Source organism: Nymphalis io, chromosome 6, assembly GCF_905147045.1.
Source record: "Nymphalis io chromosome 6, ilAglIoxx1.1, whole genome shotgun sequence".
NCBI classification, from domain to species: Eukaryota; Metazoa; Arthropoda; class Insecta; order Lepidoptera; family Nymphalidae; genus Nymphalis; species Nymphalis io.
In genome coordinates this window covers 9,950,870-10,239,227 of record NC_065893.1, presented here as the reverse complement: position 1 = coordinate 10,239,227, position 288,358 = coordinate 9,950,870, and the positions used below count along the sequence as shown (strand labels likewise).

Here is a 288,358-nt window from a genome sequence, read left to right as displayed (position 1 = left end):
CATCGGCAAATCGAAGATGAGTGATGTACTCGCCGTTAATATTGATGCCAAGTCCGTTCCAGTCCAGAAGCTTGAAAACATCTTCCAATGCAGCGGTAAACAGTTTCGGAGATATCACGTCTCCCTGTCTTACACCTCTCTGCAGTTGGATAGGTTTTGAGTTCTGATCCTGGAGTCGGATCGACATGGTGGCGTTCTCGTACAAGCACTTTAACACCCTGATATACCGATAATCAATTTGGCACCTTTGAAGAGAATTCAGCACAGCCCAGGTTTCGATCGAATCAAAGGCTTTCTCATAGTCCACAAACGCTAAGCAAAGTGGCTGGTTATACTCCTCAGTCTTCTGTATAACTTGCCGCAGCGTATGTATGTGGTCTATGGTGCTAAAGCCTTTCCGGAATCCGGCTTGTTCGGGTGGCTGGAAGTCGTCAAGCCTTTGCTCGAGACGATTCGTAATGACTCTCGAAAACAACTTGTAAACATGACTCAGCAGTGAGATGGGCCTGTAATTCTTCAGAAGGGTTTTATCACCCTTCTTAAAGAAAAGTACCACCACACTTCTGTGCCATGCTTTTGGCGTTTGACCTTTGGCAATGACGGAGTTAAAAAGCCTCTGAAGAGCCCTGAGGATCGGTGTACCACCCGCCTTCAGAAGCTCGGCTGTAATACCATCATCACCAGGTGCCTTGTTGTTTTTGAGTTGTCCGAGAGCCATTCTAATCTCGAAAAGACTGACGTCCTGAAAATCTTCAGTGTAGTGTCGGGTTAGTCTTGCTCTGGGATCTGCAGCATGACTACTGACAGGTGATTGAGCTGTCGTGTACAGCTGACCGTAGAACTTCTCAACCTCTTCCAACAGCTCAGATCTTGACGTGACTATTCTGCCATCCTCAGTTTTCAGCCTTGTCAGTTGACTCTGACCAACAGACAGATCTCTGGCGAACACTTTAGAGCCTTTGTTCCGCTCGATGGCCTCTTTAATGCGCATTGTATTAAATTGGCGAGTGTCGCGAGTTAGAGACTTTGAAATCCGTCTGTTGATCAGCCGATAGCCGGCAGCATCAGCTGGGGACGTCAGAATCATTTTCCGTCTTTCCTCCATAAGCCGTAGGGTAGAGGCAGAGATCTTTTTGGTTCCTTTTGTACGGCTGGTCTTGAAGGTCTTAGACCCAGCCGTACGGACAGTTTCCACAAGCCTGTCGTTGTATGTGTCCACTTCCTCGCAGTCTGCTAGGCAATCGAATCGGTTTTGGAGTTCGAGCTGAAAGGCTTCGGGATTTCGGATTTGAAGAGGTGATGGTCGGAGCGTAGACTTCATCAGTCGGGACCTCTGGAGTTTAACATTGATATTTAACGAGCCTCTTACGAGTCTGTGATCGCTCCCAGTTTTGACTGCATTGATCACGGAGACGTCATTAAATATTTGTCTTCTCGTCGACAAGATGAAGTCTATCTCATTCTTGGTTTTCCCATCAGGGCTCACCCAGGTCCATTTACGCTGACCTGGCTTCTTGAAAAAGGAGTTCATCATAAAGAGTCCCTCCTTCTCCATAAAGTCGGCCAACATCTGGCCCCGAGTGTTGCGGTCTCCAATTCCATGAGGTCCCACCTTTAACTCATCACCGAATCGTTTGCCCAGCTTCGCGTTGAAGTCCCCCATTACAACAGTGAAATGAGTCTTGTTGGTATGTATGGCTTTAGATAAATCCTCATACATGACCTCAACCTCATCGTCGGAGTGTGTCGAAGTCGGCGCGTATACCTGTATGACCTTCAAAGAATACCGCTTGGTGATTCTGAGTATAAGGTACGCCACCCTAGCCGACACACTCTCGATTTTCACAACGTTGTTAACGAGGTACTTGTGGACTATGAACCCGACACCACCTTGAGACAGTTGATCGCCCTCTCGGAAATAGAGAAGGTTACCGGATTTCAGGATCATCGTATCCTCCCCCTGTCTTCGGACTTCGGATAATCCGACGATATCCCAGTGTAACCTGCTCAATTCTTCCTCCAGTTCGATGATCTTCTCGTCGGTCCGCAGTGTACGCGTGTTATATGTTGCCAGGGCCAGAGGTCGTCGGTGTTGGTAACACGAAATCTGCCGGGGATTCTTAGCACCCCCTGCCCCGCCGTTACCACAGCTGTTACCAAGGCTAGGAATAGCAGGGCTGCCGGGGACTAGGGGCCGTGGTTTAGTTGCGCGAATCATGAGGGGATATGCCATAATCGCCACGCTTGGCAGACGGGTTGGCGATCGCAGTAAGTTAGTCATAGTACTCAGAGAGACGCTGCTGCCCGTTCTCTGGTGTATATTCCCTCGGGTCGCCTTCTACGCCCCCCACGGGATGAGATGGGGTGGTGATATTCGTCGCCGTCACCACACGGCAATTCGGCTGATGATGATGATGAAAAAAAGAAAATACGCGATATCAAAGAGTATTTGACTAAAAGATAATAATTACCGTCTACATTGAAACTCTATTGGTGTCAAATGTTTCTTTCTAATTTTTGCAGGTTGAAGCTCAGAAAGCATGATATCTATTATATTAGTAACAACTTCGCCTTTAGTGTCTAATTGTTTTATATTGTGTGTGTTATGTTCAACATTAGCTGATTCAGAAATTATTTGATCGCTTATATGATTAGTAGTACTATTTGTATCTAAAACATCAGATTTTTCTGTGACCACATTCGTATAAGGAAGAAGTTCGATAATAAATTCATTTGAGTTTTGGTCTGTTTCACTACTTATGTCACTTTTGTAAATTTTTATAGACTCATTGTTTGTGTTGCTTTCGGTACTTGCTTGTAGAAAATCATCAAGCTCCATTTTATTTGTAGTTTTTTCATCATTCTCATAGTAAGTTGTGGAAGCTTTTGTTTCCGAAGGTAGAGCTGTCGTTATTGTTTCCCTTAATTCTGAATTAATATTATAATTTCCTTGAATAGAAGTTTTTTCTAATGACATTGATTCTAAGGGATATGTTTTAATATTTATTGCTTTTTGTTCCATCATTTCACTTGTTGTTGTTGTGATTTTAATTGGATCAATTGTAACACTATCGTCAATATTTTCTTCAATTCCGTATTCTTGTGAGTAATCCATATTTGCCATTTCAATAAAAGAAGCTTGTTTCATATCTTCTTCGAGTTTGGTAATTTCTGTATTGGGCTTTAGTGATTGTGTAACAGAAAACGGACTTATTAAATTTTTTGCATTATCACTATTAGGTATCGTATTTAAATTACTTACAGTTTTGTCGGCATCTTGGTCTCCGGAGTTAGAGAAAGTTATATAAGAAGTTGTTGTAGTTACCTCTGTTAAGTTTAAGGCATACTTACTCTCTGTAACGTATTCAATACTGGTTTCATGGGTTAAAGAATTATTTTCATGATTTAAAATACTATTATTCATACTTAGCGATTCATAATTATTAATTGTTGCATTTTCTAATCTTGTAATTGGCTCTGTAATTGTACTGCTTACAGAAGATCTAGCCACATCGCAATTATATTCATCTTCTCCATCAAGACAGTCTATAATCTTATCACACATACGTTTTTTTGGCAAACATTTTAGAATACCAGAATCACATCTAAAGCCCGGACATTCCTGTTTTGGTTGTAGCATTGGTAATGTTTTTGATGCTGTTTAAGAAAATAATTTACTTTTTAAAAACGTTTGCTAAATCAACCATACTAACTATTATTGATTTGAGTTGATTTCTGAATACAAACTTACATGTATGATATCTTATCCATGACACAAAGAGGCTTACTCTAGTATAAACTCCCGGTTCGCCTTTCCTTGCACATCCATCTCCATGGCTAACAATACCTGCTACATACCATTGCTGAGTATTCATTGGATTTCTACATAACAATGGTCCTCCACTATCACCCTATAAATATTAATTAATTATTATCAAATTGTATTTTCTTTTAATTTTGATAATAACCATTTTCCTAATAAAATCATCTTAAACCAATATGATATTTTAAGTAACATTCAAAATTTTATTTGAAACTTTTTAAATAATAATCTTTTAATAATTTTTACAAAATATAAAAATAAATACAAAATCTTACTTGACATGTATCTCTTCCACCTTCGACTAGACCAGCACATATTTCATTACCATCTTGATCGTCTTGATGTTTACATTTTTCCCAAATTGGAACTTCTACCTCACGCATATGATCAGCTGTAATTATATTTAATATTACATTATATTAAATAGATTTTAATTTTATAACTGATTTTGGTTTTTTAAGCAGCATGTAAAGATTTTCTCTTTTAATCTATATTACTTACGATCAGGCCCACGCTCTACCGTAGCTCCCCAGCCTACAGCAGTACAAATAGTTCCAGCGGGTGGTCCCCACATCCAATCCGCACCAGCAACTTCAGGGCTCGGTAGGCATACTGGCCGCACCCAACGACTAAATTGTATTGCGGGCTTTACTCTTAATAATGATAGATCATTCTTCATGTCTTCTTGGTTGTAATTATGATTAACGATTATATGAGTTACGCGATGGTTTTGTTCTTGCGGTGAAAAAGAAAATCGACGAAGCATACCAACTTGCACTTCATAATAATACTGCCAAAACCTGAATAGAATGGTTTCTAAGCAATTTAAAATATAAAATTAACAAATAATATACATAGAATATGAGTTACTGATAAAAATAATAGATTGCAAAATTTATTGAATAAAATTTCATATTTTGTATTGTTTATATTTATTAGGTAATTTTTATTTACTTATTTACGCAGTGTGCTGCAGACATGACCCAATTTTGATTTATTATTACTCCACCACAGTGAAACATTCCATCCCTGTACAAGGCAACCATCCAAGGCCAAGCAGCCGGCTGACTGGGTTTACCTCCAACCACTCTACCTTGTGCCCTCTTGATCCTTACTTCGTCAATTTTACCGTCACTTAAATGATTCAAAGGGATTTCTGATCTGACACTTTTATTTCCTACGTTTCTTTTCATTCGGCCGCCGTAAAACTTCATAGGTTGTGGGTGCCTTTGGAGAAGATATCTTTTGTTCCGACCAAAGAGGTGGTTTTCTATCCCAGCATTCTGTGATAAAAGCACCGTAAAGTTTATGTCTCATGACAATAAAAGCACTTACTATATTTGAATTAAGATTCCTTTTTCTATATTTAAGTTAATAATAATTAAATAAATGTATAAATTTTGAATTCTATAACAATTATATTCACATATATATAATTTGAGTTTAATTCTTAAAATGAAGCTTTTTATCGTCTATTCAGGCTATAATTATCAACAAAAAGTTACCTCTTTTAACTGCTGTGTTGCAGTAAGAATTCTAGTACCACATAGTAAGTCAGGGCACGTGACATATACGGCTGAAGAATTTAAACATGTATTGCTTGTATGCAAAAGTCCCCCAGGAGCAGTGCTTATGTAATTTACTTTAAGTAATGGGTCTATTTGTAAAATTTGAATAAATGGTGGCCTGTAAGATATGTTATCAAAAATAAAAAAAATAATCTAATGTAATCGCATTAATAGTATTTTCTCAGAGTAGATTCTTGTTAAAGTACCTTATAATAAGGCCTGTTTCACGACGACAGGCATCATGCGCCCACATGTAAGGATTGCTACATACTGCGTACCAATTTCCTTTATAATTTCTGTGCAAGTACCCATCTGTGTTTGATACTGCGAAGAGCTGTAAAGTTTAGAGTTTAGACACTCATTGTATAATATGTTTATATTTAAGAGCTACAAAAATTCAAATTATTAAAGCGTTGAGCTTAAAAAATAACTTACAGGTTTTTTATGTAAACTCGGGGCTAACATGGTACAATCAATTTCGTCTTTGTGATTCGGACAATCGACTATATTGTTACAGCGTTGTTCCTTAGAAAAACATGTGCTAAAATTAAAATGAAGATCTTCACAACTAAACGTGTCTTCGCTGCACCCTGTAAACGATTGATTACGTTAAAAATTACAACAGATACTAAATTTAAAATTAAATAATGAGAAAATATTGAAGTATAATATACGTACCATAGCAACCCATTTCGTCTTCACCGAAAGGACAATCGAAATAGCCGTCACATTTTCTAGATTCATCTACTCTTGATTTACAACTGCAACGGGATTCATCGCTCACGTCATCACAGTCAACGTTACCATCGCACCAGTTCTTTTCATCAACACAGAAGCTACCACTTTCACATGATATAGTACCTATCGGACATTCAACTTCATTGATAGAAGTGTTAGATGGTGCCTCTTTAAAAGCTATGTCATGCCTAAAAGCAGTTAGATGATGAGTTTTTATTTTTATGGTTTTTAGTTAAATAATTTATAGCAACAATTAAGGTTATTGTACTTACTTTGGAGCAAAAAATTTCATGGCAATTTCAATATCTTGCGGATGGGGCTTATGTTTTTGTGCATCGATACCACGATTTTGGACGTAAGATGAAATAAAATCTGATGAGAATTGCCTTAAAACAAAAACTAAATCGTAAGTTTTATTATCATAACAAATTATCATAAAAATATGTACAATATCACCAACCTAGGATATGATGGAATCAACTGTTGATATTCATGATGGGGAGTATCAAAGATACCTACAATATTAAAAAGTGTTAATACACGTTATTTATTTTATATAACAATGAAATAATATGTTTAATTTTTTTATTATTGTACCTTGTAAATTTGGATAACTCTGTCTCATGAGTCGCTTTAGCAAACACGTTTCCGTTAATTGTGGATTTAAAACATCGCGAGAATTAATCATAGAATGTTGAGGCGTTCCGTGTATTTGTTCAGAGTTATCAAAATGATAAGTATCATAAGGTACACTTTTTATAGGTCTTAACGAATTAGTAATATGAAGAGGATTCGTTTCTCTTTTTGATACATCAGTAGGCTTGATACTGCTTATAGTTTTCAGATTATCTTTAACTCCGTCCCTTATATTTTCTTGAATTATATCAGCAAGTTCTTCTTTATTTATACGATGATTCGAAAGATTATTTTCTGTAAGGGATTTCAATTTCATAACGAGTTCCTTGCAAGATTCCTTGTGATATTCTTCGTTACATAGAAATTCGTGTTCTGCTATAATTTTCTTTGCCTTTTGTTTTTGATTATCTTTAAATTTAATATTTCTTTTGAATTTATTATCTTTTTTTAAGATCTGCGTTGAAGGTAAAGTTTCCCTTTTTTTTCGTTCACTTGGATTTACTTTTGATGTAATGTTCTTTAATCGAAGCAAAATTTCTATTTCGTCTTGTAAGATTGAAACATTTTGTTCCTCGTGGAAACCAGATAAAACGATTAATTCTGTTTTGTTAACATTATCTTAAAAGAAATAATAATAAAATGTATTGATTTTCGCAAAAGTGAAAAAAGAAAATAATTAATTATTTTTTACTTACTGTCGCTCTGTAGAAGCCTTAATATTAATAGATAGAATGCAATCACTATTAAAATTAAAGATATTATTGCAAGTACTTTTTGTATAATAGAATAACATTTTTGACCATTTCGTCCTGAAATTAAAAATAATGTAAAAATATCGATTGAGTTAAAAATAACTAATAAAAAAACCTACCACTTTTATCAACAACAAATAATTTGTAAGTGATTTTGGAAATACCAAAGAAAGAAAAATAATAATAAGGGTTTGTGAAAACGGTACGGTACGGTGGCTATGAACAAATAATGCGGGTAAAGTAATATCTTTTAAATGTTGTTGCTGTTCCATTAGAAAAGACTGACTGATATTGGAAGAAATAATTAGCTTCAACCTTTCTTTGTTGTATAATATTTGTTTATAATAAAGTCATTATTACAATAAAATCTTAATTGAGTCTTAAGCATATCGGATCACATTGCTCGTGTTATTAAAAGTAATAAATACATCTACGACAATGATTACTCACTCTCTACACTAGACTTTAGAGTCTAGTAATAAATTAAAATGTATAATAAAATTACCATCATTATTTGTCTCGGCTAATCCCATGGGAAGGAGACCGACTATTTTCTTTTCTTCTGTATTCTCAGCAATCATCTGAATGAAAAAAATAATTAGTTATTATTAGAAAAGTAAACTCAATTCTTCAATTCAATTCAATTCTTAAGGGTCTTTGTTATATATTAGTGTTTAAGTTTAATTTTCGCCCGCGTCTTCGCTCACGTGTTAGGTCAGGAGTGTTACGTGTATGGCCTATATTCTTCTCTGAGATATTAAATTTTTGATCAATATCACAGTATTAGTATATATAATATTCAAATGGTGTATGTTAATTCAAAAATACCTACATGGATGGATTATGTCAGGAGATATAGCAAATATATTTGACTTGGCTTACTTGATTTCTTATTATAAATAACAGTTATTTAATAAAGTATCCTTAAAGTTATCTTCAACCTGAATCAAAAATTTAAATTTTATTACAAGTGTTCATAAAAATATTTTAAATAAATAAAATTTTACTTTTAAAAGTTCCTTCATATTATTAACTAGCTGATCAGATGAATCAAATTAATACAGCGCCGTTTAGTATTTTGCTTTTGTTTCTCATAAACACATTATCGATCAAGTAATATTTACTAAAACAAACATATTATTTTTACATTCAACTGATACGGGTAAAACCTTTTTTTAAATAGAATACAATATACGAAATATTGATTAACAACGAAAGTATAATATATATATTTATTTAAGTATTTCTAATTTTTATTTGTATTTATTTAAGGCTTATTTGTATTTCAATACTTACAACGTAAGCAGTACCATATAAACTTAGAAAAAATATCATCGCAAAAAGGTTTAAATTTTTTATTTATTTAAGAGCTTTTCCACAAAAAACTATGTCGCATATAATTTTAAAACTATCTTTATTGTACACCAATAAACATTTGACAAAATATATACAAAAGGTGGCCTAGTAGCTAATACAACGATCTCTTTCAAAAATCTTAAGTTAGAGGAAAGAAACAAAAGAACGGAAGACAAAATAATAAGATAAGTCGACTATTGATTTGTTAACTTGTTATTTATCCGCTTAGATACACACACAAGTCTTCTATATCAGTAGAGAGTATGTACTAGAAATAATAATTGGGAATTCCTATTCATCTATACTTAGAAAAATATTATGTCATTTAAAAATTATCGGTAGAAAAACGAAGTTAATAGATCGACGTTGAGATATGAGTTAGTAAAATATTTGATGTGCATGCAGCTGTTCTTTAAACTCACAGTAGAATATTAAGTAAGCTTAAATAGATAGGATTTAGTTCCTCAGGCTTAGCTTTCTTTAGGCTCCTCATTTGCTCCGCAAAAGAAGTTAAAAATAAATGACGTCTCAATGACGCTATATTATACACTGATTCAAGATCCCTGATTAAATATTGTTCAATCTTGGCATAGATTTAATATATAATTATTAAAATTTTACAACCATTCTACACGGTCATGATTAGTGCAGTAGTCAATTTGATTATGAGTTCTTAATATTAATAATTCTTTTGTTATAAATTTCTTAATTATGACATTCTTTAAAAATAAAACAAGAGAATTGCAATTTGTTCATTCTCAATTAAGGTGCCGTGGTAATCCTTAAAAATAAGAAGGTAAACTAAATAATTTATTTAGGATTGAAATAAAGACAAAAAAATCTGTACAAAACAGTTAAAAAAATTATAGCATAAGTATTTTGAGTAAATGGCATGTTGTCGTATCTAATAATCTAATATAAATACTACATACAATAAATACATGTATGTAATCGTTTCGTATAAAACACAGTTAGTACTTACGTTTGACTTTCTGTAATGCGAAACTTTTATGTCACAACGGTCACCAAAAGATATTCATATTTTTATATATTAAAATGTAAAGTACCGGCTCATATCATGACAATAAAGCTACTGTTTCTTTATGCTGTTCAACATATATTCGGGTCGCGTTTTTGTTGATGATGTGTTTTACAAAATTGCTGAATATTATCTATTGTTATATTTAACATACATTTATATTTGTTGAACTGTCTCTCTTACATTTATATACAATATAATCTTATTACAAAATGAATTCGGATTTCTTAGAACTCTGAATTTGTTTTTGTAAAAGATTTTTTTTAACATTTTGTGGGTATATTGCTTTTGTCATGACTATTATGTCACAGCCAAAGGATTTATATAACAGAGTGTAAAATTGCCAACTATTTGTCGTTAGTACTGTATCAACGTCTTCACTATCTGTCTCAGGTGTCTATCACACTTTTGTTGACATCATAAAAACTGCAATTTGATCAAATGTAGCGACGATATTTAGAAAAAATTAGATGGCACACAATTCGGTTGGATTTTTTTTTAAATAAAATTCTCGAATGGCTCGAATTTGGAAGCCGAAATTCGGCCGGACACAGCCAAAACTAATAAATCTATTGTGCTGAAATTTTGGAACATTGGGTTATGTTATAAAGTAAGTATCCGCTATGAAAGGATTTTGGGAAATTTCAACTTTAAATGAGAGGAGTAGCTTAGTATTAATTTTACCCGTGAGAAGTCCGGACGGGCAGTAATACTTAATAAGGTGACAGTGCAAAATTAATTAAAGATACTTAAACACTTCTAGCTAGGTAGAGGCGATGTAGGTCAAATGACGAACGACTGACTTATAATTATAATAACTAGGACGAGCAATTTCAACGAAGATCAGAAGAAGTCTCTGTCCACTTAATTTCGCAGTATATATTTGAACTACCATTAAGCAATTTTACAATTTGTTATTAAAATTATCATATTACTTTGTATCAAAATATAAATCTGACAAATGCATGGTTCGAATGATTTCACGATCTCGTGTAGAAATTTACGCTTGACGACAATATTTTGATCGATTAAAGTTTGCTTTTTACTAAGCCCCAGGGTTAGGATACTGTATCAACATATTTTGTGTCTATTATACAAAAATATGCAAAAAAAAAATCAGGTAAAAGGCATGTTGTTTGTATCAATTAGCAATGCGTACTTTTAATATGACATCCATTAGTTAATTGCTGTTTTTTCTCAGTCACTTATTTCCTATGCATTCGTTTAACGACAAACGTTGACATATAAAACAGATTCCGATTAAATGAAATGACGTTTAGTGTTTTAATAATAAAATTAATCACCGATGTGTCAGTTTTATTCTAGACGGTTAAATGCTTTGCTTAATTATTAGGTTGTATCGTTATTAGAAAGCCTACTAATTCGTATACATTGAGAATTTCTTGACAAAAATTTTTTTTTTTTTATTGAATCGACCCGTTTTTTAAACGCAGTCTGCGGACTTATTAGCTAGTCTAGAAAAACGAGGCAAGGCAGCAATTAGCCAAGGAGATAATTCGGCTTAAATTACAAATATTGAGATTCATTATTGAAGCCTTAAATTTATCAATTTAATAAAAAAAACGGCGAAGATATTGTTTATATATATATATATATATATATATACATATATTTTACTTACAGGCATATTGAAATAACATATGTAAATATAAATTAAATTAAACATAATAACATTATGTATATATATATATATATATATATATATATACACTGGCCGCCAAAAAAATCGACCCACCCGTATTTTTTTACTTACAAAGTCTTAACTATGCGACGACCTAGGTGGATTGTTTTACTTATGGGACATACATTTAACATTTTATTACCCACTTGATATTGATTTGGAGGAGTTGTAAGTGTTATTGAGGATATTTGGAATATTTTTAAAGTATTGATAAGACGACGTTACTTTGTGCACAAAGTGCATGGTTAGTTTATTTCCAGTTCTTAACGCGGATCTCGGTTCGATGTTTATTATTGATTAAGGTATGAAACTTTGTTGAAACAATAATTTTAATAAGTTTAAACATAAAAAATGGATACTACTGAAGCAGAAGCTGCTCAAGTCGTAGCTCTTATTCATGAGGGGTTAAGTCAGCGAAATGTGGCTAGAACACTAAAATTAAGTCGTTCAGCGGTGCGAAGAGTGTACAAACGCTACTTGGAGACTGGGGAGTATCGCCGGAGACCAGGATCTGGCAGGGGGCGTGTCACGAACCCGACCGATGACCGTTTTATTGGTTTGACGTCTTTAAGAAACCGACATCTTTTGGCTGTTGACGTTCAAGGTAGACTCCGAGAAAGTCGTGGAGTGTCTGTGAGTGAAAATACTGTAAGAAGAAGACTTCGAGAGCAAAACTTAACCCCTCACAAGCCAGCAACAGGACCAAAACTCACAGCATCCCATCGACAAGCAAGACTACAATTTGCTAGGCAGCACGTCGATTGGACACTGGACCAATGGGAGACAGTATTGTTCAGTGATGAAAGCCGAATGTCTCTAGTAGGCTCTGATGGACGACGTAACGTCATGCGAAGGCCAGGAGAACGCTACTCTCAGTGTTGCATTCGAGAAACAGTCCGATTTGGTGGAGGCTCTACAATGTTTTGGGGAGGTATTTCTTTGACGGGACGCACAGAGCTGGTTTTTTTCCGTAATCGTGCTGTTAATGCTGAAACTTACATAACGGACATTCTGGAGCCTCATGTGATGCCTTACGCTGGATATATTGGGGATAATTTCCAACTTATGCACGACAACGCACGACCTCACGTCGCTAGAATTGTTAAAGACTATCTCAGGGAAGTCGAAATTCCAGTTATGCAGTGGCCAGCCAATAGTCCGGACTTAAACCCGATAGAGCACCTCTGGGACCAGCTAAAACGTAGGGTTCGAGCACGAAATCCAATTCCAGAAACCCTGAATCAACTGGAAGCTGCCCTAACTGAAGAATGGCAACGGACCCCACAGGAAGACATTAAAAAGCTAATCAGGTCACTTAAAAGGCGTATGCAGGCAGTGATTAGGTCAAGAGGAGGAAACACTCCCTATTAAAGTAAGATTTAGGCACCCAAATTTAAAAACAAACGGCATAATCGTTTTGTACACAAAAAAATAAAATTGCGTAAAATTTTGTGTTTTCGTGTTTTGTCACATATTTACCTAAAAACCTATTTTTTGCGCACTATTTCTGTTTTTGTACAATCCTACAATTGCATTTTTTCATTATCAATCTTAAAAATATAAATATGTGGTAGTTTAAAACCATACGATAGCTTTTTTACAAAAAATGTAGGTGGGTCGATTTTTTTGGAGGCCAGTGTATATATATATATATACATAATGTCTTACTATTATTATTTGATTAAATATATTGCTATATGCTAATTGTAAGCTACGATTGTAATTAACAAATACATAATTTGAAACATAAGGTTCAGGAATAGTGGGATATAATAAAGAGACCAAATGACTAACATCAAAGCCATGATTAATAAGCTATTTAACTTTTATCAAAGGAAATTTGCATCAAAAGGAATGCTCGGAAAGGACCGTTTATATAGATACATTGAAATTCATATTTAATTTAGTGTCTGCAATCATATTTGAATTATAACTTTATCAACCCATCCATCAGATATTCTGCCGCAAAACAGTAGTACTGGTATTGTTGTTTTTCGGTTTGAAGGGTGAGTGACCCAGTGTAATTACAGGCGTAAGGGACATAACATCTTAGTTTTCAAGGTTGGTGGCGCATTGGCAATGTAAGCGATGGTTAACTTTTCTTACAATGCCAATGTCTATGGGCGATGGTGACCACTTACCATCAGGTGGTATACTATAAAAAATATAAGTTAGACATACACACTCAGTTTAGTACAGTTGAGATGGTCCGGAGAATTAAATATAAAAGTCTTACCATAAATTTGATAGTTCAGATGACTAAACTTTAATGTTATTTGAGGTTATAATTCATCACGTACTCAGCGTGCTGCATCCTATGTTGGATGAAAAACTGCCTCATGTGTATAATGGAGCAGCCCTTAGACCAACGGTGGGACGTTTACAGGCCCTAACTTAATTTAGTTACCTATGTGATGATATTATGTCATTTTAGCTTATGGTAAAAAACTCCTATTATGCAAGTAACAATAATATATGAGCATTTTTGTCTTAAAATAAAAATAAAGGAAAACTTGAAAATTTCAAACTGAGAACAACTAATTGCTATAATTACTAAAAATAAGCTACTTAATATATCTATTATGTTAATGAACAACCTTAATTATTTTATAGTTTTACTAGCCATGTACCCCGATGGGTATCTCATCAGAATCATTTTTCAAAACTCTACCGAATTTTATACATTGAAAATACTTCTATACAAACTTTTATCCCCAATTACACTCACGTGAATGATGAATTATCAATTATTATTAACATAAACCTAAATACTGATTTCCATATTTCTAACATCAGAAATCTTGATTTTTCACACAAACTTTCATTCGCCATTTAATTTCTCTTAGAAGAAGAATTTTGAAGAATTCTATCTCAATGCTCATCTACGTTCCCTAAGGTATTAATGTGCAAAATTTCATTATGTTAGACATAGCGGCTTAGCTTGTGCGTGGTTTGTCAGTCTGTCATTTTAAAATTTTATTAAGTAGATTGGTTTTCAGGGAATAAAAGTTTATACTAATTATAATTAATTACAATCGATTGAGCTTTGTTTATTTCATAGATAAATCCACACTAATAAATATCAGATATATTCACAGATCCGTATACCGATGTCATTATCTTCTAAAAAAAAAAAATCGATTCGAAAATATATTTTTTCGACAAAAGCTGAATATAGTTCGGGTCATGTTTTCCTTAATCATTTCTTCTTTCGCCCGTCCCCGAATCCATTGTTGACACAATTTACCACCTATGGTGTGGATATTAAAGGGTCGTGTCTTTTGTTACGATAAATTTGTATAGGTACATTAATGTAATATGAAATAGTTTGAGGTTATATCGCGTTTTAATTCAATTTTAGATGAACCAGACCTTTGATTTTTGATGTAGAGATTTACCTTTTTACTCATAGCAAATGGATAGAAAAATGATTTTATTTATGACATGAAAATAAAGGTTTCGTGGCTTTCGTTAACTCTGTGTGGAGTCTGTCAATATAATGACAGAAAATAATTATACAACACTATTCGGGATCCCATGTGATTAATTGTTTTAATAATTTAAATTTTAAGGAATATTATCGAGAAGAAACCATTCATGTATCGGATGAAGTTCTGATATATATGTCGGAGGGACATCAGATCGGCGAGAATTATCGTCGAACATCATGTGGGCGTACAGTGGGTTATCGTGAAATGATCAACACTAAATTAATATAATCACACTTTATTACACTTCACAATTAATATCACACACAATGTACTTTATGGAACGGTAAGACAGTTCCGTGACCTCACTCGACCGATGCCTTGCAGAGAGTGTTCTGCGCGGACTCGAGCGATATCATCACGACTCTGTCGAAAGCGCACTGAAGTTCAGCCGAACCACACCGAAGTCAAGTTCACAATCGTTGGTGCGCCTTTCTTTCCATTGATTGATCGGATGCGACATATATATATATATATATATATATATATATATATTTGATTTATTTATATAACAAACAATAATGTATACATGTAATGTCTTTAAGAAGAGAGCCCTTTGCTGAGCACTCAAACTCCTGTTGTATTTTTATGTCTCTATCCAAGGTCCAGGCTAACTATAAATTCTACTCAAATTTAATCACGCTAATCGTTATTCAGTGGCTTAGACCTTATCAGGTAACGGACACTCACTTTCTCATTTATAATACTAGCTGAGAACATCCTTCAAAACCTGATAGCATGATTCTTTAACGCTTAGGTATAATTATTTTCTAATAATAGTGCATATATTAAATGTATGCATGCCTATCCTTGTAATTTAAGTTTGCGTAGTACCAAATTTTATTAAAATCAATTCTGTGGTTTAGCCGTGAAAGCGCAACATACAAACAGACAAGAGCTACTTTCGCATTTACACTATGAGTAAAGACTAGTATATATAAGAAAAATACAATACTAACTTTCAATAATATCAGAAAAATATGAGGAAAATGATTAATTGATAATAAATGGTCATGACCGTTACCATAATGGCATTTCTGTTAGCCATGCGTGGTCAACTATTGACACGATTTGCTTTGTAAACTCAGTAAATTACTAGTTTTCGATCTTCGATACGTATATAATGAAATTTCAAAGCAATATATCTTATTCAAGGTTTGTTCACAGTCAAGATTACGTTTATTTAGAACGAGGAAGGAAATAGATAGGAATTTCAAGAAACAAACCCTTATTGGGTAAGTTGTTTTTCTTTAAGCGCCTTGTGGTTTAGCAGGGTAGTAGAACGACACTATCCCACTCGTGGGTATCGTAATCATTGATTGGGGGTTTTTATTGAGCGCATCTATTCATTATTCCGACAAGTTTTGGTGAACCAACCCAGCAGTAAAGGCATTATCAAAGAGGATCGGTGTGAGGCAGGCGGTCTGCCGTTAAATCTTATTAATTAATTTTCTTTCGACCCTAATAAATAAGGAGGGCAAATACCACATAAGGTGACGTAATTGAGAAGATCACTATTTATTACATACCATGCCGCTTGTTTTGACCGATGAGATGTTATTAATAATAACTAATCTCCACGGAATGTTCGTATTTCTTTGTTTAAAAAAATCATTCGTGTCATACAAATGATGTTAAGATGTTAAGGTTTCATTAATATGGTTGTGTGACGTGACTGACCGTAAGCAAAAATCTTGATAGAAAATTCACGAAATGTCCTCTAATCTTTACATTTTTCAGAAGTGAGAAATTATGACAGTGATTTGTATTATTTATCATATTATAGTAAAAAGAATTATACCTTATTCTTCAGAATAATTTGTAAAATATGTGAAAAGAGATTGAATATTACCCTTCGTTATAAATAGAAAAGGCATAAAAATATGATTGCGTCGCGAGAAAAGCGCGTATAGGACGCGCGGATGACATCTGAAATTTTGATAGCTTTTGGCGAGCTCTTAAGAACCGTAACAAACAAAGTATTTTTTTGCATTAATATGTTAGTAAAAAAAAAACATAAAATCAAAGTATACTTACGGCATATTGTTGTTCAATGTTATCAAACCTTCTAAATAACATTTATATATTAAACAATGAATTAGTTGTATTTATATTTAATCTAAATTTACAATTAAATACTAATCTCGTTAAATTGTAATCACTTTTACAAAGGTGTTATTTAGTCATTACTCGCGGCTAAAACTTACACTTCAAAGTAATTTAACTAAGATGCGGGAACCAATTGTTTCTATCCACTTAAGTGTTGATTTTCACGTTTAATTTTGTATAAGCTGTAAATACCTCCAGGTAAATTATATTTTATATTCAATTAAGCGCTTGCGAGTCAGTTCCTTAAAATAACTATAGTTAAAATATATCAAAATGTTATATAAATTTAATTACTTTTTTAGGTTAAGCCGGGAAAAACAATATCAAGTTTATCTTTATATAATTCTCTTAACATCGCTTTCATTCGGTAGGTATGATATAAGAGTCAAATAAAATCGCAGGCTTATATATCCTTATCTACTAGAGCGAAAAATTGCATGAAATTTATAATTATATCACTAATCCCACCAAAAAGGTCTACGGACGAAATTTGCAAAGTATTCCTCGATAAATAAAATTAGTGAAAATTTAAACTATACAATACAATGAATAATAAATGAATAACATTGTATTTTATGTTTGTTTCAAAAAAAATGCTTCTTTTTATGTGAATATCTATCTCAGAGTAATATATATATAATAATATAATAATAATAGTCTATCTCCGAGTTATCAAGAAAAAACAAACTTCTTTTTTGACTACCGCTTCTACATAATCAAATAGGCATTAAACTTTAAATGGCAGATTTTTAAAGGTTTCATCACGAACTGAATTCCTCGCTGGTGAATCTGCGGATTTTGCTAGTTGTTAGTAACAGGATGAACTTTACAAATTTGTTTTAAATAATTAATTTCAAATACTATATGTATTTCAAATACATATATTAGGTACAAAGACGGTTAAAGCATTATTTGCTTTGCACACGTTAAAAGCATTGGTTGCTTAAAGCATTATCTTTCATACTAAGGAAGGACGGAAGTAAGTGTTTGTAGAAATGGATAAAATCAATTTACCCATACTAAAAATTACAAATAAAGATACATATTTATACGTACTATGTTAAAAAGCGTAACGTCAATTATTACATATAATATTTTATAAACTTGTCGCATTAAAAGGTGTGAAGTCAATAAACTATCCTCCTCTTAGTAATAAATATACAATATTACTGTCGTGAAATAATTATAAAAATAGGTCGTAGTGTCTAGAAAGTCGTTTAAAATTCGAAACACTTTTTGAACTATCGATATTAAAGTAGCGTCCATTTTTTATACTGCAAAAACAATCTTTTCAGGAAATTTCAAGCTCGTGCAAGATATGGCACCGTTTCTGGCGAAATGAATTACGTGACGTTGAAAACGTTTAAAATGAAATTCACACTTTCCATACTGGCTGTTATATTCGCATCATGCTCGTGCCAGATGAATGATTCTGATACTTATGTGACTAGATTGATAGCTGACTTCTGGATCGAAGGAACGGATATTGTGCGAATTATTTGGAGAGATTGTACGAAAAAGGTATTATGTAATATATTATAATTCTTCCTCTATATAAAACAATGTAATTTTTGTAGAATTTTCTAAAAATCAAACATTCATTAATTTGAATATAGAATTATTGTAAATTTGATTATAGAACATTTATTTAAAAGATTGATTATTATGATAATCATATATTCAATCGAGTCACGTTTTAAATAACTTTCCTAGCCAATCTGCTTATTTCATTTTTCATTGAAGCGAAATATTCAAAATATTTCGTTATTTTCTATCTCACAGACTGTGTCAATAGCTTCGTATACATTTACAACTAGACGTTGTTTTCGAACTAAAAAAACATTTTTTTGTTCTATAAAAAATTCTAGTGGTTATAGCGTTAATGCTGAGGCACACAAAATTTTTCAACATATTGGTTCTGGCTTTGTATCGTTAAGTTTTTATTAAAAATTCTTCTACATATATGAAACAATTACAACATATTTTGTACCAAACTTCATTCTGAAATATCATATACATAATATAATGAATGAAAAATGAAAGTTAGCATGAATTTATTATTATAAACGTTATTTAAGAACTATTTAAAAAAATAGTATTGTGTACGTTGTATTTATGACATATAAATATTATTTTACATTTATTTATTTTACAAATGTTACATTTTTAAATCATCTTGGAAATACTCTTTTACTTACATGTAGTCTCAACATGTACTATCATATCACAAAATGAATATTAGCTAAACAAATTAATATTCTAGTCACTAATGTCATTCTTTTTCATTAACCATTTTGATAATATTTTTTAAAGCCATTGAATGTTTTGCTATAATATATTCTCTTAGTCGATAAAATATGTTGACCTCATTATGTAAGAGATTGCTATAAACGTTTTTATTGGTTTTATTACATGAAAAAACAATTTACTCCGAGGTAGAAAGAGGTTGACACAGTCGTTGAATAATGTGAAAATAAATTTAGGCAAATAAAATGTAAATGCCGGGAAACCTTTATTTTTACACAATAAAACAGTTTTAGGAAGCAGAGGGAAACAATAATAATCGCAGGGTAGTTTGTTTTCAGAATATTTCAGAAATTGTTTTATTAAGCTTTTATTAATAAGTCACCTGTTAGTATCTGTGGTTGAATGAGTTGAAATAAACACTTTATATATAACACTATAGCAAAATTTTATCAATTACAGAATTGCATTTATATATCATATGAATACTATATATTAAGAGTTATTCTTCTATATATGTCTTTTAGTCTTCGCTAATTTCTTTTTTTATTAATTTTTCAGTATAAAGATGTGAAAGATATAATTGATAATAAGGAATATTATCCAAAGTTTGTAAGGTGTGTAAAAAGAAAGACGTTAAAAGCTCTGGACCGCAGCCTGAGCCTCGACGTTGTTCCCATCTTAGATGGAGTGAACTTAGTGCGATTTGAAATTATCGATCATTCAGGAAACATCTTACAGGAAAATGAGACAAGGTATGTTTCGTATGACTCTTATTTTTAAACGCTTCTTATATAATTAGTTTTATTTCTTTTGTGATATAGATAAACTTAAAAAGCAAAAACTTATTTGAATAAAAAAACATGAGATAAATCGTTAGAGCCGCTTCTGAGAAACACGAAATAAATTTATATGTAGATATATATATATATATATATATATATATATATATATATAAATTTATATCTACATATAAATTTATATATTACATCTTGTATATATTCATCATCAGCCGAAAGACGTCCACTGCTGGACAAAGGCCTCCCCCAAGGATTTCCACGTTGCCCGATCTTGCGCTGCCCGCATCCAATGGCTTCCCGCGACTCGTTCTAAGTCGTCGGTCCACCTTGTAGGGGGCCTGCCCACGCTGCGTCTTCCGGTTCGTGGTCGCCACTCGAGAACCTTTCTGCCCCAGCGGCCGTCGGTTCTGCGAGCAATGTGCCCCGCCCACTGCCACTTCAATTTAGCAATTCTTCGGGCTATGTCGGTTACTTTGGTTCGCCTACGGATTTCATCATTTCTGATTCGATCTCGCAGAGAAACTCCGAGCATAGCCCTCTCCATTGCCATTTGAGTGACCTTGAGTATATATATACACACTAGAATTGCGCCTTTAATACTAGTACCTGGGCAACCATCTGTCATCATTAATGTGAAATCAAAACATACACACGCACGCAAATTTTTTAAACTAATCATCTCCTAAACAACCGTTATAGTTAAAATCGTTTTAAGTCCATAGAGAGATGTAGAGATCTTTTTAGATGGATATGCTTTTAAGTACGACGGTAAAAAAAATTGACATATTATCTGCAAGTCTAGACAAGTTATGTATATAAATTACATAAGTATTGTAATATCACGTGATCATTGGAGGAATAAAGACAATATAGACATCTCTTCGACTTAAATTGAATTCAACATGCCAATTGGACAATGCCATTCCCCGTTGGCACCATTTTGTACGTTTTATGACAAAAAGTATCCAACATGTTGTTAAAAGCTATATCACAAATTTTATTATTACTAGTAAATTATATTTCAACTTTCATTTAATAATAATTTTTTTATATATATAGTAAACATGACCCTTAATTTGCTAAAATGTTTATTGTACGTGCTTATTCGACTAAAGTATACTTCCTTTGTAACGACGACAAATGTGTGATAAAATAATTAAAATCGATTCTATTTCGTTAAAATTCCAATTCCAATCCTAATTCTAATTAATTCCAGAGCTTTTGATATACGTTAATTACAAGCTTTTGGTATTTAAATATTAAATACAAATAGTATTCTATTATTCATACTCGAATTAAATTAATTTGCGACATAGTAAAAAATATATTAAATTATTATAACATTCAGCTAAAAAATGTACGTTGAAGAAAATAACGTGTGGGTTGAACAATAGAGTAAAAATCTATTCAGTGTATGTTGAAAGACATTTTGTGGGCTATAAGAATGAGACTTATCATTCATAGAATTTATAACATAATATTATAATAGTTAAAATTCGAGGAATATGAGGCGATGACGAAATTCAATGGCGACGTCACAATTGAACACTTTAAAAAGGTTTGACCGAAATTTTTATTAGATATAAACTATTATTGAAATAGTATAATATATTACAGCCTATAAATTCGGTATTATTGAGAATTTATTTAAAAACACGTAATTTTATATATTATTGATTCAGTTCAAAAAAGGTTTTTTTTTTAAATTTCCAGTTTATATATAAATTATGTATAAATAAATTACAGACATATTAAATATGGTACGCTTCTACTGAAATAGTCACTTATGTGTTTACTATTGTTTGCTGTTTAGAAATATAATAATTGCACGATATTAAATAAATTTATGTTGAAATTTTAAGATGATATTAAACATACCCTTCGTTGGAGATGCAAAAACATTAATATAATAAAACAATTTGTTATTTTTGTATATCATCTTTTTAATAGCCGAGATAGCAAAATGGATAGAACAGATGGAACTTAAATGAAGGACGTGGTTCCAAATCCAAGCACTGAGTTTTCGAGTTCTTAGTTTAAGTATGTTTTGAATTAATTCTTCCTAACTTCGTCCAGTATATAAATGACAAGCTCAATTACAAATAATTCTAAAGATTCGACGTACGGGATGTCTTATATAAAATAGAGATAAATCACAATCTCGCGAAAAAGTCGATGTCGTGATGTTTGTTGCCTGTGAAAGCCAAGGTTAATGCACGCGAAATAATTTGTCAACGTCATGTAAAGTGGGTTTCAAATACAATTGTGTAAGCGCTCCGGTTTCGTCAATGTGGCAAAACAATACAGTAGGTAGAATAAATATTTATAGCTTAATAAATTTTATAACGCTCGCCTGCAGTTTGATCGACGTAAACATTTTACATGTATAAAGAAGATTTGTTATGATGTACATGACATGGTTCATTGGATTTGGATTGATTTTGGACTGCTCCATGGGAATCTATACGAATATGATGCAAAAGTAACTCTGTCTGGCTGTTACCCTAAGCCTAACTACTGACTCGATTTTGATAAAATTTTGTAAGAAGATTAGCTATCTTCATACCAAACTTTATCAAAATCGGAACTAAGGATGGCATACTACGACATAGGCTACTATTTTTACGCGCTCGAAGCCTGAGGCGAATTCATGTAATTTATATATTGCACACTATATTTTACGTCCCAGAAAGAAAATAAAGACAAGTATGTATCAAAGGTATTTATTTTATATAAAGAATTTCCTCTGAAGAGATTTCTTCGAGTACACTCAAGAAGGAAAAATATTATAGAAAAATAAATAAGAGATGTGAGATGTCGTGACGCACAATGAAAAACAGATATATTAAACGCATACTCTACATACATCCTTTAAACATATACTATAAATAAATATATAAATATACATCTATCGAATGAAAACCCTGTATATTAACGTAGATTATGACACAGGTGCCTTTTTTTTGCCGAAATGGCCTAGTGGTTGGAACTCGTGAATCTTAACCGATGGTCGTGGGTTCAAACCCGTGCTAGCACCATTGAATTTTCATGTGCTTAATTTATGATTATAATTCATCTCGTGCTTGACGGTGGAGGAAAACATCGTGAGGAAACCTGCATGTGTCTAATTTCATTGAAATTATGTCACATGTGTATTCTATCAACCAGCAGTGGAGCAGCGTGGTGGAATAAGTTCTAAACCTTCTGCTCAAAAAGGGAGAGGAGGCCTTAGCCCAGCAGTGGGGCATTAACAGGCTGTTACTGTGCCTTTTTTTTAAACATACGTTACTGTTTCTGTGTTTGGCATACATAGAAGTTTTTGTGAAAAAAATTCGATGTCTGTCAATGGTTTCTTCAATTGCGTCACTACAATGCTATGGAGTAATGTACAGTATTAGGGCGCATTTAAAATACGTATATAAACTCCCCAATGAACAGCAATAACATAGACTGATCATTACTGTTCAAAGATATTAATTTTATAAATTAATACTAAATAAATGTCATGCTAGTCTGCAATGGTCATAAAGCGGGGCGAACACAGTCCTCTTTAAGCTTTATTACTATTAATATAGAACTCAAAATTGCAATAACATCTGTGAAAACATACGTACGCGAAATCCGAAACAGTTTACCGATTAAATAGAAAACGCTACGTCTGTACGATCTCTTACAGTACGTACATATGTCATTCAATTTGTTCTAGCGTTATGAACCGATAAAAATGTAAGTGTATTGGAAGCGTGAATTGAAATATGAGTCTAATACGTATTAACGATCCAATTTATATTGAAACGGACTATAAACAAGATTTTTATTGCACGTCTTAATATAAACTGACGTTATAATTTTATTATAAACTTTACTAAGTTAATGGTTTTTTTTTAATTCACTAAATGTAGTCATATTATTTTAGGTAATTAATTGAAGCCGAGATGGCACTGTGGTAAGAGCGCGTGAATCTTAACCGATGATCGCGGTTTCAAGCCCGGGCAAGCACCACTGAGTTTTCATGTGCTTAATTTGTGATTATAATTCATCTCGTGCTTGACAGTACAGGAAAACATCGCGAGGAAACCGGCAAGTCTCTAATTTTGCTGAAATTGTGCCTGTGTACATGTGTATTCCACCAACCCGCATTGGAGCAGCGTGCTGGAATAAGCTCCAAAACCTTCTTTTCGACAAGGGAAAGGAGGCCTTAGCCCAACAGTGGGACATTCACAGGCTGTTATTAATTAATTGTACCTCTTCTTATTCGAAAATGAATAATTTAATATTATGATATAATCGTAGAATAAACATATTTTTTGTTTTCAATATTGATATTATGAAGTATTTTCTTGTTTCATCTATGTATATTACAATTAACCTTAATTTTTCTGATCATCACAAAGAAACCTTGAAACAAATATAATTTATAATATTCAAATACAACACTTATTCAAAAATTAATACAAAGATCCGAAAAAGGAGAAACACTATTAGCCATATTTTATGACTAATATTACTATTTTCTTGTTTTTATATTCTTCAAGCGGATTGGAACTTAAATCGTTATTGCAGAGCCCGATGTCTCTAACCACTGCATCTATCGATCGTATTATTTTTTTTAGTATTAATACATTTTTTAGATCATTACCTTTCAATTGAATATTTATTTCAATACATGCAATTAACAGTAAAAATCAATGTCGAACTTGTGCTTGGAACAAAATAAACCAGAAGGGAACTGTGCCCCATCAAAACGTTTGTTATTTATTCATACTTTAACAGCATATAACACATCTATATATAAATATGCAAATACAAAAAAGTTCAGTAACAGTTCAATTTCTCTTCTGCTTGTGAAACGATTTTCTTTTGTTTTTGTTAAGTATCTATTGACGAGCTGTACTTTTATCGATAAAAATGGCATAAAAGTAGGAAATAAATGTTCATAAAGTGTAAAATAATTTGTTTTCCAAACTAAATTCACTTTACCAAACTTCGACCACTGGGCGTGTGATATTAATCTATAAAACTAACACGACATTCACTCCGTTTCGTTCATTTATGTTTTTTTTTCAGTTCGTGGACCGAAAAAGAGCTTGAAGAAGACGAATGGAAAAACCTTGCACTGAAACGATTGGCGAAAGTGTTTCATACGCATGTTATAAAATTCGACTTTGAAGATGACAACATTTATGATAAAGGTAAGGTTATATCTTTTTTTAATATTGATTTTAGGTGTATAATATTAGTTTTTGGCTGGCCTTAAATATTTTTCCTTATTTAATGAGTGATAATTGAGTCGCTTATTACTTCATTTAACTGCCAGAAGCCAACAAAATTAAAAGTAATGAGATTTTTTTGTTTATTTTTTACTATTTCTACCTTTCGCCTGTTCGAAAGGTAGAAATAGTTGTTAAATTAAAATTAAGTTTTATTTCATAAAATGACGATTTAAACTTAAAGTATATATTAATGTTTATTTGTTTAGAGCAATAAATAATTAAACCTATACGTATCTTTCATGGGAAATGCTCTGAAGATTAGTTTCCATTAATCCCGGCCGCTGCTTTTTACCACCAGACATCGCGTCAAAATTCCAAATTCCATCCACTACACCTCGATGTCTGGAAATCCACAACAGCCCGATTTTCAAGGCATTTTCAGCCTCGAAAAAAAATCCGTGTAACCAGTTTTCGTCAGCGGTTTTTCGAACCGATACGACCTGTAAAACCTTACAGAAAAGTGCATACTCTTTCTTTAAAGGTCGGCAACGCCCCTGCAAGCCTTTCGGTGCTGCAGACCTCATGGGCGGACGTTACTTTCCATCCTCCTATGTGAGCGTTCTAGCCGTTTGTCTTCTATACTATACAAAAAAAGTATAATAAAGCAGTAGAAACCATACGAACTCGAATAATTTAACAAAAACCGACTTTGACGCGGACGAAGTTGCGGGCACCGTTAAGTTTAAAATATAAATCATTTAATAAGTTATCAATATAAAATATGAGCTGGATAAAGATAGCAAATGTGCAAATGATTGATAGATATGGTGCGTCATAGAAATGGAAATGACTATGTAAAAATATTGCTGTCAACCACATATCACGCATGAAACTGTGTAGGCGTGATGATGGCTTATATATTAAATAAAATATTATGTACAACGTTAAGTTCATTATATGTGTATACGTTTCAATTCAAATTAATAACCTTCTTATCTTCCACTATAAGAGCAAAGCCTCATTACACTTTTACGGGTTGATGTTTACATATAGAATGAATTTCATCCGAGATACGCAGACTTACTCAGTAACAGGATGAGAAAAAATATAAAGACGAATTAAGCTCAAGAAACCGCTTGTACCCACAATCTTTGGTTAAGATTCACAAATAGTAAAGCCATTTGGCAATGTCGGTTTTTAAACTTATAATAATATATAGTCAATTAATAGTTTGTACCACAAGATTATTTTTTAATATAATAAACACGTAGTGATGTGCGACGATATCTTCCTGCCTCTAGGGCGACTAGCTAACGCGCGGGACAAATTTTAGAGTATGCGCATCCAAGTCTCTATTCACTCTCGTAATTCAATGGAACGGCAAATCCGCTACGACCGGAAATAATTCAGGCGCAGGACCAACGGTTTTAAGTGGTTGTCAAGGAACAATCAATATTTTCAATCTCCAAAATTCGTGCTGCTACTGAGAATTACAACAGAAAAAACCAAGAGCTGTTTTAATAGTCCAAATTCATAAGTACATGTTATAAATAAAGCCGTGTATTGTGCCCTCGTGCTCTAATTATACAGGTTTTGTGCAAATTGGCTGAAAAATGACGTGTCCTGTGCAAAACAATAGTTATATAAATCACGATATAAACTTTTTATGCAGACTTATTATACCCGTTCGAAACCAGCACGGGTAGTTATTAATAAATAAAACATTTATTAAATTATCCTTATTAACACGGCCATCTGATCCCAAATTAAGCTTGTACAAAGCTTGTGCTATGGAAACCAGACAACTGATATACTACATATACTACTTTTTTTTTGTAAATACATACTTATATAGATAATTACACCCAGACTCAGGACAAACATTCATGTTCATGCACACAAACGTCTGTCCTGGGTGGGAATCGAACCCACAACCTTCGGCGTGAAAGGCAAGTGTTCTACCAACCACGCCAACCGGCTCAAATTATTTTACTACAAGTATTTCATTTTAATAAACGTATATCATGTAAATTTGTTATTATAATAACTCACTAATTATATTCCTTAAACTTCAATTACGAAGGAATATTCAGTAAATTTGATATATTTAATCGTAATAACGCTGTAACGTAACTTGAGAGGTTTTTTATATAATTATATATAAAACAGTGTGGTGATGAGAAGTTGTCTGAGCAAAAATATATTATAATGAATTAAATTTAAATATAAAATTTGAAGTTGGTGTATCACAACTTACTATTTCAAAGTAATACACATTGTCACTGATTGGCCGATCACTATGAAAGTTTGTATATATATATGTATTTTTTCAAGGTGAAAGTCTTTTTACTTTCGCCTCTTTTGTAGCTCATTACTTGATGGTAATGCAACACACCATGATAATAAAATTGGTTTATGTACGTACTCATATACAAAGATTTTCCTTACCTTGACTGTCGAATTACATAACTTCATACATAATATAAATAAATAAAATATTGTTTCAAATAATGGACTTGAAATATAAATGTTGCTTCTTGGATTAAACAATGCTCCGTCTTTTTCTTTTCGATGTTAAATCAATAATGACAGAAAGAGAAAATTCTGTATTTATCTAAACAGCCGTTAAATAACGTTTATGAAAAAGACCGAATAATTTATATCATAAGGATTCGTGAATGTAAATAAAAAATAAAATCAACATATGTAGAATACATATTTTAAGTCATAAAATTTATTACACTATGTTGCATAGCATTTATTAATATATAATGTAAATGAACCAATAATAATTAAAAAAACACTTTTGAAAATGGAACAATAATAGTGATGAAATTTGTCTAGTCATCACAAGTTTAGCGTGTAGGCTATCTTGAGATACTGAGGCGTACTGCATGTGTCTAATTTCACTGAAATTCTGCCACATGTGTATTCCACCAACCCGCATTGGAGCAGCGTGGTGGAATAAGCTTCAAACCTTCTCCTCAAAATGAGGAGAAGGCCTTTAGCCCAGCAGTGGGACATTCACAGGCTGTTTAGGACTGAGGCGTATATTATTGAGGGACGGATCCAGGTATGAGGCTAACCAATAGTCAAAGACCGAAGGAATAAGATATATTTATTTACGACACGTCACAATTGCTTGAGTACCCTGTACTGACTGATTGATTAATGTATTATAATAATCTAATAATAAATTGTTATGATTTCGTCATGCCAAATATGGAGTACAATTAAAAAGGCGATGTGCTGACGGCACACAAGCGTCTAATGATGACTATGATGGCATAGCGTACATGACAGAAGGCATGTCAATTAATTGTCTCGTATTCGACTGAGCCGTGACAATAGCTCTAAATCTTCTTCTATAGGCGGTTGGTAATCTACTTTATAAACTCTTAAGAATAACGTTTGTTTTAGTAGTAGGTTCGAGAGGAACTGGGGATGTGTCCCCGTATAGCGTTATAAATGAATGAAAATATAAGCAGCGTTAATGTTCGCAGTTGAATACAGAGGTCGACGACGTCACCATATGTTGACCATGATGATGTTTGGTGTCGTGTCCATTGGAATGGTCCTTGTACCAATGGGCTTTCAATTTCTTGCTGTATTGGGAGGAAAAGCACTTCTCTTGGCCAAGATGGCTCTTATACTTGCTTCGATTCAAGGACTTAAAAAGGTAACTATTATATAAATCAATGAAATTTTCATATAGTTTCAAATTGTAGGACACATTAATAATATAGTTTTATTTCAGAAAAAAAAAATACTAATCAATATAATATACTATTTGGCAGAGTTGTAAATAAAATGTATTTTGTATTTATCTCTGCACTTTGTTTTTAAAAACATTGTTTAATTTAACTTAGTTACAATTTATTATCAATAATAATTATACATCAACATAATTATTAATTTGATTTTCATTCGGGTACACATATATTAACATTATTAAATAGCAATCGCACGCCATAATAATTTAATTGAATTTACGCGTTAATTTAACAGTCACTGAGGTTAAATCAATTTTACGATATTTAACGAAATTCCAAACAAAATTGTCCCACATTAACACACTTAACATTCTTGTTCTATTTTAGGTAGACACTTATGATGGGTATCATGAAAGAGGGAAGGTATGATAATCCATAAATATACACTTACTTTAACCCTTATCTGCCCAAGGGATCATTTTTGCACCACTGAAAAAAAGGTTTAAAATACGTGTATAAATTATTTAAATTTAAATCAATTCAAATCAAAATGTTTGGGCAAATATGGGTTAATAAAAAAGGAATACATCGAATGAAGACTAATTACTAAACTACAGCACGTTACTAATCAAAAACGATGATAAAAGGTTAACAGATGTTCTGTTCCAGATTGCTGCAAGTCCGCTAAGCTACGGCTTCTACCATTCCTACCCTCCTTTCGATCATTACGATAAGAGAAGTCGTGAAGGTCACGTGTCATCAACAGCTTATGAGCCGCAGGCATTTATGAAGAAAAAACTCAATCAAGCTGATGATTATATAGCTGATTTAAAAGCACCACAGCAAGATAAAAGAATTGCAAATATTGGTAAAGAAATGCCAAAAAATGAAGCGATTAATAAGGAAGATTTGAGACAGTATCCAATTTATACAGGACTCACTTCACCAGATGAAATGACTTCTATATATTCACAACCAACATTAGTTGACCTTACAACTAGACCAGGAGAGGTTCAAGTGGACTATTCGTTAGATTTGCCCTTCAATGGATTTCATTTTCAAAGTCCCACTTCTGTCGTTTCAGCTTGACGTATTTGCAAGGCTCTTCAGAGATCTTTTCGATGTAATGACTAGAATATTTTCATATTTTGCACAAGTGCTATATCCAAACAGACATATATTATATAATATTTATTGAAGAAGTAAATTAGACATATACTATTGTTATGTGTAAGTAATATATGATCAATAAATAAAACTAGAATTGGTTTTTATTAATATCCACTTACATTTAAATCTTATTTGGTTAAAATATTAATCATATACATAGTTAATAAATAAATAAATTTTTTCAATTCGGTCATTAAAAAATTAGTCATGAGCAATATTTTTTTTTTATATAGAATAGGAAGGTGGACGAGCATATGGGCCACCTGATGGTAAGTGGTCACCAAACGCCCTTAGACATTGGCATTGTAAGAAATGTCAACCATCGCTTATAGCCAATGCGCCACCAACCTTGGGAACTAAGATTTTATGTCCCTTGTGCCTGTAATTACACTGGCTCACTCACCCTTCAAACCGGAACAACAAATTTCACTCATATTTCCTATGTACAAGTATTGTGGACGTGTTTCTTGCATCTAGTGTACAATCTTAATTTTAAGGATTACAAAACTCTTAAGACACAACTTACGACATTATAGCGTAATTTAATCTTAATCTTGAAGTTCATAGAGAGAGATTCCCTTCCGAGGAATTTAATACAGGAAAATAAAGAATGTAACTATGCCCTGTGACGTCATATTTTATGATCACATTAACATCTAATGGACACTTCATTTTGAAAGCAATTAATGGTATTGCTCATGCTTTTATGTGTTTTTACTTTATTATTTGACCCGACATTTATTTAAGTTCATATTTTTAAATCATAGATTTATTCGCAAATATATAATAAAGTAATAAAAAATCATTTATTTGTTGCATTTATTTTTAATTAAAAAAAGTTGGTTCTCTTTATCATTATATTTTTAATAAACAGACCTTAGCACATTTAAGTGCACAGACTTAGACCAGTAACCATTGCGTGTAAATTCGCGAAGCAGCTAGGCACTCTATGTTATATTCACAATTGGAATTATAATTGTGTTATATAATGTGTAATAAGATGTCATAATTATGAAACAAACTTATTTTTTAAATATGACTCGAAGTAAAGTGTATTCACGTCATATTATGTGGACTATTTAAGGTACAAAAGTAAAGTAAGGGTTGGTGGGTGCAGACTTAGCAGTTTTAATGAAATTAGACACATGCAAGTCCTCAGGGAGTTTTTCACCACCGAGTACGAGATTAATTATAAACAAAAATAACCATCATCGTTATCATCAATTCATCAGTTAAGATTCACACGTTCTAACCACTGAGCCCTCTCGGCTCTATAATCGTTCGGTTCGGATCTAACACAATAGGTACAGTCAAATATAAGAATGTTAATCATTTGTCAATCGTCAATCGAAATTTACTCATAAATATACTTAATTTGATTTAATGGAATTAATAATTAATTTATATACTAAGATTACAAGGGATATTAATTAAACAAATGTGATGTTATGGAATTTCATAATATAATATTTATAATGCTATTGTCAAATGTTTTACATGATTTTTATTTTTTTTTTTTTTTTTTTTTTTTTTCTGTTCAAGTCTGTGCAAAACAATTTCTGCCAACCTTCGCTGCCACCGCTCAGAAATCCGGACGGATCGCTAGCTCACAGTCCGCAGGAGAAAGCCGACCTCCTGGCTAAACTCTTTGCCGACAACTCTGTGATCGATGATTGTAGTGCGCAGCCACCAACAATACCTTCATGTGGCCACACGATGCCTGACATCAAAATCAGGCAACGTGATGTGCGTGCGGAGCTGCAATCACTCGATATACGGAAAGCTAGCGGTCCCGATGGAATACCAGCCATTGTGCTGAAGAAGTGCGCAGCGGAGCTGTCTCCTGTGTTAACGCGCCTGTTCCAACTTTCTCTCTCTTCGGGATGTGTGCCGGAGGCTTGGAGAAGAGCTAATGTGCAAGCGGTTCCCAAAAAAGGGGATCGGTCTGACCCGGCAAATTATCGGCCAATAGCTATCACCTCAGTACTTTGTAAGGTGATGGAACGGATTTTAAACAACCAACTGATCCATTACCTAGAAGATCACTGTCTAATTAATGATCGTCAGTACGGGTTTCGACCAAAACGGTCCACAGGTGATCTTCTAGCGTACGTAACGCACCTCTGGGGTGAAGCTATCGACAAGCATGGAGAATCGTTGGCTGTCAGCCTCGATATCTCCAAGGCTTTCGACAGGGTCTGGCACAGAAGTCTTCTCTCCAAGCTACCGGCATATGGTCTGCCTGCTCAGCTATGCACCTGGATTGCCAGCTTCCTACACAAGCGTAGCCTTCGTGTTTTAGTAGATGGTTGCGCTTCACAATTCTATGTAGTGAATGCTGGGGTCCCCCAGGGATCTGTGCTATCTCCCACACTCTTTCTTTTGCATATCAATGATATGCTCTCTCTTGGGAACATACATTGCTATGCAGATGATAGTACAGTGCATGGTGGATACCACGGACGCGCAGTGGCTGGGCGGGCGGAAACTGAGGAGAGGCGGGAGAATCTTGTCATTGAACTCGATAGGACATTAGAGCTCATCGCTAAATGGGGTTCTGATAATCTTGTTGAGTTTAATGCCAAGAAAACACAGGTGTGCGCTCTCACAGCGAAAAAGTCACCATTTTACCCTCATCCCTCCCTCTGTGGCACACCGCTGATGATACAAAGCAAAATCGCCATGCTGGGGATGGACGTTCGCTGCGACCTTAGTCCAAGGGATTACATCGAGGCTATTATAAAAACAGCTTCACGAAAACTCGGAGTTCTGAACAAGGTGCGGCGTTTTTTCACGCCACAACAACTGTGCCTGTTATACAAAACACAGGTACGGTCTTGCGTTGAATATTGCTCGCACCTTTGGGATGGCTCCGCTAAGTACCTAATGGAGGCCTTGGACCGTTTGCAGCGACGTGCAGTACGCATTATTGGCGACGTAAAGGTCACAAACACCCTTGAACCTTTACAATTGCGTCGCGAGATAGCAGCACTGAGCGCTTTCTATCGTCTGTATCACGGCGAGTGCTCTGAGGAATTATTCTCTCTAATTCCTGCTTCCCCCTTCCTTCTTAAGTCCACGCGAGCTGGTTCTCGATGTCACCGCCTAACTGTGACATCAATTCCATCGCGCACAAAGAAATTTGGCAACTCCTTTCTTTGCCGCACTACCAAAGAATGGAATTCCTTACCAGCTCACGTGTTCCCCTCCTCTTACAACCCGGGTTCCTTCAAACGAGGCGTGAAGAGGCATCTTGCGGGCCGGCATGGCGGGGACGGCTAGTACAGAACATTCTTCCCGACTGTACTGGCCGTCGTCGCGTTTGGACTCTACTACCACTTACCATCAGGTGGAGTGGAGTCATTTGCCATCCCGGGGCATAAAAAAAAAAAAAAAAAAAAAAAAAAAAAGAATCAACGCCTGTTGTTTATTTCTTGATGTAAAGCAAAATTGACGTCGCCTAATTTTTGACACATTTATAAAAGGTACAAAAAACGTCCGTTGTAGTTTTGAAACATAATTTAATTATTTGCAATCGAATAATTCTGACAAAAGATTAGTAAGACAAGTAGTCGTTTGTCTTACAATTAATGTAGGCCAGTGGATTGTCAAGATATTTGTTTACGTTTGACTAAGAATACTTAGAATTTAACATAATGTATTATACAACAATAACAATTATATAGGTAGTAGCTTTAGTTTATCGATGTTTTGCATACTGAGCTGAGATGGCGAAGTGTCATAACAGTAAGTGAAACCAAAAAGTGCGATTACAAGCCCGAGCATGCATCACTGGGAAAAACACCGTAAGGATCAACACGTGTTTTCCTTAGACCGGGAAGTTAACTGGCCGTTCTTTTTATTGATTTTGTATTTTTTTTTTTAAATGTAGGTTGACTGACATATCGGACCCCCGATGATAAGTGGTCACCACCACTCATAACATTGGCGATGTAAGAAATATTAAGCATTCCGCAAATCGCCAATGCTCACTAGCTCACTCATCCTTCAAATCGGAATACGACAATACTAAATATTGCTGTTCGGCGGTAGAATATCAGATAAGCGAATGGTATTTACCCAGACGGGGTTGCATAATAAAATATGTTCTTAATATGTTACTTTTCTAACTGCACCCTCTTTAAAAACAAATCGCCATTTTTTAATATTGTATTCTTAATAAATTTCAAATTAATTAAAATTTGATAGAATTCTTATTTCAAATATAAAATCACAGTTATATAAATGAATATTTAAATTATTTGAAATTTGATTAAAATTTAGGACCGAGATTTTTTAAAAAATAGCATCAAATTCTAAGTTATTTTTATTACTTAACATGTTTACTTGTATTATACTTAATTTTTATTTGAAGCCGAAACAATGACATATATGTATATTCGCCAATTAATGATAAATTATTGAAAATACACGCACTACACCATTTTTATAAATATAACGTTCTAATAACATCCATGAAAGCAGAGCCTACTTAAGTATTCACCTTTCGTAATTAATTCACAAGTTTAACTTGCTATGAGAACTACTTTATTTACTGAAGTCGCGAAAGCAAAAGGTTGAACTACGAACTCGGTCAAAACAAAACATGTGAATTAAACTCACACTTTCGAAAACCGTAATTGTTTAAGCCAAGAAAACTGTTCAAAGTAATTTACACAAAAATAACAAAAATAAAAAAAAAATAACATGAATTAGACGGAAATTAGATTCTCCAGCTAGAAAAGCTTCAGGTACTAGATAGTCTGGATGTCTATGAATTACTAACGTCCATTGATTGTCAATTTCCATGGATATTGCTATTACGGGCCAATTTGTATGCTTTTACGCTATCTATAAATAAACACACCACCACAATCACCATAGAAAGATCTTTATTAAGAGCGGGTATAAAGCTAAATTGCTAATCTTTTATGTTATTTTCTTTGAGTAAATCCAGTTCAAAGTTAAAAAATTAAAGTATTCTATATATGTATATTTTACCCGGTGGTAGTAGGGCTTTGTGCGGGATTGTCTACCCAGGTAGGTACCCAAATATTCTGGTTTGAAGGGTGAATGATCCAGTGTAACTACAGGCACAAGGGACATAATATCTTAGTGCACAAAGTTGGTGGCGCATTGGTGATGGGAGGAATGGTTATCATTTCTTACATCGCCAATGTCTATGGGCGGTGGTGTCTACTGTAAAATAATTTCTTCCAGGGTGGCGATTATAACTTCAAATTATTGTCACACAATTTTATTTTTAAATCACTTCACACATCAATCATTAAATCATAATACAATTATGACCTTAATTAAAATTATTAGTCCTTAATTAAATCGCGATTACAGCTTATGAATGTGACGACTAAGTTGCCTTCGGGTAGCGTAACATTAAAACTGATCTCGAAAAACGTTTGAGACCCTTTTTATACTTTTTATTTTATGCATAAAAATGTGGGTACATCGTAATATCTTACACTACTTACCATCAGGTGGCCCATTTGCTTGACGGCCTGCCTATAAAAAATACAATACTTTATATATAATGTAGTTAACATTATATCTTCAACCATCACCCATACTTTGCTTTGTTTAAAAAAAACTACACCATATTATTAAAAATTAGAAAAAATTAAATACGTTAATGCAGGTCGTTGTAGGTAGAAAAATGAGATCGAATATTGAGAGGCGCGTGTAAGTGTAAGTTTTTGAAATAACTATAAGCGCTCCTAAATAACAAAATTTGAAGCTAGATTATTTCGAGACGAGCATATGGGCCACCTGATGGTAAGTGGTCACCAACGCTCTTAGACATTGGCATTGTAAGAAATGTCAACCATCGCTTACATATCCAATGCGCCACCAACCTTGGGAACTAAGATTTTATGTCCCTTGTGCCTGTAATTACACTGGCTCACTCACCCTTCAAACCGGAACACAACAATATCAAGTATTGCTGTTTTGCGGTAGAATATCTGATGAGTGGGTGGTACCTACCCAGACGAGCTTGCACAAAGCTCTACCACCAGTAGGATGTAGGATTAAGCTACATGGAAATAATTGTCATAATCATAACATCCTTCCTTAAAATTACTGCTTTATTAACAACAAATGCTGTTATACGTTCTAAGCAACTGCACTGCTTCAGTGACAAGTTCCTTATATCTTTAATTTCATTCTTGTAATTTATTAGAATATGGGGTTTAAATGGAATAATAAACAGCAAAGAGAAAATGGCAATGACAGGCATTAATTAATATTATGTAATTATCATTATTTGTATTTAATACAGTTGTTACTTTAAGGAATTTATTTATTTATTTATAAATTGTTGTGTTCCGTTATGAAAGGTGAGTGACCTTTTGTAACAACAGGCACAAGAAACAACTTAGTTCCCAGGGTGAGTAACCCGCATTGACAATGTAAGTGATTATTAATATTTCTAACAGTGCCGTACAGTCGATGGGTGGTGGTGACCACTTACCATCGGTTGGCCCATTTGGAAATTCATCTACTTATTTTAAATAAAATAAATAATTTTTAGTAATATTGGTCTTAACATAAATGCCGTCATACAATGACAGTATTTATTTTAACGTGACATAAGCTGACTGGCAGAAAATGCCTAATATTCCATAATCCCGCATTTTCGTATAATAATACATTACATATTTTTAGTACCATACACTTATTCTGCAAATTATTGTCACGCTTTATATTTGTACCGAGTCTCCTTAAAGTATCTCCTGTTACCAATCACTCTATGAATTATGTATAAACATATTTCTCAGTTTACCCGTAGGTCAAGTATATACGAAATGAAATCTCAACAAACTAACTACCTATCGATTTATTTTTGTACAAGTGTAATTACTTATATTATCCCCGATCCTCATTAATCGGCTTGTTCTATCGATTAAGCAGTATCGCTGAGAACAATAGCTGATCCAAAACTAATGAAATAGGGATACTCGCACCAATTACAGAATTTGCTGCTATGGAGTAAGGATTAGGTCCTGTTTTAATCAGAGGCTTAAGCTTCTTTGTTGAACCTAGTAAGTTTGGACAAACAGTGAATTTCTCTAACAATTCCTTTGACGTAAGCGAATACAAACAAGATTAAACCTAGATTTACATTTTGGTGAAATCTTCAAATATGTTATTAACTAAATCAGGAGAGTGAAGATTCAAAATGGCTATAAACTTTTGGTCAGTGTTTTAGTGTTCAGAGTTTGCAAAGATAAAGACGATTTCATCACTTTCTAATAACAATTACATTTTATTTATATTGGTATAAATGCCTCGTTGGCTTAGTGTTCCAGCTTATAAGACTGCAGATAATGAAATTTTGGGTTGAAATCCAACCCGTGCTAAAAGAGATCTTTATTGGGTTTTTCTGTATACTTAGTTGGCTATTATTCTTTTAAAATGGCCGCCGTAACTGAAATCGATGAGGATGACACCATCATCATCACATTAGTTTATAAGTACATTGGAACAGCATTTATAACAAAGATATTACTTGATAGCAATTCTTTGCTCGTTGATTCAGTAGAGAATAATTCAACAGCAAAGAGATAAAATTCACTAGCAACAAATGGAAATGTATATTTTATGAAATATTATGCTCATCAGTGCATTTCCAGCCTTAAATGTACCTTTCTGTACATTAATGCATTGCACTGAGACACATTGGCAGTCGACCATTGCTTCGAGACGTATTTTCCGCTGCAATAATTTCAAAACTAGATCGTGTATTTTCTATTTGCTATATCAATATGAATGTTTTGTTTTATATGTACATTTATGGTATAAATGTGTATTAGTGAACAAGAACATTAAATAAAATAATATAACAACGTTTTTATTTGATCTGTTTTGGTTTTCAAATTTATTTTTTTAATGATAAAACAATAAGATATTAACGTAGTTGTTACAATAAATACACTCCAAAAAATAACTCCAGCGGAACCAATGGTTGGCAATTGTCATGCAAATTAATATAGGACTATAATTATATATGCTATGTTTTAGCTTGTTCACGTACATAGTTGGGTGAGCTTTGGCTGTATTTGAGAATTCGAAGCCTCACAGCCTCACATACACCACTATTCAAGGTCTGGTGGCTATTCCATATGGTTTGTTAGTGTGTATTAAGAGTCAGGATTTAACCCAAGACCTTCAATTAAAAACCACGTGTTGTTTCCACTGGACTACCTCAAATATTGTTTTTGATCTATAGCCTATTTGAAATTTGGCACTTTATCGGAGTAATTAATTATGGTTGTGTCCATTTTGTGTTATTGGTTTGCTGTAATTAATCCCAACTGCTACATTTGATCTGCTGCGTAATATATCAGATATTATATGTTAGTGAATCTGTTCGTGTAGATACAGAAATACGTAATATATATAATAATATTGATAATTATATTGATAATTATATTGTTTCATTTTATCCAAAGCTTTCTAAACATACCCCATTTTAATAATTGAAATAGGCTATTTGACAGCATTAAAAATATACTACAAATTATGGTCGACCTATCAGATAATATCGTAAAAACATATTTAACTGTTAAGTAAATTATATACACTTATTGAAAATTACATGAAAATAATTATTTTTTAAAATTTTATTATAGGTGCAAACGCCAAATTTACTTGTGGTAGAGCTTTGTGCAAGCTCGTCTGGGTAGGTGCCTCCCACTCATCAGATATTCTACCGCAAAACTACTTGCCGGAACACAACACTACTGTACTTGGTAGTGTTGTGTTCCGGTTTGAATGGTGAGTGAGCCAGTATAATTACAGGCACAAGGGACATAACATTTCAGTTCCCAAGGTTGGTGGCGCATTGGTGATGTAAGCGATGGTTAACATTTATTACAATGCCAATGTCTATGGGCGTTAGTGACCATTTACCATCAGGTGGCCCATATGCTCGTCCGCCTTCCTATTCTTTCCTATTCTTCACTCATGGAGTGCACGCTTTATATATATAATTTTAAATCTTCTCGGAGCTATTTCTAAAGTTTTGTTAATTCCAAAATTAACACTTATACTTCATCTAACTTTAAATAATATTAGCTTAATTATATTATGATATTTGTAATGAATAGGTAACATAAATTCAGACTCAATAATTTCTTGTACCACATTTCAGTCTTTTTGTAAGCTCTCAGCATTGGTTTCCGAAGCACTTTAACTTTGCAGACACTCTTACAAGATCAACCCTTTGCCTTTTAAGGAACACTTCATCACTCGGTATCAGCCTTTTCTGCGATTCACTTTACAATGAAATATAGCTGGCACAGACTCATCTGCCAAAAGTAATTTCTGACTAAAGCCTATTTTATACTTCATGCAGTTAGTTGTGTTTTTTCCAAATGCAATTCAACATTATTAAAGCATAACTGAAGTATTTACTATTGGGCTTGACAAGACTATATAACAATACAATAACATAAAACATTTGAAACTCTACCGAGTGGGATGTTGTTCGGTAATGTATGTTGAATAGGATCCTTTCAAATACCACTGCACATTTAAGCCGTATTAAGAGGTTAGGTACTTTAGGTACGTTAGGTATAAAGATATTATATCGATTTATAAAACACACACTTTTAGTTACTATACAGTATACTTACTTTTATTTACTAATCGTAGGGCTTTGTGCAAACCCGTTTAGCTAGGTACCACATAAATTTCAATGAATATAAGGTATTTCATAAAAAAAATACACTAACATACATAAAGACATTTGAATACGATCAAATGCTCTGTGTCTCTTCGGTAAAAGTTAGCTAACCACAAAATAATGCCGTTTTTGCGAACTTTTTATTTCTACATTGTGTATTGCAAGCGCTATTTCAATCACCATTATATTATGAAATTATGGGTTATGCCATTAAAAAGACTGTATATATATAAATATAAAATATGACTATGTCATGTTTTTTTAAATGATGTGTACTTGGATGAACACACAGTATAATATTACTGTGTGTTCATCCAAGATCTTAAAAAAAACTACTGTACAGTTCCATTTTCAAAGGCTCATAAAAAACAAAATGAGCGCCTGGAGACAAGCAGGATTTAATTATATAAACTACTCCAACATTGCTGCAAAAGTTTTCCGGCTAGCTTTAAAACCAGAATTACGAAAAGAGGCATTACGACGAGATGACTCTCACGTTCATATCATACCGTGGGCTAACGGCAAGCATTTAAAAAAACAAGCTGCCAAGTAGATGATTACAACAATATCTGAAAATTCAAGAAAATCAAGCATGAATTATTTAATTGTATAATAGTCTTACTTAAAAAAAACCTTTTATTGAATCTATGTTATCACGAAATCCATAGACATGGCTTGAAATCAACTTGCCTGAATTATTCATTTTCCATGTTTATGTAACATTCAATATTCTTAAGAAAACAACATTTTTTCAGAATCAAACACATCAGTGATTCTGTATTTTCATAGGTCATAGCTGTTTTTTTTCGAAAAACAAAAATAATTCCATCACTATCGATTTTTTTCAGAAATATTCTTTATAATACAAAAAATATTAACTAAAAATATTAATTATTTATATAGTTACGTTATATTATTAATAAAACGTAAATGTTTTAATTCCTTTAACTTTTTTATTAATTTAATATTGAATGGTATTTGTTATTTAAGTGTCCATGTGAAGTTTTGAAATATTATCTTAAATCCTGTGCAAGTATGTAAATGAAAATGAGTGAAACACGATTTCAAAAAATTAAATTTATGTCAAAAATTGGTTCATGGGGATTAAAAGAACGTATTTTTATAATCCAAGTGTCCAAGACTGTTCAGTCTGTAAATTTTTGTATATCAATGTAAGGAATATAGTACATCTTTGAAATACTCTTTGTATTTCAAAAACATTATTTCATTTAATATCATCTTTAGCATCTTTAATTTAGTAATTTTAAGTTATCATTACGACATATAAATCCAATATTCCCTTATCTTAGTCGATTTTTTTCCTTTTCCGAACCATCAGATAGTTTATTGCAATTAATGCGTGGGAGTAATGCCACTACGTGGAAAGAAAAATTTTGACGTCATCTTTGACAAATTCTTCGAAATTAAAGTCGGGGGCACAGTAGTAGATAAATGTCATTTTTATCATAACATTTAAAAATTGACGTCATTTGTAGATCATAGAACCAAAAGTTGATTCCATTTCTTCCGCGCCCCCACGCGTCCCATAAATTTATAAACAAAGCCCTATTACCAGTAAAATTTACCAGTGATCTGCTTTCCTCATTTAAATAATATTAAATTTATTTTAAATCATATTTAATTATTAGCAACCCATTAGTGTATCTGAATCTGAATCTTTCTGTTTCATAGGTTTTTCTATCCACTGCACCAGTGGGGGTTTGCGTACAAATTTGGCTGAAGTTTATCCTACGCAATCAAATTCTTCTTGATATTTCGCTTATTGTTGAGATCACCTACGCGCACAAATTTAACAAAGCCAGTGATGCTCATCTGGATTTAAAGTCGCGATCTATGTACTAAAATATACACAAAATAAATGTATAAAATATACTAATCACAATATAAATAGAGTGTGTCTCCATAAATTCTGAAACGTGACAAATATTTGCTTAATAATTATTCTCATTAACCATTTATAAAATCATAAACGACTGTTTAAATATTTACTGAGCAAATAATAACTGATAAAATTCGCTCGTGCGCTTGATAACATTTCTCTCCAAGTGGTCCTACGTCTAGCATATGCTTACGCTACTATTAAATATATTTTTCAATTTTATTGCATATATTATTGCATTTGGCACGCAATATATTCAACCAGCGTCGTCTAAATAGATACTAATCCTACTTTCTACGTTATTTTAATTATGTAAAATAAAAGTGTAGTAAATTAATGTACGTCAAAGGAAGGCGCATCTGAGAGTGCGCAGAACATTCTGAAAACGTATAAATGTAACGGGGAAGGCTGCCCATTCACAATTTAGCTGAAGCCGACGTCACCGCTCCGAGACAACTTTGAAAACGGTGGCAACTTTAGGTGTTACGAACGATTAATTCTTATTTAATATGAAAGCGTTCTTTTGTATTATCGTGGCAGTGTTAGCTTGCAATGGCATTGAGAGTCTGCTACTACCGGTAAGTAAACTTTGATTCATATTTTGGAAAAAAGTTTTATATTATTTATGAACAGAACAAATATTTAAAAATAAATTTTTTGAACAAAAATAAAATAATCCTTTATCTCTAAGAAATTTATTATTCATTTACAATACACGAAAATTAGATTTGTATATTCAATATTTATATTCCTTCTATAAATGAAATAGATATAATAATTAAGCATGATTTATAAATCTTAAAGGCATATTTATTTTCCGAGTCAATTAAACTAAGATTATATCGAAAAGGTTTAAGAAAGTCACCAATTTTTATTTTAAATATTAATTTATTCTTTATAAAAGAAAAATAGTTCGGTCTAGGAATTTGAAATAAATATTTTTAGTATTGTTGTTTTATAAAATATTGAAGCAATAAAAAAAAAGTAACATACATGAAAATAAATTAAAATAAATCCTAATTATAATTATTTTATGATTTAAGAAGAGCTTATTTCTCTTAAAAGAACATGATACTTAATTCTCTTTCCACTGAAATTGTATCTTGCTAGTAATAGAATTATAATAAAATTAAATGAAAAAAACTACCTAATAAGATCATATAACAAATGTATAAAAATAAAGAAAAATTTAATCGGAAGTTAATAATTATAAATATAATATAATTTATTAAATGAAAAAGTAAACTGTTTGTTATTAAAATATTCGATAAATAACAAACTTTATGAGAGCTACTTTGATCGTGAATAACACATTCGTTCAAATATTTAAATAGAACCAAAACATCGTCACAATTGTACACGTTATTTCAATTGCTTTTAGAAATACAGTATGTTATTATTTAATCAAACCACAATTTTAATTAATTCAACATAAAATTACTTCATTTATTTTTATAGGTTCAAAAATATTCAATTAATTGAATCCTTTTTCAATTTGTTGTTTTCATTTATAATGTATTCGATTTATGGGGATATATTTCGGCACTACTCCTTTAGGGTTCGGTTTGTTTTAAAAATATGTTTTTGTGTTTGTTGGAGATTTCTTTTATCTCGCATAAGATGATGATCACATTCTCTTAACCTCCCATTGCCAATGGATGTTATTCATATGTGCAGCACAAATATGTGTTTGTAACTTTCTATACCCTCGATGAGGTAACTTCCTGATAGGATCGGGGATTATTTTATTTTATAGGCCTTGAACCCAAGACCTCGGAATTACCAGCCTGATATACTAGCCAAATTTAAAGTTTGACAGATGTCAAACTTTAAATTTGTTGTTTAAAATAAAATTCACTATGTTTCTAATTAGTGTATCAAAAGAAGAAGATGAAATGTATGAACTTAATTTTCGTTATTCTCGAGTGTGGATAATTATCATTACAAGAACTAAAATAAAGTTTCAGGGAAATTATTTTTTGTTTTCAAGGCTCTAAATGTTTGTTATATAAGAAGGCGAAATCCCATCCAAACTTCATTTTCATTATCCTCGATATAGGATCGCAATAATTGCAGAAAGTAAAATTGGGAACTTGTTAGTTTTAAACATAGTCACCTTGTTGTATAAGAATTTATATCTTAAAATAGTTGTATAACAAGAAGTCCTTGGGAATAAAACGATTGCCTCTGGGCAGCTTAAAATTTTTGACAAGTGTCAGTGACATTTGACATACCGGTCCTCGGTAGCAAATTTTTTTATAAACAATAAGTGAGTGTAATGTTAAAAAATGCATTTCAATATGCATTTTTAATTACTAACTTAAGACTTTAACTTGTAGTTACTAGTTATAAATCTTATTATAATATAAAATAGGTGCAATTGATAGATTGATAGGACTTTGTGCAAGCCCGTCTGGGTAAGTACCACCCACTAATCTAATATTCTATAGCCAAACATCAATACTTAGTATTCCAGTTTGAAGGGGGAGTGAGTTAGTGTAACTACAGGCACAAGGGACATAATATCTTAGTTCCCAAGATTTATGACGCATTGGCGATGCAAGGAATGGTAAATATAAGAAATATTACAGTAACGATGATTATGGGCGGTGGTGACCATTTACCATTAGGTTGCCCATTTGCCCGTCCGCCTACTTTTTTTAAATAAAAAAATATATGTATGTCATATATAAACTATTAGTATTTACTATTCTGGTTTCACGCATAATGTTTATCGTGAAATGCCCGATATGTTTCAAGAAAGATAAAGTTTCCCATCATCGTGGAACGGATGCCTCGAAATCGTTTGCCGTCTTACAAACTAACGGCTATTTACTATTTGCCTTGAAAACATCTCATTATTATATAATATATTTCAAACGCGCGTTAATTTTGTATTAAATATACCTGTTTCATGGTTTACATTATTGGTTGACATACTTTAAGGAACTCCGCTCCTAAGGGACGTTTCATGAAGTTATAAAGCAAATAACCTTTCTCGATAAATTCACTATCTAACTTAGAATTATTCAAATATCCATAGCGGTTGATGCATTTAATTAAGTAAGGTCTTTTTTATAAAATTTAAATTATCATTTCCTTTTATGATCGCTTTGATTATCGAAAGTATTGAGTTCCTCAAATCCTTGATTCTGTGTTTTTGTTTTCTTATAATATATACTGTATTATATAAGTTTAGCGCACGTTTATTATTAATAACTATCATATCTTGAGTAAAAATATTGATATGGACTGTTTTCATCTGATGCGTAATTTGATATTGATTACTATCACCGTGCACGGGATCTATTGTTAAGATGATTTTTTTGTTTGGATTTGAACCCACAATCTTCGGTTAAAAACTACTGTTCTATCCAGTGGAGAGTCAAAAATAAAAAGTACAATATAATTATTGTATTTAAATTGATTGAATGATTTTTTTTTCTTGGAAGAATATCCAATTCCACGTAGGTGTGGAAAATAATTAATTGTTAGCCCATGAATTAGTAAATTACGCTACGATGAAATACTAGGTAAATTAAGCAAAGTATATCGCCAATTTATATTGGATCACTTAATTATACATTTTATTAAATACCATATTATTGATATCTTTGAATAAGCTTTCCCGTTTTTTTTTATGTGTGTTTGAAAATCTTGAACGGAATATATTGAACAAATTTCGTTGACCTTGAACGAATGCTATTTCATAGATCATATCTGATGGTAAATGATCACTTGATGATAATCAATTGATGATATCGGACGGACTTGCTCGAAGGAAAAGTTAATACTTATAAAGCCTTGTGAAAATAATGATTCGCATGAGTATTATATTTACAGTTACAGTTAATTAAATATGAGCAAAGCGATAGTTTGCGCAGAACTTCGTTATGCCTATCGTTCCAATCAGGCGTATATCAGTCAACACGTTAGTAAGTTATTTTTTATTCCACCTATATATGTATATAAATTTAATACATATAAGTATAATACATTGGCTTCATATTGAGGTATAAAAACATTTTTATATAGATCGTAATTATATTAATGCTATTTTTTGAGATAGACGTAGTATGTTAAATGATACAGCAAGTGATTATATAAGCAAACGATTTGGAAGACTATTGGGAGGTGGCCTGTTGCAAACCCTCGATGGAAATATTTTGCTGACGACCTGGTTTCCCTTCCTGCGGGTTTAACGCACTTACTGCTGGTGAATTTAATGGATGTGCTTGAACAGCATTTTTCTTAGTGAACTCTTAATAAATAAGTTTTAACTTTGATTAAATTTAATTTGGTATTTACCACGGTTTCTATGTGGCTTAACCCGGACGGGAAAAGATAAAACAGAAAAGATAAATTCAGTCAGATAACTTTGTGTGAAATTTTTGAGTTTAAGAAAGACTAATGATACTTTTTTAAACATATATTTGAAAATAACTTAGAACTAAGGAACGCAATAGTTACTAAAGTATACAAATTCGTATATAATTATAAATTGGGATGATCATTTTGACTATTAAATAATTAAATAATTATAAAATTGCATTTAAAAGTATTATCAAAATGCTTTCAAAAATGTTCTAACATTATTCTAGGTGGTATTGCTACATATAGGCTACATTACTAAAATATAACTGAGAAAATGCAGAACCGATTCCTATATCTCTATTTATATAACATAGTAGAAATAATGTAACTCAGTTGTCAGGTTACTGAGAAATAAAATTAAAAATCCGTGACAAGTAAACATTAATATTCTCAAGTCTCGTTAAAAGAATATCATTAATGTACTGATTTTCCTAAATTTCCTGAAAAACGGTAAATTATATGTTAACGAAAAATTTATGAAACTATCCTAAGGCCATAACTCAATAAAATAGGGTGTAAATCATCCAAATAGGTTTGGCTACTTTCGAGTAATAGTCATTAAACATATTAAAAAAAAACGAATGTGACAAAACAAATCTTCTGTCATTTTGAAATTGGAGAAAATTAACGGCCAGTCTTCCTAAACCAGCAAACAGTCTAATTCTGCAATAAAAAGGTTTATTTGCAGGACTAAATATAATTGTAAAGTCCTGCAAATAAAATAAAATTGACAGTTCTTATACGTACTTCAATTTAACTTTTTTTTTCTATTTTTAGTTCGTTAAGCAAAGTCATTGATTCATAAAAGAAAAAGCAATAAATGGCTGCATTTTTTTATAATTGTGAATTCAAATATATTTTTGTAAATTTTTTTATTGATAGAAAAACATTATAAGAAAAGCAAACAAAACAGAAAAGCTGATAAATTAATAAGGAAAGGCGAACTAATCCACAAAGGATCGTTTCCAGTCAATCTCAAAGCGCTTAGTAGGATTTAAACATAGTTATTATCCAGCTAAAATAAGAAGAAATTGTGCAGACTATCAGATATCCGGAGGAAAAATACTTCAAAGTCTCAGCAAGAAGTTTTATAAAAATAAATAACCATACCTTTTGCAAGGAATTACTAATTAAGCGTGAATCTTTGTTTAATGGCCCAACGGGTCAGGAAATTATCATAGCTTTTTATTTAAAATCATAACAACTGTGGCATTTTTCCTTTTGATTATTGGTGGTTTGAACCCGCAAAATTCTGCTCAAAATTTTGTTTTTAATTCAACTAGTGCTCGATGGTGACGGAAAACTTCTTAAGGAAACTAACTAAATATGTCAAATGCAAATCTAACTCAAGTGTACCACCCACCCACTGGAATAAGCTCCATATCTTATTCGCAAGAGGGGAGGAGATCTTTGCCCAGCAGTAGGACATTTAAAGGCTGTAACATTTTATCGCGTTCCTTTTATAAACTTATCAATAGCTACCATTGCTTGAATTATCTATAAATAACGATAAGTAACAATATTACTTATCGTTAAACTTAAGCAATAACCTCCACTTAAGAACAAATATTATCTTTTCACTTAATATGAGTGACGTCAGGACAGTAACCCACTGAGATATGAGTTATATATGAGACAATAATCCATTGTAATTCCTTGTATTATGATTTACAAAATAAAACTAGATCCCTACATATTAAATCAACCTTTGTTAATTTAATAAATAATCATGAATAGCTATCAGGTATATGGTCAGTATAAAACAAGGGAATTAAGTAATAAATGAACTAATTTTAATTTAATCTGAATTTTAATTGGTCGATGGCAGCCGATGACGCAATATATGACCAATCAGCACTCAGTATATAGTCAGATTAGTAAATCTGACTAACAAGCCTTTCGGATACTGGTAGTTAATCTCTGTATAAAACTAAATCAATAATAAAATACTACATGCATTGTTATATGTCACATAACGTAAACAATGAATAGAATGAGTCTTTATAGTTTGTAATCATAGTTGAAATTTTTTATAGTTTTCCGAAGTTAATATGGTCTTGAAATCAAATGCATCCTAAACATTTTTATGTCAGTTTCAATCTTACTAGACTGGTATGAATCTGACTAGACTGATACTATTTATTTCCATAAGAATTATATATGAACTGAAATAATTATATACAAATAAAAAGTAACAAAATGTTCCTCACAAATTATGACCTTGTGAAATGTTTAGAAAAAATTCTAGAAGCATGTCTTCTTTGAAACGCAAGAAGGGATTTCGCAATCAGTCAGAATCGGCAAATCTTTGACAGTAATCGATTATTTTAGCTAAAATTTAGATAGCGCTTATATGATTCTAAATAAGACAAAATATAAGCAAGTGAGTCAGCCAAAGTAACAAATCGAGATCTCATAATATTGTTTGGCAACGTAATGATAATAATTGGAGGAGTTGAATTCTCTGAATGCCGTTATATCAAGAGGCCTATTTGTCAATTTTCCTTATTACTATAATCAATATTTATTTTTATTTAACACATGCTGAGTATCAGCACGTGTTGTAAGAGCTCAGTAACAGTACAGTAACAGCCTGTTAATGTCCCACTGCTGGGCTAAGGCCTCCTCTCCCTTTTTGAGGAGAAGGTTTAGAGCTTATTCCACCACGCTGCTCTAATGCGGGTTGGTAGAATACACATGTGACATAATTTCAATTAAATTAGACACATGCAGGTTTCCTCACGGTGTTTTCCTTCACCGTCAAGCACGAGATGAATTATAATCACAAATTAAGCACATGAAAATTCAGTGGTGCTTACCCGGGTTTGAACCCACGATCATCGGTTAAGATTCACGCGTTCTAACCACTAGGCCATCTCGGCTTTTAAAGAGCTCATTTTTTTCTATTTATTGTCGCATCGCACGTCTGCTTTTCTAAATTTATAGTAGAAAGACACAGATTTTAACTCGAGTGGCAACAACAACTTAATAAAGTTTCAACTCTAACGCATATGACATACTAACAGAACCCGGCAGACAATGTGCTTATATTGTCGTGGCGATCCACGATACAAATTTTTATGTGCTTTATGTGATTTTTTGTGCTGCAGCGCACAGAACCTACATAAAAATCAGCCGTTATCAAACAAAATTCCGCAAAAAAAGGAAATATATATCTACAATATATAATCTTGTTTTAGACGTTAAAATAAGTTAATAATTACATCTATATACCCGACGTAATTATATTTTACGTAAATAAAAATAACTAATTATAACAAATGTTTACGAATTACGAATACGCATAGGTTAATAGCGTTGTCCTACTCGTACATTTACCAATATCACTGTGCTTCACAATGATTCGCCCATTGAAATTCAACGAACAAATCTTCAATTATCAAATAAGAATTCAAATGGCATTACGAATTGCCACCAGAGATGGATCTTCACATCACCAGTTCTCTAGCAATAATTGTCGTATGATATGACAGCAAGCAATTGTCATATTTATTAAGTTGGCTTAAGGAATGTCCGTTTCATTTTGTCGAAATTATTTCTAGTTAATGGATCTTTTGTGCATTCCTTTAGTATGTATTCATATAACAAGTAAAATAATTTATTGACTTATGATTAGCTTAAAACCAGTGATATTATTTATTGCAATATTATAGATGATGAAATGATGATAATGAATATACCACGAGAATGAAACTAGCGACTCCAGGTTAATAAAAAAATATATAATATGATTTTTATAAAGCGTGTGTAATTAATTGTTTGGTTTAAGGTACAAAAATCTCGCTTGCTGGTTTAAGATACAAAAGTTTCTTTCGTTTTTTCTCCGGTCTGGATTTTTCTTTCAAAAACGGTTGTAGATTTTTTATAAATATGATAATATTATGATTGTATTGAATGAACAATTTCACTTTGATTTTTGATCGAGCATAATAATATATAACATATAAATATATAAATAACATATCTAACATGTAAATTTAAGCAACTGTAATTTATGCGGTCGATGTTTGTTATAATAAACTTCTAGTATTATTACAAAGTACAACTTTATTAAAGTCAGAAGTTAGTGAGCACAGAAATGAATTTCCAAGTGATCAAACATAAATTTCATTAAAGAGTTTTTAAACGGTTCAGATATTGAATATCGTTTTGGTTGAATTTCAAAAGCTTGAGAAATTTAAACCTTTGACTACGTTTTGTATTAAACAGGATTGTCTTTCCTGTTTTTATATTATCAAAGTTTTTTTCCTTCCTGATTATAAAACACGAAGGCGTAACCATGATCCTGTTTAAATTGATGTTAAATATGGATGCATATATGTCTGAATATAGTTGCAAATTAATTTCTATTGAAATTTTCATCTCATAATATTATGAACATGGACTAAATGAACTTGAAATATTTAAAGTTATTCAAACGTTATAAAATGTATATAACATACGCGTTAAGCAATTTTAATTTCATGTTATTAAGGATATTATTAATAACTCTAAATAGCAAATTTATTATGCATTAAAGTATTATACATACTGTTTGATAAAAAAAACCTATATCGGCTGACCTGTTAAGGGTGGGCGATAACTGATAAAAATGCCATGAAAAGTAAGTGGCTATTGATAATAAGGGTTAAGAGGAAATTGTCACTTATAAGGAAATTAACCGCTTTTTATATAAAAGTAAAAGGTCGGAAGTGATTACGTCTAAATATAAAACAAATGAATGACAAGGATTTGAAATACACTTCTGTGAATGATTTTATTTCACTAAAATGTATTGTATTCTTAAAAAATACATAATAAATACCTAAAGTCTTGTATAAGCCTTTGTATGGTAAAATATAATTATATAGCGTAAATTTGAGGTAGATACGTGCTCTAGCATTATAGAAACTATTTTATTTGCTCTTAAAAGATAAACTTAATTATATTTTTTTCTAATCTACGAGTAAAGTACGCTACAAATATGTGTCTTATGCAAATTTTTCTGTATTTTTTATTTAAGTTACAAAAAATAACTTTGTCTAAATAATAATTATAGTGTTTTATAACTTATTCTAACGTAAGCAAATTCTCGCTTTAACACTAATGTTTATATATATTTTTAATATTTATTAAATGTTATTTAAAACCATCGTATAAAAATTTACACGCCAGTTAAACCGAATGATATTAGCCCTTGTCCGTGCCAGGAAATCTTTTTATCACTAAAACGTTTTAAGGGCGTCGACGTGATGTGAAGTGCTTTTCTTTAAGAACACTTTGAATTTAGGTATAGGAATAAATATTTACACTAATATTAATAATTGTTGGCACAAAACATCCAACACTATTGCATACAATCTTTCCTAATATAGTAGTTCATTTTTGACAATCAATAAATGCAATGAATAAAGATTTATATAAACATATATGTGTTTAAATATTCATATTATCAACTCAAGTTTTTTTTATGAATTTTATTTAAACTGTTGTCTGAACTAGAAGATTATAATACATTATAAGTAACTAACTCTTAATGAGGAGCAAGTAACTAATGTATTAAAATATTACATATAATTTATAAGCTAAAATTCATTTATAAAATGTAACATTAATTTAAGCAGTTTGTGACTTGTTGGATGTGTGATATCATATTCTATATCAGTAATCGTGTTGCGAAATTATCTCCCTTGGGTATCTGCAACGGCAGTCACTTGTCTAGAGGATTAATTAAAAACTGAGTTGCTCTACTGCACCCTATATATACTTTTTTTACTAAAGACGTTCAACTTTGAAATATGGAACTGCTTTATTTATGGAGGACGTGAAGTCGTGGTGTGCGCTTAAGCATTCGTTTTATTCATTAGTGTTGCTTAAAAATGATGCTGTTTTCATTTATTTTTTAAAGTAATTATTTGATGTGTTAGATTTTGTGGAAAAGTCTGTAAGATACTTAAATTCAATGTCATTTATCTTGAAGATATCGATAAAAAATGAATACATTATAATTTTTTTAAACACGTTTTTAATCTTTCTTCAAATTGCAGTATTTTTAATTAGTTACCATTTAGTATGGGGTTCTACAAATTAAAATGAATACATTCATGGTTCACTGGTCTAACACCCTCCTTCACGGTAGCATGCGAAAGCGATCTCAAGCACTCGTCGTTAAGACGAAAAGTGTACCGCTGGTTTTTTAGTGGCTATTCGGATGTTCGGGGCGCACTTGGTGCCTTGGACACCGGTGAGCCCCACATACGCCCCACTGTTCCCGTGGGGGAAGCGCGTAACGCTTTTTTCCAGAGTTAAAAAAAGGTCTAACTAAATTTTGTCTTTTTCAACCATGAATTAAAAAAAACATAAAATTATGTCATAACGACACGTCCTCTTAATATATTCTACGTATGTTTGCCGATGACAGTAGCACGGATGCATTGACAGGGCACGTTTTATTTCATTTTAATTGTTTTCATTTAGAATTTTTAAAAATTATGTAAATGAGTCTTATGATAATTTATTGTTTTAACAAAATTTAAAAAAGCATCGATGCTATGAAGTAAAAAAGAAAAGAAAGATTAAAGATTTTTTTTGAGGAGACGGCTTGGAGCTTTATCCACCATGCTGATCCAATGCGGGTTGGTGAAAATGTGGCAAAATTTCAGTAAAATTAGGCCATTTATTTATTTAAAGTAAAGAAAGCTAATGGCCTGTCTGAGTAATTATTGAGCAGGTTCTTCGCGATAGAATCTATATTATAAATGAGTACATTTAGTACGTATTTATAAAATATTTCAAAGGTACTCGTGAGAGCATAATATGTGAATAAAGTATATTTATTTATTTGAGATTGTCAATAGAAGTATTTGCTGTAGACCGTGTATAGTGCCTTTTTAAAAGCACTACACATGTCAATTTAGCTTTGGACATTATTAATAAAAATGAATGATATAAAGTATTGAAAATTACTTTGAAAAAAAACACTACAGCAAACGAGAATTAAATTAATAAAAATAAGTCTTTAGTTAATCCATGTAGAAAACGAAATTATACATTACAGAAATTTGTATTGTCACCTGTAGGAAATGTATTCAAAATTGTAGTTTTCGGTTGGATAGAACTGATTTAAAATTTTGTTTGCAAGATGTAAACCAATTGATTATTTATATAGATATTAAGTTGTATAAACAACAGAAATTATATCGAAACAACTTATTTCATAATATATCTTCGCATAATATATATATATAATTAAAATATAAATTAATATATATATAATAATAATATCCTGGGACATTTTTCACACACGGCCATCTGATCCCAAATTAAGCTTATACAAAGCTTGTGCTATGGAAACCAGACAACTGATATACTACATATACTACTTTTCTTTTGTAAATACATACTTATATAGATAATTACACCCAGACTCAGGACAAACAGACATGTTCATGCACACAAATGTCTGTCCTGGGTGGGAATCGAACCCACAACCTTCGGCGTGAAAGGCTAGTATCTACCAACTACGCCAACCAGCTCGTCAATATATTATATATATATATGTATATAAATTTATATTTTCATTATTTAATTAGTTGTGGTGTAGGTAATATGTGTGTATATTACCTACATCACAAGGAATTACACGTATTACCTACAGGATGTATGTACAGTGTAAGATGCATGTATATATTTTTCAAGAAAACAAGCCAGTGATGTTAATTAATCATCGTGTAAGAGAAACTTAGAGATCGTAACAATGAACAGAACCCGTTGAGTTCAGCTTAGTGGCTTAAAACTTTCATAGCTGTAAAACTCGTTATATTTTAATTAGTTTGATTTGATTTAAATTACAGATAAAACTCCTAAAGAGATTTAAAAACAGTTTTTATGGTTTACTTTTATTCTTTCAAATAAAGAACGCATTATTTTCTGATATCAATGTATAAATTCTCAAATAGATTTGAACATAGATAGATATCATTTCAAGTAATACAACGCCCATGAAAAATAAAGTACCGTATTCTAAGAATTATAATCGTGTAGTTACCCGTTATCTGTTAAAGTAAACAGTTGTGTTGCATAGAATTTCTACTTTAAAGATATTTATATTAAATATTAGATTAAATTATTATTATGATCGATATAGCAATATAATTTATCACCAGTATTTATTCTGAATTCTGATAATAATAACCATATCTCTGATGCGGATCTAACTAAGATTAACTAGGAAATAATACGATTAGTTTACGCAGAGCTCATCGCAACTGGGATAGCGTACTATGTTAATTAACGTGTTAGCGTAAAAAAGTATTGATAATAACTATTAACGAATTATGGTCCCGATGTATTTAGTTTTTTTTTTTGGTGTACAAAATAAATAAAAAATCCTTGCTGTTGTAATAGATAGCGTTTTTTTCTTGTAGTACTTCGTGTTAGTGTAAAGGCTGGGATTGTTTTAATATTTTTTCTTCGTAGCAAGCTATAATAGTAATTTTTATGTTTTCTTGCCAGTGACTTCAAAATGTTATAGATTTTTTTTTAAATAAGAGGACGCCTTAGCCCAGCAGTGAGATTTTAACAGGCTGTAACTGTCTGTATTAATATTTTACCATTAAGAAAATAAGTAATGCGCCAAAATATCTTTATCCTTATTATTACAAACCATTATAGTAATGTGTATATTTGTTACGCCTAAGCAATGAAATATGTATACTACGAGTAGTATTCGCTAATGTTATGAAGTCCGTTTGTTTTGCTCTTTAACTATTACATAAAATATTTAAGCAAGTATTACGTTAAAACCCACTTCCTTCGTTATATCTTTGTTCATTTTAAATGCGAAATGGCTTAAATTATAACTTTATTTTAGAGCATGTATGTAAGTCATCCGTTTAATTAATTGGTTGTAATGTATAATAAATTTGTATGAGCATTTATTTTGGTTATGGAAGCTTTAAAACAATTAATTATTGTCAATCGTGTCGTCTATTAAATACATTTTATTGAATTATTTTCGAGTTTATTTTTACTTTAATTTTATTGTAAAAATTTAATAACTTTCATTTGAACTTTAAATAACTTTAATGAAATATTTATCTTTACAAAAATAAACATAATATTATGTATAAATTTTAATATAAGGTTTCGTTACCGTTTAATATCAAATGTTTAACATCAGTCTTTGAAATTTTCATCTTCTGAAATTAGACATTTACACATCGTCAAATAAATATGTATGACTACGAAAGCTTACGCAATCAAAATAAGTATATGTGGCTTATTCAAATATAATTTGAACTTAATTGCATATTTATATCATCTTCTTATACCCACCGTATATTCGCCACCCATTCTCTGCTCTCTTCGTTGCCTTGTTGGTCTAGTGGCTTGATATAAGGCCCCAGACCCTGAGGTCGTGGGTTCAAATCCCAGGACCATTAAAAAGTTATTGAGTGTTTCTCGAAAATTCTCAGTAGCAGCCCGGAGTCTGGAAGTTGGAATTATGTACACTCCCGTGGTCACCAAACGCCCTTAGACATTGGCATTGTAAGAAATGTCAACCATCGCTTATAGCCAATGCGCCACCAACCTTGGGAACTAAGATTTTATGTCCCTTATGCCTGTAATTACACTGGCGCACTCACCCTTCAAACCGGAACACAACAATATCAAGTATTGCTGTTTTGCGGTATAATATCTGATGAGTGGGTGGTACCTACCCAGACGACTTGCACAAAGCCCTACCACCAGTATTTATTTGTCCTGTGGATTTGGCTAGTCTATCTTGAGATTGGCCGCCGTGACCGAAATCAGTCTAGAGAATTTTTATTATTGCCGAAGGGGCTTACTTAAGTCCCTTTTGAAATTATTACGTCTTTAGTTATCTTTAGTTGAACCTAATGACTGGTAACACTATGATCTAAAAAGAGGGGGTTGCTTGGAAGGTTGGCGTAAAAGCTGATTGAAGGTAATTTTTGTTTTGCATCCGTCAAGACAATAAATTCATCAAAAAAATAATAATGAAATAACAAATGTGTACACATTAGATTTACAAACCGAAACCCAGAAACTTTATTGGTAAATGTGGTAATTTGTTTCTTCTATATTAGGGTATTAATTTATACATATGTTTATAAGTTATTATGTCTGTATCCCAAATATAATAAAAAAATGTACATAATTATTACATATAAGCTATACGAGACAAACCAATACGAGGACGACGAAGCTCCAAACATTTTTAAAAGTAATATTTGTATCGTGCCTTTCAAAAGATCCCATAAAAATGGATTTCCCGAATCATCTTCATATGCCTTTCACGTACAATTATTGTACTCTTACGCTGGAAGTTACTTAGAAAAGGACATATTTTGTAGATTTTCATAAAGGATACTCGCTTTTGACAGAGAATAAGAAGTCTCGAAAATTATATCTGGTTGAATGACATTTTTTCGTTTTTCGACACATCAATGCATTTACGCTACGCCATTACGCTGATTGTTTTTTTTTTGTAATAATTTCAACAGATTATAATAAGAATAAATTAGTTTAAAAATTAAACTATTACAAGAACTTTTATATTTTTTTAATTATCAAGTTTGGATTATAAAGTGGTAACTCCTATTAAAAATAATATTTTAACTTCAATATTATTATCGTTACGAAAATGTATTTTACTTTTAATCGTCAAATACATAATTTTTAAAAATAAACAAACATAATATATAGTCATAAATTAAAATTGACGACAAATCACATCAATAGATAACATTTATAATCTTCTAGCGGACGTGTTAAGAGGTATTCGTAGAGGAGCCCTTCATAAGGGTCCTATTAGACAATGGTTACAGATTCAACATATAGGATATGACCCTTTACACTTCAGCATGCCAAGTATATATATTAAGAAGATCAATAGAGATCACAAGATACATAGACCTAAAGTCAATCAATGGTAGATTAATTATTTAAAATTAGAACATAGATCGTTATTTAATGGCGCTGTTATACTTAACGACTTATTTGTGTACTGTTTACATATTATGTTGTTTATTAAAAACCATGTAAGCCTGTTCATATCCCTCAGTGTTTAGAAAATCGTAAAATCTAGAAAACGTCCAGTCAGATTACTTAGCAACATAGCACAAGTCGCGCTTTTGAGTTAACTGTGAAGTAAGAGCAAAATTGTAGTTTAACATGTAGCTGAGCTTAACTGAGTATATAGAATGTCACAATTATTAAAGACAGCGCCACGTCACAATTCAAAATGGCATCTGACGCACCGAAAGAATGGTCGCCATTTTGAAATGAAACTACTAGTTGCCAAAGGTTAGAGGATTTAACTGCTGAAGGAATTTTTTGCAATGTAAACCCCTTTTTTGACTAACCAGAATGGGCTATAAAGAAAAGTTAAGCTGATATTAAAATTTAAAGATTTATGATAAATATTAATGATGTTCAGTATTAATATATAAATATATTGTATTGTATTATTCATGATTTTTACCAGTCCGTCTCTTTAATTGCAAGCTTTTTACTACTCTAAGGTTGTCCGGAAGAAATAGCTATTAAGCGATAAGCCCGCCTTGTTGTACAAAGGTGTTTATTATGATAATTATTTCTATTATTTATTTACGCGTACAATAAAAGAGTATCTATTTGCTTATACTTCGTAACTATGTAATATATTTTCTATCAGTTATATATTTTGATATGATCATCATTATCCAATGTAATTAGATTTTTACAACAAACCAACATCATAAAAGAAATTGCTGTCTAATAAAAACTGAAACAAATTTTTATATTTCATAATTAATGTTTTCCATTTATAGTAAAATCATTGTCAATTTATAGTTTTAACAAGATCTATTTTGTTTCAAGTCATGGAGAGGTCTGCGGAGTCCAGGCCAAGCGCCATCTTGGTTTTCCAGGGTCCGTCGTTATCCGATTCCTACACATCGCATCATTGATCCCACCGAAGGTATGTTTAAATAATCTTAATATGTATTGCTTATGACCATTTATATGATGATAATAAATAACATATATTATAAAAAAAACAAGTCATTGACTAAACTGCACAATAATAAAAATTTTTTTTAAAGGAATTTATCGACATTATTATCGACACGAAAAAAAGTAAATATTTATCCGTTTTTAAAAAGAATAAATGCAGACGTTGTCACAAAATTATTTAGCAAATAATAAATATATTTTTCAAGTGGGCAACTTTAATACAAAGTGATCTTAATAGTAACAAACTGTTATACAATAAATAATTATTGTATTAGTTATTTAAAAATTATTAACGGCGGTCGGGAAGTGTCATTTTTTTCTTTAAGCAAAGTGTTTGTGAATGATTTTTAAGCACCAAACGTTTTAATCAATTATATACTCAAAACAACATTTTTATCTAAGAATCATACAATAATTGCTGAAATAGAAACATGTATTTTTTTATTTCATTTATTATTATAATATTCATTTATAAATAAATTAACATCATTCACTTGAGGTTTTTTCAGTTAATCTGACGTCGCACAGTTTGTCTTCGACCTCCATTTTTTTCCGGTCAGCTATAGCCTTCACACTAACGCCTATTTTGTGCATATCATATCCCAATCCCTACATAATTACACGAGTGTTACTGATTTATAAATTATCAATTTGAATATTATTAATTTCATAGATATAAAGCATAAATTTTTTCGTGCCTTCGGTTTATTATTTTTATTTATTTATTTGTCAACACCAACAAGCTGTATAACAAAAATGTATATACAGTAAATGAAACTGATATTAATATATCACTATTTAGGTAATAGTATAATATAATATAATACTTGAAATATACCCAATATCGTAAAAAAAATAAAAATAAAATAGTGACGTATTATAAAATTTACAATAATATTGAGGTAATAAGATAAGATTAAATACATTTTTATCAATAGATTTAAAGTAAGTTAAATAAAATAAATATATTAGGAATTTAAGTACACATTAAGATTATGTAAATTAAAATAAAATCATAATGAAAATATTAAGTTTGAATTATAAATATTTTAATTACGACTTGTATTATTATAAAACTATATATCTATGAAATATATACAGCTTTCATCGACGATCGATCGGGTTCATCGACGCTCAAGGAGTATTTTTTATAATATTAATTTGTTATTTGAATTCTATTAAAATATATATAAATTGTTTTATATATATTTTACATATTTTTAGATACTGATTACATGATTATGTTCAAATAGACTGTTTCCTGGTAACGTCCGAAGAAGGGGAGCTGTTCTTCAAGTCGCCGTCCGACGAGCCAACAGTTTGTGGTATCTACATGATAGCGGAGCCTGATAAGCGGATCCAGGTCATATTTAACTATTTAGATGTGCCATGCGAAAACGGTGGCTTAGTCGCGGTAAGTTACAAGCTATAGTACTAATATTTATTTTAATAAACCACAGATAAAATATATAAAATAGTAATAATGAATTGATTACGAAAGCTTCATTACGTGTATACGTATTTTGTAAATGGTTACAAAGTTGTCAGCGAAAAGCAAAAATGGTGAATTATTTTGTTAGGATCACAAATCTTAAAGCATATATCTATTATAACTTTTATTTCTCATCGGACATTCTTTCCTTATCTGGTGTTCATTATTACCATTTTCCCAAACTAATCGGAGCAGCGTGGTGAAGTAAGTGTTATGCTTTACACGGTGTTAAAAAAGTTTACAACGTTTTAACAAAAAGAAAGATGATTGATATTGATTGGTCACTGGTGGTAGAGCTTTGTGCAAGCTCGTCTGGGTAGGTACCACCCACTCATCAGATATTCTATCGCAAAACATCAGTACTTGGTGTTGTTGTATTCCGGTTTGAAGGGTGAGTGAGCCAGTGTAATTACAGGCACAAGGGATATAGCATCTTAGTTCCCAAGGTTGGTGGCGATGTAAGCGATGGTTAACATTTCTTACAATGCCAATGTCTATGGGCGTTGGTGACCACTTACCATCAGGTGGCCCATATGATCGTCCGTCTTTCTATTCTATAAAAAAATATATAGATAAATAATCAATTTATTTTTTTGCAACAAATACATTTGATGTGTATGGTAAGTTTTCTAGATAGATGTCTGTGGGTGGCGATAAACTCTATGATATATAAGTAATAACTACAACAACTAGGTAATAAAAATATGTAAATTTGAAGAAATAAATCGATTGACTTGAAAACAAAATCCTAATGAATGAATGATTTTGGAACGCATGTTTTGCATTAAAACTGTAATATGTATTATGCTTCAATGAATATTCGCAATAAAGTCGCATTCAAACAACTTTTCTTTTAATTGGAAAGCTGGCGTAACTCGGCAGCGTGCATTGGCTGACATAAAATTTAAATGCAAGCCAAGTGTTCCAACTTTGTTGAAAATTTTTTCTACTCACCATGTGTAACAGTTCGATGAGTGTTTTATACGCGACCTACAATCCGTAACAAGTCGGTGATTTTAGTTAAATAAATGTTGATTTTACGTACGTTTCGCATGCTTATTTTTCGACGGAAAATCCTAATATTTTTTTTTATTGTCCTTTGGATTTGAACCCAGGATCATGTCATGATTTGCGACCTTATTAGCTGGCCACTAGACCACTGACGCAGTCTCATGACCACTATAATAAATCATATTCCATAATTTTAATGCAAATATAATAAACAAAGTTTGAAAGTTATACTTCAAGAAAAGATTCAATTTTCCATTGCTGGGGATTAAATTGGAATTGTTACTTAAAACCTAACAAGATTGCAGTTTATAACTTGATTACGTTATAAGACTTTTTAATTGTATTCTAAGAAGTTGCAAATTTATAAATTAAAGGCAAAATAAAAAAATGCGTTTATTATATCTTAATACGATGGAATTTAGATGAAAATACGCCAATTCTAACTTTTAACTTAAGAGAACGAGATCATCGATCAGAAGTTTAACTTTGACAAAATAAAAACGCATAATATGTTTACTTTGTGAAAAACTTTATTAATCTAAATAAATGGTAAGTAATACATAATAACATTTAATCAAGTGCCTAGTTTATAAGACTGTCAATCTTTAGGTTCTGCGTTCAAATCCTTAGTTTGACTATATAAATAATTCGGGTTTTCCTATTAAGAAAATAAATTATTATATATTATGTATGAGAATGACAGAGTAGAGTCATCTGTATTAACGAATTCACATGTCCACTCTAATATCTTTTCTAATCTGATTAAAGCTATTTTAAAATAATTTAAACCTTTTAAAATAATTTCAAATGTTTCACCGCAACTGCTAATCAATTTCATACAATATGACGGACCAATTTCAGTTTGATCTATTATTAAATAATACCTACATCACGCGGCTTCACCCATAGGCCATACCATGAGCTTAAAGCATATAATTTACAAAAATTTAATTTAAAAAATTCAACTCCAAGCTCAAAAGATTAGCGCATTTAAACAAAACGAACAAATGAATAAAATCAGCTTTATTATATTAGTATAGAATAGAAATATTGTTTCTTTGTAGTGGATCGATGGTTGGGAATTGAATGGGCAAGTCTGGCCAGCGGATTCCTGGGACGACGACAGGGTTGTGGAATCATGCGATAGTCGACCACAACGCAAGCTCGTTTCCCGACAAAACGCTGCGTTAGTTCAGTATCGGGTACCGGCTCGTGGCAAAGGATTTGCGATAACAATACGACATTTAAGAAATGCAAGACGTAAGTTTTTATACGTCTTATCTGTTTCATATAAGTATAAGTATAAAAAAGGTAATAAAGATATTCAGCTGATTTACTAATTGTTATAATATATATATATGATAGGCGAAAAACTAAATAACTATTACTCCAGACATAAAGCCAATATCTTTCAACTTTTGATAATATTCATGGGACCCATATATAATATTATCACACTTGACTCGTACATACAGGACTAAATTAAATGTAAAGCTATCCCCGGTTCGGAATAGAAATTACACCTTTATTATTTTTCTCAAATGAAATACGAACGGCACGTGTAGATTACACCTTTATTATTTTTCTGAAATGAAATACGAACGTCACCCTTTTGTTATTTATATATTCTTGTATTAAGTAACAAGGAAAGACAAACATTTAAAATATTTTGAAATAGTATTTATTGTATTTTGATTGCATTTTGACCATTATCATATAAGATAGAATATTTTAAGATTTGGTTTCGGCTATATATCGATTTTTTGTCTACCACATATTACTGTTTACCTGTTGTATAATCCAGCCAAGGCTCAAAGGTAACAGAAACTATGCATTATGCAAGCTTTCGACGCCCGCTTGCCTTTATACTCGTTACCTTACGTCACAAGTAATTTATTTTTTATCTTTTATTTTAGGTTCTTTAAGAGTAGTTATAAAGCAAAATTACTTATATTTTATTTCATCTTATTTGAGTGAATTCAGTTCAAATTTAAAAATAAAATATTGCATATAAATTACATTTGCCTAATTTAACAAGTTTTCGAAAATAAATCGTTCAATGATCAACGTAAAGGGATCGTTTACTAAGAGCCTTACTTGTTCTAATCTCTTTCAGGCAACAGTTATCATTTAGCACATTTATAACTTTAATTAGGTATATAAATATTAGAAAACTAATTTTATCAGACTCGAATACTAGTCGCGTGTCATGTTTTTAAAGTGATAAAGTAGTCAAACAATGTGTCTTTCATATCTGTGTGTGTTTATATGGAATATACGCTACTACGTAAACTATGACTCCATGGTATACTATTGAAAAACTTTTTATATACACACGCATACATCATATGTAATCGCTATAATAATGTCTATTTTTATACTACTAGCAAAACCCAGCAGATGTTGTCCTACCTCATGTCATTAAAATTCCTTTGAAATTTCCTTTCCTTTCCAAATTCCTTGAAAAAAATACACGTAGATACATATGTGTAATTATATTATACATGTATAAAGAAGTTGTGCCTAATTTCGTGGTGATCAGTGTCTAAGTCTATTCATTTCAAACGGATATACTACCATCCATTTTTATATATAAGATAATACAGAAACAAATAAAACAATTGTAAGTATAACTAAAAATATATTTTACTTTTAAATAAATTCGAGTTTACAATAGATTTTATTTTATCAAATGAAACATTCAATAAACCGAGTAAATGCAATTCTAAATTCTACCACAAAATTATTTTAACGTTTCCTAACTGCAATGCACAAATAGAATTGGAAGCAATGGAAGCGGAAAATATACTCGAATTTAAAATGGATTTGTTATAAAATCGTTAAACGATAAAGAAAATAACAGTATAACCTTTATTAAAGATAATTTTTTTTTTTTTTTTATATCGCCGGGAGGGCAAATGACTCTACTCCACCTGATGGTAAGTGGTAGTAGAGTCCAAACGCGACGACGGCCAGTACAGACGGGAAAAACGTTCTGCACTAGCCGCCTTCGCCTTGCCGGCCCGCAAGATGCCTCTTCACGTCTCGTTTGAAGGAACCCGGGTTGTAAGAGGAGGGGAATACGTGAGCTGGTAAGGAATTCCATTTTTTGGAAGTGCGACAAAGAAAGGAGTTGCCAAATTTCTTTGTTCGCGATGGAATTGATGTCACAGTTAGGCGGTGACATCGAGAACCAGCCCGCGTGGACTTAAGAAGGAAGGGGGAAGCAGGAATTAGAGAGAATAATTCCTCAGAGCACTCGCCGTGATACAGTCGATAGAAAGCGCTCAGTGCTGCTATCTCACGACGCAATTGTAAAGGTTCAAGGGTGTTTGTGACCTTTACGTCGCCAATAATGCGTACGGCACGTCGCTGCAACCGGTCCAATGTGTAATGTGTAGTGATCGCAACTTAAAGCAATTTAAAATTCAATATAAAAATTAGAGGGATATACAGAACGTCAATCACAATTTTGTTTCCTAAAATTTTTTGGTCTAATAATGAAAAATAGACGTCAATTGACAGTATTATTAAAAGTAATGGTGGTGTTATGCTTTTATATTGGAATCATAAGGTATATGTCTATGTTTGCTTAGGTAAAATAAGAATTTATTTATAATTTTACTAACCACATATTTATGGTACCTGTAATACAAAAAACTGTTGTTGATAACTGATGACTGAATGACGAGTGGCTAATATCAAGAGCACTGAGCGTGCGGACCACAGCAGGGGAAGGGTCGACGATTCCTGGATTAATTGAAATAATCCTGTAGCCTCTTACATTCGACGAAATGCTTTCAATGAATAGAAATTCCACATAATCAGAATCCCTTCTAGAGGCTCGAAATCTTTCTGAAGAAAACTAGTTTTTATTATATAATACTATTATTTATGAAGTGATACTCTACAAAAAGTAACATAATATTAATTAAATATAGATTTGAATTAATTTACTTTCTAAAGCTTTATTATAGAAAAGGATTGAAATTATGACCATTTTATTGTTAAGTATGAAAGCTAAGCAAAGTAACTTTACAAGCTTGACTCAATCGCTTGAACAAAGCTCTTGACTGGCTTTATTGGCCAGATATTTTTTGATCCCAGCACTTTACTGGCTTAGCATATGCACATCGTTTATTATTATATCAGTAACTATCATGAGCATAATAAGACTCACGCAGAAATAAGAATTACCTTAAATAAAAATGGATTTTCGATTTCCAAAACAGTTATTTTTCTAACATTGTAATAAAACATTGTTTTATTTTTTCCACTATTGATCCAACTATGGACTACAAACGGCATAATAGATTTTTTTCTTAAGAAATCCGTAATACAACTTAGTACTGACAATATTAATGTAATCTGTCTTATCAGGATAAATAAATATATCTATATTCGAAGCGGTGGTAGCTTTTTTTATTAATATCGTTTAATGATTATTCTGATGTGCTTGAATAAAATTCGTTTCGTTTTTTTTTAACTCTGTGCGTAGTATAAGATTTATTATTAAATATGTTTTTCTAAAGTATGGCGTATTTTATTAGCTTGCAACCAGATGCTGTTCGGTACAGAAGGTGTATACACGTTACGTAATCACGGAGAAACTGGGAACTGCTCGATGATCGCCGTATCTCCAGCCACTGTACGTGTTCTGGATCTCAACATCGGCCAGTCGATTAAACGGGGAACACTGCTAGATGTTGAAACAGGAACTATTTCCCATGTAAGTATTCTTAAGAAATTCCATAAATAAAAGTAAAATTTAACGTTTCCTTTTAAATTTTTCTTCTTAGTTTATTGAATTTGAATTCGAATACACAACACCAAATCTCCTTTAATATCTCTTATTGAATGCGTGTCTGTGTGAATGAGATAAATTCAAAAACAACCGAATATATTTTTATACCCTTTTCATCAGTGGATGGAGGATTTCCTAAGAGAAGTTTAGGTATATAGTTCTTTAAAGTTTTGTAAAAATTGCCTGAAATATGACTATAAATGCTGAAGACGGAAAAAATCCTGCCGACTGGTAGCTTTATTGATGTGTGCCGCGTAAACCGTTGTAGTATTACGATATAAGCGTTTTATGTAGAACATTATTCAGTCAGTGCGAAGCCGCGACCTGTAGCTAATAGTATATGTTATAATTATATTTGTGATAGCTTGGAATAAGAAAACGGCAAAATGTAATAATTGATATTAAAAAACAGTAAGATTTAAAATTTTAATGACTAATTTATTATCTGCATAATTTTACAACTGTTTTTTGTAATAAATTTAATCGATTACTTCGTTTTCTGCTATATATAAAAAAATACCAACACATAAAATTTCATATTTATAATATAAGTATGTATTACAATTAACTATGATACGAATACTTTCTAGTCCACATAGACCTGGCGCCTGTGTCGGCTTATATGAAACACACACTATTCATATACAAATTAAATAAAAAATAAATTTTGTTTATAAAATATTTAATCGCTTAAATTCCAGTGGCATCACTGGAAAAAAAGCTTTTGAATATTTAAAGTGTAGGATGAATTTCCATTACCAAATAACTTAATGCCCGACGGTACAGTATTTTATGAAGTGAGCAAAAGTAATATTAAGGTTCATGTATGTACATACAATATAAAATACTTTATCTTAAATATTAATTTAAGTTGTGGTATTTTTATGAGCTATCCCAGTTTTACTTAAGTTATTAGTCGACGAAATATATGTTTCGGGAAAACTACGGTCCCCATACTTCTATAGCAGACACATATGAATCAGTAATCAATAATAAATAATTATATAACTAGCGATACTTTACTAAGATAATAGTTTGACGTGTCTCGGGAAGACCATAGTTATACCATAGACCATAGACCATAGATCATACATAGATCGCATTTATAACTTGCGTTATTTTACAATAATAATTCACTATTTTTTATTAACCTAAAGAACTATGACGTATAAAATCTGAAATCTGGAATGCCGAGAAATTATTTATAAACGCTATATATATATATATTTAAAATCTAAATAAATATTTAAAGTTATAATCAGTTAGGAATTACGATTATCGTAAATGTCTATTTACTGGCGCTGTTTTTATTCAATACAAATCGCAGTTAACGTCACGCTACAGTTCGTGAACTGGTGGTAGAGCTTTGTGCAAGCTCGTCTGGGTAGGTACCACCCACTCATCAGATGTTCTACCGCAAAACAGCAGTACGTGGTATTATTGTGTTCCGGTTTGAAGGGTGAGTGAGCCAGTGCAACTACTAGCACAAGGGACATAAGATCTTAGTTCCCAAGGTAGATGGCGCATTGTTGATGTAAGCGATGGTTAACATTTTTTACAATGCCATTGTCTATGGGCGTTGGTGACCAGTAACCATCACGTGGCCCATATGTCCGCCTTCCTAATCTATAAAAAAAAAACAAACAATACTATCTACGTAGAAATAATTTCAAATTTGATTATTAAAAGCTAAAATAATCGAGTTGATTCCACGTATTGATTTTTGAAGGAAAGTATAGTTTTTTCTTAAAATGATAAATGAAATTAATTTAAAAAAATCATCTCAAACTTTGTGCCTAAGAAGGACCTCTATCTAAACATTGACTTACAAATTTTCATGCATATTAATTAAAATTTCAAGAAATTGACAATGTAATAAGCGGTTCGATGGAATTTGATTACGGAAATACGAATATTACTCAGAATCCCGAAGCCATTATAATATTTAAAGTCATTTCTTAATTATATTAATTGAAGTAACAAAATATAATACTGCACTTGTTACATACCTAATATTGAAGATATTTACTTAGAAATTCGTTAAAAGATTAATTTTTGAGTGTACATTCTATTTACGGTAAGCATTTGTATAGTTTATATAAATATGAGTTGTTTAGTAACGTGCGTGTTTCTCGACCACTATTCGGCACAGATTTTTCTAGCAAGAGCCAAAAAGTGTTAAGCATTTATTAATTTTATAAATTGATTAAATTACATAAGGTTTTATGTAATATATGTAGCAAGAAATAGCTTATTAACGTTATAATAAAAATGATGAAATGGATTTCTTTCCGTAATACGCTTGAACGGATTAAAAACCTTATTTATAATCCTGCATTCATTACAAAACGGCTTAGCGTCCTGCCTTAATATAAAAATATTGTGTGTATTTAATGTAAAATATTTTTTAAACATAAAAGATTAAGGTGCTTAGAAAATAAATTAACTGTTAAAAACTGTTTAAAACCAAATTTAACCGTTAGAATATTTTCGGTAGAGAATTAGCCGATATAACAAAACTGCTCTTTGGTTTGCTAAGGTTAAGGTGTATTTTAAAGATTTTTAAATAAGTATATAAAGTTTCTATCCTAATTACTTAAGTTGAATTTGAATTTTGATATCGTCTTCGCTATCGATATCGATATCAGTAACCGACGCCGTAGCACTTAACGGGCTGCGTGTCTAATTCATTCCTTGAGGCAATTCCATAGGATGAATTCCAATGGAATTGACTGGCACTCGAAATATGGTTAAGAGAATTGGCGAGCAAAACTTCTATACAATTTATTTCATCGTAGACGTTATGAATAGCGATAACCGTCCTATTTACAATATTAATATATTAAGAACAGCTGCTATGGTAGTACTGCTATGTCCATTAACATTCCAATTCCGAAAAGGAAAAAATGAATCGCTCTTGTGACATATCTGTCTCTGAATTTGATGTAAATACACAATCAGCCAGTCATATTTTCCTGTCATATATCAAAGCATATTCTGTTAGAACTCACTTCATTACTCACCTGTGAAATTTTAACAACCGACTTATGGTGATATACTCGATGCGTGTTTTTTTTTAATGTTATAATTATTATGTCGCATATTTATTGTATTTCTGACACTTCACGACCGCTGTCTCCGATGAATTTCGAGTTTGCTCTTACAGAATAGTACTACTGATAGCCGCTATTAAGTATGAATATCTGGAAAGAAGTATTTTTATGTCCTTATTTAAGATATTTGAAGCGTTTTACTTAAAAATCCAAAATCACTTAATTGACAAAAAGCCGAGATGGCCTTGTGCTTAGAACTCGTGAATCTTAACTGACGATCGTGGGTTCAAACCGGGCAAGCACCACTGAATTTTCATGTGCTTAATTTTTGCTCATAATTCATCTCGTGCTTGACGGTGAAGGAAAACATCTTGAGGAAACCTGCATGTATCTAATTTCATTAAAATTCTGCCACATGTATATTCTACCAACCCGCATTGGAGCAGCGTGGCGGAATAAGCTCCAAACCTTCTCCCTAAAAGGGAGAGGAGGTCTGAGCTCTTGGTACATTAACAGGCTGTTATTGTTGTTGTTAATTGACATTAGACGAAATCTGATAGGTATTTATCTGAATTTGATTCCTTCTTATTATGAACAGTCACTTAACTCGCAAGTAGTTGACTTTTTTTGTTGACTTATCCAATGTTATGTGTTTTAAACAACAACTTTAAGCTTTTCGGATTGTTTCCTATATTTGTGCTATAAGATATTGTTTCTTGCCAAATTTCTAGGTCAACGAGAAGTACTCGTAAGTATAGGTTTTGATTCCTTTTGCGAATGTATGGGAAATGCGCCATGAACAGCACTTAGAAGTTTGATTTTTTCAATGATCCAAGGGACTGCAGACCTCAATATTTGTTATTAATTTATTTATATCTCCACGCATTCCTGAGAAAAAGGGTCTTAACGGACACACAGATAGACGGACAACGAAATGCTTTTATAATTTTCCTTTAGAGGTACGGTACCCTAAACACAGGATTCATTTCATCGTGAGGCGAAGGTTTGGAGGTTCCACCAAGCAAGTTTCTACACACTGCAATCATGGCCACTGATTTCCGAAAGACAAAATTTAAGTACATAAATTTGAACCTGCTTCAGCTAAGATTCACATGTCCCAGCCACTGTACACAATAACCAGTTTAATGTATAAGACATGCGTTTTTTACCTAAAATATAATTATAAAGGATGGGTACAAAAACTTATAAGAATATTAAAATATTCTCCATGAATGTTATCTACGACGTTAAACGTGGATGTAGGTAACCAAGCTTGAATTAATTAACCTGTGTTTACATTGTCTGTTTGTCAAGTGCACAAAGCGTGGCCTTGTGGACTACGCGGACATTGGGGGAGCCAGCGGCCTCGACCACACCAAAATGGAGATCTTCGACAGTATATGCGGTCTCGATTCGAATGAAGGTAACTGAATAATTATTCCTACCTAGCTAATTATTTCATGACTATATCTGTTATAATTTAAAAATTAAATGTGCGACACATTTAATTTTTAAATGTTTAATTTTTATCTAAAGCTTCCTCTCCTTTTTGAGAAGAAGAGATTTTATTTCACCACGCTGCTCCAGCGTGGATTTAAAAGATTTTCCTCGACACGTCATACAGATTTCGATTATTATGGTGAAGATTTACGTATTTTTCCACTATCCCATCTCGGCTTGTTCATAGTAAACTTTAATTATAAAGTGACTTAGCAGATAATAAATAAATAATGCTCTGTTTTTTTCTTTCGAATGTCAAATTAATAATGACTGAAAGAGCAAAATCACTGTTCGACTAAATAGATGCTAAGTACAGACGATAATTATTAAATATTTTTTTAAGTATAATACTTATATCTTAATCTATGTTTAATTTTCTATTGTTTTATTATTAATTTGAACCAAGTACTAATGTAAAACTAAAACTCACTTTTATTAATTAATTTTTAAAAATAATTTTATACTAGGCCTTGTTTTACAGTCAAAATGTAAATAAGAGTTACGTCGTACAAAACTTAGTCCGCCTAACTGTAAATTCAGACGTTCACTGTAAACGAATTTTACGCAAATCCTATCAAAAAGTTTTTTTTCAAATTTGGAACATAAGTTTTCAACTAAATTAAATATTATGGGGTTACTTTGTATAAATTTTATCGGAACGAGGTCGACACGGGTAGCTAGTTCACTAATAAAATCCTCATACATTTTAACTCGATAATGAGAAATTCCATCAACACTTGAAAATGTCATGAAACTAAACTTAATTACCTTGCATCCACAACGCAATGCTTTGATGTTAATTCAACTAGTAATTTCGGTTTTTAGATTTATAAGAAAATGTAAAATACATCTTATTTTTTTTCTATTTTATAAAAGTCATGTTACAAAATGATATACTAGGTATATCTTTTATCCATATAAATAGTTTTTTATAAGATTTAGTATAGTCTGTATGTTCACATCACCAGATAACTACTAAATTGGTTTTGATAAAACTCGTCATGATAATAGTAATTAGTCTGTATATCCATGACTGTAATTAACGTTAACATGGCAACCTAAGTTGAATACCCTATTCTACTCAACACAAATATAAATAATACAAAATCAACATGTGAATAATGTTTCTATAGAAATATTTGAATATGAGTATTTAAGTTATCATTCGCAAAAAAAATATTATTCCCTGAGGGGGTTAAAATGACTTTTGTTAACAATTACTATTCTTTTTTTAAATAAAACGAAACATACACATCAATCTTACCTTTAATTGATTTCGCTACCGCTGCATCGAACTGAGAGACAAATCCATTCTCACAGCCCTTTCAAGTCCTTAACCCTGCTTATAATTATAATTTATTTGATTACCCAGCTTGTTGATTTTCTTACATTTTAATAAAAAAGACGAGATGGCCTAGTGGTTAGAACGCATGAATCTTATCCGATGATTGTGGGTTCAAACCCGGGCAAGCACCACTGAATTTTCATGTGCTTAATTTGTGTTTATAATTCATCTTGTGCTTGACGGTGAAGCAAAACATCGTGAGGAAACCTGCATGTGTCTAATTTCATTGAAATTCTGCCACATGTGTATTCTACCAACCCGCATTGGAGCAGCGTGGTGGAATAAGCTCCAAACCTTCTCCCCAAAAAGGGAGAGGAGGCCTTAGCCCAGCAGTGGGACATTAACAGGCTGTTACTGAGTCAAATCAAAACCATATTTATGTACAATATACCTTTCTTAAAATTACATAGCTTACACTATTTATCAACAGCGCATACGCAGATAATTTTATCAAAGTTCACGAGCCACGTAACCCCGCAGCCAAAACGCGAAATAAATTTATACTATTTTGTATTTTATTAACATAGCTGTATGATTTGTACCATACATGTATGAATACCTATCGGAAGCTTTATTGACACCAGACCTCTTTTATAAATAAATATAATGTCTGTGAAATAAAATTAATTATGAAAATGGGTGAAGATAAGTGTTGTCGGGTAATTATAATGTGCAGTGTGTGTGTGTATTTGTCGTATGTATTTAGGATGTTTCTTTTTATCATTGAATTGATGTGAAAGCAACAACATTTTTTTACAAATGCTAACGGACGTTTCACTAATAATTTCCTAGTAAGTTTTGTCAAAATTTTTTAGTACTAGTAATTTAAAATAACAATAATATCACGCACATTTTTGTACAGAAATTAAAATAATATTTTGTTGTTCGCATAAGGATATATATTTTTTTAATTTTAATAATTAAATTTTATAAAGAGAATGTATTTTCACGTAACACATAATTAACGTGGAGTTTTAATTCTTGCTCTTTATTTAGGATTTTTTATAAATTTAAAAACCGATTTATATTAGATTCATATTGGAGTTCTTTTATTAAGAAATTATATTCTTTACTGTCACCATTCCAAGTCGTAGCGACATCTGTTCTTATTCATAAACTTAATATATTAAAAATATGGACAAATAAATCCGTAAAATATTCAGATTTGTGTATATCTTGAAAAAATATTTGAACTATTATTCCTTTCTACTCCGAATAATAATATCGCAAAGTAACACGTAGTTCGACAAGTCTGTCACGAAGTTATAACGACAAACTTATACAAAGTTTACTTTAATGGGAATAAGAATCGTAAAAGAGTAAAAGTATCAAATTACCCGACCACTGATGGGTCATAGTAGATTTATGAAGGTATATAGCAAAATTGCTAATCGTTTATTTTATTTTGCATGGTTTAATCCTGTTCGAACTTAAAAATAAAAGATTGTATGTAAACTACATTAAATTTTCAAGGTTTGGGTTTGATCATAACCAACAAACTGCTCGATATATAAAAATACACGAAGTTTCCTTTAATCTATACATTTTTTTTATTTATACTCGTAATGGTATGTATTATTGAGGAATTAATTGTTTTACAAATAATCTAGAGCTGTCTTTACGGATTTTTTTTAGAAAAAACCTTTATTTTATTTTTATAACATAAACAACCTTTTTGCGCTTACAAAACCACATCTCCTATCGCATGTCACCTACCTTATATTTTAAACATATGTGTTTCTTAAATCAGTCGCTACAGCGCTGTTAAGACATGAAGCTTACGAAAATAAATTGACAACGCTTTGTATTAATTATAACAATTTTAGGTCTGAAGTGAAATATCGATTATCGGATCATTTCAATATCTTACACTTGCTGATAACCATTATCCGCGTAAATTTATACTAAAAAAAAAAACAAAAGAACACCGTGTAGGCTACGATGTGTTTGATTGTGTTTATTATCCACAGATAATCGCTAGCAATATTATACTTAAGAGCGCGCCAAAACGCTACCAATATTTATTAGACAGATTCCGGATCACTTACACGTCCACGAATTGTATTTAATAACAAAAAATCGCGTTGCACATATTTTACTTATTATAAAGAATATTGTATAGCTTTAAATATATTATGATCTCCTTGTTGGTCTCGTTCGATTGTACAGCTTCGAGAGGTTCGATTGTACAGCTGTAATAGTCGGGAGTAACGAAATTAACACTAAGTTATTAGTCCTAAGCGTGATGTTACCGCACAAGTACAAATGTACTAATTCTTAGTTCGATTGCATGGATAATTCGACGCGATTTTGAAGAGTTCACACGGAGTAATAGCGGCTTTGCGAGGCATTTAATTTATCTAACCCTGAGTTTGAACCCAGGACTTCGAAATTTATCGCTCGGTATAAGTTACCCACTAGAAAAACGATACATCCAAAATAAAATGAAGGTTTTATTATGTATCAATATAATAGCAATAATAGCAATACAATGATATTACGATACAACTATTTTTATATAAGAGTAATGAGATTCTGAGCAAATATTAAACTTGATAAGATCATATTGACTGTCTTAAATGATTGATGTATATGATTGATTACAATGGAAAGATAAAAAAGTCCAAGAAAAGCTGATCTACTTCATGATATATTCATTAAATTTAATAATATTAATTTATTTAAAGAAGTATATTTTAATGTTTTTACTAATTTAAAATACACTTGTATATTATTATAAAACACATTATTGTAAAATAAAATAAGTAGTAAAAACATTTTAAACTTGAAGAGTAATTTGAAAAGTTCTCGTCTGGACCCAATGGTGGGTGTAAAACCAGGTCAAGTTTAACATAAAATGCATCATCAGAAATTAACCAAGATGTAAAATTTCTACTCCATAGGATAAGAGGAAGTGATTTCAATTCAGCTTGCAAGATTTGACCTAAACAAATAACAAACAAACATTGCACGTTAAATAAGTAAAAACAAATATTTGAAATTTCAATATGCATTGAAATAAATTACTTTTTTTTAATTAAGTAGAAGCATTACTAAGATTCGTTAAAAAACATATTTAATGTCAAGGCAATTAAAATTGTAATCCTGATATCAATTGAGATTTTGTCAGGAGGTTAAAACATGCAAGCTCGTCAAATTAATAAACCGATTCAAAATAATAAAAAATACCCCCACAGGCACGAAAACACTGTTGAAGAGTTAAAAAATACTTAAAAATAGAAACGAAATTTTATTAAACATTTATTTTTGTCAAACTCCATTTTTTCTAAGACTTGCAAATTGAATCGACTCTGATGAGGTTAGAGCTCCTTGTACATAATAATTGTATGCCAATTTTCCATCGTTATTGACATGTCTCGTCTTAGCTAGAATCGGGAGACGTTATTTGAATAATTTCGTACAGCTATATTTAAAATATCTTATTATTATGAAAAAAGGAACATTTTATAAATTATAACATTAAATTCTGATGGGTCATCGAATATTGTTAATATCAAATTAAAGTAAGTAAAGAAATATCATTTACATTTTAGCATCAAGATAAGTTCATTGACCCACAAACCAGCTTAGATTATTTTGAGCAAGCGAATTTATTAAAATATTAAAACTAATAAGATTAACATGTTATATATATTTTATATAGTGTTTACACGAAAAACAAATTGTTTACCAATTTTCACATTATGACAACAATACTATTCTGTAAGAACTTCTTTTGCGTTTGGCATGCGTGTAACATTTAATGTTATAATAATTATTATAGTCAGTGTCGCATATTACTTTCTGGCATTTAACTATCATCTTCTGCAAATCGAGTTTGTTATTACGGACGTTGATGAAAATGAACGCATTCAAAATTTAAATTGAAGCGCTAAATTCGCAAAACTAGAACACAATGAGTGAACCGGTATGCGTGGAAAGGAATTTTAAACGGCTCTCATTTGTACGAACGTTCACACAATACTCTGTAGTGGAAAGTTATGATTGGAATGAAATCATTATCATTTCATTGTCTATATTTTTGAATACTTTGGATGTTTTAAAACCACTGGCGCTTTGATTGTTACTATCTCAATGACGGTATGAATGAACTTATGTATTTGACGAAGTTCGCGCTTTGATATATTTGGATAAAATGTATGATTTATATAATTTGACGACTTTGGTTGTATGAAAGTTATTGATCACTTTAGATGAGTCTATTTATTTGATAATGTTGACTGTTACATTATATATGAAGCTGAATGTACTATTGTGTTTATGTATTTTTTGAAATCATTCAGTGAATATTTCTTTATTTGTTCCAGCTCATCGTCTCATGCTGATCGCGTGTGAGGATACTGTTATTCGACTCGTATCCAGCGGACGATATCAAAATTCAATTACCCTTGCATTCTCTCCTCTTCCCCTCGAACACTACGAACATGCCGATTTGATCTGCGGTATCAATGATATTTAAATACGAAAGTCATTACCTTGGACATCGATTTGCGGCTCTAGCGATTCGACGAATTCGAATGTTCATGGCTTTTGATTTTTTTCTATAGAAGTCATGTCTAAGTACGACGAGTATTATTTGTCAATAAAAGTTTTATCGGTATTAGACTTGTAACGACAATTTCGGTTTTAGCAGTTTACTGAGTAGACTACTTACTGTTTGATTATTTCAGTGCTTAAATTAAGAAAAAGAAATTAAACCTTCATTGTAATTGTTAAGATATTCTTAACAAATATTTTTAATTAGAACTTTGTTGTAGAATATCATTTATTTAATATTATATTAAATCAGGTATTAATAAATTATTAATAATTTCTGTACCATTCAATTGATTCGATTTTAGGTTCCGATTTTATTTGTCACTAATAAATGGATAATTTCCGAATTCTCGTTACAAGCTTAGATGGAATATATCTTAATATATTATAATATGTAAACATTTTAAAGTAAATTTCAAAGTAGTGATAGCATAACAAAGGAATACTAAATGTGTACTCATATAATAATACTTCAGAAGTAAATATAGAACCTGTATCTAGTCAATCGGTAAAAACGGGTAGTTATTTCCCAACCGCAAAATAAATAAGGTAGTCTATATGAAAATAATTGTTTAATTTTAACTTATAAGCAAATATTAATGAAATTATTATGTTTCAAATGAGATGGTTTGTTTTTTTTTATTTTATCCCATCATTATACAATTTAAATACCTATTTTAAAAGAGTTAAAAATATGAAGTATTATGTTTTTTGGTAATAAAATCACTGTATACAATATACAATATTGTTTAATTAAAAGATCTAACAAAAAAGTATAATAACCAGTTTTAAACCAAAACATGAGATAAGAAGACTGAAGAATATGAGTATAATTATAATCAAAGCAGCGACCACGTGAAAGGGTGGTCATCTATACTAATATTATAAAGAGGTAAAGTTTGTAATGTTGTAGGGGGTAATCTCTGGATCTACTGAACCGATTTTGAAAATTTCTTTGTTAATAGAAAGCCTCATTATTTTTAAGTATCATAGGCAATATATTAACCTGAAAAATTAAAAGACTTTTTCGTGGTAGTCGGATTGGCAAAGTAAGTCGGAGAAAAAACGGTCGAACGAAAACGTTTCTTACGAACGCTGCCTTAACGATGAGAGATATATGATTGAGTTCTACAGAAAAGTTGTAGAGCTTGATTAATTTAATGTCTACAAAAAAGTTAACTTTTATATTTAAGTTACAAAAAGGAGTTTTTTATATTAAAAAAATAGTTTAAATCGTTAGGTCAAGTATATTGGTCATGTTATCAACAATTATGAATTATTATTAAAATAAGTACACTTATTGTCTAAAGTGCTTAAAATAAAAGAATTTTCCCTTTTACTGCATATAATTTGGGCAAATGGTTAAAGAGATAATATGATATAGGTATGGAGCCGCTATTGTGTCGTAATCTATTGAGTGATATTTCTATTAGGTCCTTACATATGAATTTGGCGTTTGGTACGGGAGGAAAATAAAGTTAATTTTTTTTTTTGTAAAATATATTTAATTAATCAAAGTGCATAGATAACAACGGTGCATCCGTTGTTATCTATGCACTTTTGCCATTTCATAGGTAGTTTATTGATCCCTTTACTAAAAAAACCATGGAGGCGAGAATCAACAAACTCTTTGAAGGCTGTTTGGTCTGCCGCATCGGAATTGAATTTTTTTCCTTGTAAGAAGTTGCCCGAATTCCGGAAAAAATGGTAACCTGTTGGAGAAAGGTCTGGGGAATTCGGTGGATGTCGCTGATATTCCAATTGTAGCTCATCTAACTTAGTGGTTGTTTGTTGCACAGTGTGTGGTCTTGCGTTGTCGTGAAGCAGCAGTGGCTTAGAGTGATTGACCAATCTCGGTTGTTTAGCAGCTAGTTCTTCCTTCATGGTTTGCAGTTGTTGACAATAGATATCTGCCGTAATCGTTTGGCCAGATTTTAGAAAGCAGTAGTGAACGACACCGGCGCTAGTCCACCAAACACTTACAAGTAAATTTATCTGAGTCAATTTTCGTTTAGGGCAGGATTTGGCTGGGTCTCCAGGGTTCAGCCATTGCGACGAGCGCTTCCGATTATCGTACAGTATCCACTTTTCATCACAAGTAATGATTCGATTTAAAATGCCCTTCATTATTGTGTCGGTTGAGCAAAGTAACACAGCAGTCGACGCATGTTTGCAAGTTCGATTCACTCAATTTAAGAGGTACCCATCGTACAAGTTTTTTTAATTTCCCGATTTGCTTCAAGTGGATTAATATAGTTTTATCACTTACCCCGAAGCCTGCAGCTATCTCTGAAGTGCTTTCTGATGGATCCGCTTCCACAATAGCCTTTAATTCTTCATTTTCCACTTTGTTTTCCGGCTGTCTACGGGGTTGGTCCTGAAGGTCGAAATTTCCAGAACAAAAACGTTGAAACCAAAAACGTACCGTGCTTTCTTGTGCGACGCCAGCGCCGTACACATCATTAATCCTTCGAGCTGTTTCTGCAGCACTGGTGCCACGGTAGAACTCGTACTCGTAAATATTCGGTATATTTACGTGTATTTTGTATTATTTTAAAATTGAAATAAATTGCTTTATCACCAAGGTATTTATATAGATACAAATATTTTTTTACAGTAGTATATTTTTTGGTTGCATAGTTTAAGAGATAATTTAAAATATCAAATACGCGAGCCAATTTTATTAATGTTCGGCCAACGCGACTTTTGGCAGTCAGGAAATAAATCATAGCACTCAGTACTAACCGAACCACACTCATAATTTCATCACAAGTAAAAATGTTTACCGCCAAACGAAGTGGGCACGGGTCAGCTAGTCGAATAAAAATACACCATACAAACATATACATAGGGCACAAAGCCCTACCTGGTTGTTGGTGGCTTTGTGCAGGCCCGTATGGATAGGTACCACCCACTCATCAGATATTCTGCCGCTAAGTAGCAGTACTTAGTATTGTTACGTTCCGGTTTGAAGGAAGACTGAGCCAGTGTAACTACAGGTACAAGGGACATAATATCTCAGTTCCCAAGGTTGGTGGCACATGTTGCGATCGATGATCGGCGATGTGAGGAATGGTTATTATTTCTTACCTCGCCAATGTCCATTGGTGGTGGTGACCACTTACCATCGGGTAGCCCATATGCTCGTCTGACTACCTATAACATAAAAAAATACAAAATAAAAAAAATATACTATTACCTTTTGAATATTAGATAAATAATAAACCATTGATTTGTCTGATGGTCTATAACATGTCCAATTTTTTTAATATATTTTTTATATTTTCTTTAAAAAATATGAGAGATATTTCATTATTCGATGGCGTTTTATATAATAAGCCGAGATGGCCTAGTGGTAAGAATGCGTGAATCTTAACCGATAATCGCGGGTTCAAACCCGGGCAAGCACCACTGAATTTTCATGTGCTTAATTTGTGTTTATAATTCATCTCGTGCTTAACGGTGAAGGAAAACGTCGTGAGGAAACCTGCATGTGTCTAATTTCATTGAAATTCTGCCACATGTGTATTCTACCAACCCGCATTGGAGCAGTGTGTTGGAATAAGCTCCAAACCTTCTCCTCAAAAGGGAGAGGAGGCCTTAGCCCAGCAGTGGGACATTAACAGGCTGTTACTGATGGCGTTTTCATCAGTAGAATATAAAAATAAGTAAGTCTTGTACTCTTGTGTATTCTCGACATAACTGATTGCAAGACCCCTTTGTTTGAATAAAAATGATCTGACACGTTAATACTTAACAAAAATTCTGCTACACTAAGGTAAATAAAATTGGACTAGCGTGGTGAATTCGGCCCGGAAGACAACAATAATATTTATTTTTCCTTTTATAAGGCTTCTTTGTACTTTGCGTGTTTTTGTTATAAATTTGTAACGAGTATTTTTTTTTAATTTTGTATATTATAAATATGTCTATTATATAACTTCAACAAATAAATATATGATCACTACTAATTTAAATATTATTTTTTATTTTATTTATAATACAACTCAATCTTTAGAAAAAAAGTATCTAGTTTTTTATTTCTTTGGGAATGAATTTGAGAACTTACTTCATTAATAATAGAGGAAACCGAATAGAAACGTTCTTATTGGTTAGAGGTGCGATTACAGCTCCACATTCGTTGAACTATTCTCTTGTTATCGATATTCAAACTGGCCGGTCGATATTTTACGCGCTCTCATAAAAAACTCTGTGTTCCCTGTGAGTTATATTATCTATACCTAAAAAAATGTAACTGATCGCTCTCTGTACATAGAAGATATATGAGTAAAATTTTTATGGGGGGGAACTCAAAACAATGATTGTAAAAATATTTGTCTGTTTATCTGTACGTTTGTTCGCTCTAATCTTAGAAACGACTTAACTGATTTGGATGCGATTTTCATTAATGTTTCGTGGTAAACTTTACTTAAAATTTAGTGTTTGTTTATTTGAATCGGCATATAAGTAAAAAAAGTTATGTCACTTTAAATAATCTTGTCGAACATTTATTCGATAAAAATGCTATAAAATAGCTGTTCAGTTGAATTAGCTGAAACTTTATCTACCTATAAATGATAGTCTGTAAATTGATGATGATTGAAAGTTTATAGGTATAAAACAAAGTTCTTCTAATGTAAGTTGCACTCAGATCTATATGATCAATCATACGTCTCCACGCGTAAATGTAAAATGCTCCGACTGCAGAGGTGTTGCCCATAGCATTGAGGTATATGCAGTGAAGTCAGGTATGTCGGACAAGCACGGCGCTCACTGACAACATGGACCTGGTAAGCCTCTGCTGTATTATTTTGTAAAAATTTTTTTTAGGGTAGTGGCTTATTAAAAAATATATAAATATATAACAACTATATTACACATATTACGGATTAAAAATATTAAAATATTTGTAACATACATTTCTTTTGTTTTTCGATACTAAGCGTTTAACTAGCTAATGACAGCGGCTTCGCTCGCGCCTAAGTATAACTAAAGGATAAATGTTGTATGGAAGTCTCCGATTTTAAAGTAAAAAGTCGTACCGGACGCGGATTACTCTAATCTTGGTTCAGAGCGAATATTAAGACATGCGCTTGTACCAAGAGGCCAAAAACAGTGAGAAGGTCTCACCGAACTAAAACTAAATCTAATCTAATAAACTAAAATCTTAGTTTGAAGCGAGTATCTCATGTACCAGGAGATCATACACAGTGAGTTGGTCTCACCGAATCTTGTTTAGATTATATGGTTTCATGATAATGACGTAATTACATTTAGATAAATCGGTTTAACGTTCCGTCTAAATTTAATCATATCCTATATAATAATACATTTGAATATTAATATATAATTGGTAACGAAGTACTATCGAGAATAGATTCATGTATTTAAGAGATTGCTTTATACAATTAAATTCCATTATACAGTCAATAATAAGAGTTCGGACGATTAGATCGTAAGTTTATGGCGTGTATATAAAAAAACAATTATAATTAATAGAAATAAATATGCAAAGTACCCTCTGTTTTAATTATTATAAGCGTTTTTAATCGAGCTACGTCAAAGAAAACTGGTACAAGAGTCCTTCCATTGAAACATAAAATGTATTTGGTAATATGTTTATTGGCTATTGCTTTAAATTAAGGAGGAATGAATAAGATTTTAAGCTGCAGGTTTAAAAACGTGTTCTTTTAAATAATGATGTCACAAATGTATATTATTGTAACGAGATTTAAAAACTGATGATGAACTAAGGCAGAAAGGAACGGAAGACGACACGTAGTGGGATAAAGACAGGACGAAGATGGACTAAAAGTAAATTAACATGATTTTTATTTTAAAAAAGTTCCAATTCAGAGATGTTTTATCAATGAATTGTAAAATATTATGAGAAAACCTAATTTTTTCTGGACAAATCGTGATGTATTTATGGTTAACAAGTCATAGCAAAACAGCATTGTGGAATATCGTGCGTACATTACGGCTATAACTGTTACAGAATTGACATTATATTTTTTATGCGAGACATTTTTAAAATGACGTCATTCCATACAATATTTTTTAATTCGAATTCATTGTTGTTATAAATGTTATTTTCTCTAAATGTTATAAAATAAAACCAGAATTTTAATTAAAATTTATTGAATAATTGTCTGAATAAAGATATGTTATTTGATATTTAAAGCAAACCATTATAACTATAGTCTAGAATATTCAGATAAAAATATTTGCTTTACTACGGTGAAATTTATCATTATATCGATGTACAGTGATTTACACATAAAAGTAAAAATAACAGATCGTAGATATCCCGCAGCTTGACAAAGCTTGCTTCTCCTTTGAGAAGATTGCTTGAAAATTCCCCCATACTGCTTTGCTGGAATAGATTAACAGATGTGGCAGAACTTCATCCGACCCAGGTAAGTTTCCTCTCGAAGTTTTCCTTCACTACTGTCCACGATTACATGACAGATTATAAATGTGTAAATGTTATTATAAAACAAATTTAGGACATGAAACCTTATTGGTACATAATCGGATTTATAATCTAAATGACCTTAACATTCAAATTTTTAAAATCCATTTCAAATCATAGATGCATCTATATAGGTTTGTTATACAAATTGATGATTTTGTGGACACAAATATCATTGTATACGTTTGAATAACTATGTCATTAAATAATTTCGAGTTAAATTAAATATGTTATTTAATATAATAGCATTGTTATCTGTAGATCACTGTACATAAGATACAATAATATCGGAATTTATTTAATTTATTATTTTAAATTTTCTAATAAATAAATAAATATAAGATGAATAATTGTAATAGATATGTCTAAAGCGTAGCACACAATGAAATCCAAAATTGTTAACAGATATTGTCAATGTCATTTGCATTTCAGTTTTAGGGTCCGTTCACACAGACCGGCTCGGAGAGCATCGGCCTGCTTTTTTCTTTTCACACAGACCGGGTCGTATACGCTTGGAATTGGCCGGAGCGGAGCCGCCAACTATTTCACATCGACCGGCTGGAAGAGATCTGAAAGCGGGTGCGAGCGAGAAAGAGCACGCAAGCGGAGCCGGTCGGCTCCTTTTATTACTTCACACGAAGCGCGTTCAGGCATTTTTAATGACAAAAAAGGTGCAAATGCAAAAATAAACTTTACTACAATCACTCAAAACACTGTTTCCAACGTGATAAAAATCTGCTCTCCTCTCCGAGCCGGTCTGTGTGAACGGACCCTTAATAGGTATTTTATATGAGTAAGTGCACATCTATATGTATACATTACATAGCACCTAATTTTTAAGCAATACCTACCAGATTTTGAAACAGTTAATTTTTATGAATATTATAACATTCGAAATTATATTAATGTGATATTACGGTCGATAGAATAAGAGTTAGTTTCTGAATGGATAAATTAATTAGCTGATAGATTTCTATATTTCCGAATTGTTGCTTAATTATCCATCCCATTATATTAAATTTTTCATATCAATCATTCAATCCAATAAAGTTCAAATTCAAACGACAATATTACTGTACTTACGTCAATCATAATTAAATATGTTTGTTTCTTTCCCAAAATGTGATTATGAGAAAAGATATTTTTTTATGAAATCATAGTAATTATTTGCTAAAATAAGTACCTAATGTCAATTGTTTTCAGTCAAGCTTAAATATAATTTAAATAACAAAAACGAAATAAATAATTATAAATGAATACACAGGTATGTTAGTTACAACGAAACCATTAAATTCTCATAAATCTGGTGAAAATATAAAAATAAAGCGAAGTTTTCTTTTCTCATTAAAACAATTTTTAAATCATCATGTTTCTTAAAAATTTTAAACGTATCATTCGAGTGAAATCAAGTCATCATTCAATTAAATAAATACGCAGTATCATTCTGATATCAAGATTAAGCTGTTCATATACTTAGAGATTCATTCATTCATTTATCTTAAGTCTATCAGCCGTAATATCATTAAATATATATATTTACAATAAAATTTTATATAAACATAAAAAGTATCTATATTATATATAACCAAGTTTATAATTTCGTAACTTTAAATTGAATTAACATCGGAAATACAATTAAATTGTCACCTAACACACTGTCATTATAGAAATTGTTTTAAGCATCCACGATAATTTTACTTATACTGTCAAAAACATATCGGGTTAATTTTTACCAAACAGTTTAGAATATGATAACTACTAATTTAACGTAAAAAGAAAGGTTGAAAATATCGATACCATAGTGTTTTAATGTATTTATGATACGTTTATAATGTAATGACAGTCTTTTCAGATACGTTCCTTTTCATCATCGCGTATCTTATTAAATTTAATATAAATACATCACATAAAAATTATTTTTGAGTTTAAAATCATATTAAAATAAAGGTATTAATAAATTATAAAAAATATTTAAATACAATATATATTTCAACAGCGTTACTATATCATAAACATGTTTGAATAAGTTATTATTATTTTTTAACTTTATTTCTTTATAATCATAGCATTTTCAGATGAACATATTTTTATATTACTTGATTTCGTGCGTTATAACTTTTTTATTTTGCCTGTTGTTATCACGAGTACGCAAGGCATCTGCTATAGTCACGATTAGTGGTATAATCGATGCAATTTTCGGAATATAAATTACAATTTATTCTTAATTTTATCCTTCAATCATCATTTTATCAAATCAATGAATTAAAATTTTATTCAGTTCACAGCAATAAATACATAAGAAGCTTGAACTGTTAACAAAATATCCTTTAGTTATCATATAGCAACGTCATTGATTCTATATTCAAAAGTGACAATTTGAACTTCTAGATTGCATACAGTTGCATCTTTGTTTATTCGTAAGCCGATCTAACACATTATCGAACATCAATTCTTGCGTATCACATAAAAGCTCACACGAATAACATTTAAACATTTAATTTCTAACAAAGAGTACGTTTTCTAAGGAACTACACATTTATTTACCGAGAATTATGTTTTGAATAACTAAGAAGGATTATCTGAACTCTTACAAATAGTTATATTATGTATAATTCATATTATAGTAACCTTTAAAGTATTAATTAAAAAAAAAGATATAAATGAAAAAATAAAATAAAAGCAATATACTTTTCTTTCAATTATCAAATATGTAGTTACATTATTTGAGATATTATTTTTTTTCTACAACTGACAATATTTTTTTTTTACATTTTAATTTTATATAATATATTATATATCTTAACTTTACACTGAAGTGGAAATAACACTAAAATAGTGTGCAAATATAATAATTATCTAAATAATTTCAAACATAGTATTTTTATAATAACGTATAATAAAAACTATTTAACATACGACATTCTAATCAAAATCACATTTAATCTAACAGATATATTTCTTAAAATTTCAACAAAGATCAATTATAATTATTATTCACAACTTTAATAATAATTAGGATGATAATTATTACAATGTTGGTAAGAGACGCAGTTCTAGTTTTAGGCCCGAATAAAATAAACTAATACGTAATATAAGTGTATTATTAAATTTATTATTTTTTATCAGAATTAAAACAGACAACTATTTAGATTATTACATTTAAAATATGTTCATTGAAAACTACGAACTATATATCCTTGGCTTTGAATCATATTTTTTTATTTATTTATTTATATCGCGTTATTATTTTGTGCCAGATTTAAAATATTCATTTTTCCCTGGAAATGAGTTTCCGTATCGCTATTGTTTATTCGTTATTAAATTTTGAATAAATAGTTTATATTCAAATTATCAATCGCTGTTCCATTCAAAGCATGCAAACGTAATCACCTAGAACCTTCTAAAAACTATTTCCTAATGATTCCGGTTATCGCTAAATATTATATTTCATTTATCACTTTACATCTTATTTTTAACTAATTAAAGCTATCCCATACAACTCCTCAAATTGTGCTTAATTCGACGAAAAAGCAAGATAGTGCGTCATTTATCTAAACAGTGTATAAATTGAGAAGGAAAACATCCTTTGAAGTACCTATTTAGTGTTGGACAGATGCTTGTATAAATGAACACTACGTGCTTATAAATTCTTAGTTATAACAATTCAGTGTATACTAAAGTGATCGCTACCATATAATTAACTAACAGCGACATTTCATACGAATATTACAGTTGAATAAATTGATGACAGTATTAATTTTGAGCGCACATTAAAGATTTTTAATAACCTATAGTTTAGACGTTATCGAGCGATATTTCCGTATTAAATCACGTTTGGAAACCGACTAAACTGTAAATTAAACAATCACCAATGTGCGGATAAGATAAATGGCACAATTTATTTTTGTGTGTATAACCATTTATATAATATATATAATACATATTAAAATCGTTCAAGATATTAATTGACAACCACATATAAATATTTATTATCGCTAATGTTTATTCATTTTAGAAATACCATGTTTTAATATTTTATTAAATTCATAAGATGATTTCCTTTCAAAGCATTTTCTTGCTATAGGTTACGTCACTTTGACGATTTTTTTTTCACGTTGAGTAATTGTATTAAAAAAAATCAAAATTGTCTCATATGCCTGAATACTTTGTAGGTGTTTGAAACGCATTTAATTTTGAGAAATACGTAGAAGTCTATATCGTTGGGAATATAAATGTTTATTTATTTCACTAAATAATACCACAATGAGGTGTGATTAGATCCTCAACCATCTGTTCCGTTATAATTGTTTTACTACAGATGTAATTTGCACAGCAGTGCCATTAGCGTGTTATATAGCTTAGTTAACGATTACAAAGGTACAATATATACGTCCCATTATTGTTACATAGAAAAGTTTCATTATATTTAAAAGTTTATCGGGATATCGCATCCTAAATGTAAGAAGGGTTATTTATAAAATATAGTATTATTTGTATGAAGTCATAAGAATTGGATTTCATAAGATACTCGAGTGGTACGAGTAGATAGCCTCCTAAATATTAAATATACTGTTAAAAATTCGTCTCACATCGTACACACTTCTATACATATAATATAAAATTCTAAAATTTCGCTCTAATTAAGATATGTATCGTTTGCTATTAAAGCAGAGGCACACATTGATATGTATTGTGATTATTTCAATGTCATGTTAAAGCTGAGCAACGCTTCAACGATTAAAGCCGATGTGTAAACATTATTTTTTCTAATTAAACTAACACACACTTAATCGGTCTCAATAATATATGACCAAGAACTAAACATACATTCAAACATACCTATATAACTACTAGGTAGAGGAACATCGTAAGAACTAATCACATAAGCGACTACTCCATTCTCTTATATAAGTAAATACAGAGATTATAAAATATTTTTTTTTTTTTTTGTTTCTTACAATATAATTTTAGCCTGTTTCAACTGGACCGTGGAAGGGAAAAAAATAACAGAACAGATAATTTAAATAATTTTGCAAATAGTTTTTAAAATGTCAATTGTTTTGATGCATTAGAAATAACTTAAGTCTAAGCGATATAATGTGGTTTCCATTTTGTTTTGCTTGTGAATAACGTTTTACATTAACGTGCGATTTGTGATAGATTAATTTATAGAGCCACCGTTGTTGCTAGTGCAGTTAGCAGGATGATGGGTAGCGTGGTACCAGCGACGCTCGAATAGGGCCCGGTTACGGCGCCATCGCATGGAACGTGTTCCAATTCTGAAAATCGAATAACACAATGTTTAAATAAGATTAATATACGTCGAAATAAAAATCAAAATGTTCTTTCAAGTAGAATCTTAAAATCACTTTTGTATTTAAAGCTACCACCGCACCGAGAAAAACCGTTAATTACTTAACTTGACTTATTAGTCACTATTTATCCAATTTATATGGGTATATTAATTAAATGCAATCAAATTATTATTCATCCAACATGAAAATGAACTAATACTATCTTCGTGCTTTTTAATTATTAAAATATTTATCGTGACCTACCTATTCATCATTGTTTTTTTTTTTAATTTTAATTAAATGTAATTATGTATTAATAGGCCTAGTTAAAAACATTGATGCCTAATTGTAATAGAATCATTATTTGTTCTTAAACCGAATTGAATACATTTTAAACAAAGTTATAGGTACATAAATGAAAACCTTTACATTTAAAGGTCGATTCAATGTTATTTAAAAAGTTGAGTTTGTATTTGGAACTGGTTTAGCGAAGAATCGAAATTGCACGTTTTTACTTAACATCGCGGAGTCCGTAATTTCGGCACAGCAAAAACTCTTTCGTACTGACAATTTAAAGTCGTCGACTGGTTTTGTGCCTTTAAAGAATGATAAATTTTAACGTTTAAAGCTATACGGCCTTTTATTAAGAATGTTTATTTGGTGTTAAATTAAACATTGTGTCCTCTATTTCTGTCGTCATTGATGTAAAATTCAAAAGAAGAAGACGGCAAATAAAACGAACCCCTTAAATAACATTTATAGCTAAAGCCAATAATGACAATCTAGTTGACCTTAATGAACAATAAAATATTTCATATACTTACTATATAAAAACAATATTGTTCTTTTGTTTTTAAGCTACGCATATGATTTCATTGTGTTATAAGTAAGAAGTTGCTTGCATGTATCATTTTTTGGGATGTTTTATTAATTGTACAAACTAGAAGATGCCTATCATGTCAAAGCAATCTTCAATTAGTCATACACAACTACTTTTGTAACATCCGTGACGTTATATTTCTTCATTTATGAACAATTTTCATTCGTTTTATTTACAATATACAATTCATGAAAATAAGTGATAATACTAATATTAAAATTACAATTTACAAAGAAATAACAAGCACTGTCCGTAAGAAAAGTTATGAAATTATAATTCGAACCAGTTTGCAATTTCAATAAAGAGATATTTGTTCGAAAAATCGTATAACGAAACCTTGTTCGGACATCGAGTTTATTGAATTTATCAATTCCAAACTGCATTATTACCATTAAGCTTGTTCAGGAAGTCGTTCCAGAAAGCGCAGGCGGAGGCTCGGGGTCCGCGTGGTCCGGCCGGCCCGCTAGGACCGTCAGCCGTATACGTGTAGTAGTGGGGCGACGACCGCGAGTACAACGGCCATTTCTCGTCGGGCTTGTGCGGTTTCCTGCAATAATATAATACTATTTACTACTAAAACTGATGCACAAAACTGGTTATGTCGTATTACGTAATAGACTTATCAATTTTTTTTCAATTCATTTAATATATTTAACGTATCCGCGCATAGTTATTGTTTAAAATTTTGATCTTATTTTATTTATTTATATTTTTAACTTAATTTATTAAGTATATATAACAAATATCCAAAACAATATATTTAAATAAACACACTATATGAAGACAAGTGAGAATTAAGAAGAGAGAATGTTACAACATTTTTAAGAACTCAAATATAAATATATTTTAATCAAAGTAAAGTAAATTAGTGTAACGCAAATAGCATTACACTAATTTACTTTACTGCGATAAAATATGTAAAACAATTATATAATAACGAATTCAGAAATAAAGCGTCCGTCATTCAATTATAAAACATTAATAAAATATTATTTGATTTTTTTTTTAGAAATATTCGCCAATATAATTTCTTGAAATGCAAAAAAAGATCTGAAAACCGAATGACCGATATGACCAGTTAAAAACATTCAATCACTTATGATATATCTATACTAATATAACAAATTCGAAAGTAAAACTAAATTGATTTTGATTAAATTTAATTTGAAATTTGGTATGAAGCAACAGCCTATGAATGTCCTACTGCTGGGTTAAGGCCTCTCTAAGTTTTGGAGCTTATTCCACCACGCTGGTAGACTGCGGCCAAATTAGACACATGCAGGTTTCCTCACGATGTTTTTTTTCACCGTCAGTTACGAGATGAATTATAAATACAAATTAAGCACATGAAAATCACTACTGAATTTTTGCCTTGCCCGGGTTTGAACCTACGTTCATTGGATTCACGCGTTCTAACCACTAGGGCATTTCGGCTTGCATGAAGCAAGCTTGAACTCCGAGGAAGGACGTAGGCTACTTTTTTATATCGACCCATCTCACCAACAACAACATCTTTCCTTAGATGCGAGCGAAGCCGCGCTTAAAACTTAACCGAATCTGGACAAAGATCGTATGACACGGGCAGTAATCGTGACTGGGTCTCCATCTCATGTGTTAGTTGCATTAATTGGACATCAGACACTTTTAACTAAATGGATTAGCTCTTGGTTTTTCGAATTTGGACTAATTTATTTTAATTAATATAATTATTATGTATGTTATGCCCTATTCGTTGTATAGGTAGTTATAAGTTTTATTATCTAAGTAATAACGTCTACTGTGAAAGAATTATCTTACCCTATGCTACAAGCTGACTAGAATTATTCTGATAACTTTTTCATATCGGTGTTTTTGGTAGAGCCTGCTTTTCTGTAAGAACTCACTGCGTATCTCATTCGTAAAATGTGAAAAATGGACTTACGGTGATACGCTATTTTGTTGCATGTTCTTTAAAAGTTATAATTTTTAATGTCGCGTCTCACTTTCCGACATTTGACGATCATATTCGGTTAGTTTCATATGTGAGTATATTGGTATTATATCATGTATTTGAAATTTTTTTTAGGAAATTAACTTTTATTTCGGAATTAGATTTAAAATTTGTAATTAAATCAGGTACAAGCGTATACCACCTCAATGCGTAATAATAATCATTATTTGACAGAAAGTAATAATAAATTATATAAAGACCAGACGCTTGACTCAGTTAAAGTGAATCTAATGAAAGATTGCAGAGCGTAGGCGTTTAAGTGTTGTCTTCATCTGAATAAGAAAATATGTTTCTACATATAGCCGTCTCACAAGATACAGCATACATTTAGAGACAGTAGACTATCATGACACTGATCAAAGTCAGATTAGTAAACCAAATTAATTCAGTGTTAATATAATATAAAATATATATATAATATAAAGTATGTTGTTGTTGGAAGAACGTTGGGCTTATGAAATGATAAAACAATACAAATGTTTCGACGTAAGTGAAGACTTAGGGTTGTTTTGTTTAAAGCTCATCCGCCAATAGGACAAGCGTTTAGCGCCTCACCAGTCTGTCCAAAGCCAACTGCTGATATTTGTAGTATAACTCCCAAAGGTATCAGGCAGATGGCCAGCAATAATTTTTTTTGGTATTCAAATGAATGTGATGAAAAACGATTAATGGTAATAATCGCCTTAAACTTATACCATACATGCATGTAAATCGACTTACCCAGTTAAAGCGAATCTTGTGAAAGACTGCATGATATGAGCGGCCAGATCTCGTTCCCGAGTGTGGTACTGAAGGGACATGTTGAGAGGATGTCCGAATACGTATTCCATTTCGTCGCCATGCATCACCCCCATCCATTCACCCCAAAGGCTTGTGCTTGTACGCTAAAATTAAAAAAATAAACATATTTTTAAAAATATACACCTATCTTTGTTTTATTTAATTTAATATAGTATGAATACTGGCTGATGGTAAGTCCTCAAATAGTAAGCCCCACATCAGCAATGCGCCACCAACCTTAGGAAGTAAGAATGTCTCTTGTGGCAGTATTATACTGGCTCGGGCTTAAATTAATTGCACGCATAATAATTTTCTTTTATTAAACTTAAATTATTTTAGTGTCATTTGAAAATATCAATTCACTTTATTATCAGCGCCATCTATTGATGTTTTTAGAAACACAAAAATAGTTATAAAACAAGCTATATATCGTAATATATTTGAGTTTATATATTATATTATATTTCGATGGCAGCAGAGTAGATACGGACATCTACATAATAGCAATTTTTTAGGAGAGCACATTAAGTAAAAAATAGTTACCATTTCGACATTTATGTATCAATTAACTTAAACTTTTCCATGACGCTTTAAAATAACATTTTTCATTTATTGTATAACGGGTTTTATCACTATTTCGTTGTTTTTCTGAAATAATGTAGATGTTTTTTTTACTTTTTAAAAGCCTCAACGTAAAAGAAGACATCTGCCTGATATCCGTTTATTCGTTGTAATCAAAATAGAGCTCATTCTAATTAAAATATTTAATAAATTAAGGTGACAACCTCCAGAACTATTTTTTAAGGATATTTAAAGAAATCTAAGCGACATAAAAACAATATTTAACATTTTTAGACTAAAATTTTGTAGATATCTACTTTGCATATAACACGTGAAGTGTATGTGATAGCTTCATCTACGTCTCTCAGTTAAGCTCATTTAATTTCCTAAAACACACAAATGTTTGGTTTTAATAATAATGCATATGCAATAATACTATTTTATTTATTATTTATTCATAATAATTATATATTTTTGTTTAAGGACAAAAAAATCAAAACTATTTTTAAATAAATTTAATTGAATCTCTCATACAAATGCTTTCGTATTTATCATTATTTGTCATGTAATTTGAATCCAAATCCATTCTATTAAGGCTTAAACTTAAAATATTTCTTTAATTGTTTAAGGCCTGTCTTATGTTATTATAATACGAACTACGAATTTTGTCATACTTTGTAATATGTTAGGCATTATATTAAAAGAATGATTTGTTAGTCTTATTATTAAGTGTCGAACATGTTGTCTACTTGGGTAAATAAAGCCTATAGGCTCCAGGTTAAGCTTGTGGCAAGGCATACAAGTACTACAACGGATACGAAATCTATATAATCGCCGAATCCAGCTAAAATTTCTAGTGATATGATAGGTCCTCCCGACCCTGAGTCCAATCTTAGAAAAATTATATTTAAGAAACCTAAAAATGAGATGTTTTTAGAAGAAATATATCGAAAATTAAGGATGGAAGTACAGGAATGGAACCACAATTTTTGGGCTCCGCACAATTCAAGGTTTTTTGAGAAGCGTGATTTATATTTGAAGAACAATTTGCCTGAAGGGAAGACAAATCTTTCTGCTGAAGAGATGAGTGTATTTTACAAAGCTTATCTTGATAAAAACTGGAAAACTCATCTGAACTTTAATAAGGAGTGGTATAAAAAGAATTTAAAACTACTAGGATTAGCTATACAAGTCAGAAGTACAAAGTTGTTTCGAAAGAAAGATTCAAATTAATGGTTTACTTATATGTAGTAATTGAATGTGAATATTTAGTCTAGACATCATTTACAAATCCATTTTTAATTGTTATATAGTATGTAATAGGAATGTAATATAATTTAAAGTAATAAAGTTTTATTTTTTAATAAATTATACTTTAAATTAACTATCAAAGAAAATCAATTTTTTTAATAATTAATATAAATAAAGTATGATGCAAGCATAGAGATAAAAAAATGAATATCACTGTTTCTTAAAAGTATAATCAGCCTTGAAATTTACAGAATATCAGGCTATTTTTAATCACTCAGTTAAGTGTTTTATTGGTAACGAGCTGTGCCCCGGTTCCATCCGTGTATAACTTAAAGAAATCACTAAAAGTGGACTTATAGTATTTAAGTAATAACAACATTTTTAGTTTTATTTTTGTGGGATATTAGTAAATATTGGTTTTTGCCGCATCCAGATATAGATAGGGCAACATACAATTGGCCATGAGAAAAACAGAATTCCCTTAAATCTGTTCCGACATATTTTAATGTCTGTCTCTGTGCTTTATTTATTATGAATGCAAACAATACCTTCATAAGAAATTGTATCCTTTTAAAACTGAAAGGTAAATCTGTATTTAAAAAATAAGTACTTATGATTAACTATTAAAAAACGAGTAATTATAAATTTAACAAAACAATGAGAAGAAAATCTACGCAAATAACGGATTATTTTAGAACTAATTTGATTACCTTAAAAAAAGGTTATAGTAAGTCATCCTTAAATGATACACGTATATCGATATATCGTTGACGCTTTTTTATCTTTTAAGAAAAACAATTTCTGGCATACATGATTGTTCCTTAACTTTAACCGTTTAGGCAGCGCACGCAACGGAAGCTCTCAAAAAGAATACATTTCCCCGTTTCTGCAACATTTTTTTAATGCTTAGCTCCTATTGTTTTTTTTTATATAATAGGAATGCGGACGAGCATATGGGCCACCTGATGGTAAGTGGTCACCAACGCCCATAGACATTGGCATTGTAAGAAATGTTAACCATCACTTACATCACCAATGCGCCACCAACCTTGGGAACTAAAATGTTTTGTACCTTGTGCCTGTAATTACACTGGCTCACTCACCCTTCAAACCGGGACACAATAGATTTTTTTTTTTTTTTATATGCCCCGGGATGGCAAATGACTCTACTCCACCTGATGGTAAGTGGTAGTAGAGTCCAAACGCGACGACGGCCAGTACAGTCGGGAAGAATGTTCTGTACTAGCCGTCCCCGCCTTGCCGGCCCACAAGATGCCTCTTCACGCCTCGTTTGAAGGAACCCGGGTTGTAAGAGGAAGGGAACACGTGAGCTGGTAAGGAATTCCATTTTTTGGTAGTGCGACAAAGAAAGGAGTTGCCAAATTTCTTTGTGCGCGATGGAATTGATGTCACAGTTAGGCGGTGACATCGAGAACCAGCTCGCGTGGACTTAAGAAGGAAGGGGGAAGCAGGAATTAGAGAGAATAATTCTTCAGAGCACTCGCCGTGATACAGTCGATAGAAAGCGCTCAATGCTGCTATCTCGCGACGCAATTGTAAAGGTTCAAGGGTGTTTGTGACCTTTACGTCGAAAATAATGCGTACTGCACGTCGCTGCAACCGGTCCAAGGCCTCCAGTAGGTACTTAGCGGAGCCATCCCAAAGGTGCGAGCAATATTCAACGCAAGACCGTACCTGTGTTTTGTATAACAGGCACAGTTGTTGTGGCGTGAAAAAACGCCGCACCTTGTTCAGAACTCCGAGTTTCCGTGAAGCTGTTTTTATAATAGCCTCGATGTAATCCCTTGGACTAAGGTCGCAGCGAACGTCCATCCCCAGCATGGCGATTTTGCTTTGTATCATCAGCGGTGTGCCACAGAGGGAGGGATGAGGGTAAAATGGTGACTTTTTCGCTGTGAGAGCGCACACCTGTGTTTTCTTGGCATTAAACTCAACAAGATTATCAGAACCCCATTTGGCGATGAGCTCTAATGTCCTATCGAGTTCAATAACAAGATTCTCCCGCCTCTCCTCAGTTTCCGCCCGCCCAGCCACTGCGCGTCCGTGGTATCCACCATGCACTGTACTATCATCTGCATAGCAATGTATGTTCCCAAGAGAGAGCATATCATTGATATGCAAAAGAAAGAGTGTGGGAGATAGCACAGATCCCTGGGGGACGCCAGCATTCACTACATAGAATTGTGAAGCGCAACCATCTACTAAAACACGAAGGCTACGCTTGTGTAGGAAGCTGGCAATCCAGGTGCATAGCTGAGCAGGCAGACCATATGCCGGTAGCTTGGAGAGAAGACTTCTGTGCCAGACCCTGTCGAAAGCCTTGGAGATATCGAGGCTGACAGCCAACGATTCTCCATGCTTGTCGATAGCTTCACCCCAGAGGTGCGTTACGTACGCTAGAAGATCACCTGTGGACCGTTTTGGTCGAAACCCGTACTGACAATCATTAATTAGACAGTGATATTCTAGGTAATGGATCAGTTGGTTGTTTAAAATCCGTTCCATCACCTTACAAAGTACTGAGGTGATAGCTATTGGCCGATAATTTGCCGGGTCAGACCGATCCCCTTTTTTGGGAACCGCTTGCACATTAGCTCTTCTCCAAGCCTCCGGCACACATCCCGAAGAGAGAGAAAGTTGGAACAGGCGCGTTAACACAGGAGACAGCTCCGCCGCGCACTTCTTTAGCACAATGGCTGGTATTCCATCGGGGCCGCTAGCTTTCCGTATATCGAGTGATTGCAGCTCCGCACGCATATCACGTTGCCTGATTTTGATGTCAGGCATCGTGTGGCCACATGAAGGTATTGTTGGTGGCTGCGCACTACAATCATCGATCACAGAATTGTCGGCAAAGAGTTTAGCCAGGAGGTCGACTTTCTCCTGCGGACTGTGAGCTAGCGATCCGTCCGGATTTCTGAGCGGTGGCAGCGAAGGTTGGCAGAAATTGTTTTGCACAGACTTGGTCAGACGTCAGAAGCTACGGGAGCCCCTAGGATGCGAAATAAGGTCATGACCAATCTGTACAATGCGCTGTGCATCCGCTCTCGTGTATGCCTTCCTACAGGACTTGGAATTTTTATTGTAGTTTGCTTTCAGTGAGACAATGTTAGATGCCCCGCTAATGCAGCCGTTGATCCACGCGCGATATGCCGCCTGCTTAGATGATACAGCGTCGGCACATTCACGCGTGAACCAACGGTTACGCGTATCCCTATTGATGAGATCTGAGCTAGGAATGTAGTATTCCATTCCTAACATGATCTCATCAGCAACAGCAGCGGCACTAGCTGTCGGGTCATTCCCACTGAAGCAACGTTCCTTCCAAGGGACTGACGCATAGTAATCGCGCATACCGTCCCAATCTGCCGACTTATAGTGCCAAACGCGACGTTTGCATACCGCTGATGGCGGCAGCTTGGCCTGTGGCACTTTGGTAGATATAAGGCCGTGATCCGAAGAACCAAGTGGAGCTTGAACCACAACCTGATATTCCACCGGGTGAGAAGTCAGCAGAAGATCCAGTAGAGAAGGCGCTTGCCCATCAATGTCTGGGATCCTGGTGGGCTGATTAACCAGTTGGATCAAGTCGTGTGTGAGAGCAAAAGCATGAGCAGTTCTTCCAGCATGGTCAGTTTTGAGGGATATCAACCATGATTCATGGTGAGCATTAAAATCCCCCAAAAACACCAATTCCGCGTTAGGAAACTGCTCTTGCGCAGCATCTGCCACCTGACTAAGATGGTCGAATAATCGGCTTGTCTTCAAGTCACCATTGTGGGATCTGTAGAGGCACACGTAGACTCGACTCTGACGAACCAGGTCCACACGTACCACCAATATGGAGAAGGAGGGGTCCTCCAAGCAATGATGGTTGTAGCTTGATGTTAAATATAATAATAGCCTCTGATGAAGGGGTTATTCAACACTAATATAATTTTCAATTTGAACCGGTATTTTTTGAGATTAGCGAGTTCAACCAAAAAACTCTTTAGCTTTAAAATATTAGTAAAGATTAGTTACCGAGTATAAAATTTAAAAAAAAAATCTTATAACTTAACAATTATTATCACATAAGAGATCAAAACGTTAACGATGAGGTGCGAATAAACTAAGTTATTATTTAAATTCTGCGTCGTCAACTGCTGTTGATTCTAATACGCTACTGTGTTTGATATTTTTGTAAAAATCATCTTGATAGAAACTAATATTTTCATTTATAATTTAAACAAAAATGCGATAAATTAACCGCGTACCCGCGTAACCGCGTACCCGCGTAACCGCGTATGCGCAAGAGTGTGATAAGTGACTGATGTCTTTGTTTGCGGTTCAATCATCTGTGGATACTCCGAAGTAAAGACGGACAAATTCAAATGTCCGTTTCTACTGCGACGTTTTATAAAATTCGAGTGTAGATGTATTCATTTACGCACCAGAAAATTTAAATTACTTAGAAAAATTAAAAAACTTTAATACAGACTTGTAGATAAGGTTAATATAAGATTATTTTCGAAAAAAATGCATGCATTTTCACAAAAATTCAGATGTCCGTATCTACTTTGCTGTCATCGATTTATGTGTATATGTAATATTGAGTGAAAGAATTATAAGAAAGCATTCAATTTTCAGCCAAATATCGGATAGATATTAAAAATTTAGTATCATGACTTCTATTTAAAAAGACTGTTTATAAAAATAATTAAATTAATTTATATTATTTTAGTTTTATGTACTCAAAATATATAATTAACTAAATCGTCCGAAACATAACAATCTAAAGATACTTAGGGTACATAAGATGAAAACAAAGCCAATCTAAAGGTTAAGTCCACATTTTAATGCGAAATGTCAAATCCATCAGAGAATGTATGCGGGGTTTAGTTGAAATAATAGAACCCACTAACTTTAGTTTACTGAAATCAAAATAAACGCCTACATAATAAAGTTTGAATCCGATTTAAATAGCAATCCTTATAGGATTCAAGTGAGAGTAATATAACTTTGGGAAGTACACAAGCAATGTTAGCATGAAATGTTACCAAAATCATTTCATTGTTTATTTTGTTAAAATGACTTAAGTAGCGCTTTTGTTCTTAAAGCCGAGCTATTGCTAGTGTTTTCCAGATTTGTAATTTATTGTCACGAAAATTATTGTTGTTTGTTACTCTACCATTTTTACCTATTTTAACCCATGCTTAATATTATGAATGTAAAATTGAGTTTGTTTGTTTGTTACGCCTACACGTTTTAATTATCATCATGATATTTTGCATGCATGTTCTCAAGGATACAGAAAAGGACATAGTATATCTAATACATGTGAATAAAGCTGCGAGCGAAAACTACTTATTTATAAAATCACAATTCAATATGATACATAAATTTTTAAGTACTTACTTAAACAGAAATCCTTATTAAATTAGACATTAACTATCAAATTTAAACTGTTATCAAAACGGAACTAGTTCATTAGTAAGAATAAAGCAAATTGCACTGAAAGGAATAAATATAAACGGTAGTAGCTCACAGCCAAAAATAGCTGTCGTTAATCTGCGACCTTTGAACCTCAGATACGTCTGACAATGCAGAATTAATTATTAGGGTCATGTAGTGGTAGGATACCATGTTTAGTTAAGGAATTACTTAACAGGTTAAGACATTCCTAAAATGAAAAGAATTGTTTCGTTTTGTTTTAATTTAAATGTGTTTTAAAATGGTTTTTGTAAAACATGATTGTTATATTATTAAATTACTTTAAGAACTACGTCTGTTTTTACTTTATATAATATTTATGAATGTCGTTTCTAATTTCATATCACATGATAAGTATTTATTAATTCCAGGGCTATTTATCGACTCTTATTACTAAACATGAAGTTGCAACTCAATTGTTTATTCCTTCCATTATTTCAAAATCTATAGAATCCATCTTACTCGTGTTTTCGTTTTTAACGGCTAAAGTTGTAATATATGTGTTTTGTTCAGCTGGTTCCATTCAAAGCTATGACAAGACGGCAATATTATTATATACCTCCAATGCGATGAAGTATGAGAGAATGTATCGTTCTTTACTTTAAATCCAAATGTGAACCGAACACATCAAACCTCTGATAATATAAATAACATATAACGATAACAATAATGCGTAATAAGTTGTGATGTTTAAAAAAAATATAAGTTTGCCTGGAGAAAGCCGAGATGGTCTAATAGTTTGAACACGTTAATCACAACCCCAGGTTGCGGGTTCAAGACCAGGCTTTGAAGGAAAACACCGTGAGAAATATTCATGTGTAGAATATTCACCGATGCATTTGAGCAGGGGAATGAAATAAACTCCAAACCTTAAACACCTTAGTCCAGCCAGTTTAATGATCAAGATATTGACCTACTTATATTCCGTTATCGTCCATCTATCGAAGCGTGAGTCTATAAATCGTCCCCTGCATTGCTTCCTGATTTATAGCGTACCATTTATGCCATTTATTCATAATATTTGGGTCGACTTTGAAATTTTTTAACATAAATGTTGGGATTTCTAAAACGTTTCATAGTTAGAAAGATGATTTATTGAGATCATTTGTAAGCGACATCATTATACGATGTTTATCATATTATAATTTGTGAACATTTTTACGAATTCAGACAGTGTTTTGTTTAAAATACATTGTGAAAATAAATGTACACAATATCAGTTTTAATATTATATTACACACTAGCATTTTGCTTAGACAAGACATTATGTGCATATACGCTACTTAAATATTTTAAAAGCGTCCCATGATAAATATCACTAAAACCTTTGTTGTAAGATCAACTTTTTATTCCTTTCCTGTTCAAGCCAGTGCCGTAATATCTTGGTACATATTTTATTATCTTTTATCATGACAAAGAACTTTAAACATCTAAGTTTCTATTCAGTCGCTATGATTATATAGTCATAAGACTATTAAAATTCACTAATTTTAGTTTGCTACGGTAAATGTTTACATTGGATGTTAACAACAGAATACGATTTTGGTTAATCCGACCTTTTGGTTGGACGAAAAGCCATTAGGCAAATAATTGTTTGACGATTTTCATCACTAAACTTAAGTTGAGTATTTGGATGCCTTCAACCTAACATTTATATCGGAGATGTCACTTAAAGTAATAATATCAACTAGATTTTAGTTTCAGGCAGCATTATCGTATATTTTATTATTTAATGTACGAAAAAAATTACCTAAAGAAAGAGCCAGTTAAAGTCTTACTACTGGGCTAACCCAGGCTACAAGACATGAAGGTCATTCTACCACGCTGCTCCAATGTGGGTTCATGGATATATATGTGGCAAATTTCATTTGAAACATGCAGGTTTCCTCACGATGTTTTTCCTTCACTAACAACAAACAATCTTCGATTAAGATTGACGTGTACGAACCACAAGACCATCTCGTCTCTTTGAACTTATATGTTTTTAAAGTACATACAAAAATAGATAATAAAATAGAATAAACTAATATAGTCCACATTATTGCGTTCAAATTACAAGTAAAACTAATATGAAGATAACATTGTTCTGTACATAATAAGTATTGAGGTGCATAATCAAAGTTACATTGTCTTTTCTTAAATTCTGATGGACGTAGAACAGCGACATAAGGTTTAAAATAAAAATAAAAAAAAATAAAAATTTTGTTTAAGTCGAGACGAATAAAACGGTTATTAGAAAAAATGGGTAAATTTAAATATAACATAAAAATCAAGCTAGCTTTCTTTCGCCGGTAAGAAAGAACAAACAAAATAATAATGTTGAAGCATTCAACAGATATGTAGTATACAAATTAACATTTTGAAATATTTAACTAAGCTATCAAAATCGCCAATTGCAACGTTTAAAAAAGTTCAATCAAACTTCGTAACGCGAAATGGCAACTAAACTGCAGACCAACAGTTTTAAGTTCAATACTGTTCAAATATTTATCCAATTCCACTAATTTAATCCAATGACTGCATTCAAATGAAAGCCATTGAAGTTTGAAATTCATTCCCTAGTGAGGTTCCACTTTAACAGAATAATAGCTTCAAAACACCGAGTACATACGTCCAATTTAATTTCCGATCATTGGCTACACTATTGTTACACTAATTTAAATTTAATTTTGTATTGCTTTTTTGAAAATTGCTTATTCTATTCATGCATATGTGCAAAAGTATATAGATAATAATAATAATAATATCCTGGGACATTATTCACACACGGCCATCTGATCCCAAATTAAGCTTGTACAAAGCTTGTGCTATGGAAACCAGACAACTGATATACTACATATTCTACTTTTTTTTTTGTAAATACATACTTATATAGATAATTACACCCAGACTCAGGACAAACAGACATGTTCATGCACACAAATGTCTGTCCTGGGTGGGAATCGAACCCACAACCTTCGGCGTGAAAGGCAAGTGTCTACCAACCACGCCAACCGGCTCGTCATAGATAGTATATTAAATTCGAGTATCTCAATATCATGTAATTATTTTGGGTATAACTAATTATAACAACACAAGAAAATACAAATCCAAGGATGAAGCTGTTGAATGTAGGCATAACTATAAAAGATATGATGTTTTTATATATCTTAAATCAAATAACTTAGCTCAACCTGCGGTTTCAACCCAGGACCTCGGGATCTGCGGTCTTTCATCTAGTCACTACGCCAACGAGGTAGTCATAAGAGATATACAAATATATTTGTATCTTAAAAATATCTAGAAAAAAAGTTTAGATCAGAAGTAGAAGTAAGAGTATATCGTTATTTGGCAGAGTAGCGTAAACCAAAGGTGCGGCAGGTAGGCCTGACCTCTCCCTTACTCTTTAACATGTATGTGAAGGCGCTGATAGAGTGATTTTATGCATGTTGGTTGCTTTATTAACCGGGTCTGTGCTAGTAACCTAAGACACGTGAAGGTTGCTTTACATGATTTCAATACAAGTGACTGGAAAATCTGCCAACTTTGAGTCGCAGCTGAGAACAACTCAACAGTAAAACCTAATAATAACTTTTTAATAGCCCAACTTGAGCTTGAAACCAGGACTTCGAGATCGAGATACAGCCTTATGCATATATTTTGTAGATACACTGTTAAATAAATAGAATATCATATGTATTTTTTCTGTTAAACTAACAAGTTAGATAAACGTAAAGCTTATTTGGGCGAATTATCAAATTTCTCAATACTTACTTATTGTTAATGTTTATATATAAATAGGCAAAGACAAAACAGATCAGTATGGTTTGCTCCTGTGTTTGTTGACCGATTTTATTTTAGTTTTATCAATAAAAAAATTGGGGTTGAGAAAAAAATGTTCAATACATACAAATTGATATATTTTTCTCATATTTTCAATACCACGGCGTGAACATTAATATTAAATAAAATCTAAATAAATTTAGGTGGTTGCTAGTTTATTTAAACATAGCCATCAATTTTCACTTCGCTTTGCATAAACTTTACAGGAAACCTTCCCAGAATAGGGTCGGGCATTGGTACTACATAAACCCTTTTTGGATCATTATTTAAAAAAAAAAAAACAAATGCATGAAGTACGTTCTCATAATTAATAATATTGTTAAGATCATATTCGATGTGATTGTTAAGATCATAAGATTAGACAACAAAAGACGCAAGAATACCCAAGGCTAATGATTTGCGAACAATGTATTGACAGTACTAGACTTGCAATTGAATGACGCAAAGACTTAATAATCTCTCATGATAACAGACGTGACGTTTACGCTTCCTTGCGACTTGCATTGGAGATTTAAGTTATATATTTAAAATTAATATTATGTACCTATTTATGAATTTAAACCTCATATTTAAAAAAAAAACATTCATAAAAAAGGCTTATTTCTTGAAACATTTAATATTTAAAAAAAAATGTATTTGATTAACAAATCAATATAAATTAATGGAAAAGGGTTAAGTACTGAGTTTTTGCCGGTTCTTCTTGATAAAATCTACATTCTGAACGGTGGTAGCTTTGCATTTAATTCAATATTGTAAAATAATGATTCTTCTATGAGCCTATTTGAATAAAGAAAAATTCGATTTAATATTATTTAGTAGCTCAAAAAATATTAAGCACTAGATCATAGGTCTTGCAGCTTTAATCTGTTTTAAATTTTAAATATCCTCGTATTTTACATATAACGTCATTTTAAATTCGATCTCCGATATCGTATGGCATTTTGAATTATGTTTTACATGTTTTGAGCTGAGCTATAAATAAAAATTTATTTCTTTTATCATTAATGAACAGTTAAAATTAGGTATACGTTAATTTCTATTGTATGTCTTAAAAACTTTAAAAATATATTTTTCTACTTTTAATCATTTCAATCAGTCGTTTTAGTCATATAATTTTTGCTTAGAATATTGAAATGTCTAATCGCCGGATAAGAGTTAATTGTGCCAAGCAAAATAACGTACCTTTATTATTTTTAAAAGCAAGCAAGCGCCTATAATATCCAAAGGAGAAGCTGTCAGCAGCTAGTTAGATCAAAGACGGTAAAATGCTTTGTATTTTCTTTAGTATTTCTCGTAATAAATTCAATAAGCCAAGGTTAAGCAATCTTACAGACTGAAAACATTTTTCACGCGGTAGTTGAATGTTCTTTCCGTTCTCTCTTTTGTGAAGAAGTACAATGAGGAACAATACACTATAGTAACATAATTATGTTTTAATGAAGTATTTGCGTTACATATTTCTCTGTAGACGCTTTTAATTTTATACAAGAAAGCAACACAAGCGAAGCGAGGCTGTTGCTGACATTTTAATGCATACTTTGTTAGCTTAGTTTTAATTATTAAAAATCTCTCAAAGGAAAAGTTTCTTTTGTTTTCTTCTCTTTATAATCTTTTGTAAAAAACGGCAACGATGCACAGATTAAATGCCTGATACAACTTTGTTGCTGCTGAACTAAACACTTGAAATAATAAAAAAATGTAGAATGTACTTAAGCATATGCTTAAAAACACTAATAATCTTCTGAACTTTGATCTACAGCCTTATGTCCATTTTGTACGGATGAGGTGATTATTCAATTTTATTTGTTTAATATTCTCAACCTTTAATAATTGTTCTGTTTTTTTTGGTCTAGTGGTTTAGTTATAAAACTGCAAATCATGAAATCTTGGGTTCTAGCTCAGGGTTAAACTAATAAAGAATATTGGGGCTTTCTGTCAAAAAATTCTCAGGCGCAGATTTTATCTCATTGTAGTTGGCAGAGTTTGTAGGAGATGATTTAAAAGATTAAAAGAGTAAGTTGATTCGATTCCGTCATTCCCTACCTCCTAAAACAGAATAAGCAATTCCAAGGAGGGATGCAGTCAAACAGGTGGTAGGCCTTATAGCATACCCTCGTTCAAGAAAACGCAATTGCTTACCTGGACATGGCTATGTCGGTAAGTACCTGTGCTTTAGAACTGATAGAGTAAGACACTTTGGAACTTTATCATGATGCGACTCAATTCAATCTTCTTGAATCTGTCCACGGAGCAATATTAGAAGTGAAAGCCATGCTAGAGCTAAAGTAATTCTTGATACAACAACACTTGTCTATGAAAAGGGTTACAGTCGGGACGTCACGTTATCATACCTAACTGATCCTTTAGTGTACCACAACGACAGAAAGATATCGATTTAGTTTAAATTGTTAAGAAACCCTGGTTGTTCGTATCAAATGACGTAAGTAACCCTATTAAAACAATATATATCACACTACGCAATCAATCACAATTTGTTGTAACGGTAATATGTAAACAGATCGGTTTTTAGTATAAAGTTTTTTAAAAAAATATGTATATATATAAATACTTAGTATATATATACAAATACTTTGTATTGTTATGTTCTGGTTTGAAGGGTGAGTGAGCCAGTGAAATCACAGGCACAAGGGACATAACATCTTAGTTTCTAAGATTGGTGGTGCATTGGCATTGTATAGATTTGTTAATATATCAGTTGGCTGGTTATTATATATAATTATAAAATATCTCTTCACCGGTGAAGTATTGATTTCGCAGCTCGATTAGCCATTGCATGTTTAGGCAGAAAGGTCATCACTAATCCTAAAGGTTAAAAAAATTACTTAATGCTGCTATTAGGTCATTCTGAAGCATCTCTGCTAGTAATGTAGATGGTGTCTAACAATAATATTAGTGCTGCCTTCTAGCGAAAGTCCAGAGACTTTTGCATGTAGACACCGAGTTTTGTTTACAAATTAAAATCAAATTTAGACCAAATCACGTACGAACATATTAAACAACTTATATAAAAGTAGAAAGTAATGCTCCAAGTTCACAGTTTTCAAATATTATTTTAGCTATTCTAACTAAAAATATCAATTACTGAGCGTCTAACAGCCGAGATGGCCTAGTGGTAAGAACGCGTGAATCTTAACCGATGATCGTGGGTTCAAACCCGGGCAAGCACCACTGAATTTTCATGTGCTTAATTTGTGATTATAATTCATCTCGTGCTTGACGGTGAAGGAAAACGTCGTGAGGAAACCTGCATGTGTCTAATTTCACTGAAATTCTGCCACATGTGTATTCCACCAACCCGCATTGGAGCAGCGTGGTGGAATAAGCTCCAAACCTTCTCCTCAAAAAGAGGTGCGGAGGCCTTTAACCCAGCAGTGGGACATTCACAGGCTGTTACGGTACGGTTACGGAGCATCTAGACAACGAATATAACTAAGCAGTGTACATAAATTACAAAATTTTAAATAATGAAAGTTATGTAAATGTAGTGCTCTCTTTCGAATTACACAGTATTTACATGTGCTCCACCACGTTTCACATAATAATAGAATAAAAAGAGCTTTGGCATCTTTTGACGTGATTATTCTTATTGATATATAACGTGATGATAGCAAGATACCTAATAACCTACATTAAACCTTGTTATTTACAAATAACAATCTGTTAAGGAAAAATGATTTGAGATTAAGTACAAACGTTTGTGTATCATTACAGGAGAACAGTGGATAAATATCAATATTGTTTTCAATTTACTCAAGTAAATAAAGCTTAAATCATCTGAGTCGCTCAAGCCATTTTCCAGTAATCGGTCAACACACATAAAAATAAATAAAAAGAATAGTCACGTCAAACATTCAGCATCTTTTTCTCTTGAAGTTGGTTAAAAAATAAATTTCTTTCAATAACTTTCTAAGAGTCATTTCTTTACTTATCTCTTAACTCGGACTCTCTTTAAAGTTTACGTAAGAGTTAATTTAAAAGAATGTTAACCAAGTATGTTTCTTTATAAATTTAAACAACATTCAAATACGTATTTTTTATCCAAGCGACGTGGTTGTTAAGGAAGCATCCATCCACCGACACATTTCCTGCAACTGTAATTAATGACAAGATCCTGTTCTACTTATGAAGGAAGTACTGGAGCATGTTTATATATATGTATATATATATATATACAAGAAATAGGACAGATCGTACGAAAGATATTTTTTTCATGAGTCAGTGTAGCTATTTGTGTAGGTTTATTTCTTAAGGAATTGCATTCGAAATCGTTAATTAAATGAACTGGTTGTTTGTGCTGTCTGATAATTCATTTGAAAGAGGTTTCTAAGTGTTACGTCACGTTACGCTGTTGGGCTGCTACAAGTATTTCCCAGGTCAGTGTAATGCTACCATATTTGAAAATCAAATAAATCCGTTGGTACTGCGCCTGAACTCTTTCCGATTATGTCGGATTGCTGTCCCATCGGATTATGAGAGTGAGGGAATAGAGAGTGCATATGTGTTTGCGCACACACTTGTACAATATAATATAGTAGTATGTTAATATCTCTTGAGATTGGCCGCCTCGACTAAAATTGATCACGTCATCATCATCATCATCACCGTATTCGATAGGAATACAAAAAGTAGTAGTACAGCCCGTAAATTGTCCACTTTTGGATTAAGGCCTCCGGTCCGTTTAATCAATTTATATATTATTATAAATAAAAACTATTTATTGATTTTATATTTAGTCATACAGTATATTTGCACGGAAAAATCAGAGTTCTTCCACCCGTCCAATACGTAGTTTTATAAAAAACAGCACTCTATTGACCATGCAGGTACTCCCAAGCGAAAACGAACATACATATGTACAATGTACACCTATAGAGAGTACTTTTAGCTTCGATTGCTCTTTGACGTCCAAGTTTAAATTGCAAAAACAGTTTTCCCACTAGGAAAGCCTTTATGGCTATATATGTGTTTCCACCATCAGATCGAAAAATAAATGTTGCTGGCAGCCTCTTTGCGAGGGCTCTTGCGTATGGTTCGTTAGCTAAATTAACGTGTTAGCTCAAACGGGTCTGCAGTTTGAAGTGCTTCTTCTGCACGAGAATATGTCTAATATTTTATGTGTATTTCGCTGGTTTAGTTAAAAGTATAAATTTGCGGGTAGCGTATTTTCATAAAATATTTTATGTTTAAAGGTCACGTCGGATAAAACTGTGAGGAATTTAAGTAATTTTATGAAATAGAATTTTAATATTATTATCTTCATACTGACATAAGATACCACCAACAAATGCTTTAAGTTGTAGAAAGAAAATCTTAATGCCAAAATTCAACAGAAACGTTGACGTTAAAATAATAAAAGCACTACACAATATTATGACAGCGAGGGCTTTTGAAATTTGACAGGTCGATTCAGAGAGAGCGTGAGTAGAACTTAAATGAATTTTAAAGGAAGTAAATATATTTAAAGTTATTTTCTTTTATTATAATTTTATTATGAATCATTAATATCACATGGCCGTACAATTTTAAGCATATTAAATTCTTTTTTTGTTTTTGTCTGTTTTGAGCATTCTCATATTGTTTGTCAGATTAAGTTAAAAATTAGTACAATTATTTTTTTTAGAAATTACGAGAAATCTTAACATACTATTAATAATAAACCATATGGTTTGTGTCTCGTATAAGGAAATTACTTACTAACAATTTTACGAGGTATTACAACGCATGCCTGAAATAAATGTCTATATACAATAGTTATGAAAAAAACACAAATTATTTTGAACCTAAAGTAAATTATATGAAAAATTACTTACATGTGTAAAATAGTAATAATACACGTCGACTCCAGAATCCGCCAACACCTCAGCGAAGTAGTTTGTGGGGCAAACGAAGAAGTAGTCGCCAACGACATCCGCAATCATCTTCTGATTCAAGTACCCATCAGTGATCTCCTCCCAGTCCGTGTACTAAGAATAAAAATAAAATAGGTTGAAATCAGAAAAATGGTGTTGCTTTTAAATTATTATAATTACTCAATTCTTAAAACTGTTAACATAATACATGAATAAACAATTATAAATAGCGTTACGAAAATGAAGTTAAATTTTTTTTATAAATTAAATTATTCACCAAAACATAAAATATAGAATATTTGTTAAAATATTCAAATAAAAAACTCAGAAACAGAATTCCTTCACATATTGTAACTACAATTTATTTGTAACTTAAAATCTTTTAACTGTTCAATGAGAGTGGCAATAATGATTTATTTAAATAATTTTATCAACTTTAATTGTTCAATTAGAGGAAATAATCTGAACAAAAGACAAAGTACGCATCGGAGCATTTTCCACAGAAGGAGGCAATTTCAAATGGGAAGTCCTCATTAGCCGATTCCGTGAATCTAACTGAAGATAATGTAGTCGGGACATTAGGAAATGGCCATTTATAAGGAAATATTGTATATATAAGACATTGACAATTTACAGCTAATAAAAGAGACAATTTAAGAGATAACAACTTAAAAATCATATGAATTATTAATACTTAAGGAAAATGTTAATGTAATCAAAGATCCAAAAAGTCTTAATTAAAAATATATATAGATTTTTGAACTTATGTTTAGTTATATATTTATATTTTATTGCACATTGAAAAAATTAACTTAAAGTATAAGTGAAAGTGAAGTCATACCAAAAAAAAAAAAACATAAAAAATAAATATATTTCAAATTCAGTTAAATATTATAAAAAAGATGGTGACTTCGTTCATAGCGACCTCTAACAGCCTTTATTTCTATAAAAGTAATATTATTTAATTATTGAAGATTGATGAATATTTTCATTAAGTTTCAAAGGAACGGTTCTTAGGAAGGTTATTAAAGACAAATTTAAAATTAAAATAGGTAATTGTTATTATGATAATTTTATTTTGTTACTTCGTTTTTATGCCTTTTTCAAAATTATACGTGTTTGGTATTTACCTGTTTTCTAAGTATTTTTTTCATTTAGATACAATTGTACATATTTCCTGGTCGATTTGTTTTTCTGCTTGTTTATGATTACGCTATTTTGTACATATGTTTAATTTTTAAATGTAACTTGAATGTAACTAACATATGACATTTGGTAATCCTCTTTAAAAGTAATTAATGTACAAGACACACCCTGAAGAGCTCTAATTTGTCCTAAATGTACCATCGATCATTCCCTTGTAGGATGAAAGACAAAGTCCCATGAGGTTCATATCAGTGTTTATGGTGGTTGTTATATAAACAAAAAGTCATAAACGTGTTTATGGTGGCTGTATGGTTTGTTGTGATAAGTTTCCAGATTATGTCAAACTAAACAATTTTTTTATGTTAACAATTTACGCTTATTCAATACAAACTAAACTGAAACCATGTTATTATCTAAAACGCATACAAACGAATGTTTTATAAACATGTATTGACATAATGAAACGCCTTATTAATCTGCGATTAAATTAATTATTGAATATGATATAACGATACCATATATAAAAACATAGCGATCTGTAAACTCAGTCTCAGATTTTAATACGAAATTAAAGCAAACATTGTATATAGATGACATTCATATTCGCTTTATCATTCAATTCGATATTATAAAGAACATACATGAAACATACACATTATGAAGCGCAAAACAAACTATCATACCATATTTACACTGGATTTATATTTCGTTTCGTCGTGGCCTAGTGATTGGAACGCGTGATTCTTAAATCGATGATCGTGGGTCGTGGATTCAAACCTGCCCGGGTGCTACTGAATTTTCATGTACTTAATTTGTGTTTAAAATTTATCTCGTACTTGATAGTGAAGGAAAATATCGTGAGGAAACTTGCATGTGTCTAATATGTATTCCACCAACCCGCATTGGAGCAGCGTGGTGGAATAACCTTCTCCTCACAAAAGAAGAGGCCTTAGCCCAGCATTTGGACATTCACAGGCTGTTACGCTTTTATATTTTGGATAGACATGTCATATAGAATAGTTTTTTATTGAAATTGAGTGTAAAAAAATAAATCAACAATGACATAAATCTTAATAATAATATAAATATAAGTAATATTTTCTATATTTAGAATTGTTCTGAATCTTTTTATGTGATTTTTCTTTCTGAATCTTTTTATTGATTGTTGTGTATAGATATGTGTACAACTCGTTAAGAAATAGATATTTATTATGCATAGATAGGTTGAATTTTATTTAAAATATATATATTCATTAAAAAAAATCTAAAAACTTTAAAATAAATTTGATTATCGTTTCCATATGAAAAAAAACGAAAGCGATAAATTTTATACAAATTAAATAAATATCAGTATACATATATTCTAAAGTATATTAAATAATTTTAATTAATAACTTACCTGAAAGACAATAGCTTCCCGTTTGATTTTGGAAAATTCTTTGAATATCGTGTCTATAATCTCCAGGAACTTTTCTCTTTGAAGAAAGCTCGGACCATCTTTTTCAAAGTAGTCGAGGAAGTCGTAAAGCAGAAAATATGTTCCTGAAAATAAATATTAAGCTATAGCGCATGAAATATATCGAGAAATATCCAAAAAATGTTCAAGTAACGATTAGATACCGATTATTTGTAATCGGTATCAGCATCAGAATCTGAAGGACTTCTCTGTAAATATAAAAAATATTTAGTTTGTATGTTTGTCCTTTATGTGCTTCTAAAAAATTTATCCGATTTTGATGAAACTTTGTTGAGCTGTTCTGCATACGAACGAAAAGGATTAACCGTCCAAAAATAAGATTTTTTTATTATGGAAGATTATTGAAGTGTATAAAACATAACCCGTAAAGTTGCTTTAAAATAAAAAAGTCACCGATGATTTTATTAAAAAAATGTCGATTTTATTATGGACAATAAATTGTTACAAATTCAACAATTATTTAACAAACTGGTAACAAACTAATAAAAAAAAAAAAAATTAAATGGTCTACGAGTTAGTCGCAAGATATTCCACATTATATTCTATTTAGTGTTTCAAGGTCTCCAAAACGTAGAGGAACAATGTCCTAAATTATTCAGATATGACTATGACTTGACGGTACCTTATGTTAAAAGCGTATATTATTCAATATCAGGGTCGTTTCTATATAGTACTGTGAATCTTTTGTATTCTATTTTCCAAGAAAGTATTCAATTTGTACGTTATAAGCATATTTTTTTTATCATAGGTAAAATGCGCTATGTCTGTGTTTCGTAATGAGATAAACAAATTTATGCGCAAGCGCTGGTGCACTCCCAACTTTCTTACTCTCAAAAATTAACAGGGCGGCAATCCAATACAGCTGAAAAGAGTCCAGGCTCTAAACCATTGGATTTGTGCTTTCGAGGGCTCGGCAGTTAGTACTGCCAACTTCCAAAATCCAGTTTGCTACTAGGAATTTTATGACGGAAATCCCCAATATCGTTTTGTTTTGCATGGATTAACTTAATAAGACACTTGAAAAACGAAGCAGAAATTTGGTTGTCTCCCTTTCGTCACTATATTACAAAATATATTTATATTAATAATCCTCATCTTCATAGAGTTTATTTATATACATGAATATAATATTATATTGCTACAGAAAAGAGACAGAGAATCGGTTCAAACAAATAAAAGAATTTTTGCGAAAGAGACACATATACATTTCATACTTCAACTTTACAAATGAACGAGGAACACTCATAACCCCTCGCTTATTACGCTTTTGAGTGCTCATAACACGGCTAGAGGCAAATCATTAACGATAACAATAGATTCCTTCTTGTACTCTGACGTCTCTGCACTGCTATTTTTCTCAGAGCTTATCTAATAGAAATAGCAATAGGAATCAAATTCTACCCAACATTTGTCTAAGATAAAATAGCTTTATAACGTTCGCTTACTCAACCAAGCTAGTATCCTAATAAATTATTACGTCGTTTATTTCGAATAACTTTAAACGATGTAAAAAGCAAATACTACGCTTTAGGATTTACTGCAGTAGATAATATTCAAACTGAAGATTTGAGCTAATTGGAAGGATTTACAAAACCGAATTTTGGATAAAATTTTACAATGATCATTATTCTTAATGAAGCACAATAGCAATAAATCGTTCTAGTTTTTTTTTTTTTAATTCTGCTCGTTAATATCATAAATACTTTTGTGCAAGTAATGATATATCTCATTTATCTATTTTTAAATATTCATTACAATTACTTTTACTTTTTCGTGCTTGTCAAAATTCGATATATTTTTTAAATTTTATATTAACCTTAGAAAGTAACAATGAATTATTATCTTAAAGTAAAGTGACAGTCTGCATACGTCCCAGTGCTGGGCTAAGACCTCCTCTCTTCTGAGATGGTTTTGCAGCTTCGATGCTTGTCCAATGCAGATAGGTGGATAAACATGCTTAATGCATGAAATACATAAATTAAAAAAAAAAAACATGACGGGATTCCCTTAGATATGTCGAATATTCAAAATCTCAAATAATATTTGTAAGATGTAAAATGTACAGAATTTATTAAACGTATCGACGTAAAAAATGTTATCTTTTGAAAAAGTTATTACATTTACATATTTGTACATGAAGATCGACGAAGAAAATGCAATTTGAATATGAAAATTTTTCTTTGAATACCATATCGCATGTATGAACTATATGTTGCATTACTATTATTTTGAAAAATAATGGATAACTAGCGTTAAAATTACATTTATAATACTGACTTTAGAAAAAAAAGATTTGACAATTGGTACTATTCTAAAAATAAATGTATACGACGGAATCAAATGCAGTATGTCGTATTGCAAAAGAAGATCAGTAGTAAAAAATAATATTTTATAAATTAATATCAATAATATTTACAAATGATTAAATGCCAATTCCGTTAACAAAATTGTGAACTGATTAGAATCTAGTAAAGTAACAACAGACAAGCAACAAGCATTTGTTTTTTTGGTATGAATAGATCGTGACCAAGAGCAATTATTGATATATGTTATGTATAGATAGATTGATATTTTATTGTGCTCCTTAAACATAAAAAAGAAATGCAGAAGTACCGTAACAGCCTGTGAATGTCCCACTGCTGGGCTAAAGGCCTCTTCTCCTCTTTTTGAGGATAAGGTTTGGAGCTTATTCCACCACGCTGCTCCAATGCGGGTTGGTAGAATTCACATGTGGCAGAACTTCAGAGAAATTAGACACATGCAGGTTTCGTCACGATGTTTTCCTTCACCGTAAAGCACGAGATAAATTATAATCACAAATTAAGCACATGAAAATTCAGTGGTGCTTGCCCGGGTTTGAACCCACGATCATCGGTTAAGATTCATGCGTTCTTACCACAGGGCCATCTCGGCTTTTTGAAATGCAGAACTACTTATTACAATATATATGTTTGTTAAAGATGGTCGTTTTATCGTAGCAATTTATTCCAGACAACCTTAGAGTTAGAACTATGAAGTGAAAGAGGTGCAAGGAAAATGTTATAAATATATACAAAATCTCATATAAAAACATACATATACCAATAAACACTATCACAATATCATACAGAGACATATTTATGAAATATATAAATTTTACGGAATACTGATTTACAATCAAACAAGGGATAAATAAAAGTCTACTGGTTGTTTTTTTTTAAGTTGACGATAGTTTAAGATTTGCGAATATATAATAAGAATAACATAGAATAATTGTCTGCTCTTCAAAGGATTGTTGGAAGCATGTCGTCTTATGTATATGCAACCTCTCAAATTATTCGAGGAGAGCAGTACCTTGATGTGATCTCCAGCACAGCAAAACTTTTATTTTAAATCTAGGACTAGTTAGAATATGTAGAACATAGTTTAAATACAAAAAAATAAAGCAATGTATTCCTATTAAAAGAATTAATACAAGGTTTTTTTTTTATTTCAGTTAATTAGTCTTTTTTATGTATTTTTATTTAAAAATGATTATAGTATTAGCTATCGATAAACTATTTAAAAAATGTAATTTATTAAATTGATTATTAAAATCATTAAAAAATAAGCACGTGAAAATATAAGTAAAGAATATTATTATTTTTAAGGAAACTTTTTATAAAGCAAATGAATATAATATTGAATACGATAATGTATGAAATAGAACAATATATTTTATTCAAACACTAAGGTCAAGCATATAGGTCATGTGAAAGTCAACCGAATGCTTTACAAATTAAATTATATTTGAATATATTTACACGTAGAACATATGCGGAACGAGTGATTCACGAGTGTCTTCATTAAAGCACACTTGCAAACACTTGCCAACCTGGAGCATGCTTTTGGATGCGTTATAACATTTTTCTATGCTACATCTTGTTTGATCAACAAATATTACACCAAACATTTTGTATATTTATAAATATTTATTCCAAAAAAGTTAATTCATCATTTGAATTTTGAATGAAATAAATTATGCCTGTCATTTTGGTCATCAATCATTATATATTATAGTACAATAAATGGAGAATTATACAAAATTTGGGTCAATATTTTAGATCAACCGGTTACATAACCGTTATCGGGTTACATAATCCTTACTAACATTATAAATGCAAGAGTGAATTTGAATGTTTATTCTGCTTTTACGTCTTAAATATACAACTGATCATCATAACATTTTTCATACATATTTTCAACCTAACACCGTCACCGCCCTTACGCGAGCCGAAACTAATAATAATGTATAACAAACGTTTTTTTTTCGATCTAATAGAATATTATACAGAAATTACTGAAATTAAACGGATTTTGGATTTTGGACTAAACAATAAAGCTCCTAAATGTGAATTGTCACATTGAAGCAGGGCAGTTACAGACTATTATTTTACACATTTTTACTTGGGACTATTCTTGTAATAACTATGACATACTTCTGAATGAAACCGATTTCGTTTAATGCTTAAATATAATAATTGTAATTCTCGACACGAAACATGATCACGAAATCAAAAGTATCAAATGAGAGAAGTTTCTGCTTATTTGAAATGATATTTTTCATTCAACTTTTAAATTTCTTTTAAACTTAAACTTTTGATTTGACCCATAAACTTTAGTGATTAGATCTATTTTTACATAAAAATCAAACACGACTGTTTGAAATGTAATGCAAAAAATATATTATATAACTGGATTTAACAACATTAATATATTAATTGATTTAACTATTATATTAATTGTAATAGAATTGCCTAACATCATCAAATCAAATCAAATATTTTTTTTTTTGTATTGTAAAATGTTCTATGTTTATTAACATTAACTATTTGATTAAGCTTTGTGCAAGTCTGTCTGACCACCAAGTGCTCCTGAAATTTGATCTACTTCAGTAATAGTGGACATTCTTAACAGATAATAGCCAACTTCACATTGGACGTTATGGTGCTCAAGTGTATGAGCAATTACAGGTTCTCTTTATTCCCTTAATCTCATAATCCGATGGGATGGTAATCTGGAGAGAGTTTACGGGGATAACGAATTTACGTGCATTCCGATGCACGAGAAGACATCACTGCCAGTATGCCAACAGTCAAATTTTGAGCTGCTTCAATTTTTGTAATTTTAGTAAATGATTGTGAGTTCAAGCCTGAAAAGACACAAATTAATATTCATGTACTTAATTTTGATCTATAATTCATCTTGTATTTGGCGGTAAACGAAAACATTGTGAGAAAACCGACATGTGTTACTGGGGGACGTTTACAGGTAATTTATATTACACAATGCTTTACGATATTCGAGGCAAGAGAATGTACTATCACTGACCTTCTATATCCGAAATGCTACGGGTATTTTCCCGTCTTTTCATTTATATAGGGAACTATTTTTCGCCCACGGTTTCGCCAGCATGTTGAGGTTCGGGCTAGTATCAGATATATAAAAAGTAGCCTATGTCTTTTCTTGGAGCTCAAGCTTGCTGAATGGAAAATTTCATCAAAATCGGTTCAGTGGTTTGGCCGTGAAAGGGTACAGACAGATAGAGTTTCTCACTTTATAATAATAGTTTAGACTAGTGTTAAAAAATAAAATTGTTTTCAAAAAGTATTGGCTAGTATAATGTTTTTCTGAATTAATATCAGTTAATATTACAAAAAATATATTTGAGTTGGGATATAAGAGCTTACAAAACTAATATCAGAGGTTTATACAATTAAAATTGTATTAATAAAAATAATTATTATAAAATATTACGACAGCCCTGCTAAATCCTGAGTACCAGATAGTCCTGTTAGGAGTACGTAGCAACAAGGAGGATGGGCAAAAGGGGGGATGGAGGCCGCCTAGATACGTGGGCGAGTCTGTAGTACTTAGTAGTACGGGCTCAGACCGCGGCGTGATATTGTGTTTACGTGGCATTGCGCACGCGTATACCAGCTCCCTTCACCCCTCCCTTCTTCCAGGTATCTGCCACGCAGACGACCTCGAACTCTATGCCCGATATTGATATGTCACGCTTTACAACAATAACAGGGCGGCTAAGGTCATATTTAGGAAAAATGTGATATTAAACGTTTTCTTTACTTAGAGGTCATAATGAGCTTAATAAGGCGTTACATTTAAAATGTCCTCTTGAGGTAGTTGACGTTAATTTCTTCTAGTGATTAGCTACTAATTAAATAAGACGAAGATATTCTACTACACTTTTCTTCTTTTCTAACTTTTTTCTTTCATTGATTTTTTCTGTATTTTACCTCATTGCCTCGTTGGTCTGGTGGCTTGATGTAAAGCAGCAGACCCGGAAGTCCTGGGTTCAATTCCCAGATTAGGCCAATAAAAAGTTATTGGGTTTTTCTGTCAGAAAATTCTCAGTAGCAGCCCGGAGTCTGGAAGTTGGAAGTGTGTACACTCCCATGCTTCGAAAAGCACGTCCTGCGCCTGAACTCTTACCGGTCGTGTGGGATTGCCGTCCCATCGGATTATGAGAGTTAGGGAATAGAGTGAGCACCTGTGTTCACGCACATACTTGTGCACTATAATATCTCCTGCGTAGTTGGCTAATCTCTCTTGAGATTGGCTGCCGTGGCCGAAATCGTTCTGAAGGACATTATATCTCACAAAAATAAATTACACACTTTAATTATTGCACCGTTATTTATTTAATAATAAACATATTTGAAAAAGAAAATTAATTTAAGGTAAGTAAAAACTAAATAGAAATGCCTAAGTATTGTAGGGATATTGTGATATGAAAAAAACCTGGTTTCATTTATACCTACATTTAATTCTGAAAGCAAACGTTTGCGGGCGGGCAGCTCTCAAGTATAATGTAAACTCTGGGTATAGATGCTGAGCTGCATTTTAAATTAATGAGTTCTTACATAAGAACCACTATTAATCATGCTAATATTATAAAAATGTAACTTTCTTTTTTTTAATTCAAGCTAAAACTACACATATCCGATTAATATGTAACTTTCACGTTATATTAGCGTATAGTTATAAGATTTATATAATAAGAAATGTATGTATATTAAAGCATCATCATCAAATCATAAATGCGATACAAAATCTTCGTATGCACTTTCATAATAACTAAATGTAAAGATAGATTAAAGTCAATTACTTATATTTTTCATTAATCAATTAAATTTTATGAAAGTATCATTTTATCCTAATTTTTTTGAAACTGAGGTTTCGAATACGTTATCTATGTGGGCTCTTATAAGCACTTCTTAATTAATTACCATTTTAAAAAATCATATTAAAGCTTGCCGCCTATTGAAACAGGCTTTCAAAGATACTATGAGTTAGAAGAAAATTGATGAGGATTGCGAAAATATTTATTAGTGCTGAGTAGGCTGTATGTGTACACTGTACATACATAGATGTCTCTTGGCTAAGTAATTTGTTATTTATTAAAGTATTGGAAATTTGTGATGGATAAATGAATACTGTCATCAAAACCTTTTAAAATATATTATGTCGTGCATACTAATTAAAATGAACGACAACCACTGTTGAGTGTTGACATTTGAGCTCGGCCACAAACCGCAATATTTTGCTTTGTTCCCCATCGCCTAGTGTCCACGTTCTACGATTCATACTTAATATTGAGTGTTTTATGAAACACTCCACAAAAAAATGGAATACTTTTAAGCCGAGATAGCCTAGTGGTTAGAACACGTAAATTTTAACCGATGATCGTGGGTTCAAACCCGGCCAAGCAACACTGAATGTTCATGTGCTTAATCTGTGTTTATAATTCATCTCGTGCTTGACGGTGAAGGAAAACATCGTGAGGAAACCTGCATGTGTCTTATTTCTAGAATAAGCTCCAAACCTTTTCCTTAAAAGGGAGAGGAGGAAAAAAAAATACAAAATTGACAGTAATTATATTTTTTTTTTGTTTTCAACACTTAATCAGAAAAGTTAGAATTCTACTTTAGTTTTCATATATTATACAAGTTTTAGTATCTAATAATTAATTATTATTCACTATATAATAATAATATAAAATAAATAACGTTACCCCCAAACTACGGTTCGGATGTGGCTAAAATTGTTCATGATTAATTGATAATTAAAATTTTGATGATTGAATTCAATAAAATTTGCAAGTACTGTTCACTATTGGTGATAAATTGTAGAGGCAATTAGCGTTTACGACTTTTTTATTATAAAATAAAACGATACTCCGATCGTTAATTTCTGACGGTTCGTTTTGTTTAGTATTTCCAAGTCTGTTTTAGTATAACTATAATAGCCTTGAGTTCCTAGTAGATCTTATAGTTGTCTTATATGGCAGCATATTCCAAGCGTCAAATTCCAAGTCACACCAATAAAAAATATTGGATTATTATGCCAATAATTTTTCATTGATTATCTCTATCTGAAGGCGTCAGATTGCCATGCCATCGGATTATGAAAGCAAAGAATAAGAAACACTGTAATATATGTACACTTGTGCACAATAGCATCTACTGCCAAGCTATAAAGTAGAACTGGACACCATGACCTAATTTGGTTTAGGAGGACTTCAGTTGTACCTATAATAAAATTATTATTATTTAAATAACTTACCTTCGTCTTGGTTGCTTCCGAGTAGTACTTCAGTATTATGAAAATGTCCCTCTTTCATCATAGTGTCAGGGTCCTTCGGCAAAAATATACCATCTACGGTTGGGGCCGATGGGAAACCAAGAATACCAGTATAAGAGTTCCATTGCTGCACAGATATTGTTTTGGCGTCAACGCCGCGCATGCAGTCCATGACTAGACTCGGATCAGCGCTTAAAAGGCTACTATTACAACTACAATCATCTACCAGAACCTTTCCAATATCCTGTGCTCTCTCTCCTGACATCCAACTCCATGGGGCATTCAGAGTTCCTGACTGTAAGATTCCTCTCTTAAATAAACCTTTCATTTCGGGCGACAACATGTGCAGGCTGACACTGCCTCCACCAGCTGATTCGCCAAATAAGGTAATTAATTCAGGATCTCCACCGAACGCTCGGGCATTATCTTTAATCCAGCGAATCGCTAACTGCTGATCCCAAAGACCCATATTTCCAGGAGCTTCTTCACTTCCAGGAGAAAAATATTTATTTAAATACAAAAAGCCGAATGCTCCGACCCTGTATTGCATAGATGCTACTATAACATCACTTGATGAAGCCATTATGTCTGCTTTATACAGGTCAAGTGTAGCTGTTCCACTCATATACCCTCCACCGTAAATCCATACTAGTATAGGCACTTTAGGCCTTTCCGTAAGAGACTTATCTTGATGATGTCGAACTCTTAAATGTTGCGGTACCCAAATGTTCAAGTACAGACAATCTTCGGATATATTAGTATTAGGATTCCACATTTCCTCGCCCTCAAATCCTGGAAAATATTCATATCTTTCTTGATAACAACTATTTGGCATTGCCGTAGCTTCGAGGACGCCATGCCAAGGATCAATCGGTACAGGTTTTCTGAATCGCAGTGGTCCTAGAGGAGGTTTTGCAAACGGTATGCCTGTAAAAATATGCACTTCACGGCCCATCACAGTCTTGGCATAGCCTTTTACAAGACCACTCTTTGTCTCGACAATGAGAGGGTCATTGTGAAAATTCTTGGGTAAGGAGCTAGTCGTGGGCGTAGTCTGCGTAGTGGACGTAGTCGTGTCGTGGAGATTCGCCCACGATCGGCAAGTTACAGCCGATATACAAAAACAAAAAAATATCTTTGCTATTACGATTTTGTAACTCATTTCGATGTATTTAACTTCTCTGTGTATTTAACGAGATGTATGTAATCGAAAGTAGTCCGCGAGCTTTATCAAATATTTGTTAAAACACATTTCTATTTTACTTGAACTTGATGCCGATGCTTCACATGCCTGAAACAAAAAAAAAACATTGAAAATAATACTCATGTACTCGTAAGTAATCAAATTATTAATATATTTATTAAAAATTAAATTATAAAAATTAAAAATTAAATTATTAAAATTATATGTTTTTAAAAGCGCAAATTATTTATATCGTTATTATATGATAAATGATTTTAATCAGAACAAAAATAAGTAATCTAAGATAATGTACATTAAGATCAATTAATTAAGAAAACTAATTAGTTCTAAGTTATTACTTAAAATTACTAGAATTACTGACGTTTGTTGTCAGTTTTTCAATTGTTTTTATTAGTATTTTAAGCTATTTTAAGCATAATTATGCCTAATTTTATGTTGTGTTCTCATATAATACGAAGTAATTATATTTGGTATTTAGACATTCTTTATTAAATATTAGTATTTGCATTATTACAATAAATGGAGAACACCGGAGAACAATTATAAATAAATCTGTTCGTGTATTGTGGATCCATTAGTCGGTTTAAAATCAAAAGAGTTTTGAAATGGTAAATCAATCACAATAAAATCCTTCGAGTTCGAATGGCTCCGCTTCTTTAATGGCTATCGGTGAAATTGGACTTTGAGTAATAAAGACGATAAAACACAAATTGGCACTATCCTATATCAAGACCATCGGATAATTGATAAGATATCAGTGCATTTATTTTCTATAAGCATTAGTATTATAAAAGTAGTAGTATTCATGAGCCTGGAATATTTATATATTTTCGAACCTTCTTGTTTTAATTTGTGCCAATCATTATACGATACCAACAAATCGTGCGATCAACAGATTGCCGATTGGAATCTATTAATATGTTATGTCCTCGTATGTATCAGAAAACCTTCGGACCTAAAGCCAGTGGGTAATCATTATTTCATCGGACGTTGGAATCGTTCACCAGGGAGATATTACATTGTTTCAACATTCGATATGGAGTTGCGAATGAATATTGAATTGGTGCAACGCGAGGTCACCGTGAAATTATTTTGTGATTCGAAAACTTAGTCGACTTGTCACATTTGTCTTTTAATAAAAAAAATCTAAATATCGATATTAAAAATTTTATTATATTTCTATTTATCTTTTCTTCAAATTCATCTATTATATTTGTTTGTATTTTTATTTTTACTTTTATTACAATATATACACATATATCGGTACGAAGGGTAGTTTATTATTACCACGAAATTTAACGGTTCTCAGACATAATAAACTCACAGAACTATTTCAATTTCAAAAGTCCACAGTAACGCGAGTTTGCGTGTCCAATATCGAATTATGTAAATAATATCTTTAACCTGGCCACTAAAACTTCAGCCGAGAGTGTAAGTAATTAGCACAATGTATTATGTAATTGCAACTAAACAATTAATTTAAGGTGAATAAATTCTGTCCGTGTATGGAATGGGAGAGCATATCAAAACAACGTTTGCCGAGATCACCGATCCCTCGGGAACCGTCGTCTGTAAATTAACTTAAGGCACTCTGTATGCAGACGATCGCGCTTTGTAACGAGATTCGGGCCCTACGGAACCCGATACGTAATTCTGTCCCAAACTTTCTCAACCCTATTAAATTTTCTCTCCATAAATACAAAATAATCATTCGTCTGTGAATTATATACGTCATGAGGTATTGACGAGGAATTCCCAACGTTTCTTAAAAGAAGCGGTGTTTCATAGCCAGCAAGCTAAACAATACAAATAATATATTTTTACCGAAATAATATAACTAAGAAAATGCAATGCACATTAAACAAATGAAATAATTCACGCATTGAACGATATTGAAACAAATAAAATTTTAATGTTTAAAATATATTTTGAAGAAAATTTGAATAAAGGAATATGATATACCATTTGTTTTTTATTTCGTATTGTTTTATATATTCTTTCAAAAATAAATAAAACATAAGCCAACTTGGCACTTTCGATCTACTTTACTCTTTAAAGAAAACAATCCTCATGATGCAATATACATTCACAAAATAAGGTAATAGAATCTTATGTGAGGAAAGAAAAAAGCTGTAGGTAAGTCTCCCATTCCTCCACTCACTGGTGGGGAGGCAGGGTAAGTGGGGCGGCGCGCGCCGTTCGATAAATCGATGTTTGTAATACAATGCTATGCGGCGCGACGGCCTTGGTCGCCTGCAGCCAAGACACACCTCCATGCTCTCAAGTTCAATGCCAACCCGTATATCCTGACATCAATTATAAAATACATCAATGACTAGTACTGCTTGTTTTGATTTATATTAATTTAATTTGTTAGGTAAGTCTTAAATTATTATTTTTTACACAAATTTATTCCAATCGTGCTCTACATCGATGCTGAGGAATGTGGCTTAAATTCCTTTCTGTAATTTCCTAGTTAATCGATCCTACCACAAATTTATACACGAATAAATTACATACAATTTAATAATACATAATTTACAATAAATTATATATTTTTTTGTGAACTATGTTACTTTGAGATTTTTTTTTGAATATTTTATTTTTTTGTAATAATCTTTATTTGACTTTTATTTCTCTGGTACTCATAAACAATGTCACCTACACCGTACTCGAGAAATATAATTGATAGTCTTAAAAGGTAAATATCTTCTGACAATTTTTACTTTACATATAGCAACGGCTTGACATGAATGATGATGGTGATTTTATATGGCGACATTTCTAGAGCTTCTTTCTTGCTATCTTATAGTACCAAAAATATCAATGACACGCCCCACCCTACATTTGAGGCAATGTCTACTGTGTATGATATGGCAGCAACAAGTAGACTTCGTTTTTTAAAAGTTTATAATTGAATGTCTTAATAAAATTTAAATTATATACTTTAATGTGTCAAGAATTTTGTATTTTAGATATATCAGATTAGATGTGTTTTATGAGAATTAATATTTACATTTAAAGTAATGACCAATGTAAATTGCTCACTCAATTTACCTCACAAATTAGCTTAAGACTTTTAATATAACTGATAACGTCCAGTATAAAAGAAATGTTTTATTTATTAAGCAAATTTAGTGCCAACGAAACAACATCAATAATACTGAACATTCAATGAGTCCGTAAGTAAATTAATAACTAAAAGATAATATCAATGGATTTAACCATGCAGCGAATACAGCGTCCACGACAAACCGGACACCGCTTAAAAATAAATGGTATGTTGTAACGTAATATCATAAATAATCATTCGGTAGCGCTGCTTGCTATTCCATATATTTTTTTCGTTAACACAAATGTGTGTTTTCACCTCGATGTGTCAGATGAAACCAAAAAAGATAACCCGAAGTGGACCAGAATAATTAAATAATCTGTAAAACTTTTTTTACTACTATCACTACAATATATATATTTTTATCTCATTTCATTAAAATATAACCATAATATGTAAAAATCTGTAATTCTCAATGTCAAATGTTTTTTATCAATAGAAGAATTAACGTACAACCTTAGATTTAAAGCCTTTAAAGCCAGAGTCTAAGCCTTTTTATTCCACTTTTCTGACGGTGAGTGTTCATAAAATATGCACAATACAAGGCCATAATACATTTAAGCGAATGTAATCCATAAATATACAAGATTGTTATAGTTGCATATTATAAGTTTCAGGATATGTTATTGTTATTGAAGCAATGTGATCCAGGAAGAGGTGGCAAAAAAAAACTGCTACAAAATCGAAAATTCCAATTTCAAAGTATATATTCACGAGGCTTTATTTACTTCTAAGTTCGAATGGAATTTTGAACACAAAGAACCTGAAAACTCAATAGTGATTATCCGACTTGTAACACGCGATTAACACTCCACTTAAGATCTTAGTGTTATATTTATTAGGTCATCTTTGCCATATACCATCTTCTATTAATTACAAGCATTGTCTAAACAAGAGGAAAAAAAGTCTCAAAGACTTTATTTAAGAATTCTTAAAGCCCGGAAAAAAACAATTGAATATTTTAAAAGAACCTTTTATCTTTCTCTTTGAGGCGAACGAATAGAAGTACTTCAATTATGACTTATTTAACACTAGCAAAACCCTCGGTATTACCAAGATTTTTGTCAGCTTGTGACAAAAATCCTTACAAAATCTGTCATTTAACTTACATAATTCCTATTTCATTAATACGTGAAACAAAATAATTATATTATTAAGTAGCAGCGGTAAACTGATAAAAACGTTTCTGTTTTATTTTGGTCAGTGGCAACTAGCGATGTTAACTTACAAAGAGGCAGTTTTTTTTAAAATCAAAGATAGACAGAATAACAGGCTTTAATTTTATTCATTTATATAGGTACATAAATAGGCCTAAAATGGTAGACAAGTACGATGAATATACACAAAGTATAACCTTTGAGTTGAGTATAACCTTTGATAGATCGATTTTGATGAAGTAAAGACTAAATAAAATAACTTGGAATACTCCTTATAATAATTCATTTATTTGCGTTTATAATTTTTAGCTGTTTTGAAGATTACCCTGGACAGACAAACAGACAGACGGTTATCATTAAATGATTATTTTGGTTTTAGTAATTCGTCATATAAACATAAAAATTTTGAAAGTGCTGTACTTTCAAAATTTTTCACTTCAATTATATTTATTTGTATAGCCGACTTTCATTTCGAACGAGTATTTTTTTATAATTAGATATGAATGAAAATAACAAAAATAGTTAAATCGATATAGACGCATGTACGAAGACTTCAGGGCCATCTTGATAAATGCTTTGAATGTGTTCTTGACCTAAATCTAGTAATTAATCTGAATAGTATGGATCAGAGTGGTCTAACCAAATCAGCGGCTAATTGGACGCTTTTGTTGTTCAGACATCAAAGAATTCTTGGCATTTTTAACCCTTTCAAACTTCGTCAGACACTTTTAAGACTATGATGTGATAAGCCGTTTTTTTTATTATAATGGGTTCTGAAATCAGCGAACACAAATATAGAATTAAAACGCCACATTATATTCCATTGGAGTAAAATTCCAACCTTAGCTTACTAGTAAGTTCAGAAAATAGTCCAATTATGTATCAAATATTCAAAAAGTCCATATCAGTTCACGTTTATATAGTATCTAGAATTACGTTTTCGCTTTATTGTTCCATAATTTGAAACTACTGGTGACTATTGTGCGAAATTGTCACACAATATACGTTGAAACTTTATACCATCAATGACATTCAGCGTTCTCCAAAGAGACATTGTTTTGCATAAAGCGAACTACACGATTTATAAAATGTAGCAGATAGTGGTCCTATGGGGCTCGTAATGCTGAGAATTGTTTATCGATCCATCTGGTTACCACCACCGTTTCAGATTCACGCATTCGTAACGTGCGTAATGAATTTACTGTTTTCAATGTCAGAACATATGGTAGTCACAAGAAAATAAAAGTGGGGTTCGCTTTTTGCTAAGAATCTTTATGATATTTTTGACAATCAATACTAAAAATAGTTTAATAGTATTTACTAACATTAGATTGAGTTTTTAAAAAATCAACTCTACGTAACGAGGTATTTTATACAAATATTTTTATCTCACAATATATTCACAGAAAGTCATTAGACGCTAAAATGATCTTAAACTAAGGCAGCCAGCAATTGCACTCCGGGCGACCACTACTGAGTTAATATGTGCTAATTGTGTTTAAAATTAATTCGTTTATTTTTCGACATAGTTAATTAATTAAAATAAATGTATGCTATAATTATGTGCTAGAAAACAATACCTAAACATATCTCCTAAAAAAATAGTATTAATAATAATGTCCTCCAGACCGATTTCGGCCACGGTGCAGGAGATATTATAGTGCACATGTGTGTGCGCAGACACAGGTGCACTCTCTCTTCCCTTACTCTCATAATCCGATGGGACGGCAATCGGACACGACCGGAAAGAGTTCAGGTGCAGGACCAACGGCTTTACGTGCTTTCCGAGGAAGGCGGACGAGCATATGGGCCACATGGTGGTAAGTGGTTACCAAACGCCCTTAGACATTGACATTGTAAGAAATACCAACCATCGCTTACATAGCCAATGCGCCACCAACCTTGGGAACTATGATTTTATGTCCCTTGTGCCTGTAATTACACTGGCTCACTCACCCTTCAAACCGGAACACAACAATAACAAGTACTGCTGTTTTACGGTAGAATATCTGATGATTGGGTGGTACCTACCCAGACGAGCTTGCACAAAGCTCTACCACCAGTAAAGGAGTACACACTTCCAAGACCAAGAACATCCAGACCGGGATATTACTGAGAATTTTCTAACAGAAAAACCTGAAAAACCGACCTGGGAATTGAACCCAGGACCTCCAGGTGCTGCGGCCTTACATCAAGTCCTAGACCAACGAGGCAGTCAAAAAATTATTATTATTAAAAAAATAGTATCCATATACCAAAATAGATATATAAAACAGAGTAACAGAGTAAAGAATAATAATTGTACTTGAATTTTGATATCATTACCTTAAAATACAGGACAATGCTATCAAATTGGTGACCTAAGACTTTCTCTTAATAATGTGACAATCTTTGAAAACGATGACATTACAGATAAAATTTGTCATAGAACTACTTTAATTATTAGCCAAGATGATAAAAAAAATTGTCACAAAATTATCTAAAAATATATGTTTAATATTTTATAATAATGGCCAAATGGGGCTCTGATAATCTTGTTGAGTTTAATGCCAAGAAAACACAGGTATGCGCTCTCACGGCGAAAAAGTCAACATTTTCCCTTCTTCCCTCCCTCTGTGGTGCGCTGGTGATGCAAAGCAAAATTGCCATGCTGGGGATTGACGTTCGCTGCGACCTTAGTCCAAGGGATTACATCGAGGCTGTTATAAAAACAGCTTCACGGAAACTCGGAGTTCTGAACAAGGTGCGGCGCTTTTTCACGCCACAACAACTGTGCCTGCTGTACAAAACACAGGTACGGTCTTGCGTGGAATATTGCTCGCACCTTTGGGATAGCTCCGCTAAGTACCTACTTGAGGCCTTGGACCGGTTGCAGCGACGTGCCGTACGCATTATTGGCGACGTAAAGGTCACAAACACCCTTGAACCTTTACAATTGCGTCGTGAGATAGCAGCACTGAGCGCTTTCTATCGACTGTATCACGGCGAGTGCTCTGAGGAATTATTCTCTCTAATTTCTGCTTCCCCCTTCCTTCTTAAGTCCACGCGAGCTGGTTCTCGATGTCACCGCCTAACTGTGACATCAATTCCATCGCGAACAAAGAAATTTGGCAACTCCTTTCTTTGTCGCACTTCCAAAAAATGGAATTCTTTACCAGCTCACGTGTTCCCCTCCTCTTACAACCCGGGTTCCTTCAAAGCGTGAAGAGGCATCTTGCGGGCCGGCAAGGCGAAGGCGGCTAGTGCAGAACGTTTTTCCCGTCTGTACTGGCCGTCGTCGCGTTTGGACTCTAATACCACTTACCATCAGGTGGAGTAGTCATTTGCCCTCTCGGCGAATATAAAAAAAAAAAAAAAAATATAGTATTAAAGAGACTGTTTGTGTAAATTTCAATGCTATTTTTGATATAATTTGAACCACCTCGTCGTAAGGAATATTATATTCTAGTGGTTCTAAAATGATATTAAATTCTATCGTGTTTTTCTGATATAATCGAATCTCTACACAGACGTGTTGTCCGTGTCGTTGGTGTATCTTTTCAATTAATTTTATATATCTGCGCGGTTTTTTTTTATTACAAACAACGAAAATATTATTATTATGTAGATTTTTCAATGAAAAAATAATTTTAAGCAAAGCTGGATTTAAATAATACATATCGACTTTATTCAGGGCGTCATATTCCGATACCTCAATTCTTAAACAGATAAGTCACGCAAAGTTTCGTAATTTAAGAGGTCCTTAAAATTTTGTATCGTAGTATTTTTGTTAACCGATTTAAAAAAAAATATAGAGATTCTAAATTCGTCTGTATATTTTATTGTATGTTTTTATTTATTTTTACTTGTAATCAACAGCGTTACAAAAATGGTTGTACAGTTATTACTCATTACTGAAGTAAGGCCACATAGGATTACAATTTTATAATACGAAGCTTCAGAAAAAATAAAAGTAAAGACATAGTATGAGTATTAATATTTACAGTAAAAAAAATAAAATAAAAACATTCTTGCTTAATATTAAAGCGAGAATTCGTATGTATTGTTTGTGTTTACTTGTTTTAGTGTGTGTGTGTTTATTATTCATTTTATTTTTTTTCAATGAATTTGAATTATTTCTCCTTTCAATTACATTTTTGATAAGTGGAAAGTCAAGGTCAGAATAAAATTTGTTATAAGTTCGTGCCAGACGTTGTATGATGGAATTTTAGGCATAGTTAGAATTTGACTTACGCACATAGAAAAGGTTGGGCTTACGGGATCTAAATGAAGATGCGTTTAACGAAAAGGCTGATAACAGGTCCGGACAGTCAATTTTGCCTACCAATATTGCTTGAAGTAGCAGCATATCACTCTGTTGTCTTCTGTGTTCAAGTGTGTCCATATTATAGTGAGCACATGCTTCTTCATAGCTGCTAAATTTTTTATAATCCTTAGAAGCTAGGTATCTGATAAAATGCTTTTGAATGGATTCGAGTCGAGTTTTGATAATTTTTTGGTTATGGTTTTAATTTTTCTCTTTGGACTGGGTTTGGCATTGTTCCAATGAGGTTTTTTTGAAGTCGATTAATTATATTCATTATTATATTTATCAAGTTAAGATAACTTGCCAATGTTTGATTTTACTTTTTTATTTATCATTTTATTAAAAGTAAAAGTAAATCAATTAGACATCGTGATATTATGTTATCATATATTTTTAGTTTGTCGTGTTTTATATAATAAATTAAATATGTTTTTAATTATATTTAATTGGTAAGCTTTTAATTAAAAAATAATAGCCTATTTATATATCAATAATTAATTAATTTAAAAATTATCCAGCAAAATGATTACAATAGATTCGTTTTAAACAATCAAGTGACCTAAGGGAAGATTTATGTATATGCATATTATCCCGTTTGCATTTAGAACAGGTATTTTAAGCTAAATACCCTTTACAGCCCACTGGAAATAGAAACAAGGCCGTGTGCCAATACGAGGTCACAACGTCATATATATTTCATAACAACCAAGTGAAGCTCGGATGTTGTAAAACTTGAAAATCTATTAAAAATGTTTTTTACCTGACATAGAACTTAGGAACGTTAGTTCTCGGAATGTTTTTAACAATTGCCTTGTTAGTAGTTTCTTTCGTAAAAAATATACTGTTAGTGAATAATAAATTGAGCCCAAATTATCCAGTTGGTATAACATACGGATTAATATCCGAATGAGAACATTTTACGTTTTTAATATTTGTTTACAAATCGGGTCTGTACCCGAATGAGATGGAAGATACTCATATACACTAATCCGCAGTGAAATACAGTGATGAATTAAACTCAGCCGGCTGGTGGATACTGAAACATTTTCATAATTAAAAAAAGGTATATATTCTGAACTATGATATATTTGATGATGCAAAAATTCTTTGAAGATAAAAACAAAATAACGCATATATATATTGGTCAATAATATTTTTTCAATAGTATGTAAAATCCTATTAATATTATTCCTAATCAGTTTATAAGATTGTACATGAAAACATTTTACTAGGAAAACTTTTTCGTAAATTCAAAGTGCGAATATACGAAATAACATTATTAAGCATGAATATTCAACCCATTAATGATAATAGATTTATGAATTCTCAATTAAAGCAAAAACATAAAAAATACTAAACGTATTTACCACCGATATAAAAAATCAGGATGCTCATTATAAGAGACGACACGATAGAAATTATGCGGACAGAAAAAAATATTCCGTCATCAAAAGTATCTGGCAATTGGTATTGAAATTAGAACGATTCCTCCGAGCATTATTGATTTATGTAAATACGAGTTGAAGAAAATTTCTTACGGTTTTTTTTTTCTATATGAAAAGCAATTTGCATTATTTTTTAGGAGGGAGGCGCTTACGAGAATTAATCATATATTTTACACGTTCTTATGATCATTATATGTAAATAGTGTATAATTATTATTATATTTATACGTTTTATCCATATCAGTATGTTAAATATGTAATTCAGTAAAATAATTAACATATATAATAATAATGTCCCCGGACCGATTTCGGACTTGGCGGCGAATCTCAAGAGAGATTAGCCAACTGCGGAAGACATATTACGTATGCACAAGTGTGTGTGCACTCACCATTCCCTGACTGTTATAATCCGATAGGAAGACAATCTGACACGACCGACAATATCAATGGTTTTACGTGCTTTCCGAGGCACGGGAGTGTTCACACTTCTAAAATAAACTCGAAATTAGAAATAGTTTTTAGGTTTATATTCATGAAATGAACTAATGTATTCACTTAATACTCGAAAGGATATTTTTAATTATTATGTTTCAATTTAATTGTAATTAAGAACCACATAAAAATAGTTTTATGATTTTGTTACCCCCAAAATGTTAAACTAACTCGTTTTCTCCCTCCGTTTGAATTTACGATTATAATCTCAGTTCTTTATAAATTAAGATCGGAGACGCCAATAAAATCGCGACTATCGAATCACGCAACAAAAGAAAAGCATAAAATAATAGCCTCGAAATTAAGCTTCGCAAGCTAATACAAAAAAAAAAATAGTCGAAGCGCGTACTTTCTAGAAAAAAATGAATAAGCCGAAAGGAAAAATTTAAATAATTTGATTTTTTCATTTCAGCTACACAGGTTTCGGGGTCCGAGGTCATGTTAATTATACGAAATAAAAAATCTGTGGAGTTATTTCATATGTATGTATGTGTTTTGTTAAAACGCAACTTTATAATAAATTCCTTTACTATATAACTAACATATGCTTCATAAAAGTAAAGGACAGCATAGGCTGCAAAAAAGTGGCAACAGCTGAAGCCCTACAGTACACTTATCATGATCTGTGAGGAAAATAATCAATTCAACTTAAGAGGAATACAATAAATGTATATTTTAATATACTACTCGGAGCACAATATTATTTCTAATAAACAAACGCCACGGGTCACGTCAGCCTTTAAAGGTTTACGGAAACTGTCAAACTAAAACTACTTTTATATATACCGATAGTTTTAGTCTAATCCACGGATAAAAGTGACGGGTTCGGTCCATTTCACCAGCCCAGCTACTTCACTCTACCCTTTAAATAATTAAGGTAAAAATTAAACTCAACCTTCTAATATTGGTCATATTCAATGATATTGTTAACCTTGTCAATTTTGATCCTTGACTTGTGTAAGTGGAAACAGTGTGGATCGAAATGAGTGGTGACGCTCAGTCACGCTAGGGTAATGAATGTTCTAATTCCGATATACGAAGTGCTGTTCAAAGACAAATAGGCACATACCAATGTCATTAGTTTATTCTTCATTACTTTCACAAAATTAATTTGAAAATTTTAAATATGGATCATAAAATGTTACTTTTTTATGGTAAGCTTCTGTTAGTTTTCTATTTATGTTCGCGTGTTAACTTTTTGTGTTTTCTTACACGCTTGTACAGTTTTAATAATCTTAATCTAAATAATGTCTCAAAACTAAATAACAACACGCGACAAGTATCCTTTTTCATTATTATGAATCATCGTGAAATGGCACTTAGTTTGCAAATGTTTTGCAAAGGCATGTAATATTTGGTGCTATTAAATGGCCACACTACCTACATAAATGTTGGCACTGTAAGAAATATTAAGCCTCTTGTGTTGCGTCGAGATGGCTATAAAATGTAAATCTTAACCCAAGATTGCGGAATCAGACCCGGGCAGAACCAAGCTTAATTGTCGTAAACGTGTGTAAGATTATGAGGTACGTGTGTGAAAAAATCTTCAAACCTAGCTTTAAAGAGACGTAATTTCTTTTTCAATAGTATATGCTTGAACTTAAATTACAATATCATTGAATACACTTAGTGTATGGGTATATATGACGTTAAAAGTCAATCATATAGCTGATCCTATAGTACTTATTCAAGCAAAATAGTTTATCCTCTTTTAAATATTCATTTGCTTGTGTCTTCGCACTACACGACATGTTTTTTAATAATACTATTTAAAATACTAATTATATATAATAAAGTGCTTATTATACACTATAACTGTACTTGTTCCTATAGTTAATTATTTTAGACCAGTTATTAACTATGATTGTTTTATCGTTTAATGTTTGCTTGATTGTTCTAATCAGGTCAATCAAAAATAAATCTCTTTATTTTATAAGTGTTTAAAGAGACAATTCGTTCAAGGACCTTCAGCAATTAAGTATACGACTAAAATAAGAAGAAGGTAAATTTTGGTTTCAAGCGTATCATTATATTATCAGAACGGAATGTCTCAATGCAGATGGTAGCGGGAAATGTATCTGTCAACAAAATAATATAAGAAGCCAAGAAGAATCACGCTGGTGGTCAAACGAAAAAATCTGACTAATCCTATACCTTGCAGTGTTCTGAAGGCAATCTGCTTTAACCCCAAATATATTGGAACGAACGAGAACAAATCGCATTCTACTGAATGCAGTAATACAATTCGAGAACCTTGTGCTCAGGACTGTGTTTGTATATAATTATAAGTGCATTTTGTGGTGTTAAAAGCTAAGATTTTTTTAGAGGACAAGCGTGAAAGTTTTGCATTATAATTATTATGAAGTTAACAAAAAATGGGAGATTTTCAGAAAATTTAGAGCTTTATAGAGCATTATGAACAATTTACAGTTTTTTAATTCATAGAAAACGTATTGCATGTAAAAAAGCAACCACTTGCTTAAATATTGCCACTTGCTTATTCTACCAAGTTTTGTTTCAGGCTGAAGAAATTATACAACTTCGAGAAGGAAGCCGATCGAAGAATTCGCTTGGGATGGGCAGCATTTGGCAACCTTCGTCAAGTCCTCAAGTCGTCTATACCGCAATGTTTGAAGACGAAAGTCTTCAACCAATGCGTCTTACCTGCCATGACATACGGTGCCGAAACGTGGACACTAACTGCGGGACTAGTCCACAAATTCAAAGTCGCTCAGCGTGCTATGGAGCGAGCTATGCTCGGAGTATCTTTGAAGGATAAGATCAGAAATGAGATTATCCGGAAAAGAACCGGAGTCACCGACATAGCTTGCAAAATTAGCAGGCTGAAGTGGCAGTGGGCTGGTCACGTATGTCGTAGGACCGATGGCCTTTGGAGCAGACGAGTCCTAGAGTGGAGACCGCGAATCGGCAAGCGCAGCGTAGGGCGCCCTCCAGCCAGGTGGACCGACGACCTTAAGAAGGTGGCGGGCACCAACTGGATGCGGAAGGCGGAGGACAGGGAGCTTTGGCGCACCTTGGGAGAGGCCTATGTTCAGCAGTGGAAAACGATTGGCTGTTGATTGATTGATTGATTTGATTGAAGAAATTATAGTAAAAAATAAAAGTGTTTTTATCTTTAAGACCCAAAATTACGAAGTTACATACGAAGCGAGCGGGTAGTGGAAAGTACATTATAAACTTTCTTTATAAGTAACTAACTCATAGGGATCAACTCTCTCATATAAACATTACCTTTTTTAGTAATGAAATAAACCAGTTCCTACTGGGAAAATGTGGAAATTGTATGGATGAAATAGTGAAATGGATCACAAAGTCGATTATACTTCAAAAGAAAGGATTGTTTACTAAATAAATGACTGAACCTTGAATCTATTGGGCACGATCGGACCCGTAAAATTGTTGATAGAATATAATATAATATTAATAATGATTTGTAATACTATTATTATCGTATGTACGAGTACATGTATTTTGTCACATTGTAAAATCTATTTTACTAATACATATTATTATGCTCATTTATTATTAAGTAAACAAAAACACAATATTCTAACCATTGCACAATTAAAATTATATGTATTTTTTTTGTCAAAACAATCTTTTGAAACAGCAATTTTAATATTATAAATCGAAATCTAATTGTTCCATGTAATAAAAACAAACGTTAAATCTTAGCCTTAAATAAACACGAAGAAAAGAAATTGGCACAATTCGAGCGTGTTAAACACACATAAAATTTGTACTTCTGTTTCAACATAAACTTTGACATTTAAGCGTGAAACTATTATTATCAATATATTAATAAATTCATCATAATATGGAGTAAAAAGAAACTTTTATAATATTAAAAAGGTACTGTGACTTTTATATGCACAAATAAAAATAGTTGAATATTGTCCAAAAAGTTAAACGAATTTTAATCACACTATAAAACAGTATACGGTAGACTGTGTTGAAAATATTCTTAATTTGAATACATATGATATGTTAGTATTTATACGTAAAAGTAAACAGATTTAAAAATATTATTATGAAAACCTACTCATATACGTGTGCATATATAGGAATTGTCGATATGCTTAATTTGTAATTATAATTCATCTAGTGTTTGACAGTGAATGAAAATATCGTGAGAAATCCTGCATGTGTCTAATTTTACTGAAATTATGCCACATTCCTCCAATCTGCATTGGAGCAGTGTGATGGAATAAGCTTCAAACCTTCTACTCAAAAAGGAGAGAAGGCCTTAGCCCAGCAGTGGGACATTCACAGGCTGTTACTTACTTTTAAAATAAAAAAAAACAACTTAGATCGTCTTGTTGAGTTAGAAAAAAAATAATTTCGGCTTATAGCACAATTAAATTTAAAAGACAAAATACATAAAAATACAAAATACTAGTACTTTTTTATAGTATAGGTTGGCGGACGAGCTAATGGGCCACTTGATTGTAAGTGGTCACCAACGTCAATATTGGCATAATAAGAAATGTTAACCATCGCGTACATATCCAATGCATCACCGACCTTGGGAACTAAGATGTTATGTCCCTTGTGCCTGTAATTACACTGGCTCACTCACTCTACAAACTGGAACACAACAATACCAAGTAGTGCTGTTTTGCGGTAGAATATCGGTGGTACCTTCCCAGATAAGCCTGCACAAGGCCCTCCCCTCCCACCAGTGATCTTTGAGGAATCCTTATATCAAAATAACATCCAGAAGGTCTTTTACCTTTCACGCCATGCCTATGAAGGTTAGATATCAAAAGGTCTAACGAATATTCTGTAATTCAATAGTGGTATAATTTGTTTGGTAAACAGTTTCAATGCAAATAATATCAATATTCATTTTCAAATATAAAAAAAAAGTTATAACGTTAAAAATTACGTAATAATATCAGGAATTTGTCTCGCCACAATTCTGCTGATGAATTCAAGTGTAATATTTTCCGGAGGGACATCCGATTTTAAGCGCTCGCTCTAACAATTATAATTACTGTTTGAGTTGACCTTAAAATCCCTTGAGTTCGAGAAATGTTTAACCTTTTAATTTGCGTTATTTTAATAGACTGCGCGATAAAACACTTTTGTCATAAAATAAATTACACATAATAATTTTAAATTAGAAGATTATGTTATTTTGGTTCTTTACTGAGGCGGAACGGAAGGATTTCGGCTTGTTTCCTTTGTTAATATTCTAGTATTAGGATGAGATTTAATAAATCTTATTTATAATTCATTACATATATTAGATAGGTCTCTACATATCATAAAGGCAACCTTGTATAAGGCATCCACATTGCTAACAATTGCATTCAGTGTTAATAGGGGTGACTTTTTATTATCAAGTGTCCTATTCTCATTGTCATATAGAGAGTACAGAAGCCGAGATGGCCCAGTGGTAAGAACGCGTAAATCTTAACCGATGACCGTGGGTTCAAGCCCAGGCAAGCACTACTAAATTTTCATGAGCTAAATTTGTTATTATATTTCATCGCGTGCTTGACGGTGAAGGAAAACATGAAATTCTGTCACATGTATATTCCACAAACCCGCATTGGAGCAGCGTGGTGGAATAAGCTCCAAACCCTCTCCTCAAAAAGAGAGGGGAGGCCTTAGCCCAGCAGTGGGATATTCACAGCCTGTTACAGAGAGTAGTATTCTTTAATACATTTATATTAAACATAATAAAACATAACAAAATAATATTTTCTATACAAAGAACTGTTTCTATTATTTTATTTTCGCGAATGTCGGTTTAATTGTTTTTCTTCATCGTGCAAGTGCTGCGAGAAGATCCCATATGGCATGGTTACTTTGATACAATCGGTTATATGTTTACAACATTTTTCGAACAATTGTGTTTCAAAATTTCTGTATTTAAAATTTAGTTATTTATTTTATACTTAAAAAAATAATAATTACAGCCAACTACAAAAATAAATTTTCCGTAACATTGTTCATTATTAGTATTGAGGAAGGTTATGGGCTATATAACTTCGCGCTACGACCCTAAGTAGCGGAGTGTAAGCCATAACGTCAACTAATCAGGCAAACTGTAACGATATTATAGTACCAAAATAAATAAGATACACTTAAATATCTACTATAGGTAAATATATAAAATAAACATTGAATGACCTGATCCTAAGCTCACGATATTAAGGACAGCAGCTAGCTGCAGTGACAACCAATTTATACATTTTTAATACCTTCAGATAATACAAGCAAAACCTTTTTTTATAAAAACGTAATCTGTTGTCTAATTGTACATTAAACCAAAAATGTTGGTTTGTCTTTTGGAAAGATCTACATAAAAGAATTACTGCCCTAGATAATCTGTACAGTGCGTTCAACCCTGAACTTTAAAATGGAGGCAACTTAAAGGCATTAAGTTGACGTTAGTTAAAGTCAGGCTTACTACAGCCAGTTCCATATTTCTTTAAAAGATATTTCTGTATTAATGTCCAGCGCTATTGTTGTAATCATCAATAAGCTTAAAATTTCGATCGTGTTGCTAATTGTTAAAAAAAATACAAATATAACACAATTTTATTAACCTCACGTAGGCTGAATTGACTTTTTTACATTGCGAAAATTTAATAATATAATATAACTTTCCCAATTTTCAAATCACCGTTTGTTCGAAGTTTCGAGTTTGTTTAGAGATAACTAAAGATAGTTACATTTTTTCATAATTCTGTTATATTTTACGCTCAGCGAAGCGGGCAGGTCAGATACTCTAATCTAATAAAGATTAGCTAAAAAAACCGAGATCGAAGCTAACGAGAAATATACTACGTGATAATATTTTTATTATATTGACCTTAAAAATGCTTGTAAATAAGGCAAGGTAAATAAAATAAGGCATACTCACTGTCAAGTTAAGTCAAGCACTATGCTTAAAAAAAGTTATTTTAGGTTAAATTTTATAAGGAAATTTTAAAAAATATTACATTTGTTACTTCAATTTTTAATGTAAATTTTGGTATCAATAACTTAAACATACTTTTCTGTATAAGATTATTATTAGTAATATTCTCGGAAAAATTCACATTTTTGTACTTTTGATTGTAAGGTTTACTAATCGAATAACAACAACTTCTTCAACTATTTTAATATAGTTTTTTTTTTATTAAATGCTATTTCAAAATTTTACTATTGCCTTGATTTAAAAAAAAATATAATAATGGCGGGGACTTGATTAATGGCGTTTCGATTTCAACTCGGTTGTAATGTAATTTGTAACGAGTAAGTACTCCATGCGTCTTTCAAATAAGTTATTGTTTTGCAAAATAAAATATAAATAGTGTTTTATGTAACCAAACGTACCTAGGTTTTTTTATACCTAGGTTATGCCTAGGTACCTAGGTTTTCTTGGATAAGTTATACGAAAACGGTTTCATGTTAAATTTACATTACTTATTTGTAATGACACTTTAAAGTGCTTTAATAAAATATTCATTTTACATTTTCAAATGACATTATTAAGCTCATTCATTTTTTTTATTTCAAATTAACTGAATTTTACAGCTGTTCGGCCTGACTTAAAATAAAATAATTGGTAAGTATTAATGGTGGATGCACTTAATGCAGAAAAATTCCTTAATTCAACTCTTGGGATACCCACAAGTTAGGATAGAGAGATTTTCTTTTACTCTATCGGAAATCGTATGGCACGTATTAGAAGATATATTCGTATTATATATAACAATAAAAGCCTGTAAATGTCCCTCTGCTGGGTTAAGGCCTCCTCTCCCTTTTTGAGGAGAAGGTTTGGAGCTTATTCCACCACGCTGCTCCAATGCGGGTTGGTGGAATACACATGTGGCAGAATTTCGATGAAATTAGACACATGCAGGTTTCCTCACGATGTTTTCCTTCACCGAAAAGCACGAAATGAATTATAAACTGAAATTAAGCACATGAAAATTCAGTGGTGCTTGCCCGGGTTTGAACCCACGTTCATCGGTTAAGATTCACGCGTTCTTACCACTAGGCCATCTCGACTTTATTATACATAAAGCACGTAAAGCCGTTTGTCCTGCGCCTGAACTCTTTCCAGTCCTAGAGTGCAACACTATAATATGATCTGTGCAATTAGCTAATATCTCTTGAGATCGGCTGCCGTGCCCAAAATCGGTCAGGATCACTTGCACTTGCACAAAATGCACGCTTTTTTATGTTAATAATTTTAAAAAATCTATACATTTCCTAATTTTTAAATAAATATTTCAGGAAATGTGAGCGCCTTTTCATACATGTACATTGATATTATTGTATATCCAAGTATTATAAAAGATAAGCAATTTTTAATCGTCATAACGAAATTTAAAAAAAGCTTATAGGCTTCATTTATGAAGCATATAGTCATATGCATGCACTGTAAGCTTTATAGACTTTTAAAAGGTTCAGACTGTAATCCGATTATTATGAAATAGAAAATGTTCGCAACGGCTAATGCAACTGCCTGCTACACCCAAATCTGCGTCCATGTGAGTCCTTGTGCACAATACGCCCGAAATAAATTCTGAATAAGTGTAGTATGTGTGTGTATTTTATTTTGTCAAATTTTTATTTAGTAGTTTCCTACTGTATGAAATTATATTTTAAAATGATTACAAAAAGTAGCACTGTAAATGTCCCAATACTGGGCTAGAGCCTCAGGACTTGGCTTATTTCACCAAGCTGTTCAGATGAGAGCTGGACAGATGTGACAGAATTTCATTCAGCACATGCAGGTCCAAACATTGTTTATCTTCACCGCTGAGTACGAGGTGAATTATAATCAGAAATGCAATCTTGGGCTAAGATATACGTTTATTTAACCCCCGCAACATCTCGGCCTTCAATTATAAAAAAATATATAAATATTAATACCCTATTCACCTTCTATTCTAAACATAATTACATAAGCCTGATGTATAATATTTTTTACAATATAATTACATTTTGATGAATGGTAGTTATATGCACGCAAGATCACGGTTAATTAGCAAGTCTTACGTAATCTTCAAGAGTCATACGAGATACGACATTTGTTTCATTTCACATGATTTTATTACCTATCACTTAACAAGGAATTATAAAAGGCCATATAAATACTACATTCAACCAGCAATTAATATTAATGTTAGCTTAATATTATATGATTAAAACAATTACGGAATATTTAGAATAAATCAAAAACAAGTTTAACTATTTTTAAACTATTGAAAAAAAAAATTGATGAGATTACTCTGAATGAGATAAATGAAACAAAACCAATAAATAGTATCCGAAAATAATGTATTATAATACATAAATGTAAGTACATGTGAATAATAAAAACTTCAAATTCGTAATAACTATTTATTTACAAATATCTCACTGCCTCATAAGCATTGCTTAGCAAATGCTTAGTTACATACTGATTTATCTCTCTCTATCATTATTGATTTGACATTCGAAAGAAGAAGACAGCTTTGTTGACTAAAGCATCAGTCAATGATTAATATTATTTTATACTGAAGACAAAATGCAGAATTGACTTTGGAATATTTATGTGTATCCTTATGCTTATGTAATTAACGTTTGTTAAGAGACGAAATAGATGTCAGACCACATTGTATGTCGTACAAACAACATCATTGTAATTTCGCGTGTAATTTGCCAGAAAATTAACTAACACAGCGAATTAATTTATTTTTCATATCATTTTTTATATATAGGTACGGACGGGCAAATGGGCCACCTGATATTTACGATAATGCGCGTAATTTAATTTCATGTATTTATTGATTAGCCTAAAGGTTGACTGGTAGAGAATGCATTCCGGCATTGATTCTGCCTTCTGTACCAACTTCAATAAATAACTTTGGTCCCTAAAGTTTTGAACTAAATAAAGTAACAAAATAAGCCTTTGTGCTATCTTCAAAAACGAGAGGAGGCTTCAACCCTAAAGTTATTTTACTTTTTTTATTTGATTCGACTATTTGAAAGTACATTAAAATGTAATTTTTATCACTATAAAGTAAAATTTGCATTAAATTAAAAAGGTAATTCTTTTACATTATATCAAAGAGTCAACGTGCTTCAATAAACTCTGATTTCTTTTATAGATGCTGCAGAGCAAAAAGTGTCCTATCATATTAGAGACACGCAAATAAGGCCGCTTGAGGCCGGAGGGCTCATAAAAGTCGTTAATCATACTTAATTCTCTGTCAGAGACACACTCGCTACCCGCGTCCGTGAGCAGAATACCTATATACTTTCTCCGTTGAATTTCTTTTAGTGTCAAAAATATGATGCTTTATGTCATCAAATAATTTATTACATTTTTATGACTGAATATATTTATTACATATTTATCTGAATAAAATCATCATAGACAATTTGAAACTTGGCTTATTTTGTATAAGTGCTTGCATAAACTTAACTTTATTTGTGTAAGATAACGGTGCAATTTTAATTTGATTTAGGTTGGCGCCCTGTTGTCGAGTTTCAACCATACCGGTTGAAACTCGACGAGCCGGTTGGCATAGTTGGTAGATACTTGCCTTTCACGCCGAAGGTTGTGGGTTCGATTCCCACCCAGGACCGACATTTGTGTGCATGAACATGTCTGTTTGTCCTGAGTCTGGGTGTAATTATCTATATAAGTGTGTTTTTACAAAAGAAAAGAAGTATATGTAGTATATCAGTTGTCTGGTTTTCGTGTGTGAAAAATGTCCAAAAAAAACCATAATAATTATTGATAATTTAACTTTTTTTTTAATAATAATTTTTCGAACATTTAATTTTTACAGTTGAATTTTTGTTTATTGATAACACTAAAGTTCTTCAATGGCCACCAAAAAGAAATAAGAAAATTGTTTGACTAAACAGAGGAGAAAACAGACTGTACTACTGTCTTTGCTTATTTATATTCATTGAAAATTTTATGAAAATCAGCCAAATTCATCAATCATCATTCATTGTAAAAACTTCAATCATAAAATGAATTGAAAAAATATGAAAACAAATTCAATTTCCAGTAATATATTTAATAATTTTCGTAGAATGAAAACATTTCCAGTGTTTTTATTTCAAGTAATTTGACGAAAGCAAGCTTAAAACGATTTATTTTTTAATGCTACAATAATACTGGGATGATAATTAAAATAACATCCAATGGTCTTACATTCATTATATATATATATATAAAAACGTTGCCTAGCTGCTGTTTAGTTAAGCAATGATTTCGCTCTTTCTTTCATTATTAATTTCACATTAGAAAGAAGATGCTATGCTGTCTGCATTGCTTAAACTATTAACCCGCTAAACAATATTTATAAATAAGGTCGTAAATGAACAATATCGAACACGGGTTACCGTTTTGAATGATATAACTATGGAATTATATTTGATAGAACAAAGAGAAGAATAATATTATATTAATATTTTTTCCTTGTTATAAAAAGGAAATAAAAATAATTCACAAAATAATGAGGATTTTCAGTTTAAATCTCAATATATAATGAAAAGTTTATCTGTAATAAGAAAAACAATCTCAGCAGAATCGACGATATGATATATTTTTATGTAACTTGTGTCCTTATTTATTCATATTTTTTGACAAATTATTTAAATTTATTACAGGCAAAGTTAAAAATAAATATTACACAATAATGTATGGATATTAAGGATCGGACGAAGCCCTATACAGTAAACTTCAATTTTTAAATAAAATCGTTAATAAATAATGTTATCCCTTAAATTATTAAAATGTATAGATAAGCATGAGTAGCGGGTGAAAACACGTCTGCGCAATCATGCGCTACTTTGCGCAACTTAACTATTGGCTAACAATGCACGTAAAGCAATTGTAAAACCAAAATATATTATTATAATTTCAATTTCCCTATGTCAGCTTTGAATAAAAAAATACTAAGTTTCATAAATAATTAATAAGTCACATTAATGTTTATGACACCGGTCCAATGAATTAGCTGTTAACAGTTCACTGATATTATTTCCATATCGCTATACACACTTAAACAAATCAACTTAAAATGTATTATGTTAATTATATTTTGTTTTTAATACGTTTCGTTTATTTTCCTGTTGTGTGTACAATTGTTTTGAAACAGCTACTTATTACAGATTATGCATTTACTCGTGTTTTTGGATGTATTTTATTGAGATTTAATTATAATTATATATATATTATATTAATATTATATATTATATTAATTATTTCGATTTTTTAGATACACGGATACTTCGATCTATTGTTCGACTTACGAATATGTTAACGTTCTACTTGAATTCATAAGTTACATGAGAAGTTTATAACAAAGATCTTAAGTTATCAAGAACAACCCTTTTTTTTTCTCGCAGTGGAAACCTTCAGAAAGGTACCCGGGTCCTATGCCGTCGCCGACGCCGTCGTCGTCTCCGCCGAGCAGGATCGGCCCTTTCCCGTTCCCGCTCCGCCGTCTCCTTCTGAACCATGACGGTCTCACAGAAGGAGGCTACGGCCCTCTACGCTGATTCCCTGCGAAGCATCGCTGACACAATTGCTCGCAGGGACAGGGCTTGTCCGACTTCACGGACCAGGATCTCCCTCTCCGCACTCCACGCGGGGCACGCTTCCAATGTATGCTGAGCGGTGTCCCAGTCCGCGTCACAGTGGTGACACATCGCCGTCGATTCGCGTCCGATCTTACACAGGTATTCTGCAAAACAACCGTGAACGGTCATTACCTGCGTAAGTCGGAAGGTGACTCGTCGCTTTCGTCTCATCTAGGCTTCGAAGGCTGGCAGGATCGTTCCAACGACGCGTTTGCGTGTGTACCGTTCTTCACAGAGACGATCGCGCCACGTCGCAAGAGCCCTCCGGTGTTCCTGCCGCTTCAACGCCTCGAGCGTACTCGAAGTGGGCGCGCTTTCACTTTCGATGCGGGTCTGTTGGTAGACCCTCGCATCCATATTCGCCAGAATATCCAAGGGCGGAAAGCGCGCTAGGACGGTTGCCGCCTCGTAGGATATCGTGCGATATCCCCGCACTATGCGGATGGCCACTCTCCGCTGCGAACTTTGGATCTTAGTCCTGCAGCGGCGGACGCCCGATAAAGAACAATACTCTAATCCAACGCAACAATCAATATTTCTGCGAAAATGCTATGGAAAAATAAAAGTAGAATTGTAATCGTTATATTTCAATTTTATTTAATTACATATGCAAAAAAACTGCTGGAAATGAGTAACTACTAAATCTGTTACTTCACGATATAATCTACATTCGGAACCTATACCTAACCTATTTAACCGAGCCGAGATGGCTTAGTGGTTAGAACGCGTGAATCTTAACCGATGATCGTGGGTTCAAACCCGGGAAAGCACCACTGAATATTCATGTACTTAATTTGTGTTTATAAATAAATTATAAACACAAATTTAAATTTAAAACACAAATTTAAAAACTCGTGCTTGACGGTGAAGGAAAACATCGTGAGGAAACCTGCATGTGTCTAATTTCATTGAAATTCTGCCACATGTGTATTCTACCAACCCGCATTAAAACAGCGTGGTGGAATAAGGACCAACCCTTCTTCTCAAAATGGAGAGGAGGCCTCAGTGGGACATTAACAGGCTGTTACTGATACTATTTAACTCTATCTAAATAATATTAACATTACTATCATCAAATTAAAACTAAACATAATTCTTCAATTGTCTTTGAAATATATATTTATGATCTCAAAGAGAGTGGAAGATTATCAAATTATTATTATACCCTTTTTATTTTAATGGAAGTAGCCATACTCTGTACTACAAAGACGAAAAATGGTTTATCTTTCATCTTACAATCTTTATACATAGCTTAGTAAATAATACGTTATTTATCTGTACGATGAGTTAAATGTTATATTCAAGCTGACAAATATTTTTTTATGTTAGGTAAGTAGGTTTTTCTCAGGCTTAGGTAGGCGGTCGGGCAAATGGGCCACCTGATGTTAAGTGGTCACCACCGCCCATAGACATTCGCAATGTAAGGAATATTAACCATTCCTTGTACAAAGCCCTACCACAAATAGACAATAGCAGGTAAAGGTAGCATGACAGGAAAGTTTCCACCACACACCTTATATAATATATGCATCTTACGCGATATGGTGGAGGAAAATTTTATGAGGACATTTGCATTTGCTGGATTTAATTCTGCCAGTGTGTATTCACCAACCTGTATTAAAGCAGCGTGGTGGAATAATCATGAGTTCTCAACTATGTTGTGGGATATAAAATGGATTTGGACTATGCTGTCGCTACTATCCTATATTTTGTCGATATGGCAAAATAAATGTTTTATTTTTGAATAAAAAGATATAAGCGAATATAATGCAATCACGATCACGAATTTTTGAAACTAACAATTTGTTAATGTTTTTCACATTAATGATACATAGATTTTGGAATTTTCTATAGACATCTCTAAGACTTATATTATTTAACACTTTTAAATATTGAATTAAAAACTTCTAAATTTTACTAATAATGTTCGATATTAATGTTCTATACACGAAAGTAATTCTAGAATAAATTGTATTAACTATGGCGTATATCGCATCAAAATCTATCCCGTAATTTAAAAATAGTAAGCGAACAAACCAAAATCGCAACGAATTTGAAACACAAATACATAACTATTGAAAGGTGATTAGCACTGATGCTTAGTCAGTCAGTATTGCTTTTCATTTCTCTTTGAAAATACAAGTCATTAAACGTTTTTTGGTATTTAAAAAAAATAATCTAAATATTTTGTATATGTGAAATATCTATAGCAAAATTCTCAGAGTCTAGCATATGCGATTAATTTCTTAAAGCTAATAGTTACTTCATAAAAGCTTATTATTGTTTTTTATTTGATTTTTAAGTTTTAATATTTATAAATTTTTAATACTTTTATAGTATTTGTGTCAAGTTTTAAAAGGTTGTAATAATTAAGTTTTATTACGACTAACTTAAAGTAGCGGGTTTAATGTGTCGGGTGTAATGCGAACTGAAGTGTCTACATGAGGCCCCGAAATACCACAGTGCCACCAATAATGTCACATTTAATGCTTTCAAGGAAAAAACTACATTGAAAGAAGAAAGACTAAATAACTTTACATGTTTATAGAGCTGGAAAATTTTAATGACAGTGATGCAGCCATAATATATAATTTACAATGTAACAAAGCAAGATTAAGCTATTGTGCATTGTGTAGATATTTTATTGCAAAAGTGTGTGTCCAAACACTCAATCTCATAATTCGATAGGACAAAAAATCTATCAGGACCAACTGCTTTACGTGCTTTCCGAGGCACGGCAGTGTAAGCATTGCCAACTTTCTAACTCCTGACGGCTATAGATAATATCTCGCAGAAAAACAAAAAAAAACAATATAAAATAAAATAATTAAATAACTACTGTGGACAGGAGTATCGAATGATTTATTTATAGTGTTGGCAGACCAAATCGGATACAGGCCATTTTTTAAATTTGAATTACATTTGGTTCCTATCCAAGCCAAAGGGCAAACGACAAACGTATTCAAGTGTTAACTCTTTAGAAACTGTGTCAACATCAGAATTTATTCACACGGCCACGTTAACCGCATTTTTTTAAATATCAAATAGATGTTATGAAGATACTTCCACTATAAAATGAAAATAAACCATGGTTAGACTTTACTAGAGAGACTTTACTATTGATCAGGTCCGTAACCCACCTATTATAATTATTCGATAAAAGTAACATTACTTTTTTTTTTTACTATGAAGTTACTCTGAATGTAAGTGTAAAATTAATTTAAGCCATTTTTGCAATAACACTTGTATTGAAATTGCGAGTATACTCGTATAATAATAACTTAGGTTTTATTTAGTAATAGTGACAAAATGTCATAGCATAATTATTTAATTTAATAAAATTTTAAAATTAAATTTTGGCATCCACCAGCTGTTCGATCGAAGAGAATTTAGATGCTTCTTAAATAATCGAAACTAATGTGGGTCGTCTATAATTGGGCTGTTGATGTCAGGCGGCAGTTACTGCGAAAAACCAGTGACCTGAAACATATCTATTTATAGAAAGGATCAAAGTTTATTTCGCAAAATAAAATCAGTTCAATCCGCCCACATTGTTTTCTAAAAATATATTCATTGGAATATCCTTCGTGTAAGCCTTGATAATTTTGATCAAGGCTTTGAGTTCAGGATATAAATAAATGTATAAATATATAACATGTTATCTCTGAATTATATTGATTCTCTAAAAATGCAGCATTAACATTTAATTTATACATGAGTGTTAATTGAAGACTACAAGCTTAGTCCTAGATAGCAATTGTGAGTTTTAAATCTTTTGTGCAGGTGAAGTCTTAATATATTTAAATTACATTAAAAGACTGCCAATCCCGAGTGACATAAGTTACTAAAATCTATATCTATTCCTAAAACAAAATATAATTTGTCCTTGTTGAATAATTACTGCCAGTTACTTTACTATATTGACCTATAAATAACAATAAAAACATTCTATCAAGCGAGTCTCAATATAGTTCAATGGACGGCTAGAGGTAGAGATCAGGCACGGATTAACGGCTGCCAATTTATCATCACATAGGACATCGGGATCTTTACCCTTATAAAATAAAAACTAGATCATTGAAGCGGCTTAGTTTATATACTTCATATATTAAGAAGAATAACAGACTATCAAATTGTAAAAATGAAAACTTTACAACCATCGAAGATGGAAATTAAATTGCCTAAATTAGATCATAAAAAACTGCTAACGTTAATTATTGCCAGGTGACCTACAAAATACTTATGCTTAGAAACAGCTCGGGCTGTGGTACAAACTTGGATGAACGTTATTAACAAATTTAAACAGTTAGATAGACATAACCGGAAACAAGAAACCTATATTAACCTGTATACTTTGCGACAAATTCATTAAAATATTATATAGTTTAATTTAAGACGTCATTTTCCGTTAAATAGTCACTATAAAATTTTATTACTTCATAATAATGTTATCTAAATATACGTTCGTGTCGTTACAACCATGACTACAGTGTTGCGTTAACGAGTTGTTAGGTTGCCTGTGTAGAAATTTTCAATAACAACTTGAAGTGACGATCTCGCCAAAGTTATACTTCTTTTCCCCGTAAAGCATAAATATCCGTTGATACTACGCCTGATCTTTCTGCGTTCATAGCACTATTAAAATCATTCAATATAAAGGATGATGACAATGGAAAAGTTTGCTCAGGCACTTACTTAACTTGGTATTAGTCTTTACGCAAGCACGTCTAGGCTGGTATCTCATCACGTATTATTCCGCCAAACAACCTACTCCAATCTTTCTCTAAGCACAAGAAAGATAGCATCTAAGTTCCTAAGGTTGCTAGCGCAGTGTCATCATGTAGGTGGTGGTGACCCCTTACCATTACGTGGCCAAAAGTCAAAAGCCAAAATATACTTTGTTCAAGTAGGCTCTCACAACCACATTTGAATCTTCATTTTACAATTTTAATATAAAGCTGACACAGTTTCGGAATGTGAATTATACCGACGAGAACCACTAAGAAACTCAGTAGTTACTCTTTAAAAAAATCAAAACAATTGAATGTACATGTAATAATGATATATAATTATTATATGACCATCACTTAATAGTAACTCCAAGCTTTTCTATCTCGGTAGTCAGTATGAAAAGTCTTATTTTTAACACGAGTTTTAAATTTACTTATTGGTAAATGTAAAATGGTCTGCAAAATTTTATTATAGAATCGAATACTCTGCCCTATGAAAAGGTCTATTAGCTTTGTGAAGTCGAAAGCTTGGTGTTATAAGTTTATTCTTTCTTTACTTCTCGTTATAAAATGTCATAGTTTCTTTCAAAATCATCGTAGATGTATTATTTTGCCATATATTAATGTATCGAGTCTCTAGTTCCAAGATTACAAATAGCCCGAATAAGCAGACGAGCAAATGTGCCACCTGATTGTAAGTGTCTCCACTGCTCATAGATATTGATCTATGAGCAGAGCAACATTATTTCTCACCTCGCCATTGGCGAATATGATAGAAATAATGTTCCAATAAGCATTCTCTACATCGCCAATGCGCCACCAACCTTGGGAACTGAGATATTATGTCCCTTGTGCCTGTAGTTACATTGGCTCACTCACTCTTCATACCGGAACGCAACAGTACGAAGTATTGCTGCTTAGCGGCAGAATATCTGATGAGTGGGTGGTACCCACCCAGCAGGCCTGCACAAAGCCCTACCACCAGCTCGTTTTTAAAGAGTGAATTCCATTTTTATGACTGAAGCATTACCACAAAGTAGTAGACCAACAGAAATGAAACTCTGAAAATAGCTAAAATATACCAAACGAGTATCAATATTAGTTAATTGTCTAACATTCCTATCAGTATATGCTAATAAGCTGGGTCTACATGTAAGTGATGAGAAAAGGGGATTCCATTGAAGCTTTGAATATAAAGTTATTCCTAAAAATAACTTCTTTTTTTTAACGCTGGAAAAACGCGTTACGCGTTTCCCCCACGGGAACAGCGGGGGGGTTTGTGGAGCACGCCAGTGTCCAATGCGCCGAGTGTGCCCTGCCGAAGCAAGTACTAAACCTAAAAATACCTGGTCCAATAGCCAGTTTGCTTAATTATTTTAAATGAAAAAAAAACAACTATAATAATTGTGCTTTATATTAACTCCTGCGCAGTTGGCTTAATTCTTGAAATAGTTACATGTTTTTATCAATCCAACAAATGGAATCATATTTTTTTCTACCGATAGAGCCTTAACGATTTCATAATCCCGTATGGGTCACACAATCATAATACCTGGATAACATCAACATGCTGCTGTGAATGTTCCAATTTAAACATTTTCTGCAGTACAAAAATAATTTTTAATATAATATCTTAGTAGTGTGATTAGCAGACCATTTTCAAGAGTACGCTTCTGCCGATGATAATGTATAGGGGCAGACGTTAATGATAAAGAGTCAGTTAATTATGTGGTTTCACAGACCGGCTTCCTTCTATGCATAAAAAATGGTACAACGCCTCTGGAATCAAATGACTGATCGGAGCGTTCTGCCTTGTGCATCGAGTTAAGGATGTACATACAATATTATACATTAAAAAAAATGTGCGTATATTAATAATTTCCCTAAAATTATATTTTGTTCTCCATAACATATCAACATTGAACCTACATGTTTTATTGTTAATAATTGCAATACGCTTAGAAATAATTTATCATACAAATTAATAATACCCGGCAATAATTAAAGAATATCATTTTGGTTTTATTTAAAAGTAAGATTTATTACGAGTATATTGTGTACGTTGAAAACGACTGTAAATTAAATTATTATTAAATGTCATTAACAATAATAATCTTAAATAATAGTCTGCAACTATCGTAATTAAACGTTAAACTTTTAAAGCGCATCCCTATTTTGAATTGCAGCTGTGAAACTGGGTTGCCCTCTGCTCAGCGTGAGATTTAATTAAATTATTTGAATGAATCCGACGCTTCCGCCGCCCTGTAGCGAGCCGACTGTACAGGATATATCAATTGACGCTACAAAACAATATATGTCTGTTTGTTGATAGTTCATATTGCTGCGACTGTTTACTTCAAACAAATCACAATATTTAATAATTATTATTATATACATATTTTTTATATAAAAATTTTATAAAACTTTTAACATCATTAACAACTTTGTCGTAACTTAATTTAACTTTCGAACGCTCCGTGATAAGATAAAAAATGAATAAGCTTTTCTTCTTCAGCGCAACTTTAGCTTTTTTGTTAGTTTTTAATGATTTATTCAAAGAAAAAGTTATAAAAAAACGACCTTGAACTACACGTGGGCCAATAATAATTAATAATAATAAGCGCTTGGAGACATGCATAATTACAACTTGATGCTAACGTGATTGATGTAACGTACATACGTATGGTGACCACAACAGGTTGCTGATTCCTGACGACCTTGGGTTTTTTAAAAGGGGTTGCGCACAGTTAGTATGAAGTTCACATACACTCACTCGCGTTTTGTATGTAATGTCATGTATGAAGGACTGAATAGAACGAAGATAAAACGCGATGTAAGCCCGTCAACGTCCCTGAGTAGACTGAGCATCGGAGTCGCCGGAGCTCGCTCCTAGGGTTGCCATGTAGATATTTTATTACTCCCCAGTCGAATTAAATATTCTTCCCACTCAAAACATAATTTATCATAGATATATGCAACGTTAAATAATCGACATTTATGACCATATATCACGGCTAGATAATATAAGACCAATACAAAAACCAAAATCCTATAAAAATCCATCAGGCTATCATATTAATGGCTATCAATGAAGTTGTTAAATTAATTTTATTAATTTTAAATGAACACATGTATTTTTTTTTAAATAAAACTATGAGCAAACGAAATCTTTTTATTGATTATATATTATATACCATTTCCGTATAATTTCGTGGTAAGCCCATTAGGCTGTCATCACAAAGTGTAGATGATCACTCCTCCCGACCGCCGTGCCCGGCCGAGGCACCCTATACGATGACCTATTACTAATACTTTTTAAGCAATTCGAAACATTTATCTTGTTTATTATACATTGCTGAATTTGTAAAGAAGTTTAGAAACACTCTGAGAGTTAACCAGCAATGTTGGTTTGAGTATGTACGTTTACCGGTATATTACAAGTTCATATTTTCCGTGAAGCAACACCTCGAAAACGATTAAATAATTGCAGATTCGTGGTTGTACTGGCTTATTTGGGAATTCACAACGAAATTGGAGCATTTGAACGAACTTTGATTGTACTGGTAAGAAAATACGGTGTCTGGTATTTCATTAGGAAACAATTTTGAAATTTTGTATTCAAATAATAAATACATAATATAATCTTGGAATTAATTTGATATTAACGACAACACAACATAATGACAATGTTTAGAAACAATTTATTAAAAAAATATACATTTGTTACATTTTACTTCAATATATATGCCATTTTTTTTCAACTCACATTGTTGTCTTTTCCTAAGGTAGGCAATTCATTGCCCGCATGTAACAGTCGCCTGATATACATATTCTTTAAACACATAATATAATTTAATTTAAATGTATAAACAAATTATACAGTATAATAGTTACAAAATCTTATTTATATAATAAAGCCATACTGGGGGTTGGAAATGAATCCACAAGCCCTTAGCGGAAGGAAGGGTCACTGCCAACTACGCAAACGGGCAAGTTAACTACCACTTGAAATAAAAAAATAAAAGTTAATATTTGTAAAAGATTCCCTGAAAATATTTAGCACGAGTTTATAAAAAAACGTTGAGATAGTGAAATTGTAAATATTATTGTAAATACCAATTCAAAGTGACATATTACAATAAATTCATAAAAATAGAAATAATTCATATAGCCCGGAGCTTGGAAGGTTCCGACGTATTTTATTCTCCCATGCCTGGAAGACACGTGACACCATTGATCGCAGGCTTGATATCTTGGATAACAAAATTGAGGCACAAAACAACGCATTATGCACCTACGTTTGCGCAAATACTTATGCACTATACTAATTATTTAATTTTGAGAAACATACATAGTTTAATTATATATAATGCCCTATTAAATTACATATTATTATTATTTTTTATTCCACCACCCACCTGATGGTAAGTAGTCACCAACGCTCATAGACATTGGCATTGTAAGACATGTTAACCATCGCTTACATCACCAACCTTGGAAACTAATATGTTATGTCCCTTGTGCCTGTAATTACACTGGCTCACTCACCCCAAACCGGAACATAAGTACATTGTTATAACATTTAATAACAGTACTGTTATTTATAATACATTTTTATTACTTTTATAATACATTATTATAATATTTAATAACAGTACTGTTATTTTGTAAAATAATAAGGCTCCGTAAAGCACCCTTGGACTCTTATAAGCGGTCAAGGCAATGACCCTACCTGCTCGCCAATTAATTTGCGGGCGAATGATTTACATTACTGTGTTACTTTGCGAACATTAAATAAACTGGTTAAATTTAGAGTAAATAAGATTTAACAACTTAGCTATGTATGTATATAAGAAATATGTTTATATATTTTATAATACTATTCTCCGTTTATTATCCATCAGGACGTAGACTGTTAAATAAAATAAAATTACCAAAGACGGACAAGATCAGGATTAGTACAAGCGAAAAAAGCCGGGAAAAATACTCAGTAGTTACAATTTTTTTGTTATCCATCTAATTATTATATTTATCAAATATGTACAATTAAATATATATATTCTGCATAAAAATCAAGTAATACTAAGTTCTAGGTTCTATCATCTGTATTATAATTTCTAGAATAAATCGTATTATTATTTTTAGATATAAGATTTAAATGCGTTATTTATTGCGGGAAATGTTTGCAGGATTTATAGAATTGAATATTTTACCCCTGAAAGGACGTTGACTTGGCGGAGTTAGAAGTTTGGTGTTTTAAGTACAGCTAAGCACCAATAATAAACTAGATTTTAAGCAAAAAAAAACATTAAAATAGATTCTATATTTCGTAACTAATATGTTTTAAACAGATAGTCATATTATAAGGACAGACAAAAAGCTTGCCCCTCTATTTCCTATTTAAAGTTAATTACACCAATTAATAAATAAAATTATTAAAAATAGCATGCAAATATATCTTAGATCAAAATTATATAATAATTTTCTTATTATATCAATTTAACATAAAATGGTCACAAAAACCGCGCCAAGTAACTAAGTTGATACGACGGAAATGACTTTTTTATATCTACAATTATAAAATATAAATGTGTTGGTATTAAAAGAATATCAATGATATTATTTATTTAAATATTAATTTGTAAAATTTATCATTGTATCCATTTTTACCTGTTTTTAACATTAACGACGCAAAAACGTTTCATTTACATACACAGAACACGCGCTTTAATTCCATACGTTAGACATAATATAGCTAAACAATATAATATTGATTGCTTTTGAGAATAGCATGATATTATTCTATTTAGTATTCAAGCAAGTAAGCGACTCGAGATCACGTTTCAGTCTCAACACTGCAGAAATATCTAACCAGGTATGAATTCATAACGAATATACAACAGCTACTATCTCTGTAAACGTGTATTTAATGCAAGTTTCAGTATGAAACACATTGTCTAGTTCACTCTCACTATTTCGCTTGTCTAGTTTCGAGCATTAAATTTTACGAGCATTGCAAAAATTTTTATATCTTTATACTGTTTCATATATCGGTTTTTATTATTCCAGAATCGCCGTAGCTATGTTATATAGCAGTAAAATTGTTCATGGTATGTTTTAAGCGTAATGATTCACGTTTGTTTAATGGTTTTGTGGATTTTATCAATCCACATATTTATATTGAGAATGCACTTATGTTGAGGTTACTTAAGTAATTCAAAGTAATAAGGTGTGCGTGCTATAATAATAATACCCTCCCGACCGAGTTCGGCCACGGCGACTGCTTCAACTCCCTGCATGGTGTCGTTCATGTGCTCGCATGTGGCTTATGTAGCCAATCTTCTTACTGATGATCCTCGCGCATGTGAGTACTCCATTGATATAATTGTAGTTGATTGCCGCGGGTGGTCGGGCTTTCAACTGGTCGCGTCTGGCATCAAGCTCAGCTCAGCATCAAGCTCAGCGTGTGCGTGCTGATGCACCTATAAAAGAAATTCTAATTTTTAAACTATGATTTTATTTTGATTTCATCATTATTTTTATATCATCACAAATAAAAACGAAGCCATCGAATGTCAATATTCTCTGAAGACAAGTAGGACTTTTTGCAGGCCCGTCTGGGTAGGTTAGTCAATCATCACATATTCTAACGCCAAACAGCAATATTTATTATTGTTATGTTCCGGTTTGAAGGGTGTGTGAACCAGTGTAACTAAATGCACAAGCGACGTAATATATTGATGTAACATTAGCATTTTAGGTAATAATTCATTGGAGATGAATTTTTTCCTTGTAAGAAGTTATCCGAATTCCGGAAAAAATGGTAATCTGGTGAAGCAAGGTCCGAGGAGTACGGTGGATATCGCTGTGGCGAACGCGACACTTACCAGATCCCTACAACCTATGCACATATAACTATACTATATATACTATAATACTTTATATACTTTTTTTTTTTTATAGTATAGGAAGGCGGACGAGCATATGGGCCACCTGATGGTAAGTGGTTACCAACGCTCTTAGACATTAGCATTGTAAGAAATGTCAACCATCGCTTACATATCCAATGCGCCACCAACCTTGGGAACTAAGATTTTATGTCCCTTGTGCCTGTAATTACACTGGCTCACTCACCCTTCAAACCGGAACACAACAATACCAAGTATTGCTGTTTTGCGGTAGAATATCTGATGAGTGGGTGGTACCTACCCAGACGAGCTTGCACAAAGCCCTACCACCAGTAATATTTACTTTATAATTTACTTATATAAATTATATAATAAATACATATTATATATTATAACATATACATGTAATACACAATATAAATATTAACACTTTAAAATCATATAAATAATTAAAATAAAATATAATAATTTATGTAATGTCGGAAGGCAGTCGTCGCGCGATCGTATAATAGAAATGTCTATTCTTTGATTATATACCGTTACTTTAAACAAAGAAACGTAAGCGCATCGGCTCAGAGTTGGCCGCCTTCCGCCAACCGGTCGAATAGATCTCGTACTGAACGCACGTCGCTTCTAGTTTGTAATTTGCTACACAATTTTGCACCTTAAGTGTTTGTAATAAGTCATACTTCCTTCTTGCATTAAAACTTATCTTCATACTTCGTTCTTCTCATTCTACTCTGTGCTGTGCCTATCTTTATGTTTATAATTTCTACAAGAAATAATTAGTAGTTGAAGAAACTGTTTTAATCAAACCTCATCAACAACATCAACCACAACTCCGCTACATCGCAGACATTCCAATTGCAGCTCATCTAACTTAGTGGTTGTTTGTTGTGCAGTGTGTGGTCTTGCGTTGTCGTGAAGTAGCAATGGCCTAGAGCAATTGACCAATCTCGGTTGTTTAGCAGCTAGTTCTTCCTTCATGGTTTGAAGTTGCCAATAATAGATATCTGCCGTAATCGTTTGGCCAGATTTTAGAAAGCTTTAGTGAACGACACCGGCGCTAGTCCACCAAATACTCACAAGTAACTTTTTCTAAGTCAATTTTCGTTTAGGGCAGGATTTGGCTGGGTCTCCAGGGTTCAGCTATTGCGACGAGCGCTTCCGATTATCGTACAGTATCCACTCCTTCAATCCGCTTCCTCAATAGCCTTTAATTCTTCATTTTCCACTTTGGTCTTCGGCCACTCTTCATTTTCCACTTTGGTCCACGGGGTTGGTTCTAAAGGTCAAAATTTCCAGAACGAAAACGTTGAAACCAAAAACGTACCGTGCTTTCTTTTGCGACACCAGCGCCGTATACATCATTAATCCTTCGAGCTGTTTCTGCAGCACTGGCGCCACGGTAGAACTCGTACTCGTAAATATACCGATATTTCATGTTTTCCATTGTGCGGTAATAAGCGACGCCAAAGAAAAAAATAATGAGAAAAAAAACAAATGAATGACTGTTTTCACAACTCAAATGTATCAGCTAAATGAATTTATAAATTTGAATTTGGAATTCTTAACCAAAGAGGAGATATTTCAGATCAAAGTGGTCAGTACGACAAAACGCTAATTTCATATGTAAGGACCTAATATTTACTGTCATTAATTATAACGTAAAAGAAATTTTGCTGAAACTTTGTTAGTTACATTACCGAATGGTACCTATAATATATTTTTCGAACTACCCACTTCTTAATAAGGCTTAACATATTGTGGTTTCACGGGGTTCTTATTAGCGGTGTATGTGTTGTAAACAAAACGCTTCGTTCCATAAATGAATGTAACGACGTCGTAAAATGAATAAATAACTTGCAAGGATTCGGTTGCCCTAAATTAGTGGCAATCTCGTTTGTGGTACACCCATTTGTTTGAATTGCCCGATGTTCGGTAGATAACTAAACATTATCTGTAACTTACCTTCGAATTCAATGATTAGAAATCAACTTCTATTAGACGACACGGATTGATACGCTCTATTTTTATATTCGAAGGAGGTTAGGGCAGGTCTTAAGTACCATATTATATCGTTTTTGTACCTCTGACATGTATGCAAAATTTCATGATACTTGGTTACGTAGTTAAGACGAGAAAGCGTAATAAACAAACTACATGTAATTATAATTAATGATATATTTATAGTTATCTCTGCTAACCCAGTAATAATTTTTGTATTCAGTTAAAATAAATAATGTTTTTTGTGTAATCTTCTATTAAAGAGATGGAATGGAGCTTATTCCACCGTTGCACCAAATATTTGTTAAACGTGCCAATAATTCCTTCCGCATTAAGACTTCTGTATGATGTTGTCCTTCTCCGACAAATAAAAGTTAGACAAATTATTAACACAAAAAAAATTAATTAGATACATTAAGGTTAACTCGGACGAATTTGAACTTGCGATCTCGACATTTTCGCTCTGCCAGCCGAGGGAGATCACCTAGCCAAAAATGATATAATTTTTCTCTAACAGCTTCGGTATTTGGGGGCCCCTAGGTGTCTTATGCCTGTAAACATTTATTAAAAATGCAATTAGTCTGCTTTCGATTCGATTACATGCTAATAGGCTTTTTTTCTATAGTCACCTAGATTCCTAAGTAAAAGTCAATTATAATATTTTGTAACAGTACAGTAACAGCCTGTTAATGTCCCACTGCTGGGCTAAGGCCTCCTCTCCCTTTTGAGGAGATATTTTGTAAATGTCAACATAATTGTTTTTTAACTATCTATGTAGAGAGATGTAAATTATCTTTTATACATTCTCTTTTTTATTTGAACCCTTAATCGTTTAATTTAAATCTGTATAGCGTGGGAGTCTTAATCACACGCATTAAATATACTAAAGGTCATATTAAAATAGGTTTCAGTTCCTTTGAGTTATAATTACCGACGAAACGGATCGCTATTTATATGAATTTGCCAATGTTATAATGTTTTGACAATTTTTTAATTTAATTAGATAAGCAGAATGGCCAACGGACTCTCAGTGGTCATCACCGCCATATTGCCATTGTTAGAAATATTACGTCGTCAATACATCGTCATCGTTTGGGAATTTATTGTAATGAACATTCTGCCAAATACAATATGTTGCCTCCGGGTACTAAAGCCAACCCGAAAATCCAATTAGGCCGTATAGCGGATGTCCGTTTCATCTACACAAATAAATAATATTAAAATGTTTGTATGCTATTTCAAAATAACTACTACCTTTTAAGTACTAAGTAAGTTTTACTGGTGGTAGAGCTTTGTGCAAGCTCGTCTGGGTAGGTACCACCCACTCATCAGATATTCTACCGCAAAACAGCAATACTTGATATTGTTGTGTTCCGGTTTGAAGGGTGAGTGAGCCAGTGTAATTACAGGCACAAGGGACATAAAATCTTAGTTCCCAAGGTTGGTGGCGCATTGGATATGTAAGCGATGGTTGACATTTCTTACAATGCCAATGTCTAAGAGCGTTGGTGACCACTTACCATCAGGTGGCCCATATGCTCGTCCGCCTTCCTATTCTATAAAAAAAAAAAAAGGTAGTATGACGATTTTCAAGTTACCAGAACCAAAACAGCAACTTTTTTTATTTTTGTCTGTCTGTCCGAGGTAAAAATTATCGATGCAAAAAAAAAGAATTATTATAAGAATTATCTATTCCAAGATACCGTTTAGTCATTTTCATCAAAATCAATTGATCTATCAATATTTATAATAACTTAAAAGTTCACGTACCTACATTTTTGTAATCCATTATTTTTGGCTAACGTAAAATGTCCAAAAGGATATCGCCCCAAATTGAATTCCACGCCGGCGAAGCTGCGGGTTAAGCTAGTCTCCAATTATTTAATTACGTTAAAGCGGTGTTTTTTATCGGTGGGTCGCACATACAACTTTGACCATCCCTTTAAGCCCATTATTTCCATTTACATAAGAAGTTAACCCCTTGTCTGCCATAAATTTTCAATAAATTATTCTTAAAATAGATCTCTCAATAAAAAAGAAAATTAAATACGTAATCTTTCAAATCCCTGCTATAGTTTTACTATGGCCTCGGTTTTTATGGTTCGGAGGTTAAGAGTAAGTACAGATTGTTTTTCTTAAGAGTAATATTTATAATTATGTAATCTTTTATTTTATAAATGAGTATTCTAAATCTAATGAAAAGGAAATGAGGCTGAAATAAAAGAACTTTTAATGAAACAAATATATTTCATTACGAAATTAATTACCCAACAAATCCATTTTCAACACGTTTTCAAACCATTTTTTATAATAGGAAAATGTGCTTTTAAGTGCCAAATTTTCATTTAACACACTAAAAAGTATGGTTACTTATATTGAGATCATCGTTATGTCGAAAAACATTTAAAATAAACGCACAGCCGATACCGCTGTCCGTCAGTGCTTGTAACCATATTTTTTAGTAAAAATTTTTACGCCTAATGGTAACACTACAACACACACATTTATTGCACATTTAGATATTTCGTGAAGTGTTTTTGTCTTTTTTTTTCTTAATTTTTAGAGATCCAAGACATTTACTATAATTTTGCACATCAATATTAATTGAAATAATATACACAATAGCAATTTTAAGTGACTTAATACATATCCAAAATATTGAACTATCCTAAGTTAGTTGGAAAATGGACAAGATATTTAAAACCAATGGACTGTTCCGTTGATAAAAATTTGACATAATATTTGCCAAATAAAAAAATCTTAAAATTCCTATTAAAAAGTTTGACGTGTTAAAACTATAAAACAGGACTTTCTGTTTAACAGTAATAATTATCTGAAATATACCAGTAAAAAAAATATATTATATTATATAACAGTATGTATTACACTAGCGTTGGCTTAAAATTAGGGAATTTATCCTCCAAGCAATGTTCTCTATTGCATATATGCTTGTAACATTATTAATATCCAAAGTCAAAATTACATAACAATACATTAATCTTCAAGGCTAAGAATTAAATATAAAACAATAATTAACTTATTAGATGGGATCTCTAACAAAAGTATAAGTTTATGTTTGGAGAATAAATTCCCGTTCAAAATAGACATATTGAATTAAAAACATTTTACAACAAAAACCTTTTTTAAACTACCTATCAGAAGTGAGACTAAGATAAAAATTCACCACAAGAATCTTCCCGCAGAATCTTCAGGCATTGATCTTGTACCATACGAAGATATTTTCTTAACTTCGCCATACAATAAAAAAACGCCATAAAACAAGTTAACACACGTGATCGAACATTAACGAGTCGATATCAAATTAATATTAACTATCTAGCTGTTCCTGTTTCGTTATATTAAATACATAATAAATTAAAATAAGTAACGTTAAAAATACTAAACGCTACTTAACAAAAAAAAAAAAAAACGATCCAGCAAAGTATAAAATAATTATGTACTTATTGTAATCCATTATTTCTACTACCAATTACATAAACCAAAGCTTTGAACGTCGTTAATAAAATATAATAAAAACACTTTGGTTTTAGAGACTCCCATTAAGTCAAGCGAAATAATCAATCTATCAATACTGGAAAAAGAATAATCTTATGTAATTATGTTCTTAAACCAAATTATTGCTGATGTTGTTTGTATATCAAAATGTAATGTGATTATATTTTAATAACTATGGAAGCATCGATAAATAAAATGTCTCTGAAGAACAATTTCTATCACATATTATTACACATTGTAGCACCACGCAGTTAATAGACCCATCTACGATATCTACACTTACCTCTATGCATTGTTTGTATATGGTCGTGTATAAAAATCAATACATCTGAAAAATAATTTAAGGTCCGTATATAAAACATTCTGTATAAGTTATGTTTAAAATTAAATAAACTCTCTGTTTTATATCATAAACTATTGAGACTGCGTTTTGGCTTTTAATAAATGTTTAAAATCAATACCTATTTATTGATTATATTACTTATTGACTGCGATATTTCTGGCCTACTTTATGTCTACCCGAAAATCAGTCTACGTTCGATCGTTGGCTAGGCTGTGGAGAGACTTCAGCTGTCAGGCATAGCGCGGTTACAACTAATAGTAATATCACAATATTAGCAACCACCAAGATAGCATTCGTTGTCTTTATTCCTTTAATATTAGTTTAATACATCGACTACAATTAAATAGTACAACATATACTATTTCTCTATTCATCCCCTGGTGATTGCCCTTTGAAAACCTTACAGAACATTTAAAAGACTTATGTCAATTAAGTTAGAAGTTTCGTCTATCTGTGCTCCTCGGTGTAAATTGAATTAGAGAAGACACGTCAGTTTGTTATTGAAAATAAAATATATTGACGTAGAAAAAAAAATAATATTGGTTGTATTAAAAATTATTCAATTAAACATAACTTTTATAAATTATAACCAAACGCGATTTTATAATTGGACGGAGATAATTATATAATGTTAAACACTTTTAAAATTGTGCGCGAATCTAAATTAATATAAAACTGTCCTTACATCGATCCCATATAAATCTGATGCTTAAAAACCTCTCTCACCTTGTGTGTATAATTAAATTAAAAAAAAAAATGATTGTAAATAATGCCCATTGGCTCACAGTACGCAGTGAAATTATTAAATTCATAAAATTTGCTTATAATCTGTGGCCATAACACAGATGAAATAAATTCTAGCTCCGAAGAAAAGGACAATATGTCTTTAGTGGTAATCATTATCATTTTGAACAGAATAATCACTTAATCTAATATATCACAATTGTCCTGGTATAGCACATATTTACAAAACATTGCTGTGCTCGATATATATTTAGAATCTGATTTTAAATTATACATTATAAATTACAGTAATTAGTTATGTGAACATGTATTATAAAGAAGACCACACCAATATTAAAGACTACTAGAATTCAAAATAATCACTCAAAGGTACCTCTCTCTGTATGACTGTATTTTTTTTTTTAGTTCAATAACTGCTATGTGTAAAAAATATATATTCCAAAACTATAGTATCGGAGTACATCTGTTTAAGAAACATAAACTTTGTTTAGGTTACTTTGAGTGATTTTTACCTTATATAATAAGACACTAATTTACACCACAACATCAAGTAACTACGGCTGATATAATTATAAAAACAGTCAACATCAATTTCGAATGATTATTTTTTTTTTTTATATAAATTTGACATAATGGCAAACATCTACTTACACACAGTTTAATGCGTTTACATTAATTTCAATGGTATTTATCATACCTAAAGTTTTATACGTAGAATTGGAAAAAAACGACAATACATCAGACTCGAATTTAGCATGTTACTAATGCCAAATTTATTAATAATATATTGTTATTAGAGTATTTTGGTAGTAAAAAATAAAAAATTCAGAGTATTGCTTCTCGTTTTATACTAGAAGTTTTCTACTACCTAAAATTACTTATTATAATATCCCTCTGGCAAATTCAAATATATCATAATAAATATGCTTTATTTATCTGTATAACAATGAACAAAAATAAAAAAAAAAAACAAAAGAAATTCCTTCTTCAAATATTCTTTTCCCTACGAGTCAAAGGTGCACGGTATCTGTAAACTATATGTTATTTGTAAACTGTATAAATATATATAAGTATTCAGCTATTGGTTAAATCAAATATAGAATGAATATATTTTCCATTCTATATTTTATTTGAATCAATGCATAATCAAGACGTTCGATGTTACTGAATTCGTCCAGTGAGAAAAAGTTAGATATCAGCTCTTTATTTTTATGTAAAATTATAGAAATAATTCTTCATTACTAAAATATTTTATAGTGGTAAAACTGAAAGAACATTGAATATTTACTAAGCAAACATTCTCTGAAATTAATGTGGTTGTTCGCACTATTATCCCATTTTAGTCCAGTTTATAGACAAAAGATCTTGCATCTCCCTTATACACGTTACAAAGTGAAATACCGCACTCCCTCGTTAACGCGTGTTTACCGGACTCGATTATCGGCGACGGTCTATGAACTCTTTTAATAATGACAACAGTACTAACTAAATAAATTACACTATTATATAACCCTAACTTCAATAATAACGGTTACCAAACAGCTTTTTCGTTGCATTGACTATTAGCTTACAAGAAATACGAACATTATTTTTTTATATTATTCTATTTTTGAGTTTAACGTTACGTTATGTAACTAATGCCCGACGGATTTTTCATGTTTAAAAAATACTGGCCCGCTTACTGGAACAATGACTATTATTCGCTACACAATACATGTTATATTCCCTTAATTATAATAATTTAATTGACAATGAGTTGCACTCAGATGCGACACCTAGAAAAGAAATACTAAAACTATTATTTAATCGAAAATCGAACATATTAAAAAATATATATGAAAAAGGCTTGCTGTGTACATTCAAAATAATTTTAAATAAATATTTTTATTATTTATTTAATCACCTGTAATAAAATTATCGTTTATAATAAATATAATAATAATATATGACTTCAAATAATTTATTTTTTTAATCTGTGTATAAATATTTCATTTTGTTGTATAAAAATATAATGTTGTTGAGGTAACTGTTTTACTGTTAATCGAACTATAGATGTATGTGACATAAGACTCTGGAAAATCCAGTAACTATCAAAAAATCAACACAGAAAATTGTCGTCTTAATAAAATCGTAACAAAATCACTTATAACGTTATTAGGTTATTACTTATGTAGGTGGAACATATACCGGAGAGTGAGATTGGCACTTGAAGAACGACTATCCTTAAACGTCATTTTTTGTATTAATATAATCATTCCCATAAAAAAAAAACGTTAGAGATAAATATTCCGTCAGATAAATATCGTGTAAATAAAATAAAATAATTTTAGTATCAATGTATCTCTGTCTTATTTAAACATTATAATTTAAATACATGTTTTAAAAGGCGAATATTGGTGTCGAAAATCTATACTCGGTATTGCTTATGAATTTATTTAAACGCTATAAAATATACATAGATGAGTTTTATTCATCTAAACGTATCAAACGAGTTGCTGTATTGCCATCCACACGTTGAGCTCTTACGTCATGCACGGTTTATATCTATAAATAATTATCACAATTATCGGCAGTTTATTCGTGAAATATAAAATTAGCGATATATAACGGTAATTATATTCCAGAGGGGCGGACTGAATGCGGGCAAGTATTTTTTTTTCTGTTCGGTTGATCTATGTGATCGTAACAGAAACTCGATGACATACCATTAAAATGATCCTGTAACAACATTATATGTGAAATTTGTAAACGTTCTGTATTAGTTTATCTACGTCAGTGTTTACTTTATGAGGTACATATTTTGGCACAGAGAGATTACTTAAATCTAATATGAATTTAAATCTAGACATTTAAAATTATTTTAAATTACATAAAACATTTTCGATGTTTTAAAACTTGGTGACTGGTCTTAATCATATTAATCACAGCTTTTTTTGCATTCTCTTACCTACCTATCGTCAACACTACAATTTCCTAATTTCCGTTCCATGGAATGAGTTTTCAATCTTATTAAGTTTAAAAAAAATATTAAATTAATATTTGGGCAACATAAGAAAATTTCTAAAATAAATTTAAGTTCCGTAAGTTTTTTTGTCGTCAAAAAATATATTCGTATTTGAAAACTAAAATCAAGTGTTTCGAAATAGTAAATTCAGAATTTCGCTTAACATTTTTAAATATAAATAATTTAGCTCTAGTTTGCAAGCAGAATGTAGTGTGACGTATGATAAAGTTATCCCCTCTATTACTTAGCGGCAATCGATAATTTTCTTTCCATTTATTAAATGTTATAGAATAAATATAGAAAATTATTTATTAAACTATAGACACCACTCCGAAAAAAAAGCAATATGGTAAAATTCTATTTAGACCTGCTTAAATATATCCACGATAAAGTTGTAAAGATTCAAAATATTTTAAAAAATATTCCAATTTGCTGTTATAAAATGACTCGGTCATTAACTATAGAGGTATGAGAAGATCGAAAACGGACGGCGCGGTCGATCAGCGTGCGTTGTGAACGTGCGTGGTCAGGTGCTTGGACAGATAGTCGGCCCGCGCGAAGCACTTCCCGCACGCCTCGCAGTGGTAGGGCCGCTCGCCCGTGTGAATGCGCAGGTGACGCGTCAGATCGCTCTTCCCGCCGAATGCTCTGCCGCAGAACAAACACACGAACGGACGCTCTCCGGTGTGCTTCCTCACGTGTAGCTTTAAATTCTCCTTCGATCTTACACATTTACCACAGAACGGACAAGCGAATCTTCTTTCTCTGTCTCTCTGCCTATCATCATTTTGCAGAAATCCCAGAATGCCGGAATGTGAACTAGAATTTTCGAGTTTATTGTCACCACGTGACTCGCTCTCGGAGCTGTCTGCCATAGAGCTCACGCTTGCGAAAGATACTGGAACCCGTCTTCTTTCATTTGTGAGGGACTCGTCCCTTTTGGTTTCGCTGTCTGCGCTCGAGTTTCTGCAGTCATTGGAATCATCGACGGTTACAATAGAATCAGTAGGCCCGTTCGAATCTACGGTACTATCTTGTTCGCCATCAACAGTGACATCGATAGGTGGCGTTCTGATGACGTCAGTTCTATTCTTTTTCTTCATGGACAAATCCATTTCCCCACACTGACCAATTAAAACTTCATTAGTGCTAGTGACTTGGTCGATACCCTCCGGTTGGTCGGTGTTTTTAGTATGAAGTCTTTCCAAAGTATGATTGAGGCGATGTTTTTTAAACGATTTAAGATATCGAAACTGCATGCCGCAAACGTCGCAAGTAAATAATTTATCGGCTGGTAATCTTGCACGGTGGTTTTGTTCTCTATGCTTTACGTAAGCGGATCTATAGCGGTAGCTCTGTCCGCATTGTTCGCACACGAAAGGTTTATCATCGGTAGAAGACTGCGACGCGTGCTGAAGAGCAGCGTGGCGTTCTAAAAGCCAAGTCGAGGGAAAGGAAGCAAGGCAGACGCCACATCGACGCCTTTCAGAATGAAGTAAATGACGGCTCTGGTATGCCATACAATCATCGCTAAGGTACCTGCGGAGACGGCAAGCTTGCAGGGCAAGAAGTGGCGACCACAGGGGCAGAGCTGTTGGGCTACTGGGAGGTATGGGACTTGCAATACTCGGAGACCCACATGTCATGTCCAAGCACATCTGTAAAAAAAAGAAACAATAAATATGAGAAAACGCAGTTAAAATTGTTTAATATTCTATCTTAAATAGGATACATACCTGAGATTCTGGTAATGTGGAAAAAATGAAATAAAAGAATAGTTCTGTAATGATTGTAGAGCTTTTATTTGTCAAAATTGTATTTTTACAGCTATGATATGCTTATATTTGTTTCAAAAGTTACAATGATCAACAGCGATGGATTTGTGTACTGTTGCATTTTCAATTGACGAATACCAATTTGATCCTCGACCTTTATGATATACTGTAACTATATTTCAACAAAACCATACTGCTCTCTGTTACAACATTATGACCTATTATTAATGATAAGGCAAAACAGATTTCACTAATCTAAAATGTCAACAATGAAAGTTAAATAAAACAGCTTAAGGGAAAAATAATCGCTGACGCTTCTATGAAGTAACAACGATTTAAGCTATATAATAATATAAATAAAGTGGACCTACGTTATTTGAACTTGTGCTGATTACAATTAATTTTACAGCATAATATACAAAATTCATACGAAAGCCCACAGCTGGGTACCGACGTTTTGAAACATCGAAACATTGAACGGTCAGCGACCCAGCGAAAACAGACGTAACACAAATAAATTGTATATGTATATCATGCTCTTATTCACGAAACTTAATCTAAATAAATTATATTTAAAAAAAAATCGTAATCATTAAAACAAATTGTACCAATATATAATAATCAATATACCTACAGGAACTTAGAAAAATTGCAATATAAGTTATATATTTATGTATGCCACTTAAAAATAGTAACATAATCACAAGTGACCAATGAACGCTCATCGCGGTCAAGGCTCTCCACCTTCCGGTCGTTGAAGCTTAACAGTATTATCTAAGACTATACAAATAAAACTATTGTCCTAGTATTGGTCATTAAAATAATTTTGCACTGGTTAAATTTTTAACGGTATAAATCACAAGATTGGAATGCGCTAACTACGGAGGTTTTATATCGCGTGTGTGCATTAGTCAAGTGTAATGGTGTGTCGTGCGGCATACGCACGTTGTCGGGCATCCCGAGACACGTCCTCATAGGGCTCATGTTGTCGCGATCTTTAAAACAAAATTCACCTGTTGCAAGTCACATATCATAACGCAACTTACAATTTTCACCATAAAATTACACATATTTCTCTATAATTCATTCCCTACATAAACTATGTATATTCCGTGATTTGCAGCCTTTATATAAGTCTTATATAGGCGAGAGGCACTCTAAATATAAAACTGTGGTCACAATTTATTTTATAAAAATGAATTTAAGTTGTATCTATTCAAAATGTTTAAACAACATGTGCTAATCTCGAATTACATGCTTGATAGGTACTCAGAGAAAATATAACTACATAAAATTCACATAAATATCGTATATAACTATTTATTTTATTTTGTGCTAACGGGGTGTGAACTTCGCAGGGACGTGGCAACGACTGGCGAATGTTAAAATTTGAATAACTGCACTTAGGGGCCATATAATATATACTATTGTATATAACAATCATCTTCATCAACAACCTCATACTGCCTATATACATGTCAATACATATAATTATGTATAATAATAATAATAATAATATTTCATTAATAAATAGTACCTCTGAAAGTTAGGAAACAAAAATAGCATTTAAAATTGCATTCAGTTCTATTATAAAAACTATTTCGATAAAAAATCGTACTTTGTTTAATCGCATCTTTACTAACCATTTAATTATTGCTATTAATTTATAATGTATATTGTAAATATTCAATCTTTCTTAAAACAAGAAGAGGAACATTAATCAAGGTTACAATATTGCTATAAGTTTGGTAACGTTTGACTCCGAAAAATAAGATGAGTGCAGCTTTTCAAATAGCAACATTAGGTGCTACTAATATATTTTTTTTTCATTTTACTCCTTTTCCACCATTCTAGCTCCGGAAAGTAGCGCATCTACCAATCTATATCCTAAATATGCATTTACATGTGCCTTTTAACAGCAGACCAAAATTAATTTTCACAGCGAATAAATTCATGGTATAATCTATGTACGCAGATATATATATATATATATAAAAAATCACCTCTATTTAAACAATAATATATAACACATTTATGAATGGGTGTTAAATTTTACTAACATCGTTTCGTTGAATTTAGAAATAATTCAAACACTAAAATGTTAGAAATTTAAGTGATTATGGCGTAAATTTTAACATCCATTCTCCCATTTGGAATGTTTTATTATGTTAGTTTAAATGATCAGTTAGAGAATATTAAATAATATTAATGAAATTAAGTGCGTACAAATACTGCATTGTCCATGCCTAAATTATTTTTTTTTTCGGCCATCGATGTAGCCTCCTACAGACTACGAATGACAATTTTTTTTTCAGTACGCCACAACATTTTGTAATAATTAAGATAACACCTTAGATATGCCGCGGTACTCAAAGCTACGTACCATACGTTATAAGTAATTGTCAAATACACATTAATCTATTCTAACAAAATATTTTGTCGAAATATTAAACCGAAGACAAGGGAATGCTGAATTTTGTAAATAAACAGAAAATTTTGTAAAATAAAAATATTACTAATATGAGAGTTTTTAAATTCAACTCCGATTCAAAACAAAAACAACTTATTTAATACGTTAAGATTTATGGATATTAAAATAAACTAGTAAGTGTGAAGTCAAAGCTATTATTTTCACATAAATATTAATAAATCCCTAAATACCTACGCTATATAATTTTCATCATCTAAAATTGTCATAATTTAAAATTTCGTTATAAAAAAAGCCTTATACTCTATGAAGTTGAATACTAACTTTAAAAGCAATGAGATCTGATAAGAGGCATTAATGGATAAAAATTTCTGATAAAAACTGTTACGAATTGAAAAATCCATGATACAAAGCATTGAAAAGGTTTTATTTAAAAAAATAAGGGATTGCGGACGATAATGAAACTTAAAAGAAATTTACTAACTTTGGTATAAACTAAATCATGTTTATGCATCAAGATTTCAAGCTAAATGTTATAATCCGCCCGCGATCAGAGTGGGATCCGACCTTTTGGAACTGAGGTAACCGCGGCTCGGTAATTGTAACGTTGGCAAACTCATATCGATGATTCGCGAGACGTTACTCGTTTGTTAGCGTGGAATTTTTATTTGTAATTTTCTAGTAATAGTCGCATTACTATTTTAGAGATTTATGGTTGGACAATCACAAGATTATTATTAGATTAGAAAAATAATAGAGAGAGATAAAAAGTCTGCAGTTAAACATACATACTTACATACTGGTATTATGTATCTCCTAAAATCTTATTAGCCTTTTTGGTTTTGCCAGAGTTGGATAATTTTTCTTTTAGATATTCTTTGCTAACGCTTCATTTTCTCGATAACTGTCATTTTTATATACTTTGTTCCGTCAAAGTTACAGTCTATTATCCTAGCGCGCGGACTATGATACCAAGTAACATCAAAATACAATTAATAACATAAATTTGAATAATAAACGTATATTTTTTTAATTGGTTTAAGAGGACAGACGACGAAATGAATCATCTAAATAATGCGCCGCCAAAAATGGGATTGAAGCTGTTGAAACTGTTATAGCCTTAGTGCCCATAATTCAACTGGCTCACTAATAAGAACGCATTAGTGCAGAGTCATTATATTATTATATATATATTAGAATAAAGGAAGACCGAGTGATACCCACCCAGGCCAAGAAGATCAAAAAAAAAAAAGATACGTTCAAATGAATATTCTTACAAGTTATTAAGAATAGGTTTTTAAGACCTTGATACTTTCAGGATATAAAATCGAAAGCACGATATTTATTAGGAGCAAAGATATGACGCTATGATTTTTCGTTTCATATATTAATTTAGTCTTACAGTGAAATAATAATCACTATTATTCTGAGATCGATAATTTTACTCCCAGATGTAATACCTTACTTATATATCACAGACCATTTCTTAAATTACCATAATACTTTATAGGGTTAATCCAAATATTATATGATAAAGAAGAAATATTTCTCTATAATATTTAAATTTAGAACGAATTCCAAACAATTTTTTTTTCATTATTTTCTCTATATTTTTCATAACACCGATGTTGATTTCTAAAAATGATATGCACGATTTTGAAATGATAAGGTACATCCTATTCTATTAGTAGTTAAAAAAAAATCATCTACCCTCAAATTTGCTACATACACATACAGCCAGAGTACCGTCAGCATATCAAAGTTAAGCTTAATATAAATAAGAAATAATAATCAGTCATCCAAACGTTGTTTAAGCTTATTAGCGCGGCATAACACATAATTTAATTTATGAATGAAATGACTTACATATTAAAATGTTTAGGCAAAAACAACTTCTATTCCAACCGTCTATAAAGCACATTATCGTGACCCAAAGCCATTACGATTTGCCGCGCTCAATAGAGCCACCATTCAATCAAGAACAAATCAAAGCTTTAGTAATATTTTTTTTCGGCTGTGACGTCGATGACAGTTCGTGGTTTAATTATACATATTTATGACAAATAATTTCATTTATAATGAACAATGTCGTCTTAAACATGTATCTATGTAAAATAATATGTTATCTATCTGAAATGAACGTTATAATCCATAAAATATCCCTGTATTTGACTCTGTTAAATTTCTTGAACACAGCAATTGTGAGATGACCTTCAAATGCTTTTTACCATTTTTTTTATAAAATGTTGTATATATGTATAATATAACATGGAATACATATAGCATTTGAAACGTCGTATAAAAATAAGAATGAGACAGTTAATCTGTATGAAAATAGATAAAAAATTTCTACATGGGTTACCATGCCTCTGTCATCCATAATCCTGTTAATGAAAGGCAAAATTATTCCCAGTTGTTAAAACCATATTTATGGTGTAGCATATGTCAAATGGACCCGGACCAAGAGGCATAGTGTTCTGTTCGAACTGAAACGGCGCTTAAAGCTTTGATTCCTATGATCACACACCCACAACCCTCCCCATATATTGACCTACTGAAGCATTATACTCTTATAAATTTCCTAAAAATCCGATATTAGGTACCAAACTATATATATTTACATTTTATATGTCGTAATATTGCTTTTGAATACCTCGGGGAGCGTGCGTCGTTTACTTCGAAAGACAGATAAAATTACTAAAAACCTCAAATTTCTAATTTATACATACAAACTATTTTGAGTGCGATATCCATAAACTCTAATAATGTTAAAGCACTCATTGTTAATTTCTCAATTTGGTTAATAAAAAAATCTGAGACAAACGCTATGATAAATTTGCAAATGGCCAAAGACTTCAGCTCCAAAGGAATATTTTACATTAATTGAACTTAGTGTTCTTATTATTGAAATCACTAAAACATTAGTAATATGTTTATATTCTTCTAAAATAAAAAGCAAAGCAAACGAGATCTAGATAATCTTAAATATAATTTTGAAAAAGATTTATTTTCTAATCATCTTTGGCTATGCCAATTAAGGGATTGTTGCTAATAAAATTACTCATTAGTATCTAAGGTAAGTAAAGCACCTAAATGTTATAAATTTCATGAAAGCAAAATTAAGGAATCAATAAAAACGCGCTCTTTATCATAAAACAAAAAAAAAAAAAAACTCAAAAACGTAACACTAACAAATTTCGTGAGTCAATTATCTATAAGTGAAATATCAAATATTTATTCATATCATTCAGATCACAGTTGCGGCGTTTAAATCACATTCTTAACTAATAACATATTGTCCTCCGTTTGTTCATTCAACTCGCACCATTGACTACTTCCAATAAAAACTTACATTATTGGCTAATATATTCTGATAAATTTGTGCACTATAGCCATCCCATACTCATTGATGTGGACTCTCCTCTTCCGTGTCGACGGGACTCGGCGACAGGAACTTCCTCGCGTACTTCGGATAATGTGTCTTCTCGTGCGCTTTCAGTATCGTTGACCGCGAAAACGTTTTGCCGCACAGAACACACCGAAACGGTCGCTCACCTACAATTTAAATTAAAAATATAAAATCTTAGCAACATTAATGATTGCTTGAACCAAAGTACCACTAGATATTGTTATAAATGTTTTGCCTACCTGTATGCACTCTACAATGGTCCTTCATATGATGCCTCAATTTAAACGCCTTTCCACAAAATTCACACTTAAAAGGTCGATCTCCGGTGTGCACTGGTAAATGCGCTATTAACGATGATACGTCAGGAAAACTCTTGCCACAAAATTTGCACAAAACGACATTTCCAGGCTCTACTGGACCGATATCTAAATCTAAGGGCGACTCTTCTGTCGGCATGCTCATGTAAGTCGGCTCACTAAATTGCCCGATCATTGGTAATCCAATAGGCCTGCCCATTAAAGCGTCGCGATACTTCAAAGTGTCGAGAGTGTGTGTCGTCAATATATGCCTGGTTAGTTTGCTCTGATGTGGGAACGCTGCTCCGCAATGTATGCAAGGGTATGCCCTCTCCCCTTCATCAATTCTCCCCCTACCGGACCCTTCGTACTCCTGCAACCACAAAAAGAACATCAACTTCTTTTTCTCTTGTTCGTTCTTAGCAAGGACCAAAATGTGTGCAAAATCTCTACCACTACTTTCTAAATTGAGATGCAATCTCTGTATATCTTTAGTTTCACTATCTAATTAAGAAGTTGACGCTCATTTTTGCCCAAAAAATGTGCAGGAGTGAACCCGGGAGCCGGCTACGCGTAATGCCTTGTTGTTTAGCATAGCAACGCGCGCGCGTACTGAATCTATGATTCGTACATGTATCGTATGCAATAATATGGCCAAAATTTAAAATAAAACTGCCCAAAATATATGAAACAAAATGAATGTATGTAAAAAAATGATGGCCAACAAAATGAAGGTCAACTTCTTGACAGCAAGGCATAGTACTCGTTGTTAAAATAGCGCAGCACATCAATAAGCATGCAATTAAAAACAAATCAACTTCCACAATAATTGCCAACCAACAACAATGATGAACAACTAGTACTCATTTAAAGCCTGTTGGCTTATTCATAAACACGTATATATAAACTTTGATTTAAATGAAAATTCTGTGTTGTATATATATAAAACTATATTAAAAATATTTTAAAACAACTAAATTCCAATATTATGTTATTATAAGAAGAAAGAACATGGAAAAAAATAGAAATTGAAATAATTTTGTAGATTTTAGGACTTATATACTTTATTAACTATCAAGATTTATAAAAAAAAAGAAAAATTATAATGGGCATTATTTTTTTATATTTAATCACGACTTTAAGAATGTAAGGTATTTTATCTACTAAAATGGCATAGTGGAAGAATTTACGGAAATAAAATAAAGCATACAATAAATTTAGGAACATCAATATTTAATTTTAAACTTTAGAAGCCAGTTTGATATAAATAACTTGATTTATGTAAAATAAATACATAATATGAAATATATAAAATAACGTAACAAGCGATAATGTGCAAAAGAAATTGACATGCATTAAATGTATTTATATAAAATGAGGTATTGTAATAATCCTTCAATTTTAACATTGACATTGGGCAAAAATTAAGCAAAATCCAATATATTTCACAAATGAATTTCAAAATCTTTTTAATCTCGATTTTGAATAATAATTTTAATTTAATCAAGTATTCATTCAGTTCACGTTTAATTGTGAACAGAATAATGTTAACTCATAGGCAACAGGAAAAAAAAGCCAATAATATACACTCAATAAGCAAACTACCTAAAATGAATTTTGAACAAATATATACAAATCTACCACAACCACAGGTTGTACAAAATACGAGAACAATATATATATACATACAGATTCATGCTGCATCCGGAACTCTGGTGCTGCTTCCACAATCTTTTCCTCATTACTCCTATCCCAATCTGCTTCTTTCTTCAAAGACTGAAATTGTGTTAAATCACTTATTTAAAAAATAAAAAATTCAATTCACTTTATTAAATTAACATACTATAATGTGTGAACATAAAATAATATATTTCGGAGGCAAAATTAGAATTAGTAAGACCAATTATAAAAGTATAAAACTGACATTTTTCAAAATATTGTGTACATAAATACAACGTAACATAAATCAAGGGTTTTGTACAAGACCCTACCCAGATGGGAGTGCTACCACTATCTCATAGTTCTAGATGTAGAATCAAACCTGAATGACCACAAAGTAACTTTCCATTGTTTTATTCTGTGTCTTACTGTATATTTTATATATACCGTTACGAGGCATGAATAAGCCAAAATATTTTTAGGCACCAGAGACTAGGCACTTTAGTTCCCCTGGTAGGCAATGCATTGATTAAGGAATATTTTCCATTCTTTATACATTATGTATTATTAGACCAGACCTTCAGCATCTGCCATCTTCAAACAAACATTGAGCTTTGGCCAAAATGGGCCAAATAAATATTTATATTTTGATAATCAACACATTGAATAGATATTAGCAAATTGCATTAAAATAAGCAAAAATTTGCAGGAAATTTAAGAGGCCTGTTACTATACATCTTTATATACCTTACATGAAAAATGATTAACTTATAAAACTTAAAACTAGCTTTTGATATAATTAAAGACATTATTTTTATTTTAAGGCAACATAGTTTTTATTTTATGTTTGAGTTATTATCATGTTCTGAGATACAGATCTCGATATCATATGTAAATACAAATTAAACATGTAAATGAACAATAAAATGAGTATATTAACTTGTCGAACATAAAAAAATAATTAATATTACCAAAGGTACTTGTTGAACAGGAGGCAACCCGGAGGGTCCTGCTATAGGTTCATTTCTTGGACTCGATAGTGAACTATGAGAGGGATGAGGCAATCCAGGATGTGGTAATGTGTTCAGCACACTAAGCCTTTGTTCTACAGGAGAGTAGCGCGGTCCCAGGCCACCATGACTGTTTATTATCATATTTATGCCTGAAATTTAAAATTACTTATTTTTTTTACACTGTATTTTACATAGTGCACTCGATTTTTTTTTTTTTAATATATTAACGTTACACCGAATGATTATAAATCAATAACGAAATATATTTATGCACTAACTAACACTGCAAATTGCATTTGACTAGATTGATTTTATTAACTAACAATCATTTTTTTTCTTGCAAATGAGATTCATCTTATAAAGATACATACATCAGCAATAATTTTATTTTTTGTTCGATAAATATCATAAAATCCATGGTAATGAAGTATATAATATTTTCTTTACACTTCACTTGATTAAATACCACAAAATACAGTTTTGTATAAGTCATTTTCCTAAATATTAGTAATCAACTCTTTGTATTTTGACGTAAAGACAATTGACATTGACATCAAGCAAAAGTGAACATGTTTTGAAAGAAAACTAACAATAGTTTTTTTTATTATTTTCTCTTAGAAAAGCAAAGGCTTCACACAATACAGCCTCACTGTCAGTTCTTATTTTTCAAAAACTCACTTATAACCTAAGTTCCAACTGACATTTGAGATGTTTAATTTACCCTATTATAACTAGGTAGTATAATAAAATTGTAAATATGTGACATACGTGTGATCATCAACAGTATTTGCAAAATATACGTTTATGATATTATCGCTTATTTTTTTTATCAATAAAACTGAGTCAAATTGTCGTGTCACCGTCGTGTCGTCATGTCGTGTTAAGAACATCTATACAATTTTTTTTACTTGTTAGTATAAAAAGTAAAGTTTTACCGAAAAATACTTGCTACCTTAATTAACGTGTAGTTCTGGTCTCTAAGTCAAATGATAAAGGCTTATCAATTCAATCAAATCAAAAAGATTATCAATCATACATCATAATGTGGCAAGTTTATTTTTAATAAAACTCTTGTCATTATTAAACACTAGTTGTTTTTAATAGTTTGTATAATTTAGAAAAAAAAGCAACAACTTGATTGCAATCACGGTAAAAACCAAAGATTACATAACATGACATATTATAAAGATTTTTATATAGGTAACTAGGTTGTATAGGTGGCATTATTATTTAAGTATAGCTTATAAAGAAGGAACTACATTGGTATATTTTTTCAAAATAATATGTATTACATAGTGACATACCCACGTTCTCATTCGCACCATTGGACCTAATTGAAACGGAGTCTTCTTCGGGTGACGATGGACGCATTGGTTCGTCAGGTGGTTCGTCTTTTGGTATAGGTGGATGCGTTAATGTTGGAATTTCAATTGACGTTTCAGGCCTAAACCGTCTCACAGAAAGTAACGGAGATATTCTTGGTGGAGAAGCTTCAACGGCTTCCCGTTGATCGCGAGCATCACGAAGATCTCTCGCGTCCCTTATTTCACGTAATTCTCTCTCTCTCTCTCTATTATCTTTAACATCTCGTAATTCTCTGTGGTCCCGTACCACGTCCCGTGGTTCCCTTTCACGTTCCCTGTCTCTTTCTCTATGCCCACCCAAATCTCTCGACTCTCGAGTTTCCCGTACCACGTCCCGCGGTTCCCTTTCACGTTCCCTGTCTCTTTCTCTATGCCCACCCAAATCTCTCGACTCTCGAGATTCTCTATGACATTCTCTTATATCTTTGCAATCCCGTTCACGGATTTCACGGCTTTCCTTTGCTTCCCTCCGTTCTTCTTTCTCGCGTATATCTCGCTCGTCTAACCTTTCATGCGATTCCGTACATTCCCTTATATCTTGTTGTTGGCACTCCTCCATCGGTTCCGGAACGTTCCTCGTGTCAATGCCGGCTGCGCTGAGTGTAGTCATTTCAGCTAGTCCTTTGACCTTGAAAATATAAAGAACACGTAATTACAAAATTGTTGTTTAAAAAAGTAAAATGTTCATTAATAATTAAAGTTCATTTATAATATTATAATTTGTTTATTTATAATTAATTTAACTTTCATTTTTATTATTTATAAGTAGTAAAATCAAAATATATAATAAAATAGTAATTATTTCGAAACTATTAATCCACTAATTTACCTGTAGGCTCTCAGCAGTTTTAAGGAGAGCAGGCAGTTGGCAATATTGGACGTTAACCTCGCCCTTGTACATGAAGTCTACGAGCGTTCGGAGCTCCTCCAAGCCCACGTCCTTGAGGATCACGATTGGGTGACGTGAAGGATGGTCCACAAATAGCGAACGGAAGTAAGATGAGCACGCTGATAGTACTACCTGAAAAAGATGAAGAATAATACACAAATCAATTTTAAAGTTTTAATAACCGTTTTATTTCCTATATAACGTAATATCATATCTTATTATGAATTGATTAAACACATTTTTCGCTCTGAAAATTTTATGATTTGTTAGGCAAACTAACGTGACAATAAACATTGGTCAATATCTGATTGGATTTTCCACGTTAGCCAGCAGTGTGACTCATAAATCTAAGCCATACCCTTCGTATCGAATAAATAAATAAACTATTTTTACTCTAATATTTTTTTTTAAGAATAACAAGTTGGAGGATATAGTAATTATGTATATTTTATGCTCTTTTTCTGATCCCAATATTATTATAATAATTTGTATCTATTTTGTGTCCAAAATAAATCCAACGTTTTGGTTATGAAACATATTTTAAACATGTGTAGCTTATACAGTTATAAAAATATTTCAATGACCGAAAACTATCTACCAAAGCTAGACTAAGTGGGGAGGGGGACCTAGCCACCTGGCCTGCTCGGCGCCAGATCATTCTATAACAAAGATTCATTGTATGTAGCCGTTTGAAACATCCACTTACGCTACCCATTGTAATCGTACATTTGCCAATAAGCGACATTATTTTTAATCGGATATCTTTTTTGGCATTCATATCTCAGATTTTTTATTGTTAACGATGTTCAATAAATTGAATAATACTATATGTATGTGAATCATGTAAATCATGTAAATGTGTATGTGAATCATGTAAATAATCATTACCTTAGGTTTTTACGTATGTGTAAGAGTGTGCAGAAGAATCGTCTTCAACGAAATTTCTAGGCATTTAGTTTTTTTTAAATACCTACCTTATGAGCCCGGATGGAGGCACCTTCGGAACAGGCGAGCGTGACGTCCACCAAGCTTTCGTCGTGTAGCAGTTGGCTGAAAACGCCGAGCAAGTTGCTCTGATGATTGTTCCACCTCAGGCAATAGTGCTCACTTCCCATGTCTGAGCTAGCTCCCGCCGCTATCAAAAGAAAAGAATAATTAAAATAAGCAATTGAATAGAGATATCAGATGGGCTTTCTATTATAAGCAATATCATACTTTGTTTTTAAAAGTATTACGCAGTAGTCATTTGTATTATTACTAAAATACATTTGTATCAACTAATAGCTGGTCGCTGAACTTTTAAAGTTACATCGTCTATTCAATCACAGACTTGTCAGGAACGTATTCTCTCAGTCCCCACATATTTTGACTTTAAAGTCTTTAAAGACAAAATGGCATTACACAAAGAATTGGACCGAAAAATTGGATCATTAGTTTTGAGACTTTTAGCTTTTATATTTCTATAAGATAATAAAATCAATAACCGTTTGATATTTTCCATTTAAAAAATGAGTCGGGAATTCCACAGAAATATGCGAAAGCCTGGAAGTCCTGTATATTTGATATACTTTTATTTTGACAACATTAAGCTACCTTAAAAATAATCTTAAGAGATTCTTCACCGCTTCTCTCTAAAGAAAGAAACGGTGATATATGTATATGATATTATGACATAACGTAAATAAATGCTAAGCAGAATATTTAATCGGATTCGGCTCATGAACAAGCGCTAAGTGTTAACCAAAGTCTACTTAATAATCTAACCCACTTTATAAAAGGTTAGAAGTTTCTCAGAACGATTTTATGAATAGGAGCAGATAGATAAATAGGAAAATATTTACGCATTTCAATTACAATAAATATATAAAACAATTGGTAGAAACTCATCATGTAATTGTGTACCATAAGGAATTTTATCGACATAAAAAAACCTTTAACAATCTGTGCCGCTTTTTAGTGTAAGTATAACAACCAGCGCAAGAGTGGTATTATTTCTAACAGTGAGCAGGCAATTCTAGCTTTGGTGGTGTGAGTTGCCAAATACATCTAGCATTTAAATTATTATCAGGCAATGATAGAAAATATCGCATCCTACTTTTCAAATAAATTATTTTCAGTTTTGTTTTTTATTAATTATTTTAAACATCCCTGTTTAACCGAAAATGTGAAAAATATCCTAAAATTCGAATTTCGGCTATAGTCGATTTCCGATAGGATATATCTTTAAACAATATACAAGTAAATGATTAATACTAGTGACGGAAATGTAGGAGAAATTGTAGGAAACAAATATGATGTCAGCGTCATGGAAGATACCGCAAATAGCTATATAATAGACGTTATCCGCTGCAGATATGACTATTTTTTTTTTTTTATTTGTACCCGTAGAGAACATCGTTACGGTATAAATATATATATGTTATAAATTTTAATTGTATTAATGGTTTCACAATAACTTTTTTGTTGTGGCTTGTGGTAAGAAAAACGCTTCATGCCATATCTAGTCTCTATTCTAACCCATCTTACGTCAACACTCCACGTCATTAGCAAAAACAATATGAAGCTTGTTCGAATTTGCACAATCATAATTTTATTTAAAAAAAATGTGCGTACTTTAACAATATACAAATAAGACAACGTCTTCTAAGCTCTACATAGCTTTGTTCGTGAATATTAAAATTATTTAATGTACAACAACAATACAGTAACAGCCTGCTAATGTCCCACTGCTGGGCTAAGGCCTCCTCTCCCTTTTGAAGAGAATCTTAATCCACCACGCTGCTAAAATGCGGGTTAGTAGAATGCAGATGTGGCAGAATTTCAATGAAATTAGACACATGCAGGTTGCCTCACGATGTTTTTCTTCACCGTCAAGCACGAAATGAATTATAAACACAAATTACTATATATTATAAAACCCACGATCACCGGATAAGATTCACGCGTTCTAACCACTAGGCAATCTTGGCTCTATTAATATATATATAAATGATTTCATAAAAATGAGAACAACTAAAGAAGAATTATAGGGTGGAAAGAATTATAGGCTTGAAAGGAATATTTAATTTAAAGCAAAAAATAATATCGATCAGTTTTATTTGTTTCAATATTAAAAGCTTAGCTTAGCTTGTAAATCATTTAGTTATGTTACATGTTTTATGTTTCGAGTTATTATTTTTTAAACCAATCTTAATCCTTCGCATACGATTATATGCCAAATCACAAGCGCTCACTGATCACACTAAGCCGGCTATCGATCAACGGGTCCTACGCAATTTGATTTTACGATCAGCTACGATTTTAGTTTAAGTAGCTAGTACGTACTTCAGTTGTGATTTTTATAGTAAATTTACTGTTTTATTGTTCTGTCTTGTATGCGAAAAATGCAATACGTTTTCCTTATTATTACTATGTGGCTATATAATCTGTTTAATATTATACAAATATAAAAGAACATTCGAAATAAATATTTATGACCACTTAAACAACTTATGATCACCTAAGAGGATATTGTACACCTAAAATAATATAAAAAAACATTTTCTATGATAAAAACATGAATGTGAATAAATATTAAATATGGTGAATGTCTCTATTATTACATATTCTAAATTATGGTAAACCAATGACGCTGATGTGAACAATAAATAGTAACATCTACAAGGTAATTGTTATTACAATAATCACACTTTTCCTCGTACCTCCAGGCTCCGACAATAACCGAAAGTCAGTTTTATGTCGAGTTTCATGTACAGTTAGAAAAAATAGACTAACAGAGGTTACCGATATAATGCGTAAATTATATCTTGTTTTGTTACAATCCTTTTAAGATTCTTCTAATATTTACTACTCACGTTTTATTAACTAAACTCAATGAAACCGTGACGAAGAAGTGAATTATGTACATAATTAAAAAAAAAAACACCTGATCGAGCATAAATTAAGAACGCATTAGTCTTTGCCTCGAATAAAGCAGTATTGCCATAAATTAAACCGCGTGTATTCAGTTCTTATCAGCACAGGCCTATTTCCTGCACGAGTTACGACTGATTAATAATATGCCAGCTCGCATGCGAATATCTGACCTGATTCATACGGTACGCATAAGAAATTTACTATTAAAATTTAATAGAACCTCAACCTTCTGCTTATCTATGACTTTTAGTTTTTTTTTTTAAGTGTCAAGGATCAACGTAAATTTTTTCCCGGCTTGGGACATCATAGATCAAGCATCAAAAGGGACATAATATTATCCAAAAGGGGTAATCACAGATGTTTTTATTTATCAACTGAAATATTATGTTTTAGCATATATTCATTTAGAGCAATAAAATTAACAATTCTTTTCCCAATTGTGAACAAACATGGCTTTTTTTCTAAAATATATGTTCACATAAGCAATTTGGAAGTCATTGAACTATTTATTTTTGATAGAGTACTATTTAACTCTAAAGACACCCTGCTCTTTAGTTTACATTGATCTCTTTATTAAAATGCACATATTTTAAAATAAAGCAATCGTCCAAATATAAAAAAGAAACTGTTTAAGTTAACCATTGTCTTTTATTGGCTTTGAACTGTCACTTTAAATAAATTAGTGTATATTATAATTTATAAGACAATAGCATTTTTGTATTACTTGATAAGTAATTCTATTCCTAAAGCCATAAATATATCCAACGTATTATCTTCAAAGCCTAATATTACATAAATTAAAAAAAAATATTGTCAAAATTGATTTTGTTATAAAATATAGACAGACGTATTATACATAAACTTCACGTTAATAGTATAGTTCTTTGAATACCGTTTCGCACCTCCATGCGGGAAGATAAATATAGTCGTGAGTGTATTTAAATGTAGTGTGCGCATACGCGTGCGGGCGCGACGCAGTCAAGATCAAGGGCGTGCGATTGCGCAAGAGCTGGCTGTCGCACCGCACTGCAACTCGGTGTGATGTCATCCCGTCTGCGCTCTCCCCCCACACCTCTCATCACGATCGTTTCGGAAAGGCCGCGGACGCGGAACGTTCTATTTTAAAATTTTGTAGCAACTAGGCGGCCTTAGCACTATCTATACCTTAATATGAATTTATACCTAAGGACTAATTGAGCTAAAGATTAATTTTAGTTCTACAACAATTTTTAAGGAAGCCTTTAAGGTTAGATATATATTAGCACTATTTAATAATAATTTGGTTATATTCAATTAATTGTCGTAAGTACCTATACAGTTAAACACGAACACGCAAAAAGGACTCGCGTAATCATCTCGTTTCCTGCTAAGCGACATACATATGACCTTGTCTTGGGAAATCACCTTGTGCTTTTATGAACTATCATTTGTTATCGAGCGATAATATTTAGTAACTATGTATAAGTACGACGTTATATATCAGAATTCTAGGCGATTTTTTTTGTTAACTAGAAAATAATGACAACCAATTTAAAAGACGTGAGTATTCATGTAAAGGTTTCGATTCTGACTGTATACTGTAATGTTAGTCTTTAAAATTGTTATATACTCGTATCCATGAAAATGTAGAGGTAAATAAGACGGCTTGCCAACGAGAAATAATTATAAAAATAAATATTATATTTCTATTTAAATATACTTACAACAAATATTAGATAAAGTCTCATTATAATTATTTTTTATACTGATTTTATTAGGAAAATCATAGATTTGTTTTTTTATATTTTTTATGTTTTTGTATTTGATACGAGCTTATACCCTGTTGGTTTTTCTAAATGTTATCACATATAAGTACTTAAGATATATATACTATACTAAGATATTTTAGTAGTAATATATAATATATATATATATATATATATATATATATATATATATATATATATATATATATATATATATATATTACTAATATATATATATATATATATATATATTACTACTAAAATATCTTAGTATAGTATAATACTATACTAAGATATTTTAGTACTACTAGTATAGTATAATACTATATATAATAGGCTCTTAACATATGAGTTAAGATTGACATAAATATTATGATGATGTAAAAAAGAGTCTATATTTTACATTCTATTAAAAAAACCATGAACGTTTCATATCGAAATCTATTTGATATGAATTAATGATTATTTAAATTAAAAGATTGCTTGTAAGATTTATGTGCGAAATCGAAAACTTTCTTACCAATAATTATTCATTTATCTTCTTAAAACACTAAAACGATTATATACGTAGACCAATTAAAAACGTCTATAACGCGATAGGATTCAAATGTATACTTTAAAATTCATAAATTAATCGATTTCCAATGAAAATCTAGGTAATAGGTATATCATAAAAACCGATGTCCCTCAAAGAAGTAGGTAAATGAATGACTAGTTATTTAGTTGTGTTCGACCTTCGTCGCACAATAGAGGAGCTGGCGTGCACGGCGTGTTTAAGGATGAGGACGTAACATCACAAAATGCATACTATATATATACTTAGCTGTAAGGCAGCGCCTGCGCAACTCGTGTTATTTTATATCCGTGTTTATTTTTTTAAGTAACTTAATTATTATTAAACTGAATACGATTGTGTAATTTATTGAATGTGTATGAAATGTAACTATATATAATTGACATAACGTGTTATAATTTTTTTAAAGTTATTTTGACGTGTTTATTTGCATTTGTATTAAGGAGTTTGTGATCTTGCCCTAAATCTACGTAGATCATTGCAGTTCGCATGTGGTACTAATAACTGTAAAGCTGTTTACATAATTGTTTATTTATTATATATTTCATATTATATATATTTCATTTTCTCTCTTACATTTGATATTATATCTTATGGAGTTATATTATGTTTGATATGTTATTCTATTAAAAGTAAGGGCGATGCGAAAATGCATTTTATTTATCATGACTTTATCTCTTAAGAAATTACCCTATCTGAGAGTGTAGTTGAATACTACTTATGATTGATAATTTCTTAAACATTCTAATCGATTAAAGATAATAATTTACTAGTTACGGCGCGCGTCTACGATATTTACATATCGAAATATATTGTTAGATAAAGTTTTAACTTCTGTATAAGGTAACAGAGACTAGCTTTGTCTATTAAGCTTAGTTCATTTACGATCTTTTGCTAAAATATTATACTTATATTTACTTTAATCTGGTTTTATAAAGAGTTTATCTGCTTAATTAAGATTTGGAAATATTATAATGTCTTTTTATATTTATATAATTTGCGTATGAAAATCATACTGTTTATTTAATTTTTAATTATCTTTTTTTGATTAAATTAATCTATTCAGTTCTCTACTTTAAAACAGAAACATGATGTAAGAAGCAAAAAATCCTTTTGCTAAACTTTTAGCAACTTAAGCGATATTTCACTTGCCAGCTACTATATAAATTCTAAAGCTAATAATGTCAGCACTTACCACAATGGTATGGAATTAGCCTTACTATACACGCGCAGCGCTGCGCGCGCTGCGTGGGGATCAAGGTCGTTTGAAATAACGCACACACTACATGCTAGCCATATTACTTACGTATCTCTAAACTTGCCTACCGATCGTAACTACGTAACCAGTCGGCTGGACATCCGGTCGCGCCTAAAAGAGCTCTCGAATGCGATAAATGCCGAAATGTGCTGAAAACTATCAAGGTTACATGTACGCATCACGAATGAGCATATTGTTATCTTGGGTGATATTCATAATACAGAAATAAGGACAGCGTTGTATTACAGCACCTTTATGTGCAATTTATACATTTATATGTGTTTAAGTATATGCATGTAACATGCATGCATGGTTTAATTTAGATAATCATGAAATCAATCTTTCAAAATAAGTTTAAAGATTCTTGTCGTTTCTTTTCATTAGAATATAAATTCCGAACCGGTAGTCGCTTTACGTTTGTAGTGTAAAATTTTACGAACTTTCAAACTATGTATATGTAGTCTATACTCATTACTTCCTCCGTCTTCGCAAAAAAAACGTAATAAGTAATTTATGTTGTAATGCAAAGCAAGCCGAGTCTCCTAACTAGTAAAAAAATTAAATAATTATATATTTATTATTAAATGTTTCATATGACAAAGTCGTCTAAAGACGGTCGCATATTATAATTTATATTATTAATCTAAATAAGCTACTTTAAATTTCTACAATAATATGCAATATTAATGTAGAAATTTAAGTTAGCTTATTAGTTACGTGAAAACGTTAATCAGCGTTGCGGTTTGTTTTTATAATCTAAATAAATTACTCATAATAATCTAAAATATTTTCTTTTCTTATACATCTTACTCGGTTCTCAAATATTGCTTCTCATTAGAATATCTTGTAATATCACTTACAATACTAAACAATACATATAATTATATGGATATGTTTAAATTTAATTGAATTGGTAATTTTTTAAAGAATCGGAGTCAATAAAAACGTTTCATTCTTAAACGAACGCCTTGCGTAATTTTTTCATACATGTATAATTTATTTGAAATTACTAGTTTTAATTAAAAGATTAAATTAGTTTTTACTGAAACTATTAAAATTCAATTTTTTTTCAAGTTTGGTAAATTTATCGGAAAGTAGGCAAACGTCAATAAATTAATATCTATAAGTCATATCTTAGAAGATTATATAAGTTACATGTTGCTATAATATAACTTAGAAATTACTTAATCGATTTCGATAAAATTTAATTGTAATTTATGATCTTAATATTTATAAAAATAAAAACGTTTAATCAATTTAATAAAAAACGTTTATCCAGAATGTCTAAAAAACGGTATGTTATAAGTACGTAAAAATTAAATTGAGAACCCGTAAGGTCCATATCGGTCTAGCCTTTTTCGAAAAAAAAACATATACAACGGGAAATTTCTTAAAAAAAACATACGTAACGAACATATAACCACTTTATTAAAAGGGAGAAGACTTTTTTAAATTAATGTTTTGTTAGCATTATCATATTTGTAGGCGTCCCACTCCAATTATAAATGAGAAGAGGTATGCATCACACCACACGAAAGACGGACATATGGGTGTGATAATTAATATCGCCTTGTTGATTATATGATTTAAAAATAATTAAAAAAATAATAATACATTCATTTATTTTATACTTTATTCCACAACCAAATTAAGTGGTAAAAAAGGTAAGCTTTACATTATCTACCAGCCAACCGCAAAACGTATAAAGCTTGTCGTAAGAGTGCAAAATTAAAATTAATAATAATACCTATTGTATATATTTAAAAAAAATGCGTATTTTAAATATTTATAATCAATATCTGAATGACCTAAGTCGTAAATATATTATAATTACTACAATACAACTGTTTTAAGGATAATTTTTTTAATATTCAAGACTCTTCAAGATCATATAAATAAAGGAGTCATATAACGTGTTTATTACAACGTGCTTGATTGTATAGTGATGTAATCTTCTTTACATAGGAGCTGTACCGTGTAATTAATCCAATCATTGCTTGTAATCAAAACTTACACTAAATATAATGCGATTTAATTCCGAAAAATATTTCATAAGCACATAATGAAATCATAATTGACTGCAAATTTAAGTTCAAAGCGTAAAAGTGAAGGATGACGAAATTTAATTTATCTAACAGCCTATAACTACAAGCAGTTGAGATGAGAATAGAGAAGAGGATGTGTGATGTCACGAGATAAGGAATGAGTACATAGGAGGAAGTATGAAAGTGGCTTCAATCATAGACGAGTTGAAAGGAAAACATTTATCGTGGTTCGGGCATGGAATGAGAAGGGAAATATGACATGTGACTAAAAGACACGTGTGAATATGAGTATTGATGGATAGAATAGGAGATTAAACGTAAAAAAATGTTTTAGGATTTAAACTTAACGGTAAAATTTTTTACTGAGATAAATGACATGAGTATAAATAAAGACGTAAAAGTTTTGAACATTTCGTAAATGAACAGTGTCTTCTTAACTTTGTAGACTATTGGAATATATTAAAAAAAATTAGTACAAATGACAAAAATACCAGTGTGGGAAGTAAGCTCATTTAAAACACTACATATAGGCTAATTTTGATCGCTCACGTTTCTGGTATCATATAAATGTCCCAAACAAAATCAATTTCTGATTTCAAGCGTTTTAGCACATTTACCGCTTTTTGTTAGTTTTTGTTATATATTTAAAATAAAATAAATCGTTTACAATTAATTAGGGTTAGGATTAATTAAATGTATGTTGTGTTCATATATTGTTTTACATGTTTAATACTGTACAACTTTTTATATATTATAAAATTTTTTATACCATTCTGATGATTTATATTCTGTTAGTGGAAATTTATTAATAAAATTAAAATAAAATTCTGTCCATGAAGTTTCATCCATATCCGCTTAGGACTTGATTTACGAACGAACATCAAAACGCTATAATTTCATATTAGCGCAAGCCATTAAAAGTTAATGCCTTTTTTAAATATTTTTTCGTTGCATGACGCTTGTCTAGGCTTATTAACGTATAATACTCGGATAAACTTAAAAAAAAAAATTATAATATGTTTTAGGATTTACATTTGACGGTAATTTTTTACCGAGATAAATGAGGTGAGTATAAATAAAGACTTGACAGTTTTGAGCATTTCGTAAATGAACAGTGTCTTCTTAACTTTGTAGACTATTGGAAGATATTAAAAAAAATTAAGTACAAATAACAAAAATACCAGTGTGGGAAGTAAGCTCATTTAAAACACTACAAATAGGCTAATTTTGATCACTCACTTTTCTGGTATCATATAAATGTCCCAAACAAAACCAATTTCTGATTTCAAGCGTTTTAGCACATTTACCGCTTTTTGTTAGTTTTTGTTATATATTTAGATGAGATTTTAGAATAGATTAATTGGAAGATATAAAAAAATTAAGTACAAATAACAAAAATACCATTGTGGGAAGTAAGCTCATTTAAACACTGCATATAGGCAGAGAATAAACTGTGACTTGAAGTTCGTATTCCAGACGCACGTAAACGCGAGGGAGGATACGCTGCGCCTACGCAGAATTTTTGCACGATACACTTTCTATCGTCGTCTGACATCGTCGCAATAAATCCAATATTATTGTCCGGAAAACCATGTCACAGACTGGGCGTGACAACTTCGATTTATGCAGCTTAAGTTAACAATATCAGATTATAAAATTTAAATGTCTATATGCCATATATCATATTTTATGGCTAGATTCGAGACTATATCCCACATCCGGGTGACATCGTTAAAACATTTGTACTATGTTTTATTAGGAATAATATAAAACTTATGCTTCGGTAAAGTTATTGTTAATTATAAATAGCATATTAATACATATATATTAATATAAATATATTGCTCTTAAAAATATGAAGCCAAAAAAAGTTCAGTTTTAAATATTTTTAATTACAGTCTACTTACCTACTTTGTAATTAAAATGTATATTGCTTTTTGTCAATCTAAATTGCGTAATTTTAACAACGACATAAATATTTTATTTACTTTTAATCATATAATTATAATATTATAAACCTAACTATATGGATAATATTGAATTATAATTCTTTATTAATAATTTTCATGAAGCGATAAATTATCCCGTAAAACAATAAATCAATTTCAATTATATATAGCCATTTTATTCATACTTGATAAATAATGCTATACCTATTAAATTATTGTATGCTTATAAAATATATACCTACATTGAATTAGTTTTCAGTTGTTTTTAGGTAGGTTAAACATGCATGCATATGAATAGAAAATCATTTCAATAAATATTTATTGAAAGACAATTTAAAGTGTGAAGTAATTCTATTTCAAAAATAAAAACATAATCCGTATTAGTTTTACACTGAAAATTAAGTCGGAAGTATACTGCGTCAATGCTGAACTAAGGCCTCAGGCGTCTCTGACCAGTATCGAGAATTTTAGTGGTAAAAATCCTATATTTGACGATAGCCAAGTGTATTGCCGGTTGTATATTGAAGATTTCCTATGCATAAAAAATATGGCATTTTATCTGAAATGGATGACATGTCATGTTCTTGTTTTGAGATGCATTACATATAAAAAAAAATCATTAACTTTTTTTTCTACCCCGGAAATGACTGTTAAGTTGTATATATGGAATGCCCATACGCAACCCCTACGATGGCTGAAAATTATAAATCAAGATATTTATAAGCCTGTCCTAGGTCACCGTTAGCTTTCCTTCTGTGAAGATAAATCTTTTTTTATCAAATTTAACGCTATGATGATGTTCTTTATGGAATGCTGACATATACAAATAAATTAAAAAAATATTCTTATTATTAGTAAGCATGTAACGTAGCCTAATAGCTAGCTCGTAAGATGCAGGTTCCAAAAGATTATGTAATAATTACCAGGTCAAGCAGTAAGTTTGTTAAGCCGTTTCTCCTGCGACTCTATCTCCGAAGTCGAGTCAATTTGATGGGACGGTGAGAACGATGAAAAAAATGTATGTACATTTTTTACATAGATTTAGTTATTTGGTTGGTGCATTCACGATGTAAGTAATGCTTAATATTTCTTACAATGCCGTCTATGGGCGGTAATGACCACTTACCATGTGGTGGCCCTTGTGTCAGCCTGCCAACCTATTCTAAATAAATATTATGAAATAATTATGTATTTATTATATAAATGTAGAAATTGAAAGTTTAATATGGTAAGCGGGATCACTTCATATATTTATTTAAAAAACAACAGTCGTTGATGACTAAGACAGTGTTGACATATGCACTTCCTTTCACTGAGCGTCGTTTGAGAATAACGCTTGCTAATATTTATACCAATAAGTGAACATCGAAATTTGTCTTATTTTTATCACTATTTTTATCATTATTATTACCGCTAAACAGCAATTTCTTTAGCCTTGTTGTATTCCAGTTTGAAGTATGAATGAGCCAGTGTAACTATAAGCACAAGGGACATAACATCTCAGTTCTCAAGTTTGGTAGCGCAATGGTTATAGGTGGTGTTGCCCACTTACCAACTATTTCTCAAATTTCAACTAAAAAATTCAAAAATCATATAAATTATCCAAACAAAACCTTACACATTTTAGTACATTTACCGATTTTGTTACTTTTTGTTATATATTTAAAATAAAATATATCATTTACAATCAATTAGGGTTAGGATTAATTAAATGTATGTTGTATGTAATTTTACATGTTTAATATTGTACAACTTTTTATATATTATAAACTTTTTATACCATTTTGATCATTTATATTCTTTTAGTGGAAATTTATTAATAAAATTAAAATACAATTCTGTCCATGAAGTTTAATCTATATCCGTTTGCGACTTGATTGACTAACGAACATCAAAACGCTAGACTTTCATATTAGCGCAAGCCATTAAAATTTATTATTTTTTTCATTGTATGACGCTTGTCTAGACTTATTAACGCATAATATTCGAATAAAAGTCCAGTCTGTCGAATCCAGTTACATTAACGGTATAATTTCAAGACCTAATAAGTTGAATATATCGTATTTATAATATTAGAAATTGTATTCATAAAATATAGTATTAAAAAAATTCACAATAACCAACGACTGAATTATTGATTGTATGCAGTAAAGCAACCATATTTCTTATTAACTACGTCAAAATGTACTGAAATTAAATATTTAATACAGATATAATACTATAATGGATATTCGTCTTCGCATTAAAATTTTAATTAAGATGAGTTCAATTAAATTCGATCAACAAATTGAATGAAAAGGATTTATTGCACATTTGTACAAATCGTTATAAAGCACACACACTCTTATACTCGTCTATATGAGTGCTAACACTGCATAGATCATAGTATTGACTGCCGCGTTGATATAGTGAGTAACTAATAATACTATATCCCGGGCTTGATACTCGGATTGAATCAATAAAAAGTTATTGGGTAATTCTATTGATAAACTCGCAGTAGCAATCCGATGTTAGAGCACTTAAAGCAGATGGTCCTGTACCTAGTCTCTCCAGCCATTTCGTATTTATTATATAGAATAGGTATATTATATTTATTTATCGCCACACAGCATTACTTAGTATCGTTATAACCCAGTTTAAAGGGTATGCGAGTCAGTGTAATTACAGGACAAAAGGAAATAACGTCTTAATTTCTAAGGTATATAAGAATCATACGTGAGATTATTGATGGTTACCGTAACAGCCTGTGAGTGTCCCACTGCTGGGCTAAAGGCCTCCTCTCCTCTTTTTGAGGAGAAGGTTTGGAGCTTATTCCACCACGCTGCTCCAATGTGGTTTGGTAGAATTCACATGTGGTAGAACTTCAGTGAAATTAGACACATGCAGGTTTCCTGACGATGTTTTCCTTCACCGTAAAGCACGAGATGAATTATAATCACAAATTAAGCACATGAAAATTCAGTGGTGCTTGCCCGGGTTTGAACCCACGATCATCGGTTAAGATTTACGCTTTCTTACCACAGGGCCATCTCGGATTTTTATTGATGGTTAATACAAACCAATAGTGTTAATATGCGGCGGTGATGTCTACTTACAATCAGATGCACCATTGGCTAGTCCGCCTAACTTTAATAAATAAAAAATAAAAATGTTCCGGAGTATGCACGCGCTCTTTACGCTCACACTTAAGCACAGATACATAGTAACAGATAAAAAACATATAATTACGCAATTAGACTCCGTTGTAGAAATATTGTTAGTTCACTTTTTCATAATAAAAAAAAACTAATAATCTATCTAGGTTGAAAAGGTCAAATAGCTGCTTCTCTTAAAAATTGGTAGTCTGCCAAACCAAGATATATGCATACTCTGTGAAATGCAGCCAAAACGCAAAAGAAAGTTAATTTTGTTTTCTAGATAAGCTTTCTAACCTAGTTTCTGTATATTATCATAAATATATCATATATCGCAATATACATACTTAATCGTTTTACACAGTAGAATACGTATACTTTTTTAATTAGCTAGTAAAAATTCTAGTAGCTTTGAAATATAAAATTTTAATTAAATCAAGAACATGAAATTCACGCTTGTCACGTCTATAGTCAAAATTTGAAGCGGATGAAACTTTAAGGCGCAGCCACTTGTATAATAAATTTTATACTTTTTCCGAAATGCACTGCATCTTCTGATACGAGTTTTATGTATGTCGGCTTAGTAGTTTTTTTTTTCAGTTAGGTATTACAATACAAAACATCTCCTAATTTATTAGAATAGGCTCCGTAATATTATCAATTAGAAATTTAAATTGAAATTATTTTTATAGATCTACATAGAAAATTTCATCATTATATTATGAAAATGTCTAAAATTTCTTTTTGATGTATCAAACACACTGCACCGTTCAAAGATTAAGTTACAATATTTAATCCGGTCTTCTGTAACGTAACTATCGTTGGCAAACGTAATAAATCTTAAGTAATTAAATTATGTAATCAATCAATTTCTTATTAATTTCATGTGTGTCGTTGTTGGAAATATCGTGGGAGATACCGTGTGTGTGCTGAACTTCTGCCACATGTGTATTTGGCAATGGAGTAGCTTGCTGAAATAAGCTTTACCCCATAAGGTGGGGAAGCATTTACCTTAGTTATTTATACTCATAAAGTACATTTCCTTCAATGCGACGAAAGAAGTATTAGAAAAGAGACGAATATTTGTCAAACTTATGTACAATATATTTTCGGCTATCTTATGTGACTTAGTACGCATATATGTAAGCAACGCTTTGATATATTTTATTTATTTAATTTTCTTTCTTAGGACAAACGCTAAAATATATTATGTTTGATATGGTCAAGCTGCAAAAAAATAGTTTAAGAGGGAGTATAAAGCAAAATTGCTAATCTTTTATTTGATTTTGTATGAGTACTACCAGTAAAAAGTTAAAAATAAAATATTTTGTCTAAAATACATTATATATTAAAAAAAATAAAATTATCTCGACAGAAAAAATCACGAAATGTCCTCTTTTCTTTACATTTTTGGATATACACTCTAAATGCTATAGATGTTTGAGACTAAAAATTATTATTTTTTTTTTTTTTATAGAATAGGAAGGTGGACGAGCATATGGGCCACCTGATGGTAAGTGGTCACCAAACGCTCTTAGACATTGGCATTGTAAGAAATGTCAACCATCGCTTATAGCCAATGCGCCACCAACCTTGGGAACTAAGATTTTATGTCCCTTGTGCCTGTAATTACACTGGCTCACTCACCCTTCAAACCGGAACACAACAATATCAAGTATTGCTGTTTTGCGGTACAATATCTGATGAGTGGGTGGTACCTACCCAGACGAACTTGCACAAAGCCCTACCACCAGTAAATAAATAAGAACTATACCATATTCTTCAGGATATATTTTTTAAAATATGTTCAAATTTTGAAATAACATTAGTTATATATAGTAAAAACATAGAAACGAGCTGGCGCACAAAAAAACGTGACTCGCGGGCGAAATGTAATATTTGGTTTCCTTACGATGTTTTCCTTCACCGTAAAGCACGAGATGAATTATAGTCACAAATTAAGCATATGAAAATTCAATGGTGCTTGCTCGTGTTTGAACCCACGATCATCGGTTAAGATTCACGCGTTCTTACCACTGGGTCATCTCGGCCATGTCTATATTACTAACAATTAAATATTTTTAATTAATAACTATATCGAATGGTGCAATAAGATTTACAAGTAATCATTTCGTATGAGGAACGATTCTATATGAATTTAAAACTCAAAATTAATCTCTTACTTGGAGTGAAACGTAATGCCATAAAAAGTAATTATTTTTTCATCGATGACGTCTAGATTTTAACTTAAAGCATCGCATAAGTTTGAAGAACAGTAATTATAATTAGTTTTATAGCTTCTTTATTATTTTACTAGATATAATTGTCGAGGTTTCGTCGATGTAAATTAAAAAATATACAAATTAGGAAATTTTCAGCGAATCGCGTCTATTTAATATTAAAATCTTATTTGAACGTATATTTTATCTCTGGCTTTGTTTAAAGGAAAGACGCCTTGAAAGGACCGATTGTATGAAATTGAAGATTGTAAAACGCAACCCACTCTTAATATAATCGTTTGGCTGACACAGTTTGAGATAAACTTATAATATCATCTGAATATCATCTGAATGTTTTGTGAAATTAGAACAGCTTGATAACAAATGGCTCTTAATATTAAAAATTCGCAAAATCTTTTCTTAGTGCGCATCATTGCGAAACAATCCTCTAGTTTATATTTCAATCTGTGAATTAAAGTTAAAGTTGTCAGTTGAAAATAAGTTAAAATGTTTCCATTTAGTTAAAAATGTATTTCATTATTTAAAAAATGTAAAAAATAAATTTTAAGAAGTAAAAAAATCAAATTGCTAAATCATCATGTTATTTTTTACATTGAATATAATAAAAAAAGTTGTTACTTGCAATAAAACTTTCTATATTTTTAGCTACTTTCAAAATTAAGACATTTTTTCGATGCATTTACATCCAAAATAAATTTAGGTCACAAAAATGAACAGATAGTAAGATAGCTGGTATTTCTATGCTTTTGTTTGTCTTGTTCTTATTGTAGACATTATAGTTAAGCATCATGGGGATTTCCCAAACTCAAACGCTGCAAAAAAGATCAACAAAAACGAGGTTAATGACCCTAAATTTGTTCTTCGCTTAATAGTCACTCTGCTTTCCAACGCTAATGTAGAAGCTCGAGCAAAGGTAATCGGAAATTAGAAAACATTTAAATTTTATGTGATTTTTTCATATAATTCATTATCAGGATCCTTACATCAATCATTTTATTTATGACTTTATAATTCATTAATTTTATCACTAAAATATATAGCTAAATTTTGGACTCTTTTCTTATGAAAAGTTTATTTATACTGAAGATTTTTATTAAAATACATCAATACACAATCTCCAAATCAAAATTGTTATAATTTTTGGCTCTGATTAAGCTTCGCATGCGTAACATCCGCTCATATCAATTGTCGTGTGGGTGTTTCCTCCAATCGTTGAGTTCTAATAGCCGTCATCGATTCCGGTTTTTCTGATTAGCATCTTACAATCATCGTTAACTTTTAATGCGATCAAATTAAACTAATTACGTCACAGTTTTGTGTCGTTATAAATTATTCTTGATTCATAACATTTGAATACTACGTATAAATATTAGATATAATTAATATGAAATGATAATTGTATATATTTATACTTACGAAAAAAAAATGTAATATTACAATTACAGTGTATTATACAATCTTAGTATTAAAATTAATGAGTTGAACATATCACACCATTAAACTTTTTTATAAACAAAGTCTATAAAAGAAGTAAATGAAATTAAAATAATATATAAACAATACACACTGTTATTGCTTTAAAAGCATTATCCCTTTACAAAATGAAAGGAAACCTTTAATAGACATCAACGGGCGCTCACCCTTTCTCTACAGGAGTAATTTTATAAAAAGCCGAGCAACTACATATATAGTAACGGTGTGTTCATTAAAAATAAAAATATTTTTTTATTGTTTTACTGAAAATTTGGATTTCAACTATGTAGTCAAACATATCAAATATCTTAGCTTGACCGGAAATATTAAAAAAAAAAGCTTAACATCCGAAGCGCACATTATATTTGCTATTAAAATATTTAAGAGCCCGTGTCTCCGGCGCAGACGATACGCCAGACAGTTGTAAATTATTTTAAATATATCATTAATTATAAAGAGAAACACCTTGGACCGGTTCACTGTGTTATTTTTTTGTCAATGTTACGAATACCGTATCATATAATTATTAAACCAGAACGTTTGTTCGTGTTTTAACACAAGTTAACAAGCTTTAGGCGTAACTCAAAAAAACCTCTTTATTTGTTTCTACACACTAAAATGTTTATGAAAAAAAATTAATTACCAACTAATGAGATCCTAAATAACACGATTTAAATAATTACATATATGACTGAATATATAATAATGAATGTATAAAATAGTAATTAAAAAAATTTTTTTGAAATAGCTACCCATATAATTTTCGAAAATCTATTGATTTGATGTGACTTAATTATGGAGATTTATACTTTTTAATACGAGCCCATCATTCCAGGGTTATAGAAGATCTGTCGATTTTGTTTCCTAGAATTTTTAGACTGCTATTCAGCTTTACACATAACGCAGGACCTACAAGTAATAGTTTATCCACAGTTTGGATTTAAGTCATTTTGATGTGCTCGAGGTTTTTATTACGCATTTTTATAAAATTTTTTTTAATTTAATTTTGTTTTTATTAAACTTAAAGAAATTTCAAATTACTTATTTCGAAAATAATATTGGCTATCGTAAATAAAAACGTACAATTGATACTTATAATTTCATAAGAAATGTTTCTCAGCTTTTGTCTAGCTTGTAATTACAGTGATAATTAATCTTAAATTGAAATTTGACTAGGTAGCAAAACTGTTATTGATGGGGGATGACTTCATTTTTTTCCTATTTTTAGAATCACTAAATTTTTTTAATATTTACTTTTACCCAGCGTCTTGGATACAATGCCACAGGACAATCTTTTAGACGACGTGTTTTTGCTATAAATTTGTAATGTGTATTTTGTTTTTTTTTTTTACTTTAATTTCGTATATTATAAAAAAATGTGTTTTATAAAAATAAATAGAAAACTTTAAAATAAAAATATTTAATGTAAATTAAAACATTAATAAAAATAAATGTAGAAGTTTTCATAGAACGCCAACCATCCCGAGCTTGGGCAGTCCGCGAGTTGAAGAGTAGATTATTATGACACATATTTTTAAACTTTGGTCCTCTGAATAAAGTCTACCTGTCTCACCTAATGCAGTACATGCTTATAATTTATCGTTACAAATGTCACATGTAAAATTACTTGTTAGTTTAAATGCAATAAAGAATAAATATATTTGCGTTGACCACATTATTACAAAGATTAGATACAACTGACTATAAAAAAATATGGTAAGTAAGACCTGAATATGGATAACTGTGCTTAATGTCAAAACAAAACATCAGTCATTCAAGTACCTGGGCTTACGAACACTTGAATCGACATTTTATAAGATATATTAAATGTATCCGTTCCGATTATAGAGTTTACGAAGAAAAACTTGCAAAAACCTGAGCAGTATGTCATTAATCATATAACACGTATTAATCATAATTATATAATTATCTTATCTTGCATGAAAATCAACGAATTCTAGCTTCACGCTTATTTAATATCTATTTATCTAACGTTATACAGAATGATATGCCTTATTAAACGGTAATTTCAAAATATTTAATTATTGTTTATTTATTGTACCTATTTACTAAATAAAAAATACACACATTAAACTTCAATTAATATTTGTGATAAAGTAAAATACTTATAATACACACAGAATAAAAATAATTCCGACAGACGAATGGATAAAATATAATCAGATGTACTTTTGTTATAAATCGAATTCTATATTCTATCCATATAAATTCTTAATTAAGGATAGAATGAACAACAATACCTTGAATATGTGATTAATGTCTAACAGTTCGTTAGAATTTACTGGTGGTAGAGCTTTGTGCAAGCTCGTCTGGGTAGGTACCACTCATCAGATATTCTACCGCAAAACAGCAGTACTTGGTATTGTTGTGTTCGGATTTGAAGAGTGAGTGAGCCAGTGTAATTACAGGCACAAGGGACATAACATCTTAGTTCACAAGGTTGGTGGCGCATTGGTGATGTAAGCGATGGTTAACATTTCTTACAATGCCAATGTCTATGGGCGTTGGTGACCACTTACCATCAGGTGGACCATATGCTCGTCCGCCTTCCTATTCTATAAAATTAAGTAGGTTGAGTGCGATCCCAATAGTACGACATATTTGAAATACACGTTTCAAAATGTTGATCGTATACAAATGTACAAACAAATGCGCATATTGATATTGACGAAAGTCACTTCAAAAAATTAACTGCTGTGAAAAGTCCAACACGTCCTAACACCTGACCTGACAAAGCCCCCTCCTCCTCCCCCCAACATACACACACGGGTAAAGCCGCGGATAGACATAATAGTTAGTTTATAAATCTGTATGATTCGGTCTGTAGAGTATCCCCATCAACTAATAGAAGTCGCAAGAGCTGACTAAGTTTCTATCAATCGAGCATATAATTAAATAAATTATTACTATTATGTAATCAATCGCCCCATATGATGGCGGGAAACTTAAAAACAAAAATATTCCCAAAGTAACAAATCTTTACGAGAATCTTCATCATTACTAGTATGAGTTAGTCTAAGATGTTGTTCTTCAGTTTAACTGTAATAGAATTTGCTTAGTATGTCAAAAACCTTGGGTGTTGCCAGGTACATGAGAAATAATGAGATTGAAAATATAGAGATGGTTTTGATGATGATGATGAGTTAATGTTATTTACAGTGCATGATCTAAGCACCGTTGCTCCGTTTAATAAGATTTTTAATCTGTATGATGTATGAAGAATAATTAGGAATGGGAAAGTATATAATATACCAAACTAGAGTAGGGCTGTTTTAATTATTTAACAAAAAAAAATTAGTTACAGTTAAATTAAGAACATAATAAAAATATTTGTCGCCATCTTTGTGTCTGCCTAAATTTGTGTGTACATACTATGTATATACTATGTAGATGCACATATATGTGTATATACTATGTAGTACTTATTTTTATTTCATTTTAATAAAAGTTTTTCCATAATTATTTGTTATTAAATGTATCACTAGTTACTTATTGACGTTATTTTTTGCTCAAAATATTTGGAAACTGTCCGTCATCGGACAGTTGTAAGAATCGGCAGCCATTTGTAAAACATTCAAGGCTGTATGAAGATTAGCAAAGTCTGGCTTTAAATAAAACAAAAGACTTACGTCTAGACATTTAAGTGAATAACATTATTAGTGTTTTTTGGACTAATTCAACTATTAACACCCTTTTATAATTACTATGGTTGGGTTACAATGCACTAATATATATATGTCATGTATTGAACTGTTTCCGTCTTAAAATCCTATAAATTTAGACAGAATATAAAAAAATCTTCGTTCATATTACTGAGATTTATATTCCCAGAGTAACGAATTATCTACATATTCTGATATTTCTATGACCTTGTTCTTCGCATAATCGTCCAAGAAATCTAAAGATTGATTTTGGTATGTAATCACTAAAAACACTATGAATAGAAAATATCGCTATCAAGAATGGAACCCGGAACATAAAATTAATCAATCTTTAAAACCGTCGCGTCCACGCATAACATTTTGCATATACGATATTTAATAATTTTAAGTAAAACGCAAAAACAAAATATAGTATGAAATTCATATACGTTAATTAAAAAAGAAACTAAAAATTCAACCGTTATTTTGCAAACTTCACTTCGCACTTGTCGCTTGAGGTTGAAATTATATCAATTGATAATATTATATTTTGCCACTAAATCCCACACACTACGAGCATGTAATCGTAAAAGGTAATTGGTTTATCAAATTTTAATCAATGCGCTAATTTATCTAGTATAATGCAAGCGCTCAAGGGCAAAGTATGCGTCCGGACATAAATGTTCGCGCGACTAGGTCTCACGTGTGTGCGTTGTATCGTTATATAACCTAGGTAACTATTGTGAGTCATGTGTGCATGTGTTGGCGTTACGTGCATGTGTGCGTCACCGGCGGCGGTTGATTTTTCGATTGCAGATAGTTGCTATGCCCGAAATATACGCGGATAAATTTCGCGCCAATGTTACGCATACTGTACGAATAGATCAAAGCTGACCGTCGCTCACTAAAAAATACAATTGTCCACATCAATGGATTGAAGCATTGCGGTGACAAGGAAGCTATTTAATATGTTATACCTATAGACTTATTGTTGTCTATAGTTCTTTTTTAAGTTTTAAGAATTTAGTAAGTCCACCTTTCTTTCTCATTTCAAAATTCTTAATAGGAACATTATGGTGCTTCTACACTAAAAAGTTATAAAATGTTATAAGACGTTATTAATTTTAATTAATATTATTTTGTTACAATTTGTAGTAAGCGTTATCAAATGTCTTCATGTTATGTAACATTATTTAACACTACCGCTTTACCCGCGGCTTCGCTTGCTTCATAATTCAAGAATTGCTCAATACCAATTTTCAAAGCCCTGTCTACAAAAATGAAGAATCTTAGGGGTTACATTTTCAAAAATCCATCGTAAGTGCTAACTTACTTTATAAAAAGAACTCGTATGTAATTTTTCCTGGTGCTAGCCCCAGTAGTTTGGCTATGCATTGATATGTCAATGTATCAGTTATTCTCTTATAAATATAGTGAATACTATAAAAATTACCTACCCTAGTTGAGTTGATCCCAATTGACATGTATAAAATGCGAAATACAAAACATTACAACAATTACAACATTTTCATAGTAAATATATGGTGTTTAGTTTTTCATTAATGTATAAAACATTTTATATGTGTAGCCATTATATATATGCAACCATTACATATTCACGGAAAAATTTATTATTAATAGTTGCAAATTTATTAAAAAAAATACAATATTTTAGTCAAGGTCTCTTTTTAGTCTAGACTAAAATATATTCAAACGAAGTCTATTTAGTTACTTTATAAATGTGTTATTTTAAATTGTTCAAATTGTGACACCCGACTTGGAAGTTTATTGTTACTAACACCTATGATAGCGCATCACACGCAGCTTAGAGCAAACAAGATATGTTTTTTTACGATTGCCTGTTTAACTGGGTGCCAATTCTATTAATTTGTAACGGAACGATACGTTGCCGATTCTATTCCGATCAAATTTTAACTGAACTGCCACTGGATCATAGTGTTAGTAGACTAAGTTCGTTATGTCAGTAGGTTAAGCGTAAACGATAACGTTTCGATTTGATTGCGATAAAGTGACAAACTGTTTGTATTAGAACTTGCGTAAATCTCTTGGACGATAAAAAAACGCTGAATTTAAATCTGTTTATCATTTTCAAATTATACGATATTTAAGTCGTACATGCAAATATAAATAGTAAATAATTGTAGTAATTGCTTACTTAAATGTATTTAAATTATCGGCTTTTTATAAACTTTGTTTAGCAGGTGGTTCGTAAAGCTGTATGTGTCTATATAAATTATTAAAACATACTTAAAATAGTAAATTTGATGAATGACTTAATGTCAATTTTAAGAGAATTTTTGTACTATAATCGTAAATATAGTTTAAAGTATGATCTTAGGTAATTACAATATCTTATGGATAACTTTTAAAAATTGAGATTTTCTTTAAAGAAAATGTTTTAAAACAATACTATCAAGTTCCTTTTGTGGAAATTACAAATAAATTCAAAATATCGTTCCCAATTAAGCGTAAGACTTGTTATTAGTGGGTAGGACAATCTCCCAAGCGATCAGAGTCGACCTACGAGTTCACACCTCTGGGCTATTATACTTGGTAGAGCTTTGTAGAAGCCCGTCTGGATAGGAGGTATCACACTCATCACAAATTCTACTGCCACACAGTTTTACTTAGGATTGTTGTGTTCTGTTTGAAAGTTGAGTGTCACTACAAGCAAAAAAGACTTAAGACATCTTAGTTTCCAAGGTTGGCGCATTGATGATGTAAGTGATGGTTAATATTTCTTACAGCGCCTATGTATATAAGCAGATGGAATTGCCATCAGGGGGCATTTGTCCTACTTTTTTTCAATAAAACTTGAATGACCTGTTAAAAATAGTGTTGTTATTTTTTTAAGATTTCATAAAATATTATATAGTAATAGTTTGTGAATGTCCCACAGCTAGGCTAAAGTCTCCTCTCCTTTTTTGAGGAGAAGGTTTTGGAGCTTATTCCATAATTCCAATATTATATATATTGCAATATTTTTGTGTTATGTCTTGTGTTTACATTTCGGACTGTACAAGTAGCGATGCGTTATTCACAACAAATAAGTTTGTTTTCATTTACACCCTTCCGGTCCCACGACATCACTATGCCAATTTTAGGTATAAATATTAATAACACATATGTATGAATAATCTTTGCTAATTTTTAGGGTATGTTTATTTTTATATCCATAATGACTAAAAACTTTTAAAACCTTAATGGTTTCCAAAATGGCCAATAACATAAATATGATTAAATTATTATTATAAATAACAATAATATTACAAGAAGTTGATATATTGGTAATTACATAATAAACTTATAAAAAAAGAGATTTGTTTACTTACAAATATTCATATTTCTTTTTATTGTATTAAACAATAAAATGAAATTAAATAAATAAATATGAATGAATACTATCACAAAGTGTGCACGAAACGACTGTATTTGTCAAAGCAAATAACGAACGAGCGATCGAATAACCAATAGCTTATATATACAAATATATCCTGTGCACATTATGCAAAAAATTAAGAAGTAACATGTTACAAAATGCAATTAAATAAACGTGATATTCTCTACGACAAGATTAGTAAAAAAACATTGAAATTTTGTCTGAAATATATTTAAATACTTTATTTACATAAGAACTACATATTTAGATTGGGGACTTAAATAAACATAATATCAAATCATAACCGCGCGGAATGGTTGCAAGAATGCTAGAAGTATTTGTAAGTGGGCGAAAAGATCTGCCTATCACAACTAGATGGAATATTATTAACAATATTATATTAGGAATTGTATTGACTTTATAGAAATGTAATCCTTTTGAGGCCAAAAAAGAATTTTATTTTCAATATAATCGACGTTCGGACCTCGCTTCAAACTCACCAAATCACGTCATCGATATGTAAGGTCGTTTTATTTTATTCGTTGATTTTTGCGGCAAACGTTAACAAAAAAAAACAAATCTTTTTTTAAGTCGTTTTTCGTATTAGCTTTTAGTGATAATTGCAAAATATAAAATCTTGAAATTGTTCCAATTTTATTTTTAGTTTTGGTAATATTGTGAGGAATGTATGAAATATTAGTACTTATTGATGACAATATTACTCGTAAATATTAGATTGTTTCTGATGTTAATTTTTTGTATACTGGATTAATGTTAGATAATATATAAAGATTTATCATTTAAATAATTATGAATAAAAAAAAGTGAGCAAAATAACCCAAGATTTCATCCAATTCGCAATGAATAGAGAAACGTCGTACGAGGCTTTGATTGGGGAGTAAATAATTAAAACTTAACATAATCATGAAACATTAGTGTCCTTCTGAAGGAGCTTTGGGCCATAGCCAGTCTCAAAAAAATGAGAGCTAGGAAAACGAAGTAATTTCAAGCTCTCAACTAATTCGATATTATGGCGTCGCTGAGGTAAAATTCAAAACATTTTTATTAAATTTACACGTAAAAGCTATATAATTCTATAGAATTAGCATTATATAATTCAACATGGATCTAAAAACCGGCAAGAAAATAAGTATATTTTTTGTTAAGATAAAAATAATAACTAAATTAATATTTTAATTGTATTGTGCGCAAATTTATTATTTTATTTATCAAAATAAATTGTAATGTAGCTAAAAATGTAATTTAAAAAATGAGGTTTTATGCATTAGGAAACATAATTAAGCAACCTACGTTTAAAAAAAAAACTATTGAACCCAAATCTATTTAACGCTCAAGGTCATGCAAATTGTAATAAGTGAACCACAGGAAGTAGGTGAGTAATTATTTCGAAAATAATATAATAATTAATTAAGTTTTAGACATATACGTCCACGGTGTGATGAATGATATCCTTAATTTAAACCTTCTTCAAAGCATTTCTCGGTATTCTAGACATTTTTAAATAATTCCAGTAACATAATACTTAAGAAATTATAATTACAAAAAGTTAGCTGTAATAAAAAATAACTAGTTTTTTTATCGAATTATCATAAAGTATTTTTTGAAGTGTAGTCGAACCAACTTACGTACTTACTACTTTAACGGACCTACTTGCATTCAGAGACACTTGGAGTGTTTATACTAATTTGCTAATTTGAGATTCCCAAAAGAAATACTCAGTTACTATTTCTCGGTCCATATATATTTTAATCTAAAATTTGCATTTAATGATTAGCCTTATCAATAGCATCATTATCATTCATCTACAATGAATCAGTTTAAAGTTCAGGCAGTTAACTTTATACTGGCCCGATTTTGGTTTCATCCCAAGAGATCGGGATTTGCAACTTTTTTTTTTTAGTCCACAAAACTGACTACAATTATACAATCAACCATTGTTGACATACTGTTTGTCATTACAAACAGTAATAAATTTAACCGAAAATATTTAAGTAAGTAATAAACCTTAGTTTGTTATGTTTAAGATACATAATAATATACAAAAACATAATGTTCATTATCTTATGATAACAACCGTAACGAACTAATATAACTAGAATCATTTGAATTTATCCTAAATAAAAAAATATAAAAGCCGAGATGGCCCAGTGGTTCGAACGCGTGAATCTTAACCGATGATCGTGGGTTCAAACCCGGGCAAGTACCACTGAATTTTCATGTGCTTAATTTGTGTTTATAATTCATCTCGTGCTTGACGGTGAAGGAAAACATCGTGAGGAAACCTGCATGTGTCTAATTTCATTGAAATCCGGCCACATGTGTATTCTACCAACCCGCATTGGAGCAGCGTGGTAGAATAAGCTCCAAAACCTTCTCCTCAAAAGGGAGAGGAGGCCTTAGCCCAGCAGTGGGACATTAACAGGCTGTTACTGTACTGTAAAAAAATATATATTTATTTTTATAAAAAAAACAATGTCTAATGCTAATTCTAGATGTATTTAATATTACAAGCATTTGCTGTATTTTTATGCGCATATTAATGAAGTCGATAGTCATTGTAATGAAGGCCAATTACGCTGGCTAGCCTTCTGTACCTACGAATTTTTTGCGGTAACACTTCTATTAAAACTAAGCGCTATCTATGTATAGTAAAATACTAATTATGTAGCGAATTATTATTAAGTACATATATTATATTTATTATACAATGATTATGATGACTGTGGTTTCTATTGCATCACGTATGACAGTAACTTAACCATATAACAAATATTTAAATACGGAGGTAACCTTTGTGTATTTATGAGACGCCATTGAATATAAATTGAAAAAAAAAAATAGTTAATTATACCTGTATACTATTTTTTAAGCCGATAATTAATCTAATTATAACTGCAACGCAATATGTTGTTTACAGTATCAAAACATCGCGGCGCGTCGTGATTAATTTGCGTGAAAACATGGCCGTTTTGAGTGAACTGTACAGTCGCGAGTTCGTAGCCGAATATGTCGCGAAAAGCGTTTAGAAAACTGAAAAATAGTAGACATAAAAATAGCGCGAAAATGTCATAAGGTAAACAAAGTTTTTTAAATACAACCAAAACTTCGTGCAAAACATAACATACGTTTTTCGAATATTTTCGTACAGTCAAACAAATTTATTATTTTTAATATTTATGTGATATAAAAACGATATAAAAGAAGTTAAGGTGTTATTTTAATTTTTTTGATATATGATATATAATTTACCTACCACAGAACACCAAAATAATATAAAATGACCCATATCTTCACGAACATGAACTTCATAATAAATAGATTGTATAATCTCATGTACACCGAGATAACGCGGCTAAAATTAGTCTTAAAACAATTTTAAGACAACAAAGTAACTAAAGTACCAGTAAACCGAAGAGTACAATCAGCCGCTGTGTATGGCATTTGTGGACTACGAGAAAGCCTTCGACTCCATCGAAACCTGGGCAGTGCTCGACTCATTGCAGAGATGTCATATCGACTGGAGATATATCGAGGTACTGAGATGTCTGTTTAACCCCGCTACAATGACTGTCCACATCCAGGACTGTAAGACGAAGGCGATCCAACTGCGCAGAGGGGTGAGACAGGGGGATGTAATATCCCCGAAACTGTTCACCAACGCGTTGGAAGACGTTTTCAAGACGCTGAATTGGACTGGGTATGGAGTCAATGTAAACGGCGAGTACATCTCACACCTTCGATTTGCCGACGATATCGTCATCATAGCAGAGTCGCTGGAACAACTCACCGAAATGCTGCGTAGCCTAGGCGAGTCTTCCCGGTGTGTCGGTCTCGGTATAAACTTGGACAAGACCAAGGTCATGTTCAATAGGCATGTCGTGCCGGAACCGATATACGTCGAGGGGAAACCTCTCGAAGTTGTTAGTGAATATACCTACCTAGGACAGATAATACAAGTCGGTAGGAACAACTTCGAGAAGGAAGCCGATCGAAGAATTCGCTTGGGATGGCCAGCATTTGGCAAACTTCATCAAGTCCTCAAGTCATCTATACCGCAATGTTTGAAGATGAAAGTCTTCAACCAATGCGTCTTACCTGCCATGACATACGGTGCCGAAACGTGGACACTAACTGCGGGACTAGTCCACAAATTCAAAGTCGCTCAGCGTACTATGGAGCGAGCTATGCTCGGAGTATCTTTGAAGGATAAGATCAGAAATCAGATTATCCGGAAAAGAACCGGAGTCACCGACATAGGTTGCAAAATTAGCAGGCTGAAGTGGCAGTGGGCTGGTCACGTATATCGTAGGACCGATGGCCGTTGGAGCAGACGAGTCCTAGAGTGGAGACCGCGAATCGGCAAGCACAGCGTAGGGCGCCCTCCAGCCAGGTGGACCGACGACCTTAAGAAGGTGGCGGGCACCAACTTGATGCGGAAGGCGGAGGACAGGGAGCTTTGGCGCACCTTGGGAGAGGCCTATGTTCAGCAGTGGACAACGATTGGCTGTTGATTGAAAGTAACTAAAACACAATACACTTTACGATTAGTAAATTTAACTCAAAAAAATAATGAAGTATACTACGAAACCCGAAAAGGTTGTGTCACTTCATATTATAAAACAAAATTCTCCGCCGCGTCTGTCTGTCTGAACGCGATAAACTTAAAAATTAGCGAACAGATTCTCATAAAGTCTCACTAAGGTTTTGCGTAAATTGGCTGCAATAGGTCGATAGTTTTACTGGCATTCGCCGCGCAAACCAATAGTGATATATATATTACAATACCAATAGAGTTATTATATAAATGTATTATATAGATATTCGCACGGGTTTTTCAAAATATAAAAATATAACAGCGCAAGATGGGATGGGAAACAATAAAATATATTTTTAAAATGATATGTTTTCCTGACCGTTTCCTGTCACGGCGGATATTCTTATTGGAGTCTACCACTTAGGTGATATTATAAAGAAGACGTATGAGCACACAAGTGCACTCTCAATATCCTTTTACTATGCGATGGGATGGCAATCTGACACGATTAGAAAGAATTCAGGTACAAGAAAAACCGCTTTACTCGATTTTCAAAGCATGGAAATATGAACACTTGCCAACTTCCGAGAATGACATAACAGACAAACCGAACCTTATTGATCTCGCTCGGAACCAGCTATTTTATACGCCAGCATCAAACATGAGACAGACACACCAACGAGACATTTACAAAGGCATCATGACATGTTATATACATAGATGCTTGCACTTTGCTTGGCGGTAGGGCTTTGTGCAAAGCCCATCTGGATAGGTACCACCACCACAGATACTACCATTTGCCCGTCCAACAATCTATTTTATTATATATGTATATGCATTTTTATGATGTTTAAAATAGCGACCTTTTAAGACAGGATGTGTTGGTAAAAAATGCATACAATTCTCGTTAGCTCAAATGTTATCTGATAGGCAATTTATTACACCTGATAACCTTGAAAACTGCGAACATTATCAATAATTTCTTATCCATTTTAAGATTGTATCCACTCTAGCTATTGACAAAAGCGTCTTCCTTAATATTTTATAATTTAATCAAAAATTAAAAAAAATATAGTTAAAAAAAAACTTTGGCTGCGATGAGTTTAGTGTTAATTGTAACACTTGAGTGAAACGTTTTTCATGCAAAAGGGTTCAATTTTAACAATTTTGAAAACATTATTTTTGTGTTTGTATGAATGAGACGAGTTCCATTATACCTCGCAATTATTATAGGAAGCCAAAACATTTGTTAAAACGAAAAATATTACATACATAAGGATGTAATATTTGCGTGATGAACCTTTTTTTACTTTAAGGCAAAGAGAAAAAATCTAAATCCTTTTAACTTGTTTATTAAATATGAAGGATTGATTGAATATTGAAAAAGGTTTATCGTTGAAAACATATATATTAAAAAATATATATATTAAAAATAAATTACTGTCTTATCAATCGCTAACAGAAATTACGTTGATATTTAAATGGTAAGAACATTCAATTGAATATATATAATGAATTAATTTAATCATATTACTTTTGATAACCTATACAGAATACCTACAACGGATGCTTCTAAAAATTAACAATTATTTCTGGAATCATATTAGTTCACTATTTATTCTATTGAATATCTAGTATTAGTTAAATTCTATAATAGAATAACAGGTATTATAAATTAATCACCTTAAACTTTCGCGGCTTTCTATGGCAAAAAAAAATGTTCTTAGTTAAAATTTAACTTTACTTCATTTAAAATGACACGTTATCATAATATTACTATCTATTACTAATATTTTAAATGCGAAAGTAACTCTATCGATCTGTTACACTTTCATGTCTAAACCACTGATCCGATTTTGATGATTTTTTTTTAATACCTAACATCTGAAACCAAAAGGTGGGCAACGTCGCGGTCGAAAACTAGTATTCTATGCGGGCGTATACAATCAAACTTAATATTATATTATATAATAGGAGATATATATACTTTTTTTTCACGGTTTTATTTGTCAATTAAGTATAAATATACTAAATAAAATAAATGAGGTATAAAACAAATGAATCTTTATTTGTACATAGAATTTTTTATTTATTTCTAGTATGTATAATAGCGTTATTCATAGTTCGATCACATATCACGACTTTCCTTGGACAATTGATTACGATGTGAGGTAGGTCAGAAATATTTTAATCGGCAAATTTATATATATAATAACGATGTTTTTATCTTTCGTATAAGTATTGATAACATTTTTTTTATTCATATTATATGTAATAATCGCTGATTTAAGAGGTTATTTCGAGTATTGGTTGAATATGTACAAAGTCTTTGAAATAACAAAATATTCAAAATTTTGAACTCTATATGTTGACGCAAGTAAGTTCAATTAATAAAGTTTCATCAAAAATCAGTTAATATGATTCAAACGAGACATAATTGTTTTTTAGACTCTTAAGATTATAATGTTTCATAGTACACATATAGGGTCGATAAAATCCTAAATATTATTCGTTACAGACAGACTCTTTATATTTTTAAATAAAAACATACTACAAATGTATAGTAATGTATTTAGAACTTGACCTTCTTTAAACGACAGTGTCAAATAATTGTAAAATTTATGTACTAGAGTATTAACCAAAAAGTTTTTATTTGATTTATTTATGATAATATATTATATTATGATTTGATTTGAAATATATTATTGGAATGTATTGCTTTTGTCTTGTAAAGCAAAAATACAAATGAAATAGAAAAGCAGAATTTTAAGCAACACTGTCTGTGGTTCTTAAAATTAAAATGCATTAATAGAACGACATGGCAACAACGTGTTCGAAATCAGCTTATTTACGATATTTCTTATCAGAAGTTACAGTACAGTAACAGCCTGTTAATGTCCCACTGCTGGGCAAAGGCGAGAAGCCTTTGCCCAGCAGTGGGACTGGGTTCTCCTTTTGAGGAGAACGTTTGGAGCTTATTCCACCACGCTGCTCCAATGCGGGTTGATGGTGAAAATGGAGGTAGAATACACATGTGGTAAAATTTCAATGAAATTAGACACATGCAAGTTTCCTCGCGATGTTTTTATTCACTGTCAAGCACGAGATGAATTATAAACACAAATGAAGCACATGAAAATTCAGTGGTGCTTGCATGGGTTTGAACCCACGATCATCGGTTAAAATTCACGCGTTCTAACCACTCAAGTTAGAGTAAGAGTTAGAGTAAGAGTTAGAGTAGAGTAAGAGTAATTGTCAAAATATTATCGCTGACAAAAATCATTTTAAATATCATACAAAGTCATAATTAAATAGCACAATAAACGTAACAAAAATGATTTCCTCCTTTCGCTAAACTATTCAATATCGCACCAATAATAAATATGTGAAAGTTTATTTGTATGTCGTACGACCAGACGACACTAAAAAAATTTATAAAAGCTAGATATAATTTTGTTACAACCTTTTCCGTCTTTTTATACAGCTCCGTTCTCTAGTTTCATTTTAACTTTAGATGACTTAATAGAATTATTTCGTATTAGAAAATTTAAAGGTATAAGTTGAATAATTATAAGAACTTTATGTCCAAAGAGACAAGGAGTAACATGAAACAGTTTCGTGATTAAAAGACTCTCGCTTGTCATTACAAGCTATCTCATTGGATAGCGATGGTAGTGATCATTCTTTCTGAACGAGGCTCGACCTAGTTAAAAACCTTTAACAAAATGCATACATTAACTTAGTAATAAACATACTTAGTAAAGAAATATTTCTTAATTATACTCATTAGTGTTCGTCCAGTAATCGAAATTGAAAATTTGAGCAACATATATAAGATTGCAGATTGCTTCCAATTTTTTTTCATTGACGTCATTTTCCATCTGGATTACTAAACGAAAAAAGACTGACAATGACAGAAAAGGTATTTAAATCTTCTGTCTATGTACACTTATTATAATATTTATAATTATCAATAGTATTCAAATGATCATTAGAAAAATCAATGATTTATAATCAAAAGTAATAATAATCTTGATCGATATTATTACGGCTGATAGTCCCAACGTCATTTGCACAGAAGATTTTACAGTGCACTATTGTGCATATGCACAGATTCACTCTCTATTCCTCACGATTATAGACCGTTACGACCAGTAAGTTATCAGGCGATAGACTGACTTTTCGACGAGATTGTTAATTTTAAATTATTTCCAAATATTTCTTGACAGACCGAACTCAATTAGTTTTATTTGCGTGATCCTCGATTCAAAACCTATAAGCTTACCGTCTAACTAGAATGAGGCAGTTAATAACGGGCAATGCATCTTGTACCAGTATCACCTGTCAAAACATTCTACGCGAGTTTATAAACTTAATAACAAGCCATTGCATAAAGTATTTAACTTTATATTGTTATGTAATATGCATCTATCGTCTATCTATAGAAAAAAATTAGACGATTTTTTTTTGTAAAATCGTAATTATATTATAATACTACAATACTACTGTTACAATACTGTTATATTATAATAGTATTGTTCGTTGCGATCACTGAAAAATAGCACAACAACATTCTTTCGCGCTACATTTACATACGTACTTAATAAGCAAAAGCTTAATTCTCTTTATAAACGTACTAAAAAATCATATACTTAACATTTGCCACGTGATAAACATAGTGGTTAGAAAAAAGTATATGAAAAAACAAATGTTATGACCTTTAACAAGAGTGTATTCTGCAATTATTTTATACACAAATAAAATTACGGATGCGGCCGTGGAGACTACTTATCAGCAGGTGGACTATTTTTTCAAGACTGTCTTCCTGTTTTTTATTTAAAAAAATACTTGAGAAATAGTCTATGGTTTTTCTATAGATTCAACGGTATTAATCATTACTTCAATCTTCAATGTTTGAGATGGCCCAGTGGTAAGAATGCGTGAATCTTAACCGATGATCATGGGTTCAAACCCGGGCAAGCACCACTGAATTATGCATGTGCTTAATTTGTGATTATAATTCATCTCATGCTTTACGGTGAAGGAAATCGTCGTGAGGAAACCTGCATGTGTCTAATTTCACTGAAATTCTGCCACATGTGTATTCCACCAACCCGCATTTGAGCAGCGTGGTGGAATAAGCTCCAAACCTCCTCCTCAAAAAGAGGAGAGGAGGCATTTAGCCCAGCAATGGGACATTCACAGGCTGTTACGGTTACGGTCAATCTTTTTCAATAAATGGTATTGTTACGTTAAATGATTTTCTCACACACATGTAAATCATAAAATTAGAGCTATAGATAATTTTATAATAGTTTATAAATATGGGGTTACCCTTACAATCGTTTTATATTTATTTGACATTATACTTTATAATATGAATGCACATACAATAAACAACGACTAAAACGATAGACAAACGGATGACATATGCAAGGGAGTAACAGTATATATGTCTAAGAATAGATATATATAATTTGAACGAACAATGAATGTTTTTTTTTATGTTTTTTAACGGTTGCGGGTGTAAATATAGACGTTGTAAGCTGTTTTTTTTTTAAGATATATTTAGTTTTTCCTCCAAGGACTTTACGTCCGTTATGAGTTTCCTTTTTCTATTATACGTATTGGTCTTTTATGGCTCACGTTAAAACGTTGTTGATAGCGAAATTAATTTTCTTTATATAATTTCATGGCAATACGTTTTAATAAAATTATTACAATCGGAGATTTAAATCGATCTAAGATATATTAATCGATAGATTGGTCTTCAACCTGCGTCCCAATAATGAGCTGAAAACATTTAACCGTTTTTTTTAAACGCTCTTTGAATATCATGTGATCCTAGTAACAGCAAAATATTTAATGAACATTTTATTTTTATTTAAAAATACGTGATTTGTGTATGTGTGATACGTGATTTGGGGGAGGCCTTTGTCCAGCAGTGGACGTCTTTCGGCTGGTGATGATTTGTGTTTATTACTGTATACTTCTATAAGTTATTATTTTAGTATAAATATATTTTATTTAAAAAATTTATACTCAAATAAAACTATCGACGTCGTCATTATCGACTGATTGACTGACTGATTTTTGATGCAGAACTAATTTCGAATCTATGATCCGACATCCAATGATATCCTTTTTTAATTTTGGTTAAACATTTTGTGTTATATCAATCCGTTGTTTGATTTTCTTGGCAAACTATGTCGGGATACAATTTTCAATCTTAAGATGTAGAGATGACGAGCCGGTTGGCGTGGTTGGTAGACACTTGCCTTTCACGCCGAAGGTTGTGGGTTCGATTCCCACCCAGGACAGACATTTGTGTGCATGAACATGTCTGTTTGTCCTGAGTATGGGTGTTATTATCTATATAAGTATATATTTACAAAAGAAAAGTAGTATATGTAGTATATCAGTTGTCTGGTTTCCATAGCACAAGCTTTGTACAAGCTTAATTTGGGATCAGATGGCCGTGTGTGAAAAATGTCCCAGGATATTATTATATTATTATTATTATTATTATTATAGAGATTATTTATTAGATTTATTATTAACTGCGCCCGTAAGTGGTCTGTCTTGTATGTTAAATAAATGTTATTTATTTTACAACTTCTAATTATTATACGAATACCATACTGTAATTAAACTATACCGTATATAATATACATAGATGTAGGTAATTAGTTAAAGTTTAAGGTTTATATCGTATATATTATTTTTGATATTAAGTCTGTCTGGTTTTTTATTATAAAATTACTATTAAACATTTTACAAATTTATATAATTAAAATTTTAAACAATGAATGCATAATTGCAATTGCAAAACCGCTAATCTTAATATCTTCATTATCTTAGCCTGTCTAGCGGACATTTTGCGATAACTCTATAAATAATATATTAGTTTTATTTAATTGAATATTTATTATAATTATAATGATACAAAAATTATCTTGGGTTTAAAAGGAATACGGTATTTATATACTTAAAATAGATAGACGGGACCTGACAAATGAGACATTAGTGCGAATATTTAACATACCTTACATCGCCAATGCACCACAACCTTGGTCACTAAGATGAAATGTCCTTGTAGTTGTCTGTAGTTACACAAACTCACACTGAATCTAGAATACAACAGTACAAAGTATTGCTGTTTCGCGGTAGAATATGACGTGATGAGTGTGTGCTACCTACCCAAACTGCTTGCACAAAGCCTTATAACCAAGTAATATTTATTGTGTTGATATGAGAATTATGCATTAAGAAATAACGGATCACGAAGATAACCAATACCTAAATCCAACACCAGACTCTCAATTACATAGTCGCTTTCAGAAAATTAACTGTTACTTTAGTCACATTTCATCTGCTCAGTAAATTATAGTGGCCGTTCTGTAAGCCGCTGGTGTGACCATGTCTGATTTGTCATGCTCACGAGCCCTCTTACAAACGCTAGAAAAGCTGAGAACCAAATGAAGTGGAAGGCGCTACGAAGGTACTTATTTACGTACATGACTTGATATTATATGGAATGCTACCACGAAGAAGAAAGAAAATCATATTATATTGAATCATTTTATATGCATTATTTTCTTTGTAGTGTAAACTATTCAATTTTTTATCTGTGGAACCTTAATTAGTTATTTTATATAAAAAAAAAGAAGTAAAGACTATTTGTTTCCCTTAAAAATAAATAAATAATATGTATTGAGCTTATAGGTATGTACAAATCTATTAAACACTTCAAGGTCGCACCAAATAACTTTTTCTACCTTTGTCTATGCTGAAATTAACACAAATTATTTTTCATCAAATTTACTGTTAACTTGCCAAGGATGCGTGTCTTTTTTACATAAAAAAATAATGGAAAATTTAAACACAAAGGCCTTATGAATATTCAAAAAATAATTATATATTAACTATGCGAATTAATTACCTGTTCATTAAATACTAACTTGATAATTTGGTCAAGATTTAGCCATGAATTGAACAAAAGCTATCAAAATTATTCGAAATATTATATTCAATTGATATTCTTCATTTCAATACACGAATCATATACGTGCTTAGTATATTCACACGAAAACTTGTATACAATAATGAAAATAAATATGTTGTATTGTCTTTAGAATTTGAATCACTTTCTCGTGCTAAGCAGTTTTAATGTACCAATAATTGAATGACATTCCTTATTATGAATCACCACTGACGTCTTTCTCCCTCCACCCCATCGATAACATTTTGTATAAAGAGGTATTATAACATTACAACATTTAAGCCAATATAAGATTAATATTACATGCTTCTTAGGCTCCGATTTACTATCATATAAATTGTTTACAGACGCATTTATTTATACTGCTACATTTCCAAAAAGTTTTTATACAACCGTTTTTTTTATTTAAAAATAATGTTATGCGCGCATTACCTTAAAATTATTTAAAAAAGAACTATTTTTTAAGATTTAGTGTCTGTATATAAATATATATAGCAATTTAGTTTTAGATATATGTGATCATATTAAAATAATACCAATCACATATTACAATACCTACAGTTGAAACAAATATATTAGATAAGTAAACCCCAACTGCAATTAATAAAATATTATATAATCATATCATCAGCTTTGAACGCAAACCACCCAACAAACAGACTACGCAAGAGAAACCAAGAAACAACTTGTATAGGTTTACCATACAATATTTAGTCAAACGATTGAATATTTAAATGACACAAATTTATTTTATTTTACTTACAAAAACAAGCTCGAATTTATATGCATTTGAAGTATACATTAAATACAATATACGCAGATATATAAAAAATATTTTTTAATTATTAGTTATTTGCATAACACATGCAACAAGGAGGTCGATTCTTAAAAGAAACGGAAACTATATGACATCTGTAGACGAGTAGTGCACTTTAGTAAGACCCACAAAACTTCTATCAAAGAGCGTAGCGGGATAAGTTTCAATTTTGTTATGCGATATCTTTGTTTCGTCCGTATTATTCTCTCAATTTTAAGCATTAAGTGCATTTACAATTATAATATAAAACTATTGTCAAAAATACTAACAAAAGTTATAGGTATTAAACAAATTTTATATTCATATACCTATTTATGCGTCTAACAAATTTATGTGCCTACTTAACTTGTAAAACCTTTCGGATCAGAATACATTCTATTTTCATTTATTTTTTTCATTACTAACATGAGCCTTAAAATAAATATTGCGCCACTAAAAAAAAACTACCAAATATGATAAAAAATAATAAACATCATAGTTATTTACCTGAATTGTATATATGAGATGAATAACTCACATGTATTACATTTCTTGTTATAAATTATCAATTTAAAAAACATTTTATACATATATATATTACTTAAATTTAACACAGGTCCCCGCAATGATGTTTAGATATGATTCAACTATTTTGGATATTGCAATACGATAAATAGATAAGTAAAAGTCACACTCGATGAGAAGCAATGTATATAGTCGCTCAGATAACACGTTAACTATCGGATAATTATTTATTTCGGTTGCAAATAATTTTGGCGCATACACGTAGCGAATTGGCTTTATTGAAGCGCATCTGTCTACAAACGTTCATTGTAAGTCGGGAGGGTAGCGACGTAGTCGAGACGATACGTGTCCTTTACGGCACGTAAAGCACACTTCATTTTAGCCACTTATATTTTCCTAAATTTTCATTAATTATTATTTGTATATAAAGCCTAGTTGTGTGCGTTTAACCAGCAAATCAACGCAAATATTGTAAACTAAAACTTTAACTAGATATTGTGATTTAATTGAAACAATTATTTTAAACTTAACTGCTTTTTACAGATATGTATTAAGTAAAAATATCTCACATTCTATACATCCTAAAAAAATATCTGTTTTAATCATTTATACCAAAAAAATAAATAAAGTATGTTGTGTTCAGAGTAAACGTATAAAGAAACTTGTTCTCGTGCATTATGAGCTAATCAAGTGGAACATGATTATGTTTTCAATAGTTGAAAATTTCATGGCGACCTCGATAACAATAATGTAAGCCGTAATAGGCTTATCGAGTGATTCACTAGTTTTCCTGATCGTATTTCGGACCTACCTATAAAATAACGGTGTGCGGAGTGCGCGTACGGCTGAAGTGCGAGGTTGCGCTAGGGCGCTCAGGATCGACGGCGGGCGGCGCACAAACACTCACATTCAAATATTCGTCTAACCTTGATGCGAATCGGCGCACTCCGGGTTCCATCCGACGACGGTCGTCGATACAGACGGGTCGAAGGGCTCGCTTCAGGTGTAACAGTGAAAGCGGCACCAGCGAGGTACGGGCGTTAAGAGTATCGAAGGGGCTCGTTAAGCGTAGCGGCGCGGGCGTCGGGCCGGACGGCAGGCGCATCGGCGCGCCGCCACCGGCGGTGTGGTCGCGAGGCTGCGGCGCGACGGCCGCGCTACATGTCACGGTGCGGCGAGCGCGCTCTTCGCGCCGTGGTCACCGACTCACAGTGGCGTCGCCGTCCTACTGTCTGCCCGACGGCCGGGACGGCGGCGCGCGTTGCACCGCCCCGCTGCACTCCGCCTGCCCCCCTGCCGCTGTGCCCCCTCCGCCCCCTCCTCCCGTCGCGCTTCACCCGCTCCGCCCCGAAGAATTTTCCGCATCGGGTGGGAAAAATCGATTGTGCAGCGAGCCCCGAATAATTTCGGCAAGACGCACGGCGCCCTTGCGTCCTCCTCATCGCCGTCGACGCGGCCGCCGGGGCTGCCGTGGCCGCCGCGCCGGTCAAGCGCAGCGAGGTAGCGGTCGCTTTAATTTCCCTAACTTTATCAACAGCTTTACTAACATTTTCGTGTCACTATTAAAATTAAAAATAAGAAGGCCGACCTCTTAAATTTAGTACTTATAAAAAACGAATTTAAATTTACAATTGAAATAAGATAACATTTTATTTTGAATTCAGTCTCTATTAAAAAAAAATGGCTTAATGTAAAATTATATAAACATATATATATATTTTACTATCAATTTATAATTAAAAAATATTTTTTTTCTCATCGCACAGTTCAATTTTTGTATTTCTATTCTTACACGTATTATTATATTAATTATAACTGCACCTTTAAGGTAACACATTACAGTAGGGAAAGTCTAAAAAGTATGACACAATAAATTTATAACTTACTTTTTGTAATATTTCACTCGAATAACGTTTCATTATGACACGTACGTTTATTTTTATGACCTTATTTGTGCACAATATAACCCGTAATATGCGAAGTATTTCTAGTTTTGATTAATTTTACGAATTCAAGATCAGCAATTTACCGGTCAATTTGAAATTACTGTATTTAATTATTATTTATATTTATAAACTCTATTTCTTAGAAATAGTTATTGAGCATTATCTTTCTAGGAAAATAATTAAGACTGCGTTAAAATTATGCGATTGTTTAATTTTACAAAAATTACGTTCTTTGCCGACTGAAGATTTTCGTATTATATCGTAGTCACGTTTTTATTTAAAAAAAGAACATCATTTGCTTAAAACTTTTTTTTTTTCTACTGAAGCTACTAGTATAAATTAAAAATATTTTCAGATGAGTTCGGAACCTTATAAACACATACCTTTAAACCTCATATTACCTAAACAAATTTTAAATAAATTAAGACTTTCCGCTTTCTAGATCACACATAGAGACAATACAAACATAGGCGTATATCCTGTACAATAATTACTCTTTTTTTATTTTATTTTTTACACTTAATAGGCAAAAGTTTGACCATTGACTTTCCTGATATTAAGCATCGACACGGTCTAGGATGTAGCACGCTTGCCTAAAAGAAACCTGTTCACTTTGGATTTGAAGACACCAACGTTGTACCTATCAGGAAATACACTCAGGCAAAGCATTTCATAGTTTCGCAGTGCGAATGATGAATAATAATAATAATAGTAATAATAATAGTCATGGCATTTTTGGAATATTTTGTTTTATTGCAATTAATTACGTAGTCGTAACAATTATCAACTGTTTTTGAATCCTGGGTGTACAAAAAATAACCCACAATAAATATATAATATAACAAAAACTACAATTTAAAATATGAGTAGCTTTATACATTTAAAATTAATATTAAATATTACACGAGAACATGAAATTCAAGCTTGTCGTGTCAATAGTCTAAATTTAAATCGGATGAAACTGCGAAGCGCAGCTACTTTAATAATATATTAAAACCTCCTACTATTATAACTTTTATGTATATGTAATGTAATGTATGTATATTTTATTGCTTTACAAGAATTATTATATAAGATTATATGAGTATTACAAATTTGAATCAAATTATCGTAATGTTTTCCATTCAAGACTGCTCAAAATATATTTTATTATATTGTTCTTAAAGTGTCAAAATATAATACAAGACATTGCACAGTAATTACAACTAATATAATCATAATATTACAGTCTTCATTAACTTAATATTTTCATTTCATCAACGAATTAATTTCCTTTATTATTCCTTGAATATATTATAGTATGCCAATTTATTATGTGATAAAAATAAAATATACACTTTTTCGAATGGCTATTCCATTCTAATATGCTTTATTGTACAGCAAAAGAGTTAATGAAACGTACAGTTATAAACGCAAACAAAAAACTATTAATGTACAAAAGGCGGTCTTGCCGCTAAAAGAGCGATCTCTTCCAAACAATCTTTAGGTGAAGGACATGAGATAAATATTTTGTTTTTATTTTTTCATATTATTTTTTTGAAAAATATTTAATGAATTATTAATAATATTTAATTTTACAAAAAAAATACTATGACTTTTAGTGAATGTTATTGTATGTTGAGTAATTTTTTGTGAATGTTAGTTATACGACAAATATGGTAAATTTGTAAAAATATTTCGTGTTTTTTTTTTATAGTAAAGTAAGGCTTCCTTTTGAGGAGAAGGTTTGGCGCTTATTCCACCACGCTATTCCAATGCGAGTTTATGGATAAACATGAGGCAGAATTTAATTGAAATTGGATACATGCTGGTTTCCTCGCGATATTTTCCATCACCGTCGAACACGAGATGAAGTATAAACATAATTAATATAATTCTTGTTTGCATAAGAAAATTCAGTAGTTTACCTGAGTTCGAAAACGCAATCATCGGTTACGGTCCACGCATTCTAATCACTGAGCCGTCTCGGCTCATTTTATATGGTTTTTCAAACTTATAAAATATTACCTAATTATTAAAAATAAGCTTCATATTTAATTTGCGTCACACATAGAAAAAATAGCCGAGATGGTCCTGTGGTAAGAACGCGTGAATCTTAACCGATGATCGTGGGTTCAAACCCGGGCAAGCACCACTGAATTTTCATGTGCTTAATTTGTGATTATAATTCATCTCGTGCTTTACGGTGAAGGAAAAACATCGTGAGGAAACCTGCATGTGTCTAATTTGACTGAAGTTCTGCCACATGTGAATTCTACCAAACCGCATTGGAGCAGCGTGGTGGAATAAGCTCCAAACCTTCTTCTCAAAAAGAGGAGAGGAGGCCTTTAGCCCAGCAGTGGGACATTCACAGGCTGTTACGGTTACGGTAATAGAAAAAATATTTGTAGACTGACTTAAGAGTAGCTTTATGCGAAAGATATTATAAAAACACGATATATTGACATAAAAGAAAGAGGAACTTAATGTTAAAAAATCAAGTATATAAATAATAATTAATATATACATGACATACTTATATTGATCGTTATGAGTAAATAAATAAAAAAAATATCTGTTAAACTTTTTTTACATATTTTAATCACGTTAAATTTATGCATTATAAAACTTAATAACACATAGTGAAGCTTAAAGAATGGAAACTGGTAAGCTAGTAACTTAGTTTCGCTAATGCATGCACTTGAACTTGGTTAATTGTGAAGGTATCTTGGGCACAATGAACACGGAGCGCGATTCAAATCCTTACGTTTTGTTCGTTTTAATTTACGAGTTTAAAATATGTTTTTCTAATTTCGTTTCATTGTATTATTTAAATAAAAAAATATTTAAAACGGCATATTAACTATAAGGAAATCATCATATCATTATCATCAAGCATATAAGATTTGTGTTTATAATTCATCTCGTGTGTCTAATTTCATTGAAATTCTGTCACATGTGTATTCTACCAACCCGCATTGGAGCAGCGTGGTGGAATAAGCTCCAAACCTTCTCCTCAAAAGGGAGAGGAGGCCTTAGCCCAGCAGTGGGACATTAACAGGCTGTTACTGTTACTGTATATAAGATTATAAATATTTTTAAGAGTGTTAGGTTTATTTAGTTCTTGAATAATACAAAGCCTATTTCATATCAGCTTATCCCACAAGTGGGCAATGACTTCAGTTCAGTAGGTGAATATAATTATACATTTGTATGTATGAATTGTAAAAAAACCGGATATCACCCCCAGGTATCCGGTGATATCCGGTTTTTTTATTTCGAATTAGACAAAAATGTAAACATTGTTGGATTACCAGTTTTCGAACTCACAACCTGCAGATTGAATTTTTTATGACTTAAGGTTAAGTTGATTTAAAGTTTACTAAAAATATATATATTTATAATTAATTATGTAAACAGTAATTAATAAAATAAAAATAAAAATAGAGATCATAATTTTTAATTATTAACACTATAAGACAATATTATATTTAATAAATAATTTCAATAAAATTAAAAAAAACACCGAACTTGTATAAAATAATGATTAAAGAGTAATTGCATATGTATTTGTTTGAGTTAAAACGGTCTAAAAATGTCAAATTTGCTTAAATTATTTCACATTATCGAAGCAAGCAAAATAATGATTCTCAGAATGTTACATCAATGTCTGTTTGTGGGTGTTGTGTTTCTATTATAATTTATAGGTAAAAAATAATTAGCACTATTTGTCGACAGTAATAGTTTTTATTATTTCATATTTTATAGTGTAATGTTTTAGGCAATTGTTTTAAAATGTATACCAAACACATAATTAAGATTAAATATAAAGATAATATTTTTCTAAATAAAGTTAATGTAAAGTATTAGTCTGTAGTCGTCCCACGGCTGGACAATAGCCTCTCCTCTTAAGAAGACTTGGAGATTACTCCACCACGCTGCTCAGATATAGTGTGTACACTTGGGCCGGAATCTAGGACATACTAATTCACTTACGATATTTTCTTAATAGTCGACTGCTACTAGTACTACTACTACTAGAGGCACATTAAACACGTGAAAATTCGATTATAAACCCGTTCTTATAAGTTAAATTTCACGTTTGCCATATCAGCTGTTAAATGATTATATTATAATAAATACAATCACTTAAATATTAGCCTATCAATAATAAAAAAAAAAACACTAATAAAAAACAAAATCACCGTACGTAAGTGTGCGTGTGTGTATGAATGTTATGTTTGTGTGCTTGCTTGCAGGTAGGCATTGTAATACATGAAAAAAACATATAGACAAATAAGCTATAGTGTTTTAATCACTATTATTGTTACTAATACATTATTGTTAATGGTAAAACCATGCCATAAATATTTATAAATTTTTAATTGGCAGTCTGTTAGCAAAATGAAATTCATTGTAGTTCATAACTTGCATTTACAAATTATTATTTAAATACATTTGTGACTAAGCATATATAGTGATGAATTTATTTGAATCTGCGACTCTACAAATCCGCATCTAAATAATAATCTTAATGACCTTTCTTAATATGTAAATTGGCTAATGATTTCGCTTATTTATTTGCTTTTTTACTCCTCAACTCCATAACAGATCAAAGTCCATAGAAGATACGTTACAACTCAAGTTCTATAGACAAATTGTACATACTATTAAACATTCAAACTTAATGATGCTACTGAGAATTTCTTGATAGAAAAACTCAATAACTTTTTATTGGATTGAATCAGTATTTGAATCCAGGACCACGGGATCTGCAGTATTATAGAACTAGCCAGTAGACCGAGACAGTCAAGCATTTAAAACAAAAACAAGACAATATATGCCTTACAATGTCCTTGACCGCTAAGTACGATATAAATTATAAATATAGTTATCAACTAAATGGAGCTTTCTCTTTTTTTTTTTTTTATAGAATAGGAAGGCGGACGAGCATATGGGCCACCTGATGGTAAGTGGTCACCAACGCTCTTAGACATTGGCATTGTAAGAAATGTCAACCATCGCTTACATATCCAATGCGCCACCAACCTTGGGAACTAAGATTTTATGTCCCTTGTGCCTGTAATTACACTGGCTCACTCACCCTTCAAACCGGAACACAACAATATCAAGTATTCTCGGATTTGATAAGGCAATCTTTCATTAAGATCCATGCATTTTATACACAAGACTTTACCTCTTACTAATGTGTTTTTAATTATTTTTAAAAACTTGTGATACACTATAGCACTGCTGGAATAAGGCCTACTTTCCTTTGTTGAGGAGAAGGCTTGGAGCTTATTTCACCACGCTATTCCAATGCGGGTTTGTGGAATACACATGAGGCAGAATTTCTGTCAAATTAGACACGTGCATGTTTCCTCACGATGTTTTCTTTCACCGCCAAGCATGATATGAATTACAAACACAAATTAAGCACAGGAAAATTCAGTGTTACTTGCCCGGGTTTGACCACGATCATCAGGTAAGATTCACGTCTTCTAACCACTGGACTATCTCGGCTCTTTTTAGTTTAAGCTTATATATTATAAAATTTTTTTACTTTCCATGACATGTAATTAGGATACAATTTTATAAAAAGTATTCACTACAAAACCAGTTTTAGGCAAGCTAGCACGCAATGTCTAGACTGTTCTTTACTAGACTTTGTTTTCGAACGTAACGAATAATATTCGCGTTATTACTTTTATAAAATACAATTAAATTCAAAACAACTAATAAAACTGTTTTTTTAATAATAAAAAAGGTCGTAAGTCTAACTTTACTGCGAGTGTCTGTGACATATTCGATCAATATACTGTTTCTCCGAAACTAGCCGTCGTTGCATTCGCAAATCTGCGGTCATTAGGGTAGGTCAAAGCTCCAAGGGCTTTGCCCTGAAGAGTTCAAAATACCTTTAAAATTTCAGCCTACAGCCAGAGGTTTATAGACGTCTGGATCGAGGTAGCACTGTTTGAATAATGAATAAAAAAATATGACGTTTCTAACATAATGTTATTTTTTAAATGAATAGATGAAATTTAATTTGGTAAAGAAAAAATAATAGTAATTCATTTGATTGTTCTTTTACAAAAACAATTATATTTTATTAAAGAATGGATTTGGTTTGGAATTTCAACAAAGTAATTGTCTGTTAGTGGTTCCTTTTAAAGAGAACGCTTAGAGGTTATTCTACCACGCGTCTATACGGGTTTGTGGATAATCATGTGGCAGACTTCCATCCGAAGCATGCCAGGCTTAGTCACGATGATTTCATTCACTGTCGAAAACTAAATGAGTTATAAACACAAATTAAGCTCATGAAAATTCAGTAGTGATGGTTTGTACTCGCATTCTTAGATTAAGATTCACGCAGTCTAACCACTGAGCCATCTCGAGACTTTATCGAAAACTTACACTCTTATCATAAAGCGTCTATTTTGTATGACACTTTCTTTCCTTGAATATTAATTTTAATATTAAACAACTATTAAATGTTTGAAGTACATCTTACCTGTATGTTAGTATTGTTTATTTTTTTACTGCACTTATTATATAATAAATTAGACCATATAATACTTTCAAAATAAAAACTCGTTTCTGTCTAATATTGTCAATGGGAAATTGTAGTTTTTGATTTTGATTCATTTTCTTTAAAGCCGTAACAGAGGGACGGATCGGAGTATTTCTTGCATTGAGATAGTTTATGCATCGGACAGAAACATCGGTTATACAATATACGTATATACTTTTAATTCTGGAAAATTTCACGGTAGTAAAGCGAAACTTCAAAATATATTTTTTTTAAGATAAAGTGTGTCTACGTGTGAAGTTTTTTTTTACTTATTATTTGCCTTTGATATAAGTTCAATTTATTTATTAGTTTATTTTCCTACAGTAACAGCCTGTAAATGTCCCACAGCTGGGCTAAGGCCTCCTCTGCTTTTTTTGAGGAGAAGGTTTTGGAGCTTATTCCACCACGCTGCTTCAATGCGGGTTGGTGGAATAAACATGTGGCAGAATTTCAGTGAAATTAGACACATGCAGGTTTCCTCACGATGTTTTCCTTCACCGTCAAGCACGAGGTGAATTATAATCACAAATTAAGCACATGAAAATTCAGTGGTGCTTGCCCGGACTTGAACCCATAATCATCGGTTAAAATTCACGCGTTCTTACCACTGGGCCATCTCGGCTTTTTTTCCTAGACAATATGATATTTATCAATTATTTCGGGTAATCAATATAACTAAATTTACTGACAAAAGATAAAAATTTTGACTATTTACGAACAATTCAATTTTTTAATTTTTGCCGGAAACCAAAGTTCTTTTTTAACAATACTCGTACAACAGATTATCAGATGTAAATATATTAATATTCTTTAATTATCTCGTAGGTCTAGTGGCTAGCCTATAAGGTTACAGGTCTCAAGGTATTGAGTTCATTCCCCGGGCCGGGCCAAAAAAAAGATTTTTGTCAAGAAACTGTCAGACTATGCCTCTGAACTCGGTAAGTTGGTGTCGGATTGACGTCCCATGATATTATGAGAGTAAGTGACCACGTGTCTTTGCGCTTGCACTTGTGAAATATAAAGTAATTTAAATGTGTAGTTGGCTGTTGTCCATTGAGAATACGTAACAAATTACAATTAAGCAAGATTCCATTTTTCTTGATTAATCATAACTTTGTGCTACTATATATAATTATTGTTAGGTTTTAAATTATATTTGACAAAATTTTAAAGCATTACATACATATATATACACTTATAATATATACACATTAATAACATAATTTCTTAACTTCACTTATAAATAAATTCTATCATGATATAACAGCGCGGAGTTAGTATTTGTTTCCAAACAGAACATATAAATGTAATTGTATATAGTTGATTATTTATTTCATTTGAGAAAACGAGTAACTGCTGACTTTCTTACCGGTTCTTCTCGGTAGAATCTATTTTTCAATTGCCGATTTATTTATTTATTTTATTTTTATTATGATGACTAAAAAGTGCTTATAAGAGCCTACTTGCTAGAACGAATATTTATATTTTTTAATTTTAATATATAAAAAATCGTAGAAATTCTTTGCGCTAATGAGTTCGACACATCGCTCTTATTAACATTCGAGAGACTCATTTCAATATTTCATATCAATATTTTCTTATTTTATTTTATTTCATTCACTAACTATACCTCGCGGGCTCATCCGCTTTACATTTGTATATATATTAATTCATACATTTTACCATATTTTTGACGTTTATGATGACTGTAAGAATCACTTCATATCTCACTCGTGAAATATACAAAATGTATTTACGATGATACCGTCTTGATGGGTATAACCTCAAAATGTTTTAATTATCATATTGAAGTTTCATAATCGTGACTAGTCTGCTTCTTATGATTGTATTTATATCGCCAGCCAAATAAACGGATTATCTAACGACTAATGAATTATTCAAATTTGTCTCATATTTTCTGAGATCAAGGCTTTCAACTTTTTTTAAATTATAAATTGATTGCACTAGAACATTGCAAATTGAAAAAAACATTGCAAAAATAGTGGCAATATATTAATTTGATTGATTGATTTTCATTTTAAGTAACTTACGAGGTAATGTAAGAAATTACAGAACTTTTTTACTTTTTGGCGTTTAAAATTATATAGAATTTTAATATTCAATAAAGCTATGTATAATCTGCTTAAAAAATCTATTACATAAAAAAATCAAGCCCATAAAAAATATTCCCATTCTTTCCATTTACTTACTACTACTTACTTGCTACTACTTACTTTTCTGCAAATTTAAATTGGACCAAATGGTATAAAATCAAGAAAATAATTTTCCAAATCGGTTATTAAATGACGGAGTTCTGAGGTAACAAATATAAAAAATACAACCGAATTGAGAACCACCTCCATTTTCTGAAGTCGGTTGATAAATCTTAAAATTCAAATTCAATTATAACAATATAATAATAATAATATCGTGGGACATTTTTCACACACGGCCATCTGATCCCAAATTAAGCTTGTACAAAGCTTGTGCTATGGAAACCAGACAACTGATATACTACATATACTACTTTTTTTTGTAAATACATACTTATATAGATAATTACACCCAGACTCAGGACAAACATTCATGTTCATGCACACAAATGTCCGTCCTGGGTGGGAATCGAACCCACAACCTTCGGCGTGAAAGGCAAGTGTTCTACCAACCACGCCAACCGGCTCGTCAATTAAATATATAGATAATATATATATATATATATATGTAAAAGCAGCAACATGTTACAAGTTTCATATGGAAATAAGACGCACGCTTAACATTTATTTATACTTAGTATTTTTTTGTATGTTAATTTGATATAATTAATATTTTAGTATTATTTTAAACAAAGAAATATAATATTTTATTTGCCAAATATTATAATATAATAAAATTATGCTTAAAATATCGTAAATTAAAATAATGTACTCGTATTTCCATATTCCGGTTTTAAAACAATATTTAACTTTTTTACAAATTGAACAAAATTAATAAAATAAAAGACTTGATATTTAGATACTAGTAGCTAGGTTAGCAGCAAATTATAAGGTCCCTGATACAAATCCGGGTCGGGTCAATAAAAAGTGCGAATGATATCCGCTCTCGCACCTTCTGTTTGGAACCTCGGGTAGATCGTTACAAAAAGTTTAGTACTCTAATCACGTAAACTCTTTGTAAAAGAACAAACAATTCGATATTAAATATATGTATAATTTTTAATTATGTAATTTAAATTGTATTGAGCTAAGAGTAAATTAAGAATCCTATTATATTTGCATGCCAATTAAAGACAGATTGTAAGGTACATACAAATATTGTAACATCTAATTTAAATCAATCTATGCAACAAATTGTGTTGTCTATTTTTTTTTAAATATGTAATTAGTTGATATTCGCTGTTCCCTCTTTCTCTTTTTTAATTTATAATGGAGATAGAACCATTCGAATAATAGTTTCAATCTGTCATTTTAATTAATATTAAAAAAATGTAAGACCTTTTTTGATGTTTACATTTTAATATAATACCATAGATTTATGTTACTTTTAAAAAGTTTCTTTTGAGCTGGTACTTATTAGTAAATAATTTTTTTATTTATTATTCAAGAAACATATATTTATTCCGAAATAAAAAATATATTTTAATACTATCTATTACAGCTTTGCTGAAAAATCTTTTAAAAATAAAATATTGATATTTAAATTTTTTATTGAAAATTTTTAGTAGTTTTAGAAATTGTTATGCTAGGTAAAAATTTTTTATTGATAATGTCGTTCATTACAGAACTATAAAGGCTTAAATAGTATAATTTTAATTGTTGTTATTTTGACTGGTTGTAATTGGAAATGAATAACTATCAAACATTAACATAAAACTGTTAGTGGGTGGCATACAATCTCAACGAGGCTACAAAGTCAGCATCGCCGGTTCTCAGAAGCAATGAGACGTGATACCCGCTTACATTTTATATCACTCCTTGTGCAATCTATTCGGACAATGATTGTGTTACCATTTTACCAATTGGGGTGACAAATAACATTAGTTTAGTGTAGTATTACTTACCCGATTTTAACTCGACTTCATGACCATTGAGAATCAAAAATCTATATCAAAATATACCTTATGCAAGTACGCTATTACAAAACTTTTGATTTACATTTTCAAGGTTAAATTTAAAGTGAAGCTGTAGCCGTTTCGGAATGTAGATACCGAGAAGAATCGACAGGAAACTCAATAGTTACGCTTTTACATCAAGTTGTTATGTATTTCTCAAATGTATGTGTTCACTTTTCTCATAAATATTTTTAAGCTCGTTTCTTGTGTGTATTTGTTTATTATTATTATCGTTATTTTGATATAATGCAATCAATATAATATAGGACGGTGGACTGACGGTGAAATGGTCACCACCAATCCACTATCACCACCAATCAAATTGCCGATGTAAAAAATATTAACCACTCCTTACATCGCCAATGCGCCAAAAATATGCCTTGTGCCTGTAACGAACTGGCTCATTCGCCCCTTTTTTTTGTCGCTGAAAGAACGCATTACGCGTTTCCCTCACGGGAACAGTGGGGGCGTATATGGGGATCGCCGATGTCCGAGGCGCCGAGTGCGCCCCGAACAACGGAATACCCGCTAAAAAACCAGCGGTACCCTTTTGTCATAATAAGGAGCGTCACGGGATCGCTTGCGCATGCTACCACGACGCTCTGACGGGCGGCCTGCCTATGCAGGCCTCCATTCGCTAGGGGGATTACCAGGGTACTGAGTCCCGGCGACGCCTATTGTCTCGGAGAGAGAAGGTGCGCATAGCGCCTCATTCTTCTCCCCGGTCTTCTTCGGCGGAGCAGGTTTGCAGCGGCGTCCTCTTCCCGCTCCTGCTCCGCGGTGGCTTATTCGCCCTTCAAACCGAAACAAAACAATACTTATTGCTATTTGGTGGTAGAATATCTGGTGATTAGGGATGGTATCTATCCAGACGGTCTTGGACATGGCACTAAATAAGATTTTTCTTAATACTGTTATATTATCTTAGATTTTTTTGTTAACCATACAAAAAAAGAGTGCAAGATAAAAAAAAAGATTAATTATTATAGTTGTACGAATAAAGTGACTGTGCTTCGAGAGGAGGACAGTTTTATAAACGATGTATTTAATAGATGAGTTAATATAGTATGAATTCTTTTACTGGATCATAATTATTAACTTCAGATTATTAATTTTACGGTATTATTGCCAGATAATACTTTAACAAAGTTTTTTTTTTACTTCTGAAAATTACAAGCGGACCGTTTAACTTATTATATAAAAAGTTTCAATTTATAATATAAGAAATAAGTATAAAGAAAGTGTCGGTAGTTTAATATTTTACAAAGAAAAGCTATTGATAACAACGAGAACACGTTCTTGTTTAGAACAAGAAGATTTTTGATTGAATTTCGAAGAATTTGAAAAAGTTAATATCAGTCATGGAGGACAATATTTTTTATCGTTCATAGTAAAATTAAAAACGTGATTTGCATCCATTTCTTTTTCGTTGTTTTATACTAAGATATTACTTGTACGTATATAATGTGGATGTTTTTACAAAATTTAGAGCAATGTAGAGAAACCCATTTATCAATACTATTAGGATTTCCAATATATTATTGGTCGTGGTTTACGCAAGTTTTTTGGTTAAGCCAATTATTAAGATGTTATTATTTCTATCATCAATTTAACACAACATAAGTGCTAACTCGTCTAGTAAGATACTATCCAGCTAACAGCTGTCATTTGCAAGACGTTAATACTTTATATTCGTCAAATCTGACAACATGACCTAATGTACTTACAGATATAAGATCCTACGATTTTCATTGACGATGTCAAATAAGTAACATTTATAAGTTATATTTTTCTAAATAGGCTAATCATCAGGCCCTTCACGATTCAATAAAACGCAACCTGTGTTCGTGTTTTTTTGAGACATTTTACTTTAACAATGTAGTAGACAGTAAAATATGAAGTAAACAAATTAATTATTATTTTTGTGTTTACACATAGATATTTTTACGCTCGCCCGACACAGATGTAATGCACGTGTCCTATCTACTGTATCGAGACAATGGTTAAAACTAAACTATTAATGACTAGAATATTATTAAAAGTCACGAGGTGATCTAAAAGTAATCAAAAATGTGGTTCTTTTATATATACCACTAATATTGTGATTAAGTTTTTTTTTCTACTATTTACGTAAGCCTCAAGTGCGGGAAATACCGCGTAGGGTTCAATAGCTCACCGAATAATGACGTCAGAAACTTGATGATATAAGTACAATTGTACAAATTGCAAATGGATTTATGTAACAATAGGACAATTAGTATAAAAATACTATTAAAGAACATATGCTGTTATTACTAATATAATGTATTACATAATTTTTTGTACCTATTTATTATCTATTGTTATATATTTAATAGAATTATAGTACGTAAATGTACTACTCCTGGGAAAAGGCCTCTTCTCCGAAGGAGAATGAATTCCACGTGTTTCATAAGGTTTTTTTAATAACACCTGGCACGATATGAATAACGCGAGATGATAAAAACAAAAAGGCATATAAAAATACAATACAGTGGTCTGGGTTGAAACCAAGTGATCTTCAGCTAAGATTCAAGTTTTTTTATTCACTGGGCAACCACTTCTTACTCCATTGTTATAAAAAATTAATAGAAAAATCTAGAAGTTACGGTATGTTTTCCTTTCTTTTTTAGACCTTAATTTGTCTTACTCACGTACTTTTTTAAAAAAAATTGCATATAAACTTGTCTGTAGATATTTTTGAGGTAATATTTTTCGCCAGAACGTTGACATAACCTATTATTATGTATTTTCTAAAACATACAGCAGACGAAGAAACTATCTATGGATTTTGTCTATGAGTAGGAGCAAAAGTGCAAATCTTGAATGTTTTCTCTTTCTGACTTAACGCAGGGTGCCGTTCACCTGTTGACAGGCGTGTTGACACTTGACACTGTGAATTTTGCCGCGTAAAGTTCATATAACTTTTCTCGAACATTGTTTGCCGTTTAAATTATGTAAAAGCAAAGTTATAACCCTAACGTTTTTTTTTTTTTTTTTTTATATGCCCCGGGAAGGCAAATGACTCTACTCCACCTGATGGTAAGTGGTAGTAGAGTCCAAACGCGACGACGGCCAGTACAGTCGGGAAGAATGTTCTGTACTAGCCGTCCCCGCCTTGCCGGCCCGCAAGATGCCTCTTCACGCCTCGTTTGAAGGAACCCGGGTTGTAAGAGGAGGGGAACACGTGAGCTGGTAAGGAATTCCATTCTTTGGTAGTGCGACAAAGAAAGGAGTTGCCAAATTTCTTTGTGCGCGATGGAATTGATGTCACAGTTAGGCGGTGACATCGAGAACCAGCTCGCGTGGACTTAAGAAGGAAGGGGGAAGCAGGAATTAGAGAGAATAATTCCTCAGAGCACTCGCCGTGATACATACGTTAGTTTTTAGTTGTTATTATGAACAAAACTAATTTCAAAATGTCTTGTATTCAATTATTCTGTAACCTAATAAAATTGTGTAAAACACAAGCCAGGAGGAGATTAAGAAATTTCAAAATCTTATTTTGTTTTTTAGGTTTTGTAGGTTTAAAGTGAACAGTTGTCACCTTAATTAAATTAATAAAATGTCAATCATCAGAAAACAATCCAGGAAAGCTGTTATAGAACTATGCAAAAGCTTAGAAACAGTCCAAAATATTTCCACCAAGCAGTCGAAAAATGTCTAAGTATGTCCACGATGTCTTTACAAAACCCTTTCATTTATTATCCCAGGTTAAGAAAGTGTCTGCATACCAGAGATTACATTGTGAAAATAGATTATTGATAGACGTACTTTCACCTTCCAAAATTCCAGCACACAGATTATACGTGTAATATACTGATTGCTTCTCACATTGAAATTAACAGCATTTTATTTCAGCCTCTCTCACGAAAGTCCCTATTGAAGAATTTAAATATATATGACTTTTGGTTTAGTTATCTGGACTAATCCAACAACTAAACCAATAGTCTCGGGATTTCTAGAAAATAAATCTCTAAATATATATTTCTTTATGTAAGCAATATTGCATGTATGTAATGTTAAATGTTTTGTATTTGTGTAATTATGAATCAAAATTTAGCAATAATTAATCAAAGTATTCAAGTCACTTTTTTTGTTTGGTTATTAAGTTTTTTTAACGTTAATATTTTCGTATATTACATATTATTGTTGATAGGACTATTCAAAGACATATTTCTAATTTATGTAATATTATTTTTACTTGTACAATATTGTGCCACCGATAGCTGGAAAATAGTACTATTTTATTTTTTTTGCTTAGAACGGTGGGTAGAATCCCATTGAAACGCAATACCGTTGTAATTTGCGGCAATTATCGGTAGAAGTGTGATTTACTTCTTGAAGTTAATTTATATATGTAATATAGGGTGGGTGGAAAGCGCGTTACCGATAACGCTATGCTTTTGAATAACTGCAGTATGTAGTTTTTATTATGACGCACCCACCCGCGTTAAGCTACCATGAGGCTTACAAAATACTGAATGTTTTTACTCACGTATTAATATAATTCATTAGGGCATTCAACAAAATGTGACATAAGCACCTTCTTTTATAAGCAATAACTTGTGCTATTACTTGTCGAATCGTTGTTTATGTTATCGAAAAGATGACACCTAATATTGGATAGATTAGGCCCTATAGTCTTTCCGTGATAAGAAAGACTATAGGGCTCCGTCGCTTGTCGTCGCTATCTCTTGTTAATAAGTGTGATGACCGCACTCATTTCATAGTTTCATAGGAGAAACTCTTAGTTCATTTGTAGGTTATCCTTTTCTTTACTGAGCTGTGACGCTGTCAAGATTAGTAGGGTAAATTCCTAAAAAATAAACACAAAAATATCTTTGCATTTATTACAAAAAAAAAGTAAATATAAATGTTTAAATAGCAAAGAGCAGAGTGCTCTGATACATAATAAGTCAGGATCAAACCGCATTGAGCTATTGAGGTTCATGTATACAATATTGTATCTGACTTTATGTGATCACAATTTTCAAACTAAGTTATTGAGTAAGCAATAAAATATAGTGTCTACAGACAAGACAAAGTAACACGTAAATAAATTATTTCATAAAATACACAAGTTGGTACATATTTCATAAATAAAACATTAGTAAGTATATTCTTTTTTTACTTCGTGTGCAATGGTGAAATAATGCGTCCAAGGTATATTTAAGTTCGTAACTTACATCTATTTTATTTTTTATTTTTTTTTATTTTATTAAAGACTCGCTACAACCGATTCTTTCATGATTATAATGTATTTTTTTTTGATTCGTAATGTCGACGAACGCATAAATAAATAAATAATCTTTATTCACATACAAAGTTACAAAGCATAATGAAGTCTCTGATTTCTGAGCTAGGCTCAAAGACCTGTATTACAGAAATCGGTGTCCTCTCTCATATTTTTTAGTGTCAAATCGTTCTATGTAAATAAAAATAAGTGATTAATAATTATTTCATACTGTATATTAGAGTGGAGTGTGTAGGTATGTGTGCGTTTTCATGTGTGTATGTGTGTGTGTGTGTTTATGTGTTTGCATGTGTGTATATGTGTAATTTGTTTCACAAAATATTATAGCTACAACAGTTCAGTTAGTTCATAATCTAGTCCTAGTAGCCAATTTTTAATAATAACTTTAGCTTCACGATTACATAAGGGTATATATATATGTATATTTTTTATTTTATTTATTTTGTTATACAAATAAACTGCTTTAAAATCATGTTGTCGTTTGGCTGAAGCTGTTCGACATATAACAGGTGTACATACGTTTTTAATGACCCGTTGCTTACTGTATTCGTCGGCATGATAGGGGGTGGTTCTATAACCGTAACAGCCTGTGAATGTCCCACTGCTGGGCTAAAGGCCTCCTCTCCTCTTTTTGAGGAGAAGGTTTGGAGCTTATTCCACCACGCTGCTCCAATGCGGGTTGGTAGAATTCACATGTGGCAGAATTTCAGTGAAATTAGACACATGCAGGTTTCCTCACGATGTTTTCCTTCACCGTAAAGCACGAGATGAATTATAATCACAAATTAAGCACATGAAAATTCAGTGGTGCTTGCCCGGATTTGAACCCATGATCATCGGTTAAGATTCACGCGTTCTTACCACCGGGCCATCTCGGCTTTTTTTTCTATGTTGATTTCTATGGTGATTCTATGTTGTTGGATAACTAATTGATAGACGTATAGTTGCTTAACCGTTAGGAGTTGACATTTTTCATACAACTTAGTTGTAGAAAATCTGTATGGGCTAGAGGTCATGACTTTTAAAATAGATCTATGCGCTCTTTCCAAGTCTAATATAAAGGTTTTACAAGCACCACCCCAAGCTTTTACACAATATTCAATGACTGACTGACCAAGTTCATAATATATTGTGCGCAGATCTAAATCAGCAACGTGCCTAAACTTCTTGAAAACCCAAATAAGTTTTCTGGTGCGCGCAGTTGTGATGTCTATATGAGAGTGCCAGCTAAGTTTTTCGTCTAAAATAACTCCTAGATATTTGATGGTCGTAGATTTAGCTATCTCAAAGCATGAACAGGAAGCAAGAGAATCACTGGGGTAGTTACATGTGTGAGCCTTAAGACTAATGTTCTCTGGTTTTGTTTTGGCCACAGAAAACTGAATAAATGAGGTTTTGGAGAGATTCAATGTCAACAGGTTCACACTAAGCCATTGATTGACTTTGTGGAGTCCTAATTGAGCATAATACCGTACTTTGTCCCAAGTCTCTCCGTGGAATACAAGCGCAGTATCATACGCGTAGGTAAAAATTTTACCATTTCTTAGAGTTTGTTCACATAGGTCGTTAATATAGATCAAGAAGAGAGTTGGGCCAAGAATACTGCCACTGAGGGATGCCACAAATAACAGGTGCCTGAGAACTGACGTGATCACCAATTCTAACTTGTTGTGAACGATTAACCAAAAAGTCCTTAAAAATCAGGAGCGGTTTGCCACGAATACCGAGGCATTCCAACTTGTTCACAAGAATGGGAATAGAGACGGTATCAAACGCCTTGGCTAGGTCAAGGAATATACCTAAACACTTTTGCTTTCTATCTACCTGAGAAGTAACATAATTCGTTAAATTGATGACTGCGTCTTCAGTACTTTTCCCAGACCTAAAACCAAACTGTGAGGCAGATAAAATTTTGTTATGTTACAGATAATTAATTAGTCTGTTATTTAGTAGTTATTCTAATATTTTGGAAAGAGATGACTGAACTGATATAGGCTTATAATTCGAAACTAGATCTCGCTTCCCACCCTTGTGAACAGGAGTAATAAGTGATCTTTTAAAGACCTCAGGGAACACTCCCTGAATTATGAATCATTTTAATATATCATAAAAATTGCTTGCCTCGTTGGTTGGTTAGATGTATGGCCGCAGATCCGGTGGTTCTGGGTTCAAATCCCAGGTCGGGCCAATAAAAAAGTAATTGAGTTTTTCTGTCGAAAATTCTCAATAGGTTCCCGGAGTCTGGAAGTTGGAAGTGTGTTCACTCCCATGCCTCGGAAAGCACGTAAAGCTGTTGGTTCTGCGCCTGAATTCTTTCCGGTCGTGTCTGATTGCCGTCCCGTTGGATTATGTGAGTTAGGGAATAGAGAGTGCACCTGTGTTTACGCACACACTTGTGCACTGTAATATCTCCTGCGTAGTTGGCTAATCTCTCTTGAGATTGGCCGCCGTGGCCGAAATCGATCTGAAGGATTGTTATTATTATAAAAATTGTAAAGGCGCTGTGTTTGTATGTGATCATTTAATAAAACGATCAAAGTTTCCAAAAAAGCACTTTGTCTATTTTGCGTTATTAAAAAGGTCATGCGTGCATACGTTATGCGTACAAATTTCCATCGCTCTTTCTTAAAAAACGAAGGATTTACATACAAACCTCATCCTCTTTAACACTACTTTAGATGTTAAATTTTCAAAAATCCTTCCTCCTAATCCTAATTAAGTGCTAACCTACTTTGTAAAAGGAACCCATACGCATGGTTCCATGGGAGCTAGCCTCAGTTGCTTGGGCTGTGCCTTGATATATACAAATATCAACGATATATCAGTCAGTTATTCTTTTTTATAAACATATATAATATATATATATATATAAGCTTTAATGCATTTTTTATATCTTGGCATTTTATACTTCCAATCTTATTCTTATAAAGTAATTAATATAAAACTAAATAATTTGGAGCTAAAGCAGACTCTGTCTAATCAAATAATTTTTAGTAATTTAAATAATAATTCAAATAATTGTGTTTATTAAGTTAAGTAAAGAGAACCTGAGAAAAAGGTTGAAAGAAACAAAAAAAAATTATAATATCAGATAATATTACATAACAATAATAATTATTAAATGATTTAAATTTAAATAAAAATTTTTAAAGACTGGTCATTTTTTGTTATTATTATATTAAAAAATCTAGCCATATTTTAATATAAAATATATCTAAAGTTTTAAGGCTAATTTATAAACAGATAAGCGAAATTTAAGAACTAGTATTTCGGCGAAGTCTAGATTTTATCCATTCCGACTATAAGATCGTTGAACCTTGCATATCGACTGCTGAATTTACTTCGTGTTTTATCAATTCATGTTGGTAATTTATTCGCTTTGACAGTGCGTAGGTTGGAAACTTTCAAGGATGATTATAATATACATATATATATATATATATATATATATAACGACATGTTTCTTTATATTTAAATAATTATATAGCTTTTTTAATACATATTAATAAAGTTGCAAGTCCTTTGAATTTATTACAGACGTTATTATTTATTTGCAAAAGTATTCATTTTCCCATATTTATGTCTTTTTTTGTGAATATGATTAGAAAATATTGAGTTATTTAATTAGCTTTTTACTTAACTTGACATTTGGGACTCAATCCCGAAACAATTTGAGTAAAATTATATTATTTTTGGCTGGATGAGGCCCCTCAGCTGGCTGGGCAAGTAAGAAGGTACCTTGGGCGGAAGTATAAAATTGGGGCTGAACTTATCCATGGCTTATTATTATTATATGGATCAGTATTATAAATACAGTCTTTACATTCAAATGTACATTCCTATCGTATCATTACAAAAGATGGTTGAAAAATATTTCTATTTACCGTTTTATTATAACTGAGAAGAAGTTAATATTGGTAAAACTTCATTATTTTTTCGTAACGAATGCTAAATGCAGTTAATATTATAAATACTATGAATAATGATTCCTTAAAATAACAATAAATGAAAGTAAGAAAATCATAAAATACTATTTTCTGCCAGCATGATTGGTGCCTGGTAACCTATGTACTTGTCTGTATCCTTAACAATGTGTATGCAAAATTTCATGATGATTGGTTTTGTAGCCAAAATGTAAAAGCGTAAAAAATAAACAAACTCACCATCATCATCTCAATTTACATTCATGCATTTAATTGATATTAGTAAGGATTTTTTTTTTATTTTAATTAAATAAATCAGATATTTTTGTATCGAACCGCGGAAATAGTTGATATCCAAGATAATAAAAGTAGCGTTGATCAGCGTTAAGAAAAAAAAAAATTACTCCGTTTTCATCACGACATTCTGGTAAACATAATCTAAGCTCAAAAATGTGTAATTTTATTTGTCTTTATGCGCTTCTTTGTGTTTAAGTCGAATATTGAGAAGTAGTGTTCTAAATATGAAAAACTCGCAAACGTCTTTGTATCTATGTAGTGCGCTTCTTTATTACTAAATCATCTTATAGTTTAGGCCGGTCGCTTGTGTGCGTAATTATACTAATAATAACACTTATATTAACATTAATAATTATCCAGTATTAACTTTATATGACCTTGAACATATACCTATGTAAAAATTTATAAAAATAATTGTTAGACGTCAGAAACTGGTGGTAGGGCTTTGTGCAAGCTCGCCTGGGTAGGTACCACCCACTCATCAGATATTCTACCGCAAAACGGCAATACTTGATATTGTTGTGTTCCGGTTTGAAGGGTGAGTGAGCCAGTGTAATTACAGGCACAAGGGACATAAAATCTTAGTTCCCAAGATTGGTGGCGCATTGGCTATAAGCGATGCTTGACATTTCTTACAATGCCAATGTCTAAGGGCGTTTGGTGACCACTTACCATCAGGTGGCCCATATGCTCGTCCACCTTCCTATTCTATAAAAAAAAATATAAAAAACTGGGGGTCGGGGATAAATAGATTTTTAGATCTTGTAAGAGCAATTACAAATCCATAAAAGTTACTCGAATTAATAAAATTTAATTGAAAAAATTATCAATTTATGCTAAAACACTTAACATATCATTAACATTAAATTTAAAAAAAGGCTTGCATTACTTATTATTCGAAAAAATGCAATGTCTACATATCATTCATCAAATATCTTATAATACTTATAAATACACAAAGTGCAAATGATATGTTTATGTAGAGAAAAGGATTTAAATTAAATCAATGTAATTTCTTTATGAGAATAAATATTGTATGAAAAATAAACTGAATTACCGTTGTATCTTCGAATTACTATCATTTATTTTTCTATTTTTTTTCAAACATAAAAAACACCGCCGCTATTTTTCCTATAATGATTTTAAAGTTCTACAAATCCTTCAGATAAAGTTTTGCTTATGTTATGTTTGACATCCTCGACAGTCAATTTTTCGAATACTTGATATATCGAGACAAGTATATCTTATAAAATATGCAACATATAATCATGCTATTCACGCTAAAAATATAAACTCATAATATACATAGTATGCGAGGAGGATGAAAATTGTCCGAGTTACTTTTTAATTACACTAATATAATGTGTAATTTATAAATTACCATACGCGTTTCAATGACTAAACGCTGGCAAATAAAATATATTTACGTTCCAATCCTTAAACGAAATAACGTACGAAATATTCGTTCGTGATAATTATGTTAAGCTAGATCTGCTAGTCTAAAAAAGAGGCAACAAAAAATTGTGCATGTGTGCGAATCTTCGCGCGTGTGCGGTAGGCCGAATCGCTGAATAACAGACGTCTAGTAGTTCAGTTCAAAAGCTGCACCGCGCCAATCTTACGGAATCATTTTTTGTTGACTGTCTACTTCTTAGCGTGTTAGACACCGTTTTTTCTACGAGTCAGTCGCGGCGTGACCTCGGCTGACATTAAAAATGGTTATGCCTTGTGCATTTATACTACTTTTTTGTTCAGTTTGGGTGTGTGAGGCGCTTTTAAATATTTCGTTTCAATAAATAGACATACAATATTTTATTAGAAAATTTTAGTGTGCCCGATCTTTTCGATGCTTTTGTGTGGTAATATCTAATGACCCTGAACAAATTTTACTCACAAAACAGTTAAAACAATGTTATATACAGTAAATTCTTTGTTTAAGAACTACAAAATAACTAAAAAAAAAACGCTTTACTTATTGTGCATTCTGTATTTTTTTATACATCATAAAGCGCCAGGGATACCAAGATTTAACAAATAGATAATTTACCAATTATCACTCCACGACTTAATTTGATATTCATCTTGAATGCTTTAATAGCGCGCCTAAATGCGAAATTTCAAATTTTATCTACGCGTCCCTTACACATTCCGCTCGGATTTTATATTTACTACCGATGGTATTTTTCTTTTGCGTTTGTCATACCTATATCATTTCACAATTCCGAAGAATATGCTATAGGTTTTATTGTTATAATAATATGACAATTAAAATACAAAGCGAAATGATAGTGACATGCGACAGTCTTTTTTCGAAAAGAAAGAAAATAAAACAGAAGAGTTTTACAAAAAAATCCTTTGTAAATATAACTGTTTATCCATATTAATATTTTTTTAATTATTATCTGCACTAATATAATATAACTATTTGTTACGCTTTCAAGGCTGAACAACTAAACCGATTTATATAAAATTTGGTATGAAGCAAACTTGAACTTCAAGGACTAGGCTACTTGTTTACCTAATATCCGCCCCTCCTGATTATAATTATTAACGATGGTTTTATGACATATTCCCGTGCCACAAGCGCTTGTGACTACGGATAGAATAAACTCTGCAATCATCCAGATAGATGTTTTTTGATAGTAAAGCTATTTTTTAGGTAAAAGGCCTCGCCCATTTCCTTGTTCGCGAACACTATTTTTTTTTTTAATTTTAATAATCAAATATTTTTAAGACGTATCCAACGTAACCAATAAATCATTGGTTTCCTTTCTAATGGATTAAATCTCATTTTTCGTATTGTCCTAAATTCGACAACAGTTTAAAGATCTGCTACAAGGCTTATACTAGTTAGTGGAATCCACGAAGACACGCTCCACTATTTTTCGCAAGAAGATAGTGCGGGGTGCGGGGAATTCCCCTTAGCTTCAGTCGCGAGTCGACCACGACTCGGTATAGGTACGAGTACAAGGTTAGTTTAAGCACAGGTCTAAGGTACACTCATCGGGAAAGTGGCTCTACTTAATTTTTTTTGTCCAATATTTTTTTTATTATTTCACTGATTAAGAATAATTTAAAAATAAAAAGAACAACAGATCTAAAACTGAAGCACACAAACATTACAAATATTCGTCTCTTATTTCGAATTATTTTTTGTTCCGTTAGCAGTTGAAACGCTTGGATCTTGGAGTAATAGTGCAAAAAGTGTCATCAAAAATATAACACCCCGTCGTATTGCCTCTACTGGCAAAAGGAGGGCTAGTTCATTTTCGCCCAGAGAATCGGAATTGCGATTCAAAGGGCAAGAATTGCCACCATTTGACGCGGTCATGATTTTATTTATATTTAAGGATTTAATGTAAATAAATTATACTAGAACAACAAAACATATTTTTCTTAAAAAGTCAGGATAGTTTGAAATTTTATTTGTTATTTACTCTGTATTTTAGAACTTTTAATGACGATTAAAAATATTTTTTTATGCAAGAGTAATAATATCAAAAGTATATCGATTAAATGAAAAAACAAGCAAATAATAATTATGCAGAAAAAATAACTGCATTTAGATTTAAGTTTTTTTGTTTTAATTTTAATGTTTTTTTTTCATATGTCTGTGATTCATCAGGCTTTGTATCAAACATTTCTGAATTAAATGATGATTCAGACTAATATAATGTGTTTCAATAACTATTTTATTTCTATAAAATCGTGTTTTTATGATCGTTGTTGGATTCATAATTTCTTGTTATGATAATGAGAGACGAAAATGAAAACAATTAAAATATAATATTAAAATAATTTGACTTTTGACTTTGATTATATGGGTGATATTAACAGTATGAATCTAAACTAGGAATATTTAATTTAATTTAATATAATACATTACATATATTAGAGCATTTTAGCTTTCCGCACTCTTTCGTTCTAGCAATATCATAAAAAAGGCACAAAATTTTTCACGAATTCATATATAGATTACATTTTTGCTAAAGCACTTCCCTATACTAATGACACCCGATTAATTAAATTTTTTCCTTATCAATCTGAGTATAATTTACCCTTGGATTGGGTTGTAAAATTAAGAAGTCCTTCTATAGGAAATCGCGAAACGATATCTCTTTTCAAAGCTAGAAAAAATGTTGGTTATAAGTATGGATGCAGTATCATATTTCATGTAAGATAAAACATCCTTTCAATATTGTCTTGCCATATAATATTTACTGCATTTATTATACATTTTACAATGCTATTCGTTTACAAACGAAACAAATCATGACTTTTTTACTTTCCAATTAAGAGTGTGTATTCAATATTGTTCCATAATTTTCGCTTAGAATAATATTTCATTTGATATTGTACAGAAGATATAAAGGATATAGAAAGAGACAGAGTGTTTCGCCATTTTATCAACACTAATGACCATGTTTTACAAAGCGACCACTTAAGTTTGGGTCAACGACCGTCATCAGTTAGTTCTATATTAAAGATAAGTCATTATATGTATTGTAATTTGGTATCTTAGCAAAATTACACTCAACTTTCACACAAATAAAATTAAATATTTACGTGGTTGGAGCTTTGTGCAAGCCCCTTCCGTCCCCCTATGTATTTGTGATGGAACAACTCAGTGTCGATACAGGCATCTGGGTTATAACATTTTCGTTTCCATAGTTGTCAGCGCATTGGCCGTTTTCGGAATGATTAATATTTTTACTACCATGTGGTGGCCAATTTGCCGCTTCAAGTTACGCTTGAACAACCACTAACATTTAAAACACAACGTCATACACAATAAGTCAACCGGTCATAAAAATAAAGAGAAAATTATACCTTTTTTTACTAAGTCTTAATTACTTTAAAAACAAACTATTACATTAATAGATGAGGATGAAAAATTCGCGGTAACAGTAAGCGGACTATGACCTCGTACATAACGTTTATGTGCGTACGTACGGTAGCAACCATGTTGTCTTAATGTATGATAAATGTTTTACATTTGCGTGCGTTTATACATTTTCTTATAGTACTATAACTTTTTATATTTTATTATTTAGCTATTAAATATAAAATAAAATAAACAGTTAAAATCTAACAGCCTACATAATGTGCTTCTAAAACCAGATATTTTCAAAGCCTTTTTGCACGAAATTTTGACAAGTCATTCTTTGTATTGCGAATATTCGTTAAGGTTGAACTTTTTGTTACTGTCGATTTAGAAATTGCTTAGAAAATTTTTCCTTAACGAGCCGAAGATCATTTGTACAATCTATTTGTATCAGCGTCAGAATTGTTAAAACAAAATCACGAATTATTTTTTATAAATCTCTCACCTCTCTATAGCGTAAGGTTAAAATTTATTTGATTATACTTAGATTTTAAACGGCACTGATAAATTTTGAACTATACTGTTTTTACAATAAAACAAATCACATAACATTATTAAATTTATTTTTAAAGACCAATGCTTAAACACTTTTGTTTATGTTTTTACTTAATATAATCTAAACTAATAATAATATAAAACTGAAAGGTTGCTATTAAAATTCTGCTACATATGTATTCACGAACCAGAATTGAAGCAGCGTGGTTAAAAAAAGCTCCAAACCTTCTCCTCAAAGGAAGAGAAGGTTTAAGGTCTTATTAAGATTAATAGATATATCTCATATTTTTTTATAAATAAAAACAACCCGTGAATTACGAATTTTGTCCAGCAGCGAGTCACCAGCAGCGACAAAGGTCTTCTCTCCTCTAAGGGAAGAAGCTTATTCCACCAGACAGTTCTGATTCGTAGCTAATACGGTGTCAGAGTTTTATCCAATATTGTATGCAGGTTTACTCACGATATTTTTTTAATGGCCAAGATTAACAATTAACACAAATTACGCTCATGAAAAAGCGAATAACGGATATGAACACGCTATCTTTTGTTATGTTTAATTTAATACTAGAAATAAAAATAAAATAATCATTACAAGATTCTGTCTTAATAAAGTTATTAAATCTTTTTCAGAGCTAGGTATACGCATTTTTAATATAATACCGCAGTCTATACTTGACTTTCCGCTAAGCAGACTTGGATTAGTTATTAAAAATAATCTTATTAGTAAAGCCCATTATTCTATTTCTGAATTTAGGTACATCTGACAAAAACACATGATTACTGGATCTCACGTACGGACTAACTAATGGTATTGTATTTTATAAAAAATAGTTTTTTTTAAAGGGTAATTACTAATTGTTTTGTTGGTTCTGCTCCATAGAATCTACTATCATCTAATAAGCGGTGGTAGCGCTTGACAATTCATAAGTACTTGCATATTTGGATGAAAATATTTGATTTGATTTAAGATTTAAGATGGATTATTTCGGGTTTATATGTGTTATATCTAAGAATTTAAAGTGAGAGCCTAAATTTATATAAGCCATTTAATTTAATTTTTTTTTATAAAATAAAAGGATGACGAGCATATGGGCCACCTGATGGTAAGTGGTCACCAAACGCCCTTAGACATTGGCATTATAAGAAATGTCAACCATCGCTTACATAGCCAATGCGCCACCAACCTTGGGAACTAAGATTTTATGTCCCTTGTGCCTGTAATTACACTGGCTTACTCACCCTTCAAACCGGAACACAACAATATCAAGTATTGCTGTTTTGCGGTAGAATATCTGATGAGTGGGTGGTACCTACCCAGACGAGCTTGCACAAAGCAGTAATAATATATTTTACTCAAATAGGTTTTTACAAGTACTTCTGAATATTCATTTACATGATTAAATTAAATAAATGCTACCTTTGGTAGCAAAGCAGGTTTGGAATTTAGAATCTATCGAGAAAAATTTTCAAGAAACTTTTTCTGTAACTACGTTTTCTACTCAATCGTACTGATTTCCTGTCAAAGTACTTCTACACTAAGACGAAGCCTCACAGGCTTCTTGGAGCTTTATTTAAAATGACGAAAAAAACAATTGAAAGGAATATAAGTACAGTTTTATAGTATTTTTGTACGCTACGTAATAGTTATCTCTCATTGAACATAATATTTTATTTATATAAGTATATAAAATTTGTATGAAGCTTCATTTTTGAATAAAGGGCTATGAAAATTGGTATTTAAAAATTCTAAATGGCGCGAGTAAAGGCGGTTAAAGCGTAATAATAATAATAATAAGCTAGTAGTCTGTAAAATACATGAAATAATAAAAAATAAATTTATATCTGTCCGCTATCATCATTTACAATGAAACCTTGTTTTTATTACCTAATTGAATTCTACATTTATTCTAAGACTTATAATTACTCACACAAAATTTTAATAAATAAAGTTACCACTAAGAACCTAAATCGAACAGGTTTACAAAATATTATTATTGACGTCACATTATGTACTAAGCTTACAGGCAATTCAAATATCTCAAATGATTAATTCGATCTAATCCAATTGTAATGTAATTCAAACTAACTACGTAACAAGTAACTGAATAATAATAAGAACTTTGACTTGGATTCAAAGTCCATTACCAAAGCGCAGAATTAAAAAATGATCGCCTATCGGACACTCACTTAGCAAGTTAAATGTTATTCAAATTCTTTCACCTTGTAATAAAGCAATATTGAACAATAAGATCAATATTTCTTTATTTATTTAATTTGTAAATTTGTTGTTATACATTACTTATTTTTATAATTTTTTATATTAACTGAATGCGCTTTAAGCGCTGTTTTTGCACTAAGTATTTTCTATGATTCTGATGTTTAAATTTTATATATAAACATATATATTCTTTTTTAATTAAATGAATTATGTATAAGTTCCATTTTAACAAAAAATAAATAAAACAAATTATGACACTTCTGTTGTCGGTGTCATTCCAGTCCCCAACTGTAATTGATTAGTCATTCAAATATTTTAGATTCCTTTAAGTGTACCAAATAAGTGTAATAAATACAAAAATTTTGATACATATATTTTAATTTAGTATCAAGTAAATGACATAGTTTTTTATTTTTACATTATGATATATATTTGAGTAGGCTCTTCTAAATAACCCAACCAACCCAACTATAACACATGATATCGCACAAAGCAAACTTCTAATATAAGGTTGGTCGGCTAACAAGAAAACGGCCTGTATACTTTCGGCTACATACATAACTCTACGGATATTGCTATCATGATACATTTAGCGCTGATCTATTTTATTTTGAAAAGACTATCTTTCAAACAAGACGATTATGTGTTAATCGGAAAAAGATCGCCTACTCAGCATGATGCTTCGAAATAGATGAATTAAAAACTAAGAAGTCAATGACATATTGAGGAAAACTTTCATAATTTGACCGTGAAAAAACCGTAAAACGTACGTGACGAATCCGTATTACTTCAGAGGGGGTACTAACGTAATGAACAAAAAAATTTCTTAGTCAAAAAATATTTAGCATTTTGTCCACCGGTAGGACGGCTAGCAGTCAACGGCCTCGCATTTCGACTTCTGTGTGGCGAAAATGATACGAATGATTGGTTCTGAAAATCGATCTGTCATAAGAACACATTTAGTATCAACGATAAAGTGAATCGAATTACAAAATGAAATCGATAATTTTACTTTTATTTGCAATATATGCAATTAATAAACGTTTGTTGCTTTTTTTTAATGTATTAAACATAGTTTTTTCTTGTTGCTTGTTGCTATACATTTCAAAGCTTAAAGCATACATATATATTACTGGATTTAAGTTTAAGGTCAAAGACGGCACACGATGAAAACTACAATGCGTAGGCGAAATAGCCGTTAAACGATTAAAGATTCACTGATTGTCTACTAACATTTAGGTTGACTAACAACTGCTTTCGATTACTAATCAATTTAAAAAAAAAGCAAATTAGTTTTTTTTATATTTTATAACTCCAATTTATTTATTTATTTATAGAATAGGAAGACGGACGAGACCAACCGGCCACTTACCATCAGGTGGCCCATATGCCACCTAATAGTAAGTGGACACCAACGCCCATAGACATTGGCAGTGTAAGAAATGTTAACCATCGCTTACATCGCCAATGCGCCACCAACCTTGCGTACTAAGGTGGTATGTCCCTTATGCCTGTGATTACACTGGCTCACTCACCCTTCAAACCGAAACACAACAGTACTTGGTATAGTACTGCTGTTTTGCGGTAGAATATCTGATGAGTGGGTGGTACCTACCCAGACGAGCTTGCACTAAGCCCTACCACCAGTGAATTATGTGTGGTCGTGAGTTTGTCGAGTGCCTCACGTCACCCTTACCCGTCTACAGAGTAATTTTCGCATGACTAAAAAAACATTTAGAGAAATTACTAATGCAAACCTTGTTTAAGGTTATTAATAAAGACCTTATGTAAGAATAATATATGGTGCAAACATAAGTTAAGTTTCAATTTGTAAAATGGTTTAGTCGTTAAACCGTTCTGATTAATAGAAGTTTTATATTAAGATAATACGTTTTTGTTGTGTATGGCCAAATTTTTTATATGTTTCATATTGTCAGCTACAACTTTTTGTATTTATAATAACGGCTTGCAACTAAATCGCAAAGCAAAATCGCATTTCGCTTAGAGGCATGCATTGTCTGTGTCCAGTTATTTTCTTATCTATCGAACATAGTTTACTTGAAATTTCTCAAGCGTTTCCCGATTTCCAGTACCCGTACTCCCAGGATAGTACACTAAGGATACAAACGACTAGCGTCGACCATAGATTGAAAGCAAAATAATATCATAAAGTATAATATTGTTGAGATTGAGGCCAATCAATATATTTTATGCAAGAGTCGATAATTAAGTAACAATTTGGATTAAATATAATATTTACAATTATTAAATACATCGTTCTTGGATTCCGCATTTAAGTGCAGTTGAGAAATATTAATTGGAAGCAACTGTTCAACATGATGATCAAACAAAACGAATGCTTCCAGTGCGGGTTTTGGTTTTGCTAAGGTTTGCTTTGATCAACTATATAATATTTTACTAATTGTATTCTATCAAAATAATATAGAAGCATATTTATTTTAAACTAGACTAAACAACATTTTCTAAAACGCTGATCAATGTGAGATTTAATAAAACTTAAAACGGTCATTGGTCAATGGCAGCCCAATATGTGATTTGTGACCAATGAGCGTCCAGAATAATTTACCTTAATAAATCTTTCTAAACTAGTCGTAAGTTATTAGTTTTATCATGAATAGTAAGTGACAAGATAACTCCAAGTCGACAAATCATATTGTTCTTAACCGAACGCGAACGTCTCAGTTTCAAGAACATCGCAAGAAACGCTATTATATGATTTATGCAGTATCGACATTAAAAACTTCTATGAAATACTCGTCACAGATCATAAATATTGGTGCCAGCTTTGGTACTTAAATGAATAATAAAGAAATGTCTATAACTACCTAGCTATATTTTTAAACATCAACAGCATTTAAATATTTTATAGATTATAAATCAGATATTTAGATACATAAATAAGCAATGTAAATGTCATAGAAAAGCTAGATTATATAGGTATATATAAATTTTATAGTTAATATAATATTATTTTAAATTCTCGACTGACTGACTGATGACAATATCTCCGCGACATAAATCGAATCTAAAAAGTGACTTAAAATTAAAAAATATTTAAACTGTAGTACTATTTATTATATTCGCATGTTATTAATAAACTCCTGGTTTAAAATCCCAACCTGTACAATTAATATACATTGATTAGGGATTCATTTATTTAAAGCATTAAGTGGTTCATCGGCTAGAACATAAGAATTTAACTAAGGATAATGCTTTTATAATTCATTTCGTTTTCAACGGTGAAGCAAAAGAAAATGATGTCTTATCATTAGTGCATAATATCCAAATACTTTTTATTCCTTTCATTTCATATTATTACTTAGCAAAAATTTTATAAAAAACGCTTAAGAACAAAATAATTTGCCGTAAAAAATAAATAGCGCGCGACTTTTTTAGGGACAGATTTATTTATCGTAATAATTCTTAAGGTCTTTCAACAAAATGTACACTGATTAAAATAATATAACATAGCAAAAATAAATACTAATCGTAAATGTTACAATTATTTAAGAAGAACACAGCATGCACAAAAAGAAAACAAATCAACATCGTAACCTAATATTGAACTTCTTATATTTAAATCTATTTATACAAATAAAAAACTAGGTTTAATCTCATTTGCCCATATACTATGAAAGTATTAGTAGAAAGCCAGACGAGTAAAATGTGATTGTTGAAACGACTTAAAAAGTAGAAATTCACAAAAAACAGCTAGACTGATGTTGATGTCATCTTGACCGATTTCAGCCACGGTGGTAGGGCTTTGTGCAAGCTCGTCTGGGTAGGTACCACCCACTCATCAGATATTCTACCGCAAAACAGCAATACTTGATATTGTTGTGTTCCGGTTTGAAGGGTGAGTGAGCCAGTGTAATTACAGGCACAAGGGACATAAAATCTTAGTTCCCAAGGTTGGTGGCGCATTGGATATGTAAGCGATGGTTGACATTTCTTACAATGCCAATGTCTAAGAGCGTTGGTGACCACTTACCATCAGGTGGCCCATATGCTCGTCCGCCTTCCTTTTCTATAAAAAAAAAAAAAAAAAAACGGTGGCCATTCTTAAGAGGGATTAGCCAACTGCGCAGGACATTTTTTATTTCACAAGTAGTTGCACTCTCATTATACGATGGACATTTTTTTATATTTATTGGGAGGGCAAATTACTCTACTCCACCTGATGGTGAGTGGTAGTAAAGTCCAAACGCGACGACGGCCAGTACAGTCGGGAAGAATGTTCTGCACTTGCCGCCCCCGCCTTGCCGACCCGCAAGCAGAGCAGCAGAGCTCAGGCGCAGGACTAAAGCTTTTATGTTTTTGCCCAGGCCTTTACTGCCTTCCTTCAAACTCTGAGTTGCTACTGATTTGTAACAGTAATACCCAATATTTCTTTACTTCTGCCCGGACCAGGAATTTAAATTTAAAATCATGGGATGCAACTGAAGCCAGGCATTCGACCATCACTTTTTACCAATAATATATTATATACGAAAATAAAATTGATATTTAAGATCATAATCTGAGCAATCATCTTAATAAATTAAAATAGATGAGCATATGTCTATAAATAAGATCAGACTTTTTATAAAAAAGCTTGCATCTAGCCTTAACCTTGAACCTTACCGATGTCATTTTCGACTATGAATGCTATGCTAAAATGTAAAAGATTATGAAATATTTTAAATTTATAAATCTAAGCTCTGTATAACAGCGTTACAGTTTCAATTTATAAAATAAATAACTGTATTTGAAGATTTTATTGTTTTTTATTTACAATATATTTATTTCGCGGAATTATAATGTTGTATATATAATTTTGAAGTATTTTTAAAAAGAAATATCACATTACTACAGCACTGTCTGTAGTTTTTAATAAACTTACATATCAAAAAGATGACATTAACTCATTTAAAGTTGACAAGTAATTCAGAAGATTATTTGGGATTCGAGCACATATATTTAGATACATAAATAAATTGATATAAATACAAAAATCAATGAATTGATACCGCACTATTACTCTAGGTTTCCGACACCTAATTCCGATCGCAGTGGCCAACTGCGCTGATACACAGAGGTTTATGCACAACATTATTTATAAGCACAGATTCACTCTCTAGTCCCTCACTCTCACAATCTACTTTTATAACCAACCCACTAAACCGACAAGTCATTTTATGATTATTATAATATTTATACATATCGTCAAGTAATTTGTAATGAAGAATATAATCTAATTGTTTGTATGTTTGTATTATAAACTGCTTTTGGATATAAAATTGAATATGACATTGCAAGTGAGCTTTCAAATAATGTTCCCTATTGAAGTTCCAGTGACCCCATAACGGCTTAAAGTAGGACAGTCTGTCGGGTCCCTCTTGGCATCAATTTGAGAAAAATTGTAGTACATTTAATTTTAAAAAGTTACGAGTCAAATTTATTATTGTCTTAAGGATTAAATTTATTATCATTTAAATAAAAAAAAAAAACTTTTTTAGTTTTTTATCGATGCGTGTATATGCACCGTACAATCGAATGCGTTGAAACTTAGTAAAGTTGTAACAAAAAGTTATGTAAAAATGTTAAATTTAATGATTTACTGAAATTATATGTATTATAATATACAATACTCTTATAACATATTTCCATATTATGTTATTTTGAATAGAGTTTCTCACTTTTGGTGTTTGCTTTTACAAACATTCTTTCTTGCGAAATTTTAAATTTCTAGATATTACTGTTGAAATGCACCTTATGTATATACCATTGTTTATTATTATTTTTTTCCAAAATTACCAAAAAGTTACTTTCATCATTATCCTTCCCTTTCCTAAAACAATCTGTTGTTAATAAGGGTTCAAAATCAAAACAAATGAATACTTTTTTATTTATAAAAATAACAATTGCAGTATAGTTTTCACAAGTTATATATTTGTGAAACCCACAGGCATTCCGAAAGTTTAGGTTCGGAGGACGTTCACCAAAAGTTATCTAAGAGCTTCGTAACTTGACTGCGTAAATATAGAAAGTTAGCTTATTATTTAGAGAATATTTCCTGTTATTTAAGTGTCTACTTAGCGCTCAGGATTCGTTCGTCTTCGTGAATCTATTAACTGTTTCTTTTGGTGACCACTAATAATGCTTTTTATTATGATTTTGGGGATATTTTTTATGTTTTTTAAGAAATGCAATTTATGAAAACTTTTTCTGTATTTGATTATTACTTATATATATCATTAATATTAGGTTAAATAATCTATTAAATGATAGTCTGTAAATGCCCCACTGCTGGACTAGGGCCTCCTTTCCTTTGCTTTGATACATATACATATATGTATGAATCTGTAGTAGATTTTCATCCGACAAATGAAAGTTTCCTCACGATATTTTCAGTCCTGAGCACAAGATTAATTATAAACACGAGTTTTTCACGTGAGTATTCAATGTTGCTTCTAGTTGTTTTTATTTTGTTTTATTTTAATAAAGGAAGTAAACTGGTATTTTAGATTTAAGGTATACCGATTCTAATTGGATAATTAGAATCGGTATTTAAACAAATATTACCCAAAAATAGATTATAAAGATCAACAGTTTTTCCGCATAACATTGAATTTGATTCTTAAAAACAAAAAAAAAACCGTTATTATAATATAGATAACAATTTATTATGATTTTTTAATTTATTTCATTCTCATTTGACTTTTAAAATAAAGTTTACCTCTGTCAATTCTTTTACTTGACAATTCAACGTCGCATTACGAAACGCTGTAAGATTAAGTTAACATTAAAAAACTTAACAAACATTTCCTCTATTTACCTCCTGGATTAACATTAGATCAGCTCGATTGTATGGAGCAATTGTATAGTTATTTGAACTTTTTTTTCTAAAAAAGTCTATCAAATCTATACGACAAGTATAAGTAAGTTTAAATGGACTTCATATATTTGTTTTTACAGGTATAATATATGGAATCTGTAACACATTTTTTTTTCAAATTACTCGAGACGGCCCATTGGTAAGAACGCGTGAATCTTAATCGATGAACGTGGGTTCAAACCCGGGCAAGCAGCTCTGAATTTTCATGTGCTTAATTTCTGTTTATAATTCATCTCGTGCTTTTCGGTGAGGGAAAACATCGTGAGGAAACCTGCATGTATCTAATTTCATCGAAATTCTGCCACATGTGTATTCCAACAACCCGCATTGGAGCAGCGTGGTGGAATAAGCTCTAAGCCTCAAAAAGGGAGAGGAGGCCTTAGCCCAGCTGTGGGACATTTACAGGCTGTGACTGTTACTGTTACACATAAAATAATGTTAAATAAACGTATGGACAAATTGTATATTACTAATTAAATAATGTTAAAAGACTATATATATAAAGACTATATATAGAGTACAAATATGATCCGCTTCACTCTCAAAGCCCAACGATATCTATTCAAACATGACCACACTAACACTTCAGCAACTTCATTATATAAATAAAAGTTGCCACCGCATTAAGCGTCATGACTCGTGTGACGTCACAAATGAAAAAGCGGAAAACAAAATGCAAAGCTGCGAACATGTGAGCGTATGGAAAACGAAAGTCTTGTGAGTTTCATTCAGACGAAGTTGGTCGGAGTTGAGAGCTATGAACCACTAAAATTGCTTTACTTGGACCGGTTACCCGTATGTGAACAGAATAACTTTAGTTTTTTTAAGGCAACGATGGAAATTATTATATTTCAATAGTATGATATATATCCCTAAACCTTATTTAAAATGGAATGCAATTATGCTATAAAGCATAAAATCCTACAAAAAGTTACTCTTTATCAGTTGGCGACACATTAATGAATATGTACATTTTAAATATGTAAAAAAAAGTCCTAAGATCGTATTGATATCTAATTATCGAAACATTTAACATAGGATATACTTGCAAGCATGTTTGTTTGTGTCGCAACAGACCCACACAATTTATTTGCGTAAGACTATTTAGAATTATCTTTCCACTTTTCAGATTTTACTTAGTTTACTAATTAGGTTAAGACTTAACAATGTGAATCGAAACTGGCTTAAAATAAAACTTTAAATAAATAATTGTAAATATAATTTGTAGATACGTGGTTTTTGTAAAATAAAAAAATAGCTTAATAGGCCTATGTAGATTACCTGCATTAGTTATCAGGATCTTGTTCCACCACGCCACTTTACTATGGATTGTGGTCCAGGTTTTTCCACGAGATAAATTACATGCAACAATTAAACAGGTGATATAAAGTCAGTAAGCCCACGGTCTTCGCTTAAATTCAGTGTGTTCTATCCAATGAGCTATTCGGCGCTGAACTCAGACAGACTAACGCTAAAAGCTAAATTAAGTTAATTTTTTAATTGGTAAAACAGGAAAAATTACTAAGGCAATCTAAAATGACCTCTGCAATTATAAAAAGACAAAATCACGTTCGTTCGAAACGACCTTGAGAAATAAACACTATTTTTTATGTTTTTTTTAATAAACCGACTTTATCATTGCACGAGAAAAAATTAAAACACATTACGAAGATATTTATCAAATAAAGCAAAGATTGAAATTTCAACTAACGAGGACGATATTTTGGATGATAATAGAAAAAAAAAATCTTAATATTAATTTCTTAAATATAGTATAGTAAAGTTAAAATGTATGTAGCTTATTGCACCACGCTGTTACAAATCGGATTAGTGAATGCACATATGGCAGAGAGATTTTTTACATGTGTGTTTCACATTTTTCTTATATGATGTTTTGTTTCAGCGGCAAGAGAAGAATTATAAATCCAAATTAAAAGCAGGAAAATTCAGAGGTACCCGGATATGAACCCGCAATCTTCGGTTAAGATTCACGTTTTCTAAGCGCTGATCCATCTCGGCTGTATAGATTATATTACAATTAAATCACACATGAACTCTGATATTTTAACATACTTTTGTATAACATTACTCGATGCGGCTTAACATACCAAAAGTTAAAAGTGATATATTATTTCGTTTTAGCGTAAAATTGATATTAACGCTCTAAAAACTTATGACATTTTGAACGGGTCGATAAATAAAATTGGAGACTTACGTTATTGAAATACAAGAACTTACTTTATTAAGTTAAGGTATTTTGTAATTTCTAAAAAGAAATCTGTTCTGCTATCCAATTTATTCGAAGGTCACGGTCGCCTTACTTGCTTTTTAGTCTCACGGTCTCTTCCCCATGCTTTTAGTCTCACGATCTCCTCCCCATGTTTTTATTTTATATGTCTCTTACTTTAAGTTATGCGTCGATATTCAGTCAGTAAGTTTTTTACCTTTTACATTTTACAGTATGTATATATATATATAATCTTTTAACTGATGGTTAATACAAAATTCTGAGAATATACAAAATAGTCAAATCAAAAAATTTTAAAGAAAGATTTTAAATGAAAACTAAGCAAAGTCTAGATCGAATTGACTCGAGACGAATTTAAAGATACTTTCTATTTTTTTCAAGCCAATCATTAGACAATGAATCTGTTTTGTCTGTAATTTTATTTATTCTTAAGTTACCGTTTAAACGCTCTTATTTCCAAAATTGTCGCTTTAATAATGTATAAATTGTAATTTTTTGTACGTCTGCTCAGATAGAGTCGTTGTGGCACGTTATTTTATTTCAAGAAATAACCGAGGCTTAAAAAATTGTTTAAAAGTTAATTGTGAAAGAAAATTACCTAAATATATATAGTTAGGTTATTTGAACACTATTGAATTGACGTATAATGAATACGTCAATTTTATATATATCAATACCCACCGCCTGACCAGTGTAGGACTTGTTATGATGTCTTTACGCTGATGTAGTGCGCCCTATGGCACTGTACGGTGCATCTTCACGGTGCACTTTTGGGTGGACACTCTCACTGCAAGCAACAAGATTCTCCTGCGAAGAACGCAAAAAGTTATAACGATAAGAGCGATACGCGGCTACAGTATGGTGTGGTTGACGACGGCGACTCTTCCTGCGAGCAATCCGCCCTGGGAACTCCAGAACTTTCAATTTACTGACGTCTTACTGAGTCTCTAAAATTAAAAAAATGGATTTTTTTATTTTTCTTGGAATAATTTTATTGTTATATAAAATATAACGTTTGTATCATTCTTCTTTAGAAAAAAATATTAACTACATAACAACAAAAATCGGAGAAAAAAAACACATTTTACACATCACAGTTCTTTACAACAAAGTAATGAGACACTAACTTCTTAAACTAATTACTGCACGAGCACAGCTGCTTAATTATAAGCTGGTAGAATGTCTGATCGCTTTTACTAGTGCGAACTCTTAAAATGGATTCAGGTTAATAAGATTTAACAAAGTCTAGACAAAGGCCACTGCAATGCTCTGACCCAAATCCCTCTTTATAATCAAATTAATAAGATTAAATTTAAATTAATTCCATTTCACATACATAATCTCTTAGTGAAGTTACATAAACAATATGTTGAAACTTCTCGCTCAAAGAAATTCAAGTGGATTTGTTTTAAGTAAGAAAAATATTTGGATAAAAATAACATTCAACTTTCCTTGAAACATCAAAATAAATTGATGTTATTAATAAATTTTAATTCGAAGTTCAAATTATAAAGAAAAAATTGTTTAAGTTTTGTTACACTCGGATTTAACTTTAATTGTCGATGAGCTTTTTGAGGCCGTTGGTCATATCGAGTCTCTCTTCCTCTCAATAATAATGTCCTCCTACCGAATTTCCTTCTTCTCAAGGACTAGCCATCCGCCCGAGGCAGGGGTGTGTAACACATTTAAACTCCGAACTGCGACTGCTACTTATTGAGAATAACTTGAATGAAAAATCCAATTATTTGTTAAATTCGGACCTCAGAAACTGCAGCCTTATAAACTAGCAACTATACCAGCGAGTAAGGTTATTTTATTAAATATAAGATTAAGTATTGTAGGTTATTCTTAATAAAACCAACTCATCGTTATAAATAGAGCACAGTTAGGGGACAGTTTTATTAGTGACGGTGCAAGATGCAGCATACTGACCTTAGAATGCTTTAAGCTTTTTATCATTGAGAAGTAATGATAAATTATTATATGTAAATTTATTATTTGTGTCTTCAGACTTGCAAATATAATGAATAAAATAGGGATGAGAACTTGAAATAGTTAATTATGTAACTCATAGAATTTATATTAACAATTTTTGTTCACTTATACATAGAAAATAACAAGCATTAAAAAAATAAAAGCAAATATTTTTAACTGTAATAGCTTATAATTACACAGTAAGTAATTTATCCAATTTTAGTTAATTACATTTATAATATTCATTAGCATATGAAGAGACTTAATACGTTTAAGAATTTTAAACGAATCGCAGGTCACATTGAGCTTGCATTATTTAAATAGTAAAAAACAAATTCATTTCCTGTTTAAATATAAATGTTAACAAAAACTTATCTAATTGAATTATTTTATTTATGCTATGTATTTCACTTCTCGACTGTAAAATTCGATACCAAAGTCGAGTTGCGTTACGATTGACTCTTGACAAAGTGCGTTCTCAATGTCACGAATTGGGGTCCGCTATACATTATATATGTATATACTGTATATAGGGTTACATAGACAAGTACATAGTACTATTTCTATGAACGCACCCCACCGATTGTAATCTGGGTGAGGGGCGAACGTTCAAACGAACGGACCAATCGCTGTGCTCTCGTGACCAGAAAAGTGGGAGGAGTTTCGCACCCCTAGTTTTCTAGGGGTTAGTATGCTTCCGCGGCCAACCTAGTTTGCCGTGCCCCCGCGCCCGCGTGCCCCCGCATCTACTAATTTAGGGTTGATCAATCGGCCGCGCCGTCTCTTACGTAATAGACACGACACGAATTCCCAGCGAAACGAAGCTACTCTAACCTCCTGAAATGTTGTCTACACCTCTTATGTAAGACATATTTACGCTTGAAAACATCGAATACTGTCCAAGGAATACGTCCAACTTCTCTGAATTGCCACTCAGATACCCACTACACCAAGTGTAATACAATGAGATGCCTGTCACGTGTCGCTAGGAGCGCTTTATTACAAGGGTTTTTATACAAACGAAACAGATGGCGCTTGAAGCGCTGTTTTTGCTTTTATCTATCTTTTTTTACTCGTTACAAGAGTATTTAAGAATCGACATACATATTTCTTTCTATACAGAAAAGTTTTTATCCACTTTGCAAACTTTTTAATAACTAAAAACATAACTGAGTTTATAATTTGTAATTGTAATTTAAAGATCTAAGAACATTATTAAGAATTAATCAAAAAGTTTGATTGGAAATATTGATTATTTTTATTGATCATATTTTAAATTGGTTGTTTATATTGAGTAGGAAATGTTTATTTTCTTAAATTAAATTATCACTCTGACACATTTTAAATAGGTTATTATTAGTAAGCTAATAAGGTTATCAAAATATATATGTATAAATATTATTAAAATAAATTTCAGTTTCATCATTTACAGTTGATATCACGGCTTATGACAAATTAAAACGTTTCCTAGATGATGAGATCGAGAAGCAAGAATTTTGTCATTCAAAAAAGCGTTAACAGCAAAAGTCTCTGAAATTTAAATATGAATTAGATATACATAAAAAAGATAAAAATTGTAACCATATATCGATAATGTAACGATAATGTAAAAACTGAATTTAAGTTCGCGTTTTTTTATAAGTTATGTAATTTTGATTTAATTTCAAATATTGTTCTAGTAAACACGAGACAATACAAATACAAACAGCAATTTACAAAGTATTCATGTTTGGTGGAAGAAGAACTTGTGAATGGATTGCTCCCATCCAGACGGTCCTGCACATAAACCTTATTCAGACAGGAGACTGGGCAAAATGGCGTCGCGACGCTGACATGACGGCGACGTGTTGTGTTCTGTGAGTCATATCACTAGTTACACAGACGGCGGAACATGGTCCGACGAGTGCAAAGGAGCTGTGAGTGCAAAGGAGCTGTGAGTGCAAAGGAGCTGTGAGTGCAACGGAGCTGTGAGTACAAAGAAGCTGTGAGTGCAAAGGAGCTGTGAGTGCAAAGGAGCTGTGAGTGCAAAAGGAGCTGTGTGTGCAAAGTAGATGTGACTGCAACGGAGCTGTGAGTGCAAAGGAGCTGTGAGTGCAAAGGAGCTGTGAGTGCAAAGAAGCTGTGAGTGCAAAGGAGCTATGAGTGCAAAGGAGCTGTGAGTGCAACGGAGCTGTGAGTGCAAAGTAGCTGTGAGTGCAACGGAGCTGTGAGTGCAAAGGAGCTGTGAGTGCAAAGGAGCTGTGAGTGCAACGGAGCTGTGAGTGCAAAGGAGCTGTGAGTGCAAAGGAGCTGTGAGTGCAACGGAGCTGTGAGTACAAAGAAGCTGTGAATGCAAAGGAGCTGTGAGTGCATAGGAGCTGTGAGTGCAGAAGAGCTGTGAGTACAAAGAAGCTGTGAGTGCAAAGGAGCTGTGAGTGCAAAGGAGCTGTGAGTGCAAAGGAACTGTGAGTGCAAAGGAGCTGTGAGTGCAAAGGAGCTGTGAGTGCAAAGGAGCTGTGAGTGCAACGGAGCTGTGAGTGCAAAGGAGCTGTGAGTGCAACGGAGCTGTGAGTGCAAAAGAGCTGTGAGTGCAACGAAGCTGTGAGTGCAAAGGAGCTGTGAGTGCAAACTGTGACAGTAAACTATATTAACTAGTACATTACACCTGCTAACTCCACGTCGCCGTCTTGTCCCACCCGCTGTCTGACCATAGTAAAAAGCTTTACCACCGGTTATATTATTTCTAAGTTACATATAGAATAGAATAGGGTATTCTATTATAAGAACGTGTATGATAAAATGATGCATAAGTCATTATATTCGTTAATATAAAGTTTGTAAGTCTGTATGTAGAAAGTAATTTTAAAAGCTGCTCATCCGATTTAAAAAATCTTCTCTAATATTTAAAATGGTCTTTTAGGGTGGGTAAGGATTTTTTATCCTATATTACAATGTAAGGCGACGATCAGTTTTATCATTTTATACAGGCAGAGCCATGTCTGCCGTGTTTTTTGTTTGTTATATTTTTGAAACGTATACAGGTGCAAAAATACGTCAAGGTACTCAAAGGCAGTATATTTTTTACTGCAGTTATAGAATATCCCTTCACTGCGACGATATTTTTTAAGCAATAAGTTAAAACGACTTACACTTTCAAATTCCATAGCGACTACTAGTAATGAAAAACATACCAGGGTGCCAATTCTACTATCAAATTGTCACTTCATCGTAATCGAATCGAAATGTAATCGTTGTCTTTAAACCGTTTTTCTATTCTATGAATACAACGATTCAGTCGCAGGTCGGTCGAAGTTGGATCGGAAAAGAATCGGAAACATATCGTCCCGTTATAAATTACCAGAATTTCTCTCAGTTACGATTCAACTGAGGATTATTTTTATGTTACCTTATCGTTACCTTTATAAATAAGTAGAATAACCCCAAGTTTATTAATGTTACAGAGTATTGTGTCAATTTTCAAACCTTCGTAAAAACTAAACTGAATCTAAAATGCTAATAAGAGTATAATGGGAGTATTTAAAATTATATGTCGGGGTATTTTATAATGGTGAAGTTGCGTTATTTTTATAAGCTGTTTAATGTATGAATACACACGTTTTCATTAAAAAATGTACTTTTTGTCAATGACCAATATTAAATAATAGGTCATCATAATACCTTATATATAAAAGGAAATAAAAAATTTAAGCTTATTTAAAATGTAAGTAACGGAAATAATATAATTAATAATAATATAAAGCTTAATTAATTCAATAAGAACTTTTTTTCAGCCTTTTTCCTTCCACTGCTGGACGAAAGCCTCCCCCATAGAACGTCAACCATCCCGATCTTGGGCAGTCAATAAGAATATACTTGTACGTATTCAATGGGCTCTTACAGAATGATACCAACGGTTCACAACGTAGATTAAATCGAGAAGAAACAGAAAATTCATATAACTATTTCATAGGGATTTTAAATTAATTTATTATGTACTACTACATTTTGTATTTAACCTCAATGAAAATCAGCCAATGCTAATTTCTTTATTATCATATATTATTTTTTTCATTAAATCCTTAATGTCATAAAACTATATTTTTGTACAGATCTTTGAAACTATAGTCCTCACATAATATCATTATAAATATAAATGTTTACTTGTTATATTTTCACGCCTCAAGACCTCGAGTATTACGCCCAAAAGTTACAGCCATGAAGACGAACAAAGGTTGTACTAATCGATCGAACAAGTTCTAATCGAGTGAGCAACAGAAGATAGTGTGTAGGTTAGTGTAATTTATATATATGTATAGTCTGCACTATATATATATATATATATATATATGATTAACTTTAAACATATTATTACATATGATAATAATGGTAAGAATAACAGCGACGACCATGTTAGTTAAATTTTTAATTGATTTGAACGCTATGAATAATATTAAAAAAAAAAAATGTAGAAAAAAAATAAATTCAATAAAAGTTTATCTTTCGAAAGTAGTCAGTTGCTTCAATTTTTTTTTTTTTAGATTAATATCATATTATCTGAAATTGTCCTTTATCTAGAACACGTGAGTTTCAAGGTCGGGTTAAATCCCGAGCTAGCACCAACGAGTTTTTGTGTTCACTGAAGTGAACCAAAGAAACTTTAAATACTAAAGAATCACCTTTAGTTAAAGCACAGGGATAAAAAATTAATAAAAATAGTTCCTAGGACCATTTGGTGACTACTATTTACTCATCACTACTTCTACCGCCAAATATTTTAAAGGGAGAGCCAGGATTATTACATTTACAAGGAACAATATCTTGTTTTCCATAGGTGGTGCTGCATTGACTGTATGAGGAATGGTTTTCTTATAGTCGTTGTCTATATGTGGTAGTAACCACTTACCATCAGGTGGCCCATTTGCCTAATTATTTTAAAAGTTAAAATATATTAGAAAATATCCTGAGAAAATGGCATACAAAAAAAGCAAAAACGTCGCATTCTTTACAAAATTAGCGGATTTTTAGCAATCTATCTCACAATATTGTGTTGAAACTAAAAAGTACCACTGAAAAGTAAAAAAGTAAAATACACAGACTGAATAACACTAAAGTAAAAAGTGCGCGTTACATAATGTTTTACCTTTATTTTCTTTTAAGAAGACGTCAATTGCCCGACTTGTTCAGTGCCCATTAAACATTGCAGCGCTTTAACAGTATAAACCGTTTCTTACATTGTTACAGAGCTGCCAGCCATGAGATCTAATTTTATACGTCTGTAATAATAGCTCATTAGATTTGAATACCTTAATAATTAAAACCAACCAAATTAGCACTTTGCGCTGCTATTATGGTTATAAATATCTTATAGCGTTATTATAATTTATACGATGAATAAGTGTATTATGTAAAGGAACAAAAACGGCACGCTGTTTCAAATAAACAGCTTGCATTGTGATACTCTCGCAATTTTTCATCGTTATATCTTAGACAGTGCATCTTAACGTGTAATCGTCATAGGCTAGTCTGCAAACTAGTTTTTAATAGAAGGTAAAAACAAGCGGCAACATCGTCTGGCGAAAACAAGTTCAAATTTACATATGAAAATCCATATACATTCAATTACAAAGGCGTATATCACATGAGTCGCATATGATAGATTTGTTATGAGCTTAGTTGGATTGCTAAAAGAATGAAAATGCGTTTACACAGAAAATAAAATAGTAATCACAAGCTATACCAGTAAAACCTTATCAATTAAGAATATCGTTTATAATATTATAAATGCCAATAGCTCTTTCTGTACGTCTGTCTTTCTGCCTGTTACGCCAAATAAATATATCTGATTTGGAGTTTCCAAATAATCAAATAACAATAATTGTATTTATTGTGCTTATGATTTTTTCCTTTATTTTTTTTATAGAATAGGAAGGCGGACGAGCATATGGGCGAGCATAGCGTATACATTTAATATACTTATTAAAAGGTAAAATGGTTTTAATAATGATACAGGGTAAAATGAATCTAGTTGTACCGTAACAGCCTGTGAATGTCCCACTCCTGGGCTAAAGGCCTCCTCTCCCTTTTTGAGGAGAAGGTTTGAAGGTTATTTCACCACGCTGCTCCAATGCGGGTTGGTGGAATACACATGTGACAGAATTTCAGTGAAATTAAACACATGCAGGTTTACTCACGATGTTTTCCTTCGCCGGAAAGCACGAGATGAATTATAATCACAAATTAAGTTCATGAAATTTCAGTGGTGCTTGCCCGGGTTTGAACCCACGATCATCGGTTAAGATTCACGCGTTCATACCACTGGACCATCTCGGCTTTCTTACCACTAGACCGTCTCGGCTTTCTTACCACTGGACCATCTCGGCTTTATTTTCTCGAATTTAGTTTGTTATAACTTTGTATGTAAAATGGTGAAAAAGTGTAACTGCTGAGTTTATTTCCAGTTCTTCTTGATAGATTTACATTTCAAGCCTTGGTAGGTTTACGTTTATTATAACATCTGTGAAATTACACTTTAAAAATTCTCGTCAAGGATGTTATATTTACAAAAAATGGATTAGGGAACTCATTACAAATTGGCATCAACAGTGGGGCCGAGAAATTCAGTTCAGTCAACAGGATCTATAGACTCCCCATTAATAAGTACATCAGTGTGCGAAATTTATAACTTTCATTTTTATTATATAATATAAACTTATTTTTTAATGTTACTGTAATTTAATTATAATGTATTTGTATTACATTTATTTATATCATGTACGACCTGTTGAACATCTTTCGTCTGCTTTTAATATTTAAGTTTATTGGTGTGCAATAAAGAGTGTTTTAATAATCATATTTCTTATTTTAACCTTATTCTACAATAACGTCGCGCTAATTTCATTCTAAGCTAATAACGAATATAACCTTGAATCGAAACAGGTTTTATTTATAAAAATAAAAGATAAGTATTAAAAGTCCTGCGCCTAAACTCTTTCCAGTCGTGTCAGATTGCCGTCCCATCGGATTATGAGAGCTAGGGAATAGAGAGTGCACCTGTGTTTGAGCACACATTTGTGCACTATAATATGTCCTGCGCAGTTGGCTAATCTCTCTTGAGATTGGCCGCCGTAGCCGAAATCGGTGTGGAGGACATTATTATTATTATTACAGATTTGGCTGAATTTCAATGAACTAAATACATTGAGGTTTTCTCACGACGATGTGTTTCTTGTTTCCAAAGTATACAATGAATTGCTGCTTAGCGATTGAACTTATTACTAGAGATACTACTATAAATTAGGTTAAACTGGTGGTAGAGCTTTGTGCAAAGGTTGGTGGCGCATTAATGATGTAAGCGATGGTAAACATTTCTTACTATGCCAATGTCTAAGGGCTTTGGTGACCACTTACCATCAGCTCGCCCATACGCTCGTCCGCCTTCCTATTCTATAAAAAAAATAAAGGAAAAAATCATAAGCACAATAAATACAATTATTGTTATTTGATTATTTGGAAACTCCAAATCAGATATATTTATTTGGCGTAACAGGCAGAAAGACAGACGTACAGAAAGAGCTATTGGCATTTATAATATTATAAACGATATTCTTAATTGATAAGGTTTTACTGGTATAGCTTGTGATTACTATTTTATTTTCTGTGTAAACGCATTTTCATTCTTTTAGCAATCCAACTAAGCTCATAACAAATCTATCATATGCGACTCATGTGATATACGCCTTTGTAATTGAATGTATATGGATTTTCATATGTAAATTTGAACTTGTTTTCGCCAGACGATGTTGCCGCTTGTTTTTACCTTCTATTAAAAAGTAGTTTGCAGACTAGCTTGTGACGATTACACGTTAAGATGCACTGTCTAAGATATAACGATGAAAAATTGCGAGAGTATCACAATGCAAGCTGTTTATTTGAAACAGCGTGCCGTTTTTGTTCCTTTACATAATACACTTATTCATCGTATAAATTATAATAACGCTATAAGATATTTATAACCATAATAGCAGCGCAAAGTGCTAATTTGGTTGGTTTTAATTATTAAGGTATTCAAATCTAATGAGCTATTATTACAGACGTTTAAACTTAGATCTCATGGCTGGCAGCTCTGTAACAATGTAAGAAACGGTTTATACTGTTAAAGCGCTGCAATGTTTAATGGGCACTGAACAAGTCGGGCAATTGACGTCTTCTTAAAAGAAAATAAAGGTAAAACATTATGTAACGCGCACTTTTTACTTTAGTGTTATTCAGTCTATGTATTTTACTTTTTTACTTTTCAGTGGTACTTTTTAGTTTTAACACAATATTGTGAGATAGATTGCTAAAAATCCGCTAATTTTGTAAAGAATGCGACGTTTTTGCTTTTTTTGTATGCCATTTTCTCAGGATATTTTCTAATATATTTTAACTTTTATAATAATTAGGCAAATGGGCCACCTGATGGTGAGTGGTTACTACCACATATAGACAACGACTATAAGAAAACCATTCCTCATACTGTCAATGCAGCACCACCTATGGAAAACAAGATATTGTCCGCGCGAGCTGGTTCTCGATGTCACCGCCTAACTGTGACATCAATTCCATCGCGAACAAAGAAATTTGGCAACTCCTTTCTTTGTCGCACTTCCAAAAAATGGAATTCCTTACCAGCTCACGTGTTCCCCTCCTCTTACAACCCGGGTTCCTTCAAACGAGGCGTAAAGAGGCATCTTGCGGGCCGGCAAGGCGAAGGCGGCTAGTGCAGAACGTTTTTCCCGTCTGTACTGGCCGTCGTCGCGTTTGGACTCTACTACCACTTACCATCAGGTGGAGTAGAGTCATTTGCCCTCCCGGCTAATATAAAAAAAAAACCTCATGGTAAGTGGACACCAACGCCTATAGACATTGACATTGTAAGAAGAAGATTGTTAACTATCGCTTAGATCGTCATTGCGCCACCAACCTTGGGAACCAAGATATTATGTCCCTTGTACCTGTATTTACACTGGCTCACTCACCCGTCAAACTGGAACACAACAATACCAAGTACTGCTGTTTTGCAGTATAATATCTGATGTGTACCACCGTACCACCCATACCTACCCAGATGAGCTTGCACAAAGCCCTACCACCAGTGAATAAATAGTGACCTATTATTTTTTTATTGTTTAAGTATACGGATATGTGAATAATGAATAAGATTAATATATTTTAAAACAATCGGCGCAAACCAAACAAGCGATCTAATATTACGGTATGCCGAACAAGATATATCTTCTTTCTTCAAGGTTTTTTTTAAACAGTGTATCGTACATATCTGAAAATACTCTTCCCGTAGAAATTTGTTAACGTTAATATGTTAAAAATGTACATAAGGGTCATTAATAACTTTCAAAAGCATTTATGCGCGAAAGTTTCAAACTATAGTTGCGGGACACATTTGTCCCTATCATTTTCCAAAACATCTTCAAAAGACGCAATCGAAGGCCAAATCACCTAACAAATAAATTTAATGTGAATCAAATATTTTTATCTTTGTTTTATTATAAATGTAATGTTTTCTTATTAAACTATTTCCTCAATATTTATTATTATAATAAAAAATTAAACTATCAGATATGGTGATTTGCATATAACATTATAGTTTTACATATTATGACTGTCTATGTTCAGACTTAAACCGGGATCTCGCGTAATTTAATGACCGCTAAGCCATTAAAACTCCGTTATAAATTGTTTTATTTTAAGACGATAGAGGTAGCTCACGCTTTAAACAATAAAAAACGGACTTCGGCGCAACCTTTGCGTTTAAAATAGTAACCAAAATATTTATTTTTATAGAAAAAGTTAAGAATATGTTGTACATAACAATTTTAAGTAATGTCGGCTTTTTGGATATACGTTGACGAGCCGGTTGGCGTGGTTGGTAGAACACTTGCCTTTCACGCCGAAGGTTGTGGGTTCGATTCCCATCCAGGACAGACATTTGTGTGCATGAACATGTCTGTTTATCCTGAGTCTGGGTGTAATTATCTATATAAGTATGTATTTACAAAAGAAAAGTAGTATATGTAGTATATCAGTTGTCTGGTTTCCATAGCACAAGCTTTGTACAAGCTTAATTTGGGATCAGATGGCCGTGTGTGAAAAATGTCCCAGGATATTATTATTATTATTACGTTGAGGTCACCACTACCCATAGACATTAGCACTATAAGAAATATTAATCATTCCGTACCTCGTCAATGCGCTCGCACTTATGAGCTCTCAGATGTCATATCTCGTGTTACACTACTTGACTCACTCCTCAAACCGGTACTCAACAGTATGTATCGCTGTTTGGCGGTAGAATATGTGATGGGTGGGTGGTACCTACCCAGACGCAGAAGACCCAGCTTGCACAAAACCCTTCCACCAGTATATAACTACTGATGCCTGAAGTAGAATAGATTATAATTATAAAAACAAATCTGCCTACTAATATTATAAATTCAATTGTAGGTTTTTTTAGGGCTATTGGTCTGACATGAATAAGCCACTAAAAACTATTTTGTAATTATAGATGTATTTTACAAACAATGCTCTTAATTTTATTTTTACGTTATTACCATATTACTTGTGGATTTTTTTAAATGTTAAAATTAGTTTTTATCTACTTAATAAATTTTTAAAATGACTTACCAACATACAACGCACAGCCTAAACCGGTGAACAGGGTGAAATTTTGCATAGCAAATACCTTATGGAGCGTAGATAATAACTGAGAAAGAATTTTTCAGAATTTTTGCTAAGGAAGTTAAATGGGTGATGAATGTATCAGTATTTAGGCTTATGTTAATGAGTTAACTCTTACTTTAACTCATCTTTTAACAGATGTTAAAGCTTTTTCGAAAACTCATCACCTAAGAGGATTAAACTTAGGACGAAAATTCCTTTAGAAAATCGTTTCCTTTGAGTTGGCAATACAAAAATCGGTGTTTAAGCTTCTGTATATAGGTCTCTCACGATCCCAAGATGATACTACCTCTTTGGTACCCTATCATTGCATTGTAACTTATCATATATATATATCCCTCCTCTCCTCTATGATATAACAATATCCTCTATAATATTGTTATATCATAGAGGTATCATATAATATGATACCATGTTTATTCAAATAATAAATCATACAGTTAGTGGGAACTGGCATAAAAATCTGTTGCAAGATTTGAATAAAACATATAATAGATGTGTCAATATTAGAAAAATAAGTTATGGTAATATAAATATCCCAATGCTGAGCTAAGGCCCCCTTCTTTTTTGAGGAGGCTGCATCTATTCGGGTTGGTGGATACACATGTGGCAGACTTTCGGTTAACACACGCAGGTCTCCTCACGATAATCTTCTTCACCGCCGAGCGCGAAATAAATTATAAACACAAAGGGTTGGAATACGCAATCATTGGTTTAGCGGACATAAAGTCAGAAAAATCTGATTTGTACGCCATCCGGTTTCTATGCCTTTTCTATCTACAATGACCGCCAATATTCTATTATATATTTTTTCGTTTTGCACATATTTTAAGCATATTGTGAAGAACATGGTATAGTTCTTTTAACTTTTTCAATTTTTTTCCAGTAGCCCTCTCGTCTCAACATCGCCGCAACGCCTGAATTAAGAAACAAATATGTTTGAAGTATGGGTTACATGCGACAAGATATGGTTTTACACAGAAGTAAAATGTATTAAGCGACAAATGCTTTTTATGGTTCTAAAAATATCATGAAAGGGTTTTACGAAATATTTTCAACGGCTGCCCGCCCTATTTTATTTGTTAATATAATCAATTATCTAATTTTTGTCTCAATAACCTATAGCAATACGAGTAAAAATAAAAAAATTATAAAGGATTAGGGCAGTAAGAAGGACGTTTTGTGACATTTTTATCGATTTTTTTATTTAAATACCCAATATTACTTTATTTAATTATTTATATCATAAATTTAAGCTTTTAAAAAGCTTTAGTGGTAGTCATTTAAGTTAGTTCCTTAGAAAACAATTATGGCAGCATTGCATACAAAGATATTTTCACATCGGCATGTACTGGAATGTAATTATACAATTAAACGACCCTCTTGTATAAACTGTAATAAAAAGTGTAAAGACAGGTAATATGAAACACAGTAGATAACTAAATTACTAAACGAGTTAAAAAAGACGTCGAAGTGGGAGTGGTGTTTGAAATGTAAATAAAATACAGCTTGTAAATTTTTATCTACAAAAAATATCAACTACAAACATTTTCATCGTATATTTTTACCCACTATTATTGTAAAAAGGACGAAAATCCATAGTAATAAAATTTATTGGTTTTTTGAAATCATTTATAATTAATTTGGTGGTAGGATTTTGTGCGAGTCCGTCTAGGAAAGGTACCACCCATTTATCGCATACTCTACCGCCACTCAGAAATACTTAATATTGATGTGTCTTAAAGGGTGAGTAAGCCAGTGTAACTACAGGTACAAGGGACATAAAAGTTTAGTTTTTTGAAGGTCAGTGGCGCATTGGATTTGTAAGTAATGTTTAATATTTCTCATAGCGCCGATGTCAATGGGCGGTGGTGATCATTTACCATCAAATGATTAATTTGCCCGTCCGCCTACGGATGTTAAGCCCTCCTCTACTTTTGAGGAGAAGGCTTGTAGCTTAATAAACGCTGCTCAAATGCTTCCCAAGATTGGGGGCGCATTGGCAACGTTTCTTACGTTGCCAATACATACTCCTTCTACATACTCCTTCTACATACTCCTTCGTGTAAATCGATATAGAGTTTTTAACTTGACACTAATTGATTATGTCTGGGGTTTGACACCTGGTTGTACCAAATGTTTGAACGACGATCATATTTCCACCTCTGTATATATATGTTTTTGTGAGTGATCTCCAGGGCCACGAATTGTTCGCAATTCAGGCGGCTATATTAACCGATTTAAAATGAGGACCGAATTTGACAAAATACTGCCAGTTAATAAAATATAGGGGCATGAATTTCGATCAGGCACTCTGTTTCATATTTACAGTTAAGAAAATAATATTTACACAGCTCTTTGTATGATGGTATGCTTTATAAATTGTTAGATAATACTTATGTAATAAGTTTTAATATCAAAATATATTTATCAACAAAAGCATTGCCTTAAGTAAAAATTTATTGAAATATTTTGATATCTCTTCAGATCGGTTAAAAAGCTAAAAAATTAATACGCAGTGGCTAAAACGCGAAGCACGCTATTACACATCGGTCCGATAGCTAGATCGTGACGCGGCGACTGCGACGTTCCTTATCGCCGCATCGGTTCGTGCCCATCGTAAATAATCCGCAACTTTTCCCGGCACGCCCCTTTGGAACAAAAACACTATGCAGTCTCAGTGAACGCCACTCGACGAATCCGCGATTTGACACGCGCCGCACAGACATTGTAACCATTTTCACATTTTTTGCAACGACTCATTAATCAGTCTGGCTTGCAGTGATAATAGATAAATTAATGGTGCCGTGTTGTCACCGAACTCTAAACAGAAATCGGTTTCGAGTTCGTTTAAATGATGTCTCAGCCACTTATAATGAAACAGAACCACTATGTTTAAAATAATATTTAATATAAGAACATCATTACTGTGAATTATAAGATAAAATTGTTAGCTGTTATATTTTGTTTTTATTCCGACTTTTCTATTTCTAAATTCAAAATAAGAAGTTCACTATAATTTTTTATTTGTGGGTGCGTATATTTGTATGGCAGGAAGTTCTTTGTAAATATGCCTTCTAAAATAGACAAAGGATTATTTAATGATTATTAAATCTTTTATCAAAAATTTTATTATTTTCCATCACACAATTACTATTTAGTCCTCATTATGAATACAATATGTCGAGCAATGAATAAATTAACTATTCTCAGGCTATGTAAGGCTTTACTAAACTTTTAAACGGATAATTTTATTTTTATTTAGCATAAAATAAACATTAAACGATATTTATTTTATAGCAATCGCATTTGTTTGAATATAACTTGTACTGTGTTTTAATGCTTATTTTTTCGTGAATGTGTCGGGCGATTCTTTTGAGCATCTAAGCATGTAAAAGTAAGGATTTTATCAAGTATATGAGCTAATTTAAATATTCATATTAACAGTCAGACCAAATAGTAGTCTAGTATAAAAGTGGCAACCGGCAGACTAAAACTTTCTAATTTATTTTTTTTAATTCTTTTTGAGTGTGTGTAACGTCTGACTATGGGACTATGGGATCGACTCAGACGTTAGCGCTCGATAAATCTAAACAATACTGATTTGTTTCCTATTACGAAGCTATTATTGAATTATGTTATTATCTATCCTTTTCTAATAGCCAAGCTGATGCTGGTTTGTGATCTTTGTATCCACGAGTCTTAGTCAAAACAGTCCAAATGGTGATGATAATACAAAACATCGTAGTATTTAACAAGTGGTTTTATTCGATAATCGCAGCTTTAAATCCAGGCGAGAAACAATAGTATTATGTTTATAATTGAACTCGTGCTCTCCAATAGTATAAAAGCCATATGTTATCAGGATTTGAAGGAATTTTATTAGAATACATTATGTCGGTTAAGCCTTTTTTCTTTTTAATAAATTCTCAATAACCCCGTCAGTATTATGGTATCTTAATTGTTTTAAAATTAAAGCCAGTAGTGATATTTTTTTTAGAAGACGTTGGTGCAAATAGTACCGTAACAGGTTCACTACATGGTCACTGGTTCAGATGAAAATAAATCGTCTAAAACGATCAAGATAATACATTTATCTAGATTACAGTTTTAGTTTATTCTTCGAATTAAATATTTATTATAATTTAAATTATGCATAGTTTAAATAAAGCGGTATCGTCATAGCACAAAAATTATTTTCATTACTTTCAATAAATTTTATGCGGCATAAAGAATTTAGGCTACGTGTATTTTGTTTTTCTTAAATTAATTGTTAAACATAAAATAATTATTACATAAGAAATTGAACTTTTCGACTATAGTTATTATTGATGTACTGTCTAATCCAAATCACAATATACTAATTGATTGTATGTTAATAATTGTCATATTTTATAGGATTTCAATAAAAATAAACATACGTAATAAAACCATAATGAACACATTTGGACTCTCAAACTGTAAAATTGCTTTTATTTTAAATATTGTTCTATTATAACGGACTTTTGAATTAATTAATCTGTTGCAAGGATTAATTGAAGTAGGTCTTATACCATTTTAAGGGTGTTTTGCTGAACACTATCAATTCCTTTTTCATACAAAAGCAAAGCCTGCGCACAAGCTTAAAACTACTTCTAAGTTTTGTTACAACTATTAGCTGTTAAAGCGCAAAAAAGCAGATGCACAAAATAAGTCCCTACAACTATTTTATAATGACGCCTGTTTTCTACGCTATGAAAGCGTCTTCAGTTTTTTTCTAAATAATCTTACTACCTTACCTATAAAGATTATAAAGTGGGTTAAGAGGTACATAATAATTTATCACTTTTTGTTATAAGTAATATTACATTAAAACAAAGCATGATATTATACAACAAACTGGCGGTAGAGCTTTGTGCAAGCTGGGTAGGTACCACCCACTCATCAGATATTCTACCGCAAAACAGCAGTGTTTGGTATTGTTATGTTCCGGTTTTGAAGGTTGAGTGAGCCAGTGTAATTACAGGCACAAGGGACAATCCATCTTAGTTCCCAAGGTGAGGCGCAATGGTGATGTAAGCGATGGTTAACATTTCTTACAATGCCAATTTCTATGAGTGTTGGTGACCACTTACCCTCAGGTGGCCTATATGCTCGCCCGCCAACCTTTACTATAAAAAAACGGCTTTACAACGTTTATTAGTAAACATAAATATCGCACGTCACAGCCGGCTGTACCGATACTGAACTAAGTGATGAGAAAAAAAGTACAATCGAATCACTCTCTGATATATTTGCTTAACCATAACGAACCTTTAATTAATTAATTTGTTTTTTAATAGACATCGATCTCGTCGATTTGAGGAATTCGAATTCAATTCATATTTTTAGACATTGTTTTTAAAATAATCCGACATATTTTCTTAAGTAAGTTTTAAGACATTTTTGGTTTGAGATTTAAATTTGTTAAATATTGTTCTAGTCCTCTCCATAGATTTCAAAGGCCTAGTGTACATCGGCTTAACCGCGGTAAAACTATCGCGGTCGTGGCCGTTGCGTTGTTTTTGACTGAAAAAGGTGCACGCGCGCTTTATGCTCCAAACAGAGCCACGAAAACGACGTTCTTACCACGTACTGAATAATATTTTTTTCATCTTTAATAACAGTCGATTCTTCCTTTTATTATTATAAACTTAACGCTTTTTCTTAAATTTATGTACAAAAGCAGAAACTACTTGTTAGTGATAATAAGAATAAGTAAGATTATAAATTATTCATTTGAGATTTTTAACATATTATCAGTATATTTTTAAAGTATATAATGCATAGTTTCCTATATATCTCGCTTAGTAAGTGTAACTTTATAAGCGCTTTTTATCTACTATAACTGTAATGGCCTCATACTATTCGAAGAGTGTTGTCTAGTATACTTTAAACAGAGCATGCGTACTACAAATATACGGCTATGTGTTGTATGAGGTTATGATTATTTCCTATAATTTATACAAATATTTTTAACTGAATAGGGTATCTTATTATTAAATTTACAAAGTTTTTTATTGTCTCACAATTAAAAACACTGGGAACACATTTAATGTATATATCAAGAGTTTATTGGTTAAAAACAACACATTACACAGATTATAAAAAAGTACGTTCCGTTATACACAGTTGTGCTTTATGGTATACTATGGTTGAAATTGATTTAAAATATAGATAGTATACAGCTTAGTCTTCGTATAAAGATAATTTTTTATTTTAGACAGTGAAAATTGACCGCCAATACTCTTCAAATAAAGGTATAGAGCCACATTCAAATATATATTATAAAAAAAACAAAACAATTTATTGGAAAAATATAAGAACTATCGACTTAATACTTTTTTTTATATGTTTTATAAATTATCATTACAAAAATTATATCAGTGATACGCCTGACCGTATTTGGCGCTGCCTCCCGCCAAAAGTGTATTAATTTTTAAAATCAATTTAACAGCTTGACGTATGACGTTCGTTTGACTTATTCCGCATATAATATATATATTATACTATTATATTCACATTATATATTATTATTTCTCCTCGTAGGTTTTGTGACTAACGTGAACGTTTAGTGAACTTATAATACCGCATAGCCACCGTGGGTCGGGTCAATAAAAATTCTAAGTAACAGTCTGAAGACTGGATCTTAGTAGTGTCATGGCCTGATCATAGAATTGCTTACTTCATGATGTGGACAACAATTTCATACGATAAAATAGTTTTATTTCATACGATAATTACGTGACGCCTGCCGTTGGACCTACGCCTGAATTTATTCCGATCATGTAAGATTTGCCATACCATCGGATTATGAAATTGAGGTAAGAGAAAGTGCACTTGTATTTATCCACTTGTACTCTATTATATGTCTTGCGCAACTAGTCTTCCATGGGTTTGACCCGCGGTGCTGTAATCGATCAGAATATCACCATCATCAAATTGTCACTTCTTCATTAGATATTGCCGTTGTAAGAAGTGTTAGAAATCATGAAGACTGTCGATTTATTGCCAAACATGGCATTTTGGATGATAATTGGTAGCAATATTAAAACTCCCATTAAACTCGAACTTAAAAATATATACATAATAAATAATGAAAATTATAATTATACAAAATAATTAAAATAAAATAAATGAAATTAAAATTATAAAAAATAAAAATTAAATCCGGTCAATTTACATTACATAACTTTACAAAACGTAAAATTTTAAGTAGTAATATTTAATTTCTCGTTAATTAGTGATGTATGAATTTAAAATTGGCTAGACGCACTCAATATCGGACTAGACGCGAAAAAACAGGTAATAAATTAAATTATAACTCTAAGCTATTTTCAAGAACGTTTAAAAATAAAACATGACTCATGAAACATATTTTTATGGTAATAAAACCGTCTGCGAATATTAATTACATAGTATTAGAATATATTTATGAAGGGCTCATTTGTAACAATTGAATATTATATTTTGATAATTACAATTAAACCACAATTTTTTATACTAAATTTAATACTAAATCTGTTTAATATTAATAGACTCTGATCCCGTATTCACACACACAATGTAAGTTAAGTACATACATAATCATCTTTTTATGAATAAGGTTTTTATACTATCTACTTCAGTATAACTTGCCGTAAGATAACGTTGCAATACGTCAATGACATCGCCTGCCAGGTTATACTTAAATTTTACGTATTATAAAGTAAAGTATACTAGTTTTCTCTAATGGACTGCGTGATAAATGAGGTAAGCTTAAGTCTATAATTCTTCAAGGTTTTTGCGTAGAAACAATAACAGCTGTTAATGTCCTACTGCTGGGCTATGCCCTCCTCTTCCTTTTGAGGAGAAGGTTTGGAGCTTATTCCAGCACGCGGGTTGGTAGAATACACATGTGGCAGAATTTCAATGAAATTAGACACATTCAGGTTTCCTCACGATGTTTTCCTTCACCGTCAAGCACGAGATTAATTATATACACAAATTAAGCACATGATAATTCAGTGGTGATTGCCCGGGCTTGAACCCACGATCATCGGTTAAGATTCACGCGTTCTGGCCATCATTCACCACCAGGCCATCTGTCTTTTTTTAGGTTTTTTTGTAATATGACTGAAATATAACGATCTTTGTCAAAGATATCGGAAAAAAATCACGCCGACTACGAGATTTACTGGTGTGCGTCGCTATTACCAAAAGAATTATATGTAATATGTATTATACTATCGCATTATGTAGACACTTGTTCTACGAATGTGAAAGTGTGTCTAGTAGAAATATAATAATCAATCAATCTTATGTTAAAAATCTGTTTTTGTATAGCTAGAGAATTTCGTTGAACGCGCTTACCTCAGGAACTACCGATCCTATTTGAATAACTCATGCATTCAATAGAATTATACATATCACCCAATATGAGAAACTATCATCGAAGACATTGAAAAAAAAACGTTCATTCATTTAAGTAGTTTAAATAGTAATGCATTCCATATCCAAGACATTTCATAAATGTTATAATATAGATTTGAATACGATGAAAAGAGAAGCGTCGAACAATATATTCAGTTGGATGATATAATGATATTGTATAATGTATGTTTTTATTTAAATACACAAAGCATTAATAATTTATTTATTTATTTGGTAACCCACCAGTTAACACACATACCTTATTTAATTAAGTATTATATATTAGTATATTACATGATATGTAACTAAAAAATAGGATTACATAATTAGCATAAACATATATTGAGAAATTGTGTGTGTGTGTGTGTGTGTGTGTGTGTGTGTGAAAGAGAGAGATAAGATAAAGATAAGATAAGATTAAGCTCAGCAGAATACGAGGATAAAAAGACATACAACTATCTGATGTTGATACTACTCGATTATATATTTTGATTATTTTCATAGTACATATAACGTATCCCCCGTAACAGCCTGTGAATGTCCCACTGCTGGGCTAAAGGCCTCCTCTCCTCTTTTTGAGGAGAAGTTTTGGAGCTTATTCCACCACGCTGCTCCAATGCGGGTTGGTAGAATTCACATGTGGCAGAATTTCAGTGAAATTAGACACATGCAGGTTTCCTCACGATGTTTTCCTTCACCGTAAAGCACGAGATGAATTATAATCACAAATTAAGCACATGAAAATTCAGTGGTGCTTGCCCGGGTTTGAACCCACGATCATCGGTTAAGATTCACGCGTTCTTACCACAGGGCCATCTCGGCTTCTGTATATAACGTATATGTATGTATTATTACGGTATGTACCTCAGAGTAACAATTCAGACGTAAATATCAGACTATCTTAAGGATACATTTCAAATATAGAAATAGGCAGTTACGGTAGCATCATATTTTAAAGAACATCTCATCGTCTCTCAGCCGAAAGACGTCCACTGCTGGACAAAGGCCTCCCCCAATGATTTCCATTTTGGCCGGTCTTGCGCTGCCCGCAATAGCAGGGCTGCCAGGGACTAAGGTCGTGGTTTGGTTAAAACAATCATTGGGGGGATATGCCATAATCGCCACGCTTGGCAGACGGGACGGCGATCGCAGTATGTTGGTCAGAGACACGCTGCTGCCCGTTCTCTGGTGTATATTCCCTCGAGTCGACTTCTACGCCCCACGGGATGAAATGGGGTGGTGATATTCATCGCCGTCACCACACGGCAGAAAGAACATTATATATATATCCAAAATAATATTGATAGTTTTGATAAAATCAGTGACAAACAGTGTCAGAACTTAAAACATAGGTTACTTTCCAATTTCACATAATCAATATATTGTAGTTCTTAAGGCAGGGTCTTAATCGCGCAGATATTGACGAATTCGTAAATTTAAAGCTCATGTGTCTCATGTAAACAAAGAAAAATTTTCCTTTTCTTGTAAATATAATCCATTCGAACCATTTCCGCTACACCTCAGACCAAAGCCACAAGTTAGCCTAAACCACCAAATTTATATTCTCTTTGAGTAAAATAATAGACGCAAGTTTATTTTTTTATATGGGAAGTGCCATAAGTCACTTGGTAGTTAGAAGCGTGGAAGTAGGTACCATAGTATCTCAAGTCTTATTTATTTACGATGAATTATTACTCGTTACAACAAAAATGTAAATAATAATAAATTGGCAGAGCATTTTATATGAGGCCTGACGATAGTGGTGATCCGCCCCCATTTAAGTCGCTGGGTAACAAGAAAAAGCGGCACACTCACGTATAGGCTAACGCAGGTGCTTACCGAACATGGCTGTTTCGGGATAGCGAGGTGGGAGATATCAGCCTCCTGCCACGAGTGTGGTGCGCCACTGGAAGTATGTCGTGTGGGGACTTCAAAGTCTCCCTTCAATGTCCCCTTCTGCGAAAGTGTCATATCGCAGAAGAAGGCTGCGGAACGACAGCGCGAGGAAAATGCCTCCACTGCTTCGATCCGCCGAAGAAGACCGCAGAGGAGGCGTTGGCGCTATGCGCACCTTCTCTCCCCGCCGTAAATGGCCGCCGGGGCTAGGTGGGTTCCTTGTATCCGGGAACCCCCCTAGAAATGGAGGCCCGCACAATAGGGCTAACCGTCAGGGCGCCACGGTAGCATGCGCAAGCGATCCCGTGGCGCAGCCTGACCAGACGGAAAGGATACCGCTGGTTTTTTAGTGGGTATTATATATTCCCCCACATACTCTTCACGTGGGGGAAACACGTAAACGCATTTTTACAGCGAAAAGAAAAAAAAACGAGTATGTTTTACAGTCCCAGAGATGAGTCTGTTAGGAGATCGTATCGGGTACACGATTAGTAGCAATGTATAAAATAATAAAAATATCAACCCATGTCTATATATAAAAGGCAATGTCCTGACTGACCTGTTATTAACGTATAATTATAATTTAAGGATTTATAGTTACTTCAAACTTAGAGAAGAGCTTCGTCTTCATAAATAAAATGCGCACAAAATAGGATCTCTTGATCTTGTGTGTTATGTCATCGTTTCAAACACAACACAACAATTTTGCTCATCTACATGCCCGCTTGTGCCGAAATGTAACATTTACATATGCATAAATAATTGAATACTTACACACTTTGCCAAAATGAAAATGGAACGCAATTTTATGGTCATATTGAATTTGTTGAAGTTTTTGAACGGAACAAAAAATTTGGCAGCACAAAAACCTGCACCGGCTAGATCATATAACCGGTTTATTGATTTTCAAACTGCAACTATCATTCACAATATTATTTCAAATGTCACGCCAACGCTTCACTGTATGCATATAAAATAATATATTCATAACTACCGGCCTTACTTGTAGATGTTTTTTTTTGCCTGGTGTTTAATTAAATACTAATTTCTCATTTCCTGTTACATTGATCTGACATTCGAAAGAAGGAGACAGCATTGTTTTACTAATCACCCCCTAAACATGTATGAGTATTAGAATATCATGCATTAAATTTTACTTATGTATATGTATTTTGTATCTGCTGTTCAATATTATATAATACTATGCAATTTCATTTCATTTTTATTTATCTTATAATATTCTTAATACAAGTATTATACCTCAATATAATCGTTATATAAAATTATGTTGACGTGATATAGCCTCATGACATGCTATGATGAGTAATTTTAAACTACTAAATAACATCAACGCTGCCTGTGGTCGGTACAACTATTAACACACGCATCTACTCAATAAAAATGCTTTATGAACTTATAAGTGGATACACTGGCTAGTATTTATTCTAAATAGGCGTTAAAACTCGAAATTAGCAAGCCGTCACATTGTGTATGTCATTAAGCAGTGTGAAGAATTCACATTTTTAACACGCAATTGTTTCATTAAAATATAAGACTACAGCAGAACTGGTATAAATCAACCGAAGCCTTAGTTGGCACGTCGCCACTACGCGCAATCGAATAGGCATAGCCGTTTTTCCTATTTTCATAACAAGCAGATGTTTCGAAAGGGCACTGCCCCAACTATGACTATTAACGGTTCTGTGCACGCCCCTATTATAAATGTTTCAATTATACGGTCGACTCTTCCCATATTTGGTTAGATTCGAACGTGTCATATTTTGAGATTCCCTATTAAAATTTACGAACAAGCGCTTCCAAAAAACTTCATATTTTTTATGAAAATTGTAATTAATTACATTAATAAAAACAGAATAAACGTTAATTCTATTTTAGTTTCAAATGTTATTTCGAAACGAAACAAATATATTTAGTGATTTTTTTTTATTACATATATGATTACGTTTAGTCTCTTATATCGTCGTGTGTAGTCTCTTATATTCTATATATTATATCGTGTACTTACTGTAATGCACAATCCTATTTGAATTTAGTGATGTTTGAAATAAATTATTACTGTAAAGTAAGTTGCAGGCTTACGATAAAAGCCATTTATTACGTATATTCTTACATATTTTTGTTACAGATATTGACTAATAGTGACTTAATGACAGAATGTTTTATGTCCTTTTAAAGTTAATGTAAGCTATGATGAATAGATGAAGTGACTGTTGCAATCAGCAATAAACTGTCAAGTGTCGAATGACACAAATTTAAAGTTATGAATCGTAATTTTATACAAAAGTCTCTATTTCCATTGATATAAAAAATACTTATTTACAAACAATAGACTAATGTCCAGTCATTTCTTTAATCATTTGACATATTAGTGGAAAATAAGATTTGTCAAATATAATAATAAATTAATTTCGTATAAGGTTTTATACATTGACTTAGCCTAGACAAGAGATAATTTATGGAATCATTAAGTTAACAAAGACATTATAAAATACAGACTGGTCATAATTTATTTGACCTGAACTGTTACAAAATGGTTAGCTAGATTATAAGATTAATTATGTTAGGATGGTCAAAAATATATCGATAGAGATGCGCACCGATGTATCCCTCCAATTAAGCGTTAAGCTTGTATTAACAGTGGACGACAATAGCCGAATGGTTCAGGATCGAACCTGCTACTTTAACGTCGCTAGCCCCATAACCTATTGCACTATTGAACTTATGACGATTACTCTTTACGATTATCTTAACGTCTTTTTAATTGAAGCACCCGGTTTTGAATCCAGTAAACACTACTGAGATTTTTTTGCTTAATGGTATTTATAATTATTTATCTCAGTATGATGAGTGTTGAAAGAAAATTTTGTAAGAAAAACGAATAATATAATAATAATATCATCTGGATCGATTTCGGCCACGGCGGCCAAACAGCGCAGGACATATTATAGTGCACAAGTGTGTGTGCAAATACAGGTGCAGTCTCTAGTCCCTAACTCTCGTAATCCGATAGGACGGCAATCCGACACGATCGAAAGAGTTTAGGCGCAGGACCAAAGTATGTACGTGCTTTCCGAGGCACGGCAGTATATACTTCCAGACTCTGGACTGAGAATTTTCGACAGAAAACCCAATAACTTTTTATTGGCCAGATATCCCAGATATATATACTCTTAAACATTTTTAGAAGAAAGGAATTGTTTGCCAAACACTGAGACATTAATGAGATATCACTTTATACTAATTATCTTCTGTTTTAACTGAGCAAATTTTCGAAATAAAAAAAACCTGCATAATTAGTATGTTTAATATCCAAGTAATTGGTCTCATTACAGTTTTCTCTTCATTGTTTTATTAAGAATTATCTAAAACACGAACATACTTTTATCCGTCCAATGCACTGCCACGGTAAATTTAATATCAAAAGTGATCTTTGTTTTTGTTCCTTCAGACACTTGATATCGTTAGTCACGACTATCTATTATCAAATTTGGCAAGTGTATGAGAAATTGTATTCTATTGACAATAGAACACAGTGGTGCTCAGTCTCGGATAACGATTATAATTCCGGTTCTCATTTTTGAACCAAAAAAAAATCGAATATCATTGGGCATATCGGTCTGTCTGCTGATTCGTTATTTCACTTTTGTTCAAAACCTTAATTTGAAATAAATATAGAATAAAAATTAACAATCAAAATCTTGAAAAGTAATATTTCATTTTCAAAAAACTTATAAAATATCAATAGAACCTTTTTGTACATATTTATTTTACTGATATCAAAATCAAAACTATGCTCTTGAAAGCAATTAGATTTTTTGATTCATTTTGATTCATTTTGATGATGTTAATGATAGACGGACGATGCAAGAAACATTAATTTTTATTTCTTTATTTATTTCTTTATTTATTTAATTCTTTACATAGCCGATCCGCCGCCAATCTTGGGAACAAAGATGTGAACTTGTGCCTGTAGTTACACTGGCTCACTCACCTTAAAAACCGTAATGCAACATTACTAAATATTGCTGTTTAGCGGTAAAATATCTGAAGATATTTGTTACTTAGGATACCTCCAAGTATCAGCTCTTGAATCGTTGTTACACGCTAAAAACGTCATCGAAGTTTATATTACAAAAACAGCAGTAAGTACTCCTACTAGTAATTGTTAATTGTCTAATCACATAATTGCTTTGGAATTACCATTTATCGCTCTCACTGAATTATGTATTGATGCATAACCTTATTTTAACTGCAAACATTTTTTTAATTGCAGGTAATAGTTTTTTTAACTGCAGCTGATGATTGAATTGTACCTTGTTACATTTTTTTAGTCGGTTAATTACACATATGTAGATCTACATAAAATTATACTTATGAGCACTCAACTCACCAAACATACATACAGTTAGTATGTACAAATACGTACGTACCAAAATTTATTTACAATTTCGTAGGTAAGCCAATGTCAAAAGTATTTCTTATGCCGTAAAGACCTTAACATCTAACTAAATATTCCTCGAGCCTGCACCTACACCTGTGCAAATACAAAAAGACTTGCGACACATAACATAAATAAAACATGTCACAATTAACTTAATATTATACAACGATACTATTAAAATACCATTTCCTTACAGGGTTTTAAATATTTAATGTCAAAGGTTAATAGGAGTATGTTGGTTATATGACTAAGATCTCAATTGAAAATTCAATATTTAAAAATGTTAAAATTGTCAACCACCTGTTTTCATTCTATTTTTAAACTATTTAATTCTTGCGCTTGCCTTTATCCATTTATTTTAAAGAGCTGAAATATGTTTATTGCTTTTATTTCATCTCTTTCATTTCGTATCATATATTTTGTCTTGTGATTATCTTCCTGACCGACTTCAGTCATGGTGACCATTTACAACGGATATCGATCAGAAAAACCAAATAAATTTTAAGAACTGGATTTTAAATTCAGGACCTCAGAACCTGTCTTATAAATTCGATATTATGCCAACACTACTTCGTTAACACTATTTGTCGTATTACATTGACGCATCGCGTTGTAAAGGAGTCCGGAACTGGATACTCGTTTTAGTTTCAGCATGTCTGCCACAAATTCTTAGACTTAAGTTTAAGCTTCTTCTTATTATTATTACTATTTACTATTTGAATAAGTAAAAATGACTAATCCTATATTAAACAAACCTTATTGTAGTCTGATTTTTTTTAAGAATAAATAGTCGATAAGTACGTCCTAAACAAAACGTACAAGTGACTTCCATACTTACATTATAGAGCCACTTTTGAATTATGGCTAATAGACAATTTTATCATCCGTAAGCAAAACAAATTATTGAATACTAGCGCTGTACTCGATGGGAAATCATATAAGAAACAATATTCAGAAACTCACTGAATGTTAAATATTGAAAAATATAACTTCAAAAATACCTTAACAACTGTTTTTAACACCCCATGTCTTAATTACCAATTTTCAGATTTCTAACATCAGCAATGGCAAATTTCCACACAAACTTCCAACCCTTTAAAAGAATAATTTTGAAAAATCCTTTCCTTTCGCTCACTTACGTTCCGTAAGGAATTTCTTTGCAAAATTTCATCCTGATCGACCCAACGGTTTTAGCTGTGCGCGGTATAACAGTCAATCATTTTAAAATTTTATTAAGTAGATAGTTAGACGTAAGTAACTAATATCATACAAATAATTTAATATTTAATACTATAAGCAATTTAATGGCAAATTGCATAAAGAACCGACCATCCAAAAAAACGTTACCAAACAACAGTTAACGAAAGTGAATGTTCACTTATCTACTGCACAAATATTATTCTGTCTCCTAAATGCAACAAATTTACTAAAGCTTATCGCAATAATAAATTATTTTCTTTAATTTAACATTAAAGGAACTACTATTTTCACAGTTCAATAACCATACATTTATAACCGCAAAGAAAATACATACTATCATTCGATTTTATTATCAGTTTTATAAACTATTTATATTTGTTAAAAAAAAACAGAATTTGTTTTAAAAATGGAATGAAAATGAAGTTCAAAATTTACACCCATAAGTTATAGTTAATCATAATACCTGTTTATCGTATTTATATATGTATGTATCATCTATCTCGTGACTCGTGACCTTAACAATTGAAATCGTTATCAGAAAAATTGTTAAAGCATCGATTATTTGTTGTACGCATTAGTAATATAACTATAAGAAGTCTTTGAAAGGCAAATGATTCTTTCAAACATTATTGTATGAAGAAAACATTTCCCACGGTGCGTTAGCGAGGGCTCATCTATAAAAACGCACAGCGTGGGAATACAATTTTGTATAACAAATATATGAAAATTTATAAACACCGATTTAAAAAATATATATTTACCACTAATTTGACACTTGTATTATGTAGGCTGATTGATCACCGTCGCCCATATTAATTGACATATTAAGAAAATATTAACCATTCCTTACAACGCCAATGCGCCTTGGGAACTAAGATATGTCCCTTCAACCACAAGGGAATACAGTAGTTACACTGGCGGACTCATCCTACAAACTGGAACATGACAATACTAAGCAATGCTGTTTGGCGGTAGAATATCTGATGAGTGGGTAGTACCTAACCAAACGGGCTTGCACTAAGCCCTACCACCAAGGAAATAATACATACGATTGCAGTGTAATCGAAATATATATATAAAAAACATTTCACAATTAAATAACATATCATATAAATTTGAATGTTATTTTAAAGTTTTTTTTACTGCTAATATTGCATGATAGGCAATGCCGGACAAACACGAAGTGACACTATTGCGTGTGCCTAATGCTTGCATTAAGTCGCAACCGGGTCAAAGATGTATATTGTTGTATAATTGTTCATTTTAATGCTATTTACCATATAATGATGCCCATAATTAGATAGGGGAAATGATTTATATTGCTGCTTCAAATTAACATAGTATTATATATGTATGTATATATGTATATAAATTAACATAAAATACGCCTATAATAAACGTATTTTATTAGTCTTTTATTTATATATAATAACATTAACGTATTAAAAAAACACTACTTTATAGTATAGGAAGCGGGCGAGCATATGGGCCACCTGATGGTAAGTAGTCACCAACGCCCATAGACATTGGCATTGTAAGAAATGTTAACCATCACTTACATCGCCAAAGCGCCACCAACTTTGGGAACTAAGATGTTATGTTCTGATGAGTAGGTGGTACCAGCCCAGAGGAGCTTGCATAAAGCCCTACGATCAGTACAAAGCCCTACCACCAGTAACAAAGACCTACCACCATCATTAATTATATCAATTATATTCAAATGGTTGAAGTGCTGCTTTTATCACTATCAATAATTTGTGTACGTTAGCGGTTTGTTTTGATAAATTGACTTATCAAATTCATAGATATAACAAAAAAATGTTTTTAATTAATTGCATGCAACATTTCCTTATCCCTTCCGTTACAGCCTTGGAAAAACTGTCTACTACAGTTGAGTCAATTACATTATTTTATATAATTTTTAATAAATAGTAATTGCACTTAATATAAAAATACACATTAATTAATTTTATATATAAAATGACGCGATATTTAAATTGTATTATTCGTTTTTTTTTAACATTTTGCCTTAAGAGTGATAATTAATTTGCTTGATTTGAAAAACCTGTTCAATTAACCTGTCATCTTCGTTTCGCGTGTTGATTTTTTTTTTCTTTTGATTCAACAGCTAGGCGTTAGTACTCGTACATGCGTGAAGCCGATAGACATAGATGGCGTTAACAATTAATTATAATTAACGGCTGTCACGAACGCTACATATCTATTTTTAGCTGATAAAAGAAAAAAAAGACTTATATTTTTTGTGTCGTGGTTAGAACGTGAGACTTTTAACCGAAGATTGCGCGTTCAAATTCAGACTTCAACCACGAAATTTTAATGTTTTATTTATGTTTATAACTAGTAAAACTCGCGATGAAACTTTGAACTCATTTTGTGACGCATATTCTTTAAAATCTGCCATTTTAACTTATGTACTGCCCATTATAATTAAGTATATATATAAAATATTTGAATTATTAAGTAGCACTGATATTCTGAAATAAAAACAATGGTTGTATTGGTTTTGGTAACTTGCAAGTAGCCATATTAACATTAAAATAAGCAGTTACTTTTAAATCACAGACAGACGTTTAAATATTATTTATTTGTAAAGATTTATTTCGAACTCATCATTGAAGGAAAACATTGTGGGGAAACAGCGTGTGTCGAATGAAAATTCGCCACTTGTGTATCCAGCGACAAGCATTAAAGCAGTGTGTATTAAGCTCCACACCTTCTCCTCAAAAGTATTTATTTATTTATTTAGGATCACCAACATGACATACAGTAATTTTTACAAATTAAAAGTTTACAGATTAATAGGCCTAAGGGAAAAAGTTGTCATACTTACAGGTAACCACGACGCAAAAACGATGCAAAAATGACACTAAGCATCGCGAGAGGCCTTGACTGATCAAGGGGATATTTACAGATTGTTACTTTTTTTACTATTTTATTATATAATATACCTAGGTAGAGTAGGATAAATGGGTCACTTAAGGTCATAATACCGATTGACATTGGCACTGTGAGTACAACGCCAATGCGCCACTATCCTTGGAAACTAAGATGATATGTGACAGCTGATGGTAAGTGGTCACCAAAGCCCTTAGACATTGGCATAGTAAGAAATGTCAACCATCGCTTACATCATCAATGCGCCACCAACCTTGAGAACTAAGATGTTATGTCGCTTGTGCCTGTAATTGCACTGGCTCACTCACCTTTCAAACCGGAATACAACAATACCAATTACTGCTGTTTTGCGGTAGAATATCTGATCAGTGGGTGGTACCTACCCAGACGAGCTTGCACAAAGCTCTACCACCAACAGACCCCCTCCTTTTTATTTTCAAAGAAATAGCACTTAGTCTCG

General features: G+C 31.9%; 5 protein-coding genes across 11 annotated transcripts in view; 2 read left to right on the top strand and 3 right to left on the bottom strand.

Annotated features, from left to right (window-relative positions):
* LOC126768860 (serine protease nudel) overlaps positions 1-9,937 on the bottom strand; it is a 15,338-nt gene extending 5,401 nt beyond the window's left edge. The window contains exons 1-15 of the mRNA XM_050487225.1: positions 9,856-9,937; positions 8,023-8,098; positions 7,461-7,574; positions 6,727-7,383; positions 6,590-6,644; positions 6,402-6,515; positions 6,070-6,317; positions 5,827-5,981; positions 5,598-5,725; positions 5,329-5,509; positions 4,778-5,106; positions 4,325-4,623; positions 4,099-4,214; positions 3,752-3,911; positions 2,472-3,657 (exon numbers count right to left, since the gene is read on the bottom strand). Of these exons, the coding sequence (XP_050343182.1) occupies positions 2,472-3,657; positions 3,752-3,911; positions 4,099-4,214; positions 4,325-4,623; positions 4,778-5,106; positions 5,329-5,509; positions 5,598-5,725; positions 5,827-5,981; positions 6,070-6,317; positions 6,402-6,515; positions 6,590-6,644; positions 6,727-7,383; positions 7,461-7,574; positions 8,023-8,098 (3,818 nt within the window). The 5' untranslated portion in view covers positions 9,856-9,937. The remainder of the gene's footprint in view (positions 1-2,471; positions 3,658-3,751; positions 3,912-4,098; positions 4,215-4,324; positions 4,624-4,777; positions 5,107-5,328; positions 5,510-5,597; positions 5,726-5,826; positions 5,982-6,069; positions 6,318-6,401; positions 6,516-6,589; positions 6,645-6,726; positions 7,384-7,460; positions 7,575-8,022; positions 8,099-9,855) is intronic.
* A 6,269-nt stretch (positions 9,938-16,206) lies between these two features.
* LOC126768980 (uncharacterized) lies at positions 16,207-30,382 on the top strand. 2 transcript variants are annotated; one of them, XM_050487496.1, is made up of 7 exons: positions 16,207-16,337; positions 18,507-18,732; positions 20,017-20,210; positions 25,323-25,447; positions 28,972-29,147; positions 29,569-29,604; positions 29,851-30,382. In XM_050487496.1, exons 2-7 carry the CDS (start codon positions 18,550-18,552, stop codon positions 30,268-30,270), a joined length of 1,134 nt encoding a protein of 377 aa, XP_050343453.1. In that variant the 5' UTR covers positions 16,207-16,337; positions 18,507-18,549; the 3' UTR covers positions 30,271-30,382. The 2 variants fall into 2 exon arrangements, with proteins under 2 accessions (XP_050343453.1, XP_050343454.1); XM_050487497.1 differs by lacking the exon at positions 29,569-29,604.
* An 11,747-nt stretch (positions 30,383-42,129) lies between these two features.
* Positions 42,130-76,720, top strand: LOC126768995 (corticotropin-releasing factor-binding protein). Its single transcript, XM_050487526.1, has 7 exons — positions 42,130-42,532; positions 58,215-58,314; positions 59,603-59,763; positions 61,917-62,112; positions 65,403-65,581; positions 70,024-70,132; positions 75,883-76,720. Exons 1-7 carry the CDS (start codon positions 42,464-42,466, stop codon positions 76,032-76,034), a joined length of 966 nt encoding a protein of 321 aa, XP_050343483.1. The 5' UTR covers positions 42,130-42,463; the 3' UTR covers positions 76,035-76,720.
* Positions 76,721-85,900: 9,180 nt separating this feature from the next.
* LOC126768909 (acetylcholinesterase-like) lies at positions 85,901-151,672 on the bottom strand. Of its 3 annotated transcripts, none has more exons than XM_050487322.1 (7): positions 151,492-151,672; positions 119,755-121,063; positions 111,073-111,215; positions 108,489-108,641; positions 91,471-91,634; positions 89,150-89,307; positions 85,901-87,865 (listed from the first exon to the last, which is right to left on the bottom strand). In XM_050487322.1, the coding sequence occupies exons 2-7, from the start codon at positions 120,932-120,934 to the stop codon at positions 87,753-87,755; spliced, it is 1,911 nt and encodes a 636-aa protein (XP_050343279.1). In that variant the 5' UTR covers positions 120,935-121,063; positions 151,492-151,672; the 3' UTR covers positions 85,901-87,752. The 3 variants fall into 3 exon arrangements, with proteins under 3 accessions (XP_050343279.1, XP_050343278.1, XP_050343281.1); XM_050487321.1 differs by having other exon boundaries at positions 151,510-151,672; XM_050487324.1 differs by having other exon boundaries at positions 151,514-151,672.
* Positions 151,673-162,170: 10,498 nt separating this feature from the next.
* LOC126768896 (myoneurin-like) lies at positions 162,171-218,682 on the bottom strand. 4 transcript variants are annotated; one of them, XR_007669283.1, is made up of 9 exons: positions 218,273-218,682; positions 179,163-179,323; positions 178,129-178,320; positions 177,240-177,927; positions 175,894-176,084; positions 174,953-175,039; positions 173,207-173,636; positions 168,135-173,113; positions 167,134-168,100 (listed from the first exon to the last, which is right to left on the bottom strand). XR_007669283.1 is itself a non-coding variant. In XM_050487303.1 (8 exons), exons 2-8 carry the CDS (start codon positions 179,301-179,303, stop codon positions 172,962-172,964), a joined length of 1,881 nt encoding a protein of 626 aa, XP_050343260.1. In that variant the 5' UTR covers positions 179,304-179,323; positions 218,273-218,682; the 3' UTR covers positions 167,134-172,961. The 4 variants fall into 4 exon arrangements, 3 of the variants coding, with proteins under 3 accessions (XP_050343258.1, XP_050343259.1, XP_050343260.1); XM_050487303.1 differs by having other exon boundaries at positions 167,134-173,113; XM_050487301.1 differs by lacking the exons at positions 167,134-168,100; positions 168,135-173,113; positions 173,207-173,636 and adding an exon at positions 162,171-167,013.
* Between the last annotated feature and the right edge of the window lie 69,676 nt (positions 218,683-288,358).

What these genes read in the sequence shown, in the direction of transcription:
- LOC126768995 (XM_050487526.1), top strand. Translation starts at nt 42,464, where the DNA reads ATGAAAGCGTTCTTTTGTATTATCGTGGCAGTGTTAGCTTGCAATGGC. An exon ending in CATCATTGATCCCACCGAAG is followed by an intron (nt 58,315 to 59,602) that starts GTATGTTTAAAT and finishes ATGTTCAAATAG; the next exon opens with ACTGTTTCCTGGTAACGTCC. An exon ending in AAACAGGAACTATTTCCCAT is followed by an intron (nt 65,582 to 70,023) that starts GTAAGTATTCTT and finishes CTGTTTGTCAAG; the next exon opens with TGCACAAAGCGTGGCCTTGT.
- LOC126768909 (XM_050487322.1), bottom strand. Translation starts at nt 120,934, where the DNA reads ATGAGTTACAAAATCGTAATAGCAAAGATATTTTTTTGTTTTTGTATA. An exon ending in ATTATTACTATTTTACACAT is followed by an intron (nt 91,635 to 108,488) that starts GTAAGTAATTTT and finishes TTTTAATTTTAG; the next exon opens with CGTACAAGCACAAGCCTTTG. An exon ending in ACAAGATTCGCTTTAACTGG is followed by an intron (nt 89,308 to 91,470) that starts GTAAGTCGATTT and finishes ATATTATTGCAG; the next exon opens with GAAACCGCACAAGCCCGACG.
- LOC126768896 (XM_050487301.1), bottom strand. Translation starts at nt 179,303, where the DNA reads ATGGGAAGTGAGCACTATTGCCTGAGGTGGAACAATCATCAGAGCAAC. An exon ending in AAACTGCTGAGAGCCTACAG is followed by an intron (nt 177,928 to 178,128) that starts GTAAATTAGTGG and finishes TATATTTTCAAG; the next exon opens with GTCAAAGGACTAGCTGAAAT. An exon ending in TCCGGATGCAGCATGAATCT is followed by an intron (nt 167,014 to 174,952) that starts GTATGTATATAT and finishes TTTTTTTTACAG; the next exon opens with ATGTGCTTGGACATGACATG.
- LOC126768980 (XM_050487496.1), top strand. Translation starts at nt 18,550, where the DNA reads ATGAATTACGTGACGTTGAAAACGTTTAAAATGAAATTCACACTTTCC. An exon ending in GGAGAGATTGTACGAAAAAG is followed by an intron (nt 18,733 to 20,016) that starts GTATTATGTAAT and finishes TTAATTTTTCAG; the next exon opens with TATAAAGATGTGAAAGATAT. An exon ending in CGATTCAAGGACTTAAAAAG is followed by an intron (nt 29,148 to 29,568) that starts GTAACTATTATA and finishes GTTCTATTTTAG; the next exon opens with GTAGACACTTATGATGGGTA.